General features: G+C 40.9%; 6 protein-coding genes and 1 long non-coding RNA gene across 30 annotated transcripts in view; 5 read left to right on the forward strand and 2 right to left on the reverse strand.

Moving 5' to 3' along the window:
* The first annotated feature begins 5,649 nt into the window (after positions 1–5,649).
* ubac2 (UBA domain containing 2) lies at positions 5,650–12,525 on the forward strand. The gene is made up of 10 exons (XM_044045835.1): positions 5,650–5,812; positions 7,466–7,590; positions 8,337–8,456; positions 8,604–8,710; positions 8,809–8,932; positions 9,028–9,075; positions 9,351–9,459; positions 9,947–10,089; positions 11,004–11,180; positions 11,378–12,525. The coding sequence occupies exons 1-10, from the start codon at positions 5,782–5,784 to the stop codon at positions 11,483–11,485; spliced, it is 1,092 nt and encodes a 363-aa protein (XP_043901770.1). The 5' UTR covers positions 5,650–5,781; the 3' UTR covers positions 11,486–12,525.
* A 23,343-nt stretch (positions 12,526–35,868) lies between these two features.
* LOC122781585 (ankyrin-3-like) lies at positions 35,869–161,119 on the forward strand. Of its 22 annotated transcripts, none has more exons than XM_044045338.1 (50): positions 35,869–36,187; positions 99,875–99,976; positions 100,177–100,275; positions 102,299–102,397; positions 103,289–103,387; positions 105,297–105,482; positions 107,824–107,922; positions 108,524–108,622; positions 108,925–109,023; positions 109,536–109,733; positions 110,128–110,226; positions 110,573–110,671; positions 110,784–110,882; positions 110,972–111,169; positions 112,231–112,329; positions 113,710–113,808; positions 116,314–116,511; positions 116,732–116,830; positions 117,650–117,748; positions 117,884–117,982; positions 118,119–118,214; positions 121,038–121,110; positions 121,240–121,296; positions 125,985–126,108; positions 128,263–128,274; positions 130,300–130,402; positions 131,171–131,221; positions 131,973–132,082; positions 132,896–132,928; positions 133,789–134,013; positions 134,146–134,300; positions 134,983–135,194; positions 135,326–135,533; positions 136,147–136,243; positions 137,048–137,276; positions 137,701–137,826; positions 138,081–138,203; positions 139,074–139,100; positions 140,845–140,926; positions 142,080–149,303; positions 150,199–150,273; positions 151,244–151,375; positions 151,607–151,750; positions 153,943–155,377; positions 155,468–155,630; positions 155,864–155,944; positions 156,265–156,348; positions 156,477–156,590; positions 157,450–157,541; positions 159,603–161,119. In XM_044045338.1, the coding sequence occupies exons 1-49, from the start codon at positions 36,119–36,121 to the stop codon at positions 157,519–157,521; spliced, it is 14,004 nt and encodes a 4,667-aa protein (XP_043901273.1). In that variant the 5' UTR covers positions 35,869–36,118; the 3' UTR covers positions 157,522–157,541; positions 159,603–161,119. The 22 variants fall into 22 exon arrangements, with proteins under 22 accessions (XP_043901273.1, XP_043901272.1, XP_043901270.1 ...); XM_044045337.1 differs by lacking the exon at positions 35,869–36,187 and adding an exon at positions 53,728–53,825; XM_044045335.1 differs by lacking the exon at positions 35,869–36,187 and adding an exon at positions 68,236–68,679 and having other exon boundaries at positions 159,580–161,119.
* LOC122781586 lies at positions 69,488–93,386 on the reverse strand. The gene is made up of 3 exons (XR_006361816.1): positions 93,327–93,386; positions 88,565–88,746; positions 69,488–69,603 (listed from the first exon to the last, which is right to left on the reverse strand). It is a non-coding gene; the product is annotated as an uncharacterized LOC122781586 (long non-coding RNA).
* A 1,564-nt stretch (positions 161,120–162,683) lies between the features above and the next one.
* Positions 162,684–175,309, forward strand: LOC122782167 (coiled-coil domain-containing protein 6-like). The gene is made up of 9 exons (XM_044046405.1): positions 162,684–163,020; positions 165,209–165,358; positions 168,314–168,442; positions 168,954–169,057; positions 169,679–169,839; positions 171,216–171,372; positions 172,353–172,453; positions 173,007–173,128; positions 173,987–175,309. Exons 1-9 carry the CDS (start codon positions 162,766–162,768, stop codon positions 174,182–174,184), a joined length of 1,377 nt encoding a protein of 458 aa, XP_043902340.1. The 5' UTR covers positions 162,684–162,765; the 3' UTR covers positions 174,185–175,309.
* Positions 175,310–180,186: 4,877 nt separating this feature from the next.
* On the forward strand, positions 180,187–191,966 carry LOC122782217 (monocarboxylate transporter 9-like). 2 transcript variants are annotated; one of them, XM_044046484.1, is made up of 6 exons: positions 180,187–180,386; positions 181,531–181,775; positions 184,882–185,025; positions 187,240–187,335; positions 188,158–189,033; positions 189,923–191,966. In XM_044046484.1, exons 2-6 carry the CDS (start codon positions 181,577–181,579, stop codon positions 190,105–190,107), a joined length of 1,500 nt encoding a protein of 499 aa, XP_043902419.1. In that variant the 5' UTR covers positions 180,187–180,386; positions 181,531–181,576; the 3' UTR covers positions 190,108–191,966. The 2 variants fall into 2 exon arrangements, with proteins under 2 accessions (XP_043902419.1, XP_043902418.1); XM_044046483.1 differs by lacking the exon at positions 180,187–180,386 and adding an exon at positions 180,612–180,884.
* Positions 191,967–193,640: 1,674 nt separating this feature from the next.
* Positions 193,641–213,124, forward strand: LOC122781645 (protein FAM13A-like). Of its 2 annotated transcripts, XM_044045494.1 has the most exons (21): positions 193,641–193,898; positions 194,708–194,909; positions 195,569–195,778; positions 196,480–196,660; positions 198,512–198,686; positions 199,588–199,682; positions 201,902–202,087; positions 202,697–202,763; positions 203,327–203,379; positions 204,753–204,798; positions 205,269–205,355; positions 206,534–206,750; positions 207,396–207,636; positions 207,799–207,931; positions 208,680–208,761; positions 209,195–209,430; positions 209,540–209,623; positions 209,712–209,816; positions 210,809–211,011; positions 211,969–212,070; positions 212,564–213,124. In XM_044045494.1, exons 1-21 carry the CDS (start codon positions 193,869–193,871, stop codon positions 212,688–212,690), a joined length of 2,862 nt encoding a protein of 953 aa, XP_043901429.1. In that variant the 5' UTR covers positions 193,641–193,868; the 3' UTR covers positions 212,691–213,124. The 2 variants fall into 2 exon arrangements, with proteins under 2 accessions (XP_043901429.1, XP_043901430.1); XM_044045495.1 differs by lacking the exon at positions 205,269–205,355.
* Positions 213,125–213,463: 339 nt separating this feature from the next.
* The window catches only part of LOC122782084 (phytanoyl-CoA hydroxylase-interacting protein-like), a 17,175-nt gene continuing 10,469 nt past the window's right edge, over positions 213,464–220,169 (reverse strand). Inside the window, exons 3-5 of the mRNA XM_044046284.1 lie at positions 219,173–219,446; positions 217,189–217,306; positions 213,464–215,038 (exon numbers count right to left, since the gene is read on the reverse strand). Of these exons, the coding sequence (XP_043902219.1) occupies positions 214,495–215,038; positions 217,189–217,306; positions 219,173–219,446 (936 nt within the window). The 3' untranslated portion in view covers positions 213,464–214,494. The remainder of the gene's footprint in view (positions 215,039–217,188; positions 217,307–219,172; positions 219,447–220,169) is intronic.

The raw sequence follows: 220,169 nt of genomic DNA on the forward strand, positions 1-220,169 counted from the left end.
TAGTAATAGTAGTAGTGGAGCAGATTAAACGAATGAATCTTCATTTAAGGTTACATTTTTATTGTCCACAATGTGGCTACACAGCATAAGCTGCAAATATCAACAACTATTTTAAAAAGAAAAAAAAAGAAGAGAAGTAGAACTCCCCGAGTTCAATTTGAGTCAAATTCCGTGCGCTAATTTAATAAATTAAATGTTTAAACAATTTAATTGCACTTCGTCACTGACTAAAATGCCTTCCTAAAGGGAGCGTTTCACCGAGGACACATAATGGATGAGACAGATCCTTTTGTTAAGTGAGTTATTTTAGAGGGAAACACTTTAACTCAGGCAGCCAGCCACCGCTTTGCTTGAATATCAAAAGGAATTCAGGTCAGAGTGAGAGGGGCTGAGGATGTGCAGATCCACAACAAGTACTCCAATAAGTAAAGCAAAGGTTAAAACAATAAATATGTATAATAGATACATGGTAAAAGTATGTGTCTTATAAGAAAATTACTTTGGTAGAAGTAATTTATTTTATTTTTTTTTCAGAAAAAAAAAGTGAGGAGTTACTGTAGGATATGAGACATGGTGGTTCAGTGGTACGGCGAGTTGTCTTTCAACTGAAAGGTTGTGGATTCAATTCCTCGCTCCTGCTAGTCTATATGTGTCCTTGAGCAAGACGCTCTATATAAACACAGATCATTAACTCTTCTTCTTCTGATATTATTTGGTAGTAACAAGTAACAAAGATAGTTCGGGGAAAGTAAAGTTGCTAGAAATTTAAATAACAAAGTAATGTACAGACGCTTGAATTTTCTACGTAACCCTTAATGCTTACACGGCACAGATCAGTGCCACAGGTGCACTCTTGGTAAATTGCCATGGGAATAATACACAACTCCTTATATGGACATCCTGGGTATGTGTGGTTATAGGTCACACATTCAGGCTTTACAAAATGCTATTTCCTGTGTTCTTAGGTGCTGCTGAGTCAAAGTTATGACTAATTTTATAATGCTTTTTTTTAAAAAAAAGTAGGGATACTAAAGTCACAAAATAGATGCGTTTTTCTTTTATTTTTGGTTTATTTTATGAGTCTGAAGTATATGTGAGGAAGAGGAGGAGGATGACAGCAAATGTATCTTACTGGGAATGAATCTGCCTCCTGTGACTTTGGTCGACCACTGTATTTGAACGTTGGCGATAATCGAGAGCTCAACACTATCTTAGACAGGTGCTTGATATAAAAGGTAACGGATTACGCGAGGGCCTCTGTGATTAAAATGCAGCTAAACACGTTGAAAGCATTTCATTTCCCCCCAGGAAGAGTAGGTGGCAGGTAAAATTAAGTTTTCCACTCTTGTACATAATACACATTTCACACACACACTGTGTTCTGAAGCTGCTGTGCCAAAAAAAAGAGAGAGGGAAAAAAAGAAACGTGCCATGTGTCATTTCCTGGACGCGGGCAGATAAGCTGTGTTGCAAGGAATATAACAATACCTCCGTTACAAGCAATTCTTCCTGAATACAGAGTGGCTGACAAGTGAATAGCAATGATTCACAGAAATGAACGTGTGAATGAGTCATCAGCTTTTGACCACCTTTACAGGCAGTGTTTGTGACTTCATCTCCACTCTTTCTCTGTCTCACACACACACACACACACACATCCCTCACAATTCACTGAGTAGCTTTGTCCTGCTGAGAGACGTGTAATGGAAAAGATAAATGGAGGATAAAGCTAAGGTGACAGGACTGAGCATGCATGTATGTGTATTTGCATGTGTGTGTGTTTGTGTGTGTGTGTCCTCGTGTGTACTGCACAACAGACCAGCAAACCATCTGCTCATCTCCTCTTAATGAACAAAGCAAACAGCAGGAGTCAAGGCTGTCTCCAAATCTGGAGTCTCTTTATTGGTAAGCACACACAAGCGCGCGCCCGCGCACACACACACACACACACACATGCGCATGCACACGTCTCCTCACTGTTTAATCTTATTATCTTTGATTGAGAACAGGGGCAAAGCAACCTTTTTAGACCTCACTCCTACATCAGTGACAGAGAAGGTCTGAAACACAATTAGCAAGCTGTTCCTGAGCCTCTGCTTTGCAGTCACATCTGACCACCAGCAGCCAAATAGACCTAATGGGGTGGGAACTAACCAATGGGAAGTAGCACACACACACACGCACATACTGCACACACTGCATCTGTGGGTGATTGGGAAACGCAACACTATTAGACAGCTGTTCGCCATATCTTTTCAAATGTACTTGTACAAAACATAAGCACTGGATCTAACGGCTCAGGAGCAATCGCCAGGGCCCAGACTCAGAAGGTGCAAACGTGCCGTTTGATGTGCGCATAAAAAACTGGCAGCAGTGCTGTCGGGTTAAGACAAAGCAGGAGCGACGCAAAGGAAGTCTGGACCCCGACAAGATATGACACTGTGTCCATAAGAAAAAGTCATTAAGTTGAGACTCTGTGCAGCCACATCCTGCTCAAGGCCCCAACGATAATTACCAGTGTGACCACATGGCTGAGAGGGATGAGACACTCTCTGTGCTCGTGCTGTACGTATCAAAAGCCATAAACACATATCACATACTTAGCAGAAAGGTCGAATATGACACCGCTAAAGTTCAAATCTGATTAAACCGGTGCTTCAGGGCCTGGGAATGACCTGTCTGAGGTGCGGAGTGGAGAGAGAAAAAGAGGCCGTCCGTCTTCAGGTGTGGATCATCCAGCTGCAGCGTCCGCCCTGCTGACGTAGTACTTCTGAGCAAGACGTGTAACTCCAGCTAGTGATGTTTTTCAAGTGCTGGTTCTCAATGTGGAGTGGTCAACAGGGAGATAAAGTCTCCACCTGCTTCAGTGAGTCATAACCACCAGTGCAAAAATGCTTTTACTGGTTTAAATGTTTCCACATTTAAGGGCCTCCACTTCACCCATAAATAAAGGGTTCTTTTACTAATTTCCAGAGATTAAATGTCCATTGATCATAAAACAGTGGAACAGTAAGATACATGGCTTATTCCCACAACATCAGAAGAAGTTGGAATTGAAAGAAAGTAAGTAAAACTGACAAAATCACTTCCTTCAAAGAAAAATACACTGCTCTTTACTGTGTTTCGGTCAATTGTAAAAAGTTTTATGAGTGAAATTAGTCAAATTTAATCCAAATCTGTATTAGAGTGTGAATTAAACAAACACTGCAGCGTTATAAGGATTTTAACTTAGACATTACAAAGTAGAATATAAAAACCTAATCTAAAATACAAATCTATGAAATATGGGTCACTGAAAACAAGAATAAGAAAGAAAAAGTCAATTCAAATCATAATTAATACAACAATTAATAAACAATTGTTCTTGTTTAAAGGCCCAGTGAGTCAAATTTAAGAGAACTTCCACCATGTATTTACAGTAGCCCACAATGGACAAAAATAAAACATCTTTTTGAGTTTTGATGCTAACTGAAGGCTTGCATACAGTACGTTCTCCAACACACTTTGAAGAGAAGGATGAGGTGAGGGATGTTTACGCACTGTACCTTTAAATTAACCACATAAAAGACAGAGAGCTTGCAGAAACGGTACAGTATAATAGCACAATAAATAATGAAGAATAAATTACAGAGTCCTAAAATGATTCAGTGAATATTCCTCACCAGTCTTCACCATTAGGGACCAAACAGGAGTGAAACTAATCAGTCAGAAAGTGCAGAAAGTGCAGCCAGATGTGCACGTTTGCAACTTTTCTTTAAAATGAGGCTACTTAAAATGCATCCAGCATGACAGAGCTCCTGAAGATTCAGATAATTCTGGACGCTCCCGTTTCCTCGCCTCGCTCTGTGTACAGCAGCAGCAGCATGTAAAGGGACTAAAATTAGCCCAACCTTTACCTGCTTCAACATTAAAGTGATGCACACACTTATTTTGTCTCCTAAAATATACAAAACACTGTCCCGAAATGGGCCATTCTGCAAAACGAGTGCTTTTATTTTTGGGGACTGTGACTTTTTCATTTACAACTCAAGAGTGTTTTCTCTTTTAATTAGATCTCGTGTAGAATCTGAGTATAGTGAGAGTGAGGCCTTTATTTTATATTTTCATTATTGTTCGGCCCTGTTGTAAGAGAAGGAGTGAGTGATAATGACATTACTGTTGTAAAAACAACCACCAAACAGCTGGTTTTAAGTGCTGTTCACTGCAAATAAATTTACCTTTCAATAAGTATGTATTTGTTTTTCTCTGGCACTGAAACAGTCAGCTTTTAATTGAATTTTTAGGGATTCAATTTAGAAAATCGTGAGTCATTGTCAAGGAAATCTTTGTTGTTGGAAGATCTTTACGCACATCTTGTTTTTATCTTAAAGGGGATTGTGAAAAGTGGAATGTTTTTATGACTAAATTAACGCCTGATCAAAATGTATTGACATAGACTTTATGTATAAATATATGGTAAGAATATTGCCAGATAGCAGTTGTTTTGTTTCCTTTTGTTGTCTCCTGTGGTTTTTAATGTGTGGATTTGTTTATATTACTGTTAAAACTTAAAAAGTAAAATAAGTGATAAAACATGTCTTTAAAAATAAAAAAGATATATATTTATTTATGTTCTTGCAAATTTTAAGAAATGTTTTTTGCATCGATAACTCGTCAATATTCCATGTCAGGATCAGGAATATCAATATTTTTTCAGGAAATGTGATGTAAGTTTCTGAGTAAATAAAAAAGAATATTGAGGCAACAGCGCCCTCTGCAGTTCACTCTCTAATTCAAGGTCTTTGAGACTGTGGTGACAAAAAAGTACCATTCAAAACTAAGATAAAGAATTACACAAAATTTGGCACGAATATTGGAATATCACTTACTGTCATTCTGACCTAATTTACATGAACTGAACTGACCGATCATGTTGTCAGAAACACTTAAAATAAAAAGTAAACAAGAAAAGAGTTCTTTTGACAGAGACAATACAGCATAGGACAATAAGGCTGGGCGATATGGGAACCAACCTGATCACTTATCATATACTTTTTTTTATATCATTCAATATTGATATACATCACAATATAATCAATTGTTCTGTCAAGCTGGGCGATATGGCTTATAAATAACATCTCAATATATTTTGGTTATATCCAGATATATAATCTATATCAGGCTTTTACCTGGTTTATTTCTTTAGCTTTTTAATGTTAAATGAAGCATATATATGTGTTCCATTTCACAAATGTATTCAATATAATAAATATGACTATTATTAAAGCAACAGCCTGTAAAACAAGGAAAATGCATCACAGCTACCTTATCATGATATGACGAAATCCAAAATATATCTCACATCATGATATAGATATAATATACCAATATTATACCTATATCATGTCACGATGTTTATATAATACTGGTATATTGGCCAGTCCTATAGAATAATACATATTATAAAATAATAGAAAAGCAGACAGTCACAGAAAATGCAAAACACTGTCAGTAAAAATTATCTGGTTTTAATAATAATAAAAATGATGACTAAAAATGTAATTAAACAACAGAAACTTTAACAGAACTATTGTTTATTGTTGGTTTGCTTTTTAAAGGGGGTGTGAGTGCTTTGGTCTAGTTGAGCTTCCGTAGATGAGTTCCCTTTACCCCTCGGCTCTCTCGCTCCCTTGTTTCACTATGGCTCGTCACTTTAACTTTATTTCGGTGTTTTAGTGTTTGCTACATTTTTTCACCGGGACTAGCGGGCTCCAGCTGGCTCCCGCAGCTCAACTCGACGCTATGTTTTCCATCACCGGCTCTCGGGGCTTCTGTAAGTGTGTGTTAAACCGGAACACTTTCTGTCGCAGCCTTAGCTCCAGCAGTAACAAGCTAGCTAGGCTAAAGTACTGTTAGCGTCGAGCTGTAATTTACTGTATATGAGCCTAATAAACCAATTATTAGGCTCATAAACCACCAAACCTGTGACTTCCACGTAGCAGTTTGACTTAGCAAAGCTGTCACCGTTGTAAACGAAATGCTCAAGTTAAGGAAAGACCATGTTAATGTCCAGTTAAGTTCGTATTTAAGAGGCGTGCTATGTTTTTGTATTATATCTACGTTTGAAAAAGTAGTTGAGTTGACATCAGTGTCACTTCTTCTATTCTGCTCCTGCATTGTGGAGGAAACATGTTAACATACACTTTGAATATAAAAAGCTAAGTCACTGTTGTCATACTGTTACAAGACTTGGTTCTTGAACTATGGTACGTGCACCACCAGTGGTACGCGAATTTCTTCTGGTCGTATTTGGAGGAAAATCAGATAGTGTTCTACTCTTTATACCAGGGTATGTGTTCGGAGTGAAGCGGGGTATTTCTGTGTAGAAAATAAAACAAATAACAACAACAACAACAAGAAATTGTTGCCTCATGTGCTTGGCCTATTTATACCTTTTTGAATTTTAACATTGGTGATAATAGTGTTACTTCAAGAGTTCAATATTTTCTCAGGTGGAACTTGGTATAAAAAGTTTGAGAACCTTTACAGTGTTATTATTATTTCTCAATCTCTTTATTGTATTCCGGTTTAATCTATCTAATTTATAGATTCTGGACCAAGCAACTCGAGATAATAATCAACAGATTAAACCCACAAGTTAGCAGTGTACAGAGTTGTTTAATAAGTTAAACATAAGATAACAGTAACAGCAGCAGTCACCTTATAGGTGATAAAATAGTGGGTGTTTTCATCTTGATTACATTTTTTGGTGATTAAGCATTTGTGATGATGTGTAATATTTTTTCAGCTGTACTGATGACTCAGTTGAAATTCATTGGCACTCAGTGTGATTATTGATTTCATCATATAACAATGGAATATATTATCAAGTTTTCTCTCAGATGTCTAATTTTGTCCACTAACCAAATTTATTTTTGTTTGAATGATTTCTTTGTTTTATGGAGCAAAGGAACCAGAAAATATTCCCTTTAAGAAGCTGAAAAATCATAAAGTTTGTTTTAATTATTTAAAAACACACTCAAAGTGAATAATCGTTTATCATAATTAATAGTCGAGTAATGGTTGCAGCTCTATTTTAGTTTATAAACAGAACTCTCCTGGACTTGAGAAATGGCTGCATGCACTGTCAAAACATTTTGACACTTAAAAGGCCAAATGACTTACTGAGTCAGGGTGGCAGTCCTGCTAGGTTTGTAGAATGTAGTTTTACATAGCACATTTTTCTAATTATAAATGATTATAAATTAATTGAAGCAAAAGTCCTATTGTCAAAGCTGGATCTGTGAAGTATTTGGCACCTACACATGAAAATGATGAATCAATCATCCTTTCAGCACCAAAACACTATATTAACTGTGTTTTGTATAATATCTGTAGTACAGAACATGAAAATAATGTTTAAATTGGTGGTAAACACAGCCCTAATATAAAGTAAATTGCCTTGCTCCGTTTTTGTTTTGCACAGATATGGCTCCTCTGTCCAAAGGCCTTCTTCTGGTTCTCAACGGACTGACTGTGATGCTCACCCTGCTGCCGCAGTACCAACAACTGTTTGACTACAACCTACGGGCTGTAAAGGAGCAGCACCATGTATGTGTCCAGTATCTGTTCGCTTTCAGACACAAGTTCCCACATTGACAACATCATTTTAGGTCGGTGTCCACATACCAGCTGTTAGTGGAGCTTTTAAACCTTTACTCATGTTGTAGCTGTTTGTTATACAGTAACTAGATCAAAGCAGGTCACAGGTTGGAAAAGAGTCAAATGTGTGGTCCTAAGAATGTGCCTTAAAAGCCAATTACAGTCTTTAAAGACAGGCAGAAATTCCTTTGTCGTCACTTTATATTATCACATCACTGACGTTTTCTTCTTGGCACACCTGAGCCAGGTCAATGCTGATGAAGATCATGTAATGCAGCATTAAGCCCTGTAAAATACTACTAAGTAGACCAGACCGTGTTTTTTATAAAAGCCATTATTTCACAAAATAAAATACAACCGCTATACATCTGTGTTGTATAGCATTGTATAGTGTTAATTTCCCAGAGGGAACCTCCCAAAGGGATTAATTATGTCATCTGTCTGTCTGTCATCTGCTCCTGGTCTCTTTCTTCTGTCTCCACTAACGCTGCAGTGTGTGACCTTTTTTAGGTTTCTCCTCTCTTCTCTTCTCTCCATTTCATTGTAAGGTGTCTGTCTTATGATATAAAATGCCTTGGGTTAATGAATGTTGTAATTTGGTGCAATAAAAAATCAAATTTGCTTTGATTTGACTTGATTTTAAAGTAATTTAAAGGCATCAATAATGTGTATGTGTGTTTTAATTTGTATTGCAGGTGTGGAGGTTGTTGTGTGGCCGGCTCGTCTGTTTGGATGTGAAAGACTCCTTTTGTAGCAGCCTGCTCATTTACAACTTCCGAATCTTTGAGAGGAGGTTTGGCACCAGGAAGTTTGCGGTAAGTACTAAGTCTATGGGCTTCCTCTGGTAGTAGTTGGAGGAAAATCAACTCAACTTCCTCTTTTAAGGAAGGCGATATCTGACTTCCTCGTCTGCTCCAAAGCAGTGCTCACTAACTTGCTCTACTTGTCACTGTTAATTCTAGTCCTACCTTTTTGGCACTTGGTGTCTGTCTGCACTCATGGACTTCCTGTTGGCCCAGGCTTTTCAGTTTCTATTTGACTACGAGGTGGAGGAACTGCCTGCAGGACTGTGAGTAGACACACACACACACACACACACACACACACACACACACTACCCTTCATGTCATCACCATCATCTCTTGACTCTTCCCTCTCCTCTCCCAGGCTCGCCCCAGTCTTCTCTCTGTTTGTGCCTTTTTACCTGTCCATTCCCAAGATACCAGTCACTCAGGTCATGGGCCACATCCACATCACCAGCAAGTCTCTGGTCTACATAGTAGGCCTGCAGGTAAAATTCCATATTCTGCTAATTTGGGTGTCTGTATGTATTTATTTCTTGACTTTATATTTCTTTCTTTCTCTCTCTCTCTCTCTCTCACCCAGCTGTTGACATCCAGCCCATTTATGTGGCTTCTTGCCCTGAGTGGATTGGTGAGTGGCCACATTTTCTTTACACATTGCATGGTTTCAATATTAAATTAATGTCTCCAAGATTACTCTGTGCAATGCATATAGATTTCTGTGTCTTTAAAAAACTGGAATTTTCAAAACTGCACTTATGTTTCCTGTATTTCTGGATGTTTTGATTGAGTAATTCTGATACTAAGGCTTATGCACGGTGCTGTATTACAACACACAGTTTGATTTGTTTCCAGGGCAGCCATTACCATACTATCAACATGATGTTTGTGAATGTGCTGTTTCAGATTTCAGGTGGGCTCTACTACTCCAATGTTCTCCACGTACAGAAGTTCCTTTTTGTACCTGTCTGGGTGTCTCGCATTGGACGGTGTACTCTGGAGCCAGTCTTCTCAAGTAAGTTCAACCTTGTACCATTGTACCTTGTGTACAAATGTTGTCTACCTGAGGAATAGTAGTAGTAAGAGTAATATTAGAGTATTTGATGAGTATTTCCTGCAAATCCTAAAAGTTTTAAAAGGTATTTTATCATTAATAGGAAAATAACTAGTATTAAAATGAATGAAACTTGAATCAATATTTCAAGTCTAGAAAATATGAACACATTTGTGATGTTTAAATTAGAACTCAAAAACTAACTTATCAAATGTGTCTCGCAGAAAAAGGTACTCAAACTATCATATTCCAAAAGAGTCTGTGGTGAAATCCTAAAGCCTTAACCCCAAAGGGGATTTGGTATTTGCTATTTTATTACATGTTATTGTTCAATACAGGACATCTTAAATATTTATGCTACTCACAAGCTCCAGATGGAAATCTTGAATCCTGTCTTCAACTCTCTTCCAACACTCCAATTGTGTTGTTTACATCTGTGACCCTCCAGGCTCCCAGCCAACCAGTGAGACTCCTCTGGGCATGGGTGCCACTCTGGACATCCAGAGGCAGCAGAGGATGGATCTGCTTGACCAGCAGCTGCTGCTGGCCCAGTACAACGAGGCCAGGAGGAACACAAGACCTCAGCAACAGGTACAGAATGTGGACATAATATGTCGACTTACAGTACTGAAGCTCTAACAGACCTTAGAGGCAGTACTTCAAGCATTGAAGGCCACAGAATTTTTTTGATAGGAATTGGGAGTTGTTAAGTCTCATTAGGGACTGTCACTTTTTGTAAAAAAAAGTCAAGTTCACATTAATTTTACGTGACATGCTTTTAATTTGAAGATAATCGAACCACCTCCCCCGCCTCATTAGGTTGGAGCTAACAATTGAGGCCAGCCACTGATTTTTTTTTTGGTGTTACACTTGAAATACTTCCACATGCTGCTTTTTCAGAAGCTTTGGTGACATGATTTTCCACTTATAGGATGATTATGTGATCATTTTTATTCATTAGTTGTTTGGTTTTCATTTTGAATGATTTCTTTGCTATCTGGAGCAAAGAAAACAGAAGACATTCACATTTAAGAAGCTGAATAATCCGTTGTTTTTAATTTAATAAAAAAAAAAAAAAAAAACACTCAAACTGATTAATCAATTATCAAAATAGTTGCGATAATAGTTGATGATATTTTAGTAATCGATTAATAATGGAGTAATCATTGTGGAGGAGGACATGAGGACAGTTGGTGTCACAGAAGAGGACATAAGGGATAGAGCTGGATGGAGGCAGAAGAAAGAGAAAGAGAAGAAGAAAAAGATTGCAGCCCTTGATTTCATGCACTTTTGTCCTCCATTTTCACAGCAAATTAACATTACATCGCTACCTCATTTTTGTGATGATCCACTTCTATACTGTATATTTTCACCTTGAAGGCATTTTCAAGGCCTCCCCCTCCAAGTTTGCTCAGATATCCATAAAAAGTGACAGCACGACTCTTCGTCTGTACAAAATACTTGACTTTGTCTCTATGTCTGTCTGTATGTGACTGTGTGTGCAGCCTGGTTTGTTACAATGGACCAGGTTGTTTCCGTCCCTGAGACAAAGAGGACAGAACAGACCCCCAATGCAGCCCCACCCCCAGGCTCAGACACAACCATCCACTCAGACACACCCATCCACTCAGACACCGCCGCTGGACAACTCGCCCTCACCCTCACCTGTCGCAGAGGAGCAGGTCTGTGTTTCCTTGTCTCATTTTGAGATATAACTTGTCATTATTTGTGTTTTAATTAATGACCTTGATAACAGATTACCATCCCTCCCTCTCTTATTGAACCAGAATGTGTACTTTTTGCAGATAATCTCTAGAAAAAATAGTCCCAGATGATGATTTTTCTGTTTCTCAGTTTTGTGTTGTTTCTTGTCTGTCAGGTCGCACGCTTGGTGGAAATGGGCTTTTCCAGGATGGATGCCCTCGAGGCCCTCAGAGCTTCAAACAACGACATCAACATGGCAACCAACTTCCTCTTGCAACACTGAGAGAGAAAGAGAGGGGGAGAATGAGAGCCTTGTCAGAGGAAAACAGAGAAAGCAGAAAGAGAAGCAACCAAAGCATAAAAAAGGGGGTAAACGCAAAACAACAGAATGAAAGTAATGAGAAGGCAAAAGGAAATTTGTACAGATAATCGTCTGTGTCGCTGAGGCAGTGTTTGGCCGGTCTGACATGAACTGAGCCCGACAGCAGGCTGATTAATGAAGAAGTGCGAAGCACAAAAGTGGGAGACGTTTGTGTCATAGCTTTCTGATGATCATCGCAGTGTGAAACAGGCATCGTTGCTCAAGGCAGAGGAGTTAGACTTCCAACCCTGAGGGACTCCCATTGAAACGTGCAGAAAACACAGCGCTTATTTTGGTTTTTTTTAACTGTACAACTTCAGCGCATCCTAATCGTCAATCCAATGGAGGAAGTAAAAAAAACTGAAAAAATGTCTTCAAAGGGGGCTGAATATGAAATATGTCAAACTGTACTGCAACCCCGACTCAAAGCACTGGAGAGCGGTAGATGCCAGTTGCCGGATGTTACTGAAACACAAAACAAGGAGCTACCCGTGTTACACTGTGTTCATTTTAGAAACACACACATAACTGTCCTACCGTTTTGTTTTTTTTTGAGCATATTTGGTTGATTGTCATCAATCGACATCAGGCAGAGCTTAAACGTTTGTCCCAGAAGAGAAATAAGAGACAAGGCAACAATAATGGACTGTTTAAACTTTAAATATGCTGGATATGAACTGTCCACGTCTACAAGAGAGAGGAGGAGAGACGCACAGTTCCACACCACCATCATCTGTCTTCACGTTCCTCTCCACTCTTAACCGTCTGTTTCTCCTCTCCTCTGGTCAAGACTTTTTTGAGCGGGGTAGTGAGCCCTTCTACGTGTGCTAATATTACTTATGTCCGGCTTACAGCTGCAGCTTTCTGTTGGACAGCAGGCCAAAACACCAAATCAAAACAACAACACAAGTTTGTAGGCCTTAAATTACTATTTCATTTGCGAATAAACTGGCTGTACCATGTTTCTTTAATCTCCTTATGACGTATTATTATGAATGAATACAATACCTTTGAAAACATAACTGATGATGATGCAAACATATGTAAAACCCACTGTCCTGTGATGCCATTATACCAGAAACCAGGATCATAGACCTTGATAACTGGTTAGAGTTGATAAATCATAAGCTTTTTATACCAAGTAAGTCAGCTACTTTTCACAGGAGGCAGATTTAGTCCCAATATACTTATACTTCCCACACTGGTATAAGGAGAGATAATTATTATTATTTGTTTATTTTTCCACGCACTCCAGGTCCTAAAATATCCTCAGCACCACTCTGATCACATACCCTGGTTTATACAGTAGAGTGGTATTTCTGATTTTTCCTCCCAAGTACCACCAGAGGAATCTCATGTACAGTGGTGGTGCACATAACACAGTTTGAGAACCATGGATGTAGAAGATAAAGAAAAGATGCGTTGGATTGTGAGAGAAGCAACAATTTAGTGTTCACTGGGACAATAGGAGTAAAAATTAAGTTAATTTAACACAATGATGAAGGAATCCACAAACAATGTCTAATACTGTATGTGACTGTGTTCTTTTGTTTTTTTTGTAAGTGGGTTGTAGGTTATTTCTTTTATGTTGGCAGTGCTTGATAGAAGTAGCAGGACTCGGCCCTTTCCTGCTTTTGGACGATTGAACAAAGCAGTTGGTGTGACAGGAGCCAGAGCTGCTTTGACCCTTTACTCTGTTAAAGATACTGTCTCTGACAGAGTGGGGCCGTTTGGCAGGATACGTACGGGTCAGATTGGCAATCTCAGGGGTCTCCATTGGTGAATTTTCACGGGTCCGTCATGGAGGTCGTCATATTTGCCCCCCTTCCTTTCTCATCTCAAGGTCACTTTTTTTCATTTTTCCTCCCATGCATATGCACTCTGAGGGCTGCAACTAAGCATTGTTTTCATAATCGAGTACGTGTTTGGTTTGTAAAATGTCAGAAAATGTTGAAAACCTGGAAATGATGGTGTCTTGTTTTGTCCAGAAACAAAAAGCGATTCAGTTTGAGTGGTTTCTCTATGTTATGGAGCAAAGGAACCAGAAAATATTCACATTTAAGAAGCTGAAAAATCTTTAAAAAATCGCTCAAACTGACTAATCCGACTAACCCGATCATCAAAATAGTTGACTATTAATTTAATAGTCGAATAATAATCGATTTATCAAATAATCGTTGCAGCCTTAAGCGTGAGTGTTTGTAAGAAGCTATTTCTGTGTGTTACAGATATTTAATTTTTTTAATATTTATTTTTTCTCGTCAAAATGAACACTTCAAATAATCATAACTTCATTTTTCCTGGGGCAAATTATGTTAATTTTGTTTATGGGGTTTGTTTGTTTGTGACAAGTCAATTCTGACGAGTCATAATTACAGTTTTAAGATATCTTCAGTTCTCTCCAATGAAAGGATCTCTCTATTGGCTTTAGGCTGTCAATCTGTCATTTAGATATCATAAATTAAGTTTGAATTGGTCAAAATTACACCATAGATATCCTAAACTCAAATTTCGGAATTGTGCTGTTGACATTGCAAACTTGAATTTGAAATATGGATGGTTGTAATTTACATCTCGTAGATATTTTCAACTGTATTTTGGAGAAACTTCATTTTTGATAAAGCACAGATTATTCGATTATGAAAATAGTGATTTAGTTGTTATCGTTGCAGCCTTAATCGCACACTCGATCTTTTATTTATTCCGTTTTATACGTATTTGTTTTTTTCCTTCGCCGTCTGAATCTTAGCAGTCTTAAAAAACAACAAAGTCCTGTGATATGTATTATGCAAAGTCATAAAAAGACATTTATGGAGACTATGCACTGCATAGCAGTCAGAGTGTGTGTGTGTGAGTGTGTGTGTGTGTGTGTGTGTACATGTGCAGACAGAGAAAGTAATGCGGCCACTGTGTTTTGATGTCAAGAAACAGATGCTAGTTTTATATTTTGTGCATAATGATATTGATAATATATGACGATATGAGACGAGTCTGTCGTTTGTGTGTGTATGTTTGTGGAGAGTGAAGATCATGTGATGAGAGAGTTGTTGCATGGACAACTTTCTGACCGTAATTAAACATTTGATCTGTTGAACAATCAAATATTATCATGGCCACATCATTTTGTTTTTAATCCAGTAGGATAAATACAGGATGTTTTTCTCGACCCCCAAACCATACCTTTATTATCCTTTTCTTTAATGCACATTAGGAAAGATAGACATTCTTTTACGGGAGAAGAAAACATTAATCCACAAATCTAAATGTATGTGGAATTATTTTAATTTGGCAGAATTTGAAGATACATTTTGTGTGTAAGTGTATAATCTCTTGTTTGTATGAATCATTGTTTTTCATGACCCCAGAGTGAACCAGCAGCGGAGTCAGCTCTACGGAGGCAGCCACTTTGCCTCATCATGTTTTGTACAGTAGCCCACAAAGTTTATATCTACACAGTTTCTCCGACACACTTGGAGGAGAGGAGTGAGGTGAGGGATGTTCAGTAATTCAATAATTCTTTTAAACCTTTTAAACTCTGCAATTAAACATTTTTGCACAATAATGTGTTAGAGACCCTGTGATGGAGTGGCGCTAATCTTTATCCATGTGGAGGATAAAGCAGTAGAAGACGGACGGATGGATGTGCTACAGCAGGGCCAATTTTTTTGGTAAGCAATTGAATATTTGGGCCAAACGTTGTATCTTCTTCATGCAAAAATGCCTTAAATTTCATGTTAAATGCATGTGAGACTCGTACTCGTACTGTTTTTTTAAGAACTACTACTTCTTCTTTGATATTTACTCCCCAGACCTGGCTGTCTCCATGGCAACAGTAGTGTTTTTATTTGTATTTTTCAAAGCCTTTAGTTTAGGTTAACTGTCAATTCTAGCAACAGAATCTATTTGAATGAGTTCATATTTTTTCAGCATAAAAGCTCTGAACTCGATAGGAAATGTTACTTTTGTGAAGATAAGCAAATAATGTAAGCAGGGCCAGATACTGATGCTGACCATGTGCCACCAATTGTGGACCACTGTGTTAGAGGAAGATTGTGTCAACATAAGGGGCAACAATCAAGAATCAATTTATTATTCATTACTGGGATGTAAATCCACTTGTTGTTGCTTCTTTTCGCCACTAGATGGAGACATCACGTCAGGTCTTCTCATAGTGTTGTTGTTGCCAGTTGGGCTCAGTGCCACACCCACCTGCTCTGATTATTCCAGACAGCTCCACAGATACAGTAGTTCTGCTCCAGGGTGGCGGAATATTTATGTAGACGGATTATTTAAAATCACAGAATCAGAAATCATCTTTCCAGAGAAACTGACACTGAGCCTCGTCTCTATTTCATGAGACACTTGACATCTCATCACCTGAGCTCCCACAGACACTGAGGGAAATATTACCTTTTTCGTTTCCCCTTTTATTTTTTTTTACCAAACCATGTCTTGAGTTTCACGCTGACACGATCACCCATTCACTCTCAGCTGCTGACGTCGAATCCAGTCGAGCGCAGCGGCTTTTAAATGGCTGCCGAATGAAAGGAAAAGCAGCTTTAAAAAGCCCACAGTGATTCATATCTGTGAGTGTCTTTGTGTTTCACTGTTTAATTAAAGGCAGTGATTAAAGGGGGAAAATAACAAGTTGACTGAGAGCAAACCTCATGTGGGTGAAGTTTAATGTGCAGCATTAATCACACCTCATTTGAGAGGAATGATTTTATTATTTTTTTTATTTTTATTTTTATTTTTGTCAATGAATCCCAGGAAGCCGTTATTGTTGACACTACAGTTGACAGTGGCCTTAAAGTATCAAAGGCGATCGGTCAATGTTTGGCAACGTTATAGGGAACTTCCTGTTTTGCGGAAAATGGTTTCAAATGGCTGTCGTGGCCACGCCCCTTTTTAATCCGCGAAACCTATGGATAACATTTGGCCTCTGACGTGTCTAGTACACAAACTGACACATTTGTCGGACGAGTTCGCTCATTTACGTCGGGTGCAAATCGACAAAATTCAAAATGCCTGACTTCCTGTTGAGTTGAGGCCATGGTTCTGATCAACTTTTTTGTTTGTCTTGGGCTATGACACCTTCCCACCAATTTTCGGGAAATTCGGTGGAACTCAATTGTGGCTCTGTTTTCACCCTGGGGGGGTGCTATAGAGCCCTTGGGCAATGCTTGGCATCCAGGCACTGTACTAATATCGCATTTTCCGCCTGACCTGACCTCTATGTGAAGTTTTTATCCACGCTAACCCCCTCAAAAATGACCACAATAGTGTAAATAGAGTGAAAAATGGTAGAAAATAGTGGGCAAAATAAAAGAAAAAACTGTATCGTGACTGTATTTTTCCACTAAACTCACATATTTATGTCTCATGTCTCACATATAATCTTGTTTGTTTAATCTGTAGATAAACCAAAGAATAAAAACGATTTAAATTTGCCAGATTATACATCCTTTGAGCTTTTTCTGCTTGTCTGGGATAAAAGGAACCAGCCACAAAATAGTGTGACAAACTGATGAACAATGACTTAACACATGTGTACGCAGAGATTTGAGATGTTTCCTTTGTCTCAGGTCCTAATGCTGATGTTAGCTTCCCATCAAATCCAATATTTAAATGAATCTTAACACAATTAAGAATCATTTGTCACACTTTTCTTTATAAGGCAAATATCATTTTTTTCTGACACTGTGATAAATGCCAATCGTGTCTTTTTCTTTCCACTCTCTTTTTCTACTGACTTCTGCTTAATTCACCTCTGTCTTCAACAGCTTGTTACTAATTGTGTCCGTCCTCCATTTTGGTGCTGATCCGGTGGTTTCCAGTTCCAGTTTCTGCTCCAAACCAGGCCGACGAGAGCTTAAAAAAGAAAAGATGCTGAAATGATCAATGGGGGTTTGGGTAAACTGAACTATTTTCCATAAAAATGAAAGATATAGGTGTGAGTGTGGTGCATGTCCCAAGGAGGAACCAAGGACCCATCCAATTTTGGAGCAGATCCAACCGAGTGTGGGGATATAGGAGTTTATTTCACTTTCTTTAACGTTGTGACACAGGGTTTATATCCTCTCAAGCGGCTGCTGATTCACTTCTGGCTTGCAGCCAGTGTCTCCCCGTCTCTCCTCGCTCATACTACAATCTCTTTTTCTTTTTCAAATGACTCAAAGCGGTAAGAATAAATGCAATAAAAAGGAAATAAAGGAAATAAAATAAGCTGTAATAACCTATTTTTACTCATACCTCTCGCCCAAGTGTGAAGTGGGATTAGCTCCAGCTCATGCTTAAAGATAGAATGGATTAATTATGGATGGATTTTGTGTCTTAGCGCATTTAAAGGTCGAGTGCGTAGGAATTAGTGCCACCTCATGGTGAGACTACAGATTGCAACACACATTGGACTCTTCTGCTCAGCCCTCTTTTTCCCACATGTGTTGGGTAACTATGATAAAGTGTTGCAAACTTCTCACCAAAGAAAGTAACTATTGGACGTCCTAAAAGTGGCTAAATGACATCATTCCCTAATTTGCACAATTGGCCATGTGTATGGATGCTGTAGGAGAGAGGAATGACGCTGTGGTTGAGGAAAAAAGTGAGTACAAAAACACTTTAAATATTGTGTTTAGAACTACAGAAGAACTTTCTGCTGTTGATTCATGTTTAGTTTTTTTATGTCACAATTCGTTTTCTTAAGTCTTGTTGGGTTTTGACCTTATGGTCCACTTACAAGCCTACAATAAGTCACAGTAATACATGGACATGTTTAACCTTAACATTGTTTTTTGTATGTAATCTACAATAATAATTTAAATGCACCAAAAAGAGACAATAGAAGACGAAAACAGTCACTGGCAATGTGAGAAAATGATGGCAACCAGTCTGGCGGCAAGCCCATTTCTTATTTTATCAATTGTGTATTATAATACTTGCCTTTTTCCTGTCTCCGTGAGTGTGCGCCCTCTACAGGTCAAGAAGGCCCACACAGTTCTTTTTGACCTTGGCTTGGCTCAATTTTGTGCTCTTTTCTGTTTTAGTTTTACTTTATTTATTGGCTCTCCTCGTAACACCAGGAAAAGCCACAATGATTTTTGAAAAAGAGTCACCAGGAGGTCTCTGCTGTAGAAACATGGCGGTGCAAGATGGCAACCTCTGTGTAGCAAGGCCCTTGTTTAAAGTACATTTTTAAAAAAAGGCTCCAGAATTCAAATAATCGATTATATTCGTATGGAATACTTCTGCCATACGCTCCTGAATATGAAACAGTGGACCTTGTTGGTTATCTTCTTGTTTCTCTGTGGAACCACTAGGTCATATGATCTATTTCAACATCAAAATGTTGATATGTGTATGTGTAGTTTCTGTGGCTTCATTTCCCCCTGATTCAAAATGAGCTGTCGTCATGCAGATGTGATAACTGTTCATGTTTCAGTGGATGAATTATTGCTGCTGCTGGCACGCATGTATCAAATCAGACAAACCGGAGACCAGCTCCAGCTCCGACGCCGTCTCCGCGCTTTGTTCCCTCGCCAGCTCTGTTGCCATGGTGAGTGCATGCTGTTTTGTGTGGTTGCCATGGGGAGCCAGTCTTTCTCCTGCTCTCATCATGTTTGTGCGTGATCATTTATGAGCCTTCCATAATGCTTAACGAGAAAGGAAAAAAAACTAAAAACTAAAACACGTTCACAGCCCTTGGGATTGCCCTGTAGGGATTGCCTTCTGTATTAACATGCCCTGGTATTCGTAATGATGTTTCACAAATACCAAAGCATCTGCGTGACTCTCACCCTGACTGTATGAGAAAAGATGTATGAGAAAAAAAAATCCCAAACAAAGGCCGCCTCTCTTTCCTTTCTCACCAGTACGTCCACAGTTATGGGAGGCATGGATGCCAGTCGCCTCCCACTGATATGGTAATAATATTCAAGCTGCTGTGTTTTTTTTTTTTTCACATAATGACATCATTTGTTACTTGGAGTCTCTGCAACAATCACAGTCTGTCGAGCGTGCGTGTGCATGCGTGTGACCACGCGTGGGAATGTTTGCGTCGCAGAGAGAAAGCGGCAGCTGAAAGGCCGCTGATATTTGCCTCCACTTTATGTTTTGCTTTGTCTCTGTTGAGCGTCTGAGTTAATGGGGCACAACAATGCACCGTACCTGCCTTCAGGCCTCTCGGCGCGCTCATTTCCATTGCGTACTTCCACTCCTGTACGCCACTCACTCGCGGCGGGTTGAGTCTGTGCTGAGGAGAGCATTCTTTTTTTAATCATTAGGGTTTGGCTCTTGGTGCTCTTCAGGATTTGTTTTGTTTTTTGTCGTCACCTGACACTGATGACAGATTGTGGGTCGGAAAACTTGTTCCTCTTTCATCTCTTGTTTGTTGACTTGATTGCTGCCTGAAACCTGTTATGAAAAAAACCCCACAATCCCACAACCCCCCCTCCAGAAAAGCACTCTGCACTCAGACTCTTTAATCAGCACTACCATGAGATTAGCAGCCATCATTCTTCTTCGGCTTAAACTTATGTCTGTGCTTATGTCGCCATAAACAACATTTAGATGCTATGACAGGGACGTAATTATCACCTGTGTTTGTTCTGAGGTCAGAGGCAGGAGAGTCGTTTGAGGTGAATCCTAACAAAGTAAATCTACCATTTATTTTCACCATAAAAGGGCCAGAAAATGTCCTGTGAGTCAGTGCTTTGCCCATCTTTTTCCAGAATAACTTCTAATATCTGGCAGGTGTTTTTCTTTAACCCTCTCCTCTCTGATGACAAAGACCATTATAAAATGACCGTAATAACCACACGATGGCTCTGATGTACAATTACGGTAATGCAAAGTGTTGTATGCAATACACTCAGTGTTATGGGGTTAAAACAGTATTTTAACATACAGTAAATTGTAAATACCTGTACATAGTTTGCATTTTTTGGCCTGTTTTTGGACATTGAGACAAAGATTCAAACAAATGTTACTTTAAATATGTTTCATACTGTTCAAATGACACATTTACCATGCAAAATCTGGTGTTCAAGTGCAACTAGTGTTTTTTTCTAAACAAATCACGTTAAAACAGTATTTTAACATGCAGTTAATGGTTAATAACTACCAGATATTGAAAGTTATCCTGGAAAAATGGGCAAAAGCACTTACTCACAGGACATTTTCTGGTCCTTTTATGGTTGAAATAAGTCCAGGCGGACTTTTTGAGGTTTGGGTGTTAAAGATTTAAAAAATTTGAACAGTATAACAGCATTTTTTTGAGTCTCTCAATGTGCAAAAACATTTACGCACCTTCGACTTCTCAGCTTTCAGAAACCGTCGCTATTTTCCCGAACGTTGCATAATTACAGTAATGCAAAAACCGCACTTGTACAAACGTGTCGTCAGCGAGGTTTTAAGGTTTAAAAATGTCTAAATTCAGTCTCTCACACACAAATGAAACTGTGATGCACTGAAAACACACAGTTCAACTGAAATGTGCAGAATGTGGACTCCCTCCTTCATAAACTATACCTTGCTCTTTTCTTGCCCCTGTATGGCGTTCACTATTACACTGGCAGGAATCTCCCCGCGTCCTCTGACCTTTAATGAGCTTCACTTCCTCTGTAATTGTACACAGATATGGTATGACATGAATGCATGCTCCATGTTTATTTTTAATGCATCTGTGTGTGTGTGTGACTCTGAGTTGAGGTGAAGGTGTTAAGGTGATGAGAGTTTTCCACTTCCATTGCACATGCACACGTGTTCCGGCAGATCCATTTCATCCGGTCTTAAAACCACATACTTCTGATGTTGTCCTGACTGATGGAAGTGCATTCATCACAGAGGCTTTACAGCTGATTCTGGTCGGCCTTTACGAGCAGACCCATTTGCTTTGCCGACTCCTCTTACCCTGCCTGTTTTTGTGCTCCGTCATGATTTTCTTAAGTAACCAACTGATGCACCCTCTGTGAATTCCATCCATTTTCTACTGCTTTGTCCTCCACGTGAGGGGTCATGTTGGGCACTAGAGCCAATCCCAGCCGACATAGGACACAAGGTGGGGTACACTCAGGACAAATCACCTGTCTATCACAGGGCAAACGCACCGGGACAAACAAGCATTTACACACCTGTTTAGAGCAGGGGTCTCAAACTCAAATGTCCTGGAAGACAGGCTGGTCATGACCTTCTTACTGTGAGGCAACAGTGTGAGCCAACATCAGCTCTTTAGAAATAAGAAGAGGATGGCTCCATCTTCCGTGATGCAGAGACATGTAAAAGATGTTGAATAGGGAATAGTGAAACTGGGCATGTAGAGTAGTCTCTAACCCCACATAATCCCACCACACAACACACACTCTAATCTCAGCCTAGACAAAACTCAGATTTTAGGGGAAAGAGGAAACTAAATATGTGTCTGAAAATGAAGTTGTTGTTTTAAATGAAAGGATGATTTAGCTGGGGAATGTTCAATTCATCATGCAGAGTATCCAGAGAAAACCCACACACCACTTTCAAACTCCACACAGAAAGGCTCTTGATCAAATTTGGTTTCAAACCGGTGACCTTCTTGCTGTGAGGCAACAGTGCGAGCCCCTACCTCTCTGTGTGACCCATGAGAACATCAGCTCTTTAGAACTAAGAAGAGGATGGATCCACCTTCCATGATGCGGTCTCTAACCTCACGTAATCCCACCACACAACCTCTAATCTCAGCGTTGACACAACTCAGATTTTAGTGGGTGAGGTAGAAGAGGAAATTGAAGTTGTTGTTTTGAATGAGAGGATGATTTAGCTGGAGAATATTCACTTCATCAACCTGAGCCTTGTGGACACAACAAAAATCTCCAAATATAGACACATCTATCAACATATTCATGCTCTTTTTTTCTCTCACATCTGCGCACATGAATGGGTGGATACTTTGATCAAGTGTGTGTAGGAACTGAGATAAGGCAGAGCTCACAGTGTTTTCTTTTTTTTTTTTAGTCATGTTCAAACACAAAGAACCCCCCCCCCCTTTTTCTCATTTTAGTCTGTGCTGATTCACAACGGCCAGCTCTGGAAGCCTGTCTCCATGGAGACAAGGGTGGGAAGGAGAGTGATGATGTTGCTGGCAGAACAGCAGCCGCGACTCAACCATGTGTTTCAGCGTGTGTGCGTTTGTGTGTGTGCATGTACAGCAGACAGACGAGGAGAAAGAGATTATATTTTCCCTTTTGTGTCGCGCACAGTGAGAGGGGAACTCACTGTGTGAGCTGAAGAGGAAACACACAGTTTGTAATATGAAAAGCAACACCATGCTCACTTTTGATAGATGGTTAAAGGTTGTGACGAGCAGAGAGTGCAACCCATTTCGTATGACACCCATGCTCCTCACATATTCACATTTAGCAGCTGTAGCTGCAGTGTCAGTATGATGAAAACTTCTCTGTGGATGTTGACGTTAAAAAGGATATTGGGGGAAAAACGATTAATATATCCTCACAAATTGAACACATTATTCACAAGATATGATTTCAGAGGAGTGGGAACCTCGCTTGCGACTGGAAGGTTGTCGGTTTGAGTCCTCGCCAGGTCAAGGGCTGTGGTTATTTAATATATATATGTATACATTTCAGAGGAGCAGGGTTTGATAGTCGTGTTCAGATACCTGAATACCCAATTGGAGGCAATTTACAGCTCTGTCAGTAATGACAGTGACAACAAAGGATGATGATGAGAATGCAGATAATGACGATGATTACGATGAGGCAATCATACGAGGGAGAGGGTTTTGCATCTGTTGGTGAAAAACATCCTTGTTTTGCTGACCTGTCGTGAACCAATCTCACGAGAGTTTGCCTAAAAGCCTTTGAATGCCATGGTGATAAAGAGGAGTTAATGACAATTTTGGAGGTGGAAAATGAGCACAAGACCTATTAATTCTTGATGAGGGAGAAGGGTGTGTTCATGAGTCGTTAGAGAACAGAATTACAGCTGGAAATGATGATGGAGGCACATGTCGAAGCATTTCTTAATCATATCCAGAAATGTTTTTCAAAAATATTCTATTTTCACAACAAAGTTTCCTTTAGGTTAGTTGTTATTCTGAAGTCTGGCGGGTCAAACTTAGGCTATAATAGAAAAAAAACGGAGTAGTGAAACTGGTTTAACAATGACCACGCCTCGTACTGATTTCTCTGGTATTATGTTTCTCTTTCATGTCATCAAACGCTTTGCACACAATGGACACTACAGATATAAAAAGATAAAGGCATGAGTTTACATCTCTGTCTCTCAAAGGTTATCATAACAGAAATGTGATAAAACGAAAATGACAACATAAATACATCATCATCCCTCCAATTGTGACATCATAACAAAACTTAAACTCTGAGTGCACAAACTATGTATGAAAATAAACATAAATAATTTTATATATTAAAGATAATTTATCCCATATGAAATTAACACTTAAAGCAAACCTGAGTTTAAAAACAAAACAAAACAAAAACAAATTGTACAAATTGTGATTTTACTGCACCCAAATATGTCACGTCAACATGTAAAACTACAAAGCTCTGATTTTATGTTCAGGTGACAAATCTGGACTAGATTATAACCCATGGATTTGGAATTTACTAGCACAAACTGAATATAAAAAGTTTCAAACATAGATGAAGCCTTTATTGTGATTCTGAAAATAAGGGAAAAGGCAATTTCCAGGACACTCACAGTAATGTGCAGGTGGCCTGCAGGTAGAAAGGTAGGCAAAGGAGTGGAAAGTGAGTGGCACTTTACATTAAAACAAATATGTTTTATATATTCCATAGTGTTGTTATGTTTAAGTTAGTGTTTGGAAGCCCATAATATGGAGAGAGCACAGGTGTTGAGGGCTGCTAGCTGCAGCTTGAAGAAAACACCTCTCATTTTCTTCACCAAAACAAAGGACCAGGATGAAATGACACTAAACAAACTCTTCCCAACAATTTCCACAGTCCGTAAAGGTAAAGTCCCCCTTCCACTGTGAGTTCCACAACTCTTGTGAACTTTCTACTAACGCTAATTTGGCAACAAGCCAAAGTCTTTCGTACGTGTCAAAGGGCTAATGCTAATTTGCTAACGGGCTTAACGGTCGTTAGCTGTTGCTGTTGGTGGTTTGACTTGTTAACAAGCTAACGCTAATTTGCTAACAAGCTAACGCCAGGCTAAACGTTCATTAGTTGTTGCTGATAGTGGTTCCACTCGTTAATAAGCAGTGTTCACATTATGATCCAAAGTTAGACATTAAATAAGGTTTCATCTAAAATACATATTGTTTCCTCAAATAACAATACTGCTTGAGCGGATATAAATTGGGATATATGTTTGAACTGAACCAAATCAGTGTTTGCCAACAGCCATAAAACCTCGGAGAAGATTACTTGATTAATCGATTATTCATCCATCCATCCATTATCTACAACTTAGAGGGTCGCGGAGGTGCTGTGCCATCTCAGCTGACATAGGCGATAGGCGGAAGGCATCAATAGACATTCACTATACATTGTCATTCAATCATGTGGGGGAAAAAACCCCCAATATATTGAAGGTTTTCTTACCGTGAATAAAACTATTAGTGTTACTCATATATTTTCTTTAAAGATGTTCACCAGGTAAAGTGCAGTATCTTAAGTGATTTGTTCTTTTAAAAGCAAATGGATTTGATTCTGTTGTGCCTTCAATTCAACTAATGACCTCCTTTGCTGCGCAGATTTAGATCATGATGAAAGGAACCAATAGACTGATAAGAGTGACATTCAGAATCGGAGAAGCAACAGACATCTTGTGTTATCCAATTTCTTAAGCATCTATTCAACATATAGACATAGCAATACAAAATAATTACATTTTATTATTTGGTAGCAGGGCTTATTTCATATTTTCAGTCGCCAAACTTGAATAATGACTGGTTTTATTTCACTAAACCACAATGTTTCTCCTCACTAGGCATCAAATGATATACTGTGTGTTGAATATTTATTTTTAACTTGTGAGTTACATTGCTTTGTGTTCCACATTACTTTCCCTCTCAACACTTCACCCATGAGTGCTTGCATTTTCTTTTTGCTGTCTTTCCTGCTTAGAAGAAAGAGGTCTCTCATTCCAGTTCTCCATCATCCTGGAATGCCACCCTGACATTTATTGACCATTTAAGCAGGTAAATGTAATTCTATACTGTTTCAAACAAAGTTATGTCAAGCTGTTATGATGGGTAATGGTGCTGTGTGCTGAGTCACTAGAATAACTCATCATCTATCTCAAGGCAAGGATGGCACAATCTTGGTCCAGTCTCCTTCAATCATTCCGTGACTGTTTTTACGTAATATGCACGATAATTGGCGTAAAGACAGATGTCAAGCCCTGGGCAAAATTTAAAGTGACTGCTTGACATTCATTTTATTTGTAATGGACCATTTACAGAATGAAACAACTAAATCTGATGCTAAATAAATGTTCTCTGAACATGAACAAATTGGATTTAGAACTGTAGTGTATACAATCAACATGATTTTTAACTTCAGATAAGGATATTTGCAAATGTAGAGTGTAAGAGTCTTATGCAATTACAATCATTTTGGAGCTTTGTGTGCGTAATTACAAATGGTCTGTATTTATCTAGTGCTTTTCAAGTCTTAATGACCACTCAAAGTGCTTTACACAATATAAAAATAACTGAGATGTAATGCTTCAAAGATGATGAACAGGAAAGAGAGTATTGCGGTACTGTAAATCCTGACCTTATGAAATTTCATGAGATTTCACCGCCTGTTTTAAAACAAAATGAAAAGAGACATTTGTACCGCACGCTACAAGGAAAACCAGAATTTAAATCCTGAAGGCAATTCAAAGGAACCTTGAACATTTTATACTGTCAGGATAAATGTGGATTTCATTTCATCACTTGCACTGTTATTGCTTTGCTTTGGGAGTGAACACCTGACAGCAAAAGTAATATTTAATCACATTTGAAGGAGGCCAGTGTCTAGTGCACTGTCATGGTTCATGAAGTGTGTTGTCTGCCTCTACCTGTACTTAACCGTGTTCCTCTGCTTCCCCTGGCAGCTGGATTGACTGGAGAGATTAGCCATTAGCAGCCTCTGGACATTGCAGCGTCAGCACCAGTAAGGCAAGTGAAAGACTCTTCATTACATCTACAGTTCCCACAGTACTGATTATAGGGCTGTAATAATTATTGAATCAATTAATTACTAAATTAATCGTCAACTATTTTGTTGACGATTGTGTTTTGTCCAATAATTATAACAAGTTGTCTGAGTTTTCAGCTTCTTAAATGGGAATATTTTCCGGTTTCTTTGCTCCATATAATAAAAGAAATCATTAAAATGTAATCATTTTGGTTTGTGGACAAAACAAGACATTTGAGAACATCATCATTTCCAGGTTTGGTGAACACTACTAAAAAATATCTGACATTTTACGGACCAAAAAAGTACTTGGTTTATAGAGAAAAGAATTGACAGATTAATTGTTTATGAAAATAATTGTTAGTTGCAGCCCTAGTACGGACCAATATTGAGCACATGCTGTTTTCAGACTTAAAACTGGAACGTTCAGGCGAGTGGTATTCGAGTGTGCAGGAGGAGAGACCCTCACCCACTTGGTTGTTGTGATCTTTGTGAAAAATCATCTGCCATTTTCCAGTAATTTAAATAGGGAGCTGATGAAAGACGTTCTAGAAAATGCCAGGAGTGACATTTTGCAGACATTTGCATTCTGACATACAGCCCTTTGGGACACTCTGAGGAAAATGTTCAGACTCGAGTGCATATCTGAAAAGCAGCTACAAAGAAAGATGAACATAAATGCGTTGTGCTTATATCCTGTGAAAAGCCTCTGCAACTGCATCCTGACCATAAAATTGCAAGACGCCTCCAGAGGAAAATCAAAATACAAAAATCAATAGTCATGTTTGCATTGCATGCCGCATTCATTTTCACAATAAGCAGCCAGTTCTGATGAGGGTGCGTGTTACCAGGAACAATACACAACAAGACAGGGTTTTTCAATACAACAGTACTGATTTTTAAAAGCAGTGTCTGCTTCAAAGCTTGTCTCAATTAATTAAAATGTGTCATGCTCGTTTCCTCTTGGTTGATGTGTCTGTACAAGGTTTACACTACTTGCAGTGTGGATTCAGCGTGTAAAGGGGTAGAAATATGGCAGGATGAAAATTAATTGAGAATCAGAGATCTTTCTTGTGTTTGATTTATCCAGTTTGTCCAAATGTCAGCAGCAGTCATATTAGCAAATCCATTAAACAGAACATTTCCTTATGTTCAGGTGACAAATCGCCATAGGACTGATTGTAACAGATGTAAAGACCAAACAAAATTAGGGACTTTTTGCTCCCATTTTCAACCAATAGCCATGACAAAAGTCGTATTGTAATCATGATCATGTTTGCATGAACTGAAAATAGAAATGTTTGTTACATCAGTTATGCTCCATTAAATATGTGTAATTTGTGCACAAGCTTTACCAATACAGAGGACATTATCATGCTTTTTTCCCTCTCTGGTTTAGTCAGGTTTATGAAACACTGACAAACGATGATTGAAATTCCTCCTCTCCTCTCTAAAAATAATCAGTACATTCTGTGTTTGTATTTTGTCCTGCTGAAGAAAACAAATTGCTTCCTTTTTTTGTGTTAGAAGTTTTTACAAACAAAAAATGTGTTGCAGTGAAATGGAGTCCTTCATCCTCACAGCTCTTTATCAGTCAGGGAGCACCTGTCTGGACCTGACCTGATTACAGTGGAAAGTAGGTCTGAATGTAACCCTCATTGTTGTCCGGCTACCTGAAAGGACACAGCTGAAAACGAGCCCCTGACTCTTATCTGCACGGGTACAGTTAAAGGGAACCTGCGTGTGGTCCTCTGTTTCTGTCGTTTAGAGATACAGCATGTGGACAGCTTTGCAGCTTGATCATCAATTTTGTCTCAGTTATTCAAAGAGCTTTTTATAGCTAAGGACATGAGTGGAACTAGATGGGACATTCACTGGAAACGTGTGCATGTGTGTCTGAAGCATTTTTTAAATTCTCCAATCAGTCTTTGTTGAATAATATTGTCTCTAATATGCCGCATAAGTGGCTTCGCACTGTGATACCACCCATTAGCTCGTGAGCTGCTTTCATTCGTTTCTTTAAGCCGAAAGAGGCCATTTTTGGGTAGTGGTCAGAACAAGGGCAAAAACATGCAGAAGTTAATTGGACACCCGGAATTGACCGTAGCTCTGAGTATGACATTGAATGGTTATTTGTCTATGTGTGGCCCTGTGATGTACTGGCAACCTGTCCAGGGTGTATCCCCACTTTTGGTTCTCGAGAAAGCACCATGGAGAGGACAGACAATGACAACTGACAACATTGTCAACAACAAGTTCAGAATGCAGCTTGAATGGTGCGCATAATAATGTCACACTGGAAAAGTTGTAGACAGGTGCAGACTTCACGGTGAGACTACAAAAATAAAGTTGTAAATAAATGCATTCGCTCGGGTGTCATGTTTACATTGCTGCAGATCGGCGCAGGAGCAGATACAAACCTGTGTGTTCCATTTTGAGTCATTTGACCGAGGAGTATGCCAATCTTGTCTTTTCCCTATTGCAAACAATATACCACTTATCCTCTGTTTTACTACCATATCATCATGCTTATTGAAGAAGACCTTAAGTGAGGCACTGGAGTTGCCTCCTGATGGCCATTCAAGAGAATACACTTTTCAGGCACTTCCGCATTGGCTTCAATTGTTGGAGCAGGCGACTCTCCATTTTATTTTACAGTGTATTCCACTGCTGTGGAGCTTCCACATCAGCACAGGAAATGCCAAAATGTCCATTTAATCAAATGAAGCAGCTGCAAAATGGCTAACAACAACACGGAGAACCAGAGTGGTGTGCCAGCCAGGATTCGAGTATGAGCCAATATATTGATCCTAAAATGCATGTGCAAATGCGTGTGTGTTTACAAAATATGTTGCCTTGGTGCACCATTTGACTGGGTATGTTATCGATACTTTTTTTGCAATAAAACAAGAGCTGCTGTCATAGGCAAACTGGGGTAATGATAACCTCACTTGCAGCTATTGATTTCTTATAAATGGACCAGTCGATTTTGAAGCGGCAATACAAATGAGGTAGAAATTTTCCCTTTCTTGGAGGGAGCAGTATTCGTCTTATGTGAACATTGATTTCAAGTGAAGTGGTTGCTTGATTTGTACAGAGTGTCTGCCCTCGGTGAGCCCGGGATAGGAACCCCCTGTAGAGCTGTCTGTCAGGACCTATCTGGCCTCTGCACACGGCATATCAATCAGAGAAGTTCGATCACAAGCATGATGGATGTGAGAAGACACTTCTCTGTGGAGGCTTGCAGGGTGGCTTTAGTGGCATCCTGGGTGGCTGAGCTGTGAGTTAGAGTTGTGGTGGAGATTTCTTCACAGATTTATGAGTCTAAACCATGTCACTGCAAGAAAAATTGGGATTTTTGATATCTGTGCTAAAGGGCATCAGTGTTGTGCACATCCAGTGTGTATTTTAGCAGTGATAGTGGACTGGCTTTATGGATTAAAATGTCATATTTTAGCATTTCAGTGAAATGTCCTGAAAACCTTTGGATGTGTCACGTTGAAATGTGGTTCAGGGATGTGTGTGTCTTTAATTTTTTGTTTTGAGTTTTATTCACTTACATTTTTGTGTGGCCTTGACTAATGACTAATAAATGGAAAGTGAAGGTCTGGCATATATACAGTACTACATGTACAGTGTTTTGAGTCATTTTAAGGGGTTATGTGTGTGTGTGAAATGATGCCGTGTTAATGGAATCTTTTTTAAGAATGAAAATGAAAAAGATTGTAGAGCTGAAAGTTATGTTTAAATTTAGGTAGTTACTGAGTAAATACTCAAAGATTCATTCTTAATTATGTGTTTTAATGTTAGTTTTTCTGCATGGTCACGTGGCTGTACAAAACAACACAGGAACACTGGGACTGTGTTTATTTACACTGAATACTCTTTCATCTACTCCTTATCTTAATCTCTTAACTGTGAGTTTGCCTCACAGTTCTGGTCTGACCACTTCTCTGCGGGTTTAGACATCTGGGTGCAGCGAGACCAGAGTTAGCTTTCTGTGCATCACTTCATGCCTCTGCCTGTGTTTGGACGATCTGAGTCACATTAATGGCAAATGTTACAGCCGTGACTTTGTTGAGTCCTTGCCACAAGGACAGGACACAGATCATTAGAGATAATGGAGACTTTCCACTTTTCGTTGTGTTTGTCTCCACCACTCATACTATTTAAACCCTAATAGTTACAATACTAACATATATATATATTTATTTGTATATGCCAATATAGATATGATACAATAAAGATTTATTTCTTTGATTTTTTGCAAGCAGCTTATTAGAATTTCACCGGGTAATTAAAGATGACACTGTAAGTGAATCCCACTTAAAAGGGATTGGTGATCATGGATTACCACACAGTGACTGAAGGACACATAACCTACTGTACTGGAGATAACCTAACGAGTGTCTGCTTACAGAGATAACCTATGGCTCCCTCACATTAGCCCGGAGGTAAGAACACACACACACCAAGTTGCTCAGTATCTGTGTAAATATCAAAATTTTGAATATCGTACATCCAGCATATGCTTGCTTGTATTTCTGAGCAGATGTTACCACTAAAAATAATGGCTAAATCTAAAATCTTATGTGTTTTATTGTTAGGTGAGTATTGTTGCCTGACAGCTTCTCTGTGAAGTTTGCATGTTCTTCCTGTGTGCGTGGGTTCTATCCGGGTAGTCCGCCTTCCTACCATAGTACAAAACCATGCAGATAAATTGGACACTCTTGACCTTAGATGTGAATATGAATTAATGGTTGTTAGTTTGTGTGTTGGCTTTGCAATGGAACTGGCAACCTGTCCAGGGTGTCTTTTGCCCTGTGTCAGCTGGGATTACCTCCAGCCACCCATGACCCTCATGGATAAAGTGGTAGAAAATGAGCAAAAATACTTTGTTTATCTTTCTACCAGTCAGATTACAATCTGTATTTGAGGGATGTTGCAGCAGGACTAAGGATGTTAAGCCAGCCCATTTTACTATGTCACAGTATTGACACTTATCTATAATAATGCAATACAGAGAAAAAGTTGTTTTTTTTTCTAATTACAGCATACTTAGCTAGTCAAAATTAATTATTTTAATATGGAATCATCTAATAAATGCTCTATTTGTAATTTTTTTTGGTAATTGAATCATGTTACAATAACGAGAGATTAACGACTGTGAATTGTTTTAAACATGCCCAGTGTGTGAGGTGTTGTGAGGTGTGAGGCTTATAAATCCTAATAAATTTCTTGCTGATGGAGCTGCCTCCTGGCACAATCAATAATCTCCCCCTGCTCCTCTGCTGGCACCAAGTCAGAGGGACCACACCCTGAAACATGCACACACTCACGTATGCTCTGTCTATGTCACACACACACACACACACACACACACATACTCACACACACACAGAATCAGAAATATTTATTGTACACACACACACACAGGTTTGTGCAGCTATTCTTCTTAGGACAATGCACTGTCTTCCATTCATTTTGGACAGATTTAACGAAGCATTATCCCTAACTTTAACCATAACCAGTTAATGCTGATCTCTATATTTAACCTGACCACAATCCAAATCTTAGTCCTAAACTTAACCCGTATCTCAGAATGAGCTTCTGCCCCATTAGGACCAGGTTTTGGTCAGTGTTTATGCCAGAAAGGTCCTAAAGAGATAACTAAATCAAGTATATACACACACACATCAACCTTTATACCAAATGGAGTGTACATTCAGATTAATGTGTGAGGTTATATGTAATCCTTCTCTGCTCTGAGTCTGAGGGCTTGTAGATGAGGGAAGGTGGAGTGTAGACAAGATGACATATAGAGGAGGAGGATGTTCTTGATGGGTCGACATCATACAATATTTCACAGGAGCTGAAGCTGGTAATCTGCTCTTGGCTTTCACTGATTTAGAGCATAGAGTCACGGGTTAGGAAACCACCAGTAAAGGTAAATCCTGGTTCTGACTTCAAATTCTGCCCTCATACTAAACAGAGAATCTTTAATGCACTTCATTTCTGCATGTGCTACAAACAAACATGTTTAAATCCACACATCGATCCAAAGTAATTCAAATATTTACGTCATTAAACTCCCTCTCGTGTCTTACATGCACTGACTTCATAGCTCATTTTGTTAAAAATCAAACAACCAAAGAAGTTTTATCTCTTCATTTTCATTTTCTATAAAATATTTATTTCATTCAGTGGTTGTAAATTTGCAAAACAACTGAGGCAGAACAATGTTTCTGTAAACAAACAGCGGCAGAGCCAGTGTCGATGGGAATCTCAACTAAATTGATGTAAATTCATTACACTCCCTCCATTTTCCTTTTGATAACGAGATTTCCTGTTTGCTTTCAAACAGGCTTACAACAATTTAAGCTGCTGTCGCATAGGAATAGTCACATTACCATAGTTTTAGTTTCTTGTTGTGTCTCTTGTCGAACTTTCTCCAAATGAATAACAATACATCAGTGGTTTAAACTTATTTTAATTAGGGGAAAGATGAATATATGACTTGACGAGAAGTTAAACTCTTTCAGTGGCAATACCAGTGGTTGTGCTAGACCTTTTCTCTGTCTGTCATTTTAATACAGCAGTTCAGCGTCTTGGCAAATATGAACAATGCAAAGATACAAAATTAGACAATTACAATTAAGATGTAATCAAACTTTTTTACAAGAAATTAAACTGAGCTCAGCTGACCGTGTGTAACCTGCCCTGGATGAACTCAAATCTTCCTTCTCTAGGGAACTTGGTACTCGCATTAGTGTCTTTTTCTTTGACGGACAATGTTTCATGGCTGTTTTAATGTTGTTCTGAAGGCTGAAACCGCGCTCTGCTACCACACTTGAGAAGATCAGAAGTTGACGAGACTCTCTGAATGTGGGCTTTCCGATCGTGCAAGCACTGCAGGCTTCATTGGGAAGAAATCCCTAAACATCCACTCCTTCTGTACCAGTGGTAAAGCTTCTGCATCTCTGCGTCTCTCACAGACGTGGTTTTTAGAATGTATCCATCCTTTTTACACACCAGTAGTGAACACACACAAGCTGTGTGCAGGCTTCTCCAGATAAATGGGCAAAGGAGCAATGGGGATTTCCTTGCTCAGGGGCACCCTAGTCCTTGACTCATCCAGGGATTTGAACCGGCCAAGTCCAGTTCCTTTTCCCCTTGGCTATGGGCTGCCCCGCTCTTCATTGCGAATGGATAGTGAGAGGCATTGAGTACGGTGTCAAGGTCAGAGATGAAGCCCAAATAATCTTTTTTTCATAGATGTTGTTATCTCCATCATGTGCAAAATGGAGAAGGTCTGTGTATCTCCCTGTGTGAGAGATGAGTGTATTACAGGTCAGTGGTGCCTCACCAGCAGGATCATCTTTATTTATACAGGACTATGGCTGCCGGTGCCTCTGTTACGGGTGGTCTACAAGTGGTTATTGACAGTGTTGTATGTAAATTATTTGAAGTTACGGTAGATCGCCCTCAGTGTATCTGTCAAAATGATGGACGTCTTTCAGAATTTCTGTGTGTGTGTGTGTGTGTGTGTGTGTGTAGTGTAGTGTTTTTGCCTTCAAGAACTAATAGCTGGACAAGATAAACTTGCATTAACAACATGGCTCAGTTTTTCACTAGGAATTCATTTTATTCTATATTAACTCAATGGAGTTGTAAATTGACAGCTTCAGCATAAGATCACATGTTTTGCTGAAGTCAAATAGAAGCTTCTTTGTTTCCTCTTTTTATTTTTTTATTTAAACAAGTACATAAATCCAATAGATATTAGTCTTAATCTCTCTGGGAGAGTTGTAAGGCCTAATTGACTTAAGACAGCATGGTGGTGATGGTGTAAAGCAATATACTGTACCTCCCAGAATAAAGGACCTGTTGTTTGGAGCGTAATCACAACAAACCCTGCCTGTCTGTGCCTCCGTCTGCTCCACATTTGTCATTTCATTGGTTCTTTCATCCTCCATGCCGCCTTGGTTTGTCTGTTTCAATGATATCACATTGTTGCTGTCATCCCCCTCCCCATCTCACACTTTCTCTTTCTCTCTTCCCTCCCTCCCTCCCTCACTCACCTCACCCCCTCCTTTTCATCTCCCCCCTCTGTGTCACCCAGCTTTTTGTTCCCATCGCTCCCCGATCCGATCCACTTGCTCCCCTCCCGTCTTGTTAGCATGATGTTTCATTGGTGGAGAGCTGCAGCTTGTTGAGACTAGGAAGGCGTGGTCGTTCTCTTTCTGGTGAGTTGTCACATGGATCTTTAGGTGGTTAGGTTATTGCATGTTTGGAAATTGTCAACCTTGTGTTATATATATATATATATATATATATATATATGTATATATACATATATATGTATATTCCTTCTTTTCTGCTTCACCCAATGCCTATCTGTGAGACACACACACACATGATTAACCCAGCCAGGCTGTCAGTCACTCAGTCACTGAGTCGGTCAGTTGCGTTCTGTTCTGTTTCAGTTTCCAGTAAACTGATCCTGTTGGCAGAGGCTAGTGGGGAGACTTCCTTTTCTGGAAGGACCTGATGCATCGTGTTAATAATCCTCTATCTCACCCTACCGTCCTCTCTCTCTCTCTCTCTCTCTCTCTCTCACTCTCACTCTCACTCTCTCCCTTCTCTGTCTCTCTCCTGGCCTGTCTCATTTCTGATCACGACGTCTGTACAGGGAGGAACAGCAGAATAATCTAGCCAGCAGAATCAAGGATCTCTTCTCCCTTTGTCTCAGCTTTAAGCTCTTTCCTTCTTTCATTGTTACCAGTGACAACATCTCTCTTTTCCCTCTTTCTTTCTATCTGACCCAACCATTTTTTTTTCTACCTCTGTGTTTCTTTTTGAATCTCATTCCATACTTTGCGCGTCTTTTCCTTTTAGAGGGAGCTCCACATCCAGCCAGAAGTTCACTCCTTCAGGTTGTCTCGCTCTTTCTCTCCTTGCTTTCTTCACCTCACACACACCAACATCCTCCACTCCTCATCCTACTTCTCCGCCTCTCTTTTCTTGACTCCACACCCTGCCTGCGAGTGTGCTGGATAGAGTTGTCAGTTGCGCACGGCAAAGGCAGCAAGTGGGAGTGGACCTCGGCGAGCGTACTTGCAAGTGTGTGTTTGTGAATGTGGAGAGGAGGAGGAGGTGGAGGAGGAGGAAGGAGAGAGCATCAGCACACAGTCCTCCTAGTCTCTCCTCTCTTCACACACGCTCCCACTCTGAATGGAACAATCCTTGCTTGGCTGCTTCCAAATGGACATTTCTGTGGCAACGTTTCACCAGTGAAGACAGCAGCTGCTGCCGCTCCACAAGCTCCTCCATGCTGGATTTAAAAAAAAAGTGAGGAGAGGAGAGGAACAGGGGGAGATCTCTGAACATGAGTGAGGAAGCTAAGGAGAAGGCAGGCGGTGGGAAAGCAGCCCATCGTAAGAAGAAAGGCAAAAAGGTATGAGAGAGCAAGAGCTTTGTTTGTCTTGGTGGATGTTTTGTGTGACTGTGACACTAAGAGCTTGTTGTTGACATGAAATGAATGGGTGAAGCTGTTGGAGCCATTGTAAAGTGATTGAAGCTGTGTTGTTTTTTTGTTTTGTACACGTTTATTGTTTGTTTTTTACTCTGGTGAAGTCTTGATTTGTGTCTCAGATGGGTCTGTTTTATTTAAAGTACAACCTGTACACTTGGCGTGTTTCTGTATTGTCAGGTGTTTTTGCATTCTCCTGTGACTCTGGACAAAATATTTATCTAAGCCTCACCAGGAATGCAACCAAATGCCGCCTGTCAATCACCTCTAATATTTATCCTGACGTTATGACTGGTTGGTCTGGTTGTTTTGCTCTGGGTGATTGGCTGAGAGAGCAGTGGTATGTAAGGTAAAGGTGGAGAGAGAGAGAGAGTGTGTGTATAATGGAAGGAAAGGGGATGTCCTCGGGGGTTAGGGTGGGGGCAGCAGAATGTGTGCACGACATAGGCGTCTGCTGTACACTCCACAGCTGTGCGTGTGTTTGCATGTGGCTTTGTGTGTGTGTGTGAGTATGTGTCTTGTACACATACACTAATACAGCATGCATCATACTCTTAGATGTCCTGCTGTTTTCCCCTAGAGGTTGTTATTATGGATTATAATGAAAAGGTGTTTGCAACCACAGAAACATGTTTTGACGTATGAAGTGGAATGTGGGTTTGTGTGTTTGTGTACTTGTGCTCACAGGCGTATACTTATTATACTGGTTTGAAACGTGGTGTAAAGCATGTGTCTTCTGTTCTTGCTTCTATGCCACAATTCCTGTGGAGTTGTGTCATTGTTGGTTAAATTGTGATTAATGTGTTTCGGGGATAAAAGCCACGGATCATACACTGTCAGTGTCACAGGCATGTTCATAGGCACAAAACTGTTTTCCACATCATTTCCACTGAGTTGGGGCTGGAGCTGCGTTCGATGTGGCCCTTGAGATTAGGGATTTTTGTGGGATGGATGAAGGACTAAAGCAAAGCGGTGAAGCGCGGCAGCAGTGGGCAGCCGTTATATGTTTTGTCGAGGCTGAGTGGGTCTATTATTTAGGAGCAAGTGCATTCTGTGTTTCTGTATGAATAATTTATGGCCTCTGTGATATGTGCCACTCTCGGAGGTAAGCTGTCAGTCTGGATCCTCACTTACAGCAAGAGACAAGATGTTCTGCTATTGATTTCAGTAATGAAATGTTGACTTGACACGGTGACGGTGATGCCGTTGAAAATGTATAAATGCAATCAAGGCGAGCCTTTGTTTACCTCATCAGCAGACGGATATGAAATAACAGAGAGACGATGAAGTTGTTAAAAGGAAATATGTGCGAGATGAAGGTAGCAGCTGTCAGGATGGCAGTTTCTTTGATGATTTGTAACCAAAATATATTAAAATGGAGCACGATCTGCCTTTTTGCAGGGCTGATATTATTACATTTTAACTTATTCTGCCATAAATATCTGCTGATAAGTGACAACATGTTAAATCCACAAATGCGAGACATAAGTTTGAATAGAATATTTAATTCTATAAATCAAAATACCAATATTTGATGATTGTCTGTTTATCAGAGTGCATTGACAAGGAGGATCTAAATCAAAGATGTTTGTGTTATGTATTAATGTAAAAAATTTAGGCCTGCAACTAACCAACTACTAACTAAAAATCTGAAAGCTTGTTTTAATTATTGAATAAACACTCAAGCTGAGTAGTCGATAGTTGACAATTAATTTAGTAATCCATTGATAATCGATTAATCGCTGCAGCCCTAAATTCAATTAACCAATATAATATCATCAGACATTTTAAAGCCTGAGATTGAGATTGGTGTCAGCCGCGATTTAAATATGGGTCAGGCTATATCTTTTTATTTTGCAGAGGCAATGGAATTTGAATGAAGCCTCAGTTTTCCATTTCCAGTTCTATTCCCTAGCATATTGAGATAAAGGCGGTTCGGTTAAATTCACAAATATAATATTATCACTGAATTCCAAAGTTCTCTGATGTGTTTTCCCCCAACAAGCCTCAGCCCGTTATCTCTCTCACACAAGCGCTCCAGACTGCAGCCATGAAAATGGAAGTAGCGCAGCACAATAATGCATATTAATGTTTTTCATACATATGCCGCCTGTGTGTGTGTGTAGTGTACATGTGCAAATGTGTGTCCACGAGTGCGCATGCGTGTGCCAGGTCACTACGCCAGATGTGTTAATGATTGTAGCCATGGCAACTAGTTCCTGTTCTGAGCGAAAGATGTCGAGGGTGAGAGCAGACAGGAGAGGGAGGCAGTGAGGAGGGGGCGGACTGGTGAACTTTGTGGCCAGAACAGAAATACATTTTTCATGAGGCAGCTGCTGTGATGGGAGGAAGCTCAAGGATACAATCAAATACCTTTTGACTCAAGGTCCCAGACTTATCGTGATTATGACAGGGGGCTGTAAATCAACGACAAACGTGTTGCGTTTGCCTTTTTCGTAGTTCTTTGTGCCTCATCTTTGTGTGTGTGCGTGTGAGAGACACTTAAGTTTGTGCAGCACTCCGAATGCTGTGTGATCTCACAGCGGTTTAATGATGAGAATTTGATGTAGCGATTGAGATAACACAGGGGTACAAACACACCCAGAAGCTGCTTTTGATTGTGCACGTATGTCCTGAAAATGTTTACAGCATCGTTTGGGGCTCCTAAAACTGTTTCCTTGCACAAAATAATGCCTAGGAGATAAAAAGATCCCAGAGGATTTACATGGAAGTGTCTTCTGAAAAACTGACAACTATAACTAGACTCAACAAAAACATTGGGTCCAAAGAGAAGAGAAAGTAAGTGCTCATTATATCAGAGCAGTAAGAATATGTTTAATTTTTAGAGACTTTGGTCTCGGTTTATAAAAGGATCCGATGTGCGCTTGAATAAACTGAGAGGAAACCTTAGACCATGTAAAAGCTACATGACGAAGCCAGAGCAGTTTTATAGCAACAATAAGTTTCCAAATAATTCTCCGCAAAGTAAACATATTGTTATGTAAGTCGCGCTCACACACACCAGTGAGTGCAGACACGTCTTCCAGAAATAATCTGCCCCGTGCTGTATGTTTAGACATGAGATGATTGTGTAAGTTCTATGTGAAGGAATGATTGGGTTTCTGTAAGCAGAGCACTCTTCTGCTGTCTCTGTCAAACACGCTGACGAATGGAGATGTTTAAGGAGCGTGATTTTAACTAATAGTCTTCAATCTTGTCACAAGCCACTGCGGTTTATCATGCGTCTCCACAGCCAGAACATTCCGCGTCTCATTCCTCACAGTTAAGTTCACTCTCAGAACATGACTACAAGCAGTAGATGCACGTGTATCTCCTTGTGGTCATATGTTCCTTGAAATACAAGCCTGTAAAAAAAACAGCTGCTCTTTCAACTTTAGCCGATTTAAGATCATTTTCCCAGTTTTTTTTTTTTTCCCCCACTTTTCACTGGACTATGTACATCTCTCTTTAGTGTTGCCTCTGCTGTCTTGTTCCTAATGAGGCAGCCAGGCAGTAAGACAGCAAGGCTCGAGCAGCTCTGGTCTTTGTCTTGGGTGGAAAAACCCTGCCAGAGACAGATAGCCACGCGTCTGCAGGACTGCTGAAATAAAGCCGTTCTGTGACACTGCCTTCAAAGAAAAAGGACACACCACATCCCCAGATATCAGCAGCAGGGCACTGGTTCTAAGTGCTGATGGAAGACATGAATTGTGTGTGTGTAAGAGTGTGGAGAGAGAGAGAGCGACTGAAAGACGGAGCAAACAAAGTGCTGCTTTTGTTTTTCAGATTAGGCTAATGGACTTGGCACAGATCAAGCCCTTAAGAGGGACAGGTTATGCTGTATGAGCTGTTTGGAAGTGAGCTTGTGGAGAGAATGTGTGCGTTCCAGGGGGAACATACCGTCAATACTGTAAACTCTTATATAGGGCTGGAACATTTAACTCGTTCGTTGATTAATATGAACAAATTTAGCAAATATTCTAGAGACAAATCACTTGTTTGGGTCGTCTTCACTGAAAAAGCCTAATCTTTTTATAGTCTCACATCGTTGCTGTGTCCCTTTGTTTTATATGATTTTAAATGAGTATTCTGGTTGTGGACTGTTGGTCAGACTAAACAACAGAGTGGAACTGAAGTCGTCATTGAGGATGAAGTGTAACCTTACTATCTTTGGTAGTTCTGAAGAATGAATTGGTTTTCAAAATGTATATTGTAATATATATATTGTATGTAAATTAGCAATTTAACTAGTTTTGACTGTTCAATCTGAGAATCCTGGCTCATTGTTACAAGTTGCAATAGAAGATAGCGTCGTTACTAGTGATGTGCGAATAATGCACCGTCACATTTTAATTCTAATATACTGTATAAGTGAACCTTGACTCACATCACAGCTGCAATATTTGTCAGAAAAAGCTCAATCTTCAGCGTTTGTCTTTGGTCATTTGTCCACAGCCAGTTCAGAAAACAACAAAATTGAACATGAATGTTGATGACAACCAAACAAACAAACAAACCACAAACTTGATATTGATCATCACATATATATCTTTGTCTCTGCAGTATATCCGGTGTCCAGCTTATAAATGTGATGGCTTACATAAAGCGCTACACACACACGTGTGCCGCATGAGTGTGTAGGGGTGAGTGTGTGAACATGTGTGCGCCCTCCGGCTATATAAATGCATGCATACATGTGTGTAGGTGGCTGAATTCTTCTGCAGCTTCTGTGTGGATCTGTTTGGGGCTGTAGGCGTCTCAGAGCGACACCGGGCACAGCTGCACGCCCCGGGGAGAAGGGCAGAGGGATCAGCCTGTCAGAGCTCCAGTAACTCACATGAACTGTGTCTGATCCACTCTTGCCCGTGAGGAAGGGAGGCAAAATAAAAGAATGAAAAGAGGGTGAGGTAAAGAGGGACGGCGAGAAGCCAAGGAAATGAGGCGGAGAAGGAGTTGAAACACAGTCCAACTGAGCACAGAGAAACTCTGAGTGAGGAGTGATCTGGGAGTGTCAGAGGAGTTGATGGGGAAAGGGGAGGAGAAGATTGTGTAATGGAGGAGTGCTTTTTTGTAGAGTAGGACAATATGCTTCCTCTGAAGAATTTGTCAGGTGGACACAACAGCATCAGAAAGCCTGTAACCCCACATTTTTGTTAAAGTAGGTGTGATTTCTGCTTCTGTTTTGTGACAATTAAAAGTTCACACCTCATTCATGAAGCGACTTGCCGGGGTGTGACTGAATTTAATTGATCCCCTAAGCTTCAATTTATATCACTTTGGGTGTACGGACAACTGCCACATCATACAGTCCAGTATATACTCTTTAATATCGATACAACCTCTAAATATCTTATTTCAAACAGCGGTTCAAGAGGTTAGACTCAACGTGGTTCTCACACATTCCGCATTTATGTGTGGCTTACTGGTTCACTGGTTGTTTCGCCTAATCAATAGGGGCCTAAAAATTAACTCATACAAATGGGTAATTAGCGTTAAAGTAAAAGATAGAAATGCATCGAGAGAATGCAGATCATTCTATTGATCTGAATGTGCTACGATCGGATCGATGTTGTGTCTTTTAATGTTACGAATCAATTTAATGAAGCTGCTCTCCGGTTATTTCCTCATTGCTTCATTTCTAACTCTCGTAAAAGACTCGCGAGACTCACTATGCTCGACGTGTAATGTCCACAGGCTGGAAGTGAGATGTATTGCTTTATTACAGACTGGCTCTGCTCATGAGAGTCTAATCTGTATCTTGCTGTTGTATAACCAAGGTTAAGATCAAGGGATTTGGCTGTACATATATATATATATATATATATATATATATATATATATATATATATATATGTATGAAGAATTGTATTGCAGCAAATTGTTTCATAATATTGCATTATATCACACATGCCCATGTATCTAGATCCTATAAAGGAGAGATGCACACTCCTACTGATCACTTATTTAACTGATATATGGCTTACATTCGTAATCACGGGCAAGCTCTCTAGATATGCAGTAAATCTGAAGCAGTTGCTCTCAGACAAAAGACCTGTTTGGACTGGATTAGTGTTACATGCAGAGGTGCTGTTCAATGATTATTACTAGAGCTTCTCAGTGACTTAAGTTATGCCACATCAGTAATCATTACCAGACGATGTCAGTACAGATTACGACGACTTTTACCATGGCTGAAACGGCCCGGAAAGATTATTCCAGGTAATAATAATTCCCTGCAAATAGACCAGCAGTAAATATGTGGTCATATCCGTCATATCCTGTTTACAAGTAGTTTGCCATGGATTTTCTAGCATGGAGGCTGCTTGAAGAAGCTTTCAGTTTCACACTAGGCAGTTGGCCAAATCTGTTGCAAACCTCGGGTGTTTTTGGCACCAATTAAAAGAAGGTCGAAAGCACTTGTCAGAGGCATGGGACTTCTGGTTGCTTTAGTAAAGTGTCTATAGTTATGTAAGCACCGCGCTTTGTAGCAGGCCGAAGTCATGTGGCTAATAAAATGCCACTAAAATCAACCAGTAGTTGAGTCCCTGGTCCAGTTTTGCATTTTTAAGAAGAATCAGCGTAAATCGATTTACTCCTCCCAACTTGTGGTCGTTTTAGACCACAAGTTAGAGATTTCTTATCCCATGCAAATGGGCCATTTATGTTACAGATGCCCTGTGGTAAAATTACATTACTCCATCTACCCATGTAAAACTAATCCTGTCTGAATAGTGCTAAAGACTTATGCTTTTATTCACTTGAGCAGGCTTCAGTCCGAATGCAAGCACACGGGACACACAAACAGCAGCGCGCACACACTCACTCAGATGACTGACAGAAATAGTGCGGCTTTGGCCCGACTAACAAGGCTGTTGAACCAGACCTAATCAACAAGAACGTCCAACAAGGACTCGCCACTTTTCACTTTAACCACAAACCTCTCTCCTTACGACCCCCCCCTCTATCGTCAAAGGCCAGCATTTTGAAGAAATGCTTCGATGAATTTTTTTTAATGTTCTGTTTGTGAGCACAAATCAATGCCTTTGAGAGCTCTGCTCAGACAAAAAAGACAGCCAGCACTCGTGTTGGGCTGTTGTCTGGAGTCAGAATGCTGATGTGAATTAAACATGTGAACCTCCTCTTTAATTAAAAGAAGGTGACATTTCTTTGCAATCAAAATCCCAGCAAAAATAAGCGGTCTCGTATGAATGACTGATTCATCACCAAATTTAAATGCAAAAGGCCCCTCATTTCAAAATGACCCAAACCATAGTTGCTTTTCGGATGTCCACTGTTGTAATAATTTCTGCTTTCTTATCCACTTGACTACTATTTTCCTCTCCTGGCAGTCGCTGCTGCCTGAACCCCGCAGCCTCTTCCGTTTCGCACAGCTTCATCCGGAAAGGCTCTTCACATCTTACTCTGTTATGCTCTGTTATGCTCTTTCCATTCCTCTTCCCACCCGTCTTCAGGCATTCATGGGAAACACCAGGAAAAAAAGAGTCAAACTCAGAGTCCACCATCACATCCAAACCTCTTTTATCGAGTTTGGGATCTTCCTTAAGCCTCTCCTGGCTCATCGTTGTCATAGCAACTGTTAAATGCAACAGAGCAGCATAACAAAAAGCTTTTTTTCCCCCCCCTTCTGAACTGAATTCAAACAGTCACTAGTTTATTTATAGTCCACACCTAAATGAATCGAGTCACAGATGCATTAGCTGTTGATTGTTCTCCACAAACAATTATCACCATGGGGGGCTGTTAAGGCCAAGGCCACGATGTGGGGAATATAACATGCTAGTTATTGTGTGCAAAGAGTTGATAGAGATCACACTATTCCCACACTGATTCCCACAGTAAAGCAGCAGCGAAGAATACCTCTTGTCACATGACTTAAATTCATGTTTGTCATGTTAAATCTGGGTGGTCCAGATTTCAGTTTCAGATTTCACAGCAGTGTGGCCTCAGCACCATGATCTGAATGGAGCCAGTGACAGAAAATCTAATGCCATTTGTAATTAAAAGGATTCACCGTGAACACACTTTAACTATCTAAAAAAAACACTGTCTGCGTCTCCCTCCGTCCCTCTAGTTCTCGGGTGTTCTACGTTTGATTCAGCTGATGTATTGCTCGATCAGGAGTGCGTGCACAGTGGAGCCAAGCCAGATGGCTCTCCACCGCTTCCTCCATGGGATGAAGAATGGAAGCTTGCTCGTGACTAGAATAGTTAAATGAAATAAAACATGGGCCATGTAATCCCAGGAAGCAGACAATATCAAACAGACCATGTGTTAAGACCCAAGTTCTGGCTCGCAGCTCGGAGATACACTTAACAGCCGGATCTTTCTTCCTCTGAAATCAAGGCTGGGATTGTGGAGCATAGAGCTGATTGCCAATGTACCACCATTAATACTATATATCTGGTGAATATACCCAGGAAATGTTCCTGAGTCATTTATTGATGCTGTTTGATGGATACATAATTTATGCCTGGTTTACGTTTGGTTTGCAAAGTGCTGTTTCTTTGTACTGCATGGAGTAGATAAATGGTGGTTAGGAGAGAACACTCACTTAGATGTGAAGGAGAATAAGGCAACATAAACACTTTGGTTAATGTTGAGGTAAAAATTCTGATTTCAGGTATGTGTTTTTAAGTAGTCTCGTGCTTTAAGTTACTCAGAGATTTTAAGAAGTTAAATCATTGTTTAATCACAATGGGCAAATACTGAAATATATTAAACTCACTGTTGTTGGTTATTTCATTGATAATTTACTCTTTCTCGGGTCACTGAGGGGCCTTGCCTTGAAAGTTTCAATTTACTCCGTATATTGGGCTTTTGTTCTTTTGTCAAAAACCTGCCAACACTTTTTCTGAGTTTTGGGTATAGGCTAATTAAAGTACTAATCCAATGCTGTTATTAGTCAGCTTTATACTTCACTGTATGTGCAAGAATGGGGTCATTCTTGCATTGGATTAGCAAGCATAAAGTCGTCCATGTCACTGATGTTTTGTTTTTAGCTTCCTCCATGCAAAAGATCAGACTGCTGGTGCTGGTAAATTGACAGATGGATTAAGTGAACATTATGTGCCTGTTGAACTGGTGAACAATGTGATCAGCTTTAAACAGGCTTTTCTTATTCATAATGTTATGGTTTTATCCAAGGCTGTCAGGGGAAACCCCAACAGTGGACTTCTTCAAAAAGCACAGGGATGAAGTGCAGGGAGGAGGGCGGATTTTCCAACTGCAGCGACCATGTTAAATGCTTTCCTTTTAGGATTTCAGTTCTGAGATGACAGCAGCCTAATGTGAGCCCCCAAGGCAACATCACCTGAGCCTGATGGAACATTAGTACCGGGGAAGTAAAATGAAGGCACAGAGAGGCAAAGCTGCGGATGTTGATGGATGAGAGACGGCAAAAAAGTGGAGAAATCACATCTTTAGTAACGAGTGAAATGTAGAAAATCACGACAGGTGAATTCACAGGGGATTGTGAGGTTGTTAAGTAACGGAACGAGTGGGAGGTGGGGAGCTGTAGGAGAAGTGGCTGATTTTAGAAGTGTGTGCGAGTGAATCTTGATATGTGCACCTAAAATTAACCCCTCCAGGCATGTATGAAACACACATTTGCATGGGTTCACTTGCAGTGACAGTTTTCCCCCGCCACAGTATTATGTAACAAAAATGTCCACCTCATCTCTTTTCTCACACTTGCTGCCTTCCTCACTTCACTCACAGTTACAGAGTGAAGGAGCCAAACAGATCGGGTCTGCTTGTGATAACTCGATTTCTGTCGCAGACGGTCCAATGTGGTTATGACTCAATGATATTTCATGTCCTCTGGAGATACAGTGAAAGGTGCTCGTCTGCTCGCTATTATCTGTTCCCCCATTTGCCCCAAAGATGCTGTGGAAATGGTCTGAGCCATTTGGTTTGGCTATGAGCGAACTTAAATCTTTAATGACCTGGCAATCTCGGTCTCTATCAGCAAGTTGAAAACATTCAATATTCATCTTTTCACATACCTCTCTCTCTCTGCACCACACCATCCATTCCCCACATCATTGACTTTAATGAGGTAAGATGGTAATATGTGGCCATTTTCTGAGACACCTCCCTTGCCCGGCAACACACATCCCAAGATGTTATTGCTGTTTGACTGAGAACCTCCTTTTATGATGTCCATTGATCAGACTACAGTGATGTAATGGCCCATTGAATGAAAGGAGAACTGTATGGAGAAACAGTCTTTTCCCAGATCATGTCTTTTTTGTTATTATTGTCACATAGCGACATGAGTGTAAGGCCAGTTTCATTCTGTTAACGTGTCCACAGAGGTCCACCAAGGTTGGCGTGGAATGAATGTCATCATCCACCCCTGCAGTGGTGCATGTGTTGACGACTTCATGCACCTCCATATTTGTGACCACCTCTCTGTAGCCTTCTTGTTTTGGTCAGAAAAGACAATGAAAATGGTCACTGTGAACTTTTGGTTGAGGTTATGTGAGGAGGTCCACCTTTATCCATACCTGTACAAGCCATCATCCAGAATACATGGACACACAGTAAGAAAATGCTGCCAGTAAATGGAATGTGATAATGTGTGCACACACTCAAACTGCAGCCATGTGCATGCAGAACTGTGTATTGGTCATCTGCAGCCAGAGAGTGTCCCAGGCCTTACAGTAGATGGTGATTTCACTGAGTGGTCAGTGCTTCCTGCTAACCAGCTAGCTGTTATTTTCTGAGCAGCTTTGTCAAGAACCTTGACAGAATGTTGGCTCCAAATAATTCAGATCACGGGGTGCCCAGCTCTGTCTGAATGTTTTATAATCAAATCAGCATTTCTGAAAAGCTCGCTTTCTCTGTTACACAACACTGGGATTTGAAAGGCTCCATTTTTCTGCATTGGAAAGTTCTAGTTCAGGCTGGACGGTTACCTGAAATAGGGGAGGGAAATAAAAGGAATGATGGATGTTGAGAATGATCATTGATCGTTGCCGTCCAGCCACAGTTGCCACTGTTGTATACACACACTGAACTGTGTTTACTCGCTCTGCAATAAGCCGAGGTGTGAGAGTAGCATTGCCCAGGGCTTACATGAGACATGTTGGAACTGTAGCAGGTGAAGAAGTGGTATATGCTGTGTGTGTTTCCATTTATTTTTGTGTGTGCATGCTGTGTATGTGTGTAACCCATAAGGCTGGTGTGTGTGGGTCGGTTTCTTTTAACAGTCAGGGTTTCTTTCGCCCTTTGGTCATTGATAACTCACACAATGTGACAACCTCCAACAGGGATGGTGTGAGTCTGCTAATGAGAAACCCTCTGGACGTGTGCGCGTGTGTGTGTGTGTGTGTTTGCTTGTTAAAGGAACCACCTGACATTTACATGAGGTTATAGGCACATCACTCATCAGCTAACACAAGGCACCATAATGGAATGCCGTTTTTATTTTACTGGAATAACATGAGGCCAACTGGTTTTGTCAAGTTAAGTTTGATTGATGACGTGAGCAGATGTCATTGCCTTTGACCCTTAGTGCTCATGTGGCACAAATCTATGCCATGTTTTTTCGTCCTCTTATTTGTTGTTGAGTCAAAGTTATGATTCATTTTAAATTTGCATAGCAATAATTGTGCAGAAGTCACAAAATAGACCGTTTTTATTTCATTTTTGTTCAAGCCAAGCGAACTTTAAAACTGTGATGTATACTGATATAGTTGAAAAAAAAATAGAAAAAATTATGCAATTGCATCAGATTGCCTATAGGCTGTGCTGAAAAAAATTCTTATTATATTCTTATAGCTTCTGTATATACGTTTAAACATAGTAATGGAAATAAGCAGCCTAAATTCTCTGTCTTCTAAATGTTAATATAAAATTATGCCTCACAAAGTCTGATTTGAAGACCTTTATTTGAACAAATTAAGTCAATTTAAATGTATTTAATTGCATTGCCTGTCTTTACAAATTACAGTTTGCTACGATGGGCTTTACAATCTGTACATGATGCGGCATTCTCTGTCCTGAGACCCTCGGTTTGAGAAAAAAAAAACTGCCCCCAAAAATCCAATTATGGAGAGATAGATAGATAGCTCAGTAATAAAGTGAAAATATATAAATTAAAAAGAAACTGTTGATCATAAAGTTAAAATATTCTCAACTAAAACATTCAGTTCATACAGAGGGAGTGAAAATGAATTGGCCCTTACTCTTAGTGATTAAATGAGATTTATATCACAAGTTGACAAATTATGGGAAGGCGGGAGGCCTAATGTGGTGGGATGCAGGTGACAGGATGTGGGGATGATGCTTTAGTATCTAGGAGGCAGCTGGGGAAAGCAGGAGCTGAGTGAGCAGAAAGGAAGGAGGAAGTCTGAGTCGTCTTCACCCACTTGTGTCATGAATAAATCACTGCCGAGATCCCCTTGCTGTCTGGCCCAGTGTGGAACTGTATGCTTTCATAGTTGTGGCTCGTCCCAGATGTGCTAGTTTTCCCAGGGAGAATAAGCCAAGTCGTAATTTGCCAGCTTGGGACGCTTTACGATTGCTTCATCCATCATCAATTACTGAGCACAAGTGAAGTCAAATGCATCTAAACGTCTACTGGAGAATCCAATTTAAAAATGTGGACATCCTTTGTATTGAGTAATACCCACAGGGACAACAGAAAAACAGAAGAATGACGAAGACGGATCACTGTTTGTGCGTAGAAGGACATGTAATGTTAAACTGATTTACATTTTCAACACTAAATTAACAAATCACCCTGAAAGAGAATAGAGGAAACCTAAGTTCAGCCAATACATGCTTGCAGAAGTATTGGTGACTGTTTTACAGTACATGTATCTGAATATAAAACAATCACTGCCATCTTCAATACAGTCGCAGAGGAGGGTGTTATATAAAAGCGTGTGGGAAGACCACATCAGCGCCAACAAAAACAAGTGTTCAAAATTAGTAAATGATGTAGTTCTGTCAGCTCGGTATGGTCCCGCACACCCATAACAATATGTTATGGTTAGGTTTTTGTTTTTTTATTTTATTTTATATATTGTTTTTATTATAAGTTATGGTAATAAATGATAATAAACAGAGTTACAAGAGAATAAAGAAATAACATGTCCTCTCTCAGTGTCATTAAACAAGGGAGACGTCCTCCTCCTCACTAATACAGAGAGGGACGAGTATGTTGAAGAGTTTGAGTCATTGTGGCTGTGGTTGATAATATTTTACACCAGGACTTCTGTTTCTGTGTGCCTATTTATTACAGAGACATCGACGAGGCACTGAAACAAAGAAGGAGACAGAAATCACAATTCGTTAGGATCCTGCAGAGAATAGCACTGTAGCTGAATGCACCCAGCGACATCACATGATGTCACTTTGTGAGTTGGTCAGTTGAGTCCATTTCTCACATCGGATGGGATGTAAAACTCTGTTGAAAAATCTGCAACTTCAAACTTAGTAGGCTTTGCTGATGGTTGCTATGCTCAGTTAGATTTAAAGGAATATCACAAGAAAATCTACTATAAAGCGAAACTTTGCAAGTCTGGTTCAGTTTTTCTCTGCTTCTTTTTTTGCCAGCTCTGCCAGGATGAACGTCTAAAATAATGCTCTTGCTGCCTTGATCTTATAGCCGGTACCTGCCTAGGGTGCGTGTGTGTGTGTGTAGTTCCGTAAATCAATTTGTGTTTGAGGACTCTGGGTCGGCGGCCCTGATCTTGCAAGGCTGTACCCAATCTCCCCGCAACAAGACATTTAACCATCACAACGACTCTGAAGCTGATAAATCAGGGTTAAAATCCTGCATAGTTCAACCATTAGTATTTTTATATCACACTGAAATGACGACATACAGTCTATCAAAACTAAAACCTTACAGTCAAACTATATTAGATCTTGGTTAGACTCAGTGATGAATGTTTTTTATTTTTGCCTACTTTATTTGGTTAGGTTAAAGGCATCTTGTTGAGGAATGGAGCTTTGGTAGCTGATTTATTAATGCAATCCCGTCATGCAACAGTCACAATCAAAACAACACCATTTTGGCAGGCACCCACGCTGTTCCCATCCATAGACTTTAAAACTTTATCAGAAAATGTTGGGTTACTCTGGGTCTGGAACAATTTCCACTCTGGCTATTTCCATATTCATGAAAAGCACTCTGGGGCATTTTGAGTCAGAAATATTCAGTCATTTTTTGTGATTATATTGCCTAATCTCCCTGCATATGTAGTGCGAAGTGAACTCTACTTCTTTTGCAGAAGCTATTCCTGCCACCGTACCAGTGTTAACACACTATTGGCTGCTGAAGCATCTCAAGGGTTTCCCCCTGTGCCCTACTTTTTTATTTAGATGGCAATTATTGTTAAATATGTATTACTTACTCACAAAGAATCACGGGCGAGGAGACGTTTCAAGCTTCATATTTTAATTATCCACATACCATCTATCAAGTGACCTCGGTGGAGTGTCGTTCTTCTGTATTACTCCCTGCTGCAAGGCTGCTTTGATTGAAGCTTGTGTTGAATTTAATAACATCACCCCGCTAGTTTTCACTGTATCACTGTAATAATGGCTCTACATATAGGGCTTTCTTGTGAGATGCTAAAAGTTCAATGTATTCTGGAGAAAATAGCCCTTTCTAACTGGAACTGGCAGCTAAATGTCCATTCTGCGAGTTAGGTTTGAATAAGGATGACATTAGTATTGACCCTACTTGACTATGACTGGGAAATGTGCTGAGAGCTGAGGAGATGTGGCTGAGAGTGTGGTGGACTGAGGCAAATTAATTTAGTGTGACTTCTGCACCACTGTTGAAATCAGCTAACTCAGTTTATCCTTGAGTGATTTAACTGTTTATGTCGTAAAAGTTATAGTCAACATAAAGTCAGAAAGTTACCTTTTGTGTTCTCAGAGAGAAAATGTTCACATGACTTTGTTGTTAGATTACTGGAGATTTTCATGTGAAATTCTGAGGGGTTATTTCCGACTAGAGATTAGATTGGAGAGGAATTATCTGTGTGACAGTGGGAGCTCCCCCCTAATATTGCATCTATAATACCAGCTAATTTGGGCTGATAATCTCCTTTTTAGAATGTGCTCTTCAAAAAGGCACTGCGCGACCTCAAGTCGTCTAAGAGAGGGTTAGATTGAGTGCGTGTAAGTGTGTGAGAGGAAGAAATAATGAAAGCCACTGAGTGAAAAGGACCAACCCCAGTAGCAGTCTTTCTGACAGAGAATGTAATGAAATTGATTGGCAATTCAAGAATTCTCCTCTGAGCTTTTGTCTTGTTTTTGAACACTTTTGAAGACTTTGGCATTTCAGTGTTCGAAAAAGCCAAGGGCTGTAATGACAGCCTGTCGCTGCATGGCTCTAACAATAGAAAATCGAAAAAGTAGAAGTATCTTAAAATAATCCGCTTTCATGAGTCACTGTGTTTCTATCCATCCATCCATACATCTATCCATCGATGTTCACCTGCCTCTTCAAATCAAAGCAAAAACCTTGCAGCTTCAGGCACTCCCACCCTGACTCACTGCAATAGAACATTATCTTCTGCGTGGCCTCCTTTTCTCAACACTGTTATGGACTACAACCACCCTTCATTACATTTTCTTCTGTCTTCAGTTGCCTCCCTGACTGTCAGCCTCCTTTTTTACCCCCCGCTCACAGCTGCCTCAGAGTGATGCAAAATAACTGTGAAAAGCTGATTTTTTTACCCCACTATGAAACACACGCACACACAGTCTCAACATCAAAGCCCTGTCAGGTCTCTGTCAGACGATAAGCCGAGCAGCCAAGGATAGAGAGAGTTAGAAGATGAGGTGAGGTGGGAGATATAATGTGCAACAGACAGACCACTGTCTTGTATTTTTTTATCAAAAACACTGCGTGCACATAAGTGTGTGTGTCTGCAATGGAAATAAAGGTGTCATGCCAAGCCCTATGTCTTACTCCAGTATGTGGCAAACTAACAAGGCCCCCAGTGTGTTTGTTTCTGTGTTTGTGTGCATTAATATCAGCATCGGTGCAGGAAACATGGTGATGAGAAGAGACCTAGTCTTTTTGTTTTGTTTATTACCCATGTCTTATTGGGTCACCTCCTTTGCCTCGTTGAGCCTCTGGCACTGATCATCAGCTGCTTTTCCAAAACCTACGTAATAGTAGCAAACGTCTCTTCAAATTTAACAACATAATGGCTGCGTAAATCAAAACCAAAGGCAGGAATGGGTGCTTGAACCTTTGATTGTTCCCAGAAACAGTCACTGTTTGAATACGCTTGACTGTATTTACACTGTATTTATAAATGGAACATTTTTGTATTTAAAAATGCTTATGTGATGTTTGGGAAGCAGGATGGAAGTAACTGTGGGGATTTCTTAAGTCAGTAATCATCTTCCAATTGCTAATTTCAGACTTTTTTCAGTAGAACCTGATGCCATTTCTGTAAATTGTTGAAACATAACATTTTTTAAGGGAACTTTACAATTAAAAGCATACCATCAGACACTGTGCATATCCTGTATACAATTAATTAGTTGGTGGTGATGCTGGTGTATGGCAGTTGATATTTCTAATGTTGCATTACTGCCTTTTCTCTTTTAGTTGTATCTCTTCATGGAGAGTGTTTGGAGGAAATCACTTGAATCATTTGTTAGAGGAATCTGTCTGTTTGGATATGGATTGGTTTATATAGCACTATACAGCAGACAAACCCAGTGATCTACAGGCATCAGGTGTGCCGTGACATGACCTACTCTGAGTTCGTAAGGTATAAACAAAACTTTGATTCCAGGGGGTGTGAATATGTCTGGACTGAAATATGTGCGAGGTCAGTAGCAGGAAGGGGGAAACATCTTTTTTTTCTCCCCCCCCTTCTCTTCCCTTGTGATAGTCTATTCACGGATCCTGTGATCCTGAACATCACTCTCCTTGTTTCCATGGAGATAAAAAGAGGTGTGGTGATTGTGAAGCCCCTCTGTGGTCAGTGGCTTTGTCACATGTGCTATACCAGCCGCCGCCACTTACCCTTAATAGCCCTTCACAGCCAGACCTCCTTTGTCAAGGAACAATTTCATGCCAGTTTGAAAGAAGAACAGGTGGTTGTAACACTTCCATACCACATCCAGAGCCATTAGTCTGTTTTTGAAATAAGTAAATGAACACAGTCACAATATATGACAATTAATAATGTGAATAATGTAAAAAATTCCCACAAGAAGTCACATCTTGTCCTTCCTGTTGTTCTCTTACACAATGGCATTGACCCACTCTGTTGTCTGGGGTGCTGTCCTCATTTTCAGCACTGAGAGGCTCATTCGTTGGTTGATCTCCTAACTAGATTAGCACTTGTCTGATTAACTGCCTGCCTGAACCGCTGCCCCTTCCTGCTACTTGTTGGGCTGGGCAGAGCAGGGCTTAGTTTGTACACACTCTTACTGTCCTGTGTGTAGCCGTTTCATGGCCTCTGATGCGCTTTCCCTCCTTGCACCTGGTGCACTTGTGGACAATGTCAGACACAGTCAAGGTGAAGTGAAGATGCAGGGGGAGGACTGGGTGAGTTGAGAAGCACAGTCACCTGGAGCTGTGTGGGTTTATTTGTGTCAGTGATCTTCTGTATATGCATTTGTGGCTAACACCAGGATTCTAAGTAGTCTAGTTGAATACATCAGAGTGAATCTACGTACAGCCCGTCCCACACTACAGGATAATTGGCCAGATTTTGGTCCTGAGCTTTCCCTACCAGCAATCATGGGTACCCTCCAATTTTAGGCTGAATTGAACAGATTATCTGGCTAAATTATCCTGTAGTGTGAGAGGGGTTTACAAATTAGATTTCATCATTGGACACATCAGAGTCTTCCTGATTTCTAAGTAAGTATTAAACATGTTTGACTAAACAGTGATTGGGGTGTGAGCCGAACCCCTTGGTGCTAGTTGACTGGTACTTTAGTTTACTAAGTCAAGTTGATTCCGTCCTCGCAGCCATGACTTGATGCACAGTTTTTTGCGTTTCTCAGCACAAAACATCACACATACAGAACAGCTTTTTACTGATGACGCCTTAAAGATGAGTTCAGGTTATGTAGGATGAACACGGCAAGCATCTGCCCTCTAATCTGATTGCTAATGATGTGAAACTTTATTGCAATCACTGATCTACTTTAGCAGCAGTTAGGCTGCTCTCAAAGCAATAACATTTTATTTTCTCTCTGTTTTACTTTAATCAGCTCTACGGGCAGAGATGTGCCTCTGTGGGTCTATTGTTTTCTTCACCACTTTGGTCGACACTTAAACCTCTCAACTCCTAATGGACGGATTATTATTATCATAAACATTGACAAATCGTACAGACTTTTCTTTTGCTTTTTTTTGTTTTTTTTTGTTTACCACCACAACATTTCCATCTGCACACACGGTAACATATATCACCAATAATCAAAGGGATTATAAAACAACTCAAAGGGAAATGCTGTCACTTTATAATTTAGTTCCATCACACAGATGCAATTTAATTTGTCCATTACATCATTGTACGGTGTGAAAAATTCAGCAACACTAATTTCAGCTGAATATCCATCCTTCCCTTCCAAGTGTGTTGGAGAATCTATGTATCCTTCAGTTATCATCAAAACTCAAAAAGATATTTAGTTTTGGCATAATGAAAAGCAAGAATTCATACATTCTCATCACCCACATATGTTATTTTGTGTCTGCATCCTATATGTACAGTAGCTCACTAATAATTCATATATTGAACCTGCAGGATTATCAGCATGCATTGCCAAAAAACTGATTTCCAATGTTTAAAGTCAATTTCCTATCATAAGTTTAACCCTTAAGGTGTAGATTGATAGGTTCTGGCCCAAGGGACTTCCTTTTTACCCTTTACCCTGTCACCTTTTCATCTTGGCCCCTGGCTAAGTTATCATGACAGGTTGTACTGTAAGGAAAGAAGAAGAAGGTAAGGACACTGTGTTAAGGGGTTTGGGGACACGAGTCACAGGGGGGGTTTTGAGACAAAAAAAAATACACGCATGGACAGACAAATTTTGCCTCAGAGTGCAAAAGTTCGGGTGACAGCCGCCGTGCGGGGAAGATGACACACAATAGGCTGAGGGAGAACTGTGTGAATGCGTGTGCATGGCCTTTGCGGCAATACTCCCCACGCTATCCAATCACTCAGGCCATCTACTGGAGTGACATTTCAGGAAATTTCCACTGATGTGGGACCAGGGCCCCAGCTGTCAAGATGCAGCCAGAGGGTGGGGTTGGATTGGGTGAAATTAGAGAGATGGATAGAGAGAGAGAGCACTGGATGCTGCTTATCAGACTTGGCAAGATCTCACAACTTTATGGCTTATGGTGGAGAACAGTGATAAGTTCTCTCTCTCTGTCTCTCTGTGTTATTGCTTTCAGTGATGGAGTGAACTGGTCCCGGAGTGTCCTGTGATATAGGCAGCATAATGAACAGCATCGGTTTTGTCTTTTCAGCTACCAGAGATGAGATCAATGATTTTTTTTTATTTTTTCTCCTTCTGCTCCACATTTACGAAACCACATCAGTGCATTGAATACGGACGGGTTTGTGGCCAGAAGAGAGTATTTTGTGTTAGGCTCCTCCTAAGTGATGATACCGGGATTTCAAGTTTCAACTGTATGTGTTGTGTTGGTTGCAAGTCGAAACATTTATTTGTCTACATTTTGTCTCATGCAGCACACGTATTATAAATTACTCTAATGATGAAAATGTGAGTTAATGGTGATAAACTTTGATATACCGCTGTGTGATTCAGTTAGAGCAGTGTTAACCTTGTTTTTGAAATAAACCATCAGGGCTGAACAGTTAATCTTTTCAAGTCGAAAATCGCAGTTTGACACAACGCAATTAGCAAATTGTAAAGGCTGTAATTTATTGATCATTGTTTTGTGGTGTTAAACACTTCCTGACTTCAAGTCTGCATCCTTACATTAGAATATGCATTAGTTAGTATGTATTTTGCTGGTATCATTTGTTAATAATGCCTCAGCACATTTCAATTCTATCAAGGGCTGCAGCTAGCAGTTGTCTTCATGATTGGTTAATCTATCCATTATTTTCTTGATCGATCAAAAAATGTTGATTTGTGTTTCCCAAGCCTTCAAAATGATGATTATCTCAAAATGTCATGTTTTAATGATTTCTTTGTTATATCTAGAAAAAAAAACGGTAAAAATATTCACATTTAAAGATCAGAGAGCTTGTTTTAATTATTCAAAATACACTCATTTATTTAATGAATTCATTTAGTGATCAAGAAATAATTGATTAATCGCTGAAGCGCTAACTCTATTACAGTAATTATTAAACTGAAGGTCCACTATAAATATTATTTTATTGCAAATGAAATCATAATTACAATGTCTGTTTTCCACAAAGTGTTCCACAAATTCACAATATAAAACACTTGTGAAAATTGAATTTACTGCCATTTCTGTAACTGGAGTAGATGACCAGCCACACCTATGATGTGTACTGCAGATGTACATTTGAAATTAAATGCTTGAAAGAAAATCTGCGAATGCATTTGGCGATCCCCCCCACTAAAATCTCCTTCGATCCATCTGTGGCTTAGAGGACTTGACATTTAACACCTTCATCGTGCCCTGCCCTGCTTTCAAAATCCAAACCATGCAGTGAGTGTCTTCACGCGTGGCGATCATTGCGAAGGTGTAAGAAAGATGAGCTGATTGCACACATGCGACCCAGACTTGTTGACCGAGTTTGTTGCTCTGCTTTCACTGTGACTAACTCACTAACTCATTTAGCTGATTTGCATCCAATTACAGCTTCAGTAAACTCTCTCTCTCGGTGGCCACTTTCGATGCTCTCCGATTTCTCTGATGCCATATTAGACCGGCGTTCCGACCTTTTGGCAGTGCTAATACGAGAAAGTGAAATGAGCTAAGCGTTAGTAGTGCTGCATTTGCATTTATCTACAGTAGTGTTGGCTGCTCATGGCAGCTGCCTGGACGGCACGGAGCTCTGGACGAAACTGCTTTCCACCAACTGAACATGAAGCCGGCCTGTGATCAAACGCCAGAGCTGTTACTGTTATTAGGTCAAAGGCTACTACGTAGGCTAAGTTCCATTTGGTAGGTTTTGTTACAATCTGCACCCCACACTTGTATGTTTCAAGAGGAATCACGTCCTGCAGCTGTAGTTGCAGAGAACAGTGGAAATGTTTCGGGAAAATATGTGATTGCAATCAATTTTATGCTTAGGTTCAGTAGTATTAGCTTTGAAACCACACAAGACACCATCCAAATATTTAAAGGAATACTTCAATGATTTGCATTTAGCTTTGTATTACTAGGATATGGGTAGTATTTTTGAAACTCTGTGCTTCCCAACCTCAGTTTCCCCTGAGTCGAGAAATATTATTAATAATAATTTTTATTGTTACGTGCCCACCAGTAACGCTTGGTCCAAGCCTTGGTCCGAGGCTTGAAACTGCAATGCTAATTCTGCACTTTTTAGATGGGACCTCATTCCCAGAATGTAAACAGTGTCCGCCATCTTTGCTAACAGTTATGCTAAAAGGACCCAGTGTCACTGGTGGGCATGTAACAAATAAAAGAATGAAGATATTTCTCAACTCAGGGGAAACTGAGGTTGGGAAGCACAATGTTTCAAAAATACTACCCCTATTCTAGTAATACAGAGCTTAATGCAAATAGGTGAAGTATTGCTTTAAATATTATGCATCACATAAGAAAATGTAGGGTCTTTTATTGACGTAAATAGTGCTGCCCTTAAGGCATTTATTTCACTTTTTAGGATTTTATATTTGGTAGAGTAGATTTTAGTAGATTTTTGTCAGTGTTGATTTACGTTTCCAAATTTTGACATCCTGTTGAAGATGATTTATGGTGCTGCCGCTTCCTGTATGGCTGCAAACAAAGCACCCATGAGGCATGCTGTCAAGAGATGCTTGTTTTCCATGGTAAAACATCATAGAAGCATTGCCCTAAGTTGGTGAATTCAATTTTAGAACTCTTACAGTTGATATATTAATTACTTTTTGTTTGAAATGCATGAAAATGACTTTGCTCTCAAGTTAAAAGCGATGGTAGCGGTCATAGCAACAGCTACTTTGAACAATGCACATTTAAGTTCCAATTAGAAAACATGACAATTTCTGACAACAATTGCTTCAGCCTCTATAACAAATGAATGGTCAAACTTCTTCCACTCTGTCTTCATTAGCTAAGGCAATGGTTCATACACCCTGCCTGAGAACACTGCATAAATGTATACTCTCTGGATCATATTGCATTTTTTAATGATTTCTTAATTGCGTTGTTGTTGCTTCTTTGATTTGAAACTCCAGTGGAAATGTCTCCCAGACTATTGCAAAAGAGTCTCATCTTGCGGTCTGGTGTGATCAACCGAGTAACATACTATAACTGACAGCACGTAGAAACCGATCGTGCTGATTTATATGCCACCTTGCTTTGAGGATACGGCTGGAAATATAGGGTGCAGCGTTGAGCTTACAGTAGCTCATTTGCCTTCTATTTTATTTTTTAGGAATCGCTATGACATGCAACTGTCTTATTGCAAAACATATTTATTGCAACTTAATGACATGTTCACTCACCACCAGGAGCTTGTAAAAACCACTTGTACTTGTATTCAGCCGTAGGTGGATTGGCACAATATTTACTGGCATAGGTAGACTTGCATCTGTTACTAAATACATTTGAGTGATAGGTATATAAATGACTCTTGTGGGTATGGGAAATATCCCCAGGCTCAATAAATGCATTCTGTGAATGCTCAGGTGGCAGTTGACCTTTCATCTGTGAAGAAAAGTAACGTGTGTGTGTGTGTGTGTGCTGTGTGATTTCCAGGTGGTTGCTTTGAGCGTGTTTGTGATGATACTTTGATATGGGACTGGCATACTGTGCAAGAGCCTGTGTGGCTCGCCATGCGGCCACTGTTTCTTGGCACATCGCTGTGATCCCATCATGACGGGGAAACTCGACACCGGGGAGGATATTCCACTGACCAGCAGCTCAGGCAGAGTAGCAAGGCTGTCCAACCATGCAGCTCCTGCCATTCCAGTGACGGGGTCTGCTGAGGTTGCGGCTGCACAAACACACACTCCTGCACTTTGTCACTTCACTGCAGACACACACGTACAGTACACTGCTCCTGTGGAAGTATTCAAACACTACATCTAGACACCTAAAGACTCATATAGATATTTATACACATTCACAGCAGCTATTCTTTTTAGCACAAATCATTTGGACAGCCTAAACAAAGTATTATACCCAACTTAAACCATACCCAGTTTATGCCTTACCCTAACTGTAACTGTAACCACAATTCAAGTTCTAGTCCCTCAGAAATAAGATTCTGCCTGAAAAGGACAAAGTTTTGGTCTCCATGAGGGCTACCTGTACTGACATGCTTTATGCCAGAAGGTCCACACATACTGTGACATACTGTGCTAATATATTAGCACTCACCGACCATTTTATTAGGTACACAGGGCACCTCACAACATGGGGGGAGCAGCACGAGGTGTGGTCCATCTGCTTAGAGTTTTCACTTGTTTTAACAAGTAGTTATTTGAGTCACTTTTATGAGTTATTGTTGCCTCTCTGAATGACTGAAACACTACTTGCGTTTCAAACCCAAATCACAATTTGAAAGCAAATTACAAAGGTTGCAATTTAATCATTCAATATTTAATTGCAACAATTAAATATTGAATGATAAAATTGCAGCCTATTCTCTACAAATTAAATACAAACTTTAGTAGATTCATGTTGGAAATAATTCACTTCTTTCAGTCTAGAATAAGCGTTAGAATACAAAGTCATCAAAGGTCCAGTGTGTAGAACTGAGGGGGTTTCTCTCAACAGAAATTGGATATAGTATTTAAAATGATGTTGATCCATCACATGGAACTTCATCAGATCCTCCTGACCATCATTTTTCATACCTAAATACTTTGAAGCACTTTGACAAGCAGTTGAACAGGTGTGCCTAATAAAGTGATTTTTTTGTGTATAGTTTACATATAAATTAGCAGCTAATTGGTAGCTAATCTGGCTCCCCACGTAGGTAAGAATCTTTCAGAAACTTTCAGGCTGGATTTATTACAAAACTAGTTTTGTGTTAGACCTCTTTACTTAGAAACAGTACTTAAATAACTCAAAATGCCCCTTGGGAGACTTGTTCCTTGTTATTCCATGGCTGGGCTCATACACATATACAGTACACCCCATTATTGTGCTGAATACTTCATTGCTGAGCAGAGAGTGATATGATTGGCACAGAGAAAGCATTACTACAGCACATTCAGGCATATGGCATGTGGACCCACTGATGGGTCCACACATATGGTGCTGGTGGCTTCTGCTGCTTCGCATGGGAGGAAGGCACCGTGGTTGCCTTTGATCGGACTCCAAATCACAGCGCTCGGCACACGGAGTCCTGCCTAAAAGCCCCTTACTGTTTGGGTTGCGTTATTTTGTCTCAATGTTTAAAAAAGGGGGCACAATGCCGAACATGACCCAGTGATTACAACACACATTATTATAACGCACATATACGCAGTCCAACTCAATTCACCATTAAGTTCATTTACTTAAATGCTGAAAAGGAAAACTTGTTTTGATGATGTTAAAACTGATCGCACAGTGTTAAGGTGATATAAATTTGACACTCTCCACAGCAGCATTAATTAAGATGTCACTTGGATGGCATTTTGCCATTGCCACGTCTTTATGACAGTGATCTAACAGGAAATACTAAAGGCATGAATGTTGTCTGTAGCCTCTTTACAAATGAGCTCTAATTGCTTCCATGTGGAATGCCACAACCAGTGACACATTTCCTGATCCATACTTAGATCAAAATCCGCCTCCTTATTCCCTCATAAGCAGAATCGACCTGTAGTTACCATGGCAACTTTTGCTTTCATGTGAGTTCCTGGAATATCCCACCACCTCGCCCACCGGAGAGTCATCCCTCCGGGTCCATATTGTCAAATGGGAGCAGTCGCCATGGTGACTCATACCACAGGTTGATGTGCTGAATGGGATGTCAATGATTGGCTGAGGAGGCAGGGTCATGACCTTTGAGGCCTTTATCCAGCCTTAAACAGATTATCTATTCACCTGTGTCCCCTCCTCCCCAGTGTTTCTCACCATTACGACAGACAAATAACACTTCTCTTTTTCATGCATTTGTTTGCTTTCTTTGAACCGTCACTCTTCCACTACATTCACACAATAAAAGCACCTCAGCCTTTTTGTCTCTGTTTTCAATTAAAAACCACTTAAGCCACTGGCCTGCCTCGTAATAGCTGCCATTAGGGAAACAGTGTTTTCTGAATTCCTGAAATGAATTTCCTCAGTCGCTATTATAATTACATTACATTACATAACTGGACATTACTGTAAATAAGCTGTAAAATAGTGCCAATGGAGTATATGCACAGAGCGCCACTTAGAATTTTCTGCTAAAACATAAGACAGCTGCTAAACTTCCGGTCTGTTGCCACTAAGGGGACGTTGTAAGGACTAACGCTGGCGATTAAACCTTCTGACATCGATCAAAGCATTTGAATTGTCTTTTAGTACTAGCTGTAGTATTGAAAAAGGTGATTAAATTTAAGCCCGCCCCACACTAGAGGATAATTACTGATCTGTCCCTTCCTATTTTAGGCTAATTCGAACAGATTGTCCAGCCAAATTATCCTGTAGTGTTAACATCATTGGACATGTCAAAGTCTTCCAGGTTTTGTAAATATCAAACATTAAACATGTTTGATATTTACGACTGAACAGCGATTGTTTAGAACCGTTAGAACTTGTTCAAGCCACGTTGATGCCGTCTTCTCAGCCACAGTTTATTGAGTTTCTCAAAATATCACAAATAACAGCTATTAAATCCGACAGTCCACCTCCATGTTTATTTTCTGAGGTCATGTTAAATCACGCAAGTTTCTGTGAGATCCCAAATCTCTGTAATCTCCGCCGTCAAATCGTTTGATTAAACGCCAATTGTGTGGTCTTAATATTTAAAACAAAATCAAGTTCGTTGTGTCTGTGGTTTCCCACGTTTTTTAAAATCAAGTCAGATTGGAAAAATCCTCTAGTGTGGGGCGGGCTTTAAAGGGAATCAAGGGAACAAGTTCAGAGCAGTGTTGCATCCCTCTGTGTACAGCCTCCACTAAATTCTATGATGCATCACTAAATTCTCTTGGTAACTTCTGCATCTTTGGCTGCCTACTATAAATACTTGAGCTGGTTTGTTGAAAACCAGGAAGTTGCAATTGAGAGTTTAATAGAGAAGCACACGGGGAGAGAGATTTCTTGGTGAAATTAGTTATTGTACACCAGTATGCAGACGATGAACAGGAAGACACCTCATTTGATTGTGCAATGGCATGTATTACTGCCCTCATCCGACCGTGAAATTGTTTATTCTTCTGCTGCATTTTTTTTGTACGAAACCGAAAAAATGGTTATCTTCGCTCACACAGCCAACACAGTCAGACAACCGCTTTTTGTCAGCCAAGAAATTAACTCCCCATTGGTAGCGAGACATTTCAAATCAGAAAAAGCAATGGTATTTTGTGTTTTTTCTTGTTGGTATTTTCACATTTTCCCAAAGAAGTCTTCTCGATGTAGCTTGAAATTATTATTGTGGTAACAAATCAGGTTAATGTGTTGGGTTTTCCAGGATTTAATGGCTTTAAATACTCATTTGATTCAACTAAATTAGGTATTGGTTTTTTAAATGACTTTGTGAAGCTTGGAGACCGAGCCCATACTCTCCACACACCACTTCCACTGGTGTTTTAGGAACGTAAATCCAAACTCTTTTGTTCCCAGTGTTAAATCCCTCTTCCCTCAGTGGTTTATCCTGAGGTAACCTGCGCATCTACTGCTCCTCTTCATCATCTTCTCTCATTTTTACAAATATGATGAAGAGGAGGTGGTGATGAAGCATGTATTTAACACTTCACATCGTGTTCCCTGGATTGTTAATACATTTTTAGATCATGCTTTGATTGGAATTGGTAGAAATTCAAGTTGGTTTCTTTGTAGGGAGGGACATTTTTGGCGTTTTTGGATATATTCACCATGTAAGACCACACAGTTGGTGAAGTATTCTTGCCTGAGACCTGAGTTTGAAACCCGTTCAGAACAAGGGCCTTTCTGCATGTTCTCCCCTTGTGTTTGTGGGTTTTCTCCGGGTTCTCAGGTTTCCTCCCACAGTCCAAAAACATGCAATAAGGGGCGGGGATTAGGTAAATTGGGCATTCTAAATTTACCGTAGGTGTGAGAGAGTGGATGGTTGTTTGTCTCTCTATGTGTCCCTGTGATGGACTGGGGATTTGTCCAGGGTGTACCCCTGCCTATCGCCCTCTCTCAGCTGGGATTGGCACAGCACCCCCTCGCGACCCTCATGTGGAGGATACAGCAGTACAAAATGGATGGTTGTGCTGTGAACATCGGTTGCTTTGATATGACCCACATAATCTCTAATGTGACCACTGACGATCTGTATGTCTCTGTCTCTCTTCCTAAAATCAATTTGATGTGAAAGCAATTTAAAAAAAATTTTTTGAAAAAAACATGCCTCCTCTTAGAGCCAGTCAACCGTTAAAAGACCCCACCTCGAATCCCATGGTGCGCACACACACTCTGTGTGTGTGCATATGTGTGTCAGCTTACCCTCTTCACTGTGAATGTCTGTCTGCCCCTCAGTGGGGAAAACATGGAAGGACATTTTGGTCTGGTTTTAAATGTGGTCGCGACACACATTTAGGTAGGTTACTGGTAACTAAGTGGGTTAAAGTGCATTCCTCAGTTTATGTTTTGCTTGGAGGGGAGATATTAGAATGATTTTGTTGATGTTGTATAGAAACAAAAAGTAAAATAGATGTGATAGAGGTGATTGTGTGAATGGTTGAGCTGGAGCAGATGTATGTATTGATGAATTGATGAATGAATGGACCACATTCATTAATTACCTTCAGCGGCCTGTGGCCTTCATGTCCGGACTGTGAAGAACCTTTATAGCACGTCAAACGCCGTACTGTCTGGCAGCGATACAGAGGAAGTGAATATAAATTGTTGCTTGTTGATTAATTTAATAAATCTCTAATCTCGTTTTCTGTCTGCACTGCTTTTAGGCTTTTAGGGAAATGACTCTATCCAGGGTTTTCCTCCCACCTCCTCACCCTGATTCTGTTTTTCTTTTTACATATATACATATTTCCAACTCAAATCCCTCTTTCATCCCCCACCTCCTCATCTCACCACATATCCTCCCCATATTGATGCAATAGCCTGCGGGCCAAATGTAGGTGGATCCATTTCCTGTCAGTCTAACACTTGCCATTTGACCTTGCACCTTTCATACTCTTCCTCCTCCTTATTCTTCTTCCTCCTCCTCCTCCTCAAGGCGTTTCCAGTCCAGTCAGAGCAGACAAAGATTTCTTCACGCTTTGGGAGCAGCAGATAAGAGAAGGGGGGTAGATTTATGTTGTGTAAATGTAGTTTCATGCTGTGTTGTCTGTATAAAGGGGGTAAATTAAAGGGTAAGAGAGCTGATGTTTTGAGTGCTTGTTTAAACCGTAAATAATGAAAAATGAATATTCTTATTATAAAACAGATTTAATTCTTATTTCAGCTTTGAATATACTACCTGTCTAACAGCTGTTTAATGGCAGTTTGGCTTGAAATGGCTGATGATGATGAATGCATTTTTATTGCATTTTACTAGGCCAACTGCAATTACAGTGGGAGCTGTTCACACTGTGAACACTGGAGGGCAGCAGAGCACAAAGAATGAGTTCAGTCCGCTTTGACCTTAATGCCCACGTTGCCTGTAATTTCTCCTTTTATCAGAATATTAGAAAAGAAGTTAGGCATGATGAAGGCACATGCTGTACAGTGTGTGACAGCTCCTGCAGCACGACTACTGCCGTTTTTGTGTGTTTGCAATTTAACCAGGGTTTAAATCAAGTGTTTTTCCATATAGATTGGGAAACCTCTTTTTCAAGAGAGACCATGACAGTGTGGCAGACTTAAAAATAACAAGTGGACAAACCTTTGAGGAATTAATCTTCTACAAAAGAGTAAATGATGTAAGTGAAGCTGTAAAATTACCTCAAGAAAATCAAGATTAACACCAACAGTCCAGTCACAAAGCTGTTCATCACTCACTTATTCAGTTGTCTTGGTTCTTCTGCAGCCTCGCAGGGACCCGTCCAGTTCAAACTGTCCAGATGCTGCCTTTGTTTTGCCCTCCATTTTTTGTTGGTGTACAGGGACACACTGTTGTGGCTGCAGAGGTCAAAAAGGCCATTGAGACTGATGCGGCGATTGGGCTTGTTGCACCCGCGGGACTTGCAGCAGCAGCAGGAAACACAGACAACGCAGCTCACAAACAGTTAAGAGACTGACTGACCCCAGGCAACGTTGTCAGTTTGACTTCTGACCTTGTGTTTTTCACTCCGTGATTTATACAGTGCTTCAAGTGATCATATTTTCTCATTTGATAGATTCAGCACCACAAACTTGAATTACAGTCCCACGACCAGCAGTTATTTTCATCATTTGTTTCAATTTCTCAATCAGTTCAACTGTCATCATAATTTTTAAAGCACACAAGTCCGAGACTACTTTACTACGTTGTTTATTAAAAAAAAAAGAAGAGTTGATTATCCACCAAATATTTAAATGGGTATTGTTTTACTTTAACTCACTAAAATGTATTTTATGCAGTATGTTCCTCCAGCAGTGGTCGTGTTAGTGGGACTGTATCCCTTATGGCGTTGTGCCTGAGAAAAGGTGGAGAACAGCCAATAATCGTCCACTTCTATACAGTTCACCGGCCACCAGCCAAATGTGCTCTGTTCAAGCTGTAGTAGTTTTCAAAAATTGGACGCCTCAGCTGTGGCTTTTACTATGGAATCTGGAGGTTTGTTTACCTTTGTTTTAGGTTAATTTTATGTTTGGAAAAGAATTATACACAATGCTTCTTTATACACAGTATAATAGGTTTTCACATAGTTTTGTACAACATTTCTCTTTTTTTGCTTTTCTTTCTATTTCAGCGGTTTATTTATAATGTTTTTATATACGCCCCCGTCCTCTCCGTGCATCCACACACGCTCACACACGTGTACCCACCCCCAGCTCCCTCCCTTCCCAATCCCTCTTACCTCTCCATGCTCCTTATCCATCCATACTGCCCTGCCCAAAGCCACCCCATTGGCCCTCGCCTAGCAACCACATGATAATTTGGCATAATGTGACACCCCCTGATGCATGATGGGGGCTATAAGTCAGCCTCATCCACCCCCTTTCATGCTGGTGTTTGTGGTTGGGGGGAGAAAAAGAAAAATGAAGCCGAGAGGATGAATATATTTGTGGGAGAGAAAAGAGAATTTCACGCTCATATCGTTACATGGCTGGTATCCACCGGCTCAACCTGTCATCTGTCCCCGGAGAGTTGTTCCCCGCTTTTCTAGCGGCACAGCCCGATCATCTCCTTTCACAATCGCAGCTTTCCTCCATGCGGTTAACCGTTTAGTCCATATGTAAATTTAGAGGCATGACCACGTACAGTCGGTGGAGTCTGTCAGAGGCAGACAGGCATGTGACGAGGCAGCCTCGCGGTATCAACAGGACCCGGCACAGACTCATAGGTGCCTCTGACACGCACGCACGCAGGCACAGGACACAGAAACACAAAGATGGCTGCTGCACGCTCTGTCTGTCAGAAGTGAGCGTGGCCGATGTTGAAGGACATCGTAAATGATACATCTGGTGGTTTTTCCCTCTCCTTTTCTCTCCTTTCGTTCCCCATTCCTCAGTCACAGAAAACCTAACCTTTTGTTGTGTCTGCCTTTTTCACCTTGTATGGATCTTTTTTCTCCTGGCTCTTTCTCCTCTCTCTCTCTTTCTCCTTCTCCTTCTCTGTCTTGTCTGTTTTCAACAAAGACCTACATGATTTGGTGAAACAAAAGCTCTCGTGGTCCTGTTTGACCTCTCCATCATGGTGTCACTGAACCCAGATGGTGGGATGACCACACTCTGGGTGCAGAAGGACAGGACTGCAGGCTGAATCTGCTCCTGAACTGAAACCTTTAATCTGTGCAGTCGTATATTTGATTCATCAACTCAATCATTTGTCATTTAATTTACTTGGAACGGTCAAACTTGCATCACTGAATGTAATCAGGACCTTTTCTGGCATAAACACTGACCTTGTCAGGACCAGTAGTCCTCATGGAGACCAAAACCAGGTGCTAATGAGGCAGAAAGGTTTTTAGGGCTAATGTTGAATTATGGTTGGATTAGGTTAAGGCGATGATTATGGAATTAATGGGTTATGGTGTAGGTTCAAGATAACACTGTGTGTGTGTGTGTGTGTGCGCGTCTTTCTCTCCCTCTACCATTCTGCTGTTTTCTCTTGCCACCCTTTCCTTTGCTTCATTCATGCACTCACACACAATTTATCCCTTTCGCACCTTATCTCCTACATGTGCACGCAAACACACACACACACACACAGATACACACAGAGGACTGCTTGGTGGAGCACCAGGTGAGGTACAGCAGCAGGGACCAGAGCAGAAAAGAAAAGAGATTTAAGAGGACAGACCAGAAACAGAACGTGGTTGCCGTGGTAACCATTCCCCTTGCACCCTCCCCTCCCTCCATCCTCTTTCTCTGTCTCTCTCTCTCTCTCTCTCTCTCTCTGTCTCTCTCTCTCTCTCCTCCCTCCCTCCGCTCACCTCTGTGTTGGTGATGCTTGTGTCTTTTCTCTCTCTCTCTCCATCTGGTTTGTCCTCACCTCTCCCGGACACGCTCCTCTCACACTGCCAGCGGATGACACGCGAGGAGGAGGAGATGAGGAGAAGTCGCTGTCTCCTCTCTCCTGTCTTTCCATCACTTTAAAAGAACACAGAAAGAAAGAGAGGGACAGAAAGAGCAACAGAGACCAGAGCAACAACCCCCCCTCAAGAAAGGACACACAGGATATACATACATTTATGAAAGACACCCTACTCTTCTCCATTCTCCTTTTCAAGGAGGGCATTTTTCTTCCCTTTCCCCCCCTTTCCTTTTCTACCCCGATTTTTTCCTCTGAGATCCCGGTTTTGTCAATTTGCGGCTCCTGAACTTCTCTGGGATTTCAGGTGAGGCGCGCGTGTGTAGTGTGTGGTGCTTCTTCAGAACAATTTTTTAATTACCTATCATGGCTCACGCGGCCTCCCAGCTGAAGAAGAATCGGGGGGAAGTGGATGTGAATGCGATAGAGGACGAGAAGGAGAAGCGGAGGAAGAGCAGGAGAACAGCGTCCCGGGAACAAAAGAGAAAGGTAACAGACGAGGGCTGGCTGGTGGCTTCATCTGCTCCACTCTGCTGGCATCATTGGAGCGTGACTTTGAGCGTGTGTGTGTGTGTGTGTGCTTCTCAGCTTGACCACCTTGATCCACTGGGTTTGGAGGTTGCCTCATTTCATGTATATAAATATATTCAGGCACAGGCTGAAATGAAGACATGCTGTCTTCTTCTTCTTTCTTTTTTTACACAGCATCTCTAACCTTGTACAGAAAAAACACTGTGAGTGCATGTTTGATGGTGTTTCTGTGTCTTTATGTCCGTGTGTGTGAATGTGCGTGTGTTTCCATGTAGATAAAAGCAGAAAGTAAACAAAAAAGAAAAGAAAAATCACCTGTTTGTGCCCGATTGTCCTCTCTACACATTTCTAGACGAGGTGAGCGCCGTTTGAACGGACACGCTCAGCGTTCTGTTGTCCTCGCTCCGACTCTTTCAGTGTCTCCTAATGTTGTACGTCTTCAGCAAGACTACGTCACTCAAGGCTTCATTTAACGTCCGTCTTTGCTTCAGGGAGGAACTAGGAGGCTATGATGAGCGGAAATTGATGCCAATACATTGTGGTTTCAAACTTTGTTTTATGGACAGAAAACAGAACAAACTTATATTGATAAATTTGATTTGCACGGTACTTATTTATATTGATATAAAATATCTCCTTTCTTGACCTCTTGATGCGAGTACTTCACTGGGTTTACTGTACAGTATATTGGTTCTGACATGTGTATGTGTGTGTCTGTCTGTGTGTGCTTGGATGGATGCACAGACGGCCATGTATAATGCATACACGTCTGATTTATTGATGACAAAGCTTTTCATATGATGGAGGAGGTCCTGGACTGCACGTGGGTCTCCCTCCCTGCTCGTTTTCCCTCTCATACAGTACGTGTTTCTCCTCAGTGACCTGTGGGAAAAAGTCATGCAAAGTATCAGGGGAATTTAATCCAAGAAATAAGTGAATTAGAATTCTAACAATGACGAAAACAATGACATGCACAAAAGCAGAGGGTTCCTCATCTATCCAGTGTTGTGTTTTGGTGAGTCTGGGCAGATTCGACCATGAGAGATCTGTTCAGTAACCGTTACATTTACTGTACTTGGTGCACATGGGGCCTGGTTTTGAATTATGCTGCTGGCAACGTTATTTGACCTCAGCGTGGGCAAGAATGACGCGATCGTGACCAAATGTTTTTCAGGGAAACAAGGAGTTAAGAGATGCACTTCTGCACATATAGTTAAGCGTGTTTTGAACCTGTTAACGCGCCCGTGAGTGCACATGACTTTTACAGTGCTCGTGTGTAAAAATGATGTGTCCGAGGGATCGATCTGTACGGGAGGATTTATAGTCCTTTTGATGGGTCATGTTTCATAGAGGAGAACAGCGGACGACGAGAGGAGAAAAGAGGAGAGGGTAGTATTGACTGGACTGTGCACAGTGCCAGCCAAAGGATAATAAGCTTTCTCTTCTCCGCCCCTTGTCCTTCCCTCTGTCCTCACACCAACCATTCTCTACCTCCTCTGTCTTCTTTTGACTATTTTTGTCCCTTTGTTGTTCTCAGTGTCTTGTCGACTCACTTAAGAGCAGAGTGCTGGTGCCATGTTTGCTTGGAAGACGTGAACGTAAGGCCACCGCTGTGGGTCACTCTCGCACAGATCCACAGTCACATTTGTCACCGCACACCAAGCGCTCTCTTATGTTACCTCCTGTAGTTTTTAATCCACGGCCGCCCCTTGATCATACACCACTCACCGCTGTTGGTGGCCTGCCAACTTTCAGTGCGCGTCCCCGACAACACATGAAAACACACATGAAAAAAGACGGGAGACACAAACACAGAGGTTAGAGAATCTCCGGCACTGTTGCCACTGCTGTAAACTGATCTGGTTGTTCTGGTACAAACTGTGCAACAAACTGCTTTGAGTCACTCCTTTCAGACCTCTGCAAATGCTTTATTTAGGTTATGTCAGTGGAAAGTGTTTTTTTTAGAGAACACTAGAGTGGTGTTTTCATTGCCTTCATTGTTATACACATATTTGCATCAGTCACCAAATAGGATAAGATCATAGTTTATTGTCTGTTTGAACAGGAAAACTGTCTCGGACAGTCCTACTTGACAGACATCAGAGAAAAGTAAACTCCCCCGATGTTCTAACTAGTCCTTCCAAGGGGATTTATTTCAGATAATTTTTGCACCCTAATGCACCTTCCTGAGGGCAAGAGCTGGTACTCTTGAAACAGGACATCAGGGGGTTCTGTAGAGATGTTTTTGGCGTGTGTTTAGAGCAGTTGTTGAGGAAGCAGGTCGCCAAAGATTGCCCCCACCTTAGAACATGTGTTGAGCATCAAATGGGTAGAGTATGTCAAATATTAAAAACATTACCTCAGTGACTAGTGATGGTAGTTACATTTTGACGGTTCTACAGCTGCAACTACATAAATTGACAGCTACTTTGATAATCAGGTTGTAGTGAGTTGTTCAATATTTCTTGGATTCTTTGTTTCTTTGCTCAAAATACTTGTTGGTTGCAGCCCTTGAAGGTTCTCAGTCATCCAGGTCAGCATACCCTTTAGAAGTCAAGCAAGTCCAGTTGCCAAAATCTAAACTCCTGGCAAAGTAATTGTAGTTGTTTTCTTAAAGGGAAATGTATGAGATGATTTTGGTGTGACAGCAGAAACAAATCTAGTGGAATGAAACTACTACTAACTACTACTAAAAAAAATTGTATGTCTAATAGGTAGAGTGGCTCAGCAAACAGTGTACATACCATATCACTTGGTTTATTCCTCTTCCACACTGTCTTTCACAATACAGATAAAAATAATGCAAGAACAAGTCAACAAAGTACAGAAGAGAGAGCTGAGGAATAATTCAGCATCAGGCCTGCTGCTTTTATCAGCCACCACTCAGTTCAGAGCTGGCTTAATGGAGTCCTGGGTGTCTGGGGAAGGATCCCTGCTACAGATGCCTAACAACTTGGTCGTCTAGTGTGTGTGTGTGTGTCATCAGGAGAGCAACAGGAGATAACGTTTGTTCCTCTAGCATCCTGGGAATAACAGCATGCTATGCCTGAGAGACTTGAGAACAAGGAGGAGAACAGAAAGCACATCTCTAAAGTGTCCTTGTTTTTTGCGTGAACAATGTTCTTCAGAGGTTGTGTGTCCGTCTGTGACAAGTTGAAACTCCTTGGCAGCAGTGGCCGTCTGAATGGGAAACCCCAGTTACACGGCGGTTACATAAATACATTCTCCAAGCTGCTTTACTTCTAATGACTTTATCCAGAGCCAGGAGGCCCCCATGAATTCCCCGAGAGACAGAGAGAGACAGAGAGCGCTATGCAAAGAATAGAGTTCCTTCTGCCGTGTGTCCCAATTTTTATGATGTGCCTTGATTCAGTACCTATTGTCTTTTATGGGCCGCATGCTGCTTTTCTACAATTTATTTTGGTAGTTTTATCTTCCAAGCAGGGTTCCCACAGGTCCTTGAAATCCTTGAAAGTTTGTGAATTAGACTTAATTTGCCATAAATAGACATGGGTCATTGAGAAGTTATGATGATATTTAGGCAAATGTCTTTTGTGTACACTTTCCACTGTCTCTCTCTCTGCCATTGTTGTGATATTACATTCAGAATAAAGAGCGAGAAACGTGAACCAAGAGAGAGCAAATGACGTGATGCCTTGGAAATGCAAATTCTAAAATCTCTGGCTCACCAAAGACAATTACAAAGACTGGCTTGCCCAAGATCCAAAGGTCAATCACTTGTCCAGATGCAGAGCGTGCTGCAAATCAATAAAAGTGGACGCCATGGGCGAAGCGGCTCTTGCAAGTTGCCCTCCCATCCTAAGCTGTGTCAGCACATTGGGATCTTTGAATTTGGTCCCTTGAAAAGTCCTTGAATTTGAGGTCTGCCAATGTGTGGGAACCCTGTGGCTGCATTCACATTACTCAGTTTTCATTTAAAATGACAAAAACTGATACACTGCTGGCTTGGGGTTACCAACGTTCCTGATTCCTGGTTGATTCTCTTTATAATAGTTTTTTCCATTGTTCCTTGTTAGTAGTACTCTCTGAAACTAGACTATGGATGAGAGAAACAACTTCCTGTATGCACTGGCACACGCCTGCCCTGTGTACCTGAATGGTCATGACATGACACTCAGATGTCATACAAAGCTAAATTCCTTCTCTGGATGCACATTGTTTTTGTTTGAGAATGTAGTAGTTTGGATATTCTCTAACTTCTTTTTGCCAGTTTTGTGAACCAGGGTCATAACAGTGTGTTGTTAAAAAAAATCTAATTAATGAAGGTTTTTATACAGAACTGGAAGCTCAGTTAAAAATGTCCATTTGGATGGCATTTGGGAAGTCCAGTCCACTTCATTAAAACTCGCAAAGATCACGGGCAGGTCCCGCTCATCTGAGGTGAATGTCCTCATCATTTATCACCGTCATTGCTGTTCATTAAGAATCCTGAATCCGGATCACAGTGTGGAATCTAAGCAAAGGCTTTGAGGAGACAGCTGGAAGGCGAATGGAAATGTTGAAATTGGATTTCAGCCTGAGCTGCCTTCAGAGGAAGCCCGTGGCAACTGTGGCAAGGCAAGAGTCTGCCTGGCGCTGAGAGGAAAAATAAACCATCAGGGGAAAGACTTGTCAGCCAATAGGCAAGCGTGGAGTCAGGAAAACATAATATTACTGCATATTTGAAAGGCTTTATCTCATATTTTGTCTTTTCATCTGTCTCATTCCATTCTCCCATTCCTCTCCATGCACTGCCCTTTGTGGTGTAGAGCTGAAACAAAGCCGGCACGTGTGCTCCCTCTTTCCTCCTCCTCCTCCTCCTCCTCCTCCTCCTCCTTCACCTCCTCCCCTTCCCACCAGACCATAAAAGATGGAGGTTAATGAATTCAGCACTCATGCATGCTTCGGCTAATTGCATTGGCATTGGGAACTCCTCCCATCATTACAAAATATTTTCACCATCGAGATGGCCACTGACTGGACGACCAGTGAGTGTGACTCTGAGGAGGCGGCTAAATCTCTGTCTGCTTGTGGCAATAATGACAATTTATCTTGTGGGTGTTGTGTTTTTTGTGAAAACAGACAGAATAAGATTAGAAGTCAAAAGTGTGTCTGTGTGTTAGTGCTTGTATTTGTTACCTCTTTGGTACCGTAAACCTGGTCCTAATGAGGTAGAACCTGAGGAACTGTTAAGTGAAGGGTTAGGCATTAATTGTGTATGGTTAAGTTTAGGGATAACCCCTTGTTCAGGCTGCCCAAATGAATGGACGTCAATGCAGTGTCTTTAGAAGAACAGCTGCTCAAACCTGTGCATGTGTTAATCTCAAAGGGGCCTTTGTGAACCTCATTTGTCAGAATAGCTTAATTAATCAGTGTCCTCTCGTCAATGTGAACTCAATATCCAACTGTGAATGCCATCCTGACTCCACACACACACACACACACAGATTTAACAACTTGTTCATGTTTAATTTATCGCATCGGCTCCTCAAACACAGAGGAAATGGGAATATTACCAACAGTGATCAAAACCGAATCAAATATCAATATCAGTATGATGTTTCATAGCCCTAACACACACACACACACACACCAAGTCAGTCAATCCATTTTAATCCCCACGCTTGTATTTGACAACGTGCAGGAGCCTCCAATGGGCGACATGCCCCACCGTCTCCTGCTATTGTTCTAGATTAGCTCCAGTCTCTAAGGGGAAATGAGAGCATGTAATAAGGATTGTTCTAATTATTGATCCACCACTTTGAGGGTCCTTACTGAGAGTAGTGTTGGAGGATGGCGTTTGTGTGTGGTGAAGGAATGTTTTTAGGGAGCCTTTGTAACGGGAAACCAGTGCATGTGGGGATTTGTTTGTCCCACCACTGGGGAGAAAATAAAATCCCTGTTGTCTCATCGTCACATGGATGCTGGATACAGTGCGAAGAGTCAGCGGGGGGGAGAAAGAAATGCAGTGAGAGAGAGAAGATAAGGACGGGAGGGAAGAGAGTGAAAGATAAGAAGAAATGTAGAAAACTGAAAGGGAAAAGGGGAGAGGAAAGCATGATTGTAAGCCTTAAGGTCATTTGAAGGTTAGTGGTGTCTTTTGAGCTGCTCGTCGAATCCACATGCGCCCTCCTCCCTCTCTGATGTAATGTTCGATTGTACTGTATGTGTCACTGCTCGTCTTGATGTGATTTCACATCACTTACATAAAAAAAAAGAACATTTTTAGGACGAGAGAGGGAGCCACACAAACAGAGGTTTTACAGAAGAATTATAGCACGTGCCAAATGTGGCACAGCATGCTTTTCAGTGAATCACATTTAAGAGTCCATTCTTCACATTTCACGTCTATTGTCTAATGGGATTTTCATGACGTGTTTTATGCGACACCAGTCTTGAATATTTTTTAGTGTTGTCAGACAGACAAAGCAAACAACACGATTTACTGCTCTGTTACATTTTATGTACCACGTGATTAATTGGGGAAATGATGAGCAGATTAATCAGTTGTGAAAATGTGCACAGCACAAATGCGTGTGCTCAAACACCGTACTGTATCTCGTGGCTATGGGAACAGATCATATAATATGCATGTAAATATATGGGGTATATGGTGGTGTAATTGCCTTGCTTTCACAAATGAACGGCATGTTAATGCAACACACTTCACGTGTCATTTATTTTGTTTGCGCTACATGAAAGATTCCTGAGCAGAAACAGATGTTTTGAGTCCTCACTGTTGCTAAAGTACAATAAAATGTCCAGTAATAAGCATTTGGGACTTTATTTAAGAAATATTTTATCATGAAACCACTGTGAAGTGTCGTCAGAGATTAAGGGAACATTTTAAATTGAAAGCTTGACTGATGGCAATGTTGTGTCCAGTGTATGTATAATTTAGTGCTGCAGCTATGGGCCCTTGAACTGTTGAACATTATAACACAGTACATTTTGCAGTGTTAAAATAACACTGAAATAGTCATTTTAATGTTAATTCAACACTTCAAATTTTGCTGTGTACCAAACTTAAGAAAGCCTCACAACCCTTCTCAAAAATGTCTAGACCAGAGAAGACGTTCTGATACTTTTCGCCCGACAGGGAAGCAAAACAGGAAGCTTCAGTCAAGGATAGTTAATGATCCTTGTCTATGGCATATTTATCATAATCAATTCTGTTTCAGCCTTTATTGTCATCTTCTTTTATAATTGGATAATTCTCTGCTGCTGTTTCACTTTCAGTCTCCGACTGTTGCTGACACACAGAAATGAATCAAGTAGGCCCAAGGTGAGACAGTTACTATATGTACGGCTATGTATTTCAGCGACCGTTTTATATGCCAAAGGTCGCTGGCGCATATTTTACATAATATATCCCATTTTAAAACAGAGATTAATAATTTAATAAAACAAAGTCCTCTTTGAATAAGTGAACCATAGACTAACCTGTCTGTCATTTATATAATTTTAACATTTCCAAATCACCTCTGCGCCCAAGGGTGAGACAGAGAAGTGTGGCTCACCGTGAGATTATTCACACATAGTTACAGATACAGTAATGCTGCTTAATGACGTGATTACGGCGCTGAATGATATGTAAAGGGGAGGGGGAGCTGGAGACAGAGGAGGAAGAGATAAGGAATGCAGACTCAATGAGGCGTGGACAGAGAGAGGAGAGAAAAGTAAGGTCAAGGATGTAGAGGCAGGTGTTTAGGAAGAAAAGAGGATAATCTGTAGCTGCGGAAAACACGGAATAAGAGACACCAAATGTGGATGATGGGCAGTTCTACAGCTGGTGTATGAAAGGCAGCAGCGGAGGATATTTCCGATCCACTTAAAATGATGTTCACATAGATCCTAGATTCTTCCCGCTCTTCCACAGACTGCCACTGTAATGCCGTAATGCCAACATTTGATGCATATTGTTAGTCTGTAAGACCTGGGACAAACTGCCACTGACATCCAGCCGCCGATGGTAGTCGATGTTGAAGAAGAGATACAGAAATAAGGAGGCTAATAAATAAATACAGGGCACATAACAGGGGGGCTAATAAATATAAAACATCTTCAATACCTTCCTGATTTAATCTGGATGCAAATACAACAGTGTTATAATTGTGTGTAGGAATAAACAAATGAAAAGAAACCCCGTAGTGAATATGAGCTGCTTCCAAATATGTCTTCTGTTTTCTACAATGAATACAAACTCCAGCAACAGCTGTAGTTGGTGTGGGAGTGAAACTTTTTTCCTCTCCTGACACAACGTCCCCACCGGACGTCTTTCTTTGGGGACACCCAACGGGAGGGGAGGGGAGGGTCCCAGGCTCTGTGGGACATAGAGAGAAAATAAGGCTGTCCCCGCTCTCTTACAACATCACACTTATTAATCTCCTACTGTGCATCGATGCCAGGCGTCTTCCATCAGGCTCCTAAATGCACCAAATGGTGTTTCTTAGCCATGTGTGTGTGTCTGTGTGCAGACGTGTGCTAACATTTATGCATATGTGGCAGGTGCTCCTCATACATTCACAGATAATGCTTATCCCATTATAAATGGTGCTGTCTTGCTCACTCCCGCTCCCTCTCTCTCTCTCACACACACACACACACACTCTTGACCCCTGGGACTCATGCCTGCATGGCTTGATAATTACTTTCTTTTGCTCGCCTGCCCCTCCACCACCACCACCACCACGCCGTCGTCTCCCTGTCCTCCACTTAACCACCTGCCATGCCGTCATCATGAACAGCGATAACCAGCATCAAGTGATCATCAATTTTTGCCGTCTGACCCGTTTTTTTTTTTTTATTTTAGAAGCTTCAAGGCCCAAACATGACTCTGACAGCAAAAGAAACCAAAGCAAACCAAGCTCTTTCTGTTGGTCTGTCGTATATTCCCACAGAATCCCTCTCTGTCTCTGGGCAGGGTCGCGCGGTTCTGGCCTTGTGGCGTCCCCGCCGTGCGGGCTAGAGCTCAGAAAAACGGGCCGTGTTAGGACAGGATCGATGGCAATCACACCTCCTCATAGTTAGCTCTCTTGCATGGGGGGAGGGAGAGGGAGAGAGCGAAAGAGTGGCTGTGAATGGGGGAAGCAGGAGGTGGGGGGTTGATATTCAGAGTCCCAGTGGGAGAAGAAAAAAGCCTAGATTCATGATTAGAGTAAAAGAAATAATCACCCAACCCCCCCTCTATCCCGTCTACCCACCCCACCTCCCAAACATAGATGCACCTCTGAACATGCTGATTCTGCCTCGACATCAATCTTCCTTATTCACAAATCATTTTTTCTCAAACATGCATTATTACCCTCTGAAGCAATGGCTCTTAAGAGCACTTTGTTACATACACCGTACAGAGTGTGTTTTTGCTTTTTTTTTGCCCCGAGGGAAAGAGTCTGTTGCACCTTAAAGGAGGTAATTTAGTGTGAAAAGGTTGCCGTCCCCACTGCTTTGTGTCTTTCCCCGCATGTGGCCTTTGGTGTACTGTGTGCAGTAATAGTGGGACACTAGAAGTGAACTGATATGTTTTGTCATTCGCTGGCTGGTATAGGATAGAAGTTTAAAGCCAGCCTGTGCCGAACAAGTGTAATCCAGCATAATGTCGACTGATGGGGAAAGGTTGATTGTAGCTCCGAGGTGGGATTGGTATTCTTAAACTCAGCTGGTACTGTGTCAGATCACTGGATAAACAGACCTTTAATAGAACACACACACACACACACACACACACACACACACACACACACACACACACACACACACACACACACGGAGAGAGTGAAATCTTGGCTGCATTTCCTGTGTTTTTCTGAACAGCTGTGAGCTCAGCCAGAATAGTAGCAAAGCATTCTGTCTACTTAATGTTGGACACTGAATTATTCACAAGCTGCTTTGCCAAACATGTTTGCATATTGTTATCATTGAACACTCACAGCATAGTGTGGGATGGAAGTGTGTTTTAACATCAATGTGAAGAAGACGCACCTTAGTAACACAATTTTTGACACTGGGTCATAGACTGGTCATGGAAGATATTATTTGGGTCAAAAAACTCATTTTCAGCCTTTAACTTCGAGATTTATTAAATCACACATGTATAAAATGAGGTTGTGATTCACTTAGGTGTGAATATGTTATGGTTTAATTGCTCCATTTGACATAGAAATCATTAAAACTGAAAACGTTTGGTTTGTGGACAAAACAAAGACATTCGAGAATATCTTCATTCAAGGTTTTGGGAAACACTGATCAACATGTTTCAACATTTTCTGACATTTTATGGTCCAAACAAATAGTCGTCAGATGAATCGATTATGAAAATAATCGATAGTTGCAGCTCTGGATTCATTTATTTAACTGATGATCAGTTGGAAATGGCAAAATCATGTTACCTGTTAAAAGAGGATAGAACATCTATTACTCTTGTCTTTGTACATTGGTTCCAGATAGTTTGTGTTCTCTGCTCAGAGAATTTCCCTGTTTTTCCTGTTAGAATTCCTCCTCTATCCTTTTATAACCCTCTTTTTGTTTCTTCTGAAGAAGAACAGCCAGAGAAGAGAAATCAATATCCGGCTGGGAGTTATTAGAAAAGACATGTTGGCTCTGTTCTGCCCTCTCATCCAAAACATTATATTCTTTTAAGTTGTCCTATGGCTCATCATTGAACATCAGTGATTATTAATAAGGTTTAAATTTGTCACTTAATGCTATTTCTGTCAAACACAAGACCTTATTTTGGATCTCAGTGATGTAGACCTAGTGTTAATTGTACTGGCACAAATCAGTGTGCTGTTACATTAAAGGTTGTCCAGAACACTGTTATGTTACTATGGGCATCACAAAGACTAAAAATATTACGTTGTTCCATTGTTATTGATCCACCCTCACTCTTTTACGCTGTTTTTAAAGGTCTTTTGAAACCCCACTCAGTTTTTTATTCAATGCTGACCTGAATAGTATTTTAAGAGCACAAAGGACCGGGGCTACGAGGGGAATATTGTCCGCACATGTTGTGATATGAGTTCACCCCCAGGGCAGAACAGGTATTTAGGATTGATGCTGTGCTCTGACTCTGGGTGCCCTCTGAGCCCACTGCTCCTGCCAGAGATCCATCACTAATACTGTACAACAAGGGCAACAACACAGGAGAGGAGAGGAGAGGAATTAGGTTACATGATGAGATGGGAAACAGCTTAGACCAGACTTCTCAAACTCGTATGTTTGTTTTTGATATTTATAGATTTGTTTTGCATGATAACTATGTTTTTTTTTATTGTGTTTTATCATATATAGCTGTGTATCAAAACAAACACCTTTATTTTTAAAATGTAAAATACTGTCACAGATGTTGTTAATTGCTAATATCGCTCACTTCAGTTGAATAGTTTGTTGTTATTTTCACCCTCCTTAACAGCCCTGAAGCTCATGTGGGCCCCGGCGCTTTAGCTTTAACAGTTTGTTAGTTTCTCCACTGTGGGGATTAACTGTATAATGTGACATTTGAAGATGTTTTAGGAAACTTTAGACACTGTTTAAGAGCTGGTGGTAATTGATCAGACATTGTCATTTTAAGCAAATGATCCACTGCTTTCTTTTTTACTATATTACATTTACTATATTTTTGTTTTTGACGGTTGATCAGGCAAAATATTTGACAGTTTTTACAGTTTTCGGATCACTTAAGTGTAATAATTTTTCCAATATTCAAAGCGATAATCTCTCAACTTATTGATCATGTGCATTTAATGTCAAGACAAACCTGTCACTGGTGAAGTGCTGCTGTCAGACATGAAGAAAGAAAGAGAGAAGACTGTTTTATTGCTGATGATGATGGTAAAACTCCATCTTCAGTGTATCAGCTTTCACCTCAAACTGTCATTTCATTACCAGCACATGAGCTCACACGCACAGACATAACTGAGTCATGGTCATTTTCTCTTATTCGCTGTGTGATTATTCATATTCCTGCACCATTACTGAACTGATATACTAGCTATAGCCAATCATTTTCTGTATCTCTTTCCTCTTCTTCTTCCTCATCTGGAGCCTCTTGTTGTGTGTCTGGTTACAGCCACATTCACTAATACATGTCATGTTGAAAATAGATAAACCCCACAGCAACTCTGTGCCAGTGATAACGTTGTTTATTCTTGTGTTGACAAACCCACGGTGGATCTTGTGTTAAAGGCAGTTTCTCCTCAGAGATGGCACTTTATATACACAGTATATTTTCACATTAATGTGATTTCACATTAATGTGTTTCCTACCTGAAGGGAAGAGAGCTGCAACATAACTGTATATTCATAGTCTTTAAAGACTTCTCAGCACTTTTTGTAAAGTATTACTGTTTTGGACTTGCGTGCAGTGCTTTGGGAGAAAATGAACCTCTGTTTGTGTGTTTTTATACGCTTTAAAATCAAAATTGGTTAAAAGCCAGACATCAATGATCCATTGTAACATTAAAATCACTGATTTTGCAGTAGATTACACTCATTTTTGTCAAGTCAGTTCAGGCCACCTAAGCAGATTTTATACCACAGCCATACCTGACCTGATATAATGTTGATATGAGTCACATGAGTTAGGGCTGCAACAACTAATAGATTATTAATCATTGTTTTCAGATTTTTTTCTGGGTTTCTTTGCTCCATATAACAAAGAAATCATTCAAACTGAAGTGTTTTGATTTGATCTGAGAACGTCATCATTTCCAGGTTTTGGTTAACACTGATCAATATTTTTCAATGTTTTCTGACATCTTACAAACCATAAATATAACATTAGGATCTGATTGCTGGTCAGGACCAGCAGGGAGCCTACATTTAGGCTTTGCGGGACAAAGAATCTAAGGATGTTATCCACAGATTATGTCATTAATAAAAAGGCGATAATAAGTGTCGTAAGTGAAGCTATAGTACACACAACATCATACACCACCACACAGTGACAAAAAGCCAACATTGTCCTTTCTCTCCCCGTATCAAGTTCTGTCTAATGGCACACTTGGCAATCTGTCTGCTCGAAGGCTTGAACTGACGCAACGAGATGCAGCAACGTGACTCAGACTGTTATTAGTGTTGCTGCTGACTGAGGTGTGTGTGTTGCTGACTGCGATGCCGTCAGCTGAGTGTCAGCCATCTTGACTTGACACCAACTTCTCGGGGACCTTCCCTCCTGACAGCCAAATGGCTGCTGCAGCCGTTACATACGTGCTCACACGTTGCTGAAGTGTCTGATTAGAATTAGAGTTGTTGGAACGAAGCAGAAAAGACACACAGTAGAGTTTGCCTGCTCACTCTCTGACTTTTATACTGTTTAAATCTGGGTCATCTGTGGGGTAACTTATTGGTTTTATAAGGCTGTTTAAGACCTCATTGATTATTGGTGACATTCAACTAAACAGAAGTCTCTCGTTACTTTAGAATGTGCTGACAGAATTGAGATTCACCAGTGCAATACGTTGTCAACATGACACTGGTTTATCTCTGGGTGTTTTTTATGGCACAAATAGCTGATTGAATGGGTGAGGGGGTGGAGATGTGTGGCTCAGCGTGTAAATATGTGCGTGTGTGTGAGTGTTAAGCTATGGCTTTCAGTGTGTGTGTGTGTGTGTGTGTTTGTGCGAGTGTACATTACATGTTAACGTCATATATAAGTGGCACTTCAAGGTGAGCTGAGTGTGAGGGTGGAGGCTGCACAAACGTGACTTGATGGTTTGAGTTGTTGCTGACGTTGCCATAGCCTCAAAGTGCCCTCGTGAAAACACGCATTACCCTTAACCTGGTGAAGATAACCACTTGTTTTCTGTCACAGCTGTTGAAATGAATGTCTTTCTCTCCGTACATACTGTAGGTGTGCGCGTCAACAGCCATTTTATAACATGGTAACCAGTATGTATGCATGTCAAAAGCAGAAAACCATATAGATATTTTTTGGATTGGTTACAGTTATGGCGCTTTTCCACTACATAGTCCAAGCTCCCCTCGCCTTGGCACAGCACAGCTCGACTCTGCACGGTTTAGTTAGTTGTCCATTACTATAGTACCTCCTCAAAGTGGGAGGTGTCTTCACTGCCCGGCTCATGGCACCATGAAACTGCCATCACAGATTTTAGACATTTCCTTGCTAAATGTTGGCGATTGTAAGTCTTTTTAATTGATCTACAGTTTGGCATTGTTAGGTACCAGGTACCAGGTACTATCACAAATGGAAAAGCCAAACAAACGTGCCGAAGCAGAGTGGACAAGCGCCATTAGAGTTAGAAGATCATCGCACATATTATACAGTAGACCAGTGGTTCTCAAACTTTTATATCAAGTGCCACCAGGTCTCGAAGTAACACCATTACTGCCAGTGTTAAAATACAGTGGTGTAAATAGGTCGAGTTAAAAATGGCAGAGAATGAGAGAGGAGTGCAGCTCGGCGTCGTCGTTGTTTGTCAGTGTGTCTTGCTCTTGTGTGTGATGTGTGCGATCGCGAAGCTAACTGACTGTACCCATCAGTCAAGGTTGTGTCTTATTATAGGTCATTAGTCTCTGTGCTCAGCTGCGACCTTGACGCTAGTACCTGCTGCAGCATGCATGCTGTATGTACCACAGTAGGCAAAATTTGTGTATGTGTGTGCTGGCTGTAATGCACTGCACAATATATTGGTACAAACCTGCTTACTGTGTGCGTACGTGTGAGAGAACACACATGCTGCAGCCTTGATGAGCAGTCAGCTCTGGCTGTTTGTGATGGATGGAAGGACAGACAGTGGCAGCGTGGGGGGGGTCAGTGAGGGTCAGTCAGGGGGGTGGGAAAAGCTCAGGAGGATATCAGTTAGGTTTTAGTACTACATCAATGAAGTTAAAGTCCTGCCACCCAAAAAAATTCTGCCAACAGTCTCATACTGGTTGTTACCTTTGACCTACACTGACACATGCCAGTGTGATATGAAGAACCACTGTGTATCATCAAGTTCCTGTCCAAATTGGTGACTTATTGTGTCTGTAATGCACTAAAGGAAGAACTGAACGAAGTCTTTGACAGGTTGCCCGGTACATAGCCCTGTGAAAACAACAAAGCGGCATTCATAAGTGTTTTAGCGTTCATTCATACAGCCTTGTTTAGTCTGGTTAACTTGAACCCTGTAGCAATCCAAGACCTTTGGTGTGTGAACCAAAGTAGTAGTTCCGTACTGCTTGTGTTAATCTGCTATAATTAGAGAAGAACGTCCCTGTCACTGATGGTGGTCCAGTATACATTGTTGTGTTTTGCAAAAAAACACAACACTTGTAAGATTTAAGTGAGATAGTGGGAAGTTCCTTGTGCTAAACACAGCACAACTGATAGGGAGTGGACAAGAATCACAAAAGACAAATAGCTAACAGAAAGCTGTGTGACATGACTTTCAGGTCTGTTCCACTCAGTGACCAGGGTTGTCGCACTGACATCTGCTGGTGTTATTAATCTAAATGACTTGCTTTACATGATGAATGACGGATCACGCGGTCACTCTGCCACCATAATTATTCTGAAATCCTTCTTAAGGCCACATTTGACCCAGTTGGCCCTTTAAATATGTCTGACCTCAGGCAATGATACTGTGACTTGGTCATAATTGCTGCAAAGGGACGGACGTGACCAGCTCCAGTCCCATCTGAAAGTCATGTCCAGATTTAAATAGATTAAAAATGCAACTGTTGGTATTAAAGAAAGCGTGCAGTTATGGTTTGTCACTTGGGCTTCAAACCATTTCATTCTCTGTGCTCCCATTGCCTGTCTTGTTGTCATGCTTGTGTTGAAGTGCTGCTGCTATTATGGATTTGGGCCTCCCCATTCAACAGCCTATTACTTTGTGTTGCCTGAGGGGCAGCTGGCTGTTTCAGCACCTAATAGCCTTCTGTTTGCCAAGCAGAAATGCCAGCATCTGAAAGACCATTACTCCGGCATGGGAGGCTGTTATGTGCGATAACCTCTGTGTTTGAGAAGGAGAACATGAAGATTTAAGAAGTATAAATGAACTATCAGCAGCTTTTATCGGGGAGATCGTTTGAGTGCCGGATAAATCGCACTCATTCATCCTCACCCCTCCTCTTCTATGAGACATCCTCCATGTCTGGGTGGAACAGTTGGACAGTTTGATCTTGTGTCAAAGGGTGAACATGGAAGATTAGAACACCGTGCCCTATTTTTTTTACATGTTTACCAAGGCCACTGTGTGCCTGCGTATACGCTTAATTTAGGTGCACGTTTGTGACCGTGTTAGTGTGTGTCGAGGTTGGGGGTGTGCAGGGGAGACAGATGGTTCGTGGCCTGCTCTCGTCTGGTCTTCTCTGCCTGCCAAAGATTAGGCAAAAACCATAACAGCACTCCTTACCTCGTCGAGCTAAACAGCCCCATGTTTGTTTTATAGAACGCTTTATAGGCTATGAAAATGTTATAGTCGAAGCTGCACAGAAATGACATTTACAGCTGATTTTGTTGACTGTAGTTGACAACAAGTACCTGGTTTTCATCTTTAGCGCTGCACCGTGAGACATTTAATTGCATATCGTCTTTTAAAGCTTTAGAAATCCAAAAAAGATCTAATGCAAATCACAAAGAATCTCAGCGAATGTTTCCATCTTTTCCTTGTCCCACATACAGTAAGTCTTTCCACACAAATGGATGCTTGCTCTATATATCCAGCGTTTGTGCTTGCTGTCTGAGCACTGAGGTAAATGTATTTCCCTGCAATGGTGCTTTTGTGAAAAGTGGTCTTTGGTGAGCAGGAGGCTCTTAGATAAAGTCTGGAGAAGAGCCTCACTGTCTGCTGCAGATGTCTCGGCACACATCCACTAACAAATACAGCACGGTGCATCTGTATTAGATCTATACACATACATACAAATGCTCAATTTACTTACACATATCATCTGGCTTGATTACTGACCCCACTGATATTCCGGTCTTCATCCGGACTAATTGGACCTAATGGCTGAAGGTATAGACAGAAATGAATAGATATAGAAAGGGAAATGGATGAGAAGAAACATGACTATATATCGCTAAAGGTCACAATGACTTGGTTTTAATGTTGGATTTCGGAGCCAGGTGGACATTCAGTGCATAGTATACTCCCACTATTACTGTAGATCAGCTGTGTGCTGTGCTTATCCAGTGGAACAGGTGGGACATGTTGAAGTCTGGTTTGTATTCGCCTTACAACTCAGACCCACACATGGACAACTCAAGTCCTCCATGCAGACACAGAAGAGACAAAGATGAGGGGGGCACACCCACATTGTTCAGAGATACTGAATGGTGATGGTTGTGTAGGCTGGACAAAGGGGACGGACACTGGAGATATGACATAAATGGATGAGATGAAGGACGAGCGTCTGCAGTTGATGGATGCCTACTGTTTGGAAAGGGTTTTATATTTCTTGTTTTTCCCTCATAAACAGCATTAAGAGAGTGTTTTGTGATAACACAAAACCCTACAACCCTCCTGTGAGTGATTCAAACCATTCATTTTGGCTCAGGTGTCTTAGATTTTACGCATGTTCACAACAGGAAACAGAGTGTGCTTGTACACACTGTATCTGTGTCTAAAATTAAAGAGTGTGTGTGTGTGTATCTGCCATTATACTTAAATACAAAACAAGTATGCATGTGTTGTGTAGGTAAACACGCATGTTGCTGTATTGTTGAGGCAATTAGACTCTTATTGATAAAGCAAATCATTTATATTATTTGAGTTTTTGATATGGAATTCTGAAGGTGTGACATAATGTTTCAATCACAGACATACTACACCTCTTTTTTGTGCTGGTTTTCAATGACATGACCTTCTACCTTGTCACGTTTACTGCACGCATGCTCACTGAAGTATGTATCACACATGTACCTCTTTTTTTCCCTCTTTTCCATACAGTCACTCACACACAGAGACCTTTGCTGCAACCCAACGCAATTTCAGCTCCCACAGCTCATGAGTGTTACCTGCTGTTCACACTAGATTGGTTCTTATTATTGGTGAAAGTCATTTCAGTCCATCTTCACGTGAAGTCATTTGCATTTTTATGCACCGTTAATGTATGACAAAGATTGGGAAACTCACTTACGAGAGCTATGCTTCTGCAGAGAACTGCCCTTTTTGTCGCAAAAGGTGTTTCAAGATGGTTTTATTGACTTCGCTGTCATTAACCTGACGACTTTATCTTCTCAGCCCTGTGAACTAAATGGATTATTGAAGTTACAGAAAGACAGCGGGTTAATAATTTCTACTTTGTCCTTGGGAACTCGTGTGGCATTTAATCTCCTGTATAATATGTCTAATGCTGCTTATATCCTATGAAGTGATGCATTAGTGACTCACATTTTGTGAGTCAGACAGAAATACGGGATGAATGGTGCGAATTTAAGTCAAATCTACAGTACACGTTACTGTAGACTCTGATCAACACAGTCACCTGACATGAATATAGGAGAAACAGATAATCAGACAGTTTTCCATGTAGAGAAGAAGTTAGAACGCAGTAATGTGATCCAGTAACGTTAATTATATTACAACTTGTGTTTAAAGTCATCAGCGTGTCATTTCTGCCACTAACAGTCTTGTTCAATCAAAGCAATTACAACAAAATCTACTTTGATGATCACGAGCTTCGCCAAATTTCCCAGTTAAGTGACTGATCCTCTCAGTCTTTTCCCCCAAAGTTGCTTTGTATGCCAGGTTGTTTAAACAACCTGGCATACACTGGTGTCTGTCTACACGACAGACACCAGCTGACCAATTCCTCCTCCTCCTCTCACTCTCTCTCCCCGGTAGCTACTGAAGAGCATGATTAGATGCCTCACTATAGCCAGTGACGTCAAGACCCGGTGCGCACTGGAAAACCGGATTTGCTCTATGTGTGTGTCAAGTGCCGCTACTTTCTGGAGAAACTCAAACTGTAACCCACAAAACAGCTGTCGTAAAAGGCAATGAAAGGCACTTTCACACAATGCTTTCGAACAAATCATGCTCCATCAGATAGCGACAACTGAATCTCAGCTCTGCTGAATAGCTTGTCATCGCCTTTATCTGTCACATGTTATTTCACAAACACAACACATCCTGTACCCATTTTAAACATTTCTGTTCCCTTGTTTCCATTCAACGCAGGACCAGCACACGTGTAGCTTCTTACTGAATAGTCATAGCCTAGAAGCAGATTGTTTTTGGTGATATTATTCATGGTAAACAGCTAATAAAACAGTCCTTTTCCCTTCAGTGGAAATATGGAATCCTATGGATTTAAAAATGATTGGAAGCATTTTGGCAAATGTATGTTCACTTCAAACATCATATATTCAATATCAGACAGAATATTACAGTACTGTGGCCACAGTAATAATGAAGGGGACAATGATGATAACGTTGTCATGCAGGTGAGCGTCCACCAGAGTCCAGTGTTTGACTGTTGAACAGAGTTTGACTGCAGGTCAAACAGAGGCTATCACAGAAGAAAGACAGAGAGGCGGAGGAGAAGGAGGGTATGTTTCATGTCTGACATTGTTCCATATTTAACTAAACTTTCACATGTTGTTTAGTTTTCTTTGGTCTGGTTTTGCTGCCCTGTGCCTCTGGTTTATGTCTCTGCCTGTTGCCCCTGTTGCCATGTGTCCATCTCACTGGGGAAGCAGCTAATTCTGCTTTTTCAAAAACTGGAATTAAGTTTTCTTTTCGCAAGGAAGGTAAAGCAAAAATATCAACATACAGTAGGTTCATTTTTTTTCTGCCTCTCCTTTACCGTCTCTCTTATCTCTTTTCGCTTCTCAGTCACCACAGATGTCCTTCTCCTGTGCATGTATTTGTTTATTTATTTTCTCGTTCACCTTTGCTCTTCCGGAGACCCTCTTTAAGGATGACTTTTTGGCGGGACAGCTATTGATCCCACATGATGCACTGTAGTGTGCAGGTTTCACCTTTTGCAGCTGACGAGTCATTTGGATGAAATCCAATGCGACTTTCAACTTCTCCTCACGTCAGGGTCAGCGTTACCTTTTCCCACGTGGTCCTATACAGACAGAGGAGAGACAGGACAGTTCATGTGTGCAGCAGCAGCAGTAGCATTTGAAGTACATACAGTAAGAAAAGTATTAATAACAATTTATATCACAGTATCTCCAACAGCATCTGTACGAGCACAAGTAATAACGCGATGATCGAGTCTGACGAGCATATTGTGGTGGTGCATGATGACGTCTATGCTTTGCTTATTCAGTCGGTGCTCCAGTTGAGTGGTTCCCTTCTATCCTTCCTTCCTCCCTGCCTGCCTCCTTAACGCCCTCATCCCCTCCCTCCTTTCTGACGGTTTCATGTCCCAGGTGACAGAGAGAAGCGATGCCCTTGAGCGGGCTCCGTGCGGCAGCAGGAGCAGTAAATTTCCGTCTGCCCTGTCGCTGTTGCGTCGTCCCCACATACACTAACGGATACTCACCAAAATGAGGATGTGTGATATTTCACAGCTCCTCTCACATGGCCGACTTCACCAATTACGCTATGAAACTGAAGGGAATTCAGCCACAAGATCTGGATTTGCCCACAGCCATTTTTTCTCTCATTTGAATGTACAACTATATTACTTATTTCCTAATAAGCATAACATGGTTCTGTAGTAAAGTATTCTCTGCTGAACAGTGAACACATTTAGAAAGGTTGATGAGACATTTTAAGGATTTGATTGATTTAAGGTCTAGTATTGTATTGTATCTAGAGGTGGTGCAGGGGGAGCTGGTCGTCTTCCAACTAAAAGGTCAAGGGTTCGATCCCTTGCTCCTCCAGTCAACATGCAGATGTGTCCCTGGCAGCATGCAAATGGATATGATCGATGTGTGACAGGAAAAGCTCTGCATATATACATATATATATATATATACGTATATTTATATATGCAGTATGAATGTGTGTGAATGTCAAAAACATAGTGTGAAATGCTGAGTGGTCATTAAGTCTTAATAAAAGGCTCTATACAATTTACCATATTGTATTATAATGGTTTAAATGATTTTGAATAAAATGTACAGCAAACATTTTTCATATTGTCCGTATAAAAATATTCTCTAAAGATAAAGCACATGTTGCTCATCTGTTGATTTTATTTTATCCATAAATGGTTTGTGAAGGGATGTATGAGAAATACTTAAATCATTTCTACTTCTCACACGTACAATTTTTGCTCTTATTAACAATTCCAATGGCCGAATAGTCAACTGCAAATAAATAAACTATTAATTAAAATGACCACGAAGCATCTAAAAGGCAGTGTGCTAGTTTCTCTGCTAATAAGACGTGGGTGTTCACAAGTGGCTACCACATGCACAAGACACAACTATGTCAAAAGAGCTAATTTTTCACAAGTAGGCTCAACACTCTTCTTTTTGTGTTGTAACTTCCCCCCGTAGCCATGGCAACCCCGCCAATTCCAAGTGGCTCGCCGCAGTGTTCGCGCAAAAGCAGCCTGCAAGCCACAAATCACATGTTCAAGTTGCCTCCTCTGGCCAAGAGCATCTGTCACCCCCTCTGTCATCGCTCACGTATGGCGCGCCCTCGTCTCGCTCTCCTTTTTTTGAGTTTCTCTGCCTCTCAAATAATTCTCTTTGTCTCCTCTTCGAAAGTTGATAGCACTGGAAAATACCCACAATGCAAGGGGCGCCATTCCTCTGGAGTAGTGACAGAATGTGATCGCAGTGGCCGAGGGATGGATGAGCACCATGTGACCGCCCGTGTGAATGTGCAGGTTGCGGTGTGTGACATTACAGGCGATGCTGCCAGAGCAGCATTATCCCGGCTATAAATAACATGTTTGGGTGTGATTGCTGCGATGAACTGTGCTTATCATTTATTATCGTCATGCTACTGGTAGATGGAAAGACTGACCACCGGGCAGTGTGTGTCCCAGGGATTTTCCATAGATGTTAATGATCACAGCATTGGTTCAGTCAAAAAATATGTATTTAGTCAAACATCCCTGGGAAATACGCTCACATGGTGTACAGATGGCCACTGTTTTTTGTTTTTATTTTGTTTCCTGGTCAAAGTTAACAAGAGTTAATTTGCTTTAACTGTCCCTTGGTGTATTGATCCGTCATATAATTACTCCCCCAGTGCAGCCCAATTCACCTGTCGTCTTCCCACTGTCAGAACATGCACTAGAAAGATGTTCATGTCTTATTTTCATGCTATCTTTTCTTTGTAATTGCTCTTTAGGAGCGATTTCATCAGTCTTTTTAAACAGCATAAAATGGACTGGCAGCCTGTCCATCGCAGGCCTTTTGCCCTGCGTTAGCTGGGATATTGGAAGATAAAGCGGTAGACAATGAATGAATGAATGAATGAATGAATGAATGAAAGTTTTGTGCCTTCTTATCCTTTTTGGTAATTTTGAGCATACTGCCGAAACTCCTTTTACAGTAACAAATACACTGTTTGCATTTACATTTTATTGGATCTAAATATTGAACATTTGATCAGTATTTGCAAAAAATAAGTATAAATATGTAACAAAAACCATGCTAATGTTGCCTTAACATAATTAAAGGCACATCAATTAGTCTCACATGAAACCCATGTCTCCAAATCCATGCAGTATTGACTACTGAGTAAATACCCAAGAAGACAGTGATTAAGTGGGAGAGGATGTCCATGTGTGCACTCAGACAACAGAAAAATCATATTGGCCAGTTAAACATGTTTACAGTTGTGTGTGTGGTCCTCCATGATAAGATAATCACACCACAGACCACCTACATGTGTTATAACCAAAGATCAACCGTTGTACGCCTGTGGCAAGTCAAAATGTCTGCCGTGAACTGTGTTTATGGACACGCTAGTTATGCTGCTGTTTCACGCCCACACACACACACACACACGGTGTAGATTGTGATCAGTTTCAGGTCTTTTATGAGCAGGATTTGTAGGGAGAAATCAGTGGGGTGAGTGCTTCTCATCCACAGTCCCCCACTCAGCTGACTGCAGTGGGGTGTTTCTGCTGCAGAGGTGAGAGGTGGTGGGGGTCGGGAGTGGGTGTCCCTAATACCAAAGGAAAAGCCCATAATCCCCTTATAAAGTGTCCCCCATTGATTGTTGGGAGGGCCCCACTGGTCTACTTATCCCCAAAATAGCAGGTGGTGTTATTGTTGTAGATCTCTGCTGTTATTTGACTCATAAAGTTCTGTGTCATACAAACACACTGTAGTACACACACACTGTAGTACACACACTGGAGTATAAACACACTGTAGTACACACCCTGTAGTACAAACACACTGTAGTCCACACACGCTGTAGTACAAACATGCTGTAGTCCACATGCTGTACTACAAACATGCCGTAGTACACACACTGGAGTATAAACACACTGTAGTACACACCCTGTAGTACAAACACACTGTAGTACAATCACACTGTTGTACAAACACACTGTAGTACAATCACACTGTAGTACAAACACACTGTAGTATAAACATGCTGTAGAACAAACACACTGTTGTACAAACACACTGTAGTACAAACACACTGTAGTACACACACTGGAGTATAAACACACTGTAGTACACACCCTGTAGTACAAACACACTGTAGCACAATCACACTGTTGTACAAACACACTGTAGTACACACACTGGAGTACACACACTGTTGTACAAACACACTGTAGTAGAAACACACTGTAGTGCACACCGATCTAGTAAATACACACTGTTGTATAAATACACTGAACGAGGGTTGTCATATCATATATATATATATATATATATATATATATATATATATATATATATATATATATATATATACACATAGTGTCAGCTCACCTTAATGGGTTTATTTGAACAGCATTAGAAATATCACAGAAAGCAAGGAAAATAATACTGTATATTTTTATACAGTATCATACTTAAACATCTATTATGTTGTATTCTTTATTTAAAAAGACCCTTATTGAAAATGGTATTGAGTATCGAGTATTTTCCTGAAATCCTCCTCTTTGTTAGGAGAAAAAAAAAGCCGATAAACAGGATGACAATAACGAGCCATGTGTTGGCAGAGGCTGAGGACGACAGAGGGAGTGAACCACAGAGAATGAGTGGGAGGAGGGAGAGAGGGAGAAAGAGAGGGTGGGATAACCAGAGAGAGAGAGAGGGAGTCACTGTAGTTAAAAGTATTTGTTTCAGCTGCTATTTTCAGATCAACCCCTGTCCCTGATTCCCTCCCCAACCTTTGGATATCAAGATCTTACCGACAGAAACCCCCCTCCCTCCCTCCTTCCCCCAGAGTAAATGAAGGTGAGGAAGAAAAAGAAGGAGGCAGAGAAGGAGGGAGAAGCCTCAGATATTATGGTAAGTCAGGTCCTTTTATTGCACACCTCCCTGCAAGACAATGCTTTTCCTGGGGCAGGGGTTCAGCTCCTGTGAGGAAGCAGGGATTTACCCATGTTGACACATTTATAAAAGAGAAACACCGATAGAAGGAGGGAGGGAGGGAAAGTGGGGGGCGGGGATCGGGAAGGCGAGAGGCAGCAGAGAGGATTTTTGCCGTGTATTATTTCTGCAGCACCGGGAGACTATTAAGATTCCCAGTGCTTTGTTTACTCACCGCTGCAGTCTATGATAGACCCGGCTCTCTTCTTTCCTCTGCACACACAGTATCCTCGTCTGCTCACTCTCTTCTTTCCTTCCACCATCCCTCTATCTGGTGCACGGCATTGACCAGACGGTGAAGCTGGTGTATCCTCCAGTCAGCATCTCTTGGTGTGCTTTTGATTATTTATTTTTTTTTGGTATTTGAGCCAATGGCACCTCACTCTTCCCTCAGCGTGGGATGCCGGCCCCATGAGTTCATGACAAAGAGAGAGTAGACTGACTGAATTGATGGCGGGTTAAGTGTTTGGCTGCGTGGCTGGCACGGCCACTCTTGGCTCAGGTTTCCCCTCGTTCCTCCATATAGGAGAGAAAGAAAGAGGGGGAAAGGAGTGAACATGGCTGTGGAAGACGGTGCCGTCTTCCTTACACAAGTGAGTCGTGCTGGCATTTGGATTTATTCTTGCTTCTTTATTTTATTGATTTATGTTGTCGTTTAGTGATGTATGGGAGTGTATCATGCTTTTTTTTATGACTAAACCCCCCAAACTGTGTTTAGGGGGAATATATGAACTTGAAAAGCCAACTGTTTGATTTGATTCTGCTTAGCAACCGCATCCAGGTTGTCCTGAGGTAAAGGTAAAACATTAATTTCTGACTTTTCATTACCCCAGAATGAGCCCTTTATATTTATCAGGACCAGAATACAGTAGCCCACAATGGACAAACTAAACATTTTGAGTTTTGATGCCAACTGGAGGCCACATAATACACACTTGGAACAGAAGAGGGAGGAGACGGATATACACCTGCGACTTCACTGATAAATATTGTTACATTTTACCCAATTTACCTTTAAGGGAATTATTTAACGTAAGGGAAATATGCTTATATGCGTGCACAGACACTGATATAACAATAATACACAACAACTTTTTAGTCATGATGCTAAAATAAGCTAAAATAATCTCCTTGGTTTAGCATTGAGACTTCTATAAAACTGTTAAACTCTTACTTTAAAATGGAGGCAACAAGCATGTTTTTTCAGGACTTTGTTTACTTAATAGTTTATGTGTTTATTGCATGCTCAATCTCAGGTGTTGGGGCTGTTTTTGAGAAAGTGAAAGACATGAACACGTTTCAAGTATCCTCAGTAAACCTCTTGTTCAGTGGAGAAATGTATATATATTTGTAGGTTTTTTCAGGCGAAACACTTAATGGAGTCTGAAACTTCCCATTCATTCATTCATTCATTCATTGGCTTTACTCACAGTAAAGTGACAGTTATTCCTCTTAGTGGTCGTCAGGAGGCACCACATTGTCCAAACCACTTGCATCATGTGGCCCTTTCTTACTGAGTGACGCTGAAGTTAACATTTATTTACACTCATGTATTACAGTCACGAGAGCTGTGAATCAGAAGTGGCTGAACTGAACATACCTTTTAAACCCGAGGAGGCTCTAGAGTCTGAATGCTCCTGTTATAGATTATCATTCATGGCGTTGCCAATAACGTGCTTCACATCCATACGCCTCCAAGGCTTACAAACGATTTTCTGCCACAAGCATGTTGACAATTAAACGGGGGCATTAATTAATCAATAGCTTTTGCTATATTTAGCCTCAAAATAAGAGTCATGAGTTGGTCGGTCAGTGGTGTTCTTGGTTTTTTTTTGCACAGGTGATTGTTGTGGCCTGTGCCACTGGAAGCCCCTGGCTTTGTGCTCATAGAGCTGTGGATAACTGAACGTTTGTGCTGTCAGGAGAGCGGGGATAAAGTAAAACAATGCAGCCGCTGCTGGTTTGGCTCTTCTTTTTCTGTGCTCGTTCAGTTCACCCAAAGCCCACGGCGATAACATCAACATGTCCCGTGTGTCTTTGTTTGTGTGAGCAGAACCTGCATGTGAACGTTCCCAAAAAAACAACGATTTCATTATGTTTATCTTGTCAATGATTTAGTTCCATGATAAAAATGCACTGTTTCCTTAGTTTTCTGTGGCTACTTTTCATAAAACAATGTAAGCAGTCAGTTAAATATGAACTTGAAGATATAGTATGCGACATTTGTTGATTACTCTGTTGATTTTATTAATGCTTAACCAAAATTATCCAATGTTTATTAAGTATTTGTTATATCAAACCAGAAAATATTTGATATTTAAGAAGTTGACAAATATTCAGTGGATTATCAGAATCATGAGTAGTACCAAAACATTTCCAACACTCTTTAAATCCATAAAAATACATATTTATATTCAAGATTACAGATTATTTATTTTAGGTCGTCTATTAATGACATCATCTGCACATCTCTCGTATAACTTCGGGGGTTAACCACCTATGAAACATCTTCATCAGTCTTCAAATGAGCTCTTTTATTATTGTTTTGATTGAGCGACGCCTCGCTGCAGAAATGACATACCGAGTATATAAAAACATTTACTTTCAAAGGAAATTAATTTGGTTTTTTTATCCCCACGCAGTCGAGCTGCAGCTTATACAAAGTCAACAAGCACTATTACCTATCTGTCTAATCTGTGAATTGCCCGCTTCTACCGTACATCACAATGCATCTAAGCAACTATTCATTTCACCCTGTCTAATGCCAACATTTATGTGTTTCTTGCAAAATGAGGTGAGAGGTTGTTACGCACTCAGTGTGCAGTGTGGAGTCTGGGACCGACATAATCAGCTGATACATCCTTTATCTGTAATCACTGTGTCAGTGCCAATTCAGCAGAATGTAAGCAAACCCTCTACTGCTCCACAATGTGAGGAATCCCCAGCTTTAGTAAAGAAGTGAACAGCATCTACTCCAGTAGGGTTGTTCAAATCATTCCCTTGAATACTGGGCCAAAACATAATATCTTCATCAGGCAAAACTTGTGTTTAAGCTTACTAACAATTCGATATCGTACAAAAATGACACATTTAAGAGATGCCACAGTGTTTGGCACAGAACGACTCTTTCACTCAGTTCATATTATTTCAGAATAGTAGCTCTGAATTCTGCATGACTTTGACATTTTTGTGAAGAAAAGTAAACGGTTCAAAAAACATTTTTACATAACCAGCCCAGATATTAATGCCAGTGGACCAGTTTTGGCCCATGGGCCGCCAGTTGCTGACCCCTGCTCTTACTACTTGTGTAAACCAACCATTCACTAGTAAGGTGTTTTATCTATTTTATAACTTTGCAAATACTATTGACAATCAAATGTGTCAGAAGTCAAAACTGTTGAAACAAGTGAGCTTTAATTTTGATACCTTTTCTCTTTTCCTTCCTGACAACAGCCAGTAACTACTTTTTTTATTCATTTAAAATGAGAAGAGAAGATTTTATTTTTCTAATTTTTCACATTTCTTATACCAGATTAGCTGCATTTCTGACTTTTGTATGACCATAATTGGGAATGATAATTCACAGCCTTGCCAGTTACAGCTTGTGTCGCTCTCCATCCTTCCATCTAACTGACATTAGATTAATGCTTTCCTTCAGGCTTACCTAGTCTTTAATGTCTCCATTTTCTTTGAACCTCTGATCTGTGGAGGCTTAATGATATTTCTCTCGTTAATCTCCCGCTCCGCCCGCTGTAATGCTCCATTCACAAAGACTTCTAGGATCGTCGTCGACGTGATGGGGACGGAGGCTTGGACATGTTGGTCACTGGTTTTCACAGCGGGCATTAAGGGATAAACTGACGAGAGCAACGAGTGGATGAAGATTACGTAATCTGCTGCCACTTAAGACTGGGCAGATGCAACAGACACTGATATTTAAACAGTGACATCAAATTGAAGCCTTTGAAAAAGCATATTATTGTCATAACTAGGGTTGGGAATCAGTGAAATACAAATACAAGTTAAGGAAAAAATAATAAAAAGATTTTTTTCAAAAATATACATGAACAGAAATAAAATAAAATCCAGAGGTCAGTTTAATGTATGTTTTTTATGTAAAAAAAAAACCACATGAAACTAAATGTATTTGACACAGTCAATAAATAATTATTGTATATTATTTTTTATTTTATATACTGAGTATATGTGTCTTAGTATACACTGTGAATCTCTGTTATTTTTTGTAGGAGTAGCTGTAATGAAAAGCAATTTACTCGAGGGATCAGTAAGATATTTCTGATTCTGATGACAATTACACCTGTACACGCCGTATATATTATTTTTAGTTTATATATATTTATTTTAAGTGAAGAAATGTGGAACGGAAACTAGGCATTTTTGTTTATTGACAGATTTTTCAACATCTTGAAGAAGAAAACCATCACAGTATAATTGGTAGTTGTGAAATGTAAAGGTCAGAAGGAGCATGTGGAGGAGTTAGTGACATTTGTTTGTCTCGCTCAGTTTTGCATCTCCCCTCTCGTGGAGAATATAATATTTCATTCACTGCAAAGATAATTCTGGGCAGCGCTGGTAAACAGCAGTCACACAGTGACTCATTTTGATATGACAGACACAGAGGAGGAAGTGCGGTGGTTAAGTACAGTGCAGTGGTGGAGGTGAGACGCTGTGATGACAAGAGTTTGGAAGAGATTGAGCGAGTGCTGTTTGGCTGAGTTTAGACTGGACCGGAGCCAGAGTGTTTCATGGCCAAAGTCAGAATGATGGACTCTCGGTGTCCAGGTCACTCTGGGTGAACCCGAGGACTTTAGGACTCGCATTATGCTGAGTTATGTCAAAGAGTCAACTCTAGGGCTTATTTTCTTAACTGATTAAGCTGTCGTTTATTGAGTCCTTGTTTGGTCCATTAAAACAAATGTCTTGTTTTGTCCACAAGCCAAAATGATTCAGTTTTAATGTTTTCCTTGTTCCATAAAACAAAGAAACCAGGAAATAATAATATTGAAGGAGCTGAAAAAACAGAAAGCTTGTTAACTTAAGCAAGTCCAGTCGCCTATAGATAACTCCACCTTCATACCCTCCATCCGTTATCAGTGTAATTTCTTTCCATGCCAGATTACACAGTAACGCACAGGCAAAAGCAGTTCTCTCGTCCTCCTAATCTGCACTGTTTCTACCTGTTACCACTCTTTCAAGCAAAGCAACTGGATTCGGGAGTTTTCTGAGTCAATGGCCTATTTTGCTGCACAGTGCAGCAGTGCATCTTTTGAAGCTGCTACTAAAGACCACTTGATTGTTTACAGCATCCACGTAGTCTTTAATAAGCTCCAGTTTATGATGCCTCTTTGACCCTTTTACTGTTTTTAGTATCTTGCTTCTATCTATCGACGGTAGCGGTTCAACTGTAATTACGTTCACCCGTGGCTTGATCTGGTGCTATCTAACAGTCTTCTGGGAAAAAGTCTTCTGTAATCTGCGAATCGCTCAGTTTCCAGTTAACGTCACCGTCTTATGTATGTCTGAGCATACATTTGAGAACCTTGTTTTCTCTCACAGTTCTATGCAGCACTATCAGAGGAACAATCTCATGCAGGATGTCTTCTCGTTCACCCAAAGAGGGTCAGATCCCTCTCTGTTCATCAGAGTTATTTCTGGAAAAGCATGGCCAAAGGGGGAGGTGGAGAGCACAATGTTAGATAACCGCTCTCGCTGTTTGCAGTGTTTATCCTAAATGTCTTTGGACGCGAGGCTAAATTTAGCAGATCTGGTCTTTTTGATAATTCAAGGGATTTTTTTGGGAGCCAATGTTATGAAGCAGCATTTTACAGCTTCCACCACTCTTGCTCGCTCTCTCCTGCCCTCAGCTGCTCCAGTGCTGAGATTTACAAAAAGGCTGCTGTGAAGAAGGAAGAGAAAATGTGCCGAGTTTGCTGTGTGTCATTTTATACCATAAACTAACATGAACCCTCTTCTTTCATCTAGCTTTCTCCATCTCTGTGTGTTCTCATCTTTCTTTCCATCTCTCTCTCCCCTCCCTCCCTCTCTTCACCTCACACACACACACACACAAACAAACTGTACACATGCACACCACATTTGTTACAGGCTCCAAACATGCTTGCCTCATCATTTTATTCTGGAGTGCAAAGCTCTATTTCTGTAGTGAAATAAAGGACAGCAAAGCAGAATAGGAGATGCTCTGCTCCTTGCAGCACAGCTACAGCGTGACACCACTGCCTTCCCGGTGGATTGTGTGGAGAGTTCTGTGGAAGAGGGACATGGTCTCTGTGGCAGCTGGAAGGACCACCCAGTCACTTTGCTTCCTACCTTTGGGAATCGGCGACATTTGGAAATACCAAAGCTGAAATAACAGTTCGGTGGATGTAACGGATGGTGGAGGACGACTTCAATTGTTGGGTTGATACGCGGCAGATGTGCTGGCGTTCTTGTGGATTTACTTTTGGGTTTTAGTAGACGTAGACGTTGACAATGGACTCTGTGTGCGTGTGGATATTGGCTTTGTTTTTCCCCTTGTTACAATGTCTTTTGGACATTTGAGAAATGACGACAGAATTATACCTGGTACAGTAACGTATGCTTATGTGCTTTTGTGCTGCTGTATGACGAACCGTCACAGCATCAGTGACTTGACATACTCACCTTCTCACTGTCTGTTCCTGTCTTCTGCTTTTTCTTCTGCAGTCTGACAGTAATGCCAGTTACTTGCGAGCTGCTCGGGCAGGGAACCTTGAGAAGGTCCTTGACTACCTCAAGTCTGGGGTGGAAATAAACATTTGCAATCAGGTAAGTTTCCTGAGAAATAAGCTGACGTGTTCATGTGACTCTTCCACCTTCAAAGGGCTTCAATCAAACTGCTGAATCAGCAAAAATGTTGTGAATTTTGTGAAAACTTGATTTGTTTTTAAGATATTTTATGATTTATTAAGCACAATCCGACATAAAGATGAGCTGCACTGAACTCGCTGAATGTGTGTTTCCCTCAGAATGGTCTGAACGCTCTTCACCTAGCCTCCAAGGAGGGGCACGTAGAGGTTGTCGCCGAGCTGCTGAAGCTTGGAGCCGCTGTGGATGCAGCCACAAAGGTAAAACTGTATGTGCCGTCACCTACCCGTGACGTTATAGCCGACTATATTTGGCTCCGGTGCAAAACGTACTGTAGCTGCAGTGGTGGATTTAACAGCATGCAGTTACAGTAAGAGGACTGCATGTGTGAAGGCTCTTAGGGTTTAATATTAGATCGATATCCATGGGGGGATCACAACTGGAAAAAAACAAGAGAACTTAACATCGGAATCAAAGCAAAATTAGTTCAGTATCATTTAACAACAGAATGTATTCATTTTTTTGTAGAAAACCACAGAAGATTAGTGTTTTATTAAGCAATAAAACCTACTTTATTCAAATATACTATATTAAAAACATAATAAGTTAATAAACATGCTACATAAGCGTAAAATGGAGTCGTTACTATGAGCTTAATTACTTTAACAATAACTATTTCTGTCATTTTTACTCAAATCACCTATTTTCGTCTCCTCAACCTTAAAAGATTCAAGGCAGTCGGTTTCCTCAGACAGTTTGAGTTGAGCTAACTCATCAGGTTTTACAGTGTTCAGTGTGATTCTGTGTGTTGTAGTACATCAGGGCTTGTGGTCTCCTCCTCTGAAGCGTCTTTTACTCAGACGTTAGGAGCAGAACAGATGGAAAACAGGTGAAAACATTAGCCAGATTTGTGCCCAGAGGGTTTTTACTCCCTCTTCATCAGTGTCTCTGCCACAGGGCCACAAAGCACAATAAAATATTCAAGATCGAGGAGAAAATCTCCCCAATTAAATTCTTTATTGTGACCCCAAGGGAGTTTCAAGATTAGTTTGAGATTAGAGACCCCCAAAATGCATTTAGGGAAACACTACTATTGATGATGTCTGGTAACATTTACACTGTGTGTTGGCTTTTTCATGCTCAAAGTTATTGTGCATCCAGTCCCACCCCCTCTTACATTGTGCTGCAGCTGTTAGGGGTGAATTAAACACACAGCTCTGTCCTCGTTTCATTAGCTGGTTAGCAAATCTACCATCAATTCTGCAAGCTTTCAGTGTTTGTCTGTGTTTTTAATGTGGTGCATCACATTTGTGATTTGTGACGACTGTAGGACTGTGTGAACAGCTCATGTCATGACTGACTCGGAGGAATTATAACCTCCACTAAAGACGTCTGTGGCTGCTGGTTACGAGCGGCGTAACTCAAAAAATACGGGACATGTCCGACCACTTCTTACTTGGACCATAGATCCACATTCTTTTAAAATAATTCTTCACTTGCGAGACAGGGAAGTGTACAGACACTGGAGAACTGAGTAGACTTGTCGGAGGTTTGTGTTCTCCAAGTGTTTTCTTTAATATTTAGATGCAGCACCCCCTTTCACGTCCTAAATAAAGCAAATATAAATAATTAATCAGGCTTGAGTTGCTCCAAGCTGATATCGCTGTGCAAGAGTGGATATTGGTCGTCCGTCATTGTCTCCGAGTGTCACATATCTTGTATAATTCAGAGCTATTGCACTGGATTGCACTATATTGCGCTGCTATTGTGTGGTGATCTGCCTCTGCCTCAGCAGGCATGACATTGTGTAATCTATGATAAATTCGTCAAATGATCACTATCGAGCAGTGTGAGACCCTGCGTGAGGTTGCACTCCGGTGGCCCCCGCGACCCTCGTGTGGAGGATAAAGCGGCAGACAGTGAATGACTGAACTGAGCTACAGCACCTAGAGGTTTGACTCTGTCTGTCCAAAGACCTGCACAGATCCTGCAGGGAGCCTGCTGCTATCCTGTCCTGTCGTTATTTATGGCAGAGGCTCAGTGAGAGCTCATCTTGTGTGGGATGGAGGGCATTGGAAGTGACACATAGTTGGCAGCGAAGGCAGGAACATGCCAGCGCTGGTATGCGCGCGGTACCCAGTGAGGTCGGCGTGAGGGGACTCACATGGATAGTGATGTGGATATATACAGACTACTGTCGCGCACACACACACACAAGCAATGTGCCGAGACAGGTGGGACAGAGCTTAACACATGTCCCTGTGGTTGTTCCATATAATCCAGAAAGGAAACACTGCTCTGCACATAGCCTCGCTGGCTGGCCAAACGGAAGTCGTCAAAGAGCTGGTCACTAATGGAGCCAATGTCAATGCACAGTCTCAGGTGGGTTATTATACTCTCAACAGACTCACGTACACAGTACATGTCAAAATGATAGTGAATACAGCAAAAAAAAAGAAGAAAGAATGCATGAAGTGCATTTGCCCTGCTGCTGATTCACACACGTGTTTGGAAGATACTGTTTCATGAAGTCAATGACATTGAGGGAATCACTCCTTACTGACAGAGACTGGAATGAAGCCAAGTAGGCCTCAGCCTCTCAGGGAAGAACTGCTGCTCTGGCACGTTACGTTTAACTCTTTCAGGTGAAGGTGAAAGGAAATATTTTCTCTCTCACTGTTGTCTAAAACATCAAAACATCCTGAAATTACGTGCACGATCAACAAATTTGTGGTAAACTTAAACACTGTGTTTGTCAAAAGCTTATTATTGTGCAGTTATATATAACATTATGTCTGATTCTTATTCACATTGACCTTCTCTGATGGTATTACTTTACTACATGCATCTACACTCTGCCTTACATGTAGAATAGAGGGAAAAGCTTACAGTGTAGAATAAATGAAACAACATCTACAAGTTCCAGCAAAGCTTGTCAGTTCAAACAGGGTTTGCCAATTTTGAACATTTTATTGTACAGGCTTTTAGAGTCCGCTCTATAAAATGTGGTAGTAAATATAGTAGACATTCTGTCAGTGTATGAACTGTAACCCACAGCCCCGAGAACTCTACCTATCAAGATTCAGGGTGTAGTTACCCTGAATCTTGATAGGTAGAGTGCACGTGTAAAGTACTGTTGCAGGTGTTGCAGCATTTGTACGAGAGATATTGCACACATTTATTACACTTGTTCTGATCCTGCATGGAAAGCATAGTAGACGTGAGCATGTCGTCGTCGTCGATGATTAATGAAGGTGTTGATGTTTTGTGCAGAATGGCTTCACTCCTCTGTACATGGCAGCTCAGGAGAATCACCTGGAGGTGGTGCGGTTCCTTCTGGAGAACAGCGCCAGCCAGAGTATGGCCACTGAGGTACTGTAATGTGCATGTGTGTGCGTATACGTGTACTGTTATGCATTGTCTCTGCTTTAGTCATGTGTGTTCTTTACATCTGTTGTACTAACCACCTTCATCTCCTCTCCTCCTCCTCTGTTTCCTTCCCTTCGTTCTGTGTCTCCCTGTCTCTGGCCTGTCTTCACTTCTCTCGCTCGTCCTTTACGACTCATTCGTACTCCACCTCTCCGTCTTTTAATCCCTCCCCCCTCCTCTGCCTGCCTCTTCCCCTCCTCCCCCCCTACACCTCTCCCCATCTCCTTCACGAGGGACTAGGCAGAGCTTCATTGATTGGTAGTGTATGGTGGTGGAGGCAGAGTGACCTTGAGTGGGTCACACATGAGGTTCCGCTTCACCCGCTGCTGCCGCCGCCGCCGCCGCTACTACTCTCATACATTTGCTTCAGCTTGTGGATCCCGTACTTACACATAATCACTCGTCACCGCACATGAGCACACGCCAGCATTTACGCGTATGGAGACAAACTAATGATATACCCACGCTCGTGTATAGTCCGCTGGTTTACATTTACAGGCTGAATAGCTGAACGGTGCCCTTCAGGACGGACATGTATAAACTTAGAGAAAATTTTTTTTAGCACATAAACAATACTTATATGTGCTTATACACATATTCTGAAATATCCAATTTGACACACGATTATAACAGGGAGCTTGCAGTTAAATTGTGCATCACACGGGGAATGTGTGTGGGAGATACATTAAAACCTTTTTCCACCACGTCCTCTCATTATGTAACTCACATCAATGTCCTATATGCAGAGAGGATTTTAAATCTCCATTATTTTTGAAACATGGGGTTTTAACTCCACAGTTTTCTGTCTTGTTTTCTCATAGTCAGGAGGTAAACCTTGACTTGTTTGAAGATGGCACACATAACTGTTACTCCTTTTCACACCTATTTAAATGTACAGTCGGCAGGAATGTTTTGGTGATACTGAGCAATGATTGCATGTTAACCTTCCAGCATAATATAAATAAAGTTACCTGAGAGAGAACATGACACTTTTTAGAGCCTTTGCAATTTCAGGTCCACCATGAGAGGCTTTGACTAATCACAAATTAGTTCATAGAGAGGGACAGAGCACTCATATTGGCTCTTCCATTACTACTATTTAAGTCCCTTTGGTGGACAGATTCCAGCACAGAAAAGAGTCTAAAAGTCAGAGATGAAAATATTGTCTTGAGTCATCTTTCACATACACGATTTGGACAAAAGTATTTGGCCACACCTGTTAATTGTTGAATTGGGGTCTGTTTTTCAGGCTTTTGACTCGGCCTTGGTGAATACTAAGACATATAGTATTGGAAAAATGCTATGCTTTCCAACTTTGTAGCAGCAGTTTGAGGAAGACCCTTTTCCAACATGATTGTGCCTAGTGCTCAAAGCAAGGGCTATAAAGAGATGGTTTTCTTCCCATAGAAACACTTCAAAACCTTGAGGAAAATCTTCCAAGAAGAGTGGAAGCTGTTAGTGTAACGCTCAGGTGTCCCATCACTTTTGTCCATATAGTGTGACTGTAAATTAACAACTTAATCCTGTCCACTGCAGCTTTTACTTTTTAAGCAATAACTAACAAAACCTATTTTTAGCCAGTTCTCCTGACAAAGCACTACTCGTACAATATACAGATGATTTATATCTTCAACCACAATGCCTTGCTCTTACACTTCAGAAGAATTCATACGTCTTACATTGCTCTCCCCTGTAGCTGCAGCCAAATATAATGTTGAGTCACCATCTTTTTTTCTTAATCTGCTACTAAACCTGCTTATATTATATGATACATCCAGTCACATCCAACAGTGATGCGCCACAGCTCCCCTCCAGCACCAGTGACTCGCCTCTGCTTTCCTTTCACATGCAGGACGGCTTCACCCCTCTCGCCGTCGCTCTCCAGCAGGGCCATGACCAGGTGGTGTCCCTGCTCCTGGAGAACGATACAAAGGGCAAGGTGCGCCTGCCTGCCCTGCACATCGCCGCCCGCAAGGATGACACCAAGGCCGCGGCCCTGCTCCTGCAGAACGACCACAACGCGGACGTAGAGTCGAAGGTGAGCGGCGACGGTGGCGCCTGTCTCGGCTCAAGGATCTTCCAGTTGTTTGTTTTGTTTTTTATCTCTTTAAATCTTTGTTTATTGATGTCTTTGGTTTTCAGTGTCTTTTTTAATCGCTTTTCTTGGTTAAATTTGTGTTTGATGGTCTTTTGGGCAGAGAGGGGAAAGGAGCAGAAGTACAGTTTGATTCAAGTTTGTATATACAGTAAAAAAAACAAAACCCTCATTCCTTAAAGGTACAGTGTGTAAAATAACCTCACCCTTCCCTTCCCATGTTAGAGAACCTAATAGCCTTCCGTTAGCATCAAATCAAAAAATATGTGTACTTTGTCCATTGTGGGCTAATAATGGCCTCCATAGAAAATTAAGGCTCCATAAAAATTGAGTATGACCCAAATTTTACCCACTAGACATTTAACAGTACGGTAATTGCCTCTGAAATAAGGACTATGCTGGAAAAGGATTTTAAGTTTGAGAGTGTGTCTCTGAAGCTTAAAATCATGTTTGCTATAAATCGTACACTGCATTGATTTTTGTGTTCAGCTTCTTTTATTTCCACGGACTCTGTACTGAGCTCCTTCTCCTCCTCTCTGCTCCTCCTCTTTGTGTCAGTGGAGGCTTCTCTGTTTTGTTTTGTTTTTGCTCACTAACTGCCCGTTCTCTCCTCTCTTGGCTGACTTTGTAGATGATGGTGAATAGAACAACAGAGGTACACCTCAATACTGTACGTTATGTAGTCTCTCATCGCAGTTCATTAAAAAAGCCCGGGGGTAAAAAAAAACAAAAAAAAAAACAGTGTCCCTGACTTGATCCAGTAATGTTTCTGCTGCCCCCTCTTCACACTTCCCCCCCTTTTTCCATTTGAACTCATCTTCCTACTCGTCACTGCTTCATTCATTTAGTGAATAATCTTTAGTGATGTAGAAAGTCAGAGTAGTGCATGTTACACTAATAATATTAATTTAGTTACTCCTGAGGCTGGAGGCTCGGGTATCAAGGTTTTTCTTGATTCTAATGGTTTCATGGTGTCCAAAGCTTAAAGCTTAGGCTGTTATTTTCGTTTTTTGGCAAAACCCTTGTGACTATTGACAAAATGTTCCAATGTGTCCTGACACAGCCTGTCCATGAAACCGATTAAACAGTATGATAACCAGTGTTAGCATGAAAAGTGGTTATCATGCACCGAAAAAAAAGCAGCGGTTTGTCCAGTACTTGCATGGCAACCAAATCCCCCCATTAAGCTGTAAAGGAGCCCAGCCTTCCAGCGAACAAACAGCCAGTCTGAGTTTACTCGTCGACCCCCTCTGTGATTTTAGTGCCTTCCAGTGCTGAATCCTTGCACCTCGAGCATTTTTGCATGGGACCAAGCAACAAGCTACTGCAACACCGCTTCCATGGCAACAAGGAGCCTTTTGTCACACTAATGCAATGGTGCCGCCTTCTGGGTGTGACTGTTTGGGCTGGCAATAATTCTAGCTTTGGCGTAGCCGCCAGTTATCCGGCTTTGTTTAAATGAGGCATGTGCAACGTGGTAGACAAGTCTGCATTAGATACCGATTTTATGAAGGAAAACAAGAGATCAAGTGCTGTATGTTCCTTTGGCCTTTTTTGTGTGAAATGTAAATATAGTTTACCTCTTGACACTGATCTGGTTGCACTTGTACAAATCCATTTGAGTAGATATTATGGACGCTCAATTTGCAGCAGATAATGTGTGTTAGGGTCTCAAGAGATTAAAATGCTTTACTATGAGACTCCCTCACAGATTCTTTCCACTGTCCTTTTGTTGTTTTGGCAGCTGTTGCTAATCCAGGGGTTTTTGACAGGAAGTGACTCTTGATTAAGACGTCTACATATGGACATCAGGTTCATTTGCAGGGCAGTGTTTGTACATGTTGAATGTTGTGATTTTATGGTAATAGCCATAAATAACATCTAAGTTGTGTACGTTTTCTTGTACGTTACCCTTTGGGCTACTTAATCCAAGTGTACTTGTCTCAGTGTTACTGTGTAAAGCAGAGTCATAAAAGCATATAGAGGCCCACACAGTATACTGACACTGAAAGTTGTCAGTATACCACTGGGTCCATGTGTGATGCTTCAGCACGAAGACTTTTTCTGCCACTGTGAGAGAAAAGTCAGGTGTTAGTGTAACAGTGTGTAGTGTAACGTGTCCCTGTCTGATGGAGTGTGACTGAATGCCAACCACAGGCCTTTGAGAGCCACTGTTGAAGCTAAAGGTCTCAAATGAGCTGATAAACTGTACATGAGTGTTTCATAGTTTGTAATATGATGTGTGTGTGTGTGTTTGTGTTGTGCGGCTCTTCTTAACCTCCAGAGCGGTTTCACCCCCCTCCACATCGCGGCTCACTATGGCAACATCAATGTGGCCACGTTATTGCTGAACCGAGGAGCTGCAGTGGACTTCATGGCTCGGGTGAGTTTATTCTGCCCTCTGCTGTTTGGGAGGTGTACTAACAAGAAGAAAGGGGGGAAATAGTGAAATATCTCATATGTTGAGACAAAATCCTGCACATTCAATTCAATTCAATTCAATTTTATTTGTATAGCGCCAAATCATAACATACATTATCTCAAGGCACTGTACATAGACAACATCAAAGATTCACACAATGAGCAAGCACTAGGCATCAGTGGAGAGAAAAAACTCCCTCTTAACAGGAAGAAATCTCTGACAGAACCAGGCTCAGAGATGTGCGGTCATCTGCCTCGACCGGTTGGGGTGAAATGGGTAAAGGTGGGGGACAGAAAATGGGGGGAGATACACAACAACTGTATCAGGTTACAAGTTTATACAGTTACTGATATCGACTTTTTAATTTACAAAATAATAATAATGGTGACGATGAGTGTAGCCTCGGAAACTGGATCTTGATCCTTCAACCTGCATGATGAGAAATGCTCTGCTGTATGTGATGAATTAATACAATTCAATAATAGTCTTTAAATGGGTAAAGATAATATTTGCCTATTACATTTCATTTGATTGCTGACATTTCTTCTTCTCATTTGCTCAGAATGACATCACACCACTTCATGTGGCATCGAAAAGGGGCAACAGCAACATGGTCAAGCTGCTTCTGGACAGAGGGTCCAAAATTGATGCAAAGACCAAGGTGAGACTTGAGTGCCGTCTAAATTTTTTGTATTTCGCACATACTGAATGTGAGAGTGGCTCCTACTCCCACCTGTGTATCCATAGGTGTCTGTAAAATGTAAACTTTGTGGTGAGAAGTGCTGTTTGCAGTATATATTTTGTGCAAAGAGACAAATCTCATTGTATGCCATGTTGGCCAGTTAATGTATAATTAATAAGGGTATAAGTGTGGAAGCCCCATGTAATTTGTTTTAAACTAAACTTATTCAACTTTAAAAGCAGTGACTGAGATTTGAATTTTCCCATCATTTACTTTTCCAGGATGGCCTGACACCTCTTCACTGTGGGGCGAGGAGCGGACACGAGCAGGTGGTAGAAATTCTACTCGACCGAGGAGCACCTATCCTATCCAAGACCAAGGTAGCTACTGGGACAGTCAATTTCAGGAAGTATTGTTTAAATCAGAATAGGAAAAGGACAGGTCACAGACCTTCACATCAAAACAGGATAAACATTGATAATAACACTGCAATAGAGACGGTTTTCCTTGATTTGCTAACCACCCAGAGCCATTTGAAGTTGTGATATAATCAGATAGCTGGTCAGTTGTTGTTGTTGTTGCTGTAGTGTTGCCGCAGTGTCTCCATAACGTGCGTGCGGCGACCTCTCCGGAACAGCCTGTCTCCGCTGCGTAGCCCCACAGTTTGACCACGCAGGACGACCAGTGTAACAAAATAGTTGACATTGTTGTAATGACCTCGTTATAACAATGCTCCTCCTGTAACCCTCCTCAACAACTTCCTCCACAGTCTGTCTGTGCAGCACACGGTCACGCCCCTAACTGACCGTGTCTGTCTGTCCATCTATGTGTCCGTCTGCGTGTGTGTGTGTCTCTCCGTCTCTCTTTCTTTCCTTCTTCCCTCCACCTGTAGAATGGTCTGTCACCGCTCCACATGGCCACTCAGGGCGACCACCTGAACTGTGTCCAGCTGCTACTCCAGCACGACGTCCCGGTGGACGACGTCACCAACGACTACCTTACGGCACTGCACGTTGCTGCCCACTGTGGTCACTACAAGGTGGCAAAGCTCATTGTGGACAAGAAGGCCAACCCAAATGCCAAGGCCTTGGTAGGGACGAAAAGGATAACTGGACAAATACTCAAATCATGTCAACTCTCATCCGAAAGATATTTTTGATTTGATTGTTGAGGACAGAGTTTGAATTTACTGATGTGCTGTGTTTGGGTCCAGATAAACTGCCAGTCTTGAATATTTCTGATTTTTCTATAATGTTATAATGTGATAGGAGAGTTTTCACTGTGGCCAGAGGGAAGAGAAGCAGAGAATGGATGAAACGAGGTAGAAAGCTTAAATTCTGAAGTCTAGACTTATTGTGACTAACACAAAAGCATACAAAGAAGGATGCAAGGGAGTAGAATACTTTTGAGAGCAAAAGTTCTCCTTATTTTTTTGTACCTAAGTAATTTCCTAAAGATTTCTCTTTTTGTGTCTGTGTGTGCAGAATGGTTTCACTCCACTTCACATCGCCTGTAAGAAGAACCGAGTCAAAGTGATGGAGTTGTTGCTCAAACATGGAGCATCTATCCAGGCTGTTACTGAGGTACTGTACCATGCCTGATGCGACCCCATTTACTCTGCTCTGCTCAGTCATCTCTGCAAGAAGGGGTTCCTTCAAACTTCACTGTTTAATACTCACTCTGGCTTTTCTTTGTATGGGATTTGTTTGACAGAAATGAAGTCACCTTCATTTTGACAAATGTAATAAAACATGGAATAAGAACATTTGAAAAGCCACGTTAAAAAAGTCTCCACTAATCAAGTCCCAACCACTAGAACAACACTTGAATCTAATACATCAACAATTAAATAAATAATTCAATTGTGCAATGGCTGCTGGAACAAAGCTAGTATTATTTATTGTGATGATCTAATCGGTTTCCCTCTAGTCTGGTCTCACACCCATCCATGTGGCTGCCTTCATGGGCCATGAGAACATTGTTCATGCACTGACGCACCACGGAGCATCACCCAACACCACAAACGTGGTGAGTAGATCATTTACTCAAGCACTTGTATAGATCAAGTACTTATATGTTTCTGTTCAGAGTTCAACCCTTGTCTCGCTGCACATTGTTGCATTTTTTTTGTCTCTTCCAGCGAGGAGAGACAGCTCTCCACATGGCAGCCAGGGCAGGGCAAGCAGACGTCGTCCAGTACCTGCTTAAGAACGGAGCAAAGGTGGAAACCAAGTCCAAGGTTAGAGCACTGAAGCTGACCAGTCACACTGTCGAGATAGAAAAAAAATAAAACACTGGGCCAAAAGTCACTTGTTTCCTTCTGTGCAGGATGATCAGACAGCGCTGCACATCTCAAGTCGACTGGGGAAAGTCGAGATCGTCCAGCAGCTGCTGCAGTGCGGCGCCTCTGCCAACGCTGCCACCACCTCAGGCTACACCCCACTTCACCTGGCTGCCCGCGAAGGACACCACGATGTTGCTGCCATGCTGCTCGATAACGGAGCCTCACTCGCTGCCTCAACAAAGGCAAGTTCATAATGATGGAAATGAATTGTTTTGAAAGGCGTCACATACACCATACACTGATCTGGAGAATGAACTGCCATTTGTCTCCACTAGTGGGCAGCAGTCTGTAGCTCTGTGGTGCTCGTCTTGTCATGTTTGTTATTCAGTGTTTTTAGCTCTTGTCGCAACCTTCACAGTCTCCACTTATTTAGACTCACAGCCTGGTCCACAACTAATTAAGTTTATTTCACAGTGTTCACACTGAGGTCAGGGATACCCTTAATGGTGGCACACACAGTAATTTAAGCCACTTACCTTTATCTCTGGAGGGTTTTGTTTCATCTACACAGTCAACCGTGGACGGATATTGTCAATTGTTTCCAATTAATTGCACAGATCAGATCAAGGTAAAAAAAAAAAGAAGAAAAAAATAGTTATATAGTGTCGACTTTATTGAATTGGTTTCTGCACATGAGTGATATGTTGCTGGAGGCTATCTTTCAAGGTGTCCTCTGTCAATGAGGGAGACTAATGAAGGATAAACCGTTTACTCGCGCTCTCTCTCTCTGGGACATCACTTGAGTCAAGATCATGATGTCATAACCTGGAAAAACAGGAAATTGGCAAATAAGAACTACAACTATTGATTATTTATTCCTTCAGCCAGAACAGCCAAAGAACTGACTGTAAGCAGTGGCAGAAAATGAGGTCAAGTGTTTCAGAGCATGCAAATAAGAGTCCCACATTCCTCAAATACGACCTAATGTCTTTAAATATCTTCACACACACACACACCGGAACGGAAGCCAAGACTAACATGAACATTGTACGGCAGCAATTTATAGTTCCAAAAAGCCTAAAACAATCATACTCCATGTGTTACAAGAAAAGAAGTAATGCAGTAAGTAAGTAGTAAGGTGTCATAAAATGGAAATGTAGTACATTAAGTGAAATAAATAAGGTGTAAGGTGTAAAGACCAAGTTTGCCTTGTTGTAATAATTCAAATATGTGAGAAAATCTCTCTCATCTTCCCATTATCTCTCGTGTTGATCATTTTATTTTGTTGTTCCGTGTCAAACAGAAAGGGTTCAGTCCACTGCATGTGGCAGCAAAGTACGGCAAGATGGAGGTGGCCAGTCTGCTCCTGCAGAAGAGAGCTGCTCCTGATGCTGCTGGAAAGGTGAGATCTTCTTCTTCTTCTTCTTTAAAAAACAAAAAAAACAAAAGAGAAAAGTGGAGAGGTCTGGTGTACAACACACTTTAGCGAGTGAGTGACCTACATGGAAGGATGTTTTCAGATGAGATACGACTGGAAAAACATGAGCTGTCTGAGGTGGGGAGAAATAGGTGTGAGGAGATGACACGAAATGCTACAGGAGTATAAATTAGCAAGGAACTAGCAGTGGGGAGCGTTACATACTATAATTAAAGCAAAGCGGAAAACATTGACAACTCAATTCATTCATGTGTTTTAGCCAAAGGTTTTTTTAAAAATGAAGGAAATCATGCAGATAACGTCTGTATTTATCATTCAGCAAAGCTTTTATTGCCGTGATTACATCGTTGCGTGTGTTTGTACATGTTTACATGAAGCTGTGAGCACTCATTTGGATTTAAACTTATCTTTATTTGGGGTTTATGACCTTGTTTGGGGTTAGGCATTTTAGTTGTGATGGTTAAGATAAGGGGAAGGGGGCAAGGAATGTATTATGTCTCACTAAGAATCGTGTAGAAGAGTGTGTGTGTTTGTGTATTTTTGTGTGTGCCTCCATCTGAGAACGTTTAACATAATGGCAGTCAGGTATGGTAATAGAGCTTCCACACTGCTTTGTGGTGGTGGTGTCACACTAAAAATCCGTCCCATTGTAATACTGGGTTTTAACTTCAGAGTAAATCCAGACTTTCATCGTACTTCTAATGATACTAATTTTAGACAAAAGACAGGAAGAGACAAAGACTCCTTATTAACTTCCTCTTCCACAATGGAAAAAAAATCATAACAGATCATGAGATTTTTCCAGGATTCTGGTGTTAAGTGACAGTTTGGCCCTTTTTGATCATACTGAATTCTGACTCAGTCCTAGCTGAGTCCGTGAGATATGAGATATGAAACTTCTCTGTGGGTCCACAGTTGCACTTGGGTCTAATGTTCCCCCAAAAAATAGAAAGATAGAAAGATAGAAAAATAGAACTGTGGTTGTGCGACATCAGTTTTGGTCTTTTTCTGTTTCTGTCTGGTGTGATTCAGTCAGTGTTACTGGAGAGCAGTGCTCCATTTATTGTGAGAGCTTTTTTATACAGGCGGAGGATATTGTATTTATTACCTGGAAAGCTAAGTAAAGTTTGGACTCTTTTGATAATATCATCCTCATTTGGCTTCCTTTTTCTAGATTCCAGCATGAAATTGTGGCTTATAACTACTGTATCTCCTGTATTAAATATCTCCCATCAGTGTGTTTTCCATATTTCTTCACATCTGTGCATTCTGTTTTGTGCTTGTGTGTTTAATGAATGATCTTCTAACCCAGTGCTGTGTTGCATGCCTGTGTGTGTGTTTTAGAGTGGACTAACACCACTGCACGTAGCCGCTCACTACGATAATCAGAGAGTGGCACTGCTGCTGTTGGATCAGGGAGCTTCACCGCACGCTGCTGCTAAGGTATCCACACAAACACACATACAGAAACAAGTCCACATGGTTCATGCTCTCATTGACAGTGTTTTTAATGTCAATCACATGTGCCTGTGTGCAGATCTAATACCAGTTCATTTTCTCTCATTCCATCTTGTCTAGTCACTGCGAGTGAGTCTGTGTTTTATTTTTTATTGAGCTCAGCCAAGTCTTATTTTTAGCCTAACAAGTTTAGTGGTGTTCAGTCCGCTATGTTCCGTGTTTCTCATTAAATTTAAGCCACAGTGTGTAACTTTTGTAACATCATTCGCATGCTGTTTCCTTCCACTGAAAACAGGCCGTGTCAAGCAAAACTATCAGCGCCGACTGAGGGAGCGTTTGTGTATATACAGCTGCAGCCAGGGAAAAAACAGGACTGTTGATATTGGCTGTAAAATGTAGGAGGAGACAGAAAGCGAACGGTGGTGGAAACAGGAATACAGTTGGTATTTCCTACCTCCACTATTCCCAATTCATGAAGTTTGACAATGAATTTGGAGAAACTTGGAAATACGTAACTTAAAAGTAAATAACTCCTATGTGGCAATAGCAGAAACACATATATCACCTTAATAATAAATAAATAAGATTTAGTTCCCCTTGTGCTCTCTCCGAACAAACAAGGCAGTTTTTTCGGGAAACTATGTACTAGCAGAAACCTTTTTTGGGCACTTCTTTATGCTTCAGTTATAGTCTATGCCCATGGTTCTCAAACTCTGGTACGTGTACCACCAGTGGTAAGAGACCTTCCTCTGGTGATACTTGGAAGGAAAGTCAGAAATACTGTTCTACGGCATATACCAGGGTATGTGATCAGAGATTAAATTAAATGAAGTAATAATAATTAGAGTCACCTTATCTCTCGCTCCATTTTAATCTAATTTGGCTATACCGGTGATTGAAGTATATGCAATGTTGTTGCTGCCTCCCATAAATCATATCACTTCTTGTGTGCGGCGTGGGGGGAAAATATAGTTATATTTAGAAACACAGATAGGCTTAATCGTCTGACAATGGCTTAAATCTTAACGGACATTTGTTTATATTTAAAAGTTGTGCACTGCACGTGTTAACTGGCTGGTGATGTGTACTCCCAAACCCACGCTGCTCCAGGGTTATAAATTCTGTGTGTTCTCAATAAAAAAAAAGGAAGAATGAAAGAAAACGTTTAATTTACTGCTCTTGTCGAAATGTCTCACAGACTTAGTCACTGACACATGGTCAAACTGTGGTTTGACGACTCCTGCTCGAGGAGAATGGGCAGAATTGCAGAACTAGCAAAATCAAAATGGCAGGAATTTTATTTTGGCCGTTGACATTTAAGACGGACGTCCATTCAGACGACACCAAAGCTTGTGAGAGTAATTTGTCTCTGTGTGTTCTCGTCTCTGGCTCGGTCTCGTACCAGCACTCGTACTCATTTCTCCCTGCCCTCCTTTTCCCTCACTTTCCTCCTCTATAAATTGTTTTCTATTTTGGCTTGACAGTAAGGTTGTTTGGTGTAATTTAAGCACATTTACTTGGAGAGGGACCAGTGTGTGTGTGTGTGTGTGTGTAGTAAGAGTCGTGTGCACACAATAGTGAGCAGTGACTGATCATAAACCACATCTGTTCTTATCATATCTCCACGTTGACAGGATATTAAATGAATCTCAACAAGCCTAAAGTTAGGAGAGGGATAGACATATACTGTGTGTGACCTTTTCTTTTTATTGACTCTTACTTAAGCTAAGAAAAAATCACATCTGTGGGTCTCCAGGCTGCCTGCAGGGTTGAAACTAGTCCACCTGTTGTTCACACTATTACCAGCATGAATCCTGACATGTAAAATTAAATTACAGTATATGCGGTCTTAGAAGTAGTCAGATAAAATATAAAGCTATCCTTACATTTGCTCAGCATGACACTTATATTGGTGTATATTGTTTCTGTTTTTTGTGCTGTTGTATAATAGGCAGCCTAATGATTGTTTGATCATTGTTTTTAAAACAAAAGTCCACTTTTATTGATACTTTTTCAATATTATCATCCACACATTTTATATTTGTATTGTTGATTTGACTAAATGGATCAAACAGTGCACAAACTGTTTGATTTGGGTATTTTTCTCTGTATAAAGACTATTCATCCACAATTTACAGTATCACACCTAATGCCACAAATCTAATATTTTGAATGACTTCCTTGGTTGCAGTTGTGCGCCGTTAAAGCTGCTCAGCGGGTCATTACTTCATGTCAAGATCTTGATTCATGCAGAAATCGTCTTTAAGTCATTTTCTATCTCTGTGTAGAAACATCATTCTCTTGCCGGCACGCACTAGCAGTCATGTAGTTTCATTAAAAATCTAAAATAGAATCACATCACAGGACACATCTCACCGAATCACATTGTCCCTGTTTTAAGCAGCATTTCTCAGCACTGTAACAAAAATGAAACCCCAGAGAGTTTCATCCGACCTCCTAACCCAGATGTGTTGCTTTCCTTGCTTCAAGAATGGCTACACTCCGCTCCACATCGCTGCCAAAAAGAACCAAATGGACATCGGGACCACGTTGCTGGAGTACGGAGCGGACACCAACGCAGTGACGCGGCAGGGCATCAGCCCCATTCACCTGGCAGCGCAGGAGGGCAGCGTGGACCTGGTGTCACTGCTGTTGACCAAGAATGCCAACGTCAATGTGTGCAATAAGGTGAACTCAAGACTCATACTCGCACTTTATTATTAACCACAGATACAGTAGGCCTGTAATCTGAAGGAATGTTTTCGAACACCTTCTCGACTATGTTTTGCTTGGTCATCCCTCAAACAATGAGCTCTGTATTTATCTTGCTATGCGCTTCAACCATCTCAAAATTATTTTTGAGAAAAGTGTTTTCACGTGTTTATGTTCCTCCTTTCCTCATATACAGAGCGGACTAACACCACTTCACTTAGCAGCTCAGGAGGACAAGGTCAATGTCGCCGAAGTCCTTCTCAACCACGGGGCCGATGTCAACCTACAAACAAAGGTAAAGCTTTCTTTCACTGAGTTTAAGGCGAGAGACAAATTTTATCTCTCAGCTCGACCTGGAGCTTTCTTTTCAGAGAAATACACACTCACACATTCACTACCCTCTGCTGTGACATACACTGTATGAACTGACACCTGAGTGCAAGTAGTTCACGTCTTTATCAATTCACCACACACTTGCAGGATATTAGATCCCGCGCGTGAGCACTTTACAAGATCTAATATGCAGTCGCACTCTGTCAATGACATTCATGTACACACACACACAGGCTACACATAACACACTGCTCACGTTCACTTAGACAAACCTGAAGGTTGGTTAACACAAGGTTATTTGGTGTATGCACACTTGTGTGTTTTTGTGTGTGTGTGCACTCGTATTTATATCTTTGTGAGGTCCAAAAAAAACGTACAAACCTATCTTTGTGGGGACATTTGTGTCGCCTTTGAAGGGCTTTTTCAGGGTTTAGATGTGTCCTCACGATGATATAAAAACAAGTTTGTGTCAGTGTGTGTGTGTACATGAATGTCATTGACAGAGTGCGACTGAATATTAGAGTGTGTGTAAGTGTACAACGGCACAGTTCACATTGAATAGGTTATCCACTCACTCATCTCCTCTATTATCATGATGCACTGTGAACATAACTCAACAGGGATGGGAATTAAAGTCAGAGATAGTGTGTACTAGCAAATGTAAACAAATGCATTTTGCCTAAATTAACCCTTCATATGCATGAACTTCACAAAATCATGGCATCTTTTCTCCTCTTTTCATCCCCTCTTTCTTGCTCTCCCTCTTCTTTCCTTTATGCAGATGGGTTACACTCCACTGCACGTGGCCTGTCACTATGGCAACACTAAGATGGCCCACTTCCTGCTGCAGAACCAAGCCAGAATCAATGCCAAAACCAAGGTAGATAAAATGCACGAACACCATCATTATGCAAAGTGTTGTGTGCTATACTGTTCCAGATCTGCGTATGTGTGTGTGTGCCATTTTGTCTCTTTGTCCGACTGTGTCCACGTGTCTGTGTCTCTGTCCGTGCAGAACGGGTACAGTCCTCTTCACCAGGCTGCTCAGCAAGGCCACACCCACATCATCAACCTGCTGCTTCAGCACGGGGCCTCGGCCAACGATCTCACCGTGGTCAGTGCACAAACACACTGGCACACACACACAGACACAGACACACACACACTCCGGTAGAGTGAAGCTCTGGGAAATACTGAAAGCTCTTTGTGTTTTCTGCGTGAATAACTCCCTGTTGATCTGTCACTGTCAGAACGGGAACACTGCCCTTTCCATCGCCCACCGTCTCGGCTACATCTCCGTGGTGGACACACTGAGGCCCATGACAGATGAAAACCTGACGACCATGGTGAGACACTCACTTCCTTTCTTCCTTCTTGTCAGTGGTTAAATCCAGTATCTATTATGTCAACAATAAGTTCCAAACTAACTTTATTTGTATTAATATTTTATAATTTGGAAGTGGAAAAAATTAAACGGGCCAATTCAATAACTGCATTTGACACGAACATATGACATGAATTTATCTTGTTCACCACCTGAAAAGTTGGATTTTGCAATTGTTAGGGGTGTTTTATTAAACCAGGATCCTGACTTTAAATGAGCATGGTGATGGTGAACAACAGTTCCTGCATAAACACGTGCGAATCAACTTTGAAGGAGCTTGAGAACTGTTATTAAACATTCATCACTGTTAATATTATTTATTTATTAATCAGATCCCCCAATCTGCTGCCACTCTAGTCACAGCTAGTCTTCAAAAAGCATAGACATCGAATAAAACAACAACTTATTTTCTTTAAAAAAACATTGAAATCACGGGTCTGTGCCACAGGTGCACCCATGATAATTTGAGTTAAAAGATAAATTATTTTAAGTTATTGGTTTTTGTTTGACTACATAGCCTTGAGGAGCCCAGTTCTGTCATTTGTCAGAATATTTAGGTTTGCACTGCAATTGGAAACGGAGGTTCTGAATTTTGTTAATAGAATTTTGTCACTATTGGACTAAAACTGGTAAAACAAGTGTCTTATTCAGCAGCTGTACTGACCTTAAGTGAATGAACAACTCTGCTGAAACTAGAAACATGGCTGATCAGTCAGCAGCATATTCTAGTTTGATTCAGTGTGGAAATCCAGTCAGAACGAAAGGGAGACAGAGAGAGAGAGTGAGCGAGGAGGAGGCATGGATTAGAATTTGAGGTTTTTCCCTCAAAGGTCAGTCACAGTGATCTGACCCACACATGTGGGAGGAAGATGAAAAGCAGAGAGAACCATAGTGAGATAATAAAGAGGTGACAGCGGCGAAAGGAGGGACAGTGAGTAAGACGATGGACAGCGGGTTCAATGAGGAAACCGCACAATCAGCAGCAAAGTGCGTTAGTTCTAACCGTCTATGAGGACGTAGCTCGGAGATCGAGGTCATCGTCCTGCTCCTCTCCTCTGTGTGAGTGATCTATTATTCACTGCTCGGCTGCTTCTGCTGTTGTTTTATGTCTCTGTTGAACCTGCACCTCCAGCCTGCAGGACCTTTACCGCTCATCTATTTGGAGTAACGTGGCCTTTATACCCCATTATTGTACTTCTTACTGTGACAGAAGCCACGACTGAGTCAGATGAATGTCTGTGTCCTAGGACAATTATGAGAAGGTCACATGTCACATATTTGAAATATAAATATGGATGTTGTCAGTAATTGACTTCACTAAATACTGTTAAACTGCTGTAATTTTCTCTCTGCTCAGCGCTTTATAGTTCAGTGTCACATCACCCTGTATACGGTTCCTTTAAATCCTTGAATGTTTGTGAAAGATTTTAAATATCGCCCTGAATAGACGAGTCATTGAAAGTGCTTGAATTTTGTGCAAGAAAGATAAGTTAAGTCGCTATTTAGGTAAATGTCTCCCTTGTTTGTTACGGCGCCACCTTCTGTTTCATGCCCTGAAACAAATGTGAACACTGTCTTTCTCTGCCGTTGACATGGGATTCCGTGCAGAACAATGAGTGAGTAACCAAGCAAGCAAGAGAGAGAGCAAATAATGACGTGATGTCTGGGAAATGCAAATTCTCAAATCTCTGACTCACCAAAGAAAATCACACAGACTGACTTTGACCAAGATCCCAAGGACAATCACTTGTCCAGATGCAGAGCGTACTGCAAATCAATAAAAGTGGACGCCACGGGAGAAGCGGCTCTTACAATTTGCCCCCCAATCTTAAGACGTGTCGGCATTTTTGGTCCTTGAATTTGAGGGAATTGGTCCTGGAAACTCCTTGGATTTGATGGCAACCAAGGTGTTGGAACTCTGCATGTAAAAACGATTTAATAAACATATTGAGATTTAAATAGGACTGCGACAATGAATCAGTCGCTAAATTAATCTCCAACTATATTAAATATGGGTTAACACTCAAACTAGTGGAAATGATGTACCTACTAGAAAGACCATAGAGGTCATTTAGATCATTCTCTGCACTGTCATTCTTCAGTGTCATAAATATCAATATTATCTAGTTTTATTTACTAAAACTGAATATTATCGGTGAGTGGACTAAATATTTGAGGACGTCATCATTTTGAGGTTGAAGAAACGCAGATCAGTATTTTCATCAGCCATAAGAATCTAAACCTCCTGTTGTGAAACCTCGAGTCTGGCCAGCGCCATGTTGACGGTTTGCAAACGGAAGTTCACGGAAGTTCCTATTGGACAACATCAGCTGTCAATCACACTCATATGGGCTAAACTTCTTCAGTTATTTTCCACTAAAGGGCAACATAATTTAAAACCTGCCATAATGTTCTGTTGAAGAAGATTCAAAACTAGTGATTGAGACCATTAAATCCTTAGGAAAATGTTTTCTGACATGACAAATTAAAGGGGAAGTTGGCTCAATTTCTAGATTTCCATTAAAATTGAGTTTTTCTTCTTCTTTCTTTTTTTTTTGCACCCAGCGGAGTTGTCCCATGGTGGCTATTCAACATATTCTTACTTCCCTATTGACTTAACCAAGGAAACTGGAAGACTTTGTCCTTGTTTATGTACAGTTTATACAAAAAACAGAACAGCTAATTGAGAAAAAGATAAATTCAGTGATTCATTGATAATGAAAAATCAAAACACAGAAAGCATCCATTTGTTGTTCAGCTGCCTCTCCTCTTTTCACATTTGCAGAGTGCATCAGAAAAACACAAAATCAATGTTCCAGAGACCATGAACGAGTTCCTCGACGTGTCCGACGACGAAGGTATGTGGAAAAAATTCTTTGTCAACAACTAGATATTCGCTTGACCTGTGTTTTTAATCTCAAGTCTGGATGATTTCATGGTCATTAACCCGTGCATGTTTTTGCTTCACGTGTATCCAAACCACACAGTCCGGGCCAATGTGCCAGAAATTCTCAGTGAGGAGTCTTATTCAGATGTTGATGAAGGTATTTGTCACCAGTTTGCCTCCATCGCTCTGTAGTTTGTTTGTTTTTAATCCGCTGGTTTGAAGCGCTAACCGTCAAGCTTCTGCTTTACTCTTCTGCTTTGCTGCTTATTTTCTCTAGAAAGTCTCCAAAATCAGAACTTACTCACCACCCTACATTATTCACTTTTGTTACAATGCTGTTTTTAGTTCTGTGAATCTTGATTATGTTAAGTTTCTCTCATCTCAGGAGCCAAAAAGTGTCTTTGATAGAGTTTGATATTCTATTTGTGTGATGTTTGTTCTTGTTTTCTTCACTTTTTTCCATTTAGTCAATCTCCTTTTCTTTTTTTTAGCTGTTTTATCTTTAAACTTCGTCTTGGTTTTTAGGTTCAACACCACTGATGTTATTTTCACTGCAACTTAGGGGGAAAAAAAGCCCATATTAACCACATCATAAGCCTCAGTCTGCTCTTAATCTAAGACACCGTGTAAATGATCCTCCTGACTTCAGTCCTGTGATCAGAAGGAGCTGCTGTAAAAAAATGGAACCAAAGAAATTACAATTACATTACATTAATAAAATCAAAGCCGACTGTGGAGCGTGGTGTCGCTGCTGCTGTGGCACTGAAATACACAAATATCACTGTCGGGTTTGTGGTCAGCGCCGTCGTTCCAGGCTGCACGTTTCCCCATCGTTGCGTGTTTTGGAACCACAGAGTCAACAGGCCTGTAAAATTGATGAGTCCGTTCATGGACTGTTGCTTAGGGGACGCTCAGGGGGGAGGGAGGAGGGGGGTGGTTGTGGGTGTGGAGTTTCTATGTCAGGTGATACAGCGAGACTCAACAGGCTCCACACACACACACACACACGCTTACTGTATCAGGTGATAAAGAAGATCCACGGTGATGCGTTTATGATTCAGCAGCCGAGTATCACTACCAGGCAAAGAATTATAAATTGATATACCCATAAATATATTTATGAAAACATTCTAAATATCATTAAACAATATAAATAAGTGTATGTGTAACCCATGAAAATACACGATTCACCAGCACTGCTTTTGCCCAGCGTTGTTTGACAGGCACTTTACTCGACAGTAGCAGCACGGACCTGCACTTCTTCATGTTTGTAGTCCTGTGCATGTCTCAGTGTGTCTCAGTGTGTGTGTGAGAGAGTGAGAGGCAGTAAATAGTTTCCATGTCTCTCTTTAATCCTATATGGAGGAGGCCAATCCTATTAAGATGTAGGTCGAAGCCAATACGACTGGTCACTCCTGGACTTTGTGCGAGTGTGTGCACTTGTGTTTGTAACCTCTGTAGGACCTTTTCTGTTATAAAAGCTGTCCTTTTCCAGGAAAAAGTAGTTCCCTTTCATTTGGGACCAGATTTTGGTCCCAAATGAGGCAGAACCTAATCTCTGAGGACCTGGTTATGTTTAGGGCAAAGATTTGAACTGTGGTCAGGTTAAGGTCAGGGTGGATAATGCTGTGTTTAAGGCTGTCCTAATGAATGGAATCATTAGGAATTCTCTTCACAGCATTTGAACATGAAAAGCACAGGTGACACTGATAACATCAGTGATGAGTGGTGAGCTAGCATGCACAGAGGAACTGAGCCATTGTGTTTGATTGTTTACACCTGTGCTTTGTCTTTACTGCGGTCTGTTAATATATCACAACATTTAGCAATGGACGTATTGCAGTTGGTGTCCATGTCCATTACACCGGATGAAGGAGTGTTCTGTAAGAATTAGTGACATCTTATGGTGAGACTGCAGATTGCAACAAACAGAGCAGTCCCCTCTGCTAACTCCTCGCTCTTCTGAGAAAGGTCCATCTCATGAAATCACATCCCTGGAAAAACACCCACTAACTGTAACCCTAACCATTGACCCAATGAGCATCAAGTGGGTGTGTTTTCCCAGGGGGATGTGTCTTTCTGTAAGCGTGTTTTGCAGTTGGGCTCACTTACTTTTTCGGGAAAATACAATGACATCCTCAGAATGGATCTAGATGTCCACAGATGTTTTAAAGTTGGTTTATGCATCATTCTGTCAGTGAAGCTTCTGATTGTATGTTAGATCGATAATTTTGCCCTCCATTTATGATGCAACTTCATGAAAACGGCCATCATGCGGGGTGAAAACATATTAACTCGGGATGGCATGATTCTACTTTTTCATGTCTTCCGATACTGATACCAATATCACAATCTCAAGTACCAATATCAGCCCGATACGGTTATTTTGACACATTTTAAACCATTTCAAGCTATTTCAAAGACATAATTCTCCATCTGTGTAACAAATATTCTTCTCCCATAAAGAAGAAATTACCAGCCCACAACATGACTCAGCTAAAATGCCGTTGCTTATGTGCTCACTCTTGTGCAAGTTGTGGGAAGTTGTAGAAGCAAGAACTGGGCAGAGAGAAAAGTTGCCCAAGAACGATTCAAGTTGGCAAAATGATGCATGTGGATGTTTCATCACTGCTGTAGTCTCACTCACAAAAAAAGAAGCACGAGGAGTTTCCTGTGTCTCTTCCACTGAGGTTCCCATGCATTTTCCTGTCAGCTGACAGACAGACAGACAGAGTGTGCACAGCTCAGTCCTCAGCTCAGCTCCCTGCGTGTTGAGTTCTGCCGTGGACGCCGTTGAGCCAGGGACGCACGGAGACTTTCTCCCCGCAAATCCAATAAGATGAGCTTTCTTTTTTGAGCCGCCTGGAGGAGAATTATACCCGCTGCTGCTGTCACATGGCGACTGTTTCAGCTCAACCGTTGTGTTTTACAGTTTGGACTTGTACTCCGTATTTATTGCGGCTGCGGGGATGTGCGCACCAGCAACAAAGCAGGCGCAATTGTGTGCGAGTGGAGTGAAGAGCGTGGGGGTTGAGCGGAGGGCAACATTTTCCATCAAAACCAGAAGAGGTTCTGACCGTGTGGCCGATAAAGTCTCTGGATTTACAGTGTGTGGAATAAATAGAGAGACGGAAATAACTATCTAAGAAGGATTGTGAAGAGTAAAAATGGCCGAACAGGTTAAAGGTAAGTTGAGAACTAAGTTTGCGGCTTAAATCATTGTAAGGTTTTTAACTTGAATGTTGAAAAAAGAGAGAATATTAATTATTTCCACATCAATTCTAATTCTGATATGGTTTTCATTATATGGATATTATATTTGCTGGTTAATTTCCGATGAAAGGTGATGGTGAACTCTTATATAAACTGGCTTTGTCATTTTAATGTTGAAGAAAGTTAAGGTTAATGCATTTGAAGCCGAAATTCAAAAAGACTCAGGTTAGCATTGCAATCAAATAAATACAAAGACAGCTAAACAACTAGATCAATTCATTATTACAAAAAATGTGAAGTGCACAAAGAACAAAAGGGGGAAATGCAGCACCACTGTTACAGTTCATACACTCACTCACTGAGTTCTGTCAAGTCAGACAGAAACAAGGAAAGAGCTGAGGTGATCAGTGCCATCAAGAATAAAAGCATGATATGTATCAGAAAGTAAACACCTTTAAAACAAATGTTAATATAAAAGCACCACACTCAAACTTTAGCTCTGATATTCACCAGTCACCAAGGTTTTCTTCTTCTATAACTACAGATAATTCATTTTTTTATCATTCCTTGTAATTACAGGTCTTTATGACATTATTTTCAAAATTTTTAAAATTACAAGTGTATGTTTAAATGATAAATATGGATATTCACTAATTTAAGTAAAAATACAAACAGACGTTTTTTTTAAAAAAAAATCAAGCAAACCACAGAAAAACAACCTATAATTATATTGGAGCACCATGAGTTTATGTCACAATGGTAGTTATGGATGTTGAGTTTTTTTTCGTCGCGGTTGATACATTTTGGCATCGACAGCTGAAAAACCCCAACTTTTACCGCTGCTTTTATTTTGAAAAGTGGCACCGGAAGCTACGGGTGCTGGTTGTGGCGTAACTTGCCGGCGGCCGTGGTGCGTGATCGGAGTGCGGCAGTGGTGAAGGCACGGGGGGAGGAGGGGCTGCGGTGCAGGAGCTGGAGTGTTGCAGGCAGGAGGACAGGACGCAGCTCCGAACATGAGGGAGAAGGAGAAACACTGTGGCCGCTCCGCCGGCTTCATTGACCGGCGTGTCATCGTCCACCGGTCCGCCGATAGAGGTGCGGTGCGGCTGTGCGCTTTTTCTGCTTTTAGTCTGCGCTTGTTGTGCTCAGGGGTTTCGGTGGCTGCACGCACATCCTGTAGTGAAAGCAACTGCGTTTGGTTTTACAGCAGAGCTCCACTTATGCCGCACAGTGGCTCATTGCTGTGATATTTGCCTCTAAAAATAATTGTTGTCTCACCTCTGAAAACAGTTTAATTAGAAGATGCTGCCCAGTGTTCCAGCCTTGTGATGCTGTTGTTGTTGTTATGCCACAGTCATGATAATAGATGTGACAAACAGAAAAGTTGCAGTGGTTCTATGCAGTTGCTGCTGTGAGGTCGTCTATGTTGGGTTTTTCCCTCAGAGTGGTGATGATGAATTGTCCTGGGCCTCCTCTTAAGCACTGTAATCAAAGTAAGGGCTTGTTATTATGATATTAGGAGTTGTTTTTCCCTGTCATGAGGTGTCGCATCACCTCTCTCTCCATCAGCTCTCTCTCTTGTTGGGATTTGGATTTCAACAAGAGGATTTTATGATTTCATACCTCCACCAGGTGAGGATGCGATGACCGGTGACACGGACAAATACCTGCGGCCCCAGGACCTCAAGGAGCTGGGGGACGACTCCCTCCCTCAGGAGGGTTACATGGGTTTCAGCATAGGAGCTCGCTCAGCTAGGTAAGCACCTGCTATTTTTATTATATCACAGACACTAATGCACTTAGGTCAGAGCTGGTTCCAACCTGTTTGGGTCCTGACCACACCACCACCATTGCTGGACCTGTGGTCCATGTTTGGTCATTTACACACTGTAGGAAGTAGAGCTGCACGATTAATCCAGAAATAACCAAATCTCAGTTGACCAAGTTCTAATAAACTGGGCCACAAATCTCGCTTTTCAGCTGAGAAAATGTGTTATTATAAAAAGTTTTATTTGTTAACACATGATTGTTTTCATAATTGATTCATCTGTTGATTATTTTCGAGATGAGTCGAGTACGTGTTTGGTTCACAAAAAGTCAGAAAATGTTGAAAAATGATTATCAGTGTTTCCAAAAGTTGGAAATGATGATGTTCTTAAATGTTTTGCTTTGTGCACAAACTAAAATTATTTTAATGATTTCTTTGTTATATGGAACAAAGAAACCAGAAAATATTCATATTTAGGAAGCTGAAAACTCAGAAAACTTGTTTTAATTATAAAAAAAACACTGACAAGATGGAATCGATTTCGAAAATAGTTGACGATTAATATAGTAATAGATTATTAATCGATTAATAGTTGCAGACCTAATTTATATACACCATATTTTGGCGTAAACAACAGTTAAATTGCAAAAATTATTTGTTATATCAATATTTAATCGCGTCGCATTGCAATACCTGTCAAAATAATCACAATGTGCCTTTTTGACCATATCGTGCAGCTCTAGTATTGAAGGCAGTGACCACAGGATGAAAAACACCTAGGTGTACTTGTTTTCAAGTTGTTGATGTACAGTAAATTTCCATCTTTGTTGTCATAATGTCAAAGTTTACAACACATGCTGCTCCTGGGGGCCCACAGTAGCCCGTAGCAGCCACTTAAGGGCCGGCCCTGACTTAGGTGCATTGCTGTCAACGATTTGTCCAGATTTGATTAATCTGGCCACATTCAATTTTAAAAAAAAGTATGTGAGATTGTGTTTTTTCATTGATGCTGTTGTTGTGTACCCAGATTTTGTGATGCCGTGTCTGATACACTGTCCCATTTCTCTAGATTGTACTGTGTTGTCCAGTTAAAGTGAGCACATTATTATACAGGTTATATAATCTAATGTGCTCTCACTTCAACTTACTTACTAATGCATAGACTCAAACAGAAACAGCCAGATCCAAACCAGCTGGAAAGTTGCCATCCAAAAAAAATGATTCAGCGTTTTTTTGTGTGCGGCCTCCTTTCAAAACCATTCAAAAAGCACTAATGACACACAGGAGCGGTTTGTTGTGTCTTTGAACTTTTGTCACTCACAGCTGCGCCGCGAGACCAAGCGTCATTTTCAAATAGTGAACAAAGAATGTGGTGGAAATGCTGGCAGTCTCCGGTGATAAACACTTGAGCGACGCACTCTTGTGTAGCTCCACAGTGTGTGTGTGTGTCAGTGTGGCCACACTGACAGATGGCCGATGCGCCTTGTGATGGTCGGGTTGATAAAAACAACTCCACTAACTGTGAGAGGAAGCTGCTGCCATCAGCGAGCCCTCTGCAAACAAGGGGAAACATTCTGAATTCAATGGAGATTCCATGGAAACAAGCCTGGCTGATGGTCAAAACTGGAAAGAGTTCTGTTTTTGTGCTATCGATAAAGTTTGTGTTGTCATTGTGTGTGAAACAAACACACCTGGGACACTTTCAGCTACTTAGACCTTAATTTACTCTGCTGCTTTTTTATAAGAGAGCAGTTTTTGTGAGCACCTCCCGCACAGGTGTGACGTAATGCCTGGGAAAAACTGTACACATTTTATTGATCAATGAATGTATGATGCTGAGCAAGCTGATTTTTTTTTATTTTCCTTACCTTTTCTGTTTATGACATTGACGTTGCATGGTCTGCTTTCTGACTGGGCTGCATATGCAGAAACACACTCACGCTCAAGGAAACCGAGAAACACTGGAGCCTGTAGTCGTCAGTGGCACCCATGCAAAAGCACAGCATCAATGTCATATGATGGAGGGGGGGTAAAAAAAAGAAAGAAAGCCACATCATGCTTCAATGTCTTCAAAATGCTTTGCTTTTCACTCTTCTATTTTGTTCTTTTCCTTGTTTCCCTGCACCCTGTCCCTCATTCTAGCCCTAGACTCAGGTAAGGACATAGTTGTAGTGGCTGTAGTCGTAGTAGACAACATGGTGTCCCTCCTTGTGAGTCCCTAACTACTATTTATCTCCAAACCTTCATCCATGGAAACCTCTAACCCAGTTGATCCATTTTACATTCGGCGTCATCCAGTGTTGTCGTGTCCCTTATTTTAGTAGCTGATTTGTTTTTAAGTGGTAAATATTGTCTCTTGTTTTTAGCTCATCACCCATCACCTTATTGTGTCCACATCATATCTGCAAAATTAAAGAAGAGATTTATTTTTGTCGCGGGTATGGAAAAGTTGTTGCTGAACGTGAGAAATGAAAAGCAGCACTCGTGTTTTTGTTTTTTAAGTGGTGTGGACTAATCCCCGTGACTTTCTGTCCTATATTTTTGTTGTGTAACTTCCAGGGATTAAACACAGCAGTTTATGCATAGTTTACATTTTTTTTAATCAACCCTATTGACATGTTAAATTGGATATGTCCCATCTTTATTCAGCGGGACTCTGGGTGTGAAACTATGGTTTGCAGAGATGGAAACTGTGCGGCTCATGATTATTTTGGAATTTTGAAACAAATTCTCCTCATCATGCGTCATTTGCTCATACACTCACACGGATACACAAAGACTCAAATAGTCGTCTTTTTGAGTCCACACAGGTGTCTCTCCCTCTGTCGTTGGTATTTTACCCTGGAGATTGGATGGAAAATTGGAAGTTTATAGAAGTGATGTGGAAAGAGGAAGAAGAATAAGATATGAGGAGGGTGACAAGGAGACAAGAAGTGACAAATAAACGAGTGGGTTGGAAGTTAAACATGACGGGACAGTATTACACAGACCAGAGCTGAGTCGAGGCATGACATTTAACAAAGAGGGAGCAAAAAAAAAAGGATGGAAACTGGAAAAAAAAAGTACGTACGGATGTTTATTGGAGAGCGAGGAGGAAGAGAGAGAGAGAGCGAGAGAGGAGGAAGGATGGATGGAATGAGAACGAGGAAGAAGCTGTGAAGAACAAACAGTCCCGGTGAAAGCAGAGGGGTTGGAGGGGGTGTAATGCCAGTGACTCCATTCAGGCCGTGCAGAGTTGCTTGGTAACTTGGATGGTGGGGTAGGCAGGCAGTGCTGAATAAAGGGCTTCTCTCTGTGCTGAATAGTGTGCCCACTCAAACACGCTGAGCTCTGCATTTTCTCCCTCTCACTCACCCTTTACACACACACACAACACATGTACAGTACAGTATAAAGCATAGTTCTCAGCTGTGTCGCTGGGATCGTGGTCATACAGTATGTAAGGTATTTTACACGCCGACACAAATATAGTACGTGCATCATGAGAAGTTTTCCCTATTCTTGTGGCGACAAAAAAACAACAGCTTCAGATATAAACATTGAAAGGAATCGACAGCACCGCATTGAGCCTGAGAGGCTGCAGACACAGACACGCGTCACCACACGTAGACATAAAGCACACTGCAGCAGGATGACCACAGAGGAGACTTTCAGCTTTCCCTTTTTCTTTCTGGCTCCTTTGAAACGGGTCCAGATCTGTCAGTGGTTGAGCTTTATTGTGAAACGAGTCTGAAAGAGATCTTTCACTGTCATCTGAACGAGATTTGTGATTTGCAAGAAGCCCACTGACACCGTTACATCCGTGTTTGCGGAACATTACCTGTAATATCTGTTTTCTTTTAAACCAACCTACTTCCCTCTGCCTCCTTCCGTCGCTCTCTCTCTCTCCTCTCTTAATGCAAACAAACCGACCTCACTCTCATTTCCATCTCTGAGTAACCTGCCGCCGCAGCATCTTATCCTTTTACAACTGCGGACTCTGCCGCTTCCCCTTTCTATTTTCCACACATAGACTTTCGACACTCTCTCTGTGTCCAGTAAGTAAGTAAACAAAAAAAAGTGTTTCCCTGGAGGTTGCATGTAGTAACGGATACCTTGCTTTTTTTGTTTTATTTTGTGTTCCCCCGCCGCCCTTCATTTGTCGTTGCCCGCGGCATTGGGTTGCGTGGTAACATGTAGCCTCCGCTCCTTCAGTTCGGATAGGTCCAACACACTCAACCGGAGCTCATTTGCACGAGACAGCATGATGATTGAAGAGATTCTGGCCCCCACAAAGGACACGGTAAGATCAGTTTCTTGTTATTCATCATCTGGTCTTTCTTTTCCTGACAGTCAATCTCCCCTTTTACCCTAATCACACCTTTATTTTTAGTCTAAGTCTAACTTTTGCTGATGTTAGTTTTCTAGTACTGTTCTTATATTGTCTATGATCTGGTTCAAAAAAGAATAACTACAGACTGAGGTGGGATTTAAGCAGGAAAGGAGCAGGGTAGCTTTACTTGTCTTACACAAAGGTCATAAGAGAAGACAGCCACAATGCCAGCCTTGCTTTTGCTGAAGTGCTGAGGGCGAGTGTACAGCACCTTGGCTGAAAAGTTTATTCAAACCTAAGGGCTTCGGGAGGCCCACGCTTTGCTTTCTGCCTGTCCGTTACTTGTTTTGGTGTCCAAGAGCAAAAACAGAAACTGTAGCCTCTCGCTTTTTTGAAGTGTTTGTAACATAAGCTGCAACTCCAGTGACATCACCTCCCAAAATCTCAATCCATACATGGCCAAAGTGTACACTACTGAGCTCAACTCTCTCGTTATACTCATAAACATCATTTAACGAGACAAACGTTCTACGAAACGGGTTCTTTATCTACCAGAAGTTATAAAAACAAAACAGTTTCCCTCTCCTGGTTGATATTCTGTGTTGTTATCACAGTATGTTCTGCTACATGTGGTAGATGATGAAGTCACTGAGATGAGATGATGCTCTCGTTGGTTGAAACTGATCACTTTCATGAATTAAACTGTGACTTCTGAACCGTCTCTCTTCTCCCCCTAAGCTTCAGAGTGTCTGTAAAGACATTTCCTACTTGGTTGACCCACTCAATAAGGTATAAAGTGTCCACGCAAGTCTGACTTGTCATTTTTCCGTCCATCTCAGTGTGGCTCAGCTCTTATTTTTCCTGCGTGTTCATTTTTTTTGGGTCCATGCCGTTCTCATCTCATACATTAGTGGGGGTCTGTGTTCACAGTATGTTCTCATGATTCAGTATTCTAATACAAAATTGTTTATTTTGGGGCGAAAGTCAACTGAAATTCTGCAGAATAATGAAATTGGCCACACTGCTCTAAATATTACAGTGTAATACCTACGTCCTCAAGTGTTGGAAGCTTATCAAAATGCAGGAAATTCCATTTTTGGGTGACCTTCTGTGTTGGTTGTTGAGCTGCGATACGCAAACTGCTTTATGCAAAGTTTGCATTTTTTAAGACATCGACAACAACTATTTTTATTTCTTTTCAATCAGTGGCGATTGGACAGGTAAGAGCACATTGTACATGTGTTAAAGTTAATTTCCGGTCTCTGGGGCTTCATTGTGATCACGTTCACTGCAAGATCAAAGCACGTTCACAGTATAATTAGCTCTGTTATCTACTTATAAACTTTTCTATTTCCATCCTCCTCTTTATTATGTTTTCTTGTCAATTACGGTATTTCTCATTTTCTCCATCTCGACACCTTCTTCCTCTTTTCTCAACTCAAGTTCAATTGTCCCCAACTCTATCACGTTCTTATCCTCTTTTTTTCTTTCCTGTGTGTGTGTCTCTCTCTCCTCCTCCTCCTCTGTCTTCTTCTTCCAGCATCTGGCAGTGACGAGAGACATCAGCACAGAGTGCATGCGGCGTTACAGCTGGACTCCAGACACTATGGACCACAGCCACAACACCGTGTCCAGCCCCATTCACTCTGGGTAAGAACGACGAGGGGCCATCTCATCTGAAATGATGATTTATTAACATGCAGACACATGTACAATAGTACACAGACAACAAATATCTGTATATGCAGACACACACACTGCATGACCTATAGCAAAAATCACATATTTTACAAGTAAGTTGTATTTCCTTTTCTTTCCCCCTTAAGTCAATATTCAGCAAACCCTGCAGCACTGATGCAGACAAGGTGCAGGGCTGTGGGATTTCTGCAGTGCTGCTGCTGCTGCTGTACACATCACCTTTCAGCACAAATGTACACTTCATCCTCTAAAGCTCTCTATGTCATACCATAAGTCCAGGGACATGGTCCAGAAGTCACCGGCATGTTCACTGATTTTTATCGCCACAGAAACAAAGTAGAGGCTCTCTGTGAGCTCAGTAGCTCATTTGAATAAACTGATACGATTCTGCTCTCATGTCGTTCACTTACTTTAAATATTATGACTGTATAAAATGCTATAAACAGGGCACAGAACTCACTGCAATGTTTGCTGTCTTTACAGAAATGAAGTACTCAGATCTGTCATGTCCAGTTTTGAAGTCTTTGTGTGTCATTATTGTGCTTTTGTGTGTTTCTCTGTCAGTGTGTGTATAATTTTGTCATTGTCATTATTGTCCTCTGTCTCTTTGTGTGTTTATTTCCCTTATTTAATTATTTATTTTTAATTCTTCCTGTCACCTCTAGTAGTTGAAACAGACCCCAACGTTGCTTTGTGAAACTTTGATACTAAACCTAGGTTCTGTGGGTTTGCCCTCGGCATTGTCCCCATGTGTTTATTTTGCAGCTTGTCCTCCCCACTCCCACAGTATGACTCCAGGTGATGTCTGAGTTCACTGCTCTCACCCGTGATGCCGCAGTGGTGTCTCTCACTCCTCCACCACCTCTGTTTTCCTCTCCTCTCCCCTCATTCTCTCCTCCTCTTCTCCTCCTCGTAGCTGTGCTCATCTCATCTGTGTGGTCTGGTGTTCCATTTGCACTGAGTAGTTGTTAGAAGTGTATAGTCAATGTGTTTGGGAGTTTTGTTGTGCGATGTCTGTCTCTCTCTCTCACACACACACACACACAGTCTCTCACTGCACACTAAGAATAAATCCTCCTCAGAGACTTAAAATGATTCTGGTTTTTGCCACATACTGTACCTAACACAACTACTTTTCTCTTACACCACATTATCATCCTCGTTCTCTCCTTTTATCAAAGGTTATTTTAAAGGGAAGGTCAAACCGTGTTCTTAAATTGAAGAATGGGACACATCACACATTATCATGATGAAAACATCCATGCAGGTGTTTAATATTTGATCACAGAGTGTCGCTTCAGAGGAACTGAAATGTTGGTGACGATCTCACCTTTTGCCTCAGAACTGGAAACTAAACTTTCTTCATTAGCACCACGTTTCGTTTTTGACTGTGTGAATTGTTTTAAAATGAGGCAGATGAAGGTGAGAACTCCCAACTTTCAGAACTCAAAGCATCTTTTTTTTCTTCTTTCTATCACTCCAGCTTCCTCTATTTTGTGTTGTTTTCCTTCGTTTTCTAACTTTGTCTGGGTGTACGGTGATCACAGCATGGGACTCGTCCTCTTCACCTGTGTCCGTGGTTTGACTTTTGTCTTTCCTTCTCGACGTTTGGGTCTTTTTTTTCCCCTACTCTAACGTTGTTCTTTGTCACCCCGCAGGTTCTTGGTCAGCTTCATGGTGGATGCCCGCGGGGGCTCCATGAGAGGAAGCCGCCACAATGGCATGCGCATCATCATCCCTCCCAGGAAGTGCACAGCGCCTACACGCATCACCTGCCGCTTAGCCAAAAGGCACAAGCTGGCCTACCCTCCGCCCATGGTGGAGGGAGAGGGGCTGGTCAGCCGGCTGGTGGAGGTCGGACCGGCTGGGGCTCAGTTTCTCGGGTAACACGCTCAAGACTTTTGCTTACAAAGTTTTCTTCTATCTACCAACCTATTAACCAGCAATTATCACTAAACAAGGAAACATCGCACCTGTTTTTGTGTTTTTTTGTGGTGCTGTCTTTTCTCTTTCAGTCCGGTGATTGTAGAAATCCCTCATTTTGGTTCCATGCGGGGAAAAGAGAGGGAGCTGATTGTGTTGAGAAGTGACAATGGCGACACGTGGAAGGAGCACCAGTCCGACGCCAGAACAGAAGACCTTGTTGACCTGTTGACTGGAATGGATGAAGGTAAAGGAGAGGACGCAAAGACCATTTGTTGGTCCACACTAATGAAGTTGAACTGAGTCACGTAGGAAAAGCTAAACTTCATTACTCAGGACAGTGTCAGCTGTTGACTTGGAAAATCAAATTTTCACCACAGAAGTATCTTTCAAGCTATTTATTCTATTTCGTCCTTTTTGCAATGATTCTGTCCAAAATACACAACAACGTTACAGCTCAATACGTTTGTTTTGAGGTAAATTTTGTACCAAGCACACAGAGGTCCAGCACCTTAAGGGCGAAGCTTCGTACACTGCAGTCAGTTACTTGTTTGTCAGGGAATTGTCACAACTGGGAATGGAATGGGGGAAAACATTAAATATATAGTGTATTATGACAGATCGAGGGTTCAAGAAAGTTCCAAGTTTCTGTTTTAATGAATGATATCAGTGCACAAAAGTGTTTACTGTGCAGAGCTCTCGTTTGTTAAATTTATTACACTGTGTCATGCCAGTGTGATGTCACACTATTTACTTAGTTGACACAGCTACTGCCATCTGGCCTGACGCACCCTGTGGTGAAAATGTAACCCAGATCAGGATTTATGGCAAACTAAACCGCACTGTACCAGTTGATGGAAAGTATGTCACTGTCAGTCTAATTAGGAATAAGAAAATAATCCATTAATTGTCGCTGTTTTCTGTGTCAGAGCTGGACAGCCCCATTGAGTTGGAGAAGAAGCGCATTTGCCGCATTGTCACCAGAGACTTCCCTCAGTATTTTGCCGTGGTTTCACGGATAAAGCAGGAGTCAAACCACATGGGTCCTGACGGAGGCGTTCTGTCCAGCAGCACTGTGCCCATGGTGCAGGCATCATTCCCACAGGGGGCGCTCACCAAGAAGATCCGTGTTGGCCTGCAGGTACAGTGAGATATAGCTATACTGTCCTCAGACTTTTAATATCTGGCCTACTTTTTAGTTGAAAGTGGGTCAGGCCTTCTGGTTCATCTTTACACTTTGCACCTCCTTGTCGTCCCGTGTTTGCCGTCCAGGCCCAGCCTGTACCAGATGACATGGCGAGGGCTATTCTTGGAAACAGAGCCACCTTCAGTCCCATCGTCACCGTGGAGCCCAGGAGAAGAAAGTTCCACAAGCCGATCACAATGACGATCCCTGTCCCACCCAGGTCGGCAGAAGGTCACCCCAGCGGCCGCAGAGGAGACGCTGCGCCCTGCCTACGTCTGCTGTGCAGCATCACAGGCGAGTAGAGCTGCAGATGTACGGATTAGGGAAGAGCTGTGGAGGTTTAGAAGATCAGCTTTAGATGCAACTAGATGTTATCTGCATTTCCACTTATAGTTATCACTGAGAATAGCTGTTTGAAGACATGCCATCTAGATTGGATATTTTCCAGAAATTGTCATGATGGGCGGTAAGTGAGAACCCAAATGTCAACAAAATCTGTGCAGCCATTTTCTGGAACTCCTCTCAGATCCCTAGTCAAATTTTTGGTTAATGTCTGAGTGAGTCCATATGAGAGCATAGAAAGAAGAGATTCAGATTATTCACACAGAGCGGGGGTGAATGTACTTTCTCCTCCATGCTCAATCCAGGCTCCACACCTTACCTGGATGATCTGGACATGTGTTTGCTTCTGAGCCAGACAATCTCCCACTGTGTTCATCTGAAATGATGTCCAACGTCCAGACATTTGGGTCCAGATATTTTCTATAGTTTATGTTTGCAGTGTCACATAGCTGCATCGCTGAGAACGTCAGTTCTGAGAAGATAAAGTGATGTGGATTGTTACAGCTCAACACTTGTTTGGCTGGAAAAACAGTGGGATCATCTTTTGTCCTCTTATATCATGCAGGAGGGACGTCCCCTGCCCAGTGGGAGGACATCACAGGGACCACACCACTGTCCTTCGTCACTGATTGTGTCTCCTTCACCACAAATGTGTCGGCCAGGTGAGGCACAGACACACACACTGTATTTTGAATGAACTGTCACTGTCACATACTTAAACTGATCCATGTTTTTTTTATATAATTTTTTATTTTTGCCTATTTCCAAAGTTTGGGACTAGGTGGCAGAATATAGAACATTTCCAGTTTAAAAAATGGGAGAATTTGTCTGTCATCTGCCAGTCAAAAGCAACTGACTTCAGTTATTTTAATCATGAGCTCATTTCCAGGCTTAAAAGATTCTTAAAAGAGAGATTTTGCTGATGTTGCTGGTCATTTTTTAACAGCTATCCATCAAGATGTGCTCTTGAAGTGAATTTGGACACACTTTAGCTGCCCTTGCACTGTTCACTTTAATCTATTGAGTTGATGAAGTAACTAGATAGTGGATTATTTTCTCCTCCTGACACTGACGAGGTCCCTGTACATATAAAAAGTCATGAACTCTCGATCTGAGCCTAACTAGATTTGGATCATGTGGTGATCAGTGTGCAGCCTGTTGTTAACGGGTTTCTCCCTACACTGCTGTCATGTGTCTGTTTTTTACTCTTCAAAGAATGCTTTTACTTGTTTTATTTACTTTAAATTAATTATCATTTTATCAACATGACAGTTTCTTAGACCCATGAAAAATTATGATATTGTTCTGTGAGGACGATAAAGATTTAATAATGTTGAGATGTTTCTTCCCTTTAGATTAGAGTTTTAATGATTTAATAAAGGCACATTTTAAAACCCCACATCAGGGACATGGTTAACTCAGCTGACTTTCACATCTCTCCTCTTCCTCCTCCTCCTCTTCCTCAGGTTCTGGCTCGCAGACTGTCACCAGATTCCTGAGACGGTAAGTCTAGCGTCTCAGTTATACCGGGAGCTGATCTGCGTGCCGTATCTGGCCAAGTTTGTGGTGTTCGCCAAGATGAACGACATTATTGAGGCTCGGCTGCGTTGCTTCTGCATGACGGACGATAAAGTGGACAAGACCCTGGAGCAGCAGGAGAACTTTGAAGAAGTGGCCCGGAGCAAAGACATCGAGGTGGGTTTATGTACACTTGAAAACATACTGAAAGGCAAAACGAGTCTAAAGGCCTTTTGCACACCAGACACCTTTTCGCCATTTGATCACACATTATTGTTATTTTTCAAACCCATATCCAGTCAATGCAACTTCACATCAGTGACTTTGCACCTAACTTTATTTTTTAAGTTTATTTATCCTCTTACCAATCGAAATATGCTTTACATTTAATTCAATATGAACTAGACATCGTAAAGTCTGCTCTCAACCTGTGATATTATTTCTCTTTCTTGTTCCATGTCACTTATGTTTGCTTAAAGTTTCTGTTGCTGTGCAAAGGCCTTCATAAAGAACTAACAGACAAATGACTGTGGATTTAAATAAAGTACATTTGCTTTCATGAACCTCATCACACCGCGTTTCAATCACTGGACTTCTGCAGGTTCTTGAAGGCAAGCCTATCCACGTGGATTGCTACGGCAACCTCTCCCCTCTGGTCAAGAGCGGCCAGCAGTTGGTTTTTAACTTCTACTCCTTCAAGGAAAACAGACTTCCATTCAATGTGAAGGTACAACACGGTCTTTCTTTCTCTGTGAGGATTTACTATGTACTGTATGTTGTTCTATAACTGTTTTCCTTTGCTGGATCTGATGGATTATTCCACAGGAAGTTAAAATGATAGAACAAGTGAGAGATTCTCACACACAACAGTTTGTTTTTCAAGTTAAACTATATATAAAGTTTTTTTACTTCATTTTACAGGGTCATTCTTGGAAATATTGTATATCATATCACTTAATGTTTCATGACTATCTCCTTCAGATTAGAGATATGGGCCAGGAGCCATGCGGACGCCTCTCCTTCTTGAGAGAGCCAAAATCCTCTAAAGGCCTTCCGCAGACTGCCATATGCAATTTGAATATCACACTGCCAACCCACCGGAAGGTAAGACCATTTCGTTGGAACAGTTTGTCCTTGTAGGCCGTACCATTATCATCCACATGTTAATGAAGTGAAAGACAACAAAAAAAAGAAAGAAAAGCAGCGTTGTCCTGACGTTTTTACGTATGAACGAGACTGCCTGCTGCTTGTGTCTATTAGTGTTAAAGCCTGTGCCAGTCATACGACCCCACAACGTACACATGCAGCCACACATGCACATCATGCTTTTATTTTGTGGTGTGTTCCATTTACATCAGAAGTCGGAAAGTTAGGGTGACGTCGCCTCCGAGTCGACTGCGGTCAATCTGAGAAATCAGGAAAAATGTGGAAAATACCTTAGCTGTTGTTAGATATACCAGTCACTAACAACACTCTACACTGTATTTGGATACAGTTGACTGTGCTGACTTAACGTTAAACAAATAAACAGTAAATCTGTCTTTGCTTACTGTTGACGCGAGTTGCAGCCGTCTTATGTCGGGGGTTTGTGAGTTTGCGCTCAGCTCGACGTTCCAAACCTTGGATATTCCGACTTCTGACTGCAGCTGGAATGTTCTGTCGTTGCTTGGCTCACTGTGGTTACAGCAGAATTTTGCAAAAAAAAGAAAAGAAAACACCTCTCCTGTGTTTGTGGTGTCGATTGATCACAAGAACATTTGAATCCTTTTGCTTTCGTTTCTGTTATGTTGCTCTTGTATTTTTTTTTTTCTTTTTTTAATCTCAGATTTTTTCAGATGCTTTTTGTTGTTTTTGCTGCTCCATTTTCATCCCCTGAATTTTATTTCTTCCCCCCCCCCTCCCCGCTCACTATAACGTCCCTGCTCTCCATTGTGTCATCTCTCTCCTCCTGCTGTGCATCTTGGAATACCACAGGATATGGAGTCTGATCCTGATGATGAGGTAAACAGATTCTTCATCATCACGTGGAGCTGCTTCCTCCTTGTTGTTTTGTTTGGTTTGCTTCACTGCAGACACTGTCTGGTATATATATATACATATATATATATATATATATATATATATATATATAAACGTGTTGCTAATACTTTGTCTCTGTACAGCACCTGCACGTGAACGCCGCTTCTGACCGCTCGTTTTCTTACACAGCTGCGTGTTTTGCGTCACTGCTGAAGTAACCCCCATGTAGTGCATGCGACGAAATGGCAATCGTTTTAATCAGCAGGGATTTATTTATTGTCGTTATCATCACAAGTCTCCCGCAGAGTCTATTCTACACTTTGGCTTGTTTTCCATCTCTTTCCTTCTTTTACATAAATCACCATTTTGCCATTTTACTATTAACTCGAAGAGCATTTCACACAGGACTAAGGTGTCTCTCGAGCTGAGGACGAAACCCTAACTCTTACCATTTTTCCACTTAGTCGTTGTTTATATGTTTGTTTGTTTATTTCCTTTCTTCACCCTTGTCCACGGCTTGTGTGTTACAGAGAATACTAACACTCTTAGTTGCATGTCAATGACGTTTATTGCAGAGTGAGTCCAATCGAAGGGAAATAGGTTTTTGAGAATGAATATTTCCATTAAAAAGTAGCGATAGTGCTTACTGTATTATTTTTACTTCACTATATCAACCCACCTGCTAAACAGAATGTTTATATGGGACAAATCAGCCACCAGGTTATTAAATTCAGATTTTATTTAACACTAGCACAAAATATGCCCAAAAATTTAGAGTTGCAACTAACGATTATTTCCATAATTGATTAATCTGTCCTTGTTTGGCCACAAAATGTCAGAAAATGTGGAAAAAGTTTGATCAGTGTTTCCCAAACCTGGAAATGATGATGTTCTATAATGTCTTGTTTTGTCCACAAACCAAACTTTTTCAGTTTTAATGATTTCTTTGTTATATGGAGTAAAAGAAAAACTGAAAATATTCACATGTAAGGAAAAAAACAACATCTTCTTTTAGATATTTTCAAAAACGCTCAAACTGATGAATCCAATATCAAAATTATTGATGACCAATTTAGTATTTGATTAATAATTGATTAATCGAATAACCGTTGCAGGCCTACAACAAATCCAGACTTTGTCAAACAACTTAGTTTCAGTTGACACAGGAACACAAACACCGAAAAGATTTATCACACCATTATGTTTCACTTGGTTACATAAAATGCACACACTGTCTTTATGTAAAGATAAGATTTTTATTTATATAAATCATAAAATGCAGAATTATAATATAATATAAACAAAACAATTGCGACCGACAGGACTGAATATGTGTCGCTACTTGAAGAAATTTTATTAAATTGTACCATGTCACCAAATGTGACGATGAGCTGAGGGAACTCCTAATAGGCATTTGTATGTCGTGTACGCATGCCTACCACTTTGTAGGAAAGGCAAAATACAAATTATTAGTTATTTGGCGTTGAGTCCGTGAACAAAAAAGTTTGTTACTCTACAGACGAGACTTAATAATACACCTGACGTGTTGTTTTTGCGCCAGTCCTAAGTGCATGTATTTATTGAGTAATGTCAGGACAGTATCTTAGCCGTGCATTGCCATATCTAACGCAGCAAACAACATCAACCCAATTCTGAAAGATTCAAACCACATTTCACCATACTTTTTGTGTTGAAGCATCCTTTGTTCTTTATTTGTTTGTTTCAGACTGAAAAGCCAGAACGACGTCATACCTTTGCCTCCTTAGCTTTGCGTAAGCGCTACAGCTATTTGACCGACCCAGCAGCGAGTGAGTTCCCCATTTTTACTTTTGTGAACATTTTGAATTGATTTATTTATTTATTTTTACACATTTTCTAATGTTAATCAGTTGAGGTGCCCTCTTCATCTAACACATACTCTTTTGGTCACCTGTCACGCGTCATACATTTGCATGGTTTCCTGTCTGTTACGCTTTACATACCCACCCCATGTTGACATAAAGTCTCCCTGTTTGAACAGTTACTTTACATTTGTGAAAACACTGGGAATCAATGTCTGTCTGTTCATTTATCATTTGAAAAAAGAATCATGTTCACTCAATTCATGTAAAATAAAATATTTTTTGAATTGTTCTCATTCTTTTATTGGCCATTTCTCTCATATTGGCTTTATGACTGTGTGCTGCTGTGTATATTAATGTGCTAACAGGTTGCACTTTATATCAGCTTGATTTACCATATGCTGAGACTATAGTACACCTAACCTTTTGCCATTTACAAAATATTGGCATATATTCCCATGTAACCATTATAAATTGTTGCAGCAGTTTGTAAACTGCATGTCATATTATTAGGGCACAGTCGTTTGTTTTACTCCAACCTTGTCCACCTGTGTTTTGTTCAAACAACCACATTGTAAACAGTGATTTGAACAATAACAATAGGAAGTATTATTCATTGTAACTTTGTAAAGTGCAACCTCACCTTTAAAGCTGTGACCAAACAAGCAAACTGATAATTATATACACTTGTGGGGTCATCTCTGGCATTGGAAACTGGTGTCCATGAATCATGTACTGAGAAAGGCACTGTTGCAAGGAGGCAAATAGATTAAGCACATCAAAAGTCAATGGAATTGTTTTTTGGATACATAATTCTTTTTTTTTTTTTCTCCATCTCTACCACATCAAATGGTTTTGTTCCTACACACACCATCCTTTATCCAGGTTTATATTGTAATTAGTAGACTGATTTCAGACCAACATGCCATCCTGATTTTGTTTTAAAGGGCCTGTATTACATTTGACAGTTGTTTCAGTTGTTTTAAACGTTTGTCTTGCTGCTGTGATTAATGGTGTTTCTGACTGACTCAAATTTCTCTCTCTGGTTTTTATGTTTTCTTTCAAATTATTTTACGTTCCATTTTATGTTTGTTACTTTTGCTTTAAATTATGATTTAAGAAACAACTGATCGAAGCTCGACGAGAACACAGCCTTCTAGCTACCCTCACAAACCTGTCTTTTCAACGAGATCTTATCAGGCGTGGTCGCCTGTTCCTGTCCCCGTCCCTGGCCAAGCCAAATCTGGGTTTGGCTCCCTCTCCAGTTCATCATCCAACACACCCTCTGCCTCTCCATTAAAGTCTGTGTGGTCCATCAACTCTGCCTCCCCCATCAAGACCAATATCCCTGGTTCACCTGCCTCGTCTGTTAAGTCAGTTAGTGACATGGCGTCCCCCATACGATCTTACAGAACCATCTCCTCTCCTATAAAAACTGTGGTCCAACAATCCCAATACCCAAGCCAGATTTCCCAGAGTCCCCTGGCCTCACCAGGGAAAAGTTCCCCAGATCCTCTGTCTATGAAAGGGCTGGCAACATTGTCTGCTAGGACCTCCCCTATAACTGTCTCTGGAGGAAGTGCTCTTCTTGAAAGAACATCCATAGGCATGACCCCACCAACCTCCCCCAAATCTTCACTGAGCATGTTTAGTTCACCCCTACCATACAAGACTGTTATGGGGGGCTCCGGTGGCACATCAGCATCGTCCTCACCAATAAAAACAGTCCCCGGTCTCTCATCTATGCGTTCCTTTGCTTCCGATGTCACTGGCCCTGCAAGGAACCTGTTCTCATCTCTTTCATCACCACTCAAATCCAACAACTCTCCTCCAAGTGCTGCATCTCTAATCAATGGAACTGTGTCATCTACACATTACCGCTCTTCATCCCCAACACATCTCCATAGTAGCCTGCAAGAGAGAATACAGGCAACCACCAATGCTGCAACTACAAATGTCAATGCAGCCTTTGATGAGGTTGAGAAAACACTAAATTCTTGTTCTGCAGGCTACGGCACTTTGAAGTCCATGTCCTCTTCTGCTTCCTCCTCTTTTCAGTCGATGAGGTCTTCAGCTTCTAATTCCCTTTATGCCACACTAAGATCCCCTCCTAATGTCACCACAGCTGTTACATCCAGTACAGTGACTGTTCCAGTGTATTCTGTCATTAATGTGATGCCAGAGCCTCAGTTTAAAAAGTTACCTGAGGTGTCCAAGTCAGCTGCTGCCCTCCTGTCCCCACGGAAGACCATGCCTACTGAGGTGAATGCTCAGTTGCAGTCATCCTTTGCCAGAACTCTCTCCCCCATCAAAGCCTCTCTTTTTTCTGCTGGCTTGAAATCAAACACCACATCACCACTGTCATCCAGCCAGGAGATTTTGAAGGATGTAGCTGAAATGAAAGAAGACTTGATACGGATGTCAGCCATTTTGCAGACAGACCCAAACTCCACAGCCAACAAAGGATTTCAATCTGATTCTCCCAAGGAGGTTAAGATGGTTGAGGATGAGGAGCCGTATAGGATTGTGGAAAAAGTAAAACAAGATTTAGTAAAAGTCAGTGAAATCCTTACCAAAGATGCTGCGAAAGATGGTAGGGTCTCCCTCTCAAGGGGCTCTTTGGATGACATTCATTTTTCAAAAGTACAGGTTGAACAACCACCAAGCAACTGGAGCTATCCACCAAGATATGAGACTGTGGTTCCTCAGGCCAAATCAAAAACAATACCAGATAGGGATTTCAATCTGTCCAAAGTGGTAGACTACCTAGCTAATGATGTTGGTAATAGTTCTTTCTCCAAAATGCATGACACAAAGCATAAAGCAGATGAAGGCAAGAGAGAAGGAGAGGGCAAGGAGAAGCAGAAACGTATCCTAAAACCCACCATAGCAGTTCAGGAGCATAAGCTCAAAATGCCTCCAACAAACATGCGCTCTTCCCCTTCAGACAAAGAAATCAGTAAAGTAGCAGATGCCCTTTTTGGAGCAGACACTGTGCTAGAATCCCCTGATGATATCTCACATGAGCAGGATAAAAGCCCCCTCTCAGACAGTGGTTTTGAGACCAGGAGTGAAAGGACACCCTCTGCCCCTCAAAGTGCAGAAGGCATGGGCCCCAAGGCCCTTTTTCAGGATATCCCAGTTCCGCCAGTTATCACTGAGACTAGAACTGAGGTTGTTCATGTCATCAGAAGCTATGAGTCCCCAGAGGACAACAAACAATCTCTAATGGAGGAAACACATCCTATCAGATATACTGATTCAGATTCTAAAGGGCATCTAAATCAAGCCACACCAACTCCAGAACAGAATAAATGCTATTCAGTAAAGGTCATCCCTGATGAGGATCCAATGGGAAAAGGGATGAGGGTAAAGGAGGAGACTCACATCACTACCACCACCAGGATGGTGTACCACAAACCTGGCAAAGACACACCCTCTGAGAGATGTGAGGAAACTATGTCTGTACATGACATAATGAAGGCTTTTCAGGCAGGCAAAGACCCTTCAAGAGAACTGGCTGGACTGTTTGAACACAAAACTGGCAATGAAGAGACGTCACAGAGAATCCTTGAGGACGTCAACTCCAAACCTAAAGTTGAAAGAATTATTGAGGTTCACATTGAAAAGGGAAACAAAACAGAACCAACAGAGGTAATCATCAGAGAGACAAAAAATCACGCAGAAAAGGAAATGTATTACTACCCTGGAAACAGACAAGAAGACGAGCCTGAAGAATCACTTCCGGTGTACACACCAATGGCACAGGAGGAAGACAGTCGCCCTAGTTCAGCCCAGCTTATGGCAGATGACTCTTACAAAACACTAAAGCTACTTAGCCAGCAATCTGTAGAGTACAATGAGGATGAATCATCAGAACTTAGGGGAGAATCTTATAATTATGCAGAAAAAATGCTACTCTCTGAGAAATTTGACCAGTCTCATTCTGACTCTGAGGAATATCTGAGAGATAGGTCTCACTTCCACTCACCAGACAGAAACAGTCACAGTGAAGGTAGACCACTTGGGCAAAGGACAGAGTATATCTTCAGGTCTCCAAGAAATGTCTTTGACAAATCTGGACGAATGACTAATGTGGAAGATAACTTTGACAAACTGACACTTTTGCAGTATTCTTCTGAGCCTGGTAGCCCAAAGCAGTCTGTTTGGATGCGTGTGCCAGATGACACACAGTGTGAGGACAGAAAACAGATTATGTATGAGGACAGAGTGGACAGGACTGTAAAAGAGGCACAGGAAAAACTCAGTGAGGTATCTCAGTTTTTTCGTGATAGAACAGAACAGCTCAATGATGAGCTCTCTTCGCCAGAGAAGAAATCTCGCAGACCTGATTTCAGAGAATCGCGATCAGGGCCAAGCTCTACACACAGCAGTCCAGAGAGGTCAGCTTATAGAAATGGGGGTAGTGGTGAAGAGTGGAGCAGAGAACGGCTCAGAGATAGGTTCGGCACCAGTGACAGGAAATGTGCCAGCTTACCCAGCAGTCCAGAGAGGAGAGTATTGCTGCAGTTTAGTGATTCTGACTCAAGAAAACAAGGAGATGGCAAAACACAAGGAATATCAAGTGAAAGCTCTAAACAGTTCCAAATATCCTCTTCAAAAGTGAATGCAGTGAGGCTAAAGTTTGAACAAGAAGCTCAAAGGCAGGATAGAACTCCTCAAGGTGTCCAAAATGCAAATCCACCTATCAGGAAACTTCATGAAAGTAAGCTTCCAGTATATCAGGTGTTTGCTGGTTCAAATATTCCTAAAACACCAGAAAGCCCAGTAAACCAGAGGAGATGTTTAGATAGTGAGACAAATAAGTGCAGCCCCAAGCAAATGGCCAGTGGAAAGGTTCAAGAAGAGAGCCAAGGGTATGGAAGCTATAAGCCACAATCGCCCAAACTATCGCATTCTTTAATTCATGAGTCAATGAAAGATGGCAATAATAGTGATTCTCAAAGACAAGAAACGACCAAGAAAATAATCTACACAGAATTTGTTGTTCGAGAAAGTCCAAATTCCAATGATAGTCTAAAAAAAAACTCGGAATCGCAAATTCCTCTTAGAAAGCCATCTAATTTCTCCGAAAATCGCAAATCCACCTCTTCAAAATTAGAAGACTCTGCTGAACCACACGACAGGACAGGGTGTCATATTCCGACTTTAGCTAGAAATCGGGTACACAGTAGCTCTGAATCTAATAAGTCCACTCGAGGATCATCAGTAGGGAAATCCATTGACTCATCAGATGGTAGCCAATCAAGCATAGTGTGTAATGGTGTTGATGGCAGCCCAATAGAGTATTTGGATCCAGTTACCCCTGCAGTTGTATCAGAGGGTATCAAAGATATTAAACCCTTACCTGTGTATGTTAGCATCCAAGTAGGGAAGCAGTATGAGAAAGAAACGGCCTTAGGGCAGTTGGGGACATACAAAAAGATAGTAAGCCATGAGAGTAGGACAGTACATGAGACTCGGGGTGCATTTTACTCTGTTAAACAAAAACAGTCTCCATCTCCTCAAGGAAGTCCAGAAGACGACACTTTAGAACAAGTGACTTTCATGGACAGCTCTGGGAAAAGTCCTGTTACCCCAGAGACCCCCAGCTCAGAGGATGTAAGCCTGACCTCAAGAGCACCAGACACTTTGATAGGCCAAATGACTGGTATGCCAAGCCCTATTCCAGAGGAATCTGAGGAGGAGGAAGGAAAGACCTTCACTTACAAGGAGCCCTCAAAGGAAAAATCGAAGCCAGCTTCTTCAGACAATCACAGCAAAAATCAAGATGTAGAGAGACAAAAGTCAAAGGAAAAGAGAGTGGCTTATATAGAGTTCCCTCCACCTCCTCCTTTAGAGGCAGAGCAGTCTAACCCTGAGAAAAGGGGGAAACGTGTTTCCTCTGAGGCAGACACAGAAATGATGGAGGTGAATCTCCAGGAGGAGCATGATAGGCACCTTTTAGCTGAGCCAATCATCAGGGTCCAGCCACCATCTCCCATTCCCCCTGGTGCTGATAACAGTGATTCTAGTGATGATGAGTCTGTCTTCCATCCTGCCCCGGTCAAAAAGTACACTTTCAAAATGAAAGAGGAGGGAGATAAGTGCCCAAAACAAAAACGACTAGAGAAAAATGGAAATAATAAGGAGTCTGGGGTTAATGGTGTAGTAAAGGAAGAAGATGTTGACTTCGAACAAAATGGCAATGACCAGTCAATCACTGACTGCTCTATAGCAACCACTGCTGAGTTCTCCCATGACACTGATGCAACTGAAATAGACTCTTTAGATGGGTATGACCTTCAGGATGAGGATGATGGACTGAGTGAAGACCCTAAAACATCGAGCCTGTCTCATGATGGTAAAACAACTGACCGTCCATTTAGTCAGTCTAAGCTTGAAGTGATAGAGGAAGAGAAATGTGAAGAAGCAGGGGATAAAACCAGTGCATCTTCAACAAAAGGCAGTGGAGAAGAAAAAGATTATACGCTTGAAGGAAGACATCCAGAGAGGCAGGGCTTTGGGGACAACTACTTTGCCTACCAACTTGAAGAGGAGCTGAACTCAACCTTTAAGACTGTTGCCACCAAAGGCTTGGACTTTGACCCCTGGTCCACCAAAGGGGGTGATAACGAGGGACTTTATGAGTCTAAAGCAAAAGAGGATGACCCCAAACCCTTTGGCTTATCAGTGGAGGACAAGTCACAGGCTACAACACCTGACACAACTCCTGCTCGTACACCGACTGATGAGAGCACACCGACTAGCGAGCCTAACCCATTTCCTTTCCACGAAGGAAAGATGTTTGAGATGACCCGCAGTGGTGCTATTGACATGAGCAAGCGGGACTTTGTTGAAGAGAGGCTTCAGTTTTTCCAGATTGGTGAGCATTCCTCTGACCCTAAAACAGGGGAAAAGGGGAGAGGGGGCAAGAGCCTGGGGGTAATTTCCTCTCAGTCACAAACAGGGGAGAGGTCCACAGTAGATGGAAAGGTGAAGGTTATAGATACTACCACAGACAGCAGCACTACACCAACAACATCAGCAGCAACAGCAGCAAAAGGCAGCCCTGCACAGCCTGGCAGTGACACTGGCTGTACCGGTACTGATGGCCCCACCTGTGAAGCCATATCTGAGTCCGCCTCCTCTTGCACAATCACAGCCTCTAAGGTTGATCCCAAATTACGTACTCCTATTAAGATGGGCATAGCTGCCTCGATAACTGTGAAAAAAGACTCGGGGGATCTCACAGATTGTAAAGCTGAGATGTCAGAAGGACAGATGGTGCCAGAATACATCAGTATTGAGGGTCAGCGTACAGACACTCAGTCTAGCAGACAAACTGAACCCAAGTTAGAGAGAAAAGATTACCCTTCAGAAAACTGCAACAACAACAATAACCTTGAGTCCTCCAGTGTTCAGGCCAACTACATTCAGTGCGGTAGTGTGGTGTTTAACTTGCAGTCCTCCTCTGAGCCCACTCTTCAGAAAGCTAGCAGGATAGAAACACTCTGCTGTAGGGATGTAGAAGAAAGTGTGGATGCACACAAAAACGTGCAGGACCAGAAAAGTGAAGCAGTCATAGAAAGTGAGGTGAAGCAGCAGCCCAAGTCAAGGCTCCCAGTTAAAGCAGCAGGGTGGTCATTTCACACACAGGGAAAAGCCATAGGCAAACAGAAGCCCAAGCAAGTAGTCAAAGTCGAAGTCAGGAAAAGAGGAGAGCCAGCCATAGCCAAGGTAGAGCCCAGGTCTAGAATACCAATCAAGGGTGTTAAAAAGAGCAGCACTGCTGCTGCCGCTAGCTCAGTCGTTTCAGCTCGAGCTACCTCGCAGCCAACAAGAGCACTGAACTCAGAGAGAGCAGCCATACGTTTGCCCTCAAGGCTACCACTGAAGGACAGGCATCAGGTCAGCAATGTCACAAGCGAGGGACCATGTAGACAGGACAGACAGGAAAACCCCAATGAAATTTGTAAGCGCACCATTGAATACTTTAAAGACATTAGCGGGGAGACGCTAAAGTTGGTGGACCGCCTGTCAGACGAGGAGAAAAAGACGCAGACAGAGCAGTCGGAGGAAGACAGCACCTCCCGGAGCACCTCTCTGTCGGACGCCTCCCAGCCTTCCCAGCCCTCCCAGCCCTCCCAGCCCTCCCGCTCATCCAGGTCTGGTAGAGGTTCGAGGGCTGAGGCCGGGGCCGCGTCCGTAAGGGCAAAGGTGGCGACGACGGACAGGGCCTCCGGCAGTGAGAGGAGCAGGAGGAGTAGGCGGACTGGTGGGAAGGAGGGCAGTCAGGGACTCACAGGGTCTCGAACGCCTCCCATCGCGGAGATCAAGCCTAGTTTGTAAAACTTTCACACTATGTTTAAAATACATCTATATATTTATATATTTCACTTTTAGTTGCATGACATCGTTGTGATTTGTTTAATAGTTTGACTGGAATGCCTGTGGCGTGTTTACATATATTCTTTAGAACAGTAGCTTTCATTTAAATGTATTTTTTTTTGTCATTGATGTACTGTGCACTGTATTGTCCTTGTTGCAAGTTTCTCTTTCCTCTGTTCCCCACTTTTAACCCCTTTTAACCCCCATATATTAAAGTAAGCATGCCAGTAGTAATGACTGGTCCACTGGCACAACCAGTCCCTTGTTTAACAACTCCCTGGTCTGTCTGTCTGTCTGTCTGTGCAGGGTGGCTACCAAAGTTATTGTCAGTTTGTTCTCACAAAAAAAAATCATTCTATCTTACTGTCCTTTAAACTAAGTAGTGTTGGCAAAGGACACACACAAGTGTCTCGCATGTCGACTTTTTTTTACATCGTAGAAAATAAAATGTTCCACCCTGGATTTGTAGAACTATACGTCTGTTGTTGAGAGTTATGTTATGCATTGTTTTGTGGTTCTCAGTTACTGCCTGCGTAGAACATACATACCACAAACACAATCACAGAACACCACTTACACTATGAACATATTTAAGTTGCCCATAATGTCTTGAGTGTCAAATACCCTTTTCTAGCCATCCTTGAGAAACAATTGAACCCATATTTTAGTTACATTTCATATAAATGGAAAGGAAATATTATTAACACAACCTCGATTAATGTCATTTCTGACAACTAAGTGGCCAGAAAAGGAACATTTTGTACGTGTTAATTTTTTCTCTTGCATTGCTCTGTAGGGGGAGAAGAATGTGAATGGTATTGATGAGTCACTGTCTTCTATCTCCTCAGGTCCCCAAAGTCCTTGTGAGAGAACGGACTTGCGTATGGCTATTGTTGCAGATCACCTGGGACTCAGTTGGACAGGTGAGTCATACTCTAGTTTGCTAATGCTCTGCCCTCTTTAACCAAACTTCCCTCCTTTCACAGTCTGGTATTTACTGCCATCTGCAGGCCAACAGGAAATCTTACCATGGATTATAATATTGGCTGTAGCCTTGAAAGTGTGGGGACAGAATTAAACATATATATATATATATATATGTCTACCTTTCAAGAGGCAGCTTTCATAAGGTTTTATTTACGAATTTAATTATGTTGAAATACCTGTGTTCATATTATAATTTCATTGATACAAAGTCTGTATTTGCTTTGTGAATAAAAGTCAAGATATTTGAAATTCCTGAAACGCAAACGCAGAGTTTCATCCATTATGTAGTATTGGGTTCAGGATTTTTATGCATGTCTAAAATATGTCTGAATATCTCCTCCTCAAATACTATGTAAAATTTTTATTGCATGTTAAAGCCATGTACTGTTCACTCATGAGTAATGGCTCCTGTTCTATCACTACTACCTTTGGTTTTCCATGTAGCTGAGGTGTCTTAAGATGTGAGCTCTGCCACTTAAATATATTATAATATTATAAAATTCTTAAAGATTAGGAAATGAAATAGAGCAGAAGAAGAAGAGCAGGCTCCTGCTGTGAGGCTGCAGGGAGAGACCGAGGGGTGGACTGTATCACTTCTGTGTTTGTGTACATTATGTCATTAAACCACAAGTGAAATGGTGAAAATGTCACTTAATATTTGTTAAAAAAGTGGTTTTATACCAGAGCATTAACGTATATTCTATAAAAACTAATTCTCTAAAACCGCATCTCCGAGCAGAGACCGCTACTGAATTTTTACATTATATGAAACCTCATTTTTAAACACTTAACTTCTTTTTAATCCTTCAAATTTGGCAACACGCTTTCTTGTGCAGGTGACAAAGTCAGAGGGGATGTTTCTGTCACTATACTGGAACTTTAAATACTCTTTGTGTCCCGTCACAGAGTTGGCTCGGGAGATGAACTTCACAGTGGATGAGATCAACCACGTCAGACTAGAGAACCCCAACTCTCTGACAGCACAGAGCTTCATGCTACTCAAGAAATGGGTCAGTCGGGAAGGGAAAGATGCCACAAGTAAGACTACTTCTTTTATCTCAAACATTTATCTTCTCTTTAATTCTCTTGTGTCTATTTTCAGTCTTTCTTCTTTGATTTAACAGAAAAACTCAAAGGAATTGTTTCTTGACAGAGATTTTTACATTTAGGCACAGACTCCCTTCGCCAGATTCCTTGATATTTTTTTTCCCGCCTAATTATTTTGCTTTTCAGGTGACTCAATCTATATTTTGCTCCTTACTTCCACAGCGGATGCCTTAACTACAGTGCTGACCAAAATCAATCGGATGGATATTGTGACTTTACTGGAGGGCCCAATATTCGACTATGGTAACATTTCAGGCACAAGATGTTTTGCCGATGATAACGCTGTTTTCCGGGATCAGGCTGATGGTAAAGTTTAGCTCTGATTGCTGACCTCTTACCTCTCCCTGCTACCTCTCCGTTGTTCAAATGCATGGTTGGCTTACAAATAATCCTAGTGCAAACCTTAAGATAAACAAAGTTAAAGTCCGTTTTGGATTTTGTTTGGACAACTGGCTCCTGATGTTGCACAAATGCATTTCCATGTTTCAGAGTTTACATGCCAATAATTCAATGGCATGTTGGAAATAATTATGGCATTCTACTTGAAAACATGTCAACCTTTAATTATTCAATTTTAATTATAATCATGTTGTATTAGCAGGCTTTGACTTGACTTTCCTCTACAAATCACACAGTGAATCCAGTTGTCTTAAATGAACAATATCCATTGTTAAAATCCCATTCTGCATGCTGCATAATCCATACCACTTTAAATGTTTTTTTTAGTCGTGTCAAACCTGAAAAGAAATGATGTAACTGTAGAATCTGCTTTCCTCTAGTGATTTAGATTAGTTCTCCTAGTTCTCCTCTAGTTCCTCTGAGCCTTCCCTCGGATAGATGAGAGAATCTCTTCCTTTGTGAAACCAGAGTGCCTCCTGCTGCTCCTCCTCCTCCTCCTGCCTCCCATCACCTCTGCTCAGCAGTATCCACTGCTGCTAACAGCACATAACAGCTCTTAACAAGTTAAGAGTCATGTGTTATCGATATCTGCGTGTCCCTTCTCCTCATCCATTCCTCACATGCCACCTCCTCCTCCTCATATCCTCCAGTCATGTCATTATTCATTTATTCTCATTTTCTTGTTGATCAAGCATGCCTAACATTTGTCTTTCTTTGTTTGATTTCCTCCACAAATATCTTGCCTCATAACCTTCCCATAGTTTGCATTATCATCCCCTTAACTCCGGGAAGCACTGAAGCTCCCTTCGTCATGCAGACGCCCAGCTCCTACTATCTAACGCCCACTCCAACACCTCCACCCTCTCCTTTTACACCCACGTCAGTACTTCACTCCCGACCCTTTTCCCCTCTCCGCTCTCTGAGTTACGAGTCCTCCATCTCACTCAAAGACTTGGCACCTCCGGCGCCATTTAAACAGCCACAATGCAGCTTCTTCTCCCCCAGCTCTCCATGCCTCACTCGCCAGTGTCCCCCTAATTACGCTTGTCAAGCCGCTCTGTCTCCCTTCTGCCCGCACCCGTCCTCACCGATCCCGCTCATCACCTCACCATTACCTTGCTTAGCTGCTGCTAACTCTCTGTCACCCTGTCTGTCTTTCCCATGCTCTCCTACCTCCGCTCCACCCTCACCCACCTTCACCATGTCCGCTCTAAATCCTTCAGAACCAATCACTTCCTCTCTCGCAGTAACTGGATCAACCTCTGACCTTTCCTATGATCCTGCTCCCTCCAAACCTGTAACCACACCCACTAATCTCACCCTCGAAATTTCTCTGGACCCTATCACTGTTCCCTCCTCACCCTCAAGTAGGGTTTCACCTCCCGTTACTGCCTCTCCAAGCAAAGACTCCGTAGTGACCCAGCTGGCTGCTTCTTCCCGCCCCGTCTCCCCTCTTTCCTTATCAACTCTCCCTCCTATCTCCCCCTCAGGGTCTCGCTGTCCTAGCCCCAGTCCTTCCTCCCCACCCCTGCGCTCCCTCTCTCCCTGTCCTGTTTGCCAGTGCCCTTGTGCTCCCTCGGTTCCTCCACCTCCCACTCAAACCCGCATCGACCCTTCCACAATGGAAATATTCATTTAGAGTGCTCTGTCCTTCACCTCGCCTCCTTCTCCACCCTTGCCCCCTCTCACCTCTCTCATCAGTCTGTGAGCATGTAACAGAACACCTTGGGAATGATTAACATCCTACGCTCATCACACTCCCAAATTTAACATCTCTCCTCACCATAGCTGCTAATTCAACAATCACTAAAAGAAAAATGGGAGCATTTGCTGATGAAATCACCTCTGTGATTACTGAATGAACTTTTTTTCATTCCCAAACACATACAGTACATTTTGCTGCTCATGTGTGAGGTTGATTTTGTTGAGTAGCTGCTGATGAGCTCGGTGGGTTTCTGGATCCATGCTTTCCACTTCACCCTCCGTGCCATTGTCCATGTCATATGGTGTACACATATGTGCGTGTGTGTGTATTATATTCCTTTGTGGCATGCTTTGGTGTGAGTATGTCTCCACATTTGTCATCCTGTCACCCACAGATTATCAGAGCATTCTAGCTGAGCTGCAGTCTCCCGCTGCACTGCGCTCTGACTCCCACTTCCTGGAACCCGAACTCCCAGTCACTCCAAACCCTTCCCTTTCTCATCACCAGCCAGAGCCAGAAACCCCTTTGCCGGCCCATTCCCACTCTCAAGCCTTACCCTGGAGCCCCGAGATAGAACCCAGTAGGAGAGAGCCAAGCAGTCCCCCCAGGAGCCCCCCCAGACCCTCTGAGCTCTCCCTAACCTTCACAGCCTTTGAGCTACCTGATCCTCTTCCCTCCAAGGTCAGAAAGCCCCACATTGCTCTGAACGACCAGCTGCTGCTGAGCGAGGAGGAGGACAGGTCTTGTCATGAAATGGAGCTGACCTTCAAGCCCAGGTCACCCTCCTTCCCTACGATGTGCGAGTTAGAAGTTGACTTGGCCTACTCCACATCCTCACCTTCACCGGTGTCATCGTTATCATCAATAACCCCTTCTTCACCTGATAGGGCACAGAGATCAGATGCAGGAGCACAGACGGGTGGCACCAGATGGATGCTGGGGGATGTCGGGTTGAAAGGAAGTGAAAGGGAAGTGACAGAAGAAATAAAGACGGTTGTTGAGATGTCTACAGGAGACATAGTGGGGGGGAACGAATTAGTCGGAATGTTGATAGAGCAGGATTTGATTAAAAATGTAGAAAGAAAATGTGAGATGATAACTCAAGATAGGTGTAGGCTGGCAGAGGAAAATAGCACTTTAGTGGAACAGAAGGAGGGATCTTTGCAGGGAGAGCAGCATGTGCTTGTTCAAGATGGGAATAAGGAGACAGCCTGTGAGGTAGAAGAGGTAGGTCATTTGCATAATCTGATGGAATTTGGCCATAGAGTGGAAAAAGGTTGTTCCTTAGTAGAAGCGGTGACCATTGAAGAGGATACTGATGAAAAACCACAGGTGAAAAGGGCGAATGGGGACAGTAAGGAAGGAAGTTACGAGAACAGAGACGGAGAAGTGCAGTGTACGGATCGAGGAGGGTTGTGTGGGAGTGAAATTGATATTTGCGGGACATCAGAAGGGGACCAAGCAGCCGAGGACCAGGCTGTAGATCGCCTCTCCCCTCAACCCTGGGTTGAGGTGCTTGGAGAATCTACTTCTACTGAATCTGCATCAAACGAGCAAGAGGAGGAGGGACACGGAGACGGACAAATCACAGAGGGAGCTTTAGGAGCTCTGACGGAGGAGGCGAAGAGTGAAGAAGGCACAGAGGAAAAAGAGGAGGACGAAGAGTTGATGGAGGCCACAGTTGAGGAGAAAAATGATCAGGTTGAACAGGCAGAGAAAAAAGACGTGTGTTCGCTTACAGGTTGGCACAGTGATACGTCCAGCGTCAACGTGGAACCACCAACGCAGGGTCGCAGTGTCAGCTCAGACCGGCTGGACAGACGGGAAAGGTGAGTCTCATCAAGTCTACACCTTTCATTTCGCACTTTACCTGTGTCCTTCAATGTCAGTCCTGATCTTTATTCTTTACCCACCACCAGCCAAGAGAACTCCAGTGACTCCATCACTTCCTCGTCTAGAGGTGAATCAGGGAGATCCCGGCAGAACGGCAGCAGCTCAAAGCACTCACCTCAGGGCGGCTCCTCTGAGTCATCGAACGGCAGAAAGGAAGACGGAGCACTGGTGTCGGAGAAAAAAGTCAAGGTAAGGTGTCTGATAATAACAATAACAGTGAGTAGAATTGAATAACAGATAGAATAACAGTGGCCAATATAGTGAAATGGTCTTTTCTATGTTTGCTATAAACTATATTGCATTCCAGGTTTCTCTTTTTGACGCAGCCAACCACGGAAATGAAGAACAATTAACTAATAGATGTGCTTTTTTTGACTGCATCCATGTGTTTAAGGGTAATGACTGTATGATGACTTTCTCAGCAGGGGGTTAATGTAGATTCCGGTTCAGAGGAAGAACAGACCGTAACCACCAGAATCTTCAGACGCCGTCTCATTTTAAAGGTACCATAGGAACGTGGAGAAGACGCTGGACGGGGTCTTAGTTTGGTTTGGTTTGGTTTGGTCTGGTGTGTAAAGTAGTAGTTTTGCTTGGTGTTTTTCCTCTTTTCCCACGTGGCTCTGTGCGAGCAGAGACACTGTACTGTGTGTTTTGTGATCGTGACAGTTCATGGTTGAAAACTAACCTAGCGTTCAGCCTCTTTCTGGCATGGATAATCTTCTCTGTGGAGGTGTTGCTTTCGCGTGGGTTTTTATTAGTTCATGACGTTTAAATCCGTCGCTCGTTAGTTGTTTGTTCATGTGCTAAGCACAAGTGCTTGCAGGGAGAAGAAGCAAAGAGCTTCCCCGGCGAGTCTGTTACGGAGGAACATTATATGGACGAAGATGGTAACCTCATCAGTAGAAAAGTAACGTATAACTCATTTCCTTTTCCCCCCATTCAGCTGAAATATTACCCACCACAAGGAGAGTCACTTAACGTTTGTAAAAAAGCAGATTTTTTCCCATTTTTCCCACATCCCTCTGCCTTGGGCAGGTGATTAGGAAGATTATTCGGAGGGTTTCTACTTCCACACCGGAAAGCCAAGGAGGTGACAGTTGGCACCAAGACCTCTGGTGCAGTCCCATTCTGCAGGACGATGTGTCCGAGGTTGGCATAAAGAAAACCTGAGTGTGTTCCTGGGTTTAAAGTCTAATCTCCACCGGATGCCTGGGCTGTTGTTATCTCCTTGTGAGAGAAAACAGCAGCATGTGGGAGTCTCACATCTGGTGCAGATGTTTAGGCTTAAAGCTGCACGAGATAACAATTAATGTTCCATACATCATATTTCACCAACCTAAGTCTCTAAGTGAAACGCTTAAATCAAGGGCATTTTGAGGGGTAAATTGGGTTTTATTGATACCACATTTCATTTCCACGTATTAAATACGTCAAAGTCACATCCTAAGTCATAAAAATGTGCAGCTTTAAGTCAAATAAATGTTTTCTTCCAGCAGTGCAGGTAACCTGTTTTCAGGATAACTGACCTCTTGTATCTCTCACCTCTTTTTAGACAGTGTGGTGTCCTTTGTATTTCCATAACATAAGGGAATGCTGACTCTGCTCCTCTTGACTGTGTGTTTTTTTTATTGGTCTTTTTAAAGCGTTTAACTGATGTCAACACTGTGACTAATCAGCGTGGTCACTCTGCTCTGAAAACATAATCTTCCTCTTTTGTTTCCAGCACTTTCCATATCAGTAGAGTGTTTTTCTTCCTCCAGGTGTCTGTTTGGTGTGTATGTGTGTGTGGTTTGGGTCTTTATTATAAACACATTTCTAACGATAATGATACTAACATTTACTAGTGTTCCTGTCCTGTTGTTTCTCTTTGTCTCATTTTTGCTGTTTCAGGTTTATGTGTTGGTGTGCTGCTTTTTTTCCCTCCTCTCCTGTCAGATGAAAATTATAATTATAAACTGATTTTAATTTACATTTTCTTGTGTGCGTGTGTTTTTTTTCTTCTTTCTAGCCAGGAGATGTTCCAAGGAATAGCAGGCGGAAGGATGACAGAAGGTCAGGGGATAAGAAGCTTCACTCATAGGGATGGTTGTGCTTTATCAGGTACAGTAACTGACCACAGTCAAATATACCTACCAGCACCTGTAATTCACACGCTGTGTCTACATTGCATACAAGAGTTTCACAGCTGAACACTGGACAGAGACAAACCAAAATGCCTGTCCTCACACCAGAGGATAATTGGCATGATTTCAGTCCTGATCTTGCTCTTCTAACCATCGTGTTTACCTTTGTAGTCTCATTTGAACAGATTATCTGGCCAAATAATCCTGTAGTGTGAGAGATTAACAGGCATGATTTTAACGTCACATCGGAGTCTTCCTGAAATATTAAACATGTTTGAAATTTACAACAGAACAGTGATTGTTGATTGCGTCCTCTCAGCCATGACTTCATCCACAGTTTTTTGCGTTTCTCTGCATAAAACATTACACACACACACACAGCAGCTGTCTACTGACAACACTGACAGTCAGTATATATTCTGAAGTCACGTTAAATCACACGAGTTTCCGCGGGATCCCAAAATCCCTGGAATCTCCTCCCTGAAATCTTTTGATTAAACGCCAAGTGTGTGTTCCTGCGTCTTGACTGGATCGTCTAGTGTGTGCTTTCCCGGGATTAAAAAATTGGAAATCAGTTAGACAATTTGTTGTGTCAAGTACGATTTGAAAATCCTCTAGTGGGGGGCGGGCTTTAGATGCTTTTGGTTCAGGTATTTTGTGGAGATAGTCCAAAGGTGCAGAAGTGTCTCTAATCACTCTCTGGAGATTCACTTCGCAGCTTCCTAATATAATCTCATCTTCATCTTTATGCCCGAGCGAGCTCGTGAGAGAACCCGGTCTGGGTAATAAACAGCAGGTGAATGGGTGGATGTCCCGTGTCCTGCATGCTCAGACTCGGGCTCCACTGAGATTCGGTGGAGATTCGTTTAGCGTTTTAAAAGCCTTCCAGATCCAATTCTCATCCATTATTCAGAGTTTATGTCTCGATCTGATTTAACACACACACACACACGATAGCTAGTCACCCCTCCCCAGATAGTCTCACTGCCCCCACAGACTGGTCTAGCCATCCACGAAAACAACATCGCTGAGTGAATAGAGGACGGTGACAATGAAAAACAGTGCTGAGTGCTGGAACACACCTCAGCACTACATTGTCCCACTGACACCGTCCATGCCTGGTTTTGTCCAGTGAATCCCCAGCTCACAACAGCGTTGTAGCATCCAGAAGGACTTTGTTATCCCTCCGGCCAGACTGTTAATCCCCGCTGTTGTTCAACCCATGTGTTGTTTTTATCGCAGTGAATCATTTCCATCTGTACAGAACTGACATAGAAATCATGTGTCGCTGCCCGTAAGCCTGGCATTGAGTTTCTATGGAAACGCAGGTCACCATAACAACCCAGACACCATCAAGTCAGCTTGAGTCTACCATATCTACAGAATATTTCTGCCACTTTATTTGACCTTTAATCAACCTTTGCCGACTGGAAAATGAAGTTTTAAACCACATACTCCCCACACATCCATGGAGTAAATAAGCATTTTTAGCTTGCAGGGACACTGGAGCTACTGGTGTAATGCTGCTTTAACTGCCAAATTTGGGTCATTTAGATCAATTCGAATAAAGTATTTTAAACACTAAAGTCATAAAATAATACATGTAAACTTAGTGATGGAGGCTCTGGTGGATCAACAACTCCTGTGTCCTGTGAGGTATAATTATGGACTTTGGTGTGGGGAAATGCTGTCTGACAGTGAGATAAAGTGTCAGACATATTCTTAAATTATCATAGATCTAAGCAGGTGCAGGTTTTCTTTGTTTTTCTTTGTCAGTGAAGACAAGTGTCCATATTTTAGGCTGGTTTTTGGTGATGGCAGCTTGCTGATGGTGCACACAGCAAAGTCAGTGCTGACTATGTGTCAGTACCTCATACAACTCCATCCATTCATCCATCTTCTACCGCTTTATCCTTGGCGTCACATCGCCAGTCCGTCACAAGGCCACATAGAGACAAACAACCATCCATACTTGAATAACATAAACAGATTAACATAAAATCTATTTTTAAAAGGTGACGTATTTTGTGCCTCACAGGAACCGGGTGAGATGTTTCCTGGGAATAATTGATCAGAGGGCTGAAGAGTTGCCGTGTGAGGACTTCTGACCAGGGTCCAGCCTGCAACTGTCTGCTCCAAACTAACGGTTTTTCACACGAGAGGAGTCGACCCTTGTGGCTTAACGCATGAGCATGAAAAACTCACTCACCCTGTCAATCAAAAGACCCAGGAGGTTCTCACTGTCCGACTGAGGTGGACCTATGGACCCACGATTCTGCTTCCTGTTTTTTGTGTGAGACGATAACACACCATCGGTGCACAGGTGAAGTGAGGGCTCTGCGAGGAGCGAGGACTCCGGCTCTGGCAACCGCGAGGTGCAACTGTGACCAAAGATGGCACAAGACGAGCTCAGTCCAGGACACAGTAACACACAGAAAGAAAAATCTAACTGAACAATTCTGATTCAACTTCAACAACACTCGCCTTATAGTTTTTTCTTGAACCCATTGTTGTCAGGATGTAAATTGTTTTGGGATTTTTTTCTCCTCCTTTTTAAAACTTAAACTAACACAAGAGCTTTTTCTCCCTGTATATAATATTACAATGTGTAAAATTCTTAAACAAAGGGTTTGTTTCCGGTCGAGGACACTGTGGGGAGAGAGAGACCTTCTCAAGTGCTTTCACAATTTACCGAAAACAGTTCCACTTTTAAAGATTTGAGTGTAACTTCACAGGTTCTTGTATAATTAATTATTAGAGCAGGTATAATGTTTGTACATGAAAAAAAAGAAGAAGAAGAAGCTGGTTTGATTTTAACAGAGGGACTTTCCAGAAATTAAAAATTTCAGTACTTCTCAAAAGTGGGAATGGATCTAATCCTGCAAAAAAAGAAAACAACGCAGCCTTTCAGAGTTACTCCTATTTTCATGCATGCTGTTCACATTATTTTAAGTACAATTTTTACAAGTTTGCAAACACTGTATTCAAATGACGAAATGAAACCCTTTATCTGTGTGCACATATATCCAAAACATTTGTCACCGATTTTATATTTTAAATTTAAAAACGACACCATTAAAGCATTTATCATGTCGGGGGAGGGGGTGAGGACAAGAAAAAAAAAAAGTTCCATAGCTTCTTGAGGGTGTGATGTCTTGTCTATGTAAAACCAGGGAGCAGCTTCTGCTACAAGAACGAAATAATCTGAATGTAGATGCTGGAAGGCTGGCTCGCTGTAAAACTATAATTGTATTGTGCGTATTGGCTATAAGGTGTAGGAGTCTCTGTACACTGTTAGACTGTTTGTAATCATTTTAGCAGTGTGTCAATTTGGTTCTTTTCTAATGGCTGCTGTGGTGTTAAAAGGAAAACTGGGGGCATTTCTTTTACATTTTTTTTTTTACTTTGGTGAAGTATTTCCTTAATTTATACTTACACTACAGACACATAAAGACATGGTTTGACTGTAGCTCTAAATAGCATATTGTACGACAAATACACTGGATGGTCGAAAGCAATTATTTAAGCATTAAATAAATTGTGTTTAACTCTGAACCTGTGTGATTTTTCTAGGCTTTGGGAGTCTGTATATGCCGTGTCAAAACTAGAATTGTTTTCAGTAGATCATTGGCAGGTTTTTTTTGTTTTTTTTTAACTTTATATCACACTAGGGATTATCTTTTGTGCCCATGTAGTTAAAAGTGTGGTGTTCTACTGGTGTGATGGCTCAGTGCGCTGATGTCTATGCTGTGGACATGAAAACCATGTAACGTTTTTCCTTTGGTGGGAATCGGTTCGGGTGCTGTACCACATCCCCTTCCACTACTAGGGATAGAGGAGAATCCCTCGATATGGTTGGAACTCCCCAATTTTTGTCCATTTTGTTGAATAATGTGATTTCACCTGAGCAGATTTTTTGGATGTACAATTCTTACTAACAGCGTGAAGCCATGGAAATGTAACTAGCACTTTGGTTATTCAAGGTCTTTTAGAGGCTATGGCAGCAGCGATGCCATCACAAAATGTTTCAGACATCTTTAAAAAAAACAACAACTTAAAAATGAAAAAAAAATAATAATAATAAAAATGCATTGATTTCGCAGTACAGTTGTTCCTGCTCTTGTCTTTTGTGTCCTTGAACATTCATTATATAAGTAATCTAGTTGCTGCAGTGTAGTGACGTGACAAGAGACACTGTCCTTTATTTAGAATTGTGTTTCTTTTTTTCATCAGTGTCCTTGTGCAGAAAAAAAATATTCACATGCTTTGAGCCAAAGAACAAGTTGCTCTCGCGAGGATTGGCTTGATTTTTGCCTATATATATGTATATAATGCACATATAGGCAACGGGACATGCTTGATTTTAATGTTAAGTAAGAAAAATTAAAACAAATGAGAGCAGTTCCAGTGACTCACACCTCAAGTGATGGGGGTGTTGGATTTCTTTTTAATATTACACATCTATTTAATTGGATAAATTGTGCCAATAAATCCTACGTAGCAGATACTCTTACATTACTTACTAATACAGTCTGATTAACCATGGTAGTTAGAGGAGGAATACAATAAGGAATTACTTTGTCGTCTTCTAATTATATATCATATAGCACATGGGGCTGATTATTAAATACTAGTTAACTATTTTGATATTTTATAAATCAGTTTTGTTTGTTTAGTTTTGCTTTACACAAATAAGGCACAATAAGGTACATAATACCATTTTAATATTTAGAGCAAAGTAAAATGTTAACCTAAACGTTTCATTATGATGTATGTAGACCTTATTTTTGTATAACTATGGAGTATTCCCTATATTACTTATTGCATTCTTTTGTTTTGTCCATATTTTGTGTTTTGTTGTTCTTGTAGTTTATCATTTTATATTTATATATGTATATATATATATGTATATATATATATATATATATATATATATATATATATATATATTATGTTATATAAATATGTGTTATATATAATATGTGTTTATTGTACCATTTTTATTCGTGTTGTTGATAAAGATTAGTTGTCACTGGTGCGGCACTGGGCGCTGCAGTACTGGAGACATCCTTTGAGTGACGCTGTGTCGACGTGCGTGAGCAAGGTCACACGGCGTAGCATTGTGCTGCTGTGTGTGCGCTCGCTCCATCATACGCTGCTACCACCGTCTTCCCTTCCAATCCCCACACTGTGGCACAACCATGGCGGACAGCGCAAGCGAGAGCGACACGGACGGAGCGGGGAGTAGCTCGGCCACCCCGATGTCGTCTTCCGCTTCAAATTCGGGGAAGCCGAGTATAGTCATTTCACAGTTCCGCCTGGAAGAGCTGACCAACCGCCTGGCCTCGCTACAGCAGGAGAATAAAGTTCTGAAGATTGAGCTGGAGACGTTCAAACTCAAGTGCAAAGCGCTGCAGGAGGAGAATCGGGACCTCCGCAAAGCTAGCGTCACCATTGTGAGTAATGGTAGCAAGCTAACTGGCTAGCTACATGCTAGATCCACGCCACTTATTTTAATGTTGTATGTGTCTGTTAGTTTAGCTGCGGCGGTGGTTGGCTTCTCTAGTGCAACACTAGCGTCGGTGGCGCAGTTTATGTGTTTACATTTAGAGTGTTGGCGCATTTACAGGCACGATTCTGGTGTTTTGCTAGCTCTGCTCATATAAGCTAGCTGTGTCTGTGTTGCTAAATTAGCCAGCGGGCTAACTTTGGCTTTGGTGGTTGCACAGCGATAGCCGGCTAGTTTGCTGTGTTTTGTCAAGAATGATTAACCGTTACAGTGGCGAACGTGAGTTTATATTTCTCGAAAGAAGGTGAGTCATCTTCCTGTGTTAGTTTCAGGCTGTTTAATTAGCCGATTACTCACTCGCTGCTGGACACAGTCACCACAGTGTGTCAAACAAGGATATGGCTCGTGAGCAGTGTACTGTGTACAGGGATGGGACAGTACACGACCCACAATTAACCGATTGTGGTGGGTTTTCATTATAGGTATAATGGTAAATACGATAAACCTGAAAATGATCGTGAGTATAATGTCGTAGTTTTTTATTTTCAAAGTGCCACAAGGACAAGACTGCATTATGTGTTACCTGTCACTCCAGGACCTGGTTTATAATGATCATATTTCACATTTTTGTGTTTTTCACACAAAAATGTATCCATGGTAACGTCACAGTAACACTCTCAGCAATCTGCAAAACGTTTCTTATGCGATATTGTTGGTAATGCAGGTAATGTTTTTGTCATGATACAAACAATATTTAGGTACATTTTGACCACATTAGGGCCCGTCCACTTATGTGTAGTATACATTAAAACATGTTATAATGACTTTTTTCACAATATTTCTTAAAGTCAAAATGTGTGTCGAATTATCATTTTAGATAAAATACAGATCATGTTACAAGAAAACATCTTTGTTTCTCACATATCTGCACAAATATCATACAGAAAAACAAAAGTCTAAAAATGACCATTATCTTTGGTATCATGGATTGTATCACAATAATAAGCATGATTAGGCATTTATTAAACATCGTTCAGCCCTATTGTGAACCCAAGGGTCTGTTCACTTATGTATAGTATATATTAAAGCATATTATTGCTGTTATCAGAATAATATTGTAAATCTCAATTATTATGGTGAGGATAAATGTGAATTAGGGCCAAAAAATGTTCCTGCTGCTAAATGTGTGTCAAATTATCATTTTAGATTTAATGTACCCATTGTATTCTGCAGACTGTTGAAAACAATCTTTGTTTCTTACATATTTGCACAAGTATTGTGCAGTAATCATTTTAAATGTGTTATTCAGATGAATATTAGAATAATTATGTAAAAATTACCATTTCCAACATCATGAATCGTGGCGCAATTGCAATATCAGTCAAAATAATCGCAATTAGATGTTAATCCTGCAGCCATAATGTGAATGGACATTTTCATATGGTCTGGTGCTTAGTGCTGAATGAAATAAATAGCCCAGCAGCAGCATTGGCATGGACCTATGTGTCATATATCGTCATGCACGGTCTATTAGCCTTAGTGTCATAAAATTGTGTAACCGATCTGCTGGATAAATGGTAAGTATGTAGGCCAAACTTAGCGAGCTCTTCTTAGCTAAATGCCAGGCTCACATGTTGGTAAATCAGCCACACTGCAACCTGGACCCACTTAATGTTCAAAGATTATTTAGCTATTTAGTTCTCTATTGTCCTCACTGTTTTTGGACAACTGGCAAATCTTTCCAGCTGGCAAAACAGAATGCTGCTTTGAAGTCGGCAAAGAGTGAGGGTGGAGGAATTTGAGAGTGGTGCTACAAGGACAGACAGATCATCACTTTGTAATGCTAGATGCTGTAGCCGTCTCAACACATTTCCCATGTTTCACTCTTTCCTCACTGTCAGTCATCCGCAGTTTCTCTTGAGTCATTAGGGGAAAAACTGTTCCCCTCCTTGGCTGAGGGATTTTACTGCAGTAGATTTTGGTTGGGCGTGTGTCGGATGCCTCTATACACCGTTGATTGTAACAGTTTAATCAGAGTAAATGTGATAATCAGTGTGATATGCAATACTGTGATATGCTGTGTCACTCACTGATGTTTGCCTCTGCTGTCGTCTCCCTTGATTTCCATTCCGCAGCAAGCAAGAGCTGAGCAGGAGGAGGAATTTATCAGCAACACCTTATTCAAGAAGATCCAGGCCCTCCAGAAGGAAAAGGAGACCTTGGCAGTCAACTATGAGAAGGAAGAGGAATTTCTCACCAATGAACTGTCAAGGAAACTCATGCAAGTGAGTGGGAACGACACATGTTTGTTGTAGTTTTTTACATCATGCACACTTGAGAACATCTTCACAGCAATTTGAACTTTAACACTGTTTGATGACGAAAGTCACTGTATAGAGAAGATTTCTTCATGCTCATGCAAAATTGGTGTCTGCAGCACTGTCCAAGCATGTTTGTCAAAAGTTGTCTTGGTGAGAGTGTGTATTTATGCACTCCACCCTATATGAGTGCACAGCAGCAAGTGCATTATCAACTGTCCTGGTACTTGGCTGAAGCCTGGAAAGGCTCAAGATGACTTCATTGCGGCTGCTAGCTTCTCTAAATGACTCTCAAATTACGCTCCCCCTGACTATCGCTTATTTGGTTGTGACTCTTTTCCACATCTTATTTTCCCCCAACTCGGGAGCAAACAGCATGTGCATGCAAAGAAGTGGGAATCTGGGAGGGACACGTGCAAATACTGCAGCTGACCCTGCTTATGTTCAAACATACAGACTTGTTGGGGATTTTGTTGTCATGCTCACTTTACATGAAGCAGACCTGTGCCTGGGTCTGCTTGTAGACTTGGTGATGACATATTGCCCATAATGTACATGTAAGTTTATATACAATATGGGCATGTGTTTTGCTCTGGTGATGATAGAGGGAAAACTCGTTATTTATTTTTATTGGGTGTGTAAATACCACTGTACTTTCTTATTCTGCTCTACATTTTCCCCATCATTACTTATAAAAATTGACATTTTTTGCTGAAGTTGTGTAAAAATTAAGTTGCCAAATTATGAAAGTGCCTCGTCTTGGATTGTAATTAATCAGTGCTTCTCTTGACACATTTTATGACCCATACTCCTTTAAATTAATATATTCCAATGTGCCTATGTAGTTTTTTTCCCTTTCACAGACAAAGCTGATTGAGTGTTGGTGTTGGCTGAATTGCTGTTATTACTAATGCATGTACTAATGAAAGGAAAAATTCTGATGGTTGCCGTTACATACAGCATGCACACATTACCTCTGTGGTCTGATGTTGCTTACAAATAGCCTCTGTTCAAAGGACAGTGTGTGTGTGTAAACAGACATTTTCACAGGCTTGGGCGTATTGTTTGGACAGTATTGTTTGTAGTATTGTAGCTGATTAGCTCCTGAAATGAGTGACATGCTCATTTTATTGCTTGAGACCAAGCACCTGGCTCTGGTCAATGTTTTGTTTTATAGATTATAAACAAGATGGAGCATTACCACATGAGTTGTCCTCAAAATATAAACTACTACACTTGAATGCAAGATATAATGAAGATATTTGTTAATTTAAGTATTTTTTTTAAATTGGCATAGAATTAAATTTCAGAATTTCCAATATCCTAATGAAGTTGTTTCAAATTGTGATCATCTTATGCAAACACATCACCTCCCTAATATAATAAAGACCTGAAAGAAACTGTCAAGCCGGTGACACACTACAACATTTTTGCCTGATTTTACCCACGATTCACACCTGGGCAAAGTCTGCGCCACTCTGCATGAGTTGGGGACAGTCGGCATGGCTCGTTGGCACAGCAATCTGTTAGTGTGTGAGGGATAAAGACCTGACCTGACCTCAGTCACAGCCAATCAAACACGTTGTGACTCTGAACGCAGTCAGGTAGTGGGTATTTCTCAGAGCAGATAGCTGCGCAAAGAACAGCAACAGTGAACCGCTTGTCATCTATGTTTACCCTTCGCCCAGTCGCTCTCGTAGACTGTCTCGCGAGAGTGTGATACATTCAGTCGGTTTGACAAATCACGTCGTCTGTGATCCCCAGTCTTTCAGTCGCCATACAAAGATCCGCTGAAGCAATTCGGTTGTTCTCCGAGTCTTTTCAAAATCGGTGAAAGTTGTCTAGTGTGTCCCCAGTTTCAGTTACGTCATTCCGCTCCAGATGCCAACGATCACAGAATATAACAGACCGTATTAACAAAGGTGGTGGTGCCCTAAGACTTTTGTACTCTTCTGTATGCTACAGCTATAGACTCTGATGAGAGGAGAATGCAAAGGATGATGGGTATGCATGAGCTTATGGTCTCTGTAGTTCTCACCTCTCTCTGCTTTGCTCCATTGTGGCTGAAACAAAACTAAAAAATTTTGTTGCCTGATAGACAGGTTGTTTGATACTGTCACATCTCTGTGTGATGGTGTTAAGATTCGTTGTTGTTGTGATATTGTGAAAGTGACAAAACCATTGTAAACCTATAGTTAACACGTTCCTTGTAAAACTGTGGAGTTGTGGCCTGGTTTATAATGGCTAGTAGTTGTATTAACCAAAGGGTGGAGCCCTGTCAGCACAATTCCTAAAATTTTTGGTTTGTTAATTAGAAGAAAGTGGCTGCACTGGGTGTGTCCATTGCCTCCGTTGCCTGTGCTCTCAGCCATGACTCTCCTGCCAGAGCAGACTGTATGGATGCAGTCATTGTAAGTTAAGACAAACTATTCTTATTGTTTCTGTTTGTAGCATAATGGAAATTTATTTTCCCTTTTCCCGGCTTCTCCCATAAAAGAATTTACATCACTTTCCCCGTAATGGTAATGAGTAATGGCTTTTATAATCTATCACACAGACGTCTCGCTTTTGAATCGGTTCAGAGCCGCACCCATTCTTTGTACTGGAGAGATGCCAGAGGTGGTTTCTTATGTTGCCAAATCACTATTTTACACTGTTTATATCCCAGAGAACTTGCTTCAGAAGAAACTGAATCATTGACTTCCTGTTTGTTTATATTCTCAACGTGTACACAAAATATCATCATCTGAGGGAAGTTTATTAGTTCATTGTGGTCATCAAATGGTTTTGTATGATTCACCACCAAGTCTCTTGTTTTGCTCTTATTTCTCTTCCTACTTTTCTTTTCTCTTCTCTTGTTTGAATTCATCTCCCCTTTTCCTCTGTCCATGCACTTTCCTTTCATTTTTTTCCCCGTTGTAGCTCCAGCATGAGAAGGCAGAACTGGAGCAGCACTTGGAGCAGGAGCAGGAGTTCCAGGTTAACAAGCTCATGAAAAAGATCAAGAAGATGGAAAATGAAACTATCTCCAAGCAGTTAACACTGGAACAGGTACAGTGTCAAGCATTGAAACAGTTGTCCCTGCTTTTTTTTAGTGGTGTGAGATGGTAACATTTCATCATTCTTAATTCTTCCCCCTGAATGTTTGCTGGAAAGAGCATTTTGGTCTGTGGCTGGGTCAAACCTGTGTTTGCAGAAGCCACACCACAGTGTTTCCATGCTCTGATGACAGGATTTTTCTGTCGCTGTGCTTGCATGTATTCATTGTTTCTCTTCAGACTCATGCTCATGTAATGCCAGTGTGCATTTTGCCCAAATGTGAGATGCAACAAAAAAAAAAACAGTAGCTTATTTAGTTTCATGGAAATTTCTGTAGACCGTTCTGCACTGTGGTTTTTTTCCCACTCTGTTAAGACCAAGCTGACATAATAAGTGAAGCTCTCCGTAAGAGAGGCTTATCTTGACAAAGACCTTGATTTTGCTGCTGGGTTTTTATGGGCAAATCAGTGAATGCTTTCCAATGTCAGTCTCTGCAAATGACAATGTTGTGTTTATTCTGCAGTTGAGGCGGGAGAAGATCGACCTTGAGAACACATTAGAGCAGGAACAAGAAGCCCTGGTCAACAGACTGTGGAAAAGGATGGACAAATTGGAGGCTGAGAAAAGGTGTGAAATGGTGACCTTTTTTAATTTTCTGCTACTTGTGAGCCTGGATTCAGAACTGTTTTACTCCCATATTCATACGTCAAAATATCATTAATAAGCAAAACTAAAAAAAAATGTCCAAACGCTCCAGTTTAAACAAGTCTTAAGTTGCATCTTTTGACTTTCATTAGTGGAGGGCCGATACAAACTATTATATTCACTGTGTAATATGTTGGGAAATTGAGAAAAATGTTGATCAATGTTACCCAAACCTCAAAATTATGCTCTCGAAAGTAGATTTTTGTGTACAAACCAACTATATTTAGTGTCTTGTTCTGGAGGAGCAAAGAAATCAGATGATGGTCACATTCAAGAGGCTAAAGACACAAACGAGTGGATCATCTGTTCATTAAAATAAATAAATTGGCCAGTAGTCTTACACTGTTGGCTTTGACAGATAGTGTTTGAGAGAGGATATTATTTTTCTTGGTTGCTGTAATTGATGATTCGTTTGCCCATATTTCTTGTCCCATGTTTGTCTCTGACAGACACACAAACACTCCCTGGCATTCTTAAAAATACATGCCACTCTAAACAAGTTACTCTGCTTTAGTCTTCAATGTTGTTTTCTTTTTAAACTAGAATCCTTCAGGAGAAGTTAGACCAGCCTGTGTCTGCTCCTCCCTCTCCAAGAGATGTTTCCATGGAAATAGACTCGCCAGAGAACATGATGCGGCATATCCGCTTCCTGAAGAATGAGGTGGAGAGACTTAAGAAAAGCCTGCGCACCACTGAGCTACAGCGTAAGTTGTCACAAGATACACGGGGCACTCTGCGCGCCGGCGAGGCACATGCTCTTAAATGTGGACTAAGGATGTGGTTGGTGAAAGAAGCAGTGAGTGGAAAAGTCACCCTGTACCTGCTGGTTTTACATAGAAAAAGAACAGGAGACTTTCTGGCTTTGTGTTGACACGGTTTACAGCATCGTTACCTTCTCATCAATCACTGGTCACCACGAAGATACTTAAGGGTCCATGGTCCATGAAACGGCAATTTCCCCTTAATTCCATAAGGGGTTAGCATCTTAACCTCTTGAAACTAAACTTTCTTGTATCTATCACTGCTCTACTATGCTAAATTGTATCAGTGTTGTTTCAGTTCAACATCACTAGTTTGTCTTGAACACAAATGCACCAGATGTGAGTTTACAAAAATCTTACCACTGCTTTATCTTATATGCCACATGTTTTTGTTTGTATTTGGTTTTTAGGGTGAGGTACAGAATGTTAAGGGATTATTAGTGAAAAAAACACATTCAAGATCATCCAATAAGATAAAGAATCAGAATTCCCTAAACAAGTTTCACTGTACCGCTGATATTAACATTTAGGAAGAAAACTAAGGCCTTCTGACTTCAGATGAAGGTAAATTATGACTTTATTTATCAGGCATAAAGCAAGAATCTGTATTTTTCGTCCGGCAACTTCTCCTCAGCGATCATTTATATTCAGTACCTGAGATAAATGAAGGGCAGAGTTGTATTCAGTTGTATTTCAGAAACCTTGCAATGTGATAGCCGTGATAGCCTCAAACTGTCTCTCTCCTGCCGTCACTCTGCTGTAGATTGTTTCCCCAAAACAAAACCTGTTACTAGGAGATGTAATCCATATACTTATTCTTCTTAAAGGACATGAAGTGAGGTTGAGACGCGAGAGGCCGATTTGGATTCATTTCATATCATTCACAACATCTCACTCTACAACAGAACGGCAGGAAACACTATTTTGTTTCAGTGTTTTTAATTTTTATTTGGTTGGAAGTTTTGATTTAACATCCTGTAAGAATGCACAAGTGTCATTCAACATCCTATTGTCGATGCTTTGATTTTGCCACTAGAGGGAGCTGTTAGTCCAACCTAATATGGGGTTTTGGGAGCTGAGACAAGTAGCAAGAAGATGAAAATGACATGGCATTTCTCGACTGATTCATTTATAGTAGAGATCAACAAAAGAGATCATTGTAGTAGGTTTTAGGAAGGGATTGTCATATTGAGAGACATTGTTTTACGGGGTCAACAGTTTTGACAAGATGCACATAAACGCAGATGAGTATCTTGCATACATGTGACAAGATGTGACAGCATCTCAGCTGATGTCTTCTATGTCCCGCCCCCTTCCAGACACAGAGAAGCGTGCCCAGTACATAGAGGAGGAGCGACACATGAGGGAGGAGAACATCCGACTGCAGAGGAAGCTCCAGAGAGAGATGGAGCGCAGGGAAGCCTTGTGCAGACAACTGTCGGAGAGCGAATCCAGTCTGGAGATGGACGATGAGAGGTAGAGAGCAATGTGTCCCGCGACTCAACGGATGAATAAAAATTCCAATGAAACATTTCAGTGCAAAACCATGTGTGTGTCGGCATATTAACGGAAACGGATAAAAGGAGCTTCATCTTAAAATTGCTTGGCCAGTTTATGGCAGTCTGACTCAAGAGGCTTTTCTCTCCACTCATCATTTATGATGTTGACACGGCTGAGTGGATGAAAGGTTAGAAAGAAAACGGGGGAAGACAACAGCCATGTGTGCCATCTAATTTAATAAAGCCAGTGTTCATTTGGCTTTTAAGTTAAAAACACAGCGTCTGTAGTGTTCTCCCCCCTAAAAAGATAGAAAATGTTGGTAGTTGTGCAGGCACTGTTATCTCAAGCAGTTTATTTGGCAGTAAATGGATTATTTAAATTATTTTTTGGAATCCTTTTAATCACAGCCAGTCATATGCTTCAACTAGTACAAGTTTGTTTGTTGTATTGGCTTTTTTAACACAGCCACAAATATACTTTCACTCTATTTTACATTTTGTTTAAGCTGTTTTTGAGATTTCTCATTTATTTTACCTGAAAAACGGAATGTTTTCTACACTGCACCGTTGTAATGCAGGTGTTGTTTGTTCATGGCTAATAGCATCAGGGCGTAGTTACATTACATTACATGTCATTTAGCAGACGCTTTTATCCAAAGCGACTTACAATAAGTGCATTTAAACGTTTGGGTACAAATAAGAGCTCTTACTTAGAAGTAAGTAAGAGCTTCAAGTAAACCAAACTATGAAGAGCTAGTCATAAGTGTGATGTATACGTTTTTTTTTTTGTTTATTTTGCCGCCGTCTTAGTCGAAGTAGAGTCGGAAGAAATGTGTTTTTAGTCGACGGTGGAAGTAGCAAACACGATCATGTCTGCATACACAGGATTGTGATCACACTGATGTTTGGTGACATGAAAACTTTCATTCTCATAACCCGCTCATCTCATCCCATCAGGTACTTCAATGAGATGTCTGCACAGGGTCTGCGGGCAAGGACTGTGTCCAGCCCCATCCCCTACACGCCCTCGCCCAGCTCCAGCAGACCTATATCACCTGGTAGGTACAGCTGAGCTGCAGGCAACAAGATGTACAAACAGTTTCAGCTCAATAAACCCCTCTGGAAAGGGCAACCATAACAAGTATGAGTGTCGAGTGTCGAGTGTCTTTATGAAGTTTTAATTCACACATTGGGTAGTTAGGTTGTAAACCGACCAATCGTACCGGTTCTGATGATTAGTAGTTAGTAATTAGTTAACATATAACAAAAGAGCTTTGATAGTTTAAACCCAGGGCTAAACGGGCTTTTTGATTAGTGTGAGTGAGGCATTAAATCCTGGGTGTATGTGTGATCTGAGTTCTGAAATGCAGGAAGGTATTTTTATGTTCCAGCAAGATATCAGATTACATCCCTAATGTTTGCTCAGTGATTAAACAGACCTGCATTGTTCCTTCAGTTCTGTCAGTCAGGTACAAACTGCCCTCATCCAGTCTTTTTGGACTAAGTAATCCAGGAACTGGTGTTAAGAGAAACTTGAGTACTGCATTAAACATACAACAGTACACAAAGCATGTGTAATTGTGTCTTCCTGTCTGCTGCGCCGTCTCACAGGTCTCTCATATGGCAGCCACACAGTCGGCTTCACCCCTCCTGCTACACTGTCCAGAGCTGGCATCTCCCACTATAACACTCCTGCCCTGCACGTTCACGGGAGCTCCTCTCATGCTGTAGCAGTAAGTAACTTTGTCCCACGCCGTCCTCCGTCAAACTCCAGTTAAGTCATGAGTGTTTTTCTCAGGATGTAGCAGGTGTTGACAGGGGAGTAGCGTTCCCTCTGCTCATTACATTGGTGTGAGGTCATTTCTCATGAGAACCCAAATCAGGTCACTGTGACACCAGTCTGACTGAAACTGGAATTTGAAGCTGCATTTCATAACTTTTGTTGTTTTTCAAAGAATGGGGGGGTGGGGTGTTTGTGTGGATGAACCAGCAGTAGGGGAGAAGTGTTTCCCGTCTAACTGCTAAAAGACTAGGTTTTTTGAACAGCATAATTTACTTCTGACACGTTTGTTTGACTGTTTCTGTTCTAACATAAAACAAATCACATCCTGTGTGCAGCACGGCAATGTAACCCGGCGACAGCTGACAATGGTTTAAATGTAATGGGTATTTGATCATGATTAAAAGCTGCGGCCCACAGTTTTTTTTAATCATTTGTCAAGATTTAGCAAATGGCCTAGTGTATTTGGTGGACAGTTGGTCACTGTGACCTGAAAGACGAGAGCGTTTAACACCATAACAACGTAGCTGTTTGGCAGAAGCCTGTGACTGTGAGGGAGGAAACATGACTCACAAACAATCTTATTTTCCTTCAGTGGTTTGGAAACATGGAAAAGCTGTCTAATGAAAAATATTCCGACAATGTACGACCTCCCTTTTTTACTCCCTATTACGCAGCAGCCTAAAACTTTTTAAACGATTTAAGCGATGAGAAAAGTTCCTCTTGTTTTTCTGTACAAAATGTTGCCATTCACTTGTTTCATATAAGATAAGTGGCTTCATTTTCCTTCTTCTTTTTCTTCCTCAAACAGAGGCCCTCCCCAAGAAGAAGCACCAGCCCCGACAAATTCAAACGACCAACACCCCCACCCTCCCCCAACACGCACTCAGGGGCCCTGCAGGCTCAGCCTCCGCTACCCCCACCGGCGCAGCCCATGGTCCAGTCCATGTCCTCCCCGGCAGCTATGTCACAGCATGCAGCAGCACAGCAGCATCCCTCCCAGCCTTAACGCCACACACACACACACACACAGTCTCTGTCTTTTTGCCCCAGTGCGCCCACTGAATGCCACGATGCTACCGCAACAGCAGCTTCCATCATTACCAGCTCTGGAAGTCAAGTTTCTAACTCTTTACCAACTCCAAAAAAAAGAAGCAGCTTCAAAAAGTTTTAAGGTGGACAGAAACGAGGCGGCGGCTCGGTGAAGTTTGCCTCCGGCCAAATCCACGTGTGGCGTCGCTTACCTACTCTTAAAAAGGAATGGATGGACAGAAAAAGAATCGCTTCTGGGATTTGTGGGCCAATCATTTGTTCCACCTTCTGTCTTGTACATGTTATGTTTTTGATTTCTTTGCTTGGGACTTTTAGCTGGTCGGAATTGTTGTTGTGGCGCTTCTAAGACAGCACAAACAGCACATACAGTACGTTTCATGGTGGTGTTTTGCGATAGGTTTGATGTTTGGATCGATGGATCGACGGATGGATGTGTGGCTAGAGAAGTGAATTTATAGACCGATGTGATTGATTCTTTTGCGAGCCTATAATCTGACACTCAATAGCAGTCATGTCCTCCACTTCAATCTAACCCCTCACCCCCTTTATGTCTCTGCAGTGTCAACTGTTCAACCTGACCCACAAGTGCAAAAAAAAAAAATCGATTTGATTAGGTCAAACAGAGGTGTCATGAAAAGCTGCGAGGAGTTTCTCCGTTATGGGGCATTTATCAAACAGGGCAAGTGCCACAGACATTTACATTTCTGAAAGCATTCGAGGCTTTGCTGCTCTTCAGTGATAGTGAAAGGAATTTAAAAAAAAGAAGAAAAAAATACACATCAAGGAGGACGGATGCTGGTACATAACCACAGATAAATGTTGCCTTTTGAGGTGTTTAAAATGTAGTCTGAGGTGTTACAACTTAGTCATGTACTCAGTCTCTTCTCTGCTCTTATCTCTCTCTCTCTGGTGTATTTCTGAAAGCTTGTATCATCCTAATGGATATTCCTCATCAAAAAAAGGAAAAAAAAACAACAACATGATGCTCTTTACACTAAATATACATACTGCTAAAACATTCTAAATGAATGGTACTGTTGAACTAAATTTCTATGTCTGATTAAAGCTCTTGAGATGACGACGTATGTTTTTAATCTTCAGTTTTTATTGAGGTAAATGTTAACAGGCAAATCTTTGTACGCTTCAGAACTATTGCAAATCTTTTTTGTTTTTTTGGATTGATTATTCTGTGTGTTGTGTGTTTGTCAAGATTATTTCCCTTTTAGTTGCATTTAGTGTTACCAGATAAAGAGAAAACCGCCAGCTTAATGAGACGCCGATGTCCCACGAATCTCTTCACATCAAAACTGGTAAGACTTTGTTACTGTGTGTCCTCATAATGGTACAGCTTACTGACATGAACAGTGACTAAAGGTTATTTGAGGATGCATCAGATCTTTAACTTTCCATCTAATATAACAAGAAAATCTGAGTTCCTGGAAGTATCTCCAAAGGTTCGCTGACGAAGGATGTTTTTTCTTTTGTATCCACTGCTGATTCTGATATCCATAGTTTGAGGTGTTTCTGACAAATAGATCTCCGGAAGGCATGTGATTCCGTTTGTTTTTTACCAGCATGTACCCGCATAACCTTAAACGGATAGGTGAGCAGACCTATCAAGATCTGCAGCATTCTGACATCTGTCTTCACTGTCTCTTTGTGACTGTTGCCTCATTTTAATCCAAAGAAGGCTTACACATCCCAACAAAGGTATGTAAAGCAAGACGCTTAAGTAAATTTGCATTGTGCTCTTTACCTGACATGAGATCATTGCTAAACATGACATCCATTCCTAGTGGCTTTTCATTGCTCTGACATTGCCTTGTATACATGTCTATGGATTTTCTGCCAAAATGGTGTTCTGATTCTGTAGAAGTCTGTCGCATGATGGGAATGCGTAGCGTCGGCTGCCAGAGCTCTTGATCAGTCTGTGTACAAAATGACACTGACCCGTATGTATAATTTTCTCTTAATATAACTTAACATACTCTTGCCTTTGCAGCAAGTCACCTGGGTTTGAGACCCGGTCGGAAACAAGGGCCTTTCTGTGTGAAGTTTGCCCGTTCTCCCCGTGTGTGTGTGTGAGAGAGAGTTTTCTCCAGGTTCTCCGGGTTCCTCCCACAGTCCAAAAACATGCAATATGGGGATTAGGTAAACTGGACATTCTAAAATGACCGTGAGTGTGAGAGGGAATGGTTGTTTGTCTCTATATTTGTCCCTGTTATGGACACGTGTGTCCCATGATGTTAACCTGCTTTGAGACTTTTTTAGTATTATGTATTCAGCACAACATGACTTTAAAAACCAGCTAGACCAGGAACCTGAAACAGGGTGCTGATTACGACAGTAACTGTAATGCATTCCCAGTTTCAACCAGCTGGGACCAGAATGAAAAACCCAGGCCCATACCCCTGTCCTAAAATTGATATAATTTTATTTTTTGTGCTGTGACTCGCTGCTGAGAGTTCTGAGAATTTCTGTGTTTTTCTACCGTGTTGCAGTTACACTGTGTTGCTGCTGGAGCTGGAAACCTGAACTAATCCAAGCAGAAGTCTTGGTCTGAAGGCTCGGTTTTCACCATGCAGAGTGCTGAAGTGGTCGTTCATCTCTGCAGCTTTAAGGATCAAGGTAGCCAAACCTGGGGAGATTTACCCAGACAGCAGGATGGCTCAGTGTGTTTACATCTGCCAAGCCTCTTACGCAAAAAAGCACCAGGGTGCAGCTTCTCAAGTGTCGCAAAAGGGATAGAGCAAAAGAAAATATACTCCGTAACATAAGGTTAGGTCATACAGAAATGCTAGGTAGTGTGTGTGCACTTTTTTTAGGTAATCATTACTTGTGTTGATTTGACTTGGATCAAAAAACATGTACAAGCCCCTATAAGATAATTTTATTAATTTTTTTTAAAGGTGAAGGCTCAATCTTTGGGTTAAGGAACAGATTTTGGAAATCAAAGTTCGCCCTAATTTGGATAATATGAACTCTACGGCTACTTGGTGCCAAAGTAAACGATAAACGGTCTTCATGAGTTTGTGTCGTGAATAAGATTTGGCCAATTCATTTTCAAATTGGCAATAAATTCAAAGGTGGCACATGACCGAAGAATAAAACCTTGTTCTAGGGTTAAACCAAATCTTGCTTGGTTGGATTAGAAAAAGATTTGGTTCTGTCATCAAGATACAAGTACTGCATAATAATATTGAGGAGACATTGAGCTGCTTACATTTCCTATATATTTCTAAAAATGTCCTTCACAGTGTGAGTGTAATCAAGGGTTATTAATTCAGACATGAGTAGCATGTTATTTAAAACATACAGTACATCTCAACTAAAAGGTACAGAGAGGTTAAATATTGCCCCATGAACATAACACCAAACTCAAAAATAAGTCACATAATGTATATACTGTATTTAGCAAATGTTATGGGTCCCGAAATGATTTAAATGTTTATACAATAACAACTTTCCTAAAAGTGTAACACTGACATGTAAAAGGTCATTAAATAATAAAGATAATCAAAGATATTTGTCACCCATTGCCATCATAGGCCCTCATTTGCTAAAATTAGATGCAAAGCGAAGAAAGATTTGATGTCAAATAAATCACACGATGATGTGTCTGTAACTCAGAAGTAAAGTTGCCCTTTAACAGACACTGGATTGAGTAAATTTGCAAGCTTGTGAAATACATAATTGATTATAGCAGTGGTCAATAGTGTATCATGTAACTAACTCCCCCCGTCCTCCCTCTGATTCACACACTCTGTCCCCAACATGCACTTCTTCTGGTTGAACCCCCGTTCAACCAGCCCCCTCCCCCCTTCTTGAAACAGAAGAGGATTATATATTATAAAGCCTAAATCTCTTCTTTAAGTCCCTTTTTTGGCAGCAGACTTTTAGATCTGGGAAAAGCATCAAAGTTCCTGAAGAATTTCAGGTTCATTAAGGGTTGAAGGACCATGTTGTCATCTGGTCTGGTCTGGTTTGTTCTCTTCACGCACGCACACACGCACACACACACACACACACACGCACACGCACACGCACACACACACACTCCTTCCTCTCTGCTTCCTGTTCTTTCATGTTTGGTCTCCACATCTTCTTCTGGGGTCTTTACTGTTACTGCAGAACACAGGAGATGCATTGTTTCTATACTCTGTCTGATCCTAGGTTATTATGGGATTTATACTACACACACAATAATCACCCTGTATCCTACACATATCAATGCAAATGTGTATGAAACACACATTATGATGAAACACAATCACACAGCGTCTATGTCTGCTTTAATATATAGTCATAATGTACAGGTTGAACATATAAAAACATTACACATATAGGTAATGTGTACTGTAGTAGTATGTACACATGTCTTATGTCCATATATGAAATACATTATATGTAAATAAAATTAATTATCATTATTATTATTATTGTTGTTATTATTGAATACGAGGTAAAAACATGTCACAGTAACGTATGTGCATACTTCTAATATAGTCAAACACAAATAATATATATGTATAGAATAATAAAAATATGTCACCGTATAGGTAACATACACTATGTACACATAAGGGAGGAACATATATGACATGACATACTCTATATGTAAAAAAAAAAACATGTTCATTTTACTGTACATATGTATATGTGTGTGTATATATATATGTATATGTGTGTGTGTGTATATATATGTGTACATATATATATATATATACACACCTACATAAATACATTTTACTCTTGGTATTTATAACGGGAATATTACAGTACATGAATACATTGTATACATTATTCATACATGACATAATGAGGTAAAAAAAATTGTATATATACATTAATATGTATGTATAATACATAATAATGCATGTATGGACACATTTTACTGTGGTTTCGTGTGGGAACAAAGGTAACATAGAGTATGTCCGTTTTACTCTGCACAGGGACATACTGTGTGTTTTATGATGTTTCCGTATGGGAATAGATAGACTTAGACTGTTATTTATTATACTTTTATTAGCTTAACCTTTGTTTAACCAGGAAGTCACTGGAGATGAAAATCTCCTTTTTCATGGGAGACACAATACACATAACTCACCTGAACACAATAACAAAAGTGTTCAGTGACACAGTTTTTTGTTTTTATCAATGTTTTTCATTCACTTTCTGAAGTTTGACTAGAACAGGATGATGATAATATAAGATTAAGTATTATTTTATTAGTTTTTAGACATAGGCATTAATAACTTCTATGCATATACTTATAGAAAAATGCTACATATTAAGATAATAAAAACAATAGAACAGTGTCACCACAAATTGTTTTGCCGTAGTGCTCATCACCAGAAAGGCAAGGCAGGTTTATTTTTCAGCACCTTCACTTTCGTACCTTTGAAAAAAGTGGCAATTTCAATAAAGACTATCTGATCTTATCTTATCTTGTTTGCGTAGCATAGGAGTCTGCAACCTGAAATTTTTTTTTTAATTTAATTTAAATTCTGTTTCTCAGCCGTAGGTGCTGTGTTTAAAGGAAGAGGTCCATGTTTTCATTATTATAACATGATATTAAGTGGTGGGCCGCATGTAATGGATTGGGGGCTGTATGTGGGCCGCTGGCCACCAGTTTGACACCTCTGACACATAGCACGTTTCAATAACAAGGCATTTCAAAGCATAAAAGCATTCAAAAAGGATAAAAGCATTGAATTAAAAGTTGCAGTTACAGCTGAGGTGCAGCAGTGATGGTCATAGTAGTTTTATTTTTATTTAAACACAGTGGTAAAGAGGCTACAGATTTAAAGGTTTGACTTGTTTTGCCAGATCTGCAGAAGAAAGAAGAAGAAGAATAGAGGCAGTGAGTGCGCCCTGCTGGTGTGATGTGGTTGTAGTGGTGGAGGTGGTGTCATCCATCAACCGGTTCAGACTGGACTGATGTAATATTAAGACTGTTCCTGGAGAGAGAGCGGTGCCTGTCTCTTCAGTCACCCAGCACCTTCACACTGTGTTAGAGGAGTGAACAAAGCTTCAGTGCCTTCAGTTATTACACTTTTATATACTTTGTTATTTTCTAACAACTTTTTTTTATTCTTAGATGTTTTTTGGAGTAAAGAGCCTGATTTGTGTTGTACAACCCGGACAACCACCACCAGGTAAAACACCTTTGTCTTGACACATGTGCACTCTCCTTGTTGTTATTATTGTGTGTACTTTTTAAATTAAGTGAGGTTAAAATGATGTATAAACCAGTAAGAGTGAGAGTAGCTGAGCCGCATCTCTGATTTACGCGTGTGCGCTCCAGGCGCGCAAAAGAGGAAGCGGCGCGCTCAGCTGCAGCCGCCGCCGCTGCTGCTGCTGCTGTCGGACCAGCAGGAACAGCTTTGAACCGGTTTAGTGCCAGATATAAAGGGCCGGCTGACTGACGCACAAAGCGCATTGTTGACGAAAGAGAACGCTGTCTCTCCTGTCACACACACACGATTCAGAGCAGCATCCGTGGACGATGCTCTCTCCTTCATTTCATTTGTGTTGATCCCACGCACGACACGGGATTTTCACGGGAGAATCCTCCTTCATGGAAAGTTGGTGTAGAGCTCGCAGCTGTGCGCGCGCCTGCTGCTGCTGCTGTTGCTGCTGCTGTTGATGCTGAGGTGAGTCTGTGTCCGTGCCGCATGTGATTTCTCTACAACAAAAACAACACGCGCCTGTTTGTGCTCAAGCAACAAGATGGAAAGAGAAGCTGCCGCCATTGATGGTGATGATGACGGTGAATTTAAATGTCATTTTCATAGGGAATTTCTTCAAAAAAAAAGACAGGCGATGAAAGGATACGGTCGTTAGTTGGGAATGCTGACTCAGCAAGAACCATAGGCATGATTAAGGGGGGGGGAGGTTCCTCTTTTCTGTGAAGTTTCTTTTTGGCTACAAATTGTCCATGAAAGAGGAATGAAAAACAGAACAAGGAGCAGGCAACACACACACACACACACACACAGACAGTATAGTGATACACTACATTACATGACTCTAGGATGGAGACGTGGGGGAGGGGGTGGTGTTGTTGGTGGTGGTGGTGGATTTTCCCCTCTAAGGTGTGGTTATAGAGAAAGGAATAAAATTGGCAGCAGCAGCAGTAGCATGTGTTAAAGTTGCAGTCAGTGAGTTCAGGAGCTCACACAGGTGACCCGCATGTTTGAATCAGGATAGTTGTTGCAGCGGCTCTGCGTAAGAACACGTGCAGGAAATGACTCTTCCTGTGCTCCCGAACGCTCACTTTTCATTTGTTTTATTCTCCAGGATCCCCTGCTCTGTCCATCCAAGCCACAGCTGTAAACTCCACATCATGGCTCCATCTACTAAAGTCGTGGACGGAGGCTGGGGATGGGCGATTGTCGTGGCCTCCTTCATGGCGCAGCTCCTGGCCTACGGGTCACCACAGTCGGTGGGCGTCCTCTACCCGGAGTGGCTGCATGCCTTCCAGGAGGGCAAGGGCATGACGGCCTGGGTGGGCTCCCTCGTGGCTGGTGTGGGACTAATAGCCAGTGAGTAACACACACACACACTGTTTTCAGTATATGCTGAGCAGTGAATTGATGCTTTGGCATCAGTGTTGTTACAATCTCTGCTGACATGAGGGGGCCAGATATTATATTTGTATATTAAAAGCGCCGAGCAATAAATCACCCAGCTTTATACATGTTTACTCTCTCCTTGCCACTGATAACACAGCAGATACAATTCAGTTCAAAGTCAAATCACTACAGTGACTGTATCACCGTCATCGGTGATTAAACCCCATCATGTGTGGATGTACAGTATTTGCTATAGCTACAGGTGTTTTAAGAGTTCCTCTCACTGTCGTGTTTTTTACTGCGTCCACAAGAAAGGTACTAATGCTGTCATAAAGATGGACACTCTGCAGCTCCGTGTGCACAATGAGCTGCTCTTATTGATTTTTCTGGGAGAGCACAGCAAGTGCAAGTCATCCATCCGTGTTGTTATTTAACATAAGTACAAATACTCAAGTTGAAAATTCACATATCTGTACTTGACTTTGTTATTTAAATTTCTGGCAACTTTTACTTTTACTCCACTACATTTCCTTTGTTACTCATTGCTACCAAATAAAATCTGAAGAAGAGTTGGTAATGTACAGTAAATGTCCTAAACTTTAACTTTAATTTTATAAAAAGTGACTTCAACTTCTACCAAAGTCATTTTCTGCTAAGATACATGTACTTTTACTCAAGTATCCCATACTATTTTTATTTAAACCTTTCACAACCACACAAATAAAACATACGTCATTCAACAACAACAGTGGCCTGTTATGATTATAACCTTTAATCCAATCCAGAGAGAAGGGAAGACAAACTGTAAAGGTGCATATATGCAGTATTTATATCCTGAACCTTATCGTAAATGGAAAGTGAAAAGGGTATAAGGTCTAATAAGTCAAATAAAACATGACTCAGTAAGCATTTCAAAGCCATGCTCAGTGTCTGTATTGAAGGGTCACAGGGTCGGTGATCGTTATCATCATTTGTTTATGTTTTCTCTATTAAACCTCTAAAACAACAAGTGTTTATTGGATTCTGCTTCACAGTGATGCTGTAATGTTTCACATACATAGTTTAAAAGAAACTTTGAAACAGCCAGGACTCATTTTCAGAAAAATGTTGATTGTTGTGTGGGGTTCACATCACAAAAAACACAAAGCGTCTTTGGGAAAAATACCTGAGAGGATCAGTCACTTAATCAGGAAGCTGAAGCTCATGCAGCTACGCTACTTCCTGATGTCACCAAACCAGGTCTTTTGTTATTGTTTTGATTCAGACAGAGAGAGAGACTCTTTATGGCTTTTTTTAAAAGGGTGAAGTGAAAACCATGACTTGACACATATCTCCTTGGGGCTTTAACGCGTCCTGGACACGTGCATTAGCTGTCAAGACAGCTGCAGTGCTCCTGTTCTGCCCTGCCGTTGGGCAGGGTGGAGACAGTAAACGATACTGTATATCATAAGACGAGTTCAACAACCTCAGGATATGTGTTCAGTAATCAACAAGGAAACGCTGCACCACATGGCTCAGTATGTAATGTACATCACGTAAGTGTGGTGGGAAAAAAAGGGACTAAATATACAAGTTACAACCTCAGGCAGTGGTTGAGCAAGTTGATTTTATTCTGAAAGCAGTAGCTCTTAAATCCTAAGTGTTACATGCCTGTTTAAGGCCGAACCGCAAACAATCTCTTAAAAACAACGGTATGTTGACAACAATGACAAAGACTGGGACAGTGAATTGGTGAATTGAAGTGTTTGGTAAATAAAATGTGAGAAAATGTTTTTTCACGAAGCAAATATCACTTCTTTTTGTAAGTATCTTAACAATTGTCGGATTATAAACGTTAGATACAATTATGTTGTCGGATGACGACGGGGAAAACCTTGGGAAAAGGTTTCACACGGACAGCGACTCCAAGCCTGTGACTACTTCTGGTCCATTGAGCTGTCTCTCCAAAGCTCACTAGCCAATCAGCTTTCTAAGGCCCGCCCATGGTCAGAATCGCACAGAGAACAAGAGTATTCGCAAACGGTGGAATACAATATTTTTGAATGATTAAGTCAATATTTTATTTGCCTCTTAAAAAGTGTTGACACTAATCTAATTCTATATACGTGTCAATGTTCTCAAATGTCTCGTTTTGTCTGCAAGCCAGAAAATCAGACAAAAAACTTGGCGATTCATTTAGTAATCAATTAATAATCAATTGGTCAAGTGATTGTTTCAGCCCTAGACAGATAAACACTTCTTGCCCCTGCCCCCCTCTGCGCTGCTGCTGTATACACACAAGTGCTCCCTCGGTCAGTCAGAGCTTATAGGTTTTCTTCTTCAGAGCCTGTTTTCACATGAAAGACGGACGCAGCAAACTTGTTTATGTTGCATCATTTCTTTTCACAAACTCCATCACAATAATTACATCACTCACAAAACTCACCAAGTTACATACTGCAGCTTTAGGTAGAGCTGATGGTTTGTGTAAAAGTGTCGCAGTGAAACCAGATCAGCGCTCCTCACGTCATCGTCTCCATTGATGTGGCAGCGCCGCTCACAGCCTCCCGCTTTGACCCTAATGAGATGTGGCAGTGTCGCGACCCCAGACCCTGCAGTGCTCTGTGAGGAAGGCTGTGATTCATCTGAGAAAACACACACACACACACTGTTCTGCGTAACGTAGGGATTTCTGTTGTCATTCAGCCTCTGTCTGGACTCTGTAATGCTTTGTGTGTGTGTGTGCGCGTGTGCGTGTGTGCGTGCAGCGGCTGCACGGGGACTCAAACTGCTGAACAAACGTGGTTTTTCAAACAGCAGGTTTCAGTGCTTTATTTATTTATTTATTTATGTGTTTATTTTATTGTGGACAGGACAGTAAGCGTGTAAGTGGAACGAGAGGAGGACACACAGGAAATGTGTGTGGGCAGGCAAACAGTACATGTAAACACTGCTTTTCTGAGGAACACAGACTGTGTGAACGTATTTTAAACTCCTTTGTTCCTTGGATTTTTTTATACTCCATGCTCTCACGCAGTCTCTTCTCCTTCCTAACTGTCCTCGTGTTATTTCTCCTGTTTTCTTTCCTCTCACTCAGGTCCCATCTGCAGTGCCTGTGTGGACAACTTCGGTGCCCGTCCCGTGACCATCTTCAGCGGCGTGATGGTGGCCGGTGGCCTCATGCTCAGTGCCTTTGCTCCGAATGTGCAGTTTCTCATTTTTTCCTACGGGATTGTGGTCGGTAAGAAATGATTATTATATAATACTTCTTACTACACTGTACAGTAACTTCACTTCAAAGCTAACGCTGAAGAAATCCACAACAGTTACACGGGAGGTCTCGTCACTCATTTGGTCATGGGAGTGAACTAAGCCTCTTATCCCGCCCAGCAACATATGAAAATGTCACCACACGTCGTATAATCATAAAAACTAATCGGGGGCAAATGCCAGGTTTACCTATGATATAACATTAAAAGGAAAAACGATCATACCCATTCTGTGCCAACTTGAATGATTTGTTACATAACGACACTGATACATTGTCGCACAGTTGAGCTTTGCACAGCAGAAAACCTCTGTGCCCTCACCAGTATCTGTTTAATCACAATCGTAAAGATAAAATGGTAGGAAGACACACGGGTAAGACCATAGATGGAATCACCGTTGTGTCCCATTAAGTCGAGGTAGACTGATTTTATTATTTTAACCAATCAGCCGTGACCATTTCACTAATTTTTGATCTAAGAAACTTGATAAATGCACAGACACAAAATCAGATTGGAGAGACCGAGCATTAGAATAGAATCTAATCCAATCCAACTTTATTTGTAAATCACTTTTAAGACAAAACCACCGTGAACCAAAAAGTGAACCGTACGTAAAAGACACAATAAATAAAAGGCACAGAATCTCACGTGAGGCAATAAGATGGATCCAAAGCCACTCAAATGAATTAAAAGACATAAAAATGTGGATAAGAGTAACAGCCAAACAATAAAAACGGATAAAATAAACAAAAATTAAAGGCAGATTATCAGCACACAAACACCGTGTTTCAAACATAAACAACACTCTCCAGTCATTAAACAGGGGCAGGTGAGAGTGCGAGTGTCTGTGTAAATATGATATAAATACTATGATAAGGTTCACGTTGTTGTTTAATAGTAATTGAAATGATTGTGTGTATTTATACCTGTTGTATTTTGTCAAAAGGAGGGAGAAAATCACATGTCAACCACCTGATGTGTCCACATTTCTAAGGATAGAAAAACCAGTGATGGTGATAAAATACTGAATAAAACAGATTATTTGTGCTGTAAATCAAGTACTTTATGTCACTGTTGCAGAAAACAGACATAAGTGACATTAAGGCTAATAGGAGAGATTTAAGTTAAAGCAAAAAGAAAAATACTGGATCAGATGTCAGACATTTTCTTTTTTAAATCCCTTATGATCTGAAAAATGGTTGATGTTTACATAGCTGTATAAATGTATCATCACAAGTGTTAGCAGCAGCCCAGTTCTTCGAAAGACATAAAAGACATTATTGGACACTCAAAGTTGTTACCAAAGGAAATGTTACCAAACCCAAAAAAGTTATCTATCACGGCTTCATCTCACTTGGAACCTCGTACTAGCAGGTACTATCGTGCTAGAACTGAATAATGTAAAGGCGTCGTATGTCATAGCCCAGTGTGACTCTTTATTGACAGTCTTGACAGGTTCATGGGCCCGAAACCACCTGTTATGATGCTTTAAATGACACTTCAAACCAGACACATTTAATCCCAGTGAACCCTTCAACGTCGACACGGCATTTTGGCAGAGGCGGCACTGGAGACTGGAGGCCATGTGTATTTGAAGACAGTCGTTTATTTATTTTTAGACGTGGCCTTAGACTGTGGCCGTGCATGCACGTGAGGCTTGTTTACAGCTCCTCGTTTCCATCTTAAATGTTTTGCTGAATGTCTGGGAAGCCTTGTAACCCTCTGAACTTTTTAGCAGATTTAAGCACATTGTAAATTCATTATTATAACAAGATCCGTCACACTGCATTGCACATGCAGATAATTACAGTATAAATCATTTTATATGTTTAAAAGTTGCAGGGAGACAGGAATCAGTCCCAGCTCACATCATGCCAGAGGGAGGGGGACACTCTAGACAAGTCACGGGTCTGTCACACATGGGCTGACACATGGAAACAAACAACTACTCACTCACATTCTGAGCCCATTCAGCACTTTGATGTGCTTTATAAATAAATCTTGACATTCAGAGTAAACTAGGGAGCAAGCAGAAACCCCTCATCTCACAATCCAAAGCCACATCCTTCTGTCTGTGTCTGTGAAATGTAACTCTCATATTTAGACAGGAAAATTCTTCCACCCGGGTTAATGACAATTTCGTCTGTCCGTCCTTGTCCCCGTCCTCGTCCTCTCTCCTACCACAGGCCTGGGCTGCGGTCTGGTCTACGCTGCCACGTTGACAATCACCTGTCAGTATTTTGACAAGAGACGTGGCCTCGCCCTCGGCATCGTCACCACAGGTACTGCTCCACCTTCTCTGCTCTGAATCACAGCGGTTTGGAAGGTAGAGTAGGAACTTGGAATTAGTGACTAGACCGTCCCAAACTGTACCGAACCGAACCATACCATGAGCAACTAAGAAACCTGGGAGCTGCAGAGACAACTCATGTTCCTGCAGTTTCACTGACTTAATTAAGGTCATACTTTCCATGTGTGCGTAGATGTCCGAAGAAGATGGTAACCATGGAAATGTGAGGACGATCACCACCAGTGCCCACACACACACACACAGCTCTCAAAGAATACAAAGAAATACAAATGAGGTTAATTTCCTGGTAGGAGTTCAAATAAGAAAAAAAATCGAAACAAGGAAAGTGGATCATCAGTGTGGCTCCAGTTTATTTTGCATACATCCTCAGGAGCGCCCTCTGCATGATGGAGGTTATTTCAGAGTCAACAAACCTCCTTCTTTGGCTCAAGTATTAAAAGACTCACTGACAAAAGTGGCGATGTCTTAGAGCGACTCACGTCACAATAGATGGGCGTCACAGTGACGTCATTCTCCATCGTGCATGGGTTTGATTTGCTCCTCCACTGATTAAACGTTTATTAGTCTGAGTCAGTCCATTATGAATCTGAAGTGGGATTTAACATCCTTCACTGCTGACCCCTAGTGATTTAACTAATGGTCATGGTGCACTGCTGTTATCGCTTCATGATACTATTGTTTTTCTACAAATAAAAATGAATGCTCTCCTTTGAAAAGTACGTTATATAATAGATTTGTACTGATTTTCCTGTCACGTGTCTGGGACGATAAAAACTCCTCTGTCTTTCTCCAGGCACAAGTATCGGAGCGTTTCTTTACGCCACCGTTCAGAACGAGCTGATCGTGCTGTACGGCCTGGACGGCTGCCTGCTGATCATCGGTGCTATAGCTCTCAACCTCATGGCCTGTGGAGGATTCATGCGGCCCCTCTACATGCCGAGGTACTACCTCAAGCAGAAGGCCGCCCTGGAGCGAAATACGGAGGAGCAGCTCTTTGAGAAGCCCCCGGCGAGCGACCTGAACGTCACAGCGGGTTCCACCGCAGCCAGTCCAGAGACGACCGTGGCGGTGAAGGAGCTGCTCATCACCTTGGACGCCAAGGACTTGTCCAGTCAGATGGAGAAGAAAGGCAGCTTCCTCACCAGGCTGGCCATCATGAAGGTCATCAAGAAGAAGCAGCAGGCTTATTCCAGGTACATGCAGTCCACGTCGGAGATCCTGCAGGACCAAGCCATGGTGGCGTACTGCTTCGCCGTGTTCTTGTTCAGCCTGGGGGCATTCCCGCCTGTGCTCTTCATAGAGGATGTGGCGCAGAGTGAGGGACTCATTGAAGAAGTTAGTATCTTTCCTCTGGTGTCGATAGGGGCCATCGCCACCGGTGTGGGCAAACTCGTGCTCGGTATTCTGGTGGACATCCGGTGGATCAACAGCATCTATCTGTACACGTTCACCATGTTTGGAGGTGGAGTGGTTCTGCTCCTCCTCCCCGTCACTAAGACGTACGTCGGGCTGCAGATCCTCTCTGCTCTTCATGGTTTCTTCTCTGGAAACTGGTCTCTCACCTCCTACATCACCACTAACATAGTGGGCCTGGACAGACTCACCCAAGCCCATGGCATCCTCATGTTCTTCGGAGGACTTGGGATCATGCTTGGACCCCCGGTTGTAGGTAAGAGTGCGTGTTCCCCAAAGTGTGGGAAGATACCCACTAGTGGACCTTAAAGGTATAGCAGGTGGGCCTGAGACAGGGAAATATAAATTCTTCAATTTGCCAAATTATTATCTTACCAAAGAAAAATCTATACTTTTAAAAATAAAAAAATCGAATATTTTTTGTTAATTTTGTTATTTACTGAAACAAAATGTAAAAGTAAGATGAACATAAACAATAGTGAGCAATACTGTGCCATGTTTTTTAAAGTAAGCTTTGGATTGTGCTAACTGGAGTAAATGAAGCAGAAATGAACGTCGTCAACAGATTATTGCATTCCTAGAGCAGAAGCTGTCAAAACCCATTTTAAACCCGTATTATAAATGTTTTTGACCAGGGGTAATGGAGGTAATAATAATACTACATTTTAGTTGTAAACGCCTTTAAAACACTCAATGCCACTTTACATCTTATATAAGATAAGAAAAAATAAAACAAGAGAAATTCAACACAGTAAATGGAGTTGAGATTTGAAGGCAGACAGTGACGTTGCAAATGTGACCAAAAACAATTATCAATTATTAAGAATAAGGATTAGTTATGACAATTTATTCTAGACATTTTTGCTAATGTGCACTTCTTTGTGGCCTCAGACGTCTGAAGTTTGTGAATATAAAACATACTACAGTTTACTTTGTGCAGAGATAAACCTTGTTGCCAGGTCATGTCTTCAAGAGATGTTTCAAAAAATCCAAATGTGAAATCAAGCAGAGGCAGAGAACACAAGAGAGGCGCGTGATTAACTATATTGGAATGTAAAATGTCGTCATTGTCAGAAATCTCTGCTGCTGGAGCTCACAGTGTCTGTGTCTCCCCCCACCCCCCCCCACCCCCCGTCTCTGCTCAGGCTGGTTCTTTGACTGGATGCAGTCGTACGACCTGGCGTTCTACTTCAGCGGGAGCTGCGTGCTGCTCGGAGCGGTCGTCCTCCTCGTGCTCACTCTTCCCTGCTGGAACAGGAAGAACTCTGACAACGACAGGCCGGACGTCCTCTACACCAGCAACTGTGACAAAGTTGCCTCCGTCGCCTGAAGTGATCTTTTCACAAGCACTCTCAATCTCTCGCCCAACTGCCCGCCAATTCTACACTTCCTTCTTTTTTCACGATACTAAGAGTTCTGTTGCCGGGTTTTTGATAAACCAAATTAGTTGCAGAGGTTTAAAAAAACAAAACAAAATGCAGGCTTTCCCCTCTGTACTCTGTGCCTGCATTTCTCAGGTTCGAACCACATATCCTGCAGAATCTTTACAACCACAAGAGCAGGGCTGGTTTGGTTCTTTTTACACTTAAGACACTTAAGCCACAGATTTTGTCCTTCACACATTTGGGGGGGATGACATCCACACCGCTTTATTTTTATTTAAAAACTGATGCCTGTCCCCCCACCCGATCTGATAAACAACATCCTGCAATGATTCAGGTACAGCGGACACTCGCGTGCGGGTGTTTGCTTCTAAAGTCTGAAAGTGTTCATGGAGCTTCTCATTCACAGCTGATGGCAGAGTTGTGGCTGATAAGAACCCATCGTGGAGCCAATGTCGACATCGTCTCGCTAAAACGCAGCAACGTGAACGAGTTTTCAAACTAAAACAGCGTGTGTGGATATCCAGAGCAGAAATTGGAGTCAAATTGGATGTAGCAATAGTAAGACGCGTTTACTGCAGCGGGAGAATCCAGAGTTTCTCCTGCTGCGTTGTCAGACGAGATCACTCGGGACAGTAGAGAGCTGGTGTGGAGGAATCTTCAGAGACTTCAAATATTTGGCTCTTCAGTCTGACAGCGGCTCTACTGTTGCGCACACCGCCACAGAGGCGGTTTGTGTTCATGTGCGCGATGAGTCACCGCGATGTTGTTGATTTACAGGCGTGTAATCAAGAACATCCACAAAGGTTTCAAAAATCCTGACTCTGACGCCTGTGTTTGATTCTTTTTTACGAGGCAGACTCCGAACAATACCGTCCAACTCCCAGAGTCGTACTCCCGTTGTTCACGTCGTTGTAGGAAAATAGAACAACGCCGTGCACAGTTTGCAACACTGGGAGGAAGAGGAATATCTAAATATAAAAGTGGTAGTTTGACCGGTTGAATTGGTTGAAGCCACTCTAATGCAAATGCACAAACATCTCCCAGGACTCTCCCTGGAAGAGAAAAAAAACAACACAGGGACTGAATTCAATCAACCTTTTTATTTTAGGTTTAGATTTTAATACCACGTGTATCTTAACTGTGCCACTATGTATATTTACCAAAGCGTCAGTGATCGTAATGGATGTCTGTCAACATGTTAATGCCTGTTGGAACAATACGAAAGCCTTTCTTGACATTTTACACTAAATTCCCTTTTTTTTTATATGCTTTATTTTATTTAATGCTAATTCAAAAACGTGTGAAAACATGTTAAAGGTTGTCTTTATTGTATTTGTAACCTCGAGAGCATGACGCTTTCTCTGCGTAGCATGGACTCATCGCCATGACCCCGTGACCTCTGCTGGCATCCATGTTGAGCGTGTGTAAGTATTCTTTTTGTGTATGTCGTGTCGGTGCATACACATTCGATATGTGCACATGTGCGGGTGTGTGTGTGTGTGTTGTTTTAAATACTTTTTGTATTAGCATTAAAGTCCGACGTGCTGGTGATTTTTATATGCACTAAACCTGCCGTGGCGCTGTTCTTATTTGACGTCGTAGGGTTAAAGTTGTTAAAATGATGACTGTGTTGCGACACGACTTTTAGAATCACTTGAACGTTTTTACGCAGACGACTGCAGACGTCTGTCTTTTTGATAGTTCCAGACCTGTTTCTTTGTCTGTTGAGGGTTTCTAGAGGCCGTGTATAGTTTTCACACGTTAGCTATATTCTTTTTTTCTTTTTTTTTTTTTAACCCCAGTGTAATAATATTTAGGTATGTACTGTATTTCTGATTTGTTTCCTTTAAAAAGTGCCAATAAAATGTATTTGGATCAAAAATTTTGAGTATAATTTTAAAACCCACACATGTCCCAGTTTAAACTTCAGAGCGGTTTTGAAAATACAACAAAGGTAAAAGATAAAGAAAAAAGAGTAAAAAATGGTTTAAATGGATAAATAAATAACATTACAACTCAAGAACAGTTTTGAAACACAGTTTATTAAAAGGCCTGTAAAAGATTGATGATAAAATCCCATGATTCTGTTAGTTTTATTACCTTTTTTTTCTCTACTAATGGTTTTGAATGTGTTTTTTTTATTTTTTATTTTTATTTTTAATCTTGACCCAAATGTTTTATACTGTCTATCAATACAATAACTAAAACTGTATGTTTACATTTATAGAATAGACTTTAGAAATCTACAATGAAAAAGTAAAAATATGCAAAACTTTCACAAACACAGAAACACCTTTAATATCCTCTTAAATTTTTATTATAGGGAAATGAACTGTTCTCTATGACAGAAGCTCTTATAAGCTCATGTTTTTCTTTATGAATAATGTCACGGTAAATTGATAATAAGAGATTTATTAAATATTTCATGAATGAAATCAATTGTTGAAGACTGTTTTCCTTAGTTTTTAGTTGCAGAGGTTTTAAAGTATTGAGTGAGAGGAAGCTTGCTTATCACTGGTGGTTCACGTACCACAGTTTGAGAACCAACAGGTCTAAAATAGTCATCCTTACTTTTCACATTTTGCTTATTTGCCCTCAATCTACTGATTTCTGTCATGTTTATTTCTTTCCTACCATTAGTTTTTTGTTTTTTCCTTAATTATCACAATTATTAGCATTATTGTTGTATTTTTAATTATATTATTCTCTTTCTTTATTGTTTTTTTTCTTTATTTTCTTATTATTATTCAATTGTTTTGGCCATTTACCTACATTTAAACTTACTTTTCTAACTTCTTTTCAGGTGATGTGACGTCTAACATCTTTATTAGTCTTTTTGTATTACCTGTATTTTGTTTCCACATACACCCTCAAAGACATGTTTGTAAGTATTTTTTCTCTTAATTTTTTTTCCACATTTAGTGTGTTGCAGTTTTTACTGATATATATAATAAATATACTTTGGCCCTGAAGTGCAAATCACCAACACAAATAGGAAAGCACAACAAAATGAACTAAACCACAACAAAATGAACTAAAATACAACGACACATTAACTAAAGTACAACAAAATTACCTAAAACACAACAAAATTAACTAAACCACAACAAAATTAACTAAAATACAACAAAATTAACTAAAATACAACGACACATTAACTGAAATACAACAAAATTAACTAAAATACAACGACACATTAGCTAAAACACAACAAAATTAACTAAAATACAACGACACATTAACTGAAATACAACAAAATCAACTAAAATACAACGACACATTAGCTAAAACACAACAAAGTTAACTAAAATACAACATTAACTTAATTTATATAATCAATTTTTCCTCCCCAGCTTCCAAACACTTGAGCATCCTTGAGCAGCAGAGCTCCTTCACCTGGCAACCCCACTACGGGTCGCCATGGTTACACACGCTTGTCACGTGACTAGCAACGTAAACAATAGTCCGGGCAGTTAAGAGCTACTACGCTGAAGACCGCTACTCCATTTTAATGGCCGTGCTATTTGCACAAAGTGTGCGGCTCAAGTTGTGATGTTCGTGTCCTGGCAGCGACTGTTCGTCTCCCGTCGTTGTTGTCGCACGTTTGTGGAGAAGGAAGAAGAAGAAGAAAGAAGACGAAGAAGAGTCATGTCGAGGAGGAGAAAAGACGAGAAATGAAGAGTTTGTGCTGCTCTGAGCTGAAAACATGGGAGCGAGGGCGTCAGTGTCGTTCTGTGTAAGTTTATCTGCGACAAGACTCATTTTACACCATTCTGTGTTTAATTACGTGTATTATTCACACAGTAATGTGTTCATTTCTCTTATCACACACTTTCAATTTGAATGAGCTCAACACAAACAGACAAATTAAGATAATTATTTGTATGTTTAGATACAAATAGTACTGTTATATTCTACTACTCTCATAAAAGTACCATTACCTTGATAAAAAAAATTATACTTTAGTGCTGTAATGGCTTTGAAATGTACTCTCAAACTGGTTGTTCTTAATTAAAAACAGTATTGATGAGTCCAAATGTGACATTTTAAACATAAAACCATACAGTGTGGCATAAATCCTTCTTTTCTTCACCAGCAAACAATAAAAAACAGTCAAGGAGGCGTTTTATTGCATATTTTATCAACAGTTTGTCTGTAAAAGTAAAATGATGGTTTCAAAACTACTCACTTACACAATGTAATTGTTAATTTTTTCTGTGTGTTTTTGACTTTTCAAAACTGTAACTCATTCATCTTTCTTTTTAAGTTTAAGTTTTAATTTACATAAAATGATCATAAACAAATTGCGTCCTAATTTCTTTTAAAGCAGCTAAAGTTTTCACCTCATACTGAGGTTCATGTCAGGAATCCTTAAGCCATAAAAAGTAAACACCTCCATTAAGATTAGAACAGACACGACAGTCACCGTTTGTCCCTGTTTATCCACAACAACAACTGCTCATTCAGAGTTGCTGTGGATAACAAGCTAATTTGATTTCTGTATTTGGGTCATCTGCTGCATGTCGCCTCTCTCTCCCTGAGAAGAACGACCCGTCTTCTGTGAGAATCCTGAGGCCCAGTCCTAAAATCAGCCCGGAGCTCATTTGTCCCACGCTGGTGTCGGAGCCTGAACTGGTCGCCAGGTGTGTGTTTGGTGTTGCCTTGGAAATACTGAGACAGGAAGGACAGACGGTCAGTGGCATACCTCTCGTCCTCAGAGACATGGTGGACTTCCTGGATAAGAATGGTAACAGAGGCACATTCTTTTATTATTATTGTTGAATAAAAAACAACAACGCTGTGTGCACTGATTGGATACAGTCTTATATAAAGTACCTTAAAGGGATACTTTAAAGTACAAGTATCTTACCAGAAGTTAAAGTATCAAAAGTGATTTTCTGATATAAAATCTACTGGAAGGTTGTGGGTTCAATTCCTGGTCTATATGTCGATATGTATCCTTGAGCAAGACACTAAACCCTAAATACAGACCATAATACCAACTCTTTTTCTTCTGATTTTATTTGGTAATAACAAGTAACAAAGGTAGTTAGAAGAAATGTAGTGGAGTAAAAGTACAACATTTAGGAGTATCTGGGAAATGTAGTGGATTAAGAGTACTCAATTTAGTCATATTTAGGAAATGTAGCGGCGTAAAAGTACACAATTTATTTAGGAAATGTAGTGGAGTAAAAGCACACAATTTAGTAGTATTTAGGGAATGTAGAGGCGTAAAAGTACACAATTTAGTAGTATTTAGGGAATGTAGTGGAGTAAAAGTACACATATGTGACTTTTATACTTAAGTACAGTAACAAAAGTATTTGTGCGTTGTGACATAACAGCACTGATTGGATGTTTGTTGTTGTTGTTGTTGTTGTTGTTGTTGTTGTTTGTTGATCACAGGCATGCAGCACAGAGGTCTGTTCCGTCTGTGCAGTTCCGTGCTGAGGACCAAGCAGCTGAGGCAGCGCTGGGATCACGGTGAGAGGGTGAATCTGGAGCAGGAGGGAGACGTTCCCACCGTGGCGTCGCTCCTCAAACTCTTCCTCCGGGAGCTGCCCGTCCCCGTAGTTCCTGAACCTCAGCGCCTGGAGCTGGTCCTCAACCTCTCAGGTATGAAGATAGTACAGTTGTTACAGGTTGATCTGGATCGTCATACAAATCTATTCATTTCTTTCTTGGTTTCATATCCCAGATGATCAGAAACTTAGATCCACATTTTTGAGTTATTTTACTCAACAACAGCCAAAACACAACCTCCTTATCATAATAAGCATATTTTATCTCATAGTGATGTAAAAACAGTTCAATACACTGTATATTATTGATAAAATTATGATTTAATTGAGGTAAAACACATACTGTGTAATTGCTTTTTATCATGTATATTATCAGCTATAAATGTAAACATTATTTATATTTTTTAATCAGTTTTACAATTGCATTTTACCTCAGATTTATCACCTGTTTATCAGTTAAACGAGTTTAAAACTACAATTGACTGATTTCATGTCAGAGGAATAAGTTATCTTCCAAAACCTTATATAATATATAATCGACACATTTGATATTTTAAGTTTTGTTATAAACTTTTTGGTCACATGATCCAACCCTAAGATAAAATTTCATTAAGTAATTAATTGCATCGTTACTTACTTATACTTGTATTTATAAATGAACTCATTTCTACTGTGTATAGGCTCATGTGTGGATGCTAATTGTTTATTTAAATAACAACTGTAATGAAACTCTTAGATTCTCTGCTGTATTTATTTTAAATAAATCCTGTGTTCTTTTCTCCTCTGTATTTTTAGGATACGCAGATGAGGCAGAGCGGAATCGCTCCCTGAGGGAGAGTCTTCACCACCTCCCCGCCGACAACCTCATCATTTTGTCTTACCTCATCCAGTTTCTGTCCAGAGTCGCCGCTCACAGCCACTCCAATCACATGCCTGTGGAGAATCTGGCCACCATCTTTGGGCCCTGTCTGTTCCAGTAAGACTCTTTTGTTAACGTCTCGTTTTAAATCCTCTGCAAAGACAGGCGCCTCCTTTAATCCCATCAGTACAGTACAGTCTAGTCGGGGGCATGATTTGACCTTGAGTGCAGTGTCGTGACACGAACAGTGTGTTCTCTTGTGTTGTTTTGTGATGATGTGATCATGCACATGCTTGTATGTCTCACATCCATGTGGACAAAAACACGCTTTGTCCATGGCTCTAAATGTCCGGTTGTCATCTGTCTGCTTCCACTTTTTTTCCCGCTTGAGTTGTGCAGGAGTTGGGTTTGTCCCCTGAAGGAAATGGGTGTGGATTATGGTTGATAACGGAGAAGACTGCAGCCCTGAAAGACACACACAGATAGAACAGAGGCCATCAGAGGCCTCCTGTTTACAGAACTTTGCCGTCACTGTAAACACATTTCAAATAATCTCTCCGCTGCTGGGCGGCACGCTCACATTCAGACTTTATTTAAGGCTCAGTTTTATTTATGCTGCGCCACAAAACAACAACATACAGACTACGGCAGGCTACTACGTTACAATTTATGTTCACGTTAGAAGTGAACATGTTTTCCTCTAATAAGATAATGGTGTCATTAGTCATGCATGTGTGAGGGAAACGACAATGATGATGATGATTATAGCCAGACAAAGAATATATATATATATATATATGTATATATATATATATATATAGATATATAGATATATAGATATAGATATATATATATACATATATAAATATATATACTGTACATATATATATACAGTGGAGTAAATAAAGCTACAAGCATAAACTTAAGAGAATCAAAGAAATAATAAAAAATGTTATCAGAGTTACCCTCAAGGTCCTCTCTGATCTTTTCCAATTTTAGGAAAAACATGACATCTTGAAGCCATTGAGAGATTGAAGGGGGGCGATCTGATTTCCACAGGAGTAGAAGACGACGGTGTGCTAATAAAGATGTGAAAGCTAATGAGTCTAACTGTTTACCAGAGAGAGACTTGGAAATTGTTGAGGTTGGTTTGTGATTTAGAGGAAGACGTGTGTTTTCTGCAGAAATAAGAACATGATCGTTGTGAACTAGGTTGAAGGGTAAATATGTGCTGCATAAAAATATCCAACTCAACAAAGATAAGATGTTTTTCTACAACAGGTAGTGAAGTAGTAAAGCCAAAATCATTATTGTATAAAGTACCTTAAAGTGGATACTTGACTAAAAGTACATTATAGTTCAGAAAATGTCTTTGGTAGAAGTTGAAGTTACTTTTTTTAATAATATTACTTAAGTAAAAGTCTTAAAGTAAATGACATTTACTGTACTTAAGTATCCAAAGAAATTTTCTGAACTATAATGTACTAATTTTAGAAAATGTGAGGAGTTAGCATTGAGTCATGGTGGCTCAGCGGTAGGGCAAGTTGTCTTTGGACTGGAAGGTAGTGGGTTCAATTCCTTGTTCTGCTAGTCTATATGTGTCCTTGAGCCTCTTGACCCCATGTGTGTGAATGGGTGAAAAGTGTAGTGTAAAGCAGCTCATGAAGACTAGAAAATCTTTATATAAATACAGACCATAATAGCAACTCTTCTTCTTCTTCTCCTGATTTTATTTGGTAGTAACGAGCAACAAAGATAGTAAAATGTAGTGGAGTAAAAGTTGCAGACACTCATGCATTTTCACAAAGAAGAGTGCATTCCAGTTCATTTCCACAGCTACAATCTACAGATGTACCCCAAATGCCTGAGAATTCCATATCTGTCCACAAGATGTCGCCCTTTTCCGTCACGTCAGAGCACAGAATGCACAGTTTTACAGAACGTGACTCTGTTTTTGTTGTTGTTCAGTGTTCCAGTTGGACCCAGGATGATAGAGGAGCAGAGTGTGTGTAACACACTGTTGCTTCGTCTCCTGCAGCATCACAAGGTTCTGTTTCCACTCACATCCGAGAACACAGCGACCTCCTCCTCCTCCTCCTCCTCACCGCCTCCCCCAACTCTCTCTGCTCTGTCACACTTTGAGGTGAATCATTATTTAAAACCTTTGCCTTTAGTAGACGTTTTTACAAGACTGATAGACTTTTCTTGTGAAAATATGTAAACACACAATGTATCAGTCAACATGGGTCAAAGTTTCTCACCTTACCTCGTGCCAATTTACCTGTCCTCATCTTTCACCTGTCCTCATCATTCACCTGTCCACATCATTCACCTGTCTGTCCTCATCATTCACCTGTCCTCATCATTACCTGTCCTCACCTGTCTCCTCATCATTCACCTGTCCTCATCATTCACCTGTCTCATCTTCACCTGTCCTCATCATTCACCTGTCTGTGTCCTCATCATTCACCTGTCTGTCCTTATCATTCAACTGTCTGTCCTCATCATTCACCTGTCTGTCCACATCATTCACCTGTCTGTCCTCATCATTCACCTGTCCTTATCATTCACTGACAAAGTTTCTGGTGTGTGATTTATTTATTTTTGTATTTTTATTTAATTTTCTTTAAATTCAGGCCAACGTTTTTTTACTCAGTGACTCAGTGATTTAAGATTTTACACGGTAAAACATTTTTTAAACTAGTCTTTTCCCTCTCTTTATCTTTGCTATGATGTCTGTAGTAAATGCCAACGTGACGATCTTTGTAGTTTAAGCAAAAATTGACTTAACATTATCACTTTGAAATTACTTCATCCATAAACCGTCTATCTTCGATGTGTCTGTCTCCTGGTTTTGTTTGTGTGATTAATGAATTTACACCTGAAGTGTTATAAATGTCAATGTATTCAGACTCTTCATAAATCATGGAGTCGGGTAGGGCTGCTAAGTAAATATCAAACTATTAAAGTTACATTTAATATCATTAACACAGCAAATGAAGACAATGCGTCATAATACTGAGTCGTGTTTACGTCCTCCACAGGTCCGACCCGGCAGCTGTCACATGGAGGCAGAAACCACTTCACTCTCACTCACCGGTGATTTTGAAACAATATGGAGACGAGCTCAACTCAGCAGGTACCGACACCAAACACAGCATCACTTACATGGATACAGACTGGGTTCGAATGGATCTGAGCTCCCATAAAAAGGGGTCGGGCTCCCATGAAGGTAGTCAAATCGTACAGCTGTGGGGTGGGGGTCGTGAAAATATAACAAAATATAACTAATATTTGGAGAAAGCCAGATTTTCCCTACCAATGTTAGAGACGGGGCAATGTGTACGTGCAGGTGATTTTTAGGGCCAGACTTGAGGCACACATTCTTTTTATCTTCCCCTTTCTCACTGGCCAGGACTACTTAACACACATGTTAAATATTTTATTATTTTAATCACAAACAGTGCAGTTTTTCAACGTACAGAGTATAATAGACCCCCACAAAGACTATAATTCCAAACCCTGGATACAGAGATGAGGACTGAAGACAGCACAGCCAGCATGTCCATGTGGACCACATAAGGGTTTATATGTGGACTGACAGTATGGGTCCCAAATGGGTTTGTCCGTGGTTTCCATGGTGGCTCCACCAGAGTTTGCCCCATGTTACTGAAACTATAGACATGTAAAGGTTGACGCCGCATTCACTGTGTTGCCTGGAGACTGGGTTTTCTCAATAATAATAAATGTTTAAACATTATGTTCAACACATTATGATGAATTATTTTTATAATATTTTTATTCTATACAATAACATATCATACAGTCAATCCATAACAGCACAAAGACTAGGGAAAACCATGTTGATAGAAGGTGTTTGATGATGCTATCATAGTGAACATTTCTATGGACAAATAACAATAAGGTCATCATCTAAGTCTGTTCCCATTGAATTTAGTAAAAGTAAAAATATAATATATCAGTGTTTTGCTGCTGGAAGGAGCAGAACCACCAGAATCACAATAATGACTGTTATTCATTATTGATTATTGATTATTATTCATTATCTATTTCAAAAATTGTGGTTTTCTCTGCGGTTGCAGTACAGACTTTCATTTACATTTCATTTGCGTGTGCATGTGGACAGTTGTGGAGTTCACTTTGACTCTGCAGTGACATCGAGAACATCTGTTCCTTAGTGGGACTGAGGTCAGTGAAGGAGACGTTCTTTGGAAAGTAGCAGGAGGTTAGTGCAGATAATGTCGTCGGAGACCAGAGGTTTAATGAGATGTGACACAGTCACGGCGATATTCAGCAGCTTGGCAGCCAGATGTCAGACTGACCGAGCTGTTAGTACACTGCTCACAAGAGTCAGTTTTAAGTGGAGTCGTCAGACGTGTTTCTGTACAACAGGTGGCGTGAAACGTGTTGTTGTTTCTTTAGGTTTGTGCTTCAGCATCGGTCACAACAATACTGGGTGCAGAACAGAAATGTATGTAATGTGTGTATTTAAAAGTATTGTTTCTATAGTTTGTGGGGCTTTTAGTGCGGCAATTCTGTGATTGATTTATCTGTCGTTATTCAGATTTAATAGTTTCCTTGTCAAATGGAACAAAGAAAGAAGCAGAAAAAGCTTGTTTTAATGATTAAAAACTGAATAATCGATTATCAAAATAGTTGACAATTAATTTTATAAAAGATTATTCAAATAATCGTTGCAGCTCTAGGTGTTTTGTGTTGCAGGTTTGCAGAAATCATACACAAATTCTAACAAGGCTGGAAATAAAAGCTCATATCAATTGTGTCCAAGAAAACAAAACCATACAAAATCCAAACAAGCGGATTAAACAGATTAAAAAAAAAAGAAAAAAGATATTATAATAATAATAATAATAATAATAATAATTGATTCATCAAATAAGAGTTGTAGCCCTAGTTGACCTGCTCACAAACTTAACTATTGCCGTGTTCATTGTTCGTCAAACCTTCTTTATCTTTGTGTCACTCAAACTATTTTCTATCATCCTAATTTGCAAAGCAGTGACTGTATTCGTTTAAATACTTTTTACAAACAGCATCAAATACAAATAACGTTAGAATCCTTTGCATTTGATCAAAAGTGAGATATATGTGTTTGTAATGTGCACAAATGACTAAATAACACAGAGTTTATAATAAATGTATCATCTGTTTTTCTTTTCTCTTTTTTTGGCAACTTTTCCCATAAAGTTTCCAAAGGTTTTTTTATTTATTTTTTTTTAAATAGTTTCATGTTTTATTGTTTTTAAACTTGTTTTCCATAGATTTAGAAATAAACCATGACTAAACCTCCTCTCCTCTCGCGCTGCCTCTTCTCAGTGCTGACACACTGACTCAGAGTTGTGAAACCACGTCTGACGTCAGCGCTGACATTCAGAGGCTGATTCCAGACCTGGAGGCTCCGCAAGGAGAAGGTGAACGTATGAAGACGAGCCGCGTGACCTCGTGCCTCGCTGACCGCGGGTCAGAGCAGCGTCTGTGTCAGACTCCACCGCCACAAAATGAGTGAGTGTCACACGCAGATTATACAGTATGCTTTCCTTTAAACCAGAGGTTTCGAACCCGTGGCCCCCGGCCCCACTTGATTCTATGCAGCCCGGCCCTTAATATCAAGACAGAATATAAGACAAACATATGATTGTTAGCTATTGTCATGAACGGTGAGCAATATTTTTTATAATAATAATACCTAAGGTTATATGAATCACATTATTAAATGTGTTTTTAACATAAAATTATATATATGTATATATATATATATATATATATATATATACGATGAATCAATGCAACGATGAATCAAAATGAATCTATTTTGATAGTCGATTTATTACTTTGAGTGTTTTTTTCAATAACTAAAACAGGCTTTCATGATTATACAGCTTTTTAAATGTGAATATTTTCTTGGTTTCTTTGCTTCACATACGAAAAAATCATTTAAAGTCAAAAATGAGACATAATTTCCAGGTTTGGTTCATACTGATCAATATTTTTCAACATTTTCTGACACTCTATGGACCAAAAAGTGCTCAGACAGATTAATCAAATAATTATCTTAAAATATGATTTCTTAAAACACAAACCTGTTTCAAACAAGTCATTTTTCCTCCACAGAACTTTTACAAAGACGTCACAGCTCACCTCGATATCAAACGCAGAGGAGAAGGCAGACAGAAATGAGGTAGAAACTATTCACTTATTAAAAATGACTGTTCAATGGTGAGCTTTATGGATCTTCTCACTTTCGACATGGAAATTAAAACAAAATGAGACCATTTATTTTAATTCTGACTGTCTACGTGGCAATTTTCAAGCATATTGTATATTGTTTGACAAACATGAAGGAAAAATCAGAAACTACTATAATGTCATCCCTATTTTCCAACTGTAAAATCTTATTTTCAAACAAATCTTTTAAAGGTTACAAAAACCAGATGTTTCCATGTCACATTTCTAGCAATTCTACTTGTTTCTCACCTCCTCCACGTTGTTTATGCCAAATTCTGGCAGAATTTTAAAAAAGAAAAACCAACAGTTTGTCGCTCCTTTTTTCCTTGCTTGAGCTCATTAACCTTATTCCTCGCACTCACACCTCAAGCTCGGAATATCACCAGCAACAGCTCCATTTGTGCTGTCTCACGTTTATTTTTAGATCTGCTGCCTCTGCCTCCAACGTATGCTTTAATAATACATTTCGATTTTGTGTGTGGACTTTTGTTTACTGTGGATTCAATTGTTTTTCAGGCCTCTACAGATTCTGTGAGAAAAACCCAAAAGCACAGTGAGCACAAAGTGAGGTGAGAGGAAGAAAAAAAAGTTTATAATGTCAATGAAAGTTAACAAACATTTAAAAACAAACAAAAACATGGATCTATGAATACATGCGTTTGTTAAAAAATAACATCAACAACAGGCTCTCACAGCATCTTAAACTCCACCAGCTACTAAAATAATGACAATACTCATAATAATAGATCACATATTCAAATGTAAACAGCAACAATGTATTTTAAGGCTACAAAATCCCCCAAAAATGTATTTTAAAGCAATCACACACTTATACAAACTTGCTAATGGGTCGTTTGTTCAATTTGTGCTAATAAAACCTGCCAATAAACACTGGACCTTTAAATATGACAGGTTATTTAAAACAAATACATTTGAAAACAAAGATCAACCAATGAAATTTCATTAACCATTTATTTATTTTATTTATTATCGCTTTTTTTATTCTTCTTTAATTTTCTTTTTTTAAAGTATTTATGTGGCGTATGTTTGCAGTTTCTCTGTTTGGTTCCTCATTTTTAGCTCAGCCCTGCAGTCATATAGAAAGTAGGTTATTGGAGCAGCGAGCCTCTTACAGCTTATGTTTGGGTTTTTTTTGTTTTTTTTTAAAAACATGATTCCACTCCACATCACACTGACAGCCACAGGGGCTCACGTGGATCAGGACCAAGTTCCTAATCCAGACTGGGTTGTACCAAACCAAACACAGCGACAGTGAGCGCGTGCACACAGCTGGAGGACAGGTCATTCTCGGTCGTGCCTCATTAGCGTCAGACATTAAGAGAAAATGGCCGAGTCACATGACCGTCTGGCCTTTAACCTTTAAAACGCAGAGCATTATTACTATGTTAAAACCAGAGGTGGAAAGAGTACTGAAATATTCTACTCAAGTCAAATTGTATACAAATAGTGGTACTTTTACTTAAGTACAAGTAAAAGTACTGGTTTGAAAATGTAAAGAAGTACCTTTTTAAACCTACTCAATTACAAATACTTTCAATACTTTCCTCTGGTTAAAACGTATATCCTATTCCTTTTTTTAGCACAACCTAGGCAATCTGACGAAATTATTATTATTTTTTAATTTAAAACAAACAAACAAACACAATTAGATTGAATTTGTCTGATTTAGCTCACTATCACATATAACAACAGTTTTCAAAGCTTAAAATTGTAAAAACATTTAGTCTGAAATTGTAAATCTAAAGAAATGCATTAAAACAGTGCCTAAAAACCATAAAAAACAAACAACTTATTACATTTCCAGGCATGCCATTTCACAAAAATGAGAAGAGAACTAATGTCGTTAGATTCATCTGGACTTTAAAATATTGTATTTCATGTAGTTTAACCTTATTTTCTGTGGGGTTTTTTTGTTTTTCAGTCTCCTGTGCCGGGTAGAGAACAACGCAAAAGATTCTGATCGGAAGGTAAACAGAGCTTTTTGAAACCCCTCTTTAATTATGAGGTTGACACAATGACTACTGTTATCTAATCTCATGTTAAAATTAGGGATGGGACCATACCACTTTTTTGTGAACGATACCTATACCGATATCACAGACCGATATCTACCGATACCGATATTAGTCAGATAAAGTCATTTTTAGACCACTTATTTAATTCAACTATGAAGCTGTTAACAACACATTTGTGCTGAGTCATTACAAAGACATAAAGAGGAAATAAACAGCCCAAACATGACTCAGCTAAAACGGATTTTGCTGATTTTTATTCCCATTTTTACAGCCTGTGCATAACGATAGAGAGGATTTTTGGATTTTGTCCGATATCCGACCCATCTTTAAATAAGATAAATAAAGGAGTTATCTCTTTAAATCCAGTGTTTGTTTTGGGGGGGATAAGGCTTCATCAGTGGGTTTATTGTCTGTGGGTACAGGGGAGAAGAGGAGGAGGAGGAGGAGGAGGAGGAAGTGGTTTTCCTGACAGACTCAGTGATTGCAGAGGCAGGAGAAACAGCTCTGACGTAAGTTCTACTTCACCACAGTCTTTGTAGATGCACAAATTAGCACCTTTTTATCGACTGAGGGTATCTATGACAACAGGAGCACTGATGTTGTGTGCATGTATGCACACCTGTGCATTTATATGCACACCTTTGTGTCTGTGGGTGTTTTGCTTCACCAATAATATTCTCAGTCCTTCCTCCTCCTCCTCCTCCTCCGTGTGACGCACAAAGCAGTATTTTTTTATGAATGAACAGCTGAGGAGGGAGAAGCCAAGCCCTTATCTGCTGCTGCTGTTCTCGTCGTTGTTGTTGACACTGACGATGGTGAAAAGTATGTCAGAGCCTAAATGAACAAAAACAAATCGCTCGCGACCACCATATGTTTTATCATACGATACATAATGTTTGGCTCATCAGTGAGCACAGGCTGTTTTTGCTCAAATTTGAACCATTAGGTCATTACTGTACACACTAACTGCGTGGCAAGCGGCGACGTGACTCCCCGCAGCTTCCTCGAATGGACCCCTTGTGCTGGGTTTTAACAGCGTTGCCATGGAAACGCCTCGTCATACAGTATATGGAGCACAGCCCTCCTCTCCCCCTTTGCACGCACACACGCGCCACACGTACCGACATGGGCGGATGTTCAGCCCCCCTCCCCTTACCCCACATGAGCGATGAATAATCCATGTGGAGGCTGTTCAGCCGCTCATTCAGGAGGAAAACTATGTGCATGTAGGGAACTCTTCGAGGGGGAGGAAGAAACATACGCATGCACGCACACACCCACCCTCAAACACAGAGAGACACTGTGGGAGTGACAGAGAGACTCGTCTTGTCGATACGATGCGGATCGGGGATCCCACACTGGATGCCGATGCACATTAGGAGTCTGACTCACTCACTCAATCACTGACGAGTCAGCAGGATTTTACGTGCTGCTGTGGCCGCACGACTTGACTCTAGTTGCAGCAGATAAGAGTATCAGTTTGTTCCTCTTATTAAAACCTCCACGCAAGACTTATTTCACTCTCTGACCAAAGAAGCTCGATCTTTCCGTGTGAAAGAATACGATTGTTTTATGGGACTCCTCCTCCAGATTCCCCGGCAGCGTGGGAAACTACGACACATCGTTTGGACCTGTGTCCCAGCGCCCGTCTGCAGACCCTGAAGCCATGTTCTGCTTCTGTTTCCAGAGTCCCTCCCTGAAGCTACAAGCCCTGGAGGCTGACCTGGGACCCGTGTCAGCGGCTCGGGACCAGGACCGAGTAGTACAGGACGTTCTGCCCGTTCTGCAACAACCTCCTTCCACTGAGGAGCAGCAGAGTCTGTATTTGAGCCCCAAGCTGTTCTTCCACTCGCCACCATCACCACCTGCTCAGGATCATAACTTAATTGGTTTATCGCAGCCTGGTAAGATATTTTGTGTTTTTAAACTTAGTTTACAGCCACCTGTGACATGATTTATCGATACATGATGTTTGATACTTTTGATATTAAGACAATAAATGAGTATTTGTTGGTTTCCAGTCATAGTCTCTGGATAAAACACAGTAGCAAACATGTTTCTTTGAACCATAGGAATGATATTTAGACCCCACTGTATGTGTAGCCTGATGAAAAAACAGCTGCGGTATCTTTCCGTCCTTATTTTGATTTGATTTATTTGACATAATGAAAATATATAAACACAATTGTAGCGCTGCATCACAAATATTAAAGATGTTGATAAAGATAATGATTGGATAAACACACAAAAGTTATCAAATAACATTTCCAGTGTGGTCCTCTAGAGGAAGACACGATGGATGATGATAAAGATACTGACGTTTAGTACAACATACGTACACATCAAATATTCAAAATATTATCCAGAAAACCAAACCAAACAAAGAATACATAAAGCACAACACTGTATTTTCTCTCCTGCTTCCTCCCTCAACCTTTGCTCATCCTCTCCTATTTATTTATTTCTGTTTCCAGAATAAAAAAAATGTTTAAAATGTCAAAATTCATAAAGGAAATCTCCGAATATTATTATCTCTCTCTCTGCTACAGTAGAGACCTCGTCCCCTCACTCATCAGAGTCCAGTCCGGTCCTCTCCACTGCCAGTCTTTCCAAGGACTTCTCCGCAGACGACACCATTTCGAGCATCACCACCAGCCCGCTGCTGTCCTCTTTTACGACGACCGACTGCCCAATTCCGTCGCCGCGCTGCCACGACCTCAGCCACGGCCTGCGCTACAACTTAGACCCCGATGCTGCGCCGTCTCCACCGTGTTCACAGCACATACGCGTGTAAGAGGATCACGACAGACAAGCGTCTGATGTCAGAAATGATCACAGTGCTGAGGCACAGTGGAGGATTTCTGCATCAGCTGCTCACGTTTGGGATTCTAAATATATTTAATAATGATTTTTATTATGCAAATGGTCTCATGTGCACTGTTCTGTCTCCAGGGCTCGCCGCAGTGTCCACACTGAGCCAGACGAGGGCTCTGTGTCCATCACAGTTCTCAGCAGACACATCCACAGCCTGAGGAACAGGATCAGGCATTTTGAGGAGTGTTTTGAACAGGAGAAGCACTATAAGGTGAGGAAAGCTGTCAGAGCTGCTTCCTCATTGGCAGACTATTATTTCATATTTAAAGTTGTATGAACACTATCAATAATTTATGTAAAAATACTGAAAAGATGTTTAATTTAACCCTGTTATTTCCATAGGACCACGTTTAAGAATATCAATATCTGTGTTGCAAATGCAATTATTGCACTTGATGCAGATAAACTGACTTTTAATGTCCATCTTATGTCCACACATATATATATATACGTTTGTCTTTGTCGCTCACATAGAATGATATAAATACTCAAACTCTCTCTCTCTCTCTGGCGATGTAAAGTGTGCAGCACTATTTTATTTTTTTATGTTCTTCACAGAAAATGATCCAGAGCCAATGATTCTAAGGCTGAAAAACTAATAAATAGCATAATTTTTCTTTCAGCAAACATTGAAAATAAGTCCCATAGACCTGAGCACCACACAAAGGTTAAAAAAGATGTCGCTAATCTCACTAAATAAACAACAATTTTCATATTATTTGTGTGAATGGCTTCACATCTAAAGTGTACATACAGTACATTACATGCTTGAGTGAATTGCTCCCCCTGCTGGTCCACTGCAATAAAACAACACATCGATTCCAGGAGCTGCTGTACACAGGCTTCTTTGAAAAAACCCAGAAAACAATTAAAGCCACAACAATGAACCAAGTAAAGAAAAGGTTAATAATGCAGTGTGATCTGCTCACAAGAAGAATTTGTTTTTCTTTGGTTTTCAGCCAGCCCATAATGATAAAACAGCCAACCCAGAGGTGGCCAGGCTAATGAAGGAGCTTGTCAAGAGTCGCAAGCAGCTTAAAGGTCAGTTACACAACAATAGACACACAGTCGCACACATGCACTAATGTTTGCAGTCGTATTCAGATGTTTTGTCAACGAACGCGAGTGATACAACAGACATGTTATTAGTGAAATAAACCTCAAATATCAAAATGAAAAGTATTCATTTTGCAGGAAAATGGCAGCGATGACATATTATAATACATGACATGTCAATAACAATCAAGCTGGAGCTATTTTGAATAATTTAAATTATTATTTATAAGTACAGTTGTTTGTGAATACTACAGATACAGAATACAGATTAAGCCTTTAATAAAAAAGAAATACATAAGGCCTAAGGGGAAAAATTACCAGAAAATGTGTCTTAATTGTAATGGATTAGATGTTTAATGAGTTACATCGAACAGTAAAAGGCTGAATTTCATGTCCTTTATTTTGTTCCTCACGTCAGAGCTCAAGCTGAGACAGTCAGAAGAAACAGGTGTGAGAGGACACGGCGGTTTTAAACCGTCGACCAAAACAAGGAGGACCAATGCCGACCAGAGGGAGGCGCCACTGACAGGAAGTGAGCTGCAGCAGCTCAACAACAACAGCAACACGAAGCCAGACGTGGAGGAGACAGTCAACATCATCACCAACAGACTGAAGGAGAGGCGGCGAGAGCTTGGCCTGCCTGAAAGCATCAAGGTTCATAATTATGAAATAATCATAGCATCACTGTCATTTTTGATGTGATTTCTGTTTGTTTTTGTTTTTTATGACATAATAATCGTTCCCTGTGTGTCCACGTGTGCAGGAGATGACACATTTCCAGATGATGCTGGAGAAAACAAACATGCAGAAGTGTTTGCTCTACTTTGAGAGTCTGCACGGACGACCGGTGAGAAAAGACTTTTACTTCCTCTCTGTCCTGACATCCTTTTGTATTCGTTTGTTACCATTAATAACAAAATCAACTGTGTGTTCAGAGCACAAAGCTGGAGCGAACGCTGATGAAGCCTCTGTACGATCGATACCGTCTCCTCAAGCAGCTCCTGCTCTTCTCTGCAGCCTCGACCGTCATCACGACCATCGTGAGTCACAGTCTAATACACAAGTTTGAATAAAAGACAGAGACAGAAGGTGTAATCTGTGTAGTTCTGTCATCCTGAGGCCACAGTCAGTGGTGGAAGAGATAAACTCTACTGCCATCTAATGGCCACACATGAGAGCTACATTTAACTGTTGTGAAACGCTTCCATTTATTCAACAAGAATTGATAATAACACTACTGTGTATGTGCAGTATGTACAGTACTTGGAATATTTTAAAACTCTTTTTTTTGTCAAATAACAAACTGAATTCACCTTTTTATAGCCATATTTGAGTTGTTTCAATGGGCTTCTACATACTGGTGTATTAACCATTACAGAAATATAAAAATTATGATTTTGATGATTAATAATGCTGTTAATTGAGGACAGCTGCGGCATAAACCTTACATTAGGTGGTGGTCTGATGTATTTGTTGTCATAGAGCTGTAACATTGATAATGCAATGTATTTCTAATGTAATTAGGCAAGGCAGCTTTATTTGAATAGTATAAGAAACAAAAGCAAGAAAACGAAGAGTTTTGAAACTAAAATTAAACATAAAATGTGATAAAACAATAATTTACTTTAAAATGATTTAAAGAATATACAGTGCAGCAAAAGATAAAACATGAAAGAGCTCAATTATAAGTTTATGGGATAAAGGGATTAAAAAATCATAGACATGGAAACAGGTAGATGAACATTTTTCTGCAGTGATTCATGGTTATTACGCAGAAAACTAAAATAAGTGTCTGTACAACATAATAATAACCACTTTTAATTCTCAAATGTTTACATGTTCATGTCTTAATGTCATTATAGCTTAAAGTAAATGTCATAAGTATTAGTAGATATTACATGACAAATAAGATGGCGTTACAATAATTTTACAATCATTTTACATCACTACTAAAATACTACAATATTCTAATGCACCGAAACGTGTAAAGTGTAGCACTAATCCCCTCGTGTTGGTGTTGGTGTTGTCACAGGAGGAAGAGGACGGCTCTGATGAAGGGCGGAGTCCCAGGCTTCAGCCTCTGTGCCTCAAAGCTCCCCGGCGTGTGTCCTCGGAAGAGTCGCCGCACTCGCCTTCCATGGAAACGTCTGACACGCCGCTGGTGTCGCCGCTGGAGGAGGTGAAGGGTTTCCAGCCGCAGATCGTCGCCATGGCAACGTTACATGAAGCTTCAAGGTAGAGCATGTTCCATGTTCCTGTCGCTTTCACAGCAGCTCAACATTATGTTTGCAGTTTATTTCTTTCTTTCCACTCAGAATTCATCGTTGAATTAAATGATCTTATATTATTAACATTACAGGAATTACAGGAAATTTTTCATTAACAAAGAATAGAACATCAATGTTTCTTTTTTTCAATGTTACATCTGTCGTGGTAGTTACAGATACTGTACACTGAGTGAAGGGCAGAATTATTTTGTATGTAATTGCAGTTATTTTGAATAAGGGAAATTAGAGGGAATGGTCATTTGTACACACCTGTTCTCATTTTATTTTGAAAAACACATTTATAACAACTACTGTGTGTTTTCCTCTGTATGTAGAATATGATATGTAGGTCAGGACATTATTTCATCTCAAAATGGTTTTACGATACACATTTTGAGATTTGAAAAATAGCAGTAAGCTTGATTCTGATTGAATCAAAAAAGAGGCTTCAAATAAAATATAATTGTATAAGAAGTGTATGAGAATTAGTGACATCTAATAGGGATCTAAAGGATTCCTAGTCTAAACGTGACTGAATCAGAAACACAATTTGTTCTACGTATGTGCAAAGTCTGGTTGAACAATTTATGGTAGTTTTGGGTTTTAAATTAATGAATGTCAGATTTATTTTTGGTAGATATTCTTATAAGATTAACACTCCTTAAGGGTTAGAGTTACAGTAAGTAAGTGTTTTTCTGCTTTTTAAAGCAGAAATGCTCTCTCCGGCTGGTTTGTCCATTTGAGCTGCTAAAGTAACATACAACAGCCTTTTTCTGAGGCTAAAACAAACCGTTTTGATTTTAAAGTGAATGTACACATATATAAACAAACGTTAGTATAGGATAGTATATTTAATGTCAAGTCAAATAAAACTTCTAAAATGTTACACGCTGGACTTTAATGGTTTGATTCTTTCTTCATACAGACCAGAATTACTGGATCACCTCAGGATGACTCGATTAGAAAAGCGACGGCTTCATCAAGCGCTCCGAGACTTCGAGGACCACTTCTATTTGCAGACCGGCAGGTAACAAAGTCACACACATAAGAATCGTACTCGTCAACATCCGCGGCTTCTTTTGCTTCTGCAGTTTATTTTGTTTTATTTTTGTCTTTTATTAAACTTGGAACATTTGGTTTTCAACAACGCCTTGTGAAAAAGAACAAGAAGAAGAAGAAAAAAAACCCACCAAAGAAATTCCGCCGCAGTGTTTACGGCAGAGCAATGCACGCTCACGTTTATACGCTAATACAGCACAGAGAGCTCAGGAGAGAGACGAAGAGAGAGAGAGAGAGAGAGATGTTTGCTCTGAACTGTACACGCAGTCCTCCAAACTAAATACAGTCAGGTTTTTGATTACAATACACACTGTACAAAGCTGTCTGAGTAAGGCAACATAGGGACTATCAACCAGTTATGGAAGCTGCTGCTGCTGCTGCAAGTCGTCGATTTCTTTCAACTACAAAAAAAGTGACGCATTGTTTTTTCTTTTCTTTTTGCCTCTGTGTATTTTTAACAGGACCTGTCAGAAGGAGGACCGTGGACCGATGGCGGAGGAGTACTGCCAGTACAAGAACCTCAAAGCGAAGCTCCGCCTCCTGGAGGCCCTGCTCAGTAAACAACATGACTCAACCAAAACTAGTTGAGTGAACTCACAGTGGGACTTTTCATCATTTGTGACAAAATCAGGATGAGAAGGAGCCAGAAGGTCTGGTCTCCCTTTCTTTTTTCTTTTCTTTTTTTTCATGCCATGCTCGTTATGTGGATGCACTTTACATGAAGGAAAAACAGTGATGGACGTTTTTTTCCCAAAGACCCAAAAACACATTTTGTCCTCGTCAGGTAATGAAATACTCATATATTTATACACATCATTGTAGCACGTGAACCAAGTGATGTAGCACTAACCTGTGTCCAAGACGAAGAGCTGTAACAACCTGATGTTAGTCACGTGTTAGTCATTTTAACATTACTGTGCGTAGAATATGGTACTTCGCTTCTATTCCTTGCCAAAAAATTGCTATTTTTTATGTCTATAGTTGATGTGGAAACTTCATTTTAAAAGATAAAAAGTGCTATCTTGGCAAAAAAGAAATGTAAACGCAAACAGTGAGACAATCCGTGTTTGTGCAGGTTTTTTTTTCAGTCCTGCATTGTGCTATGATATGCATCAAGGATTTTAATCTAAATTGTGACTATTCAATTGACATGTTCACTGTGGCAAATAATGTGAATGTTAGTGAACCTTGACATCATAGTGCAAGTTATATATACGCCATATGAAGTTTGTTTATCCTTCTAAATGCTGTCGTTGACAATGATCAGAGCTTTCAACATTGTGCACTTCTGGTTTATATAATTTTCTGTATATATATACACAATATATATATATATGTATATGAATATCAATAAAAATAAATATTTTTTCACATTTATTCTGCTAAACACAGTTTATGGTTCTACTTTCTTTCCACCGACTACAATAAAGTAAATATCGAACGTTGCAGGAAAAAGGTTTATGAGTGCGGCACCGACAGCTTTCGTACTCATTCTCCACAAAACTGCTTCATGCTTTTCTTTTCTTTCCCTAAAAAAAGGTTAAAGTGTTAATGCGTAGTTCACAAGTTGGCCATCAGAGATTCAGTGAGTACACATGTTATGTTAGAGGTTGTTGCATTTGTTTTCTTTTTTTCCCCACAGCAGGTTAATGTCTAGTGTTTAATACCTTTGGTATAAAGAAAGATGACTATTGATGCTGCAGCCCTAGAAACGTGTAGTACCAGTACGTGCCACTAGTAGGAGGTAAAAGAAGTGTACTGTGTAATATGAACAAAACATCATCATCATCGTCATCATCATCTCGAGAGAGAGAGAGAGAAACAGTCAAAGAGCAAAATGCTTGTCCACACAGACGGTGGATGCAATTAACAGTATATCAATAAAAACCAGGCAAAGGTCACTGACAACATAATGGAACAACTGATTTAAAAAAAAAACAAAAAAATCACTTTAAATATAATAGAAACAGCCCATGTTTTTTAGTACAGTTAAAGGGTTTGGTGACTATGACGGTGTTAACTTGCAGGATGGACGCATGGATCTGTGTCGCTGTCCCAGGTTTAGATTTCTCAGCTGGTGGTCCCTTACACGGACATCTTTAAGGTGTGTTTTTAAATGTATGTTTTCAACATTTAGGGCAGACCCCAACTTTTAAGATGGCTGCACAGTGGGGGCAGATGTCAAAGAGTGAGTACCATCCTCTATATTCTCCGCGTCCTTCTTTGGGAATATTCAGAGTACAGAGATATGTTGGTGTGTGTGTGTGCATGTCTGGGAGCCTTCTAAATCTGCTGCGTCATGCATGCATGTGTGTGTGTGTGTATGTGTGTGTGTGTAGAGGTCAGTCACTTCTTAGTCCTTCCCTCGCTCTCTTGACAATCGGCTGTCGCCTTAGCGTCCCACACTGATGTTGCAGGTCTTGCAGCTCGGGTCTTTCTTGGCGTTCACCGTGGACATACTCATCAGCTGGTGTCCGCTGATCTCCGCCACCGTGCCCAGCGCCAGGTCCATGGGCTCCGTGTAGATCACCTCCAGGATGACGTCCTGAGCGTGATGAAACACCAGGCCGCCGTCGCACTCCTCCACCTGCTTGCAGGTCAGGAAAGGGTTGCTGCCGATGTCGAGCGCGGGCAGACGCTGCTTGCAGAAGTCGTCGCCTCTGGAGCCCTTCGGTGCCAGGACCAGGATCACGTAGTGGTAGGCCGTGTACATGCAGTAGAAATCTCCAAAGTACAGGTTGGTGTCGGGGTTGAAGAGTGTGTTCGCCTGGACCTCGAAGCGCAGGCGGCCGTACGGGGAATCCTGCGGAGGTTTGCCGGTGTTGAACTCCGTGTTGCAGCTGAAGAAAATGCCCTCCAGTTTGCCACTGATGGGAGAGCCGTGGCTGCCACTGTTGTCCTTCACTGACGGAAGCATCTGGTTCCCCTGCTTCTCTCTGGAGTTTGTGCAGAAGAAGAAAAAAAAACTCAAGTTATTTTCCCTTTATGGCCAAGCATTTTTTTTAATCAGCATTTTATTTATCCTCACCGTAAGCCAATGAAAGTCATTTTGGAGTAGTCAGGGAAAAAGCAGTGGGAAAAATGTATAGACTCTTAAGTCTTAGGATCTGTAGACAGTTTGGGGTAAAAATCTTAAAAAAGTAACATTTATTAAACTGTATATACATATAGTATATGTATATATATATACACATATATGTATATATATATATATATATATATATATATATATATATATATATATATATATATATATATATATATATATATATATATATATATATATATATATATATATATATACATATATATATATATATATATATATATATATATATATATATATATATATATGTACATATAGTACCAACCTACTTACCTGCCTATCCAAAATTATGGTAATATTTAAAAAAAAAAATTAAATAATAATGTTCTAGAAAAACACTTAAGTTATCAAAATATCTTTAAAAAATTTACAAAAATTACAAAAACATTACGGATCCCAACAAAAAAAGTAGTAATGACACCCAATGTACTTGCATTCCAAACCTAACTTATATATAATTAGTTACCTAGCTACCTACCTATCCAAAAGTATGCTAATATTATAAAAATATGTTACTACTGTTCTAAAAAAATACTTATGTTAGCAAAGTATCTTTAAAAAATGACAAAAATGACCTACTACTTCACAAAAACAAGATACTAATGGAACAAAAACATTACAGACCCAATATACTAATTTCAAACCTAACATAATGATCTCTATCCTACCTACCAATAAACCAATGAGAAAGTCTTTACACTAATTAGATACAAAATTCTATTAATTTATATCCACTTTGTCTCAAAGAAACTTTGTGTGAGGAAATTGTGTTGCTAAAAAAAATAAAAAAAGGTACATATTTCTTTATTATAGTGACTAAAGAGCCAGGAAACAGACGGAGCATTTAAACAGCAAATAAACAAGTGAACAACGTCCAAAACAATGAATGTTTTTTTCCCGCAGCAGCTGCACAGAGACAAATGTGAGCTCCGGAGCTCCAATTATAAACTGTGATTACTCTGCGATCACTCCTGAGGTTGTCATTATATCTGTAATTGATGCTTTGTTGTGGACATTATGCAATTATTCAGCTCCCACCCCAGATCACAGGATCAGAGGCCTCATAATGGCGTCAGTGCCGCTCGCTCCCCACAAGGTGGTGCAGTTTAACCGAAGCAACTGTGAGGCGGCCACTACTGTGTAGCAGCTGCAACTCAGCAAAAGGGAGAGGGCCGTCGAGGTGACGTCATGCAGCGAAGCTCCAACAAAAGAGAGACAGTAGTGAGGCTCTGTGAGGCGTTGAGAGGATGGAGAGAAGCCATTAGAACAAAGCACAACAACAACAACGCTGCAGGAGGAGGACTTTGACAGGAAGTCGCACAAAAAGCAGCGTAGACTGCAACTAAAGCAGAGTGTTGTGTGTGTTTCTTTGTCTTAAATCTCTCGAGGGGAGAATTGGTGATATCTAACGGTGAGGCTGCAGATTGTAAAAGCATGTTAAGGAGCTGCGGTGGCCTCTGACTGGTTTGTGCACTCAGGCTTAAAGTACACACCAAAAATCTTCTGTAGCAACCACTTCTGGGTAGTATATTGAATTTCTGCCGTTAAACCCTCTTAAATGTTACACACTGGACCTTTAACAACCGTCTGCCTTTGTCTGACACAAGGTTACACGAGGCTTTGGCCTGAATGCTCTGCTACAATAAAATGCACCGTGAGTGCGCGAGGAAGTTGTCAGGAAAACTCGCGTATGACCCTTCACATTCATTTCAGACAGCGCTTTTGCTGCTGCTGCTGCTGCTGCTGCTGCTGCTGCTGCTGCTGCTGCTGCTGCTGCTGCTGCTGCTGCTGCTGCTGCTGCTGCTGCTGCTGCAGTAGATTGGTGCACATGTGGGGGATTTATGGAGCTAATCAACAGGCTTTGTGCAGCTGCACTACACACAGCTGAATCTCACTTCTTCTTTTTTTTTTGCCTGGCAACAAGCCGCTTCCTTCTGGAGCGAGCGATGTTCAAAATGACACGGTCATCGTTTGGCCTACCTGGCGTCGTCAAAGTACTCTTTATTCTGGTTCCTGTAGAAGAGAGAGAAAGGCAGCATCCGGCCAGCGATGGCCTCTGCCTTCTCCAGGAGCTGGTTTAGATGCACCGTGGAGTAATCTGCAAAAAAATAAAAAATAAATTGTTGTGGTTGTTAATGTGGAGTCACCGGGAGGATCGGAAATTCACAAATGTCCCTGATTAAATTTAAAAAACAAAAACAAGATTGAACGTGTATAATGTGAATTCTTATGTGTACTCAGCGATCCAGTCTCCTGTCCCGCGGCTGGGATGACTCAGCATTTTGGCCTGAGTCATTTTCAGTCAGTCCTATAATATAATATAATATCTTTGTACTCACCACCAAGTGACCAGCTCTGCCAAAAGGGTGTGGAGTTTATCCAAAGCATATGAAAAATAATAATCGTGATTATGCAGGCATTTTCCACAATCCCATTTTTGCCAGTAGCGCTTGCTCACTTGATTTTTTGGTATTTCGCTCTCTCGTGCAACGAGACGGTCGAGTTAATGGCAGGTGAAAGAAGACATGCGTGTTTATTTTTGCTACATTATTACCGTAAAGTTGTCGAACAGTCATTCAGTACTGAAGCTGTCTGAGTATAGTGCATGGTCTGCGTTTGAGCCTGTTTTTTTATAATAATGAAGGTCTTGGCCGCCTCTTTAGACATTCACCTTCACTACTATTCCATTACACTATTTCCCCAACACTATAGCCAAACTAACACTGTGGCTCTGAGGAAGTTTAGGCTTCCAAACAATCAGTTTACAACTTAAAGATACACTAGGCAGGAATTCTTTTGGGGCATTTATCAATAATTCCATTACAATTAGGGCAGAGGGTTCCTGATTTTTCAGCTTCTGAAATGTGAATTCTTCTGGTTTCTTTGCTCCTCGTAACAAAGTAAATCATAGAAGCTGAAGTACAACCTTTCAAGATGCGGGGATCTGACTCAAATAATGAGACTTTTCTTTTTTGTCCTGTCTTGGTTCATTCTGTTATTATATCTATAATATGTACAACTTCTTCTTCTGTGTTTTTGGTGTAACGATACAGTCCTGGCGTATGTACGACAGTTCAGCGATTTGAGGGAGATACTGTGTGGATGGAGATATTTCCTGAAACAATGTTTATGTTTGGTGCCGTTTCCATGTGGGTGTGGCCTTAGGCTCCTCCTTCAGGGCTTTGTTTAAAGTCTTTACTAGTATTAACCCTTGGCGCTCACACGGCACAGATCCGATTTTTTTTTTTATCTTTTTAATTAAATCAAATACATTTTTTTTTTAAAAAGTACTTTTAGCTCAGGTGTGTTTATATAGTTGGGGAAAATGAAAAAAGAAATGATTTCATCAGATTGCCTATAGGTTTTGCTGCAAACAGAAAGGATGTAAGACATGTGTATAGTGCACATTCTTAAAGTAAATATCTAAGAGTTAATTGTATAAGAATATGTTTTTACCTCCTGCAAATGAAACTCAAAAATCATCTTTTCTAGTGACCCTGCCAACTGCAGATTTAAATCAAAAACAGGGCTTAGTAAATATTAGTTGTAATACTATGACATTTGGTAAAGCTTGGAATCATCCAACACTGGTCCTGAGGTGGAAATGAACCAGAAATGTGATTACATAGTTCCGTCTCTAACCTCTCTGATTCTTCTCCCCCCCAGTCTCAATGCCAGTGTCGCTCCTCCCCTCCCCTCCCCCTCTAAGCCTCGAGCCAGCCACGTTGAACCCTATGACCTCTGCATCAGAAGATATACAGCACATACAGCAGCCCCTCCTACATTTAATCCTCCTCTTTCCTCACCACCCCTCCTCCATTTATCCATCCATCTTTCCCATCCATTCAATGCAAGCTCCTTTATGCACTTAATTAGCACCGTCCACTGTTTGGTTCACTTGGCCACTGTCAGAGGCAGCAGTGACGTCACACGTTGTGGTCCTGGATGCAGCGTTGCTACTCACCAGCAGTGCAGAACTCGATGATCTCGCTCCACTCAGAGACGGCGTAGTCCCCGTCCGTCTGTTTGGATGCAGTCTGGACAGCCACAGTGTACTCTGTGCGTGGGCTCAAGAACCAGTGACCCCTAACTGTCATGGGCAGAGGCACTGCCTTGGCCACCAGCTTGGTAGGAACATCCTGGAGTGAACGAAAGGAAGGGAGGAAGGAAGTAGAGGAGGAGAGGAGAGAAGGCAAAATAAGGATAATGACAGGAATGAATGAATCAGAAAGAAATTCCTTTTAGTCTTTCTTTCAGCCACATGTGGGTACCCATGCAGGCCTGATTGGAAACACACATGCACACTGCGTACATATTATTTTACTTTATTTTTAGTGTATTTATGAATGTAAGTGTATTTAGTTTCAAGTTGTATTAACATGAACATTGAACTGCAAGACACACTAATTGTGACAATTAAGTTCCTCACAGCAGCAACAACAAAAATAACCTCTTCAAATGTTTAAAAAACAACACAGGCTCCGAGCTGCAATTATAGGCTAAACAAAAGTAAAGAAAGCCCAATTCTTCAGATCTGCTGCACCACCACCTGTCACACTAAAGGTAGCACTGTTACTGTTTGTTCCAATTGTACTTGGAGATTGTAATGTTATGGTTACAAAGACGGAAGTTTCAATTTCAAACACCCCATGAAGTTGTAATTCCAAGTTGTCAACTAGTTTGAGCAACTAATGCATTGTGTTCACTATCCAAAATGGCCACTTTGAGCATCACTGATGTAAAAGCTGAAGGGTTTTTTTTACTGGCGTAAGTATGACTTTTTTGTCACATTTAGAACGACTTTCTAAAGTATGACTTTTTTTGTCATATTTTGGACAACATGCTAAAGTATGACTTTTTTGTCACATTTTGGATAACATACTATAATATGACTTGTTTTTCATATTTTGAATGACTAGTATAGTATGAATTTTTTGTCACATTTTGGACGACATACTAAC

Source organism: Solea senegalensis, linkage group LG15, assembly GCF_019176455.1.
Source record: "Solea senegalensis isolate Sse05_10M linkage group LG15, IFAPA_SoseM_1, whole genome shotgun sequence".
Classification (NCBI taxonomy): Eukaryota; Metazoa; Chordata; class Actinopteri; order Pleuronectiformes; family Soleidae; genus Solea; species Solea senegalensis.

Excerpts from the sequence above, each read along its gene's own strand:
- ubac2 (XM_044045835.1), top strand. The coding sequence starts at position 5,782 with ATGTTTTCCATCACCGGCTCTCGGGGCTTCT. Across the intron at positions 8,933-9,027 it reads TCTACATAGTAGGCCTGCAG|CTGTTGACATCCAGCCCATT; the intron begins GTAAAATTCCAT and ends TCTCTCACCCAG. Across the intron at positions 10,090-11,003 it reads ACACAAGACCTCAGCAACAG|CCTGGTTTGTTACAATGGAC; the intron begins GTACAGAATGTG and ends CTGTGTGTGCAG.
- LOC122781585 (XM_044045335.1), top strand. The coding sequence starts at position 68,557 with ATGGCTCACGCGGCCTCCCAGCTGAAGAAGAATCGGGGGGAAGTGGAT. Across the intron at positions 111,170-112,230 it reads CACTCGCTGCCTCAACAAAG|AAAGGGTTCAGTCCACTGCA; the intron begins GCAAGTTCATAA and ends CGTGTCAAACAG. Across the intron at positions 149,304-150,198 it reads CATCGCGGAGATCAAGCCTA|GTCCCCAAAGTCCTTGTGAG; the intron begins GTTTGTAAAACT and ends CTATCTCCTCAG.
- LOC122782167 (XM_044046405.1), top strand. The coding sequence starts at position 162,766 with ATGGCGGACAGCGCAAGCGAGAGCGACACGGACGGAGCGGGGAGTAGC. Across the intron at positions 171,373-172,352 it reads CTGGAGATGGACGATGAGAG|GTACTTCAATGAGATGTCTG; the intron begins GTAGAGAGCAAT and ends TCATCCCATCAG. Across the intron at positions 173,129-173,986 it reads GCTCCTCTCATGCTGTAGCA|AGGCCCTCCCCAAGAAGAAG; the intron begins GTAAGTAACTTT and ends TTCCTCAAACAG.
- LOC122782217 (XM_044046483.1), top strand. Across the intron at positions 185,026-187,239 it reads TTCCTACGGGATTGTGGTCG|GCCTGGGCTGCGGTCTGGTC; the intron begins GTAAGAAATGAT and ends CTCCTACCACAG. Across the intron at positions 187,336-188,157 it reads CCTCGGCATCGTCACCACAG|GCACAAGTATCGGAGCGTTT; the intron begins GTACTGCTCCAC and ends GTCTTTCTCCAG.
- LOC122781645 (XM_044045494.1), top strand. The coding sequence starts at position 193,869 with ATGGGAGCGAGGGCGTCAGTGTCGTTCTGT. Across the intron at positions 198,687-199,587 it reads CTGCTCTGTCACACTTTGAG|GTCCGACCCGGCAGCTGTCA; the intron begins GTGAATCATTAT and ends CGTCCTCCACAG. Across the intron at positions 211,012-211,968 it reads ACGTTACATGAAGCTTCAAG|ACCAGAATTACTGGATCACC; the intron begins GTAGAGCATGTT and ends TTCTTCATACAG.